Genomic DNA, 263,315 nt, shown 5'->3' with positions numbered 1-263,315 from the left:
CTGTTTCATACAAACTTGTTTAAAATATGAATAAAAGCCACTTTGAGGCTTCAGGCAAGGGAGTGGCTTAATCAGATGCACCTTTAAAAATATCTCTGGTGGGCTGCTTGGAGAGTGGACTGTAAGGAGACAAAAGCAGAACTAGGGGCACTGAGTTAGCAGACCTGATATGTACAGATCAGAGAGTTAAAGGATAAATCTACAGGACTTGGCAACCAGAGAAGTGAAGGAAAGGATGCCTTCCAGGTGTTTGGCTTGAGTATCTAAGTAAACTTTTGGTTTCCATTCACTGAGAAATGGGAGGCACAGTCTCACGGGAGATGCACCTGGTTGCATGCTGGATCTTAATTCCTCAGCCAGGGATGGAACCCAGGGCTGCTGGCAGTGAGATTGGGCAGTCCCAAACACCGGACAGCCAGCGGAATTCCCTTGATTCTTTTTTAAGAGATGTATGAACTTTTTTTTTTTAAAGATCTTATTTATTTTTGATTGCGAGCTAGCTTTGTTGCTGCACTTGGGCCTTCCCTAGTTGCAGCGGGGGCTACTCTTCCTTGCCATGCATGGGCTTCTCATTGTAGTGGCTTTTGTTGCGGAACACAGGCTCCAGGCACTCAGGCTCAGAAGTTGTGGCTCATAGGCTCTAGAGCATGGGTTCAGTAGTTGTAACACATTGGGCTTTAGTTGCTCCTCAGCATTTGGAATCTTCCCAGACCAGGGATTGAACCTGTGTCTCCCGCACAGGCAGGCAGATACCCATCCTACTGTATCATCAGCGAAGTCCATGGATGAACATTTTTAAAACTGCATGTAGTAAAACTTAGTAAGTACATTTCAAAGGAATGCAGATGAAAATATATGGATGACATGAGATGGTAGTCATTGTTACTTATATAGTTTATTTAAACCAAACTAGGATAATTCAGAGGAAAGACTGAGGTGGCAGCTGCCTGGAATCTTTGTGGATTACAGATGCAAACTGGCTGGGGAAGAGTCAATAACAGACAAAAGTCAGTTGCATAAATACAGAGAACATAAGACACAAGACATTTCACAGCTTTTTGCTTTGCACTTCCATTTTAAACGTATGTATGTTACAAGTTTACATTTTAAATTACCACTCCCCATACTCTGTAACAATGGCTAAGGATGCAGTGGTCCCATTCCCCCTGACACAAGCAGATACTGGTCTGCAACAGGGAACATTTCGGGAGGGAGATACCAAACAAACTCCTAACACACAACATACAAAAAGATCCTAAAAAAAAAAAAATCAGATTAATACAATGCTCTTCAGGTTATATGAGGAAGAAAAGGGAAAAAATGAGATATTAGGGGTAGGGGTCCTTTAAATGGAAAGTATCTTGAGGTCTTAAAAGTGTCATTCCTTTCCTTTAAGGGAAAAACATTTTTTTAAGCTAATGGAAAAAAAAAAAGAAAGCAACAATTGTAATACCCTCCAGTGAGGAAGAACACTATCCTGACAGTGCTTAGATGCTTCCATATAATAAATATAGCAGGTAGCAGAGCAAATGTCACAAGTATTGGCTGGGTTCTTATTTCTATGCTTATAAAAAAAAATATTAAGCTTCTTTGTGTAGACTGAACAGTGTTAGCCTGTGGGTGTTGGTCTTCGATGTCTGTACACTGGGAGCTGTTTATACTCCAGGCCCATCCTTTAAGCAAGCTCCAGTGCCAGATGTCTGCGGCTATTTCCCAGGGGAAGAGTTCTCGTCATCACTTTATTGTAATAGGGTTCCTGGCTCTGTTACATGCTCATGTGTTCCGGAAGAACATATGAAATATCATCCCATGGGTGACGGTAGAGCCCCTGCTTCAGCCTCTTCTGATCAAGATAGTGTCCTAAAATAGAGCAAACGCATCTTTTTGTTAAGAGCTGGTGAGTGTTGAATTTTGGTGAGGGAGAGAAGAAAAGGAAGGGAAATCTTACTAATACACACAAAAAATGGGAAAGTACATCTAGATCCATCCCAAAGGTAGATGTCTGCATTGGTAAAAGGAACGGTTGGATTTCATTCTGTTTTCCTAGACTAGCAATCAAGCTCATTTCCAAGAACAAAGGAACAAAGATAAAGCGGAAGTTAAAGAAAGGAAGAATTAGGAACAATGATCAAGACAATGTGACATCTCTCTGATAGAAACTGGCCTGGGGAATTCTCTGGTGGTCCAGTGGTTAGGACCCAGGTTTGACCCAACTTGAGGAACTAAGATCTTGCAAGCTGTGCAGGACAGTCCAAAAAAGAAAAAAAAAGAAAGAAAGAAACTGGCCACATAGGTAAGTGGTATACCTGAACCATGGGGTAAAACAAACAAAAAAACAAAACCAAACAGAACTCTTACTACCAACTTACCAATGAAGCCCATACTCCTTCCCAGCACAAAGATGCCGTTGAGGGCTCCAATGTCAATATATTCATCAGCTTCCTCCCTGCAACACACAATTCACTTGTAGTTTTCGAATGGCTCACATGACTGCACTCGTCCCCACAGACACTATAATTTCTGCCCAGGAATGAGAAGCTAGCTCTCTTTGGACTCTAATTAGTAAAGGGAGGGTGTTCTGGGTGGTAGGCGTAGAGGCAATTCTTAATGCTCCCTAATGAACACACATTGCTCTTGGAGTTGGGAGGAATCACCGAGAAAAATCAATAAACGTTAGGAGGAAGAAAATAGCTGCAAGCTCACCGAGTGAAGGACCCACAGTGTCTAAGCATGTCTACAAATGCAACTCCAATTAAACCGTCTACATTCAGGATAAGGTTTGGTTTCTGGGAAGGCAAAAAAAAAAAAAAATTCAACGCATTTCTCATTATTACTCATTTTTGTTCCACATGATGTTCCACTATTACTACTAAAACTACTACTATGAATTCCTGACCACTATTTAAAAACCTCCACCAACACATCCCAGTTTACAGGAGAAACTGTCTTGATTTCTAAGGTCTAGCAGAGGACTCTCGTTGACACTGAGTATGTGTCAACTTAGTTAAGCAACAGAAACAAAAATCTTTCAGAAAACCAGGTTTGATTTTAGCTGCACAATCAAACTGTGACTTGGCAGTCATTTTCTCCAAGAAATTCACCCAAAACCCTGACTTGGGAATTAGGAACATTTCTTTTACCTTGGAGGTGGTAATCTTCTCTACTTCCAGCGCATAGTCGAGCAGGGGAGTGGCAGGGAAGTGCTGTCTGACATAATCTTTGAGGATCTGCACGCGCATATCTGGGTTGTTGATCTAGGAAGTGATCCAAAGTTAAGAGGAAACACTCTGACATGGCTGTTAAAAGACATGTTCCTGGGACTTTCCTGGTTGTCCAGTGGTTAAGACACCGTACTTCCACTGCAAGGGGCATGGGTTTGATCCCTCGTGGAGGAGCTAAGACCTCACATGACGGAGGCCAAAAAAAAAAAAAAAAGGACGTGTTCTTGCTTGTGTCACAGGTAGACACAGCTGTACGTCTCATATCCACTGCTGTGAGGTTTAAGGTTTCTAATGTCCTCTCATATTTGAGCCTCAAAACAACCTGAGATGTGGAGAGGTTGGATAAATTAGCCGTGGATCCTACAGGGTCAAGCAGCAGGGCGCAGGACTTCCCTGGTGGTCCAGTGGTTAGAACTCGGTGCTTTCACTACCGGGGGCCCAGGTTGAATCCCTGGTCAGGAAACTAAAATCTCAGGCCGAGCAGCACAGCCAAAACAACAAACAAAAAATCCCCAAAAGCAGCACGCACCTTCCAACGGGAAGTCTGAGGTTCTAACCACTAGCCACACTCCTCATCAGCAACCTAGTCAAGATATAACCAAGTTCTACAAAGTTCTTAGTTTTTAACTAAGTAAGCACATGTTGGCAGTGGGGCAGCAAAGCACCCCTGAAATTCCAAGAAACCCTCTGGACCTGCAATGAGTGTAGATGAACTCTCGGTTCAGAGACCCATACTAGGTGGTCCCATCAGCAGGGGAGCGAGACGGACTGGGTGCCAAGTCCCAATACCACAGTGACCTCCTCCCTTGGCCAAGACACACAAAGTCAGGATGGACTCCAGGAAGGAAGGCACCCGAAGACTGGGCATGGCAGCACAGGCCTGACGCTAGCTAGGCAAGGTGCCCTGTGCGGTGCGTGCACCGTCTGCCCGGGAGCTGGGGGTGGCTGGCCCAAGTTCTGTGAGGCCCAGATGGAATGTCCCTCAGCAGAAACCACTGTCTCCAGTTCAGTCTTTGCCATCCAGCCACCTCTGGACTCACCGTGCACTGGCCCAGCGTGGGGATGCTGGGATGAATGCAGGATCCTCTTGTATTAATCGAGTCATACACCCCACTTAGGCCAGCGGAGTGACTGACTCCCTGAGGTTTCTGGAGCTGTGGAGCCATGGACCCTGAACTGTCCCTGTGGGGCCCCAAGCAGCTGCCGCTTCTTCTTCTCTCGTTCCCTTTGATTTCTAAACATGACTCGGCCCCAGGAGCCACTGAGATTTTTGGAGTTGTTACCCCAGTCCGCAGCATTATCTAGTGACCAATATGTCCCCTTAACCCTGACCTTAGTCCTTCCTCCTGTAAGAGTCACCTGGGAAGCTAAAGTTACCAAAGTCCCAGTTCATCACATTTTCACACAACTGAACATGATAGAAACTGTTTATGGACAATCCGTTTTATAATGGGAAAAAGAGCTGCTCAGTGTCGGCATCTGTCAGCAAAGCTTTGCCTGCTGGGAGCCGAGAGCCTGGCTGTGCCCCACACCCCGTTGACCCAGTGCCTGACGGAGAGAGACAACTCACCGACTTCACTCGGTGACCAATGCCCATGATAAGCTTTCCTTCCTTCTTCATCTTGTTCACAAACTCCATGGGGATGATGCCGCTGTCAAAGGCCTTGCTGAACATCTTGGCTGCTGCATCCAGGGCACCCCCAAACCGGTCGCCCTGTGGGAAGAGCCAGCCCATGTCACCCCAAGCTGTCAGTCTCCTTCGGCTTCTCGGGCTGATCCAGGGCTCCCCTCTACGGCCCCTGGCACTGGGTCTCACACTTCATGGCTCCCCCTAGGACTACAGTGCAGCCAAGTGGCATGATGCCAAAGGTGGATGTCCCCGCTGTTCACCTCCTAGGATGACAATACTCACGATAGTGAGCAGTCCCGAGGTGAGGCTGGAGACCAGGTCCTTGCCGGCCCGAGCGCAGATGATGGTGTTGTGAGCCCCAGAGACAGCGGGCCCGTGATCAGCCGTCACCATCAGGCACATCTCAATGAACTGGCAGGAGTACTTGGGCAACCTGGAGGAGGGCGAGGACAAGGGAGGGGACATGAGAGCTGGAACAAAAGTGAGGGGCTGAACAGGAGATACACTGACGAGCCCATGGTCCTCCTGTTTCCCATCTCCTTGAACAAGTCACTCAAACTCTAGAAGGGCAACAAGCTCCCAATCCAGGTCTAACACTATCTTACAACTCCAGGGCGGAACTTTTTGATCCCTGAGTGGCTCTGGATGTTGCCGATATCAAATATTGCTTTTAAAATTGAGGTTAGCAAGCAGGGCTTGAAATCTCTTCTTTAGGCAGTGGTTTTCAGCTGAGCTGCTGAGACAGGATGTGACCCGTGTTTGCAGTTACTACTGTCCACGTGCCAGGCAGAGAGGAGGTGAGGGCCCTGGTCCCTTTCACAGTGCACAGTGATCAACCTCCCACTGATGACTAAGAACAAAGTCTGGGGAGTTCCCTGGTGGTCCAGTGGTTAGGACTCCACGCTTTCACTGCTTGGGCAGGTTCCATCCCAGGTTGGGGAATTAAGATCCCGCAAAGTGTGCAGCACAATAAAAAAAACCCCACAAAATAAACAAAATCTCCCCAAAGTCTGCAGCTGTGGGGACACAAGAGCACATACAGTAAGACCTGTCGGGTGTTACAAGCCTTGAACTTTTCCCAGGAAGAGCTCAAGGCAGGACCCAGACCCATCTCTCGGAGATGAGAGCAGGACACACACCAAGATTTCCACCTGGCTTTCTGCCCAGAACCATTCCAAGGCAGGGCTCTGTGATACATACTCACTGGCCTCCTTGCCCAGCTGTCAGTCCCAACAGAGGGCTGAGCTTGGGAGTTGCAGAGAAAACCGATTTTTCCCCCCATGTAAGCTGATGAGACACAAATTCAGAGGACACACTACAAGGTACTTTCTGCCTGTTGAGCAACTCCACCAGGCCTTTAAGCCTCTTTAAGCCATTAGATGCACCCAGACCTTCTGTGCTAACCCTGACCTTTCTCTCAACAGGCCTGCATTCAACTCTGGCCCATTTCTTTAAAAGTTCCCAAGGGAAAGATCCTTGATCCAAGATCCTTGATGAGGTAACTGCTTTCTACTTTTCTTGGTTCAGGCTGGCCTTTCCATCCTTTGAAGACTTAGGAACAACCTGTATCTCTTTCCTCTGATCTTTCCATTGATCTGTGGCCAGAAAGCTTAGCCCTGGACATGTTCCCCAAAGCTGCCCACCCCACTCCCTTGGCAGGGGACGAAAATGAACGCTGAGTCACAAGGCCCTACCCTCTTCTGCCCTCCACGCCTCACCTTTTCTGGAACCAGAGGAGGCCGAGGACCCCGCCAATGCCCATCTCCTCCTTGAAGACCTCGGTGATGGGCATGCCCGCGTAGATGAGCTCCTGTCCTCGCTCATCACAGATGCTGGTCATGAACGAGGCAGGTTTGCGGATCAAGCCCAGCTCCTGAGCAGAGATGGGGGCCGAGACAAGCAGGGATGTGGTGACCAGAGATTCTCCCAGAATGTCCCCACTGTCTGTGCCTGGAACCAGTGTCCCAGGTCTTAAATACAGGCAGCCAAGCAACAACTCTCAAAATCCACCCAAGAAAGCACAAAGCCCTTTGATTAGATCACTTGGGGCAAGAAAACAAGAGCAATCACTCCACGGCATCCGCTCAGCCTGAGCTGTTTCTTGTCTTTACTGAATGTTTATGGACTCAGGCAGGACACTTAGCTGTTGGCATCCAGAGGTTCATCTTAACCTCACAACAGAGTAACCAACCCCAGGTCACCTGGCTAAGAAATGGAAGAATGACTCCAAAGGGACAATTTTTAAATACTCAACACACAGCTGCCAATCCCCCAGCAAAATGTAATGAGGCACGTGACGGGGGAAGTGGGAGAATCCCCTCAACACGTCCTTTTCCAAGGGGAGGGCACTGAGATCCTGAATCTTCCGTTTTCAGAGTTGGGGCACAAGGTGGGTAGCATCAGCTAACTCTGTCCAAGCCCATTTCTTTAGTTATCCCTTCTGAACTTAAGAAATGCCTTTAATTATATTTGAATTACAGAAGCAACAGGAATACACTCTCCTTTGAAGAAATGTACACTAGAACAGATGAAGTCATGTTGCCTTTGACCTCCACCCCACCCACCCTGGTTTTCTGATTTCGTGTCTGTTAGTTGAGTGAACATTTTTCTGGACCTTTCTTTCTCTGATTTTATTTACACACATAGACACATGGAAAACAGACGTCATTTTGCATGCCTACATTTTTCACACTCATAATAGAAACACTGTTCTACAATGTGCTATTTACTCAGTGAATCTGAGTGCTATACATGCCAGCATATATCTAGATCTAGTTCATTCCTTTTAACTGCTATAGAGTATCCCCTCATGACAACCCCACATGTCAGCCATTCCTCCACCAATGACCATCAGCTCAAAAAATATTCTTGAACATATGTGTATATGTAAGCATTTCCTTCAAGGAGCTTTCCAGACAAGGAATTGCTGCATCATACGGTAGGAGTGTTGTTACACTGGATTGACATTATCCAAGTGCCTTTCAGAGAGGTCATGACAACACCATTCCCACCACCAACGAATCAATGTACCAGCCTCATTATGTGTGCTAAGTCACTTCAGTCATGTCCAAGTCTTTGCCACCCTATGGACTGTAGCCCGCCAGGTTCCTCTTTCCATGGGATTCTCCAGGCAAGAATACTGGGGCATGTTGCCATGCCCTCCTCCAGGGGATCTTCCTGACTCAGGGACTGAACCCACGTCACCTGTGGCTCCTGCATTGCAGGCGGATTCTTTACCGCTGAGCCACCAGGGAAGCCCCTCCAGCCTCCTCATACCCATACAAACAATATATCAGATAATTTTTTTTCTTTTGGTCTTTGCTGACCTGTAGGAGATAACTGGTATTGCAGTTTCCACTTTGGTTTCTTTTATAAGGAGTGAAGCTGAGCATCTTTTCATGTTGAAAGAACATTTCCTATCCATTGTTCTAAGGGGTTATTGGCCTTTTAAAAATGGATTTCTAAGAGATCTTGTAGGTAAGAGAATTCGCTCTATATCTATGTCCCTGCCTTAGACAAGTAGCCTGAAATCTCTTAGCAGGTGCAGACGGCTCTACAGGACATTGTCTGTCCCCAGCCTCCACTCCCAGGTCAGGCCACACCACTGTGGGCGATACACGCTGTCCTTGCCCTCCTGGGCCTTGCATCTGTTTCTCTGGCTGGTCAAAAGGGGCCACCTCACAAGCTCCAGCACACCTCAGCCACACACACGGTCAGGGACATGTGGGGCACCTACCCGGGCCCAAGAGTAGTCCATGGGTACCGTTGGGGGCGGCACCTCCTGAGCAGGTACAATGACTCCTCTGGCCACGAGATCCTCGTACACAGACCTGGGAGGCAGGGGAAGCAGAGAAGAGACATCCATGTGGATTTCATTCTTCTGGGCTCTTCTAGGGCATCTCTCGAATGCTCTTCCATCTAACCCCAGAGATTCCCAGCCCCGTATCCCTCCTTGTCAGCAGCTTACCCTTACCAGGTGGAGTCCCAAGAACTAAATGAAAACAGGTTCTAGCCAAGACCCACCCTACTGCCTCTGAACGGGACCTTAGAGAAGGCTGAGTCTGGAGGCCAAGGAAGGCCAGAGGGGAGGAACGGGAAGGGACAACAGCTCATGTAATGGATGAATGTTCCTACGCTTATCTCTCATTCATGGCCCACCAAGGTAGGCTCAGAAACTGAATGTTTTAACCTCAGTCTGAACAGCCTGTAACTGCTGCTTCTAGAAACAATTAGAAAAAAGGAAAGCCAAAAAGGAAAGATTCTGGACCATGTGAACGGCTGCCTTAGACCCCTGAGAGAGACCAGGCATATGGGACATCTGTATTTCGGCGAGGCTGCTGTCCTGGCGAGTGACTGGGAAAGGGGCAGGGAGGTGCCACCCTCCGCAGGCCCACTTACTGGATGATTTCTCCCAGCTCATCGAAGCTCCGGGGCACAAACACTCCGGCCTCCTTCAAGGCCTGGTTCTTGGCAACCGCAGTTTCGGAAGCCTGGTTGGCACAAGCTCCAGCGTGGCCGAACTGGACCTGGAATGCAAAGGAGAACGGCTTTAGCAGGCCAGTCAATCCCCTAAGAGAGAGAAGGCCCCTGAGGATGTCGGCACTGATGACAGGCCAGATCCCACCCAATGCTCTATGTCAGCGGTCCCCAACCTTTCTGGCACCAGGGGCCAGTTTCGTGGAAGACAATTTTCCCACAGACCGGGGGGTGGGGGTGGGGGGGGTGATAGTCTTGGGATGATTCAAGTGCATTACATTTACTGTGCGTTTTATTTCTATTATTATTACATCAGCTCCGCCTCAGCTCATCAGGCATCAGATCCTGGAGGGTGGGGACCCTTGCTCTACGTGAATCACTTCAGGCCCCCAGAAGGCTCACTGAATAGGTGCCATGGCTGACTCTCAGGCACAGGTGGGAACCTGAGGCACCGAGAAGTTCAAGAGCTTACTCAAGGTCACACAGCTGGGGCACTGGAGCCAGGATACGAGCCTGGTGCCCAACTCCACAAATACCTTCCTCTGGCTTCCCATGGGGCACGAAGAGACAGAGAATAGCGGTCAGTTTAGGGCAACTGTGAGAAGTTACAAACTGCCAGGCTTAGCTAAGTGGAGCTCACAGGCGTGATATGACTGTCTTGCCTATACTTGGTATGAAGTATGTCCCTCACTAAACAAAACAGAACCCTAGAAGATTTCCTGTAAAAATCCAAATTCCCACTTTTTTAAAAAAAAGCCACATTTTGCACCATTTGGCCTATATTCCCACATAGTAACAATCACGGGGAGCTAATCAGCTATTGCCCCCTTTCACCTGAGCATGAACTAAGATTAAACTATAAACCCAATGGAATATGGGGTAGGGGGCTGGTTATAGGGAGAGAGAAGGAAGGAAAAAACCAATCAGGAGAGCTATGTGGTAACTGTGTCTTTGATTAAGCAATAAGGAAAAGAGATTAACTTAATGAAATGTGGTACAAAACTCTTATCATGGCAGGTGTGATAATCATATCTTCCTTGTTTAAATAACATTTCACATGCATGCGCATGCTTTGTCGCTCAGTCGTGTCTCACTCGGACTCTTTCAACCCCACAGACTGTAGCCTGCCAGGCTCCTCTGTCCATGGGATTCTCCAGGCGAGAATACCAGGTTGCCATTTCCTTCTCCAGGGGATCTTCCCAACCCAGGGATCGAACCCAAGTCTCCTACATTGCAGTCAGACTCTTTAAACACTGAGCTACGAGGGAAGCCCAAAATAACAAAATAACACTGCATCCAGGTACTTTTCTAAAAGCTTCACAAATATCATCATTCAGTACCTACAACTGTTTCCTCTCAACAAGGAAGTGGAAGCACAGAGCGGTAGAGTAACTTGCCAAGGTCACACAGGTGGTTTGTGGCAGCATTTAAACCAGACAGTGAATGTGGCCTCTCACTGTGGTCCTTACTCTGACATATAACAAATGGGGGGCTGAAAAGGGGTTTTAAATTTTTTTTTAATTTTATCATTATTTATTTTTGGCCACGCTGCACAGCACGTGGGTCTTAGTTCCCTGATCAAGTGCAAAGTCTTAACCACTGGGACTACCAGGGAAGTCCTGGAGCTGAAGTGTTAAAAAGATTAGGAGCTGCTCTCTGGTTACCAAGGCTTGAAGACACATGCTTCAAAGCAAGTTCCCAGGGCCTTCTATACAGAGCTTAATCTGTGTGGGTAGATGGGGTGGGAAGGAGAAGAGACTGTGCATTCACATAAACTCAAAGAACACTGGACTTAAAGAAGTTAAGCAAGTTTAACTCAGATTTCTCAGAGCTAAAGCTTTTAAAAGGGAGATAATGAAATCTGAGTATGTTCATAATTTATAGAAGCTTCCTTTTCATTGGTTTTTGTTTTGTTTTGTTTTGTTTTGAGGACCATCGCTACAGGACTCTGATGGCTCAGCAGTTAAGAATCCGCCTGCAATGCAGGAGACCCGGGTTCAATCCCTGGATCAGGAAGATCCCCTGGAGGAGGGCATGGCAACCCACTCTAGTATTCTTGCTTGGAGAATCCCATGGACAGAGGAGCCTGGCAGGCTACAGTCCATGGGGTCACAAAGAGTCGGACATGACTGAGTGAATAAGCAGCAGCAGCAGCTATAGGACTAGCGTTTTGGGACACTGCCATCTTACCACTGTCTTCTTATCTCTACTCCCAATTCTTCTTTTTTTTAATGTAACTGTTATGCTTTAATTTATTTTTGGTAGCCCTGGGTCTTGTGTTGCTTCGTGCGGGCTTTCTCTAGCTGTGACAAGTGGGGGCTACTCTCTAGTTGAGACGCGCAGGCCTCTCATTGCCATGGCTTCTCTTTTGAGGAGCACAGGCTCTAGAGCACAGGCTCAGCAGCTGTGGGTGAGTCGCTCTGCAACATGAGGAATCTTTCCTGATTAGGGATCGAACTCGTGTCCGCTGCACTGGCAGGCAGATTCTTATCCACTGTACCACCAGGGAAGACCCATCTCCGGTTCTCAGTTCCATTTTCCCGAGGCACTGAACTGAGGATAATGTGTTGTGTACCTATCTCACCTCCTCTATGGGGCAGAGAGCTCTGCAAGGTCATGAGACGTGTTCAAGAAATCAAAAAACACTTATTACCTGGACCATCATGGTACTACTCTACGTTTGTGTATTCTTGAAACTACATAAAGAAAGTTTTAAAACAAAATGAATAAAAAGCAAAAATAAAACACCTTGAGGGCTTCCCAGGCAGCTCAGGGGTAAAGCATCCACCTGTCATTGCAGGAGACATGGGTTCCATCCCTGATCCGAGAAGATCCCACATGTTGTGGAGCAACTAAGCCACAACTATTGAGCCTATGTTCTAGAGCCCAGGAGACACAACTACTGAGCCCACACGCCGTAGCGACTGAAGCCCTCGCACCCTAGAGCCTGTGCTCCGCAACAAGAGAAGCCACCGCGATGAGAAGCCCGCACACCGCCATTAGAGCAAAAGCCCATTCATTAAGGAAGACCCAGCACAGCCAAAAATAATTATTTTTAACCCCCTCCCCACCAAAAAGCAAAATACTTCAAGGACCTGCCCTACCCAGAGGGTGATGATGAGCGCGTGGCCAGAAACAAATGAGCAGGGTCCCCACCCTCTTGGAGGGGTCCTCGGCACGCTGGGGACTGCCGTAAAGCAGAGCTGGTTAAGAGAAAGCCCAGAGGGGTGGGAGGAACTGTTTTCAGCTGTTGTAGTGGAACGGAGAGCAGCCATGAAAAAAACAGACTAAGGAATGGCTTCATGGAACAGGTGTATTGAAGACTGGAAACCAGTATTTGCTAAGACCTGTATATGCCACACCTTTACAATTACCTTCTTATCTAAGCCACACAGCAATCCCGAATCATCCCCCTCACCCCCTCTTTTTCATGGCTGCATCAGGCAGCATGTGGGATCTGAGTTCCCCAACCAGGTATCGAACTGGTATTTCCCCTGCAGTGGACGTATGGAGTCTTAGCCACCAGGCCGGCAGGGGAGTCCCTCAGAATCATCTCCTTTCTATAGCTCAGGAAAATGAGGTACAGAGAGGTGAAACGACTCGTTCCAGTCATACAGATGCACCATGATCTAACTCTAAGGCCCTTGGAAGTGGAGCTCAGCCCCGGAGGATGGACAGGATCCATGACCCGCTCCCTCCCCTTTCACTTATTTGGAAAAAAGATACACATATGTACAGTTCACAGTTACACAAACTAGATCCTATGGTAAGCATTTGCCACATCTTGCACGTTCTTAGATCCCATGTGACTTGAACCCTTTCTACATCGACATTTCAAGATCCACCCTGTTCTTCTCCTGCTCAGTTCTCTATTACATGGTCGTGCCATGAGGACACAACACGGTCCCCTCCCAACCAGTGTTTAGGGTGTTTCCATGTCTTGCCATCACCACATGGCAGCAAGTATCCTCCAAGTACACATACTTCTAAACATTTCTGCACACAGATCCACCAAGTAAATTAGTGGAAATGGAGCTGCTAGTTCACAGGAAAGGTGCATTTTACAACCTGACAAATAGTGCTGTTTGGAGGTGACAGGAATCTGAAGGAGAAAGGCAATCAACCTAAGGGAAAGGATAGTGTGACAGGCTTCCTGGAAGGAAGAACTGAGGATGGCTGCACCTCACAGCATGCGGGATCTTAGTCCCCCATCTAAGGACGGAACGTGCGTCTCCTGCAGTGGCAGCGTAGATCCTGAACCACTGGATCACCAGGGAAGTCCAAGGACTGAGGGTTTAAGTGTAGGAATTATCGCTGCTGCAGGAAGGCTTAATGGCCAAGTTTTATTTTATATACACACAGCAGAGGTCAAGGTCTGACACTCAGAGCCTGCTCAGCTACTGACGAACTGATGGTGACAAGTGGTTGTTTCCTCGGTTTCATCATTAGCGTGTGGGCCTTCTTTAAGACAGAGGATTCTCTAAGCTGGACTCCAGGGGCTGAGGTCTGGCTAGTCCCACCCAGCAGGAGTGGGACAGCTCAGAGCGTTTCTATCTAACATGCACTACAGGCTGGACTTCTGCTCCCAGGCACTTTCATATGTATCAGGTCATGCTAACACATCCAGAGGTTTTCCTCTACAATCCCTCCCCCACACAGGACTTCCCACTAGCTCCTCACCAGCTCTGAGCCTAGGTTTTTGTCCTCTCCCTCCTCAGCCCCCATCTCGCTCAGCGAAACTCCTTCTCATCCCTTAAGGAGCAGTTCATCTTCTTTAGATGCCAGCTCAACTAATCCAGGCAGTACGTTACTCGTACTCTGAAAAGGAACTCAAAGCCTTGCTCTGGCCTCAATCTGGGGATGAATTTGTCTCTTGCAACTGGACTTTAGCTTATAGAGAGGAGGGGCCCAGCTGGCCCTTGTGGTAACCAAGCAGGTAACGAATGCTTATTGACGGAACTAGCTGCTTCCTAAGATGCCCACATGGTTTCCTAGAGATGCCCTCCGTCAGGTCCCCCACCCAGCAGGGACCAGTCCCGGCCATACCTCAGAAGAGAACATGGTGGCACAGGTCCCGATACACCAGCAGACCACGGGCTTGGTGATGCGCCCCTCCTTGATGCCCCGGCAGATCCTATACTCCTCCGTGCCCCCTATCTGCCAGGCAACAAGAAAAAGCCCCTGAGTCAGTGGAACCCATTCTGAGTTGCTCCAAGAGCAGCAATGCAGCAGGAAAATCTGTCCTGAATCAGGCAGGAGCCCAGGCCATCAGATGTCTGGAGTTCCAACTTGAAGATGAGGAACAGGGGCTTTGGTCAAATAACAGCCTGGAAGATGCAGATAAGAGATGCAACGAAGAATTTTCAAAGGATGGTGGGTATCCTCGGAGAGTTCCTAGAACTCCCCCTTCCTGATCTAAGGGTATGAGATAATTTGGGACCAGATCTGATCAGGGGCGCACGCCAGAGAGGCTCTTTGACTCCAGCTATCCACTCCACCCACCAGACCAGCCAGGGACTGTCACTTTCAGTTATACATAAACAAAATGCATGACTTTCTTAAAAACCAAAATACCATGACTTTTATAAAAAGAAAAAAAATTAAAAACAAAACAAAACAAACTTACCTCTCCGAGAACCACAATCATTTTGACTCCTGGAGTGTCCTGATAACGTAACACATGATCCATAAACGTTGAGCCGGGGTACCTGGTGAGAGCAGGAGATGCAGTGAGGTGAGGTGTGAGTACAGGTGTGGGAAACACACGTGCACTAATAATACTGTGGAGTTTTTTGTGGGTGTAGATGCTCAGTGAGGGTCCGGAGATGCCTCAGGAATAATGGGGAAGGGGAGGTAGTAAATGGAACACAAGGGAAGGGAAGGAAGAGGAATTAATAAGCACAGAGAAGTTCACACGGCAGTAAGAGACACCTGGAGGGTGCACATGGTGGGTGACTTTAAACTAATGTCCACAGGGACTTCCCTGGCAGTCTAGTGGTTAAGACTTGGTGCTTCCACTTCAGGGAACACAGATTTGATCTCTGGTTGAGGAACTAAGATTCCACATGCTGCTCAGCATGACCAAAATAAATAAATTAATAAAATATGTCCATAAGTTCCTTTAAAAAGGTGGAAACTCATGCCTCTCTTCCTGAATTTGGGTCGTTCAACACTCTGCCCTGACTAGCTCATTTTGGGGGAAGGCAGCCAAGAGTAGTGGCTGGGGGAAGGACTCTCAGCCATCAGGGCAGAAGCCCACCTACCAGCCACCTGCAGCCTGCCCACATCTGACCACCTCAACAGAGACCTCCCCCCTGCACCTGCCAGAACCTCCCAACCAAGCCCTGGATCCTAAAGCACAGGAATCATGAGGATACACATTAATCACTGGAGTCACTTTGTTTTGGGATGATTTTTAAGAAACACAGCAATAGATAATGAATACCATGTGCCAAGCTGCATCCCAGGCTATTGCTAGAAGGTCTATGTATACGCCGAAATATTTTAATTTTCCACTGTCACATGAGTTTGCAGAAGGACTTAAGGCCAAGTAGGCTTCAGATCTACAAGGTCCTTTCGATATACTCAGGAGCATTTAAGTCCCAAGAGGACAGTGTAACTGGCAGCACCGCCCAGGCTCCTCTGACTTGGAGCCTTCTGTCAGGGAGCACCAGAGGACCAGGGGTCCTAAGACCACCTCCCCAGAGACCTCAGCAAAAGTCCCTTCTCATTCAGGTGTTCCATTTGGAACGATCTAGGAGGGCCAGGAGGGTCGACAAGGTGAGTCAGTCTTAACAGCTTTTGGTTTCTAGGCCAAACAATAGCAGCAGTAGTAACAGTAAACAGTAATAGCAAACATTCATCATGGTAACAAGTACCAGGCATTGCTCTAAGTCATTACTCAATCGATGACCTACTGATTATTGTTCCTACTAACAAAAAATAATAAGAACACGATTTGCGACATAGTAAGAAATATACATATATATATATGTCTCTGCTTCCAGCTCCTGGCACAGAGCTCTAAAAACCCTTGCTATCTGAGTGACAAGGGTGCTAAGAACATCTTTTGTTCTAATATTTGGTCTTTGGCACTGGTTCCTGATCCAGCACGCATGAAACCTTTGTTATTTCCTCAGTCACGGGGGTGGATAGCAGTGTGTTTTGTTTTCATGAGGCAACTCTTGGCAGGCTGGTACAATGTGTTCAACGGAGAAGGCACAGAAGCTCCACGCACTCCCCAGGCCATGACCTATCGCTCTCTTCCACCTCGCTGCTCCTTAGTTACATACTTTTGTAATAACCCAGGAAGCCTGTGAGTAAATTTTTCCTGAGTTCTGCAAGCCCTTCTAGCAAATTATTAAACCTGACGAGGGAGTCATAGGACCACCTTTTTCCCTCCCCACCCCCCACTGATTTATAGCCAGTGTTCAGAAGTACCAGAGGCTGGGGTCTGCAGAGTCCTAGGGGACCAAGCCCCGAACCCATGGGATCTGATGTTATGATGCTATTTCCAGATAGGCAATGTCAGAATTTAATTGAACTATAGGACCCTGAGTGGGGGTATCTGCAGAGAATCAAGAGAACTGCTCAGCGCTAGAAATTACCCTCATATTTGTGACCAGAAGTGTTAAGTGCAGTAACAAATAAAAGAACAGTTTGTCTTTCCCTCTTTTTTTTAATTTGGCTGCCCTGCATAGCTTGCGGGATTTTAGTTCCCAGACCAGGGATTGAACTGGACCCTTGGCAGTGAGAGCTTGGAATCCTAACCACTGGACCACCAGGGAAGTCCCTTCCCTTTCACTCTTATTAACTACAATCAACACTGAGTATTTACTAAGCACCAGGCCCTGTATTTGTCTCATTTAATCCTCCAAACCCTGGAGAAGGAAATGGCAACCCACTTCAGTATTCTTGCCTGGAGAATCCCCGTGGACAGAGGAGCCTGGCAGGCTACAGTCCATGGGGTCACAAGAGTCAGACATGACTTAGAGACTAAACCACCACCACCACCAATCCTCCAAAAACCTCCAGTGGGGGATATTACTCTACTCATTTGCTCTATAAGGTTGATGGAGGTCTAGGGAGGGTTGGTAACCTCTCCAGGATTGCAGCAGCCACCCCCTCCCCAACCCTGCTACCCCAAACATAGAAACTAGGATTTGAACCCCTTGCGCCCCATTTCAGAAAAGGCCGTGCTAAGCACTGCCCTCTGCTGCCTTCCTCTGGCCACAAATCAGACAACAGAATTACCCCCAAAGCCCAAACGCCTTTTGAAAACACCTTTTCAGGGAGTTTGGGATGGTCATGTACACACATCTATATCTAAAATGGATAACCAACAAGTACCTACTGTATAGCAAATGAACTCTGCTCAATGTTATATGGCAGCCTGGATGGGAGAGGAGTTTGGGGGAGAATGGATACATGAATATGTATGGCTGAGTTCCTTCACCATTCACCTGAAACTATCACAACATTGTTAACTGGCTATGAAAGAGGAAGTGTTAGTTGCTCAGTCATGTCCAACTCTTTGTGACCCCATGGACTGTAGCCTGCCAGGTTCCTCTGTCTATGGAATTCTCCAGGTGAGAAAACTGGAGTGGATATCCATTCTCTTTTCCAGGGGGGCTTCCCAAACCAGAGATCGAACCTGGGTCTCTGGCACTGCAGGCAGATTCTTTACCATTTGAGCCACCATTGGCTATATCCCAATACAAAATAAAAAGTTAAAAAAGATCACCTGTCCCCACCAATGGCCACGCCCTCGTAGACGCCATCTGTGGTTCGAGAGATGATATTGTTGAGCTCGTTGGACATGCCGCCCGAACGCGAGACATAGGCCACACTGCCTGGGCGGTACAGCTTAGACGCCAGGATGTTGTCCAGCATCCCGCCAGTGTTCCCGATCTTAAAGCACCCGGGCTTGATGCCACCAACCTGAAGGGGTGGAAACTTTGGTCAGGGAGGAGGGCAGACTGAGTGACGACAGAGCTCTGCCGAGTCACAGAGTCCAGGTTCACCCGCCCAGCCCACACTGGCCAGCACCTGCACATGTAGTTTCCTGCTAAGGAAGATTCTTCTCCCCCTCAAGAGACATTACACAGAAAAAAGAAGCCATGTGTTTACAACGTGGCTTATAACTTCAGATTCAGATATGCACACTCAGGGTTAGGTAACCTCTTTTGCTCCAAAAGGGCGTAATCCAATAAAGGTGTCTGATGCAAGCAAGTACTCTGCTCAAGATCACCTTCCACCTCCGAGATGAAAGGTCCCTGGCATAGCTCAAAAATCTTAGCTTCAGCCAAAGTTTTAGGGTAACAACTAAGTAAAAACAAACAACAACCAAAAACATTCACAGGGCCATTTTTTCTTACGTGAAGAAGCTTTGTCTCAAAAATAAGGCTCCTAGGTAGATTTTTCTTTGGTTCACAGTTGCAGGAATGAACAATCAAAGATCATGCTATGGTTGTATGAGGGTGGACAAACACTTAAAAGAAAAAAAGCTTGTTAGCCCCTTGAAACTATAAAGGGGATATGGTCTGGGGAGACAGCCCTTTAAAAAATTAACTGGAAATGGACAGGGAATTCCCTGGTGATCCACTGGTTAGGACATGGTGCTTCCACTGCTGGGGCCTGGGTATGATCGCTTGTTGAGGAAGTAGGATCTCGCAGGCTGCAGGGATCAGTCAAAACAAACAAGCAAAAACAAACAAAAACTGGCAATGGACAGACTGACTTTCAGCAGGTACTCTCTCAATCCTTTCAAACTAGATGGGAGACAGAAGAGTCAACAATGAGCTTTCTGAGAGCCCAGAAGCAAAAGGGACACTCACAGTGGCAGGTCCAATGATGGTCACTCCCTTTTGCTCCGCCTTCTTGATCAGCTTCCTCGTGAGGGCCTCAGGGATGCCTTCAGCTATGATGGCGATGGTCCGGATCTAGAGGGCGAGGGGACAGTTATCGTTTCACCACGCGAGACGACGAGGCGGCAACCATTCCTGAACCCATCTCCCGGACCCCTCTCAGAAGTAAACATGACAATATGCACCTCCTTCTTCCCACCAGCCTCTGGTCATCCAACCCTCCCCCAAAAGGGAGGCACCTGAAACTGCTCTCCATTGGTTACCATCACAGTGAGTCCGTAACCAAGCAGAAGCAAATGTTCCAGAAAACTTGCTACAGTCAAAGCTGTTATATTCTCGCCCATCCAAAAGCTAACATGACTCAGCCCCACCTGTCCAGGTGCCTGACTATAAACCAGCTATAGAAATAAGCTGCATGATAGAAACAAGTTGTTCCCACACTTGGACCAGAGAGTATGCTAACGGAAAAGCCAGAGCAGGTGGGGTTGAGTGAAAAAGACCCCACACAAACCTTTTCTATAAAGGGTAAGACAGTGTTTTAGGGTTTGTTGGTCATGTGGTCTCTGGGGGTAACTAGTACATTTTGCCTTCGAAGCATACAAGCTGCCATGGACACTGTGTAAATGAATGAGTTTGTCTGTGTTCCAATAAAACTTTATTTACAACAACAGGCAGGGGGCTGAGTTTGGCCCTTAGGCTGTAGTTCACCAACCTGTACTCCAGACTAGAAAAGCTGCTCATTTTTAACAGGTATGTTTTTATTTTTTGCTTCATCTAGATATCAAAACAAGTTTATGTTCTCTAGTCATAAACTGAAATAAGTCAGTTCTGTTTCAGACAATAATTTTGAACAGAAAAATGACTATCTTAATCTGTAAGAGCTCTTACAAATCAATAACAAAAAAAGATAAACACCTCAATAGAGAAAAAAAGGAGGCCACATCACAGAATGCAAATGGCCAACACATATTTTCAAAAGCTCATCTTAGTTAATAATTGAAGATACGCAAATTAAATAAAATGCCTATCATTCTGTCAAGTATATATGTTCTTTAAATCCAAGCATTCAGTGTTGGCCAGGGAGGCCTGGCATGCTGTAGTCTATGGGGGTCACAAAGAGTTGGACATGAATTAGCAACTGAACAACATCAACAGTGCTGGCAAGCAGGATGGATCAAAGGCTTTCAAAGCTGCACATTCTGGTGCTGCAGTGTGACTTCTAGACATGTACGTGGGGAAGCAATGAAAGATATATGTTCATCACGAGACTTGAAAAAGCAAAAATGATGATGCTGGTAAATACTGATGTGGAAAGCATCACTGACAGAGGTGGATTATAACATAGATACGTTATTCCATTTGTTCAAATCCAGAAAAAGGTATGGATAAGGATGTACTAAGTCAGTAACCGTGTTTCTGGGAAATTAATCTTGAGATATTTTTCCTCTTCTTACTTATCAGCATTTTTTTCAACAACAAATGTGTAACAATCTTACAATAAAAATAATGCTTTTGATCCTGTTTTCAAAACCAGTCTCAGCATGGAGAGCACCTGGTGGGTATGGATGATCCTGGACTCTGCCAGCCCAGGTGAGCAGCCCGCCTACCCTCAGTGACCACCTGGCCTCCTCAAGATCAAGTCTCCCACCACTTTCACCCAAATCGCTGGTCAGTCCCGAGTCCCGAGGCCTTTGTCCCCAGTGGACACCATGCAGGACTCGCCCGGCCTCCCGGCCCTAGGGCGCAGTGGGCTACCTGAGCGTAATTCATGGTCTCCATGGTGCTGTCATAGGCTGAGCGCAGGGAGGCGAAGTTGATCAGCACGTCTACCTCCGGGTGCTTCTTCATGGCATCAGCCATGTTCTTGAAGACAGGGATCAGGATCTCCTTGTGACCCCAGTAAAACTTCTGTTTGTGGTCCCCGCTGTGACAAAGGCAGAGGAGGGCTAAGGACACAGTCAACCTGCCGGGGCTCAGGAGGGGCTTCACCCAGAAGGTAAAAAGGCAGGGTCACCGTCTTCAAAGAGTTTAGTTTATGGGAAAGAGGTCCCCCAGAAACATCAACCGCCCCCATCTGAGATGGGCAGACGCCTCCCCAGCAAGGGGGGATAAGCCAAGGCCCCCCAGCTGTGTTGCTGTCAGAGGAGATGCAATGAGGACCTCCCACTCGGTGGTTGCGTCCAGCTTCCCTGCCCTGCATGACTCACGTGAAAGGGTAGACCATGGCGGCCACAGAGGGCTCGTCGCGGGAGCAGACGTAGTCAAAGTCCAGCATGCCCTGCACAGCCCGGGTCTGCATGCCCCACACGATGGCCTTGGTATGGCGGCTGAAGAGGGTGGTGCTCTTTCCTGGTGGGCAGAGACACAGCGAGTGCACCCAGCACACACCCCCCCAGAGGCTACCTGCCAGACCCTTCCTCGCCCCAGGTCCGGGAGAGTGACTCATCAAAACTGCAAAGGAAGGCAAGAGGATGGAACTCGGACAACCTGGGGGACAACGCGCCTGGATTTGTTCTGCAAAGAGGTAGCAGAGAGTGAGAAAAGAGCTGAGAAGTCCTGCCTGGCTGGCAAAGAGCTCAACAATGAATAGACAGAATTCCTACAGGAAAGGTGTGTATATGCAAATGAGAGCTTGATCAAGTTTTTTTGTTTGGCTGCACTAGGTCTCTTCACTGCTGAGTGCAGGCTTTCTCTAGTTGTGGGAGCTACTCTCGGTTGTGGTGCATGGGCTTCTCATTGCGATGGTTTCCCTTGTCGTGGTGCATAGGCTCTAGGGCGCAGGCTCAGCAGTTGCTATGCGTGGGCTTAGCTGCCTCATGGCATGTAGAATCTTAGTTCTTGGCCCAGGGATCCCCTGTACTGGCAGGCGGATTCTTAACCACTGGACCATCAGGGAAGTCCTGATCAATTATTTTTAAAGTCATCTGAAACAAAAAAAAGTTAAGTTCTCCCAATCAGAGTGACTGAAAGACATGTTTTTTTCTAACTTTGGCGAGGGGGCAGGGGGGGTGGGGGTGGCGCGGCCATGCTGCTCAGCATGAAGGATTTTAGTTCCCTGTCCAGGTATTGAATCTGTGTTCCCTGCAGTAGAAGCATGGAGTCTTAACCATGGAACCACCAGAGAAGTCCCGTGGACTTTATATTTTTTAATTGAAGCATAGTTGATTTACAATGTTGTATTAATTTCTGCTGTATAGCAAAGTGACACAAATATATAGAGAGGGGTCACCAGAGGGCAGGAAAGGGCAGAGGGGAACAGGGGCTGGCTGTCACCTCGAGCAGGCTGGTCACCTGACCCTCCTGCTCTCAGCTGGAGAGTAGCCCTCAGGGGAGGTTCTCAGGTCTCCCTCAAGAAACATAATGCAGAAAGCTCAGGGGCATTTAGTATTAACTAACCTGCTATACTATCACTGGCTTGGCTAACCAAGTTCAAGGTCTGATTAAATTAAGAGGGAACTTCCCCAGTGGTTCAGTGGTTAAGAATCTGCCTTGCAATGCGGGGGACACAGGTTCGATCCCTGGTCAGGGAACTCAGATCCCACATGCAGAGGAGCAATAAGCCCGAACGCCACACCAGAGCCCATGCACCACAACAAAAGATACCACCTGTGGCAAGGAAGATCCCAGGTGCCACAACTGGGACCTGATGCAGCTAAATAAATAATTTTTTTTTTTTAATGAAATTAAGAGATCACTTTCCCCAGGCATGGAGGATTCACATCCCCACGCAGGCTCGCCTCTTCCATCACAGCCTTAAGATTCTCATGACAGAAGGCTCCCGATGGTGCGAACACCCAGGATTTACTGTGCCCTGGATCCATCTGGGTTCAGTGAGACATGAGATCACAGAACAAGTAAGGCCACCTCGTCCAGTTCCCTCACTTTCCAATTCCTGCAAACTGAAGCCCAGAGATGCCAAATGATAGAAACTGTAGGTCCTGTAGCATCAAAGTCAAGATTACACAAATACTAACTTGAGATGCAGCTCAACTGTGCAAGTGAGGAGGGACATAAGCCAGCATTGCCCCACCCAGCTCCCCATTCCTGGGGATCCCAGGACAAGGTCTAGAATCTGTACCAACCCACACGCACCCCTAGCTTGAAAAGGGTAGAACTGGAGCGCTCCGCACACAGAGAAGACAAGCTGAAGGTGGCGATCCTCAGCCTGCTAGAAGCACAGAGGCCCCAGAGAGAACCTGTGCTTTGGGGCTAAGCCCCCACGAGACTCCTCCACTGGCTCCGCTGTCCTAGCCCAATCTGCCCCCACTTCCTGCCCTCCTTTCCCACATAGCTCAGGACTGACAGTAAGACCAAACCCATTTCTCCTCCTACCCCCACCCCTATCCCGGCCAAGAGCTCTCTCACTGAGAGTCTATTCAGGGCTCAGCCTCAGGTCTGGTTTTTTACCTAAACAACGAATGTTGCCAGAGGCTGGGAAGAAGGGCTACTTGACCTTGCCTGGTTACTCCTTTCCTCTTCTTAGCAAGGGGTCACAGGTCATCCTTCAGAGACTACCATTCCCCAAATTTCCCACAGCTGTGAATATCAAAAAGTTAAATGGAAGCCCTGACACTTTGAACTGCTGCATCTATTCTCCTCAGTGAACTCTGTCACACGCGCACGCGAGTGTGAGCACGCACAGATCATGTCCCTGCTAAACAGTGACGTCACACACACACAAAGCCCAGTCCAGATTGACTGTGCACCCTTCCAGGTCTCTCTCTCTCCTTCTCCATCCTGTCTTCCACCCAAACCCCAGAGAAATCTGAACTTGTCCCTGGTGCTGGGAGCTCTGGGACGCAGTCGGCGGTGGTGAGACTGAGGTGGGAAAAGAAAATGAAGCCATCATGGGATGCAGAGAATCAGGTGGTCAGCGGCTCCCCTCCTGGCCCGCTGGCTCCGGCACGTCCCCTTCAGTTTCCATGGCTTTCTCATGGGCTCCACTCCCCTCTCCGAGGCCGTGGGCCTGGCTCCTGCCCCTCCTGCACTGTCCACTCCCTCCCACGTATGAGCTGGCAACAACCTCCACGGCAAGGAAAGCAGGGGTGTGAAATAAAGCAGGGGTGGGAAGGGAGGGGGAGCGAAGACCAGGACCTGGGGCAGGCTACACTGAGGCAGGGAGAGAAAAGATATCAGACAACACTGCAACCCACCAGGGACGGGGCGACAGAAGCACATAGTAAAGACTGTAACCCGCTAAAAAGCCACACGCGGAGCTGGGGGCATCCTACCTTGCAGGGGTCTTGGACTTGGGACTGAATCTGTCAAAGAAAATGACCAAGGCGACTGAGTGACCCGTTGATGGCTGGAGGCTTTGGAGGGAGAGGGTGGGAACAGGGAGGGGTTGGTGGACGAGCCTTACCGGGCTGCCACCCTCACCATCTCTCGTCTGTTCACAACAGACAGGGGCCCGGCCAACAGAAGAGAGAGCCCCAGAGCAGCAGAGCGGAGCCAAGAAGGGGAGGAGGGCCAGAGGGCGCAGAGAGAGGAGCAAAAGCACCGAGGCTCAGAAGGTGCATTGGACACCAAAGGCCCAGGGACCCTGGATGGACAGCTGGCCCAGGCCCACCCTCCTAATCCTGTTTGTCCCTGGGAAGCAGGGGACATCAATGAGATGGTGAGGCTGAGAGGATGGACCGGACACTCTGTGCTGGGGACAAAGCAGCCGATTTGAGGACTTCCAATTCTGAGAGCCTGGAGCCAGTGCCACTATTTCACAAAATGCCTCAAGCACACTCTGTCCGTCCCAGGAAGAGACCCAGTGGTAACTGACATGGGCTACCTAGTCCTGGTGGCAAGGGCTGGCTGGCAGGGATCAGGTCTCTGATGAATCAGAGGAGGGAGAGACGAGCGGGCAAACCAGATGGGAGGGCAGACGTGTGCCCTTGCGGTGCGCTCCCAGGAAAGTGAGACCCAGGATGGTGAGGGCGGGCACAAGAGTCTTCTGCCATCCTGAGCTTTGGGCTCCTGCCGTCCGGTCAGGGGGAGGGCCTGAGGGATCTTCCCTTCAACCTGGTACTCCTGTAACTCTGTCTCCTTCGCAGCCCACCAGCCCAGATCACACACCCCGTGGGAGGGGGCAGAGAAGACAACTGAGGAGCGGAGTGACCCCGCTCGCAGAGAAAGCTCCGGCCACCACATCTTCATGTCCCATTTCCATCCCACATGCCACGCCCAAAGCGAAGCCCAAACCACTTCCGTCCACCTCTGCAAGCCCAGCAAGGTCTCAGAAAGGAACAGAGGGTTCTAAAACTGCGCGGGGAGTTACCTTGGGGCATGGCGGGCTTGGCCTTCTTGGCAGGGGCCACCTCATCAGTCCTGGACTCAGAAAAAGACGCCGTCCTGCTGGGGGCCGGAGTCTGGGGGGACAAGGGGAAGAGAGTAAGGGTCACAGACAATAGCTGGGAAGAAAAGCCAATGGTCCTTAAGGCCCCAGAGAACTCAGGTAATAAGAACTAAGCAGAGCTCTGTTCTCCACAAGATGCTTTCAAAAGTACCATGCTAATAATCCTCTGAGCTAGGAATCAGTAACGTCCCCAAGCTATAGACAAGCAAACTGAAGTTCTTGGTGATAACTGCCGCAGTCCCTCCCTCAGCAGGATTTGAACTCTGGTCTGATTTAAAAATCCCCAATCTTTCCACACCACCACCTTTACTAGGGCAGGAAAAAAAACCAGCAGAGATACAGAAACTAACCACATACAGCCTTCTCCCTGTACCTCCCCAAGGTCCCCAAAAGGTGGGGACTGGGCCCTGGATGGGATGGGGTATGAGGGGCAACAAAGATGACCCTGCAGGCTTTGCAGCAGAGGAAGACTGGCACCTACTGAAGTACTCCCGCTGGCGTTGAGGAGGAAGTTTGCGGTGTGGGCCGCTGTGGGCGGCTGATTGGGGATGGGCCGATGGCCCAGGGCCATGCCCACGATAGCCGTCATGTGAGTCTCGGTGCCGAAGACATGAATGGGGATCCCAGTGGTCTTCCCTGTGAGCAAGGAAAAGCACCCATCACTTGAATCTCCTAAGAAGTGCCCGTGGCCACAGGACTCTGCCAAGACCCCTTCTGAGCCCTGGCCATGTCTGGCACATTCTGTGCAAGCCCAATTATGCCAGGACCACCAATTATCCCAGTTGGTGGTCATTTCCTTCACCACTGTAAAGACTACCTGCCAGCAAGAGCAAGAAACGGCTTTATGGACACCCTCCAATGACCACAGCATCGTGAGAGCCTGGCCTCGTCCCTCTCTGCCCGTCGCCTGTGGCCACCGCACCACAGCCCCCCAGGCCTGGCCTCTGTTCCTGAACACCTGGGCTCCTCTCCTCTCCCCAGGGCTCTGCCCTGCTCCTTCCTCCACATGGAGCTGTCACCTGGCTGTCACTCAACTCAGCTCAAGTGTCACCTTCTGACAAAGGCCCTCCCTGATCTGACAGCCATTCCCTTCCACGCCGCCCTGCCTGGAGATCTCCCGCCCTGCCTGGAGATCTCCGGCAGACAGCATCTTGTTCCATCCACTGTTTACTTGTCTAATGTCCCTGGAGTTTAAGGCCCCAGGAGTGACTGGGTGACATTCACTGAGCTGTGAGCCCACAGCAGGTCTTCAGTTTTAGGTGAGAACTAGGACTTGATACCACTTCAAGTGATCCAGGTGAGTATAATGTGTGCCGTGGATTCCAGATTTGGGAAAATGGGAAGGTAGAAAGGTCCCGTCTCTCAGTCAGAGGGCCCGCTCACCGAGCAGGAGCGTCTCACATCTGCCTCCCCTCTGTCACCTGCCCCAACCCCCACCCCTCACCCTCACCCCCGCCCCACCCCTCACCCTCACCCCCGCCCCACCCCTCACCCCCGCCCCTCACCCTCACCCCCACCCCCGCCCCTCACCCTCACCCCACCCCACCCCTCACCCCACCCCTCACCCTCACCCCCACCCCCCTATACCAGAACTGCTCTTGCGCTTCCCTCAAGACCAAAGCCCGCTGATTCGATCAGGTCAGCTCAGAGAGGCCTAATCTTAGTCCTCACTGATGAGACGTGGTACCCCAGTTCTTGAAAGCCCTGAGTCTGAGGTCTCTGGACCCTGCAGGAGGCACCCAAAATGTAGACAGAAGAAAGGAAACCAAAATGGACCCACGCCCTCGCTTCCCTCAGCTCAGCGAGGGGGCAGCTCCTTCCTGTTCTACCAACTATTGGACCCCTATCTCCATCCAGGCCTGGACACTGACCCATCTCCCTCTCCCGACCCCTCAGTCTGGGCCACCGCTCTGTCCTGGAGCTGCTACAGCCTCCTGGGTGGTCTCCTTGCTTCAAGCTGGCTGCCCTGGCAACCTTATCTCCAACTGGCAGCCTAAATAGCCCTCAACCCTAAGTCAAATGGTGTCGCACCTCTGCTCAAGCCTTCCAGCAGCTGCCAGGGTCATGGCCAAGCGCCCATGGGACCTGTACTAGCCCCGCACAGCTTCTCCCTTGGCCTCTCTGCCTCCAACCTCCGGCCCCAGCCCCTCAGCTGGCCCCACCTTAGGGCCTCAGGACCTGCCCTTTCATCTGTAGACAGCCACCACCAACTGCTCCCTCTTCTCCTCAGATTTCTGCTCAAACGCCACCTTTCTGGCCAAGAGCTCTCTGACTGCCTCATTTAAAACTGCCCTGTCCCCTCTCACAGAGGCCACCCCTTCCCCAACTGGTCCTGCCTCATGCCTCCTGAGGCTGCAGTCACTGTCCTCGATGGCAAGAGGGCCTGCTGCCTGTCAGCTGTCGTGTGTGGCCGTGACCCCAGGGCTCAGCACAGGGCCGGGCATGGAGCAGGTCTTCTTCCACAGTCAATTGCTAAATGAACAGCTGAATAAACTGCTTTCCTGCCTATTCTGAATTTAGGTTTCGGTCAGGTGCTGTGTGTCAGAGGGCACAGAAATGCAGAAGCCGGCTGTACCTCCGGGGAGTGAGGTGGGTGGTGGGAGAAGCATGGAGACATTAGAAGACTGACTTGCTCAGGGAATCCCGAGGAGGCAAGACACTCGGGGTAGGAGGGACAGAAAACATCCCCCCATCTTACCGACTTCTCCCATGACCCGTAAGCCCTCCTGATAGTTGGGGCCACCTCTGCGGACAAAGATCGTGACCTCATGCTCCTTCAGAGGACCCTGGTAATCTCGAATTGCTCTCACGATGCCCTAGAAGGACCAAGGGACAACACTCAAGTGATTAGAAAGAAGGCAGCAAGAAAGTAAGCACTTACAACCACGGAAAACCAAAGTCCCAGGGCTGCTGGGAGTTTCCTGGTGGTCCCGTTGTTAGGACACAGCGCTTTCACTGCCGGGGCCCCAGGTCCAGTCCCCGGTCAGGGAACTGAGACTCCATGAGCTGCGCTATGCAGCCCAAAACAAAACAAAAAAAACCCAGGGCAGCTTCTCATGAAGCACAGAAAGACCCTGGCAGTTAAGAATTCTATGAGTAGCCTGGACTACCCCCAAGCAACCCAAAGGCCCAGGACTGGTGACCACTGGTGATGGTGCTGAGGGGAGAACATGGGATACCCAGGGCTGACACCCCTCAGTGCACAGGGTACTGGGCTTCCAACGTTGCTGTTGTTCAGTCACTAAGTCGTGTCTGACTCTTTGTGATCCCATGAGCTGCAGCACGCCAAGCTTCCCTGTCCTTCACTATCTCCGGGAATTTGCTCAAACTCATGTCCACTGAGGCAGTGATGCTATTACCATCTCATCCTCTACCGCTCCCTTCTCCTCCTGCCCTCAATCTCTCCCAGCATCAGGGTCTTTTCCAATGAGTTGGCTCTTCGCATCAGGTGGCCAGAGTATTGGTTCTCAGATGCCAGTGGGGCTTTGCTGGTCTCTCACCCCGTCTACAGCTGTTGTTTTCTTACTGTAATTTTGTGGGAAGCTCTACACCAAGATCCTATGCAAGAGCTGTCAGGGTTATCAGGACAAAGTCTATTTCACTGTCAAAGTTCTACAAAAGCTTCTCCAAGTGACTTGGGAACAGCTGTTGCAATGCGCATAACTTTGGAAACGTGGGCACATGCACAGGTGTGGACTAGTTTTATCTGGGCAGACGGAGAGTGAGTTTAAGGAGTCTAAGTTCCATCATTCGTGGCGTTTCATGGGAAGCTCTACACACAGTGCCTGCTCCAGACATAACTGCCCTTATCACTGCTGCTGCCTTTATGACAGGACTGCTTGGAAGTTAAAACAAAGCTGTCGAGATCCCCCTGTGTCAGATTTATTTGTTGAATCAGGTCCAATTAAGGACTTGTTTTAGGTAAGACTAACAAGGCCTTGTCTTCTACTCCTTGAGAGCTCAGACTTCCAAGACTGACGTTTATTTAAGCATTCTTCTTTTTTTAAAATAACATATACTTCTGATTTTTTTTTTTTCCTGCTTTGCCAGGTCTTAGTTGAGGCACATGGGATCTTTGATCTTCATTATCGCAGCATGGGGGATCTAGTTCCCCGACCAGGGATCGATCCCGGGCTCCTTACATTGGGAGCATGTAGTCGTAAGCCACTGGACTGCCAGCGAAGTCTCAATCTACATGTTATTCTCCAAGTTTATATGGAAATACCAGATGGCCGACATTCTTTTGAACAGCTGCCCCAGGCACCTGACAGTATGGGATAATAAGTGGCCTCCTGCGGCAGCCACCTTGAAGGGGAGGAGTCTGGAGACATGTGAGCTCATTCTTCTCACTGGCAGTCACACTTTCTTTAAACTGGTGCCCATGGCCCTGACCTATGTACAGAGACCCAGGATGACTAGCAGAAGCCCTGTACCCCAGGGCATCAAACACTTCGTCATGCCAACCTTTTGGAGAACGGGCAGATGACTGGGAGACAAAACACCAGGAGGTGCAGAGAACCCAGTCTTACAACGGAATGTTGGAGATGGGGTCAATCAAGCCAGTTCTTTAAGAACTGAAACAGGAAAGGCAGAAATTCACCTCCTCCCCACATTGTAGATGGGAGAATTACGGCTCAGAGAGGGTCAGCTGCTTGTCCAGAGAGACACACAGCTTCAGAGAGATCCATCCTAGGGTCTTCTGCATCCCTAGGTCAAGACCGCCCCCACCTTGGCCTGGGTAACTCATGGGGATCTGCTTCTGTCCCAAATCTTCTTACAGAAACTTCCCTCCCCTGCTTCCCCTCAACCCACGACGTTCCCCTGCAGCCGGTTACCTTGAATGTGGCAGCCACGTTGGTGAAATTTGCGATGCTGCCTCCAATGATGAGGATCTTGCCTGGATTTGGAGCAAGAGAGAAGTCAAAAAAGGGTTAGAAAGGTAGACATGGGCATCGTATCAGAAAGCCAACTGAGGTCCCCCAATTGTTAGGAGATACCAGTGCAGAGGTGGGGAGCAAGCTGGTCTCTGCTGACAAAGTTTTATCAGCTCAACCCTACCTTACCTATGCCACCAAGCAGGTGGTTAATCCAAACCCGCAGAATCTCTGCATCATTCCTAGCTGGCATCGAGAAACCCAGTATGGTTTCTGGACACCCCTGGTGGGACTCTCTGTCTGGCTCAAAGGAAGGGGAATTGGTATATGTAGTCCCAAAACACAGCACAGGTGGTAAAGGGTAGTTGGGAACCACACAGCCTGAATAATAAAGGTGTAAGCAGGCCACAAAGAACTCAATTTATAGCAGTCAGCAAAAACATGCCGCCGCCACTACCTCCGCTGCCGCCTCCCTTGCACCTGCTCATAGGACTTCATGTATCCACCCCTTCCTCACCCGCTTGGAGCCCCCAGAATGACAGGTGCTGTCACTGCCTGCTGCAAAGTCAGGGCAACCTAGGTCCAGAAGTTAAACAATGAGCCCCAGGTTGCAAAGACCGGGACAACCTCGTGCCTCCCAGCCCAGCCAAAGCTCTTCCCACCCCAGGACACTGGGTCGGGCCAAGGAAGAGCTCGTGTGTCTCACCATCTGGGTGCTTCTCGCGGGTCATAAGGGAGAGGATTGTCTTGGCGTAGTCATAGGTCTGCTGCTCACTGGGGGCGCCCGAGTACTCCCCGTAGTTCGCCAGTTCATTGACACCCCCCAGGTCGCAGATGGTGTCACTGCCAGGCAGATAGGGAAGTCAGTGCTGGCAGAAGGCAGCAGCCTGGTGCCTGGGGGGGCCAAACAGACACCCCTGAAGCCTTGAGACCAGGCCGCCTCTGGAAGTGACCTCTCGGCCGTCAGACCCTCAAGCCCCTCACCAGTCATACTTTAAGGTTAACTGGGCTGCTTCAGATTCTCCTAGCGGAGCACCCTGCCAGCCCTACATAACATTTCTACAAAGTATGAAAATATAACTATTGCTGTTGTTTAGGCACTAAGTTATATCTGACTCTTTGCAACCTCATGGACTGTAGCCTGCCAGGGTCCTCTGTCCATAGGATTTTCCAGCCAAGAATACTGGAGTGGGTGTCCATTCCCTTCTCCAGGGGATTTTCCCGACCCAGGGATCAAACCCAAGTCTGCTGCATTGCAGGCAGATTCTTCACCGCTGAGCCACCAGGGAACCTATGACTATTGATACAGGTGCTAAAACACCTGGAAGAACACACACTGTGGTGACGCGCTAGGGCGAGGGGTGGGGACGCGACCTGGTTCATTCCCCTTACCTGTTGCACCTTTGTATGGAGCACATTATTACTAATGGTAAGAATTAAAACTAAAAATTTAATTTTGAAGCAAAGAAGATAGTTTTGGAGACACTATGGGTAGGTCTTTCTGGGATGCCCCGAGAGTTCCTGCTCGGTACCGGAGTGGGGGATCAAGCTCCATGGTGAGGGGCTTGATTTAGGCCACACGTGGGAAGCCTGTGAGGGACCTGACCGTCAGCCCCTCTGCAGCTCCTCTGGTCACCTGTACACGACAGAGGCACCCCCTCCGGCCACCATGGTCCAGATTCTCCCCTTGGGATTCAGCAAAGTCAGCTTCAAGCTTGCCCCGCTTTTGGCGTCCAGATCTGCGATGTAGGCTTCCTGGGGACGGAAAAGCAACAGGTGGGCCCTGGGGGCACCCCCTTCACCAGGACCCCAGGATCCCTCCCTTTCCCCTGCAGCAGTAGGAAAAGGGCCTCCGTTGTCCTCACAGGGTCAGGGAGAAGGGTTTGTGTGGGGCCTCATGGGCCTGGGACAAAATGGGATGCTGTCTGTAAGCACCAAAACCACCTACGGCCAGTCACTGCCCGGAAACAAACTTTCCAACTCCTTTCTCTCTGATTTTAAGTCCTGCTAAGTCACTTGCTTCTACCCTGGCCCCCCTCCCAGCATCTCCCTGCCTAATTCATTACATGCCACCCTCCCCCAGCTGTCCAGGCCCCATCCATCCCCCCAGCCCAGACTCTTCCCCTGGCCTAGGCTCTGTCATACACGCCTGACCCTGCTCAGAGGACCTCTCAGAGGATGGGGTAGGAAGCAGCAATTAAAATTCTCAGCAAGTGGCCAAGACAACTATCTTCCCGACAGGATCAGGGGGAGCCACTCGGAATTACTGAGAAACAACAAATCAAGCTATGAGCCCAGGGAGGTTGATTGAGAGAGGAGTCTAAAAGGATTTCTGGCCAGGATTCAGAGGCTTGGCTCTCTCCCACCCCCACCTCCTTTGGGGTTTTAAGAAAATTAAATGGCTCGACCTTCCTTTCCTGCCAAATAATAGCTCACAAGGGGGTGGGGGGAATGCCCATCTGAGATTAGTCACCCTGCCCGGGCCCCCCTCACTCTCAGTCTCCTCCCCACAGCAGCCTTACCTCTGGATAAGCCTCCCGCCCAAAGGGGGGAGGGAACTCTATGTCACCCCACTTCACTTTGCAGATGTAGTCGGCAGTGGCATCCACCTTGGCGGCCAAGTCAAGGACATAGACGCCATCTTTGGTCACGACTTTAAGAAAAGAAGAGGCGATCGGACATGGGTCCTAGCAGAGGTGACCGTCCACCTCTAACCCTCTCCAGGCTTTCCCACACACCACCCCCATGAGGCCCCCAGGCCTCACGACTCTCCAGCTCAACAAGAAACCAGATTGGGTTTTATGGAGACACAGCTTTTTCCTCATTCAAGGGAAAACAAATTCTACAAGACCATCCCCACTCCTTGATCTGTAGGTACTACGGCAGAAATCTCTGTTTTAGTTGACATGGCAATTTTTAAGCATTAGCCATTCACCCATCCACAACTCTATTTAAAAACAAAAAATGTTTCAAGCACAATGTCTAAGGCCCCTGTGTGGGATCCAGCAAGAAGTGGGAAGAGGGGGAGCTGTGGGTGCACCAGGCCCCCACCAGCAGAATTCATTTACTGCCACCTCGCTGGAGTCCACTTCCCTTTACCCAGGGCCACTGAGCTCATTTAGTTAGCACAGAGCCATCTGGTCCATGAGAGGGGCTACATCCCCCAGTTGGAATATGAATCAGGAGTCTGACCTCAGGAGCTCTGGCCAGAGCCAGCCCACACCACCTGCCTCTTGCACAACCTGAGAGCCTTCGCCAAGATCTTTCCAGCTGTGGAGGTCAATGATTAACTAACTCCTGGAGCGGGTAGAGGGGAGGGGGGCCTCTGAGGCACCAAGAGGAAGGGAGGGTATGACTGGTCAGGCAGACGCAGGGGCAGCCCAGCTCCCGGGAGAACAGCCTGATCCACTGGCGGGAAGAGCCACCAAGCAGAATCAGACCATAACCAGGACTTTCCCATCACAGAAGAAATTGGAGTTGGTGAAACAGAAGGATGATCACGGCCTCCTGAGAGCTTGGAAACAGGAGCCTGGGGAATTCCTCTGCCCCCACACACCTGTCTGTGCTGCCCTCTGCAAGCGGGGGTGTGGGCCCACCCCAGCAGAGATAGTTACCAAGGGGGTTGATCTCAAGGTAGGTGAAGTACAGATCCTCATAGAAATTGAAGAGGCCGGAGATAAAGCTGGCCAGAATTCTAGAGGGGGAGGCAGAGAGGGACCATCAGTCCACGAGGGAGCGGACTCAGCAGCATCTCCTGCTGCTGCTGACAGCTCCACTCCCCAGCACCCACTCTGCTGACCCCTCCCTCTCCTCTCCAAACCCTGCTCCCCGGATGTCACTCTTCAGCCACTGAGGCGGAAAGAGGCTGTCAGGCACAGAGCAGGAGGGGACCCACACCAGACAGACGGGGGCAAGGAGGTGAGGGATGCTGATGGACATTTCAGTCTGAGCCAGCCTCCCTCCTGCCCCCGCATCCCTCCTGGAGACGGGGAGGGGCTGTGACTGCTGGCTGCTCCCCATCTTCCAGCCAAAGGCTGGGGAGGGGTAGCCGGTGCCCAGACAGGGAAGACCACTCCGCTTGCCCCCCTGTACCCAGAGCTGTCGGCCTTTCCCGTTTCTACACCACCACCGCCTTGCCGTCCCTCTCACTCAACTCTCTCTTGTCTTCGGGGGCATGGATCAGCAGGTGCTTCTTGATGTCCTCGGGATTCAGCTTCTCATCCACGCCGACGAGCAGTTTCTGGGCTTTGGCATCCACGTCGCCCACGTCCACCCCACCCTCGTGGTGGAACAGGACATAGTCCCCTTCTCGGGTAGCATAGATGCAGACGTAGAACTCCTCCTCCTTACGAGGGAAGAGGGCACCATATGGGTGAGGGGCCCAGCCCCAGTAGTATCATTTCTAAAATCCCACAGACACCTCCCCCCGGGTGAGAGCCAGGTCACCATCTTTCCCTCAAGGACAAGAGGCCACTGCCTTGCTGGCTGACAGTCCAGACTGGGCCAATGTGACCTGCTCTGGGGGAAAGGTCCTCCCTTCAAGTCCTTCTCACTCCAGCACTGGGAAGTCCCCTCTGTTACCAGAGCTGGTTCCTTTCTACTGCAAACTAAGCCCTTCCCCTCATCTCTGAACTCCCCGCTCTGCAGCACCCTCAGACCCTAAAAGCGCAGCTTCAGAGACTTTGGTTCCTCTGACTTCTCTCCAGCAGCTTGATTTCTCCTTTCATCCTTTTAGGATCAACAGACACAATCCTCCCAGAGGGTGAAGACCCAGCTGGGAGCCACCTCACACATACCTGAGTGTGGGGGACGAAGGGTTCGATCAGGAAGTTCTTGAGGAAGCCTGTGGCCTTGCCAACCTATGGAGATTGAAGGAGATACAGCTCAGGCGGATGGCAAGCCTTGCTAGCGGGGCAAGAGGAGGGATGACCCTCTGCTCCTTCCACCTCACCCGTCCATCAAAGGTGGGGCCCCAGCACTACCGCCACAACACCTGCCAGAAAGAGATCTTTCCAGAAACTAGGGCAATAGGGTCACAGACCCTTACACTAAAGAAGTCTTCATGAGACCCCCTCTTCCACCCACTGCCCTTGTGCCAGCCACACTTTGACACTTCTAAAATGTCTCGCACCTCCTTTTCCGCCTCCTCTGGAGGGTGACAAATGAACTGCAATGTGGCCTCGCCCCCCCAAAGCAGAGATCCAGAGCTTCTCCCCCTCTGCTGTCCCACAGATCACGTGCTCAGACAAATCAAGGTTATCGATCCCAGAGCTCAGGCAGGGAGACCCAGCCTCAGGCACAAGGAATGGCGGGGAAGGGAGAGAGAATGGAGCTTGACAGGGAAAACTTTTCTGCACAGACTTTCCCTGCTGACGACAACAGGCCTGCAGAGCTAATCAGTTTGAGTGGGTCCCTGGCGGCACCCGAGGCGAGACAGTCCTCACCCTCCCTTCCCGAGTGTCCCGAAGCCCTGGCCTGCCCATGCGTGCGTCATTGCTGAGTCAGGGACCAGACAGTGATCAATCAGAGGTAATGAGCCGCTCCTGCCTGGGGCCGACAATGCTGCCAGCTCAGATGTCCCCAGCGTCTCCCCCCACCCTCAACAAAAGCCAGCTAAGAAGGAAGCATGAGGACCTCCCTGGGGACACTGCTCAGCCCCCAACCCTGCAGTCCTCTCCCCAAAGGCCTGGGGGCATGAAGGTCAAGATCCCTCCACCCCCAAGCCCGTGTATAACTTCAGTGATCCCTCTTTACCCAGGAGAGCCAGAAATGGGAAGTTAACAAGAAGAGCTGATTTGAGAAAGCCCGGGTAAAAAGGAAGATGGCTCCATCACCACCTTCATCCTACTCTGGGGAGATCAAGTCAGAGAACAGCTCAACCCTGATCCACAGTCACCCCAGATGGGACAAAGCCAGGTGTGGACAGCACATCCTCCCTGGCTTAAGCCAAGCCTTGGTCCACTCCCTCCCTTCAGTTCTCCAGCTACCCTGGGGAGAAGAAAAAGAAATGCAATTTTATTTCTGGGCATCACTTAGCCTTCCTAAGTCATATTTCACTTCAACTCTTTCACCTACAGAGTTGAAATTAATCAACAAGCTGGGAGAAGGCAAGAACTGAATTGACTCTTCAGCATTAACTGTCTCCTCCTAGGGTTTTGGCCCAAGAACATTTCTGCCTAAATGATTCCGCATCTCCCTTCAAGTTTTTTTTTTATCGTCCCTCTTATATATGCAGGTCATGGTGAGCTCCCCTACCCTTTCTGGTAATTGAAAAGAAAGGAGTTCCCAGAGTAGGTCTCAGAGTCCCATCTCCATGACTATTGCTAAAGGAACAGGCTATTTTGGCCTGGCTCAGGTTCCTCAGGCTCAGCTGCCCTGCAGCATGTGGGATCTTACTTCCCCAACCAGGGATCAAACCTTCATCGCCCGCACTGGAAGGCAGATTCTTAACCACTGGACCACCACAGAAGTCCCTGTATTACTTCTACTTGTACAGAACATCTCACCATTCCCTGTCAGGGGAGCTCGGAATGAGCACCCAACTGGCCCTACTACATAAGCCAGCTCTGCAAGGCTCCTGGCCTCCCCAGGCTGCAATCGGACCAGTCGTGGAGGTGATCCATAGGGTTGCAGATCAGAAGCATGTTTGCTTATGTTACTACAGCACATCCACCCCAACCTCACACCCAGACTCACTGTAGCCTCCTGTCCCAGGCGTGGCTTCATCCAGGACTTGACACCATCCAGAGTGAGGCTGACCCCAACTAGGCCAAGCTTTCCACGCCGTTTGATCAGCTGATCTGGCTTGACCACCAAGCTCTGGAACAAGAGAGTTGGTTTGCTTGTTTTGTGTTTTGGCTGATCCATGTGGTTTGTGGGATCTAGTTCTCCAACCAGGAATTGAACCCAGGCCCTTGGCATCGAGAGCCTGGAGTCCTAACCCATGGACCACCAGGTAATTTCCAAGAAGGGTTTGTATTTAGAGCAAAGAAGGAGAGGGGAGAGTTAAAGAGGTAATAGTCTAGGGCCCCAAAGCACAAGATAGCCTGGGTGGCTTCCAATTCACCCCACCCCCAAAGTAAATTCCACCCATCTTCAAGGTCAGCTCCCAGAAGCTTCCTTCACTTATCCTAGCCAACATCTTTGACAACTGGGAATCTAGAGCTGTCCTGGCTCAGGATAGGGTCTGCCACAGAGTAGGTGCTCACTGAATACCTGCTGAATGAGTAAAGGATTCCCTACCCTCCCTATGTGGTATCTTAGCTTCATTCAACACCTCAGAATATGGACTGGCACCCATGTTCCAAAAATAAAGAATAGAAAAACAGAGCCTTGGGGTGACAATGCACTGTAGAAGACATCTGGTCAACCCTATCCCTGTGCTTGAACCCCATCTATAAGACCTACAAGCAGCCCCTAGCCACTGCTCACACACCTCCAGTACCAGGAAGTTCACCAACTCCCTTTGTGGTTTGGGGTTTGGGCTGCCTCATGGCGGAAGGAAAATTGCATCCCTGAACACACCCTCCCCCTCACCCCCCTCACTGGTCCTAGTTCTCTGGGACCTGCCAGAGAAGTCTAAACGGATCTACAGAGAGGATCCCCTATGCTGGGTGGATTCTGTCAGCCATTCTACACAAAGTACAGCATCGCACTTCCTCATGGCCCTGACATATTCCTGATGGAGCAGGTGCTTTTTACTGAGCATTTACCAAATGCCAGGCAGCAGACCAAAGACTTTCCAGGCATTATTACTAGTCCTTAAATTCACAGGGTGAGTGGTATGCCCATTTGATAGATGGGGAATCTAAAACTCAAGAGAGGTGAAATGGCCTGCCCCAGGCCACATGGTTAATAACCAGAGACCTGCCACCTGGACTCCAGTTTGTCCAGTTCCAGTCCAGGCTCTGTACACGGTGCCAGGGGACCTCAGCATGCAGCACCCAGGGCTGAACACAAAACGCGCTCAGCTCCCTGCACCCTGCCCATCCAGGCAGGCCATCTGCCATCACATGTTCTGAGGGAACATCTTGGCCTGGAGGAGGGGCCTGGGGTGGAGGGAGGGCTCACCTGGCTGAGCAGCCATGGGTGGTCCTGCAACAGGCGGGCCCAGTCCGTGTCAGGGGTGACCCGGGCATATTTGAAGCGGTTCTGGATGGCCGAGGTGGTGCAGATGTACTTGTAGAGGAGTTCTTTGCCTGTCTGCTCAGAAATCGCCTTGGCCGACATGGCTGCAGAAGGCCCTGCGCTACCTGTTGGGGAGAGAGGGGCTGGTCAGAGGGGGCGGGGAGATGGAGGGGTTACCTTCTCCAGCAGGACAGACCCCCACCCAGCTGCCCCTAGACCATAAAACCTGATCTCAGCGCTTCTCCAGAGGGAGAAGAGGGCTGCTCCAGAAGGAAGGATGGAAGGGAGATCTCAAACAGCACTGACCACAGAGAGTGTGGATCAGGAAATGTTGGGTGAGGACAGGGATAGAGAAAAACAAAGTGGCATTTACCTCCCCAGGGACTCATGGCCTCTACTCTCTAGGCAAACTAGCTCACCCAAGAGCACATTCACGCATATTCACTCTGGAGCAAAGCAAGCTGGATGGGGAGACCATGAATAGCAGGGATGTGACCCAAACCTGAGTACCTGTAACACCCGAGATGGGCACAAAGACCCTGAAACACACCCTCCGGTTCTGTGACCTGCGGGGAACACAGTTAAATAGTGCCAGACTGGCCCTACCCTTCCTCCATGTCTGGTCTCCAACACACTCAGACTCACTCATTTCACACACTCACACACATCACTAGCCCAAAGGCTGGGTAAGCAAGTATATTTAGCCTCACATAGGACCAAGCCCCCCAGGAGTGAAGAGGAAGAGTTATGTCAAAGCCCATTTCTCCCAGGACACCAGACTCCCACCCAAGTTCAGAGCTGACACGGGGGGGGGGGGGGGGGGGCGGAACTGTGACCTTCAGTGCATCCCACCCACCCCTCTGAGTCATCCAGCTACTCATTTAGAGCAAAACAGAGTCCTCTCTGGGAACCACCCATACTGGTCACTTCTAACTGAGCCAGAACTGGGGGAAGAGAGGCAGAAGCCATCCTGGGTCACATGTAGGTGAGCCCTGGGAGGTGCATGGAGATTCAGAGTCCTATTTCTCATTTTTATTTTTGGCCACACCACGTGGCACGCAGGACCTTAGTTCCCCAACCAGAGATCAAACCCACGCCCTCCGCAGTGGAAGCACAGATTCTTAACCACTGGACCGCCAGGGAAGTTCCCACAGCCCTATTTCTTAGATGAGGAATAAAAGCTCAGAGGGGTTAAGACAACCTGCCCAAGAAGCCTAATTAATATGCAGGGGTCCCGAGGCTTGAACTCAAACCCTCTTACTCCTGGTCCCCAGAAAATCCCACAGTCAGCCCTAGAGCAAAGACCACTTGTCCAGGAGCCAGGCCATTTCCCCCTTTCACCTCACAGAAGGGTCTGTGATGACAACTTCACTTTCCCTCCCTGTCACTTTGTCCTGACACACCCCTTCTCCCTTGGGGTAGTGCCTGGAGCAATCTGGGGAGAGAAAGGGTGGGGAGACAAGAAGGGAAAGGAAACTCAGTCATTCATGCCAAGAGCTTGGCTGGATTAGGAAAAGTTACTCCTGTCTCTCTGACAAAGATCCAGAATTGAGGTTGTTGAATTTACTGGGAGAGAAAAGCCAAGTGTAAATAAAGGAAGGTGGAGCTGAAGGGCTGGCTGGTTTACATACTCAGTAAGGTTGGTCTCTCCATTCCCAGCTCAGGGAAGGCCAGAGTTTCTGGGGCCACTCTGCACCTCCTTTCCAATTCGCCAGGCTGGGCTTCAGGTTCTAATCCTGGCTTGGCTGGCTGGCTGAGCCTCCCAGCTATCCTCCAGCAAGGCACAAAGGGTGCATTCAGTCTGGTGTCTGGCCCAAAGGCAGGTAGCTGGGAAGGGGCTCAAAGAAAATGTTCCCTTTTCTCGCCTTCCCCTGGGATGACTTCCGGCTCCTTCTCCCTATGAGTTTCCAAAGGAGACGCCTCAACCAGCCCCACTGCCCCATATCTCTCCATGCCCCACCCACTCCAGCTACATTTCCCAACCTTCTTGACTCGGACCAGAAAAACTGGTCCTGAAATCAGATGGGTACATGTGCCCCTACCCGTTCCCAAACAGATCAGGGCAGATCAAGGAGATAAAGGAGAGGGCAGTCGCTGACCACCCTTAGTGGTTAGGACACATCAGTCATGAGCTGATCACAAATCCCAAGAAAAAGGAAGGGCCCCCCACCCCCGCCCCCTCAACCCCGGCTAAGCCTCTCCAGCAGAGAGACACTCCCAGAACAACGACACCCCCCCCATACAAAGACCCAACTTTGGAAAGAACAAAGGGACCTTCTGCAGCTGAAAAAAAAACCACACCACAATTTCCTTGAGCCTTAGTTCAGATCTCAGATCCAAGAACTCACCTCTGGTGCTCAGGAGAAGGATGGGAGAACAAACAACAGGGGAATGGCACAGGATAGAAAGGCTCTGCCAGCTCACCAAAACACAGACTGGCCACCAGAGCACTTTGGCATAGATGGGGCAGGCCCTCTCAAGGCCAAGACAGAGAACTTATAGGATAGAGTAAAAAGACAGGGAAAGAAGCTGGCCTCTGCGTATTTACCAAGACAGGGTAAGAAGGCTCACAAAGCCAGGGAGCGGACTGGGTGGAGATAAATCACAAATCTAATCATTCAGGGGGAGGGGGATCTCTTGAGGGTAGTGGATCTTAATCTATCTGAGGTCTCAGACTCTTTCGAGCACCAAAAGAAAAGCCCAGAAAAATATACACATACCCGATTTTGCTTATCCCTTCAAGATGGTGACCTGTGACCATGATCTGACAGCCCAGAGACCAATAGCTACGAACATTGGCTCCAGTGACAAAGGGACTTAGAGTTTAAACCAGTCTGGGCTGGGAACACCACACACACACACACACACACACACACACACACACACCCCACTGTGGAGTCTTGGGCTGCCTCCCCAGTAACTGAATAACTGAATGTGCTGTCAGACTGGTCAGAGATGGTTTCACAGCAGAGCTAAGATCCTAGGGGTCCACTTTGGGGTCCCAGGAACTGTCACCTAGGCAAATTTGGGGAAAATCATGCCAGGGGACCTGAACACACACATACGCACGTTCAAGGCTCACAAAGCCAGGGATGGACTGGGTGGAGATAAATCACAAATCTAATCATTCAGGGGGAGGAGGGTCTCAGCTCAGAAGGGCTGAATGGGGTCTTTTCTGCAGACAGGATAAGTGACCCAGAATTGAGTTCATCCACAGCAGCCATGGAGGGCAGAAGTAGCCCACAGGGAAGGCTGAATGAAAGGAGTCTGTTCCCCAGGCGTGTACCCCTGGGACACAGCCAGTGGAGAAAAACCACTGGGGATGCTATGTAGGGTCTCTGTGAGAAGGACAAAGAGCACTTATTTTAAGGTTAGTATCCACAGGAGTGGTCTTTTTTTTTTTTTTTTGGAAAGGCCAGGCAATCCCTGGAGTAAAGAGAGGGATAGAATTCTGAGGGTCCCCTACTGCAGCAAACTTAGTGGAGAATGGGGGTGGAGACAACTACCACCCAGCTGAGCTCAAGACCTGTTCCCATTACCATCTTCCAAGCTGTTTAAGAAGCTCTTTAAATATTAAAAAAAAAAAAAAAAAGCAGCAGCAGCTCTTTAAGAAGTGAAAACACCCCTCTGGGCAGCTGGGTCTACCAGCTGTCCTTCACCCAACATTTCGGAATTTCAGAAATCCAATGATCTGAGCTGGCTGAAACACAGTGCAAAGTTAAAGGGTGGAGAGAGGAGTGGGCTGGTTGACCAAACTGTGCTAGGCATTGCTGCTGCTGCTAAGTCGCTTCAGTCGTGTCCGACTCTGTGCGACCCCATGGACGGCAGCTCACCAGGCTCCGCCGTCCCTAGGCATTGCTTCCCCCCGCAAAATCCTCTTCCCAGACAGACTCCGGAGGACCACCTAATGGCAGAACACCTTGGTATCCGCCAAGGTTGGAGAGGGCAGCAGTCGCTGGGACTGGCCCTCTGCCAAGCCTGACAGGAGGGCGGCGGCAGCATCCTGCAGCCCCTGGAGGACCTTGTCTCGGCCAAGCTCGGCATCAACGCCAAGGGTGGGGAGAGAGACGGGCACCCCGGCCATCTGTCGCTTAGCTGCTGGGCCCGACGGCACTCCCAGAGCGGGGAGGGTCCTCCCTGAGCCGCCCATCCAAGGATAGGTCCTCGTGGCGAGGCCTGAGGCGGCCCTGCCGCGTGTGGTCCTCGGCGGCTGCGCGCCCTGCTCGCTCCCTCCACTTTGGCGCGGGGCTCAGTCGACTCTCCACAGAACTAAAAGGAAGGGCCTGAACCGACTAGTGAGTAGGAGTGAGGAGACTAGCCACCGCTCTACCTCCTTTGCCCTGCATCCGATGGCGGGGGGGAGGGGGGGGACCCAGATGGGGGCAAGAGGTGGCCACAGAAAGCCCGATGAGGCTCGGCGACTAGTCCCGGGGTGGGGATGAGGGGAGCCAGTTAGCGGCGATGTAATACGGCGGAGGGAAGACAGGCAACAACGGCGGCCAGCCTTGTGCAAACTCCGGGAACTAGAATGTGGAGGAGTTGGGGCGGGGGAGGGGAGGGCGACACGAGGCCACCGGCCGGGATCCCAGCGAAGGCTAACCTAAAACTAGGACCCCCCAAACTCCAAGCAGGTGCAGGGAGCGCGCGTGAGCCCTAAGCCGGCTTCAAGGAAGGCGGTTCCGGGTTGGGGGAGGGAAGCAGGAAGCTCCTGGACCAGGTGGTGTCCATCTCGCGAAAACAGCCGTCCGCCACTCACCTCTCCGATCAAGTCTATGCGCGGCGTTCAGGCTACCGGGCCCAAGTCACCGCCCACTGCTCGGAGCGCTCCAGCCTCCCGCAGCCGCCAGGGACCTGGCTTTTGTCCGGGCGCTAGCGGGCTTCTCCCCGCCCCATCAGCACACGGCGCGAGCCGCCGGGCCATTGGCCACACGCATTCCCTAGCCTGAGCGCCAGAGCTCCTCACAATTCGCTGCCTGGTATAGCCCCGCCCCCGAGGCCAGGCCCCAGGGTTTGCTGGGACTTGTAGTCCTGCTGGTGCGTTTGTCCCGGCTGGCGGGCACCGCCTCTCCGGAGTCTACCGAGCCGGGGAGGGGTCGGGGGCGGGGCCTCCGGTGGGGAGATGGGCCGGGCTACGCTGGGAGGGGAACGTACGAGGCTGGGGGCCATGGCCTGATCGCTTAGGAGGTGGGCCTACAGCCGCTGCGATGGGGTGTTGGGGAGGGGGGGATGGGGTGTTGGGGAGGGGGGAGGGGATGTTGGCCGAACGGGTTGTATCGCAGCCTTGGGGACCCAGAGTCTCCTTCCCATCTCGCTTTGGGAGAAACTGATGTCCGACCTGGCAGCTTGAAATCGGCCACATCGAACCCAGTTGCTTAGACCCACTTCTTACAAGACTGCTTGCCCATTTGCACGTGGACCCTCTTCCTTGAGCTGGTGGAGCGAGGCCGAAAGCAGAGACTAATAGATGAGACCTCCCACTGTGAGTGGGCTAGGGCGGAGGACCGGGTGAGCAGGTGGGGCTAGAAGGAGTCAGTCACCACCTTGCGTCAGTCACCACCACTCATCTACTCATCTGGGCGCACAGAGCAGAAAATTCAATGAGATTCTAGCGCAGGGCTGGGGCCACCTCTGCTGCTCGTGCTCCCCGCCCCGCCCCCACTATCTCCCGCTTAGACAAGAGGAATGAATGAATTGCTGCCTTCCTCTTCTCCATTACCAGGGAGACAGTGCATTTTCCAAATCAAAACCTGGGACACCCGGTCTGACAGGTATTGGTGAACTTATGGGGCAGAATTTTTTAGATCAGACAGTTCTGGAAACCAAGACATAGATTTACTGCTGAGACATCCTGGAGCTTTCCTATGTCCATCCCAGTCTTCCAGGTCTCTGGAGCTGCTCCCTGACCCTAACAGCTGTCTAGCTCCAGGAAGGAGGATCATGCGCTGAGCAGCTCAGGTGAAAGGGTCAGCGCAGTGAGAAAACAGACCACATGTCTGTATTCCTGCCAGGTGCTGGGGTCACACTGTAACATTGTTTCCCCATTGCTGTACACAAAAACCTGGCCAAATCCATCCCCCAATCCAGTCACAGCCAGGAAAAGGGCAGCTGCACTTGTTGCCCATGTCTGAACAAAGTGATCCCTGATGACATCAGTTTCTGGTCCCTTCCCTCACAGGCATCTTTTTGAAATAGCATTTCCTCAGCTCCTCTCAATTTAAGTCTGAATTTGGCAATAAGCAGTTCATGATCTGAGCCACAGTCTGCTCCTGGTCTTGTTTTTGCTGACTGTATAGAGCTTCTCCATCTTTGGCTGCAAAGAATATAATCAATCTGATTTCGGTGTTGACCATCTGGTGATGTCCACGTGTAGAGTCTTCTCTTGTGTTGTTGGAATAGGGTGTTTGCTATTACCAGTGCGTTCTCGTGGCAAAACTCTATTAGCCTTTGCCCTGCTTCATTCTGTACTCCAAGGCCAAACTTGCCTGTTACGCCAGGTGTTTCTTGACTTCCTACTTTTGCATTCCAGTCCCCTATAATGAAAAGGACATCTTTTTTGGGTGTTAGTTCTAGGAGGTCTTGTAGGTCTTCATAGAACCATTCAACTTCAGCTTCTTCAGCGTTACTGGTCGGGGCATAGACTTGGATTACCGTGATATTGAATGGTTTGCCTTGGAAACAAACAGAGATCATTCTGTCGTTTTTGAGATTGCATCCAAGTACTGCATTTCGGACTCTTTTGTTGACCATGATGGCTACTCCATTTCTTCTAAGGGATTCTTGCCCACAGTAGTAGATATAATGGTCATCTGAGTTAAATTCACCCATTCCAGTCCATCTTAGTTTGCTGATTCCTAGAATGTCGACGTTCACTCTTGCCATCTCCTGTTTGACCACTTCCAGTTTGCCTTGATTCATGGACCTAACATTCCAGGTTCCTATGCAATATTGCTCTTTACAGCATCAGACTCTGCGTCTATCACCAGTCACATCCACAGTTGGGTATTGTTTTTGCTTTGGCTCCATCCCATCATTCTTTCTGGAGTTATTTCTCCACTGATCTCCATTAGCATGCTTATTGCCAAATTCAGACTTAAACTGAAGAAAGTAGGGAAAACCACTAGGCCATTCAGGTATGACCTAGATCAAATCCCTTATGAGTACACAGTGGAAGTGACAAATAGGTTTAAGGGACTAGACCTGATAGACAGAGTGCCTGATGAACTATGGACAGAGGTTCGTGACATTGTACAGGAGACAGGGATCAAGAAAATCCCCATGGAAAAGAAATGCAAGAAAGCAAAATGGCTGTCTGAGGAGGCCTTACAGATAGCTGGGAAGAGAAGAGTAGCAAAAAGCAAAGGAGAAAAGGAAAGATATTCCCATCTCAATGCAGAGTTCCAAAGAATAGCAAGGAGAGATAAGAAAGCCTTCCTCAGCGATCAGTGCAAAGAAATAGAGGAAAACAACAGATTGGGAAAGACTAGAGATCTCTTCAAGAAAATTAGAGATACCAAAGGAACATTTCATGTAAAGATGGGCTCGATAAAGGACAGAAATGGTATGGACCTAACAGAAGCAGAAGATATTAAGAAGAGATGGCAAGAATACACAGAAGAACTGTACAAAAAAGATCTTCACGACCCAGATAATCACAATGGTGTGATCACTCACCTAGAGCCAGACATCCTGGAATGTGAAGTCAAGTGGGCCTTAGAAAGCATCACTAAGAACAAAGCTAGTGGAGGTGATGGAATTCCAGTTGAGCTATTTCAAATCCTCAAAGGTGATGCTGTGAAAGTGCTGCACTCGATATGCCAGCAAATTTGGAAAACTCAGCAGTGGCCACAGGACTGGAAAAGGTCAGTTTTCGTTCCAATCCCAAAGAAAGGCAATGCCAAAGAATGCTCAAACTACTGCACAATTGCACTCATCTCACATGCTAGTAAAGTAATGCTCAAAATTCTCCAAGCCAGGCTTCAGCAATACGTGAACCGTGAACTTCCAGATGTTCAAGCTGGTTTTAGAAAAGGCAGAGGAACCAGATATCAAATTGCCAACATCCTCTGGATCATCGAAAAAGCGAGAGAGTTCCAGAAAAACATCTATTTCTGCTTTATTGACTATGCCAAAGACTTTGACTGTGTGGATCACAATAAACTGTGGAAAATTCTGAAAGAGATGGGAATACCAGACCATCTGACCTGTCTCTTGAGAAACCTGTATGCAGGTCAAGAAGCAACAGTTAGAACTGGACATGGAACAACAGACTGGTTCCAAATAGGAAAAGGAGTACGTCAAGGCTGTATATTGTCACCCTGCTTATTTAACTTATATGCAGAGTACATCATGAGAAACGCTGGGCTGGAAGAAACACAAGCTGGAATCAAGATTGCCGGGAGAAATATCAATAACCTCAGATATGCGGATGACACCACCCTTATGGCAGAGAGTGAAGAAGAACTAAAGAGCCTCTTGATGAAGGTGAAGGAGGAGAGTGAAAAAGTTGGCTTAAAGCTCAACGTTCAGAAAACTAAGATCATGGCATCTGGTCCCATCACTCCATGGGAAATAGATGGGGAAACAGTGGAAACAGTGTCAGACTTTATTTTTTGGGGCTCCAAAATCACTGCTGATGGTGACTGCAGCCATGAAATTAAGAGACGCTTACTCCTTGGAAGGAAGGTTATGGCCAACCTAGATAGCATATTTAAAAGCAGAGACATTACTTTGCCAACAAAAGTCCGTCTAGTCAAGGCTATGGTTTTTCCAGTGGTCATGTATGGATGTGAGAGTTGGATGGTGAAGAAAGCTGAGCGCCGCAGAATTGATGCTTTTGAGCTGTGGTGTTGGAGAAGACTCTTGAGAGTCCCTTGGACTGCAAGGAGATCCAGTCAATCCATCCTAAAAGAGATCAATCCTGGGTGTTCATTGGAAGGTCTGATGTTGAAGCTGAAACTCCAATACTTTGGCCACCTCATGCGAAGGGTTGACTCATTGGAAAAGACCCTGATGCTGGGTAGGATTGGGGGTGGGAGGAGAAGGGGACGACAGAGGATGAGATGGTTGGATGGCATCACCGACTCAATGAACATGGGTTTGGGTAGACTCTGGGAGCTGGTGATGGACAGAGAGGCCTGGCGTGCTGCAATTCATGGGGTCGCAAAGAGTCAGACACGACTGAGCGACTGAACTGAACTGAACAGCTCCTCTCTCCTGTTGGTCATAGAGAGCCTTCCTCTCCTACATGGAATGAGCTCCACCCATACTCAGAATCTCCCCAAATAGCACCCATCTTGGAGAAGGATCACCTCTCCACAGCTAAAGAAAACACCTCCTGTGAAGGTACTCCTTTTCTGGCCTTGGTGGACAGCAACTCAGGATCTTCGTGGGCTAGTGGGAAGACTGCAGTCAGGGAGAATCCACTGTGTAGCAACTATCCCCCTGGTTAGAGAGATACACCCATCCAAACAACAAGGTCCTACTGTATAGCACAGGGAACTATATTCAATATCCTGTGATAAGCCATAATGGAAAAGACTATAAAAAAAGAATATATGTGTGTAACAATCACTTTGTTGTAAGCAGAAATTAACACTTTGCAAATCAACCATACTTAAATAAAATTAAAAAAAAAAAATACACATCCAGAAACAGGCATCCATGCTATAACAAACTTTGTACATCAATTTAACAATATTGAGAAAATTTTTAAATGCACATGTCCACAGCCCCAGCAATTCCATTTCTAACAATTTATCCTTCAATATATTGTGGATGTACATGTTTTCTCACTGCTCTCCCAGCACTTTCAATAAGGCCTGGTACCTAGTCAATGGGCTTGCCAGGTATTGGTAGTGGTAAAGAACCCTCTTGCTAAGGTAGGAAATGTAAGAGATGCGGGTTCAACCCCTGGGTCAGGAAGATCCCCTGGAAGAGGCCATGGCAACCTACTCCAGTATTCTTGCCTGGAAAATCCCATGAACAGAGAAGCCTGGCAGGCTACAGTCCACAGTGTCACAAGGAGCCAAATATGACTGAAGCGACTTAGCATGCATACACCTAGTCAATAAGTATTTGCTGAGTGATTAAGTTCCCCATCTAGATGTTGCTGGACCCAGGTTTGACTAATCCTGGGCAGAATAACAAGAAAGTTACTATCCAAGAAGTGAGGGAGGAGAGGTGCTGACCAGAGGATCCATGAGCCAATCATGGAGGTTTTTCAGTTCCCTCAGTGGGCCCATTGCAGACTCCCAACACTCCCCAGACTCCCTCATTATCCCACCATGCCACCACAGAGGCTCCTCTGCCTCAAGTGAATCAGTCTGGACCCCCTATTCTTATCTTTCTGTTCTCTGACTTAAAAGCTTTAAACTCTTCTGATTTTTCCCATTTGAATCACCTCCCTCCTCAGCTTGGCAGAGGACAGGTCCCTGTCCCTGGGTACCATTGATGGTCTCAGGCTGCAACAGCTTGGAGCAAGGCTTGGGTTCCCAGCCAGAGGTTGGGGTTGGGACGCGGCAGTGAAAGAACCAGATCCTAGCCACTAGACCAGTGGTCAGTGACAAGGGCCCTGGCCCTTTGGATTTGCAGAAAAGAATTTCCACAAAGACAGAAAGTAGTGAAGCAAGTAAAGTATTAGGAGGAAAAAGAGTACAGTACATGTTGGTAGGCACACACCAGCAGACTCAGAGGGAGAGTCCCTGTGTTTCACCCTTATGGCAATTTAAATCACTTAAATGGGGCAATTCTTCCAGTTTTCCCTTGGCCAATCATTTTTATTTACCTGGTTCACAGTCCATATTTGGTATATCTCAGTGTCCCTCCATGTGTGCACACATCTCTTAGCCAAGATGGATTCTACCACAAAGGCCTGTGGGTAGAGCATCCCTTGACATCACTCCTCCTTTGATTCCCAAGGAGCCTTTCTGAGCATCTGTGGTCAGGGAGGTCTCCTGACTTCGGGAATGAGAAATATGTGCTCTGTGCAGGGCTCAGCCTCCTCCCTTAATTGTCCTGCTATTCTTGTATTAAAGTTTTGGTCCACAGGGAATGAATCTCCAATTGTTTTATGCTGGGGGCAAGGGGAGGAGGCATCTACCTCCTGCCTCACTATCTTTATGCCCACGCTTTGGGCATTCTATCTCAGTTTCAGAAGCTTTAGTCTAGGGACTTCCTTGGTGGTTCAGTGGTTGAGAATCTGCCTTCCAATACAGGGGACTCTGTTTAGATCCTGGTAAACTAAGATTCCACATGCCACAAGGCAGCTAAGCCCCAACTAGAGAGGCCCACACTTGGCAACTACTAAGCCTGCACTCTCTGGAACCCTGCTCCACAACAAGAGAAGCCCTGGCACCCCAACTAGAGAAGTCCCCATGCCACAACGAAGACTCAGGGCAGCCAAAAAAAGAAGAAGCTTTAGACTGCCTAATGACTCGTCCCTGGATTTTAATCCATTTTAGGTAATATTCATTGAGTACCTACTATGGGAAACCCAGGCCCCTACAACCTGCTTCAGGTGAAGAGGAGGGAAAGATAATCCTATCCAGTGCATTTCCCCATTGGCTGATGAGATCCTCAAGACTCGGCTGTGTGCCTGTTCATTATGCCATCCCCTGTGCCTCACGGGGGCTAGGAACATATTGAGCACTCACTGTATGCATGACCGAATATCAACTGGATTAAATATGTGAATGAAGGAAAGAAACTGTAAGGGAACAGTAGGGAGGAGGAAGGAAAAGATGCAGCCGGGAGGAGGGTCTATGAGAGCCTGCAGTTCTAAACCCACTTCTATTATGTGACAGCCATGGTTCTCCGACTGCAGAGACCCGTCATCCTCCTCCCTGTGGAGAACCAGGAGGAGTTCTCACTGCTGCACACTCAGTTTTTTTCCCACATCCGCTGGAACCAAAGGCGGGTGCGCTCTGGGGAAGTGCCTCAGGGAGGGTCCACCAGAGCCAGCATCTGTGCTCAGGAAATATTTCCCAGCCAGACCAACTGATTCGTGGCTGGCCTCTTTGGAGTCATCCTCAAATTTACCCTCTGTGTGCTTAGTCGCTCAGTCATATCCTACTCTTTTCAACCCCATGGACTGTAGCCTACCAGGCTCCTCTGTTCATGGGATTCTCCAGGCAAGAATACTGGAGTAGGTTGTGATGGCCTCCTCCAGGGGATCTTCCCAACCCAGGAATCAAACCCAGATCTCCCACACTGCAGGCGGATCCTTTACAGTCTGAACTACCTGGGAAGCCCTCACCCTGTCTAAAAAACTGCTGCCGCTTCCTCCCTAGCAGATGTTTTTCTGTGACATTCCCTCTTCTTTCAGGAAACTTTCCCCTAGGAAGGCAGATACCACTTCCTTTTCCAAGACAGAACCTGTACAACTTCTCCCTAACAGATCACTCACCCTCAGCCTTTACTTGCCATGTTTTACCTTATCTCTGAGTGGATTTATCATTTTTGCCTCTTGTCTCTCTCTGTCATGTTCTGTTTTGGGGACGTCTCTTAAGGGTAGGTAGAAGCAGAGGTCATGATGTACAGGTAAGAGATGTCAAGTTCCATCAGGGCCACAGTCTCTACCCTGACACCAATCTTTTTTTTTTTAATTTATTTATTTGGCTGTGCTGGGTCTTAGTTGTGGCACACTGGATCTTCAATCTTCATTGTGGCATTTGAGATCTAGTTCCCTGACCAGGGATTGAACCCAAGCCCCCGGCATTGGGAGTGCAAAGTCTTAGCCACTAGACTACCAGGGAAGTCCCACCACCAATCTTAAGAGACATCCTGGGATGTTGGGAAGCCTCATCTAAAGCATGGATTGTGTTCAACGCTTTCCCTCACAACTTAGGTGTTGCCTCAAGGATGTACAGCCCCAAGTGCTATGTATTCAAGGCTCCTTGATGACAGAACCAAAAGAGACCTCAGAAATACCCTGGTCCAGTTCTCTAATGTTACAAAGGAAGTACAGGGGGAACTGAGGTCCAAAGAGGTGACCTTATTGCAGACAGGTGCCCTTATTGCAGATGGGAGGGCAGATTGATGCAACTAGTTTGGAAACCATTTGACATTATCTTATTAAGTTGAAGAGTCATATACACTAAGACCTTGCAGCTCCACTCCTGTGAACGTATCTTATAAACATATGTGCCAGGACACATATACGAGACTGTCCAAAAACTAGACAGAGCCCAGATGTCCTTCAACACCTGGCTGGATGGATAGATTGTAGTGTATTCATACTATAGGAAACTTGACAGCAGGAGAAAATGAATGAATTGCAGCTACACACAGCAACATGAATGAATCGCATAACAGAATATTAAGCAAAAGAAAGTGGAACATAAAAAACACAGTTATAGTAGGATTTGAATCACATGGAGCCCTGGAGGAGAAAATGGCAACCCACTCCAGTGTTTTTGCCTGGGAAATCGCATGGCCAGAGGGGCCTCATGGGCTACAGTCCATGGAATGAGTTGAACGTGACTGAGTGAATGAGCACACACACAGCACACAATATAAGGACCAGCTTTTGCCTTAACCAGTTCTGCCACTCCTTTGGAAAGGCATTTCTGACAATGTCTTTAAGTTTGAATTTATTGCTATGGGTTGAGTATTTGCTAAAAGTATTTAAAAGTATTTACTAAAGGTCTCTTTTTTTGTCGCCTTTGCTAGAGACTTATTACTCTGCGTAGACATTTTGAATAATCACATAGAATGAAAACAAGAAAAACTAAATTGTATTATTTGGAAGGGATACATAGTTGGAAAAACCACAAAAAAAAGCATAGAAATGATTACTGCTAAAAAAAAAAAAGAAGAAGAAGGATAGTCCTTCTTTCATTCAGTGAGTACTTAGTGAACTCCTGCAATGTGCCAGGTACTATTCTGAGCACTGGAGCAACAGTGAATGAAACAAACAAAAATGCTAACCCTGTGGAGCTCACATTCTATCAGGGAAAACAGCAATAAACAATCCATAAAATAAACAAAGAAGTTATAATAGTATATTGAAAAGTGGGGCTATGGGAAAAAGAAAACAAACAAACAAAAAACAGAGGATAAAGAATTCCCAAATCAGGGAAGGATAAATTAGGAGATTGAGATTAATATATACACACTGCTATATGTAAAATAGATAACCAACAAGGACCTACTGTTTAGCACAGGGAACTCTACTCAGTATTTTGTAATAACCTATAAGGGAAGACAATCTAAAGAAGAATATATATGTGTGTGTGTGTGTGTGTATGTATAACTAAATTTCTGTGCTGTATACCTGAAACCAACATGATATTTTAAATCAACTATACTTCCATACAAATATTAATTAAAAAATAAGTAAATGAATAAAGAATTTCCTCATCAGAGGTTGAGGGCAAGTAGGTTGCAGTATTAAATAGGGCGGTCAGGGTTTGCCTCATTGCAAAGGAGAGGTTTGAACAAATACACGAAGGAGGGGAAAGAGTCAGTTAAGCGGTGGGGAGGAAGCATTCCAGCCCAATCCCAGGCTGACTGGGGCTGAGAGAACAGGCAGCGCCAAGGTCCTGAGGAAGGAGTCTAGCGGGGGGTCTTCCTGTGCAAGGAAGAGTGGAGGAGCCCAGGCGGCTGGAGCTCAGGGCATGATGGGGAGAGTAGCTTTTACTCTGAATGAAATGGGGGACTACTGTAGGGTTTTACACAGACTGACATGATCTGACATATATTACAACTCTTGGGTTTTTTGCGGGGTGCTGTGCTGAGTCTTCATTGGGGTGCACAGGCTTCCCTTGTGGTGCACAGGCTTAGTTGCTCCAAGGCATATGGGATCTTAATTTCCAGACCAGGGAACAAACCCGCATCCCCTGTATTGGTAGGTGGCTTCTTAACCACTGGACCATCAGGGAAGTCTCATCTGAGCTATTTTAGGAATATTCTGACTCCAGTGTTGAGAAGAAAGAGGACAAGGATGGAATGTGGAGACCTAGTTTGAAGGATCTTGCATTAATCTAGAGAGAGACCATGGAGCTCCAGCCACGGTAGTAACTGGAAAGATGGTGGTTACCTGTGCAGGGGGTGGCAGTGAAGGGGTGGGGCTGTGGTTGGGGAGGGGCCTCACAGGGAGCCCTTGGTTGACAATATGTTTTTTGACTTACCTGGGTGATGCTTATGTGGGTGTTCATTTTATAATTATTTATTAAACTGTACGTATGTGTTTTATTAATGTTTCTGTTGTTGCTGTTGTTCAGTCGCTCAGTTGTGTCCGACTCTGTGACCCCATGGTATCTATATTCTAATTCACGATAAAATAAGAAATAAAGAAGTAACATAAAGAGATCAGCTAGTAAATGGCTGGGACAGATTGGGATCCAATTCCAGTGACTTTTACTCTACCAATCCAATCCAAGGCATGAGTCCCAGCTCAACTTACCTATATTCTGGTGTTGTAGCTTAGGGCAAATCCTGTCACCTCTCCCAGGCCCTCTGTTTCATCTGGGAAACCAGGCAAATACTCTGCTTCCTCCCTTTTTCAGGTGCTGTGAAGATCACAAAGTGTTTCATAAGCTGCCAAAAAGCACACATTACTGTCATTATTTTATTGGATTTTTAAAAGCATCTTTATTGATGTAATTGAAGTATGATGAAATTTACACATTTAAGGTATACAATTTGATGAGTTTTAACACATGTGTACATGATCAAAATGTTACCACAATCAAGATCATACACATAGGGAATTCCCTGGTCATCCAATGGTTACGACTCTGCCCTCTCACTGCTGAGGGCCTGACTTCAATCCCTGATCAAGGAACTAAGATCCCAAGAGCTAGGTGGCATGGCCAAAAAAAAAAAAAAAGATAATATACACATCCTTCATCTCCCCAAGTTTCCCTCTACTCTTTTGTAATCAATCCCTCCCTGTCCTAACTGTGTTCCCAGGATATATCATTTTTCTTTTGGGCAATAAAGATTACGTTTGCATTTTCTAAAATTCTATATAAATGGAATCATATAGTCTTTTTTGTATGAATTGTTTTGTTCAGCATAGTTTCTTTGAGATTTATCCATATTATGTATGTATCAATAGTTCCTTCCTTTTTACAGCTAAGTAGTATTCCATCACGAAGATAAACTATGATTTATCCATTTACCAGTTGATTGGAAATGTTTCCAATTTGGGGCTATTACAGATAAAACTACTGTGGATGTTCTCATACAGCTTTGATTTCTCTTGGGTAAATTTCTAGCAGCAGACTGGCTGGGTCATATGGTAAGTGTGCTGAACTTTTTAAGAGGCTGCCAAACCATTTCCCACAGAGGTTAAACCATTTTACCTTCTCACCAGCAGTGTATGAGAATTCTGGTTACTTACCGTCTTCATCAACATCTGGTAAATTCAGTCTTTTTTCACTTGAACCATTCTAGAAGTGTGTATTGGTGTCTACTTGCGGGACTTATTTTGTATTTTCCTAATGACTAAAGACATTGGAGCATGTTTCATATGCTAATTGACCATCCATATATCTTCTCTGATGATATAACTATTAAGATCTTTTGCTCACTTTTTATTTGCCTTGTTATATGGAGTTGTAAGAACTCTTTATTTATTGTTCATACAAATTCTTTGTCAGATAGATGTTTTGCAAATATTTTGTCCCAGTCTGTGGCTGGCCTTTTAAATTAACTTTGTTGTTTTTTGAAAATATAATTTTATTTATTTACTTTTGGCTATGCTGGATCTCCGTTGTTGCGTTGGCTTTTCTCTGATTTCAGTGAATGGAGACTACTCTCCAGTTGTGGTGTGCAGGCTTCTCACTGCAGTGACCTCTCTTATAGCAGAATGCGGACTCTAGGGCATGCAGGCTTCATTAGTGTGGCAAGTGGGTTCAATAGTTGCAGCTGCCAGGCTCTAGGGCAAAAGGTCAGCAGCTGTGGTTCGAGAGCTTAGTTGCTTCTTGGCACTTGGGATCTTCCCAGACCAGGGATCAAACCTATGTCTTCTGCATTGGCAGGTGAATTCTTTACCACTGAGCCACCAGGGAAGGCCCAATAGTGTTGTTTTGAAGAACAAAGAATTTTCACTTTGATGACATCAAATTTGTTTTTTGTTTTTCACTCTATTACATTCACCTATTTTTCTGGTTTTATAGTTCTACCTCTTACATTTAAATCTTTTGAGTTAATCTGTCTATACTGTGTAAGGTAAGGGTCAGATATTTGTTTATTTTGTTTTGGTGTAGTGAAAGTCGCTCAGTCATGTCCGACTCTTTGCAACCCCATGGACCATACAGCCGATGGAATTCTCCAGGCCAGAATACTGGAGTGGGTAGCCATTCCCTTCTCCAGGGGATCTTCCCAACCCAGGGATCGAACCCAGATCTCCCGCATTGCGGGCGGATTCTTTAACAGCTGAGCCACAAGGGAAGCCCTTTGGTCAGCCAATTTTTCCAACACCATTTGTCCAAAAGATGATCCTTTCCCCAGTGAGTTTCTTTAGCAACATTAATTAATCAAATATGTGTGAATCTATTTATGGACTCTATCCTGTTCCACTGATCTATATAACTATCTTTACACTGACACCATTACTGCAGCTTGAAAGTAAGTCTGTCCTCATCTCCCTCACAGGCACACAGAACTTTGAATAACAGTATCACTTTGGGTAGTCATTACTGGTTATGTATCTCTCTTCCTGATTAGACAGAACTCTTCCAGGGAAGGAACTGTGTTATTTTTTTTATATTGGTACTAAAGTTATTCTTTATAAAACTAAACTCATTTTGAGATAACTACATCACACTGCTGGTGTAGTAGTATCATGGAAGATTCCCATTCTTACAACCCAGGTTCGAGTCCCTGGAGGCACAGATCATGTTTGGGTTTCCCTGGTGGCTCAGATGGTAAAGAATCCATCTGCAATGCAGGAGATCTAGGTTCAATCCCTGGGTTGGGAAGGTCCCCTGGAGGACGGCATGGTAACCCCCCACTCAAGTATTCTTGCCTGGAGAATCCTCATGGACAGAGGAGCCTGGTAGGCTACAGTCCATGGGATCACAAAGAGTTGGACACGAGTGAGCGACTAAGCACAGAACAGAAATAACTACAGATTCATATGCAGGTTTAAGAAAGGATATAAAGACATCCCATGTACACTTTACCCAGTTTCCTCCAATGGTAACATTTTGAAAAACTTTAGTGCAATATCACAGCCAGAAAATAGACACAGATCTTACGCATATTTCCCCAGTTTTACATGTACTCATTTGTGTGTAGTTAAGGATGTCTTCTTAATATTTAAACCTTAATAATTATTTTTTTTGAATATCCACTAATGTACACAAGGCTAAGACCCTCACAATTTCGTTGGCTTGGAAGTTGACCATTCTAAAGTAATGTAGTAAGGGGACTTCCCCAGTGGTCCAGTGGCTAAGACTCTGGGCTCCCAACGTGGGGGTGGGGGGCAGTTAGAGGGGTTGGAGGGAGGGGTGTCCCAGTTTCCTTTAGATCCCACATGCCACAACTAAAAGGACTGCCACATACCACACACAACCAAGATCAAAGATTTACAGAGATGCAATGAAGACCTCTGGCAGCCAAATAAATATTTTTCAAAAATACCATAAAAGCAAAATGTTTCTTGGAACTTAGAAGAACCTAGCCCACCTTTTATTAGAGGGGAGCAGGGAGAGTAGGGGAATGGGGGAAGATGTCAGTAAAGACCTTGAAGAGGTGAGAGCCCGCCACTAGCAGGTGCTCACTAAATGTGTTACACTGAAAGGTTGAACTCAGAGTTCTTTTCCATGTAGCCTAATGCATATCCGCACACCAGGAAGGTTCATCTTCACTTTCACTTGGCAAAAGTGAAAGTTTAAGGCCTAGTGCCTTGCGCTGTGACAGCCCAAGCATTCTGACTCCGGAGCCCAATGCTGTCTCCCTTTGATGGTGTTTGTGTTCAGCCGCTAACTCATATCCTTGCAGGCTGGCCTGTACAGGGATTGGACCTCGGGCCTTGGTGTTATTAGCACCTCGCTCTAACCAACTGAGCTAACCAGCCAGGTGCTTATGAATCCAGCAGCTTATGTAGTTCAATGGGATTCCCTGGTGGCTCAGACAGTAGAAGAGTCCGCCTGCAATGCAGGAGAGCGGAGTTCGATCCCTTGGAGAAGGAAATGGCATCCCACTCCAGTATTCTTGCCTGGAAAAATCACATGAACGGAGGAGCCTGAGGGGCTACAGTCCATGGGGTCGCAAAGAGTCGGACACGACTGATCTACTTCACTTTAAGTCACGTCCGACTGTTTGCGACCCCATGGACTGAAGCCTGTCAGGCTCCCCTGTCCATGGACTGGAGTGGGTTGCCATTTCCTTCTCCAGGGGATCTTCGCGACCCAGGGATCGAACTCAGGTCTCCTGCATTGCAGGCAGATTTTTGACCGTCTGGAGTCACCAAGAGGCTCACTCTTGAGGGTGGTACACGTGTACAAATACTTGCCACGAATGCCCTATCCTTATCTGGAATTATGCCCCCAATCTTTGCCCTGTCTTCCGAGCTGTAAATTTTTTTTTCCTGACTGTGGCTTCTGAATGCGAAGCAACTCCGGGAAGAACCGATGGAGCGTGCAACTGCCAACACTACAAGTCGCAAAGAGGCCTCCTTGAAGCGAACAGCCACGCGCTCGTCGTGGTCTAACCAGTGCGCCGCTTCCTAGGCACCCGCTACACAGGCGGCGGTTGCGCCCCGGACTCCTCCCCGCGCTCGAGGGGCGGGGCCGGAAGTAATTTATGTCTCCCGGTTGCTAAGAGACGGAGCTTCCACAAACTAGACTGAGGTTCTCAGGCTTCTTTTCCTTCCTTTCTCGGCTTCAGCGTCTCCGAATTCCGTCACCATGGCGGACCCAGAAAATGAAGTCTTGCGAAGCACCTTTCCATCTTACATGGCGGAGGGCGAGCGGCTGTATCTATGCGGGGAGTTCGCTAAAGCCGCCCATAGCTTCAGCAATGTGAGTTGGGCTCTGAACCTTTCAGCTACCCATCACTGAGGTCTTGATGATGCCTGGACCACCCTATTGTTTCCATTATTCCATTGTTACTGATTGATGCACGGCTGTCAAAGATAAACCCCTGTTTAGCCATTTTCTACCATTTCCCATTTGTATTCTACCTGGTTGTTAATAACCAACCTCTGCGCTAACAGTGATCCCATCTCCTACATTTTTGCTCAAATGTTTCGTGATTGACCTCCTTCCTCAGATTCCCATAACTGGCCAGCAGGTTGGCTGGGGGGCTGCTTGCAGAAGGGAAGTCTGTGGCACACAGCTGCTTATGGAAGGTGGTCGGTCAGTAAATAACATCATAAAACTTTACTGTAGTATAAATTGTTCCAATCCACCCTAAGGGGGTTGAGTGCTGTTTTAGGATACCAGACATACTGCTAAGTGGCAAGCTTAGGGGAAGGTGCTGTTGTTATGCCATTTTGAAGATAAGAAAGCTTTTATAGAAGTTGAGTAACATGCCTAAGATCACTGAACTAGCAGGTGGCAGAGGAGGGATTCGAACTCAGGCGGTCAGACTTCAGTGCTGAGGTGCTAACCTTACCATCATACACTACTGTACTGTCTTGCAAATAAGCTATGGGATATTATATTATGACTGTTTCTTTTACAACAAATAGCCCCCTTGTTACAAATAATGGGGTGGTAGCATAGCTCTGTAACTTGTCCCAAGACTCTCTCTAAAGTCAAACTTCTCAGTTGCTACCTAGAATCTTTAGTCCCTTTGGATCACCAACCACATCCTAAAACCAGAAATAATGGATCAGATGGGCCAACAATTAAGTTCAGGAGCCTTGCCCCCATCCATTCTCCTTTTTCTGGAAACGATTTCATCTTGGAGAAGCTCGAGTAGAAAAAAACACCACAAGGGCTTATAGCTTTGGGTGAGAAGTGGTCTTTTCTAGGAAAGAAAGGATCTTCTGGAAAAGTAGGAAGGTCTTAGATGGAGGTGGGTACAGTCTGATGCCTCAGGAAGGACATCACACTACAGACTATGTAATGATCTCAGACAGGAGAAGGAAGGACATGGGGACAAGGAGAAGCTTTCCATTCCCACTTTGGGTCCAAAATCACAGCTTCCTTTTGCCTGGCATTTTCATCTTAATCCCCTGAAACAATGATTCATTGTCAACAAACTATATAAAAAGAGAGGGCATGTACAATGGGTTCCACAAGTTGCAGATCATCCTAAAATCCATTTTGTTAGCCTTCAGAATGCTTGGTCTTCAAATAGTATTGTTTTTAAAATATTTATTTATTTGGCTGCGTGGGGTCTTAGTTGCAGCCCATGGGATCTTCATTATGTTATCCCTTGTCATGTCATGGGATCTTCCGTTGTGGCACACGGATTCTCTAGTTGTGTTACCTGGGCTCAGTGCTTGTGCCGCATGGGCTTAGCTGCCGTGTGGCGTGTTGGATCTTAGTTCCCTGACCAGAGATTGAACCCACAACCCCTACATTGCAAAGCTGATTCTTACCACCTTGGACCACCAGAGAAGTCCCCTTCAAGCAGTATTTTGAATGTGTTGTGCAACCATTTCAGGTTCACGGTTGAATTTGTTAAGCACTAAACATCCTAGGATTCTAAGTGAACTGGAGGAATCCCAGACACTGGGGAAGTTCAGTATATCCACTGGGTAGTATAGTATATTCTCACATCTCAACCAGTGGTTTCCACAATAGCTTGTGATTTGACTTTGTGCATGATGACTACCTGCAGATAACCTAGGTGACTAAGCAGAGATCAGTGTGGTGCTGGTTTTAGTCTGCAAGGATCCAAAGAAGACCTGTTTGTTTGCTGGCCTGTGGAGTCCCCCTGCAACTCTGGCAGAAGGGTTTGGGCTGCTGTGTCCAGTCCAGCTTCTTACCTCACCCTGCCAGATGCCTGTTAATCTGAGTGGTTCCTTCTTCAGGCTCTTCACCTTCAGAGCGGAGATAAGAACTGCTTGGTTGCCCGCTCCAAGTGCTTCCTCAAGATGGGAGAGCTGGAAAAATCCCTGGAAGATGCTGAGGCTTCACTCCAGGGTGACCCAACTTTCTGCAAGGTGACTGTCTGGGTGGGAGGACTCCTTCTCGCTTTTCTCATTGCCACTACCTGCAGCAGCCTCTAATGGTTAAAGAGCCAGCCAGGCTGCCTGGAGTTTACTGTTGTTTTCCTTCATAGATCACTTGTCTCTGCCCCTGTATCCCAACATTTGTTCTCAACCCAGGGGTCCTTACGTTCCACCACACCTGAGCCTGGGAAGGCTTTGTCTATTCCCCTTGGTTTGACTTCCTCTCGTTTCAGGGGATTTTACAAAAGGCCGAGACCCTGTACACCATGGGCGACTTCGAATTTGCCTTGGTGTTCTACCATCGGGGCTACAAGCTGAGGCCTGATCGGGAATTCAAAGTTGGAATTCAGAAAGCCCAGGAAGCCATCAACAACTCGGTGGGAAGTGAGTGGCCATGGGGCCTATGCGCTTATTTGGGAGGTTCTTGGAATCCTTAGGTTTGCAGGGAGGCCTCAGGTACACTGAGTGAGCACCCACCACTGGGAGGACTACAGGGAGTCCCCAGCTTAGATTTGGCTGCTCCTGATTTTCTTGAGGATTAGATACTGCCCACTGGGAGGACTAGTCTCCAGGCCACTGTCCTGAGCACTGCAGCATCTGGTTCTCTTCAAAACCAGATGAAAAGCATCGTTTCACTCACCCCAAGCCAGAAGAGCAGGCCTCTTTTTGGCCTGGTGTCATAGTACAGAATGAGGTTCTGAGCAGGGCCTTCCCTGGCCCCTGCCTTCCTCCCTTACCACACAGGCACCAAGGGCTGGCTCTCCCATCAGTTCTTTGTGTGCAGGTGGGGGGCTGGCCGCTGTGGGTGGCAGAGTGGTACCCAGGGCCTGTCTTTGTTTGGAAATGTGGCCTTGGGCTAGTGGGGGTGGCTTGGCTGCTCGGAGAGAGTTGAGCCAGGCTCCACCTCCCACCAAAGGCCAACTATTTCCACATAAAATGTGTGATAGGTTGTGCCTAAGGCCACTGCCGACCTGAGTCCCAGCTTCTGTCTTTGCAGGTCCCTCTTCTATTAAACTGGAGAACAAAGGGGATCTGTCCTTCTTAAGCAAGCAGGCTGAGGTAAGGGCCTGGCTCTGACTCCACCTCCCTCAGAGGGCAGATGCCCCACGTGCCTGAGAAGCACACAGTTCAGTGGCTCTCAGTGCCTGCGAGTGAGGAGCTCCTGCCCAGCACAGGCGGTCAGGAGGTTCTGCCCCAGCTCCCACGAGCTGTTCCCATACCAGACATCCTCCATGGTTCTCAGCACACAGAGGTCCTGGAGGGAGGGGTCTGGGATCACAGGCTCGGGGGGCCTTGGCTGGTGCTCTGGGCTCCTTTCTGAGACTCTGTGGGGGTACTGCTCCATCTTCCCAGAGTATGCGAGCCCAGCAGAAACCTCATCCCGTGAGACAGCTCGTACACCACCCCAAGAGAGAGAGCAAACGGAAGGGCTCGCTCAAGAGCGAAAAGATCGTCCGCCAGCTCCTGGGCGAACTCTACGTGGACAAGGAGTATCTGGAGAAGCTCCTGTTGGACGAAGGTATCGGACACTTTGTTTGCAGCAGAGAACTCAGGGCAGAGAAAACCTGGGGTGGATGCTTAACACATGAACCAGAGGCAAAGCCTATAAAACGATATTTGCTGACACGTTCCTCTGGACAGGTTCCACTACCGTTCTCACTTTACAGATGAGGAAACTGAGGCATAGGGAGGTTACGTAACTCAGTAATGTGGTTCTCAGATTGGAAGCCAAGAAGTCCAGTTTCAGAACCAGTGCTCGTAAGTGCTCTGGTACCCTGGGTGGGAATCCCAGAGATATGGGTTTCTTTACCACCTTGGTCCCTGAAGGGGCACCCCTGAGCATTCAGTGTGTACTGAGGGCAAAGGAATCCAGCTCAGAGGTGCTCGAAAGGGAGTCCCAGGACCATGGAATGAGAATGTCCTAAAATGTCATCTGGTCTAATCCCTCCTGTTATTGGTAAGGAAAGAGATACCCCGAATGGGGAGTAACTTGTCCAATGTGACAAGCAAGTTGGTAGTGGAGTTGACAGCAGTGCCCAGGCCTCCTAACCTCCAGTTCCACAGTTTTCCTGCCGCACCACGCTGGCAGGAACAGGAAATAGGAAGGCGACTTGAAGTGAATGTCTCGTATGAACACTGGTGGTGGGAGTGTTGCCATTAGCTGTTGAGCCTGCACAGGGATCACTCTCAAATCCAGGGGCTTTTCTCCAGAACTGACTTCCCAAGGTCCTCTATAGGATTCCCTGCGGGTTGCATCTCAGGGGCAACTTCGCAGCTGGCACGTCTCCTCTGTAACAGGCCTGGACGCTTCCCTCTCTACAGAGGAGCTTCCAGGGAGGGAAGAGGTGGCCCACATGTTACCCACGAGGCCTTGCAGCTTTACTCCCATTTCTGACCTCTGCTCAGGTGAGCGAGGAGAGCTTGGGCATGCCCCTCTGGCTCCCAGTTTGCCCTGGCCCACTTGGTACCCAGGGACTCACTGGGCACTGGCAGCCGGGGCCAGGTTGTGCATTTCTACTCTGACTACTCTGAGGACGCAGCTTGAAATAAAGGAGCCCCGAGGGCTGGAAGCCTCTCAGAAAGCAATCCACCAGCCACCACTTCTGCTATCTCATCATGTCTTGCCATGAGGGGCCTATGGCCTAAGCCCTGTACCATGGGAGTGCCCCAAAGGGGGGGCTCTGGCTTCATCTGGTCCCAGATAGACCCCCTCTCCCACCCAGGTGCTCTTGATTTCATTACTGTCCCACAGTTCCAGGTAGAGGTCCCCCCAGGGACACCTTTAGTTGAGAGGAGGTGATTCCCCCTCGATCCCTGTTCTAGTTGGCTCCTCCCCATCCCCTTCCCTGCAGACCTGATCAAAGGCACCATCAAGCGTGGCCTGACCGTGGAGGACCTCATCATGACAGGCATCAACTACCTGGATACGCGCAGTGACTTCTGGCGGCAGCAGAAGCCCATCTACGCCAGGGAGCGGGATAGGAAGTTGATGCAAGAGAAGTGGCTACGGGACCGCAAACGCCGTCCCTCGAAGACAGCCCGCTACATCCTCAAGAGCCTGGAGGACATTGACATGTGTGGGTGGTGTTCTCAGAAGGGCTGGCCCGTGGCCTGTTGGGGACAGAGCCACGTGGCAGCTGGAGCCCCCTGGCTTCGCTTGGCCGGTGGATGGAATCTGGGGTGGGGGGTTGGCATGCGGGCTCTTCTGCTGGCTGGGGGGAGACTGCTCCCCGCTCCACAATACCTCTTTCCTTTCCCAGTGCTGACTAGTGGCAGTGCCGAAGGCAGCCTTCAGAAAGCTGAGAAAGTGCTGAAGAAGGTGCTGGAATGGAACAAAGAGGAGGTGCCCAACAAGGATGAACTGGTGGGAAACCTGTACAGCTGCATAGGGAATGCCCAGATTGAGCTGGGGCAGATGGTGGCAGCCCTGCAGAGCCACAGGAAGGACCTGGAGATCGCCAAGGAGTAGTGAGTGCCTGCACGGGCTCTGAAGGCCAAGCGGCCAAGGCCCAGCTACATACTGACCTTTCACTGGGGTGGCTGGGGGCTGAGCCCCCGCTTTCTGCCCTGCGTGCCTGAGGTGGATACCCTGAAATGAGGATACCCTGCCACCTCCCCAGGACAAGGGCATATCCAGACTGTCAGCTTTTTTGCCACAAAGAAGGAGGGTAGAGGCCCCAAACTCCAAAAAGCTCCCTGTGGTTTGGCTCTTAGGGATATTTTTATTTTTAAAAAAATACTTATAATTTTATTTATTTGTTTGGCTGCGCCAGGTCTTAGTTGCAGCCTACGGGATCTTCAGTCTCTGCAGTGGCATGCAGGATCTTTTAATTGCAGCATGTGGGATCTAGTTCCCTGACCAGGGTTCGAACCTGGGCCCTCTGCATTGGAGCGAGGAGTCTTAGCCACTGGACCAGAAGGAAAGTCCCAAGAGCTTAGGCTTCTGAGCTGTACCTCCCAGCTGTGGGGCCTTAGGCAGGGCACTTAACTAACCTCTTTCAGCCTCTTGTCAAAGGGGCACAATGGTAGCCCCTACCCAGTAGGGTGGGAAGGAGAATGACATGCAGAAATTCACATAAAGATCTCAGAACAGCACTGTGTATCCATGATGACTATTGTAATGTCAGCTCTCATAGGAACCAACTCTTCCCAAGACTTGATGGCCCCTCCCAGAGGTACCATCACTTTCTGGGTACCCTGGTTCCAACCTCTGGAGTCGTTCATGACTTTGTCTTGCCCAGTCTTACTCGCCCCACAGTTCTGAGCCCCTTCAGTCTCCCATCCTCCCATGTCCACTCAGGTCAGCCCTTGCCTCTCCCTGTCTCCATCTGCTCTCACAAGTCACCTCCAGAGATGTGCTACTTCTTACCTGTCAACTGTTTTCCTGCTGACAAACATGCCTTGGCCTCTCACTGCCCACGAGTTCAAATCAAATGGGCCTTTCCTGGGCACTCAGGGCCCTCTCTGAATCCACTTCTGCACAACCCTCCAATGTGAGGCCACTCTTTGGGTCAAACTGGATTTCCTGAACACACCCGCCTCCTGTCCTCTCCTCAGTCACCGGAACCCTATAAGCTGTCTGTCCATTTCCAGTTAATTTCTCACCGACCTCCCACCTTTCAGAACCAGAATCTCATGTGTTGGGCATTCCTGGTTCGCAAACAACAGCCAACTTTGGAGACAGACCTGGCTTTGATTCCTGCCTGGGGCACTTAGAATCGGTGTGGTTTTAAGTTGCTCACTCTCTCAGTTTCCTTATCTCTATTGAAAGGATGATAATACTACCTCATGGGGAATTTGAGGATTAAATAAGTATGGACAGTATTTTGGATCCAATCTTTTCCCATACCTCAAAGACATAAATCTTCACATCTTGCCAGCCCTCCCCTCTGAGCTCTCAGACCTGCATATCCAGCAGAGTCCGAGGCATTGCCACTTGATGTCCCATGGGAGCTCCCACTTTAACATATCCAAAGTGGAATCCAACATCTTCCTTCAAGACCTCTTGCTCCAGGGCTCCCTTTCTGGGAGAATGGCACTGGTGGCTGCGTTGTCCCCAGGAAGGAGTCCAGGTGGCTTCCTAGACACCTCTTTTCCTTCGCTACCCACGCCAGCCTGCCATGTCCTATCCATGCCTCCTCCTCCTATCGAGAGAATCTTCCCTTCTGTTCCCCTCCCACAGCTCCATCCACATCTTTCTCACTTCTTGGCTATTTCTTCTGACCTGGGTTTCCTGCCGCCCAGCTGGCCCTTCCATGCAAAACAAGTCCAGGTGCAGTCAGGTGCAGTCCCAGTGCCCGGCCCACCCTTGCTGACCTGACTTGTCCTGACCTCTGTTACTCGGCTGTCTCTGTCTCCAGGGCCTAGGACATCCTGAACCCTGGCAACAGCGCATGGCTCTCCTCCTACTCAGCCTTCTCTTTTGCCAGCGCTTTCTAAATCAGCTCCCTCCTCCCCATCCTTCAGATTGTGAAGAAGTATTTTCCCCCGGGAAAAGCCTTCCATGCGCCCAGAGTGACCTAGCAGTCCTCGTCCACGCTCCCCCTCCACATGCCACACGTTTCATCTGCCTGATAGACCTTAGACTTCTCTATTCCCTTTCTCTCCCCAGCACCTGCCCCATAATGGACATGCAATGAATATGTGCTTAGTGGCTGATTACGTAAACAGAGATGTTCCTTCAGCAATGTTGGTTCCTTTTCAGTTTCTGTACACGGGCCTCCAGTCTCACCTGTGAGTCTCACGTGTAAGCCCCACATGCTTCCTCAATCAGATCAGCCCCACTCTTTCCTCCAAAGACCACCATCCTTCCAGCCATGGCTCAAATCCGACTAGTCTGAGTAGCTTCTCCAGTGACCTCAGTCAGCCCTTATTTCTTTCTCTGGTTACTGTATGGATGATTTGATTGCAGGCTTTCCCCGTCCCCATTACTGTTGTCTTAGTACACATTACTGTTGTTACCGTTATGAATAAATCAACATATGTCAACCTATTTATTCACACCGCAACAGAGCGGCCACTCTGGAAGGGGGAGCCGACATCAGAGCCGCAAACATGGCCCAGGAGCCCCAGACAGAGGAGATGAGGGAGCCTCTGAGAGAAGGGGGAGATAGGGCCAGGGGGTGGCCCCCGAGGCAGAGGGACAGGGCAGGGGTGGGGGGTTTGGGGCGCTCCAGGTAGTGTTGGGGGGGTGGCAGGACCTGTGGGGAGAGGGAGGAGGGGAGGCCACGCTGAGGAGGGAGGGCCGATAGGAGTCTGTTCTTACACCAGTCCCAGAGGCTTCGTACTTGATCCAGGACATATGGCGCTGAGAGCAGAATTCAGACATCTCCCCTCTCCCCAGTCGGGGGGCCACATTGAGATAATGTCCTCCTGGCCCCTTTGCAACATATTTACTTGCGTATTTATGTACGTGTACACATACGTAGGATTAAAAAAAAAAAATTCCTTTATGTGGCTGTGCCGGGTCTTGGTTATAGCACATGGGATCGTTAGCTGGAGCATACGAACTCTTAGTGGCGGAATGTGGGATCTAGTTCCCTGACCAGGGATTGCACCAAGGGCGCCTCCCCCGACTCCACACTGGGAGCATGGAGTCTTAGCCACTGGACCACCAGGGAAGTCTCTCCATAGGATTTTTTAAACAGAAATGACCCATTTCTGTGGGTTGTTTTTTTTTTTTTTTAAAGCCTGTGTCTTGGAAAGGAATGTCTCATTCTTTGAATGGCTTCAGAGAAAGGTGTTTTGGTGGCCGCAATAACACACATAACCACATCCCTGGGCAGCCACTGAGGCTGCTCCCCTTTGCCAGCACATAAAGAGCTCCACTGAGGCCGCAGACACAGGTGGGTGTGCCTGTGGGTGGAGGGAGGGCTTGGTCAGATTTGCATGTGAGAAGACAGCCCAGCCATGTGAGGAGAGGGAATCAGAGCAAAGCTTCCTGCCGCTCGGGGTTGGGGGCTGAGGGGCTGGGGAACAACGGGAAGAGGGGCAGCTGGCCAGGGAAGGAGGGAATGAGGGGGATGCTGTGAGAGGGGTCTCAGGTTGGGTTTCTTGGTTTATTTTTTGGGAAGGAGATTTTTTTTTTAATTTATTTTTGACTGTGCTGGGTCTTTGTTGCTGCACGCAGGCTTTTTCAGGTTGTGGCGAGCGGGAGCTACTCTCCAGTTGTGATGCACAGGCTTCTGCTTGCAGTGGCTTCTCCTGTTGCAGACCACAGGTCTTAGGGCATGCAGGCTTCAGTAGTTGCGACTCATGGGTTCTAGAGCTCGGGATTTGTTGCCCCATGGCTGGTGGCATCTTGCTGGACCAGGGATCGAACTTGTGTCCCTTGCATTGACAGATTCTTAACCACTGGACCACTTGGGAAGTCCCCGCACATTCATTTTTAATACGGATAGGGCATTGGACATTGTGCAAGCTCCTATAATCTGACTTTTTTTCCCCATAATCTGATTTTTTAACTTAAATGTATCAAGGACATTTTTCGTGCACAAAAATTGCACTGATTGCATTTAGATTATTTCCACTGTTTATTATTATAAACAATACTTTAATGAGTGTTCTTGTCACATTATCTTCTGGAGGTAAATTTCTAGAAGGGGAGTTGCAGGACCAAAGGGGTGTTTTTGTAGGCTGTTGCCTGTTTGCCCTCCAGAGAGATCCTGATAATGTCCGTTCCCACGAGAGGGCCAGGGTACGTCAGCCTTGCCAGCCTGGGCATTGTCCCTCCAACTGGCCCGTCTTTACCTTCTTTCCAGTTTCTATAGTGCCTAGAATGGCCTTGTCTTGCTTCTTCCCTACAGCGATCTTCCTGATGCCAAGTCCAGAGCCTTGGACAACATTGGCAGGGTTTTTGCCAGAGTTGGGAAATTCCAACAAGCCATTGACACGTGAGTAACCCGGGACCACCCCCTCCCTACTCGGGGGCCAGGACATCCTAACCTCTCCCTGGACTCCCAGCCTGGGGCAGGATGTCAGGCAAAGAGGCATCGGAAGACCCAAGTTTGGCTCCTGGCTGTGCTAGGCGACCAGGAGAAAGCCCCTTTGTAAACTCCGGGGCTCATCAGCTATATTAATTAGTAGAATAGAATCAGTATTTTCTCCCAATTTCCCATTGACAAGCACTGGGACACTTGTTTTTAGGCGTGTGCATTGTCGAGCCTCTCCCCTGGACGTTCTCATTCTACATACAGGTCTGGGCTGGAGCTCAGGAAAGTGAAGTCACTCAGTCATGTCCAACTCTTTGCAACCCCGTGGACTGCAGCCTACCAGGCTCCTCTCTCCATGGGGATTCTCCAGGCAAGAATACTGGAGTGGGTTGCCATTTCCTTCTCCAGGGGATCTTCCCAACCCAGGGATCGAACCCGGGTCTCCCGCATTGCAGGCAGACACTTTAACCTCTGAGCCACCAGGGAAGGTCTGGAGCTCAGGAATCTGATTTTAACAAGTTCTCCAGGCAACCCTCACCTCTGGCCAAGTTCATGACTGGGTGGACCATTGATTTCTGGGAGTTCTTCGGAGGTTATTCTGTGACTCTCTGCAGTCACATCGGGTCACTGGGAATGGAGCCTGAGCTCCCTAGAGACCTTTACTGCTGGACTTTTGATGGGCAACCCTGGAGCTGGTGACCTGCTCCAGTGGGGTGACTCAGCCCCTGGGAGAATCAGGGACGGGCTTGACTGCAGAGAGAAATTGTCCTTCAGGCCTTTGTTGCATGACTAGAACAGACTTGTTGACCAGGGCCTGCTGTCCCAGGTCATTTGGTTTCCCCAGTGGCCCCTGGTGCCTGTGTGCCAAAAGACAGAGGCGTGTGAGCATTCACCTACCCATTCGTGTCCTTTCATAATAAAATGTTTCATAGTAAATATGTGCTTAATGTGGGGCTTCCCTGGTGGCTCAGCTGGTAAAGAATCCGCCTGCAATGCCGGAGACCTGGGTTTGATCCCTGGTTTGGAAAGATCCCATAGAGGAGGGAAAGGCTATCCACTCCAGTATTCTGGCCTAGAGAATTCCATGGACTGTATAGTCCATGGGGTCGCAAAGAGTCAGATGTGCTTAATGTTAAAATATTCATTTGGAAAATATAGAAAAGTAGATGAGGAAGTCTTCAGTCCCACCACCCAAAGACAAGTGCTCATTCTGATCCTCCTCTGACTTTTATGGATATTTTGTTTTTTCATCCCAATCTTTTTTACTGTGTTGATTTTCTCTTAAATGTGCTTAATCATATTCTTAAAGGTTATGTGTGGGCTTCCCTGGTGGCTCATATGGTAAATTGTCTGCCTGCAATGAGGGAGACCCGGGTTTGATCCCTGGATCGGGAAGATCCCCTGGAGAAGGAAAGGGCAACCCACTCCAGTACTCTTGCCTGGAAAATTCCATGGATGGAGGAGCCTGGTAGGCTACAGTCTATGGGTTTGCAAAGAGTCGGATACGACTGAGCGACTTCACTTTGACTTTCAAAGGTTATGGAGTTATTTCAAATGCTATTTTACAAGCATTATTTTCAGCTGTGGTAGCAAAGCCAATTCTATAGATGCACCAGAATAACCCTGGTAGTTTAAAAAATATGTTAGTGCTTGTTAGCTCCAGTCCTGCACCTAAAAGAACTGGTAGTTGGAGGACAGTTTTTCTTCTGCCACCAGTAGGAAGCCCAGCCTCCTAAGTGCGAGTGCAGGGCCTGAGTGGAGGAAGCTGACCCCGGTTCTTGGTGTCCCCAGGTGGGAGGAGAAGATCCCTCTGGCCAAAACCACCCTGGAGAAGACCTGGCTGTTCCATGAGATTGGCCGCTGCTACCTGGAGCTAGACCAGGCCTGGGAGGCCCAGAGCTACGGCGAGAAGTCCCAACAGTGCGCAGAGGAAGAAGGGGACATGGAATGGCAGCTGAATGCCAGTGTTCTGGTGGCGCAGGCACAAGGTACAGATGCCCTTCCCAGCCCCCAGGCCCTGCTGTCACACCCGGGCTGAACTTTCCAAATTCTGAGATTAGGGATAAATCCCCGCATTTTGACCAGTGTGTTTAGTGCCTTCTTTAAGCTACACTCAGTTAGGGCTTGGGAGACCCTGAGAACCGCCCTGCCCTTGAGGAACTCAGCTGAGCTGCATGCAGACCAGCACAGTGTCATGTCCTCATCAAAACAGCTCCACGCCTCTTGGTTCAGTAGCCTTTATACGTGCATTCTGGCTTTAATCACTTTGCAAGCCAGTGCTGGAGGTATTGTCCTCCTTTTATAGGCTGGGAAACAGAGACTCTGAGTGGTGCTGCAGATTGCCCCAGGTCTCGAGAGGGAGCTTTTTTAGGGTGTTGGAAAAGTTCTGAAGCTGAGTTGTGGTGTTCATTGCACAAATCTATAAGTTTCTAAAAATCATTGAACTGTATACTTACAAAGGGGTGCATTTTATACTGAGTGAATCATATCTCAATAAAATTAATGGGCTTGTTAATAAAACAACAAGGGATGGGGGTGAGAAGGAACAGATGGAACAGGATTGGCAATGTTTTGGTAATTTTTTAAAAACTTTTATAGTGGAATATAGTTGATTTACAATGTTGTGTGAGTTTTAGGTGAGCAGCAAAGTGATTCAGTTATGCATACACATATATCTATTCTTTTTAAGATTCTTTTCCCATGTAGGTTATTACAGAGTATTGAGTAGAATTCCCTGTGCTGTGCAATAGATCCCTGTTGATTATCTATTTTATATATAGTAGTGTATTAATATATATGTAAATCCCAACCTCCTAATTTATCCCTCCCCACCTTTTCCCCTTTGATAAGTTTGTTTTCTGAGTGTTTCTGTTTCGTAAATAAGTTCATGTGTATCATTTTTTTAGATTCCACATAGAAGTGACATCATATGGTATTTGAATCTAGGTGATGAGTAATGGGGATTCATGATTCTATTCCTTCGACTTTTCTGTATATTTGAAATATTTCACAATACAATTTTAAAAGGAGAAATAGCTCTAAGCCACAGCAATAAGGAAGCTGTGGAGTTGGGTCTCCTGTTCACAGTTTCGGACCTGCCCTATACTGGGCACACCGCTGACCTCAGAGACGGGGGAAGCGTGCCAGACACTCTGATCACGGGTCTCATCACTCATTCACTTACTCCCATCATTAATGCTTTCCTGGCACCTTCTAGGCACCAAAGCTGGGCATACAGTAGGAAGCAAAATTGATAACTGTTCCTGTCCTCCTATCTGAGGAGTAACTATTTTTTAATATTTATTTATTTGGCTGCACTGGGTTTTAGTTGCAGCACATGGGATCTTCACTGTGTGACGCGGATCTTTCACAGCTGGGTACTCCTTTGTGGTGTGTGGGCTTGGTAGTTGCGGCTCGTGGGCTTAGTTGTTCTGAGACATGTGGGATGTTAGTTTGATGGCCAGGGATCGAACCCTTGTCCCATGCATTGCAAGGTGGATTTTTAACCACTGGACCACCAGGGAAGTCCCTGAGGAGTAACTTTAAAGCAGAATCATTAAGAATGCAAAGGCACCAGTTGTTCCAAGTTCTGAAGACAGAACTTTTCAGCCAAAGGAACCACATTTAGGGAGGTGGGCAAGAGTTTGGCTGATTTAAGAAACTGGTGGAGACCAGTGTCGAGCTTCTGGGGGCCAGGAAAGTCTGGAGGAGGGAGGCTGGTGAAGGGGCAGATCCACAGGGACTCTCAGGCCTCCTTACACATCGTGGATTCTTTCCTAAAAACATAGAGAAAACCACTTGAAAGCTTTAAACTGGGGAAGATGTGATTACTGTGGCTTTTCCTAGAACTCTTTCCTGTTTCTGTGATGACTTTTTTTTGTTTGTTTTTTGGCTGCTCTGCAACAGGGCTTGTAGGATCCCAGTTCCTGACCAGATACTGAACCAGGGCCCCAGCAGTAAAAGGGTGAAGTCCTAACCACTGGACTGCCAGGGAATCCCTGTCCCTGGTGAGGTCTTGTTAGGCTCTGGGGGGCCTCTGGAGAAGCAGGCCACTCACCACCGGCCTCAGTTTCCATGCTGTTCGGTGGAAAAGTCCAGTCCAACGCAGCAGCCAAGGAGCCCCTGGGTTGTAGAGGCAGCCTGGCCAAGCGGGCAGATCTTGGGCTCTGCAAATAGGGATAATTATAGTATGTATGCTGGAGAAGGAAATGGCAACCCACTCCAGGGTTGTCGGCTGGAGAATCCCATGGACAGAGGAGCCTGGGAGGGCTACAGTCCATGGGGTCACAGAGTCAGACACGACTGACGCGACTTAGCACGCATAGTATGTATGTATCTTCTTCATAGTGTGAAGACATGAGGTAATGTCTACGCGTGTAAGCGCTTAGATTAGGAACCAGCATATAGCAAGCTCTCCAGAAATACTCATTTCTTCCTTCCTACCCATCAGCTTCCCATAAGTGTTTCCAACGGTGGTAAGAAACAATTAGTCCCTGGAAAAGCCAACAAAAATATGGATATACATGTGTGGATTTGTGAATGCACAGAGTGAGGAAAAGAAGAGGGAAAGGGCCTCCAGAATGGAGATAATTTCAGGTTATAGATTCAGTTGAAAACAAATAGAATGGTCTTTAATGCTTTACTCACTTGAGTGTTATGACTCCTATTCTGACCTACCATGTCAGAATGACATAGACATTTATTCATGGCGGCCTCTGAGGCATTACTGTAAGTTTTCTTCTTTTCAAATGTGTATTTGAAAAAAGAAATGTATATCGACGCCACAGACTTTTAGAACTATGTTAGAATCGCTTTTCAAATGTAATTGCCTTTTGCAGTTTGACTTGTGGATACAAGACCCTTCTTTCCCCAGGAATCCTAAAGCAGTTTGTGGGAGAGGGGTAGATCTTGGGGTGCTAGTTATAAGAGGAAGCAGTGGAGGGACTTCCCTGGCGGTCCAGTGGCTAGGACTCCATGCTCCCAGTGCAGGGGGCTTGGGTTTGATCCCTGGTCGGGGAACTAGATTCTGCATGCCACAACTAAAGATCCTGCCTACCACAGCTGAAACCCAGCGCAGCCAAATTAATTAATTTTTTTAAAAAGCAGAAGCAGTGGTGTGTAAAGAAAGTGAAGTGTGGGGTTCCCAGCCCCGTCAGGGGAGCACTTTTCTCCTTCCTTCCTGAAATTAAGCTTTTTCCAAGGGCAGTCAGTTCATAGGCCTCATCCCTGGCCCAGTGCTTAACTGGTCAGGTCAGGGCCCTGGGGTGGATAGGGGGGCTGCTTCCTCTCTGGGTTCAGATTGTTCCAACATGGGCACTGATGTCCCAGCCACTGGCCCGTGAGGAGTCATATCCAGCCCTGACAGATTGTGTTTGGTGTCCACAGTATTCTTTACAAATCTGAGTAAACATTAAAAAAGAAAAAAAAATAGATGTCCTCTCCTGGAGCCATTTAAAGATGGGGTGTAGTGGGAATTCCTAATAATGTAATTTTATGGCCTTGAGAAATTTCACAGGAATAGCACTTGGAAAATCAGCATATATTAAGAAACTATATTGATGATTATTTTTCATGTCTTTCTTAGAATTATAGCCTCGTTACAAACCCCAGGGCCAGACCCAGAAGGGATTATGACTGGGATCATATAGACCTTGGCACGCAGGGTCAGTGTCAGGCATGAACGCTACCTACACAGTTGCTAATTGTTCCTGAGACTAGCCCAGAAAGGAATGGACTAGGGTAAACACAAGGAGATCTGGACTATATCAGTGTAGTCCATGATATTTAGGAGTATGTGATTGATATGGCATGTGTCTTGAGCAAGTCTTGTAGTCTGCAGTTAGGAATAACAGCTGCACTCAGAGTAGACTGCACCTCAGTCCAATAGAGGCTGCAGGTCCCCTGACCCATTGCACCAGATTTCACGTTCTGTCTTCATTCTCGTCACTCGCTCCCGGACCATTAGGGCAACAATGGGGCAGGATGGAGTTGTCCCCCTGGAGACGCATGATGTGGGCACAGACCCCTTCCCTCACTGACTCTTGCCACCTGAAATCTAAGGCTCAGGTGCCCAGGTTCTGTTCCTTAGTGGTGAGGCGGCCCAGGAAATGTCTGGAAAGGGTGGTGCTGGGCCGCCTGGTGTTGCTGCTCCTGAGGGCCCCTGGTACCCGCAGGGCAGCACACAGAGTCACCATCCTCCTGTCTCCCTTGTGCCCTTCAGTGAAGCTGAGGGACTTTGAATCAGCCGTGAACAACTTTGAGAAGGCCCTGGAGAGAGCAAAGCTGGTCCATAACAACGAGGCGCAGCAGGCCATCATCAACGTGAGCCTCTCTCTCTGGGGGTGGGGTGGGGCAGGCCCCGGGACCCTCAGCCCCAGATGTTTATTTCCCCTCAACCGCAGAGCACATTCTAGGTAGGGCAGTGGCTTTCCAATGTTTGTTGGTGCCATCAGTTTATATAGCAACCCAACCAATACACATACTGTTAACTTTGTTTTCTTGGCCACACTGCACAGCAACTTAAGGGATCTTGGTTCCCCAACCAGGGATTGAACCCACACCCACTGCAGTGAAAGTCAGCATCCCAACTACTGGACTGCCAGGGAATTCCCCTCGATACACATAGTTTTATTTGAAAAAAACAGATGAAAAATAGCAAGTTTTACAAAACATATTTACCTTTATTATGTACACTGATATTTCTTACTCTATTTTTTTTTTCTTTTCATTCCTTGTCTTTAATGCTGGCTGAGACCCCCTAAACTGACTTTAAGACTTGCTCTTGGAAAAGTGCAGCCCCCACAGAAGACAACAGGAAAGTAGTGTGGTGGCCTCACTCACCAGTCCAGACCTGCGCTGCTCAGTCAGGTGGCCGCTAGCCACCTGCGGCATTTAGAGTAAATGGAGTTAGAAGTAAATGAACATTGCAGTTCAGTTCCTCAGTCACACCAACCACGTTGCCACGTGAGGCTTCTGGGTATCACACGGTGCAGATCTAGAGTCTTTCCGTCACTGCACCAAAGGTGACGACATGGTCCTGGCCCTCGGGAAGCTGAAAACACAGTCCCTCATTCCTGACTGGTGCGGCAGGGACTAGGGGACTCAGACTGAGAGCTCCAGCGGGCAGGCAGAGCTGGGCCTTTCCCCTCATGGAAGGGGAGGGTTCGAGGTCGCCTTGGAGGCTGGGCAGGGTTTTGAAAGTAGGAGGCAGAGAGAAGTGCCCATCAAGCCAAATAGACTCACAGCCCTAAGTGGTTCCTCATGGGACCCAGTCCCTGACCTCTCACCCCCATGATTGGCATCTCCAGGCAGAAAAGTGTACCAAGGGGCAGACCGCACTGCCCGAGAGTGTCCAGGCCCGGCGATCCGGGCCCTGTAGACATTCCCTGCGTGTCTAGTGGTGTTCCATCCAGGGCAAGTCGCAGGGAGGGCTGCAAGAAAGCAAAGTTGCCCTCAAGATACAGCACAGGCTGAGTTCCCAGTCCCTGGTCATCCTGCAGAGGCCCTGGAAGCCCTCCGAAGGCAGGCCGGCCCCCCAGCCCCACCCCCACCCACGGTGTGCTGCTGAGTCCCCTCCAGGGCTTGCTGCCTGGCTGCAGGCTGAGGGGCTTGCCTTGTCTCCTTTAATTTGGCTGAAGCCACGAGAAGCTTTAGGACTCAGTAGACAGATGCAACCCCTCAAAACATGCCTGAGTCTGAGGGAAATGAGTTTGAGTCACCCCCAGCAGTGTATCTCTCATACAACTTCGCGTGGGGAGTTCCAAGTCCACAGGACCCATGAACCTCAGGGCAGGAGTTGTCAGAGGAGCCAGGAGGAAGGGGAGGTGGGCAGGGTTGGGGCTTGGGTGGGCAAAGGACAGGTCCCACAACGTTAAGAGAGTTCACTGATACTCCTCTCACCCACAGGCCTTGGATGATGCCAACAAGGGAATCATTGAAGAGCTGAAGAAAACCAACTACAGGGAGATACTCAAAGAAAAGAAGGAGAAAGGTGAGTTTTGGAGCTGGAAGACAGCAACTTCAGAAACCTGCCTCTGCTCTCCTTCCGGTGGTCCTCACCACGCTTCCTGCTGCTCCTTCAGCTGGGCTTGGTGCTGCCCACAGAGCATTCTGATTTCAGTGCCGCCAGTTCCCGAGGCAGGAGGGGGACCCCTCAGTCTGGGGTCAGATCCCATGCTGTCCACCCTATTTCTTCCATACTCCCGTATTTTTTAAAATGATGGATTCATTTATTTTATTATTTATTTTACTTTCTGGCTGTGGTGGGTCTTTGTTGCTGCACACAGACTTTCTCGAGTTGATTGGGGACTACTCTCTAGTTGCAGTGCTCATTGGTAGCTTCTCTTGTTTTGGAGCACAGGCTCTAGGTGCACGGGCTTCCGTAACTGCAGCATGTGGGCTCAGTAGCTGTGGCGCCTGGGCTTAGTTGCTCCGAGGCATGTGGGATATTCCCAGACCAGGGATTGAACCTCTGTCCCCTGCATTGGCAGGTGCATTCTTAACCACTGGACCACCAGAGAAGTCCAGTACTGCCGTATTTCTTCAATTCATGAAATATTTGTCAAGCGCTTGTCACCTGCCAGGAAAGTGTGAGATTCTGGGGGTGACAGAAGCTCAGCCCCTGCCCTGGAGGAGCCCACAGCCCGGTGGGAAAGCCAGGCACCTGAGTCTCCTGAGCAGGGGGCTGCGCTTCTGCTGTGAGAGCCTGGGCAGGGCGCTCCCTGTTCTCTGGGGTGGTAGGGAACACTTCAAAGAGGAAGAATCTTCTGCTTCAGGCTCCAGAAGATGCCCAGGTGTTTTCCCAGTGCGAGGTGGAAGGCTGAGGACATTTCAGGCAGGAAACAGGAGCAAACATGGAAGCAGAACGAAAGTAGCTTACTCTGTGGGGGCTCTTACCGCTGGCCACGCTGGGTTAACACGACAGAATGATCTCACTAGATCCTCACTGCTGGGAGGCGGAGGTACTATTTAGAGAGGTGGACACTGGAGCCTGAATGATCGGCCCGGGTCACTCAGCAGTCTGACTGGGAGCCATACTCACCCTCACTGTGGGCAGCTGCTCTTCAGGGTCAGCAGTGAGCAGGGCAGGGTCGGGACAGGGGGCCCGAGGGCTGGCTGAGGTGCAGAGGTGACAGGACTGTGCTGGTCTAGCCTTACCACATTCTTTCTCCCAAGAGTTCCAGGGAGTGAAGAGGCCTTTGATCCCCACCCCCACCCCTCAGGCACTAGCTATCTGACTGGCCCCCATGAAAGGAGTGAGGGAAGAGGAAGTGGCTGGGACTCCAGGCCCCAAGGAGTCAGCAGGGACGGGGCCGGGCCCCAGAGTGGTGGGAGTGATAAGAGAAGCTGATCTCCACTCAGTGCTTCCTGCCTGCCCAGGCACTCTTTTAAGCTTTACACATACTGACTCATCGGATCTTTCCTGGAGCACTATGAAATAAGTGTTGTTGTTTAGTCGCTCAGTTGTGTCCGACTCTTTGTGACCTCATGGACTATAGCCCGCCAGGCTCCTCTGTCCATGGGGTTTTCCAGGCAAGAACACTGGAGTGGGTTGCCATTTCCTTCTCCAGGGAATCTTCCCGACCCAGGGATCAAACCCACATCTCATGCATTGGCAGGTGGATTCTTTAACGCTGTGCCACGTGGGAAGCCCAAAATAAGTACGACATGCTTGATTTTACAGATGAGGGCGGGGCCAAGGGGTTAAAGTCCCACAGTGGTTTCTAGGCTCAGACAGCCTGGCTCTGGAACCCATGGTTTAACCATGGTTCTACATACACTATTTCTGTCACCCCCCCACCCCTTACCCCCCCACCCCATCCCATGGGGCCCTCCCTCCAGCCACAGTGAAGTAAAGGGGAGCTAGGGCTGGGGTTCCCTCGGGGCTTCTGGGAGGAGAGCTCCTTCCGGGCACCAAGGCTGAAGCCCTCTCAGATCCCACCACAGCAGCGGGAATCTGGGTGTGGAGTTTCTGGGCACCTGAGCAGTCAGATAACAGCCTTTTATTACCCAGCGCCTGCACATGGTGGCTGGATCCCCTCAGAGACCTGCTTCTGCCTCCACACGCCATTGGAGCCGCTCTCAGAAGCCACAGAAGCAATAATGTCAGGGGACGCAGCAGGTGCTCCAAGCCTTCTCCTTGGCTGACGGCATGCTGGGAAAGGCATCCTGAAAACTTGAGGAAAGCTCCCAAAGCCATAGGCAGCTGCTGGGCACTTCCCTTCCTGGAAAGCAGGTGGCAGCATTGCATGTGTCTTCACAGCCAACAGCAGCCTTTGCTGGCTCTGAACCCAGAGTCCCTGTTGGCGTCTTAGAAACCAGGACTTCCAGAAAGAGTGTGGAGGAGACTCAGGAGGAGATTGGTAACTTTTCTCTAATAGCTGGTAAAAACAAGGAGCAAGGATCCCTTGGGTTGTAAAATTGCCCTGCATCTGAACTTCCAGCACAATTTGCTCACTTTTTTTTACAGGAGAACCTCCCAACAAATGATGAGTGTGCTCCCCAGGGACAAAGAGAAATGCAGAATGAGGATGCCAGAGGAGAAGCCTCTGTCTTTCCCCAGCACCTGAGCTAGTTCTTGCAGGGAAAAAGAAAGAATGTGGGCCGGGGGCGGACCGTCTTGGGTTCAAATCTTGGCTTTGCCAATTATATTCAGTGTGACATCGTGTGTGATTTCCCCTTTCTCAGTCTCAGGCCTCTCAGGACAAACTTTGACCTCTCTTCTCTCCTTTCTCCTGTTTTTCAGAAAATGCCACTATGTTGGATGGTCAAACACGGACGGCAAAGGAGAAGGAAACGAGGAAAACAAAAGATGAATCTGAGAAGGTGATGAAGCAGTGGGTGCGGGAGCAAACGGAGAAACAGCCCGAAGGTGTCTTGTCTAAGGAAACTCTGGGGGTCACAGCTAGGCGACCAGAAGAACAGAGGCAGAGAGGAGACCCAGAAAAAGCCAGCCCCTCATGGAGAAAAGAATTGGGCGCGATGGAGAGAGGTCCAGAAGACACTGCCAAAGGACAGTTTGGAGAAGCAAGCAGGACAGAAGAGAACAGAGAGGAAACCAGGGAAATTTACAGGAGGCCTTCAGAACTGGACCAAAACCTTTCAGATGAATCAAGCCCAAGGGAATCGGAAGGACTAGACAAGAGACTTTCAAAAACTGATGGAGGAGAGTTGGAAGCACTGGGGAAAACAGAATCAGGAGAAATTAAAGAAATGGAAATAACAGAAAATTCTGAAAAAACAGAAAAAGATGAAAAGGAAGATGAACCCACTGAGTAGGCATTAAGATCAGCAGGCTGGTGTTCACAGGGACCACGGAGGTCTTACTAAACTGGACATTCAAGCTGAGATTTGTCTCTAATGTGGATTGGATCCAACAGGTCACCCTGTCTCTTTCTATTACCGTTTTCCCTTTAAATGTGTATCTTTCACTCTTACAAGCCCCGAGTCTGTCATTTTGCCTCCTTATCACCACCTATTCTCAGAAGAGCCTTAGAGAATGAATGTGTGGGTGTGGGGGTCCCACTTGCTGAGAAGAACTCTGACATTCTGACTAGGGGAGAAACACGGAGACCCCCTCCCCAAACAAGGCCTGACCCACAGTGTCACCAAAGTGTGAAATGTGGTCCTCTCCCCCAGACCCTGTGCGAGGACCTTATGGAAGAAGTGAGAAAGATGCTAAGGAGAAAGGGTTTCAAGGGAGGAAGAAACAGGTGAACTCCAAGGAACTCAAAAAGCCTCAAGTGGGGAGGCAAGAGAAAGGCTTGGGAACAGAGGTATGGCTGCCCAGCTGCTGACCATTGGTTCATCTTGCTGAGTACCACTGTGTGCAGGGTACTGTGGGAGGCTTTCTGGAAGAAATAAGGATGGGACAACCTCAGCCATCACACAGCGAGGGAGACCTACTTGTAAACCCCTAAGCCTTGAAAACAGAATGAAGTGCCTGCTGGCACTGGTGGGGCTCTTGGAGCTCAGGGGGAGAAGGAAGATGTCTGGCAGAGAACAGGGAGCAGCTGGGAGTAGGAGTTGCCTCAGGACCCACCTGTGCCACCCTGGGGGCCTGCGTACAGTCGAGTAAATCAAGCTCCCCAAACTTGCTTCATCCTCTGTATAATGAGTACCTGTCTCAGGGCTTGGTACTTAGCACAGTCCCTGGTACACAGGAAGCTCTTGAAAACCCACCTGAGCTTCCAGTGGTTTCACAGAGGGGTGGCTGAGCAGCTGCCCCAGAGGAGGAATTAAGAATTTCACTGGTTTATCCATCTAGCCCCTTGGCCATTGCCATCCTAGTTCCAGCTCCATAGTTCCTGGAAGGGGTGGGCTTGGTTGGGGCAGAGGCTGACTTTGGGCCTGCCAGACTAGGGAGAGGCAAGTGAGGAATTTCAGCTGCAACTTTTAAGAAATACAGGGTCAAAAAACTCAGTAAGCAAGAGAAACAGTATTTTAACGCAATATCGCAAAAAAAAAACCAAAAACCTGCAAAACTCTGAGAAATTGAGTATTTCCTGCCACATTAGTAAACAAGGATGTCACAGTCATCAGCGATTGCAGCCACCACGGAAGGTGAGCTGGTGAGCCCTAAGGGAGCACAGAAAGGAGAATACCTGCAATCTAGCAAAAATCAAACCACTCCCTACAGTTAAGCCCTGAGGAAAGGAAGTTCAAGATGCGAAAAACACAGGACACAGGCTCCAGATAGCTGAGGTGCACATTAAAGGAATGATTTCAGTGAGCCCATACTCTTGCATCTTCTCATACATAGAAAAGCTCTAAATTCCTTAACTTGAGATATCTGGTTTTCTTTAACAATAATCTTTTCCACGTTCAGACTACCTGCCCTTTGTTGGAAAACTTCTATATAATGCAGCTCCTACCCTAGCCTCCTCAGAGCAGTTTTCTCAGGGTTACTTGAGATGCTATCTCCCTGGCTTGAAATCCTAAAAATTCCCGCGGAATAAAACATAACTCTCAACTTTCAGGTTGTGAATATTTTTTAAATAAACAGCCTGATGAGTAAAATATCAAAATTTTAAAGAAAGACAGGATTCGCCTTCGCACTCGCACAATCCTGCCTCCCTTTCTCAAATCTAATCTCTACACTGGGCCAGGGAGGGGGGTGGCCTGCTTGCCTCTTTACCGAGTTCATCATTACCGAGGTGCAAGAAAAAGAGACCAAACGCCCGCTCCCCAGCCCCCATACCCCGCCCCCGCACAGGCGCCTCCGAACAGGTGCTGCCCTAGGGCGGGCGCGCCGGCAGGGGGCGGGGCGCAGTGCTCCGCCGCTTCCTCCCAGGGCCGAGGGAGCGTGGAGTTTCGATTCGCAGAGCCTGCGCAGAGGGGGCCGGCCCGGCCAGCCCCCGGCCCGCCCGCGCGCGCTCCGCCCCGGACTATGTAAGGCGGCTCCGCGTGGGCTGGCGCCACCGCTAGACTCCGTGTCCCTCCGCGCAGGCGGGCGGCCTCGGAGAGCTAGTGCTGCGAAGGCGGCGACGGCGGCGACCCCTCCTCATCATGGTGAGCAGGAGGGCTGGGCCGGGACCTTAATGGAAAACGAGAGTATTGGGGGATTTGGGGGTGGAGAGGAGGAAGTGGCATGCAAATGAGGACCCGAGGTTCCGGAGTTGAGTCGGGGCTTTCTTGGCTGAGGTAGGGACGACGCGGGGAGCATGGAGAGTGGGGATGGCGCTGGAGAAAGAAGGGAATTAGGGAATCGAGCCGCAGAAGCAGCTCCCCCGGAGCACATCCGGGTGGCGGGTGGGCCCGGGTAGCGGGCACTGGGCCCGCGCTGGGCGGGCATTCGGCACTCCCTCTCTGCCCTGGGCCTCGTCTGAGATAATGTGCGCCTGCTGAGCTGTCTGGGTGCTGGCGGGAGGTGGGGCCTCGCGGCTTAGAGGAAAAGGCGCTTTACAGTAAAAAGTGTTGCTGCCTGTGGCTTTGGGCAGGCAAGAAAACAAGCGGCTCAGAGAGGTGTTGCTGACACACAGCAAGGGATGCGCAGAGCTAGACTCCGACGCAGGTGCCCTGTACCGCCCAGTCCTGGGGCAGGCGCAAAGACCACGACTTTGTGGGGGGCCCAGGGCAGAGGAGGAGGTGGCAGGCTGTGCTGAATGAAGCCCTTTGTCTAGCGCTCTCCGGCCCAGCCCCCCACCAGCCCTTCTGTGGGACCATTGTCCCCCCATCCTGGACAAGAGAGTATTATCTGTTGCTGGCATTGTTGGAAGGGAGGCGGTCTTTGGGTGACCCTTCTCCACCCCCACCCTCCTCGGTGCCCTCAGGGCCAGGGCAGCTGTGGTTTTACCCAGACATAGAGCCCTCCACCTCCAAAGAGGTCATCCTTAATAGAGGCCAGGGATATAAAGTTATGCTTCGCTTCTAGAAACGCAGGCTTCAGGCCCTTCCCTGCAGGCACTTCCCAGCAGTTTTCCTTTCCAGGTGGCCGCAGTGGGTGACCCTTGAGGCTACGCTTCTCTCTAGAGGAAAGAGTTTGGGACTTCCCAGACAGCCCTCTCCATACTGCACAGCCAGAAGCCCTCAGGTCCCAAGGACCTAGGAGAGACCCTCTGGCCCCTCACGGCTTGAGAAGGTGCCCACGGCCCCGGGGGTGCCTGTCAATCAAGGGCCGGGGTGCCTGGAGTTGGGGGATTCCTGGATAGGGCCAGGCCTGAGAGGAAGAGGCGAGGCTGGCGGGGTGGCCCTGCGTGACCTGGCTGACGCCTGTCTTCCCCTCCTCACACAGAGTAGAGGCTTCTCCCGAAAGAGCCAGACGTTCCTGCCCAAGGTCTTCTTCCGCAAAATGTCATCCTCAGGGGCCAAGGACAAGCCTGAGCTGCAGTTTCCCTTCCTGCAGGATGAGGAGACAGTGGCCACGCTGCAGGAGTGCAAGACGCTCTTCATCCTGCGAGGCCTGCCTGGGAGCGGCAAGTCCACGCTGGCCCGGTTCATCGTGGACAAGTACCGGGACGGCACCAAGATGGTGTCTGCTGACAGCTACAAGATCACCCCCGGCGCCCGGGGGTCCTTCTCCGAGGAGTACAAGCGGCTGGACGAGGACCTGGCTGCCTACTGCCGCCGGGACGTCCGGGTCCTGGTGCTGGATGATACCAACCACGAGCGGGAGCGGCTGGAGCAGCTCTTTGAGCTGGCTGACCAGTACCAGTATCAGGTGGTGCTCGTGGAGCCCAAGACGGCCTGGCGGCTGGACTGTGCCCAGCTCAAGGAGAAGAACCAGTGGCAGCTGTCAGCAGACGATCTGAAGAAGCTGAAGCCTGGGCTGGAGAAGGACTTCCTGCCGCTCTACTTCGGCTGGTTCCTGACCAAGAAGAGTTCCGAGGCCCTCCGCAAAACTGGCCAGACCTTCCTGGAGGAGCTGGGCAACCACAAGGCCTTCAAGAAGGAGCTGCGACACTGTAGGTGGCGGGGTGGGTGGGTGGGGCACTCAACCTTATTCGTGAGCCCCCTCGCTTGCTGGGCATAGGGTGCTGCGTGTCCAGGACCATTGTTCTCCAAGTTCTTGGGGGATGCAGGGGGGCTCACCTGGTGCTGGCAGAGGTCTCCTGGGGCGGTGCACACTCAATGGGGCGTGGGAGAGGTGTTCGCCAGGGACTTTCCCTCACCGTCTCCCCAGCTGCCCTCTCCCAGCCTGGAGCTAGACCACCAACCCTGTCTTAGAGGTGGGGAAAACAAATTGCATACTGTCATAATAGGAAGTACATCAACATTTCATAGAACCCTGGAGGGAGAGTGGTCCAATGTTTTCAAACTCATTTTTAGCCGCAGAACCGTTTTCTAAAATACAATATGCCATGGAGTCCTAAGCTGCAGAAAACTTACTACTACGACTATTGTTAACGCCAGCGGGGATGGTTCTCAGGCCCTGAGCTAGCCTGCGAACCTCCTGTGGCATTGCATAGCTCCAGAGAACAGTCTCATGCCTAGAGTCCAACTTCATTTTTGCAGATGGGAAATGCACAGAACGGATGTGGGGTTTGCCCAAAGCTGTCGTGAGAGCCCTAGACTCTGTCGCCTCTAAAGGAGCCTTCCCTTATTGGGTTGGACCAGAGTGCCCTCCGGCTGCTTGCTCCACCTGAGAGGGGAGATTTGGGATAGGGAAGGCCCCCTTAATGGCTCTTCTCCAGTGACCTACTGGGGACATGTCACCCACTGCCACTAATCATCTCTTCTTCCTTTAATGCATTCCTAGTTGTCCTCCGCCCCTCAATTTTAGACTTGAAATATCCCCACCTGTGTTTCTTTGGGTTGTCAGAGGTGAGTTGTGCCTTGTGCCTGTATATGTTCTCTGAGGACTTTCCTCAGCTCCTAAGATTCGAATGCTGGGAAAGCAGGAAACCAGGATGCTTGCACCAGTGAGCCCTGTGCCTGTAAGTAGGGTGACGGAGACGTGCCCGAGGCAGGGCTCCTGGTTAGCACTGGTTCTGCCCTGTAGAGTGACTGCCCCTTGAAGCTGCATTTATCGTTAAAAACTGGGATCCTCGACTTCCTGGAGATCCAAGTGGTTAAGATCCCACGTTTCCAGTGCAGGGGGCATGGGTTCAATCCCTGGTCTCAGAACTAAGATCCCACATGCCTCAAGACATGGCCAAAAAACCAAAACAACCCGTTGTCCTGCATAAGACAGCACAGGAGAAATGTAATGGGCCACAAACAAGGCCTGCCCTCTGAGTGGAGGTCTCCCTCCTCTGTGGAGGGTGAGCTACATCCTCAGAGGGACTCAACCGTGGGAGTTAACAGGAAAAGCCTAGTGATTGAGAAGCTAGCCTTAAGGTTATCCCATTATCTCCTAAGACCCTTCCTGTACCCATTACTTTTTAAGACCCATTATAGCCTCTTATCCACCAAAGGAGGCTACAGGCTACCTATTGTTCCAGTGACCAGCTGTTTCTTGTTCCAGGAGCCCCAAGTGAAATGGGCCATGACTGATAGTTATTTGGGTGGTCACAGTTATTTGGGTGGTCACCTCCTATCGTATCTGATTGACAGATGAGAGTCACTCACTTGCCCCAGGTCCACCAGCTTGGAAGTGGGCTGGATGTTGTGCTCTTTCTGGCTCCTTCCATTATACCATACAGTTCCCCTCCTCTTTTTTCTTTCTAGCCCTTTTTTCATGACCTGCTTCCGTTTTTTCAGATGTGTAGCTCTGTTGAAGCTCAGATTCCATTGGCTTATGCTGCCTTCCCCTGGGTTACAAGTACCTTAGTTTTCAAGTCTGGGTAAGAGATGTAAAAATTTGCAGAAAAGCAGGGAACTTAAAACACCTTTTCATAGCACTAGAGTTGCTATTAATTTGACCAACAAATGAATGGTAGTAGATTGCTCAGTTACAGTGGATTGCAAATTTAAGCTCAAGCTCAAGTTCTTGGTGATAGCTGCCGCGATGCCCCTACTCTCCCGCCCTGACCACCCTCCCTCTCCCCCTGTAGTTGTCTCTGGGGATGAGCCCAGGGAGAAGATTGAACTGCTCACCTACTTCGGGAAGAGACCACCGGGCGTGCTGCACTGCACAACCAAGTTCTGTGACTACGGGAAGGCCGCTGGGGCAGAGGAGTATGCCCAGCAAGATGTGAGTGCTCCCCAGGAACTTGGCTGAAGCTGGGAGAGAGTAGAAACCAGACAGCCTCTCAGGAAAAGTGGAGTCTGTCCCAGCTTGTGCTTCTGCAGCTTTAGTGGTACCGAGCTCAGTGGCCCCGGTCGGCAGTGCCACCAGCCTTTGCTGTCACCCCGGGGCCTGCCCCTTCTGCAGATGTTCAGGGAATGTTGGCTTCTAAGACTGTGTTTAGTTCCAAAGGCTGTAAGTCCCTTACCCCCAGGAGGTTGGTGCTCTGAAGTCCCTGTCTGAGGCGTGGTTGTGCCCTGGAATGGGGAGTGTCGAGGGATAGAAAGGCTCATTGGCCTAAGGGTACCAGCCCCTTCCCTGCCTGCAGGCTACCCCTGTCTCCTACCCACAGCCTCTCACATGGGATCCTTAACCACCTGGCGTGGCGCCCTGGTGCGCCTGGCCGACCCCAGCCTCCTTCAGGTTGCCTCTGCAGGAACGCCGTCCCTGACCCTCTGCCAGCTCCCTCACTTCTCTGCCTAGTTTAACACAGCCATTTTACTTACTTGTTCAGTGGTCTCCTCCCACATGAATGGAAGCTCTCCGAGGGCAGCAGTGTCTACTGTGTGGTTCACCTTGTATTTCTAGGCCTCCCACAGTTGCATGAATGAACACGCAGCACACACTTTCACTCCCACCTCTAACTGTACATTCATTTAGCAAGATTTACTAAGCACCTGTTAACTGCCAGACAGGGCTTCCCAGGTGGCTCAGTGGTAAAGAATCTGCCTGCAGTGCAGGAGACTCAGGTTCAATCCCTCAGGCGGGAAGATCCCCTAGAGAAGGGAATGGCAACCTACTCCAGTATTCTTGGCTGGAGAATCCCATAGACAGAGGAGCCTGGCGGGCTACAGTCCATGGGGTCGCATAGAATCGGACATGTCTGAGCACATGTGTACGCACGCAGTAGACACTGTTGGGATGAGGGGTCATAAGCAAAGTAGGGAAGTTTTTATGGTCAAAATGGGAGAGGTGGGCTTTCTGAGAATCAGGTATACCATAAGCCACAGTGTATGGAGTAGATTTTGATCAAAGGCCTTTATTTCTGCCCTCGCCCTGCCCTCCAGGATATTGTCTGGATGCCAGGGTGCTTTTATGGAGTGAGTCGAGTAGTAACGACAGTAGCCCTTGCTAGGTCCTCCTTAGTCCTCACCCTGAGGAAGGTTCAGCATCAGCCCTCTTACAGGTAAATGAGCCTTGCAGCTCATGGGTGGGGAGCCCAGGCCTGAGCTCAGGAAGCCTGGTGTCACTCACCCCTGCTCTTTCCTGCCTCTGGCACCTCTGGCTGTTTAAGCAGCCTGGTCAGTGTCAGTGGAAAGATGTCCACCTGGCACTAGGCGCTCTGCTTGTGGCGCTCATGGTCCCTCTGTCGCTGCCACCACCTCTAGCTCGGTCCTCTGCTCTCTCTCCCTCTGTAGGTAGTGAAGAAGTCCTACTGCAAGGCCTTCACGCTGACCATCTCGGCCCTCTTCGTGACACCCAAGACGACGGGAGCCAGGGTAGAGCTGAGCGAGCAGGAGCTGGCCTTGTGGCCGAACGACGTGGACAAGCTGTCCCCCTCTGACAACCTGCCACGGGGCAGCCGCGCGCATATCACCTTGGGCTGCGCGGGTGACGTGGAGGCCGTGCAGACAGGCATTGACCTGCTAGAGATTGTGCGGCAGGAGAAGGGGGGCAGCCGCGGCGAGGAGGTGGGTGAGCTCAGCCGGGGCAAGCTCTATTCCCTGGGCAGCGGGCGCTGGATGCTGAACCTGGCCAAGAAGATGGAGGTCAGGGCCATCTTTACGGGGTACTACGGGAAGGGCAAGGCCGTGCCCATACGCAGCGGTCGCAAGGGTGGCTCCTTTCAGTCCTGTACCATCATCTGAGCGTCCTGGGCCACCTACCCCTTCTTTACAAGGGAAGGGGGAGGGGAGGGGAGCATCCCTCTGCTTGATCTTTGATTCTTTTTTATTTTTTACTCAAAGTTAACTTTCCTGTAATTTTTAAAAACTTGTAACTGCTCTCTTTTCCTGCCCATCCCCTTCCCCTCTAACACTCAAGCTTTCAACACAAGGGGGTGGGTAGGCATCATTTAGGAACCTGGACCACAGTTGACCAGGCTGGGCCAAGTTTGGCCTGGACTGGAGCCACGACCCCAAGCCCTGCTTCCAGTTACCGGGCCCCCAGGCCCACTGCCCCGCACAAGGCTGGCTAGTGGGGAGGGACACCCCAGCACTGCAAGTACTCATGGGGTGGTCACCAGCCACAAAAAACTATAGTGGTGGATTTGAGATGGGAGGATCCCTGGGTTTTGAGCCCATTTCCTAATCAGTGTACTATTTTCCAGGGTAGAGAAAGGGTTTACCTTCCACCTTTGGTCCTAAGTGCCTGTCCCCTCCTCACACTGTAACTAGGTAACAGTTTGACAACTAGGGGAGAAAACGAAAAACACCCCAGGCTGGCTGCAGGTCTCACCTGGGGAAAGGGATGGGCTGCTGTCCTTCCAGCAGTGTGGCTCTGCTGTGTCAGTGGGGAGATCAAGGCCAGAGACAGAGCCTCGGTGGGAAAGCACCAGTCTTGCCGTCTGCCCAGCCTATCCTGCCTCCTTTGTGCCTCTGGAGGCCTTTGTGTCTCTGAAGGGGGTCAGTGGGCACCAAAAGCCAGTGGAGTGGCCCCTGGCTGTCACAGGCCAAGCCCTGTCTCCGGTGCCTCTGGAAGGAGGGGTTTTAACACTGCTGTAGGAGCTGGGGTTTCTGGGGTGCCCTCCACTGCCCTCCGCTCAGTAACGGCCTTGCTAATCAGGCTGTCACTCGACAGAAGTGCCTGGATGGAAGTTACTCTCCTGGCTTTGCAGCAACTTGTAAGGCTGATAATGAAATAAATCATGTTAATCCTAGCTGCGTGCATCTCTCTCCCCCTGTGGCCCGCTCAGTCTTCCCTGGGGCGAGGGCAGGGTGCGTTAGGACTGCCTTTGTCCCCCAGCTTGGGGCCATCGGTCCTGTCTCCCCTCTGCGGGCTGGGCACAGCTGTGGCGAGGCTGGGCAGCTGAACAGTGTCGGCTTTCATGAGGAGGCAGAAGGGAGAGAGGCTGGCCTTGGAGGCGCACAGACAGCAGGGGTTGGCTGAATATGAGGGACATGTAGCACAAAGCAGCCCCCCGCCCCCAGTCACTGGGCACAGGCCCCCAGGTGTGCCCAGCCAATCCAGTCGGAAGGACCTCAGCAAGACCCAGAGTTCTCCAGGGAGGGCCACCTTCAGGTCAGTGCCACTTCAAACTCAAGGGAAGAGTTGACATTCAAGAATCTCTTTCAGGCTAACAAAGGCCTGGTTGGCTACATGGGAACTTCCCAGGCCTAATGCAGTCAGCATTTTACCATGGTCTTGGCACTGAAGGGAGAAGACTGAAAAGAAAGGGGCCGAGGCTCAGAAGGAGGAGAAGTAGTTAGCTATTTGGGCCAAGGTCTTTACCCAGTCATCTCTACTTACCAGAGCACCAAAAATCGGAGCTTCAGGCAAAGCCTCAAGTGTCTGCCTGGATGTCCTGAGATGATTCACCACAAACATGAAGTTTGACCTGAACAGCATGACAAATGCCACTGCTTCCTGCCCCCGCTTGCCTTCCATGCAGGAAGGGACACGCGTGGAGAAGGCAAGGGGCGTTTGCTAAGAATTCCAGCTAATGAGCTGATGTCAGCACCCATACCACTGGGCCCAGGAGCTGCCTGTCCTACTTGGAAAGGGTCTGAGGGTCAGGGAGGAAAGATTTTGTCGTTGTTGCCATCTCCCTCAAGCAGTGAGAACTGTGAACGCCTGTGTAAACCTGAGTTAACCCAGCTGGGCACCTGGTACCCACTTTGGACACATGCAGCTTCTAGTGATTTCTGGTGGCCCCTACCATCAAGTGTGTGTTCTGAACTCACTGCCCCATGACTGGCATCAGGCTGGGCCCCACAGCATCCCCAGGGCCTGCTCAGCATGCTCGTGCTAAACAGATTTTTGAGGGGGCACCCACACCCCTCGTGGGATGGCTGGCTGAGCCTGAAGTCCACGTGGGCATCCAGTCCGTGCTGGGGGCCCAGGTCTGGCCCACTGACTGGAGTGACAAAAAGCAGCTGCCAGAGCAAAGTGCCAGAAAGGGTCAAAACATTTTATTCTCTTAATTTTTTTTCTTTTTTAATAAAGTTAAACAGTAAAACAAAAATTCACAAGCTGCCCTGTCCGCCCCCCACCTCCCTCCCCTCCCCGCAGTCTTCGGCGCTGGCTCCCTTTCCTTCACCCCACTCACACAGACACAGGGTATCCAACTGAGAAAACGAAACTGCTCTAAGGACGTGGAGACATGATGAAGGGAGGAGGTGAATTGTGTCCACATTCGAGGTTAAACTGAGCAAGTCTGCATTTTCTGGATTCTGGGTGGTATCCTTTCATTAGCCAAACTGAAAAAAGAAATTCCCTGGACCAGAAGCTGCAGGGAAAAGAAGAGTTGGTCAGCTGGCTCTGAGTTTCCAAGGGAAGATCATTCTGCCCTGGTTACGAAGGGCTGCTTCAACTGCAAATGGAAAGCCGTCTGAGGGCATCAAAACAGGCTGGGCCCAGGGATGCAGGAGGAAGCCTACAAGCCGGTGGTGTGTGTGCTGTTCCAACACCTTCACCCTCACAGGAAGCTCTGGTTAGACACCTCCCTGACCCCAAGCAGGCGTGGCTCTCATGCTCCCTAGGCCAGGTGTGCGTGGAAACCTCCCGCTAGTCCATCCTCAGCAGCACCCAAAGGGGTAGATGTCCTGCTAGAAGAGAATTCTACTGCCTCCACTGATGGGCCTCTCTGACTCAAGAGTGCTGCCTAACTGGGGAGCCCCTGTTTTGGCTTGTGGCCTGGGAACTCAGGCACACCCACCTTCAAAGCTGAAGCCCCCAGGACCGCCAAAGAATGCCTTGAAGATATTGTTTGCATCAAAATCTGTGGAGCAAAATAAAGCAGAGAAAGCACAAAAAGGTGAAAAAATCACAAGTGTTTGAAGAGGAAGTTAACAGAGAATGGGTCTCCAAAGCTTTCCCAGATAACAATCACTTCTCTCCTTTCCCCAAAGTCATGGACGAGAGGCAAGCCCACTACTTGATCCCACTTTGTTCTGTTCTGCTTCCAAGTGTGTCCCAAAGGAAAGCTTTCCTTGCCTCAACCCACTTTGCTGCACCTTCTCCACAATGGGACATGCCATTTGCACCTATACACTGTCTCCCTATAATGCTGGGGCTGCTCCTGAAAGGACCAGAATCTATCACTTAAGTGCTACCAAGGCTGTATCTAAGAATGAGACATGACTGAATGCATGCATGTGATGCCATCTTCTGTCTACACCACATGCCAGAAAAAAAGCTACCAGGTGGCAATCATGGTATTGGGACTGGCATACATTAGATCATTCCCAATTTATACTCAAAAACACCTAAGGGGGAAGCTCAAGTAACCTGCCCAAATCACCTGGTCAGTGAAAGCAACAACACTGAATACTGCTGCCTCGCGCTGCCCCCCGCCCCCAGCGCTGTGCTCTTTTCATCAGGCCATGGTGGGCCTCACGTACCGTCTGCCTAAGCTGCACAGGATTCATCTCCAATGGCCAATCCCACAGGCACATGGTATTTAAAAGTTAATTCTTTGCCTGTGTATCTACTCATCTTCTGGCTCCCCAAGCTCCGAGAACGGCCCCATCGAGTCAGCTGTGCCCAAGCCACTCTCGACTTAGTCCTCTGCCTCTCCTGACATGTTTAGCAGCCAACTCCTGCTGATGCCATCTCCCGACCGTGCCCTTGATCCTCTCCTAGTGATCTTGTTTTCCCTCCTCCTCTTCACCTTTTCTAAACCAGCTCTCCTCACTGCCATCACAAATATAACTCCAGAGCCGAAATCAGGCCCACGGCTCCCCTTCTTAAACCCTTCCAACAGCTTTTGACTGCTTACAGCTCTTCTCAACTGCTGGGCAGAGCAATGTTTATTATTGTTAAACCTAGGTTTGTAAAACACACCCACCCACCCTGAACTGGTGAGGTCACGTTTATGTATATAGCATCATCAACCTTATCTTAAGTTCTGAAAGATTTTCTCAGTGGAAGAGAAAGGGCTGGCATTAGAGGCAGTGGTCTGAGAACTGTGCACAGCTCAGGGCTTCTTTTATCTCCAACTGAGCTCACAGTGAGCAATGATGCTCTCAGCTGTGCTTCACTTCATTCTAAGTCTTCTGGGGAAACTGAAGTCTGTGAGGGCTTATGGGAATGTGCCAGACACATAATTATCAGTCATCAGACACACTTTGCAATGGGAGAAAAAAGAACTTCCAGCCAAAAGGAAAAACTCAATGTTTCCTGTAGCCTCTAAGGCCTGCTGAGGTCTGACCCAACTACTGTGTGGCTATGCCCCAAGCACCCTCTACCCTCCTAGCTGAGCCCTGGTCACTCCCCTACAGTGCTGTGCTTTTCTGCACATCCAAGCTTTCCCTTGCTAGTGCTGACCTCCTCGGCACTCACTCTGTACCCCTGGCACCTGCTACACTTGACTGCCCTCATTGGGCTCCATGTCTATCAGACCAGAGGTCAGACTTGGCCCGTGGACCAGGGTTTGCAAACCCTTGGGACTATGGGTTTGATTCAGCTTTGTTATTTTCCATACCCATCACAGTACCTCACACACATTACAGCTACTCATCAGAGTGCACTTAACAAATTGACATAAGACACCTCCCCCCACCCTACTCCTCCACCCGCAGAATGTCTTCAGGAAAAATGCTAATATTTCACAGGTGTCAGGTTCAACCGAGGCTGCCCCAACCAACTCCCAACTTACCACCCATATTCATGCCCTCTTCATCAAGGTCTTGTCCACTGTCATAGCGAGTCTTTTTCTTGGGATCAGAGAGAATGGTAAAAGCTTCTCCGACTTCCTTGAACTTTTTCTCCTCCTCCTTCTGAACTTCGGCACTGGCTCCACTGTGCCGATCTAAAGGGAGGAATACAAGAACTCAGAGTCTCAAGAAAACAGAGTTCAAGGGAAAGACTACATTATGTCTCATTTTAGAATCCAGTACTTCCCACATTTGGAGGGTATGGAACCGAGCACCACCTAATTCCAGCTGAGGAGCCTCTCTGAGGCTTTGGTGCTGAACTGACCATGGCAGCAGCCGGCCTGACCTGCTCTTCCCACTGAGCCCTGCTCCCCACCGCTCTACCTGGATGGTGCATCAAGGCCCGCTTCCGGTAGGCTTTCTTGATCTCATCCTCAGAGGCATTCTTGTCTACACCAAGAATCTTGTAGTAATCTTTCCTCTTACTCTTCTTCAGTTCTAACTGTGCATTTTTAAGGAGCTGTTTGTGTTCTGGAGGAAGACATTTAGCGTCAACGGATAAATCTGTTTTTGGCTTCCTTTACCAAGTCCCAGCCCAGATGCCCTGGAGTCAGAAGCCCTGTTAACCATACGAGGGGCTTTTATGATGTTTTCTTGTGGAGATTAAAATAAGGAACATGTGCTCAAAATTCTTTACCTTTTGTTTTCTCCGTCTGATACACTTTTTCATAGTCCCGTACTGCTTCTTCATACTGTTCTGTGTCCAAGTAACTGAGAAGGAAATACAGGGCAGTACAGCGACATAAATAGCAATGGCCTTTGGCATCACTCTAGGGAAAGAGGCATGGCTCAAGCAAGAGACACAAACTTTTGGTTGAGGTGCTTCATGAAATAGGAGTTCTTAAGCTAGCCACAAGAAAAATTCGCTACCAGCTCCTCAAGAAAAAGAGAGCGGTCTCATGCCACTTGCACCCAACCAGCAAAGTGATACACTGCTCTGAGCAGAAAGCAACCAAGGGGAGAACGTTCCTTCTGATTTCACTCAGAGCCACTGAGAGGCATCTGGATCACTTTAGGAGAGACAATGTGAAGGTACCTACTTGACACTTGGGACTGAAACAGGGAGAAAAATTATCAAGTGAGATCAATGGATATGGAAGAGTTTTGAAACCAAAAGTGCCATAAACATGCAGGGCCAGCTCCAATCCAGACGAGATGTGGGATTAGTCAGCCACGAGAAGGATCAAGTTCAAGGTGGTGGCTGCCGGCAAATGCTTCCATTAAGAGTAGTCAGTCTGAGATATAGGTTAGTGAGACAGAAAAGGAGAATGTGAACACAGGCTTGATTCTATTTCAGTGGCACAGAGGAAGGAAGGACCCTGACTCAAGATGGGAGGAAACCAGCTTGACAGGCTGATCGCCAGACCTTATAAATGTCTCTTCCACAGAAATAAAGTGGCATTTTCCTGATGATATCACTCGCTCTGAGACTGGCCTACTGATTAAACAGACTCTTGTAGAAATTCCAGAAACAGTCACCATCAGCTGGGGAGTGGAGAGTGACCATGCAGTGTGGCTTGCCATTGCACAGAGAGCTTTAATTTCTTAGACCGCTGCCACACAAGCTCATCTTTGCAAACATCACATAGCACCCCCAGGCCTAGAAGCCAGGGCAGAGAGAGCATTACTGATGGGGCTGGCGAGAGACAAGCCCAACATTCTTAGGCATCTCCAATTTTCTGGCCACATCTTGATTTATGACTTTTAAAAAACGGTGCAAAACCAATGCCCCACAGATGCACAAATGCTAAGAATGCAGAGAACCCATTTTCAGGATTAAGTATAATAATATAAACTGAAGTAACACAAAATTAATAATAACTCTGGGTGAAGACTGATGTGACAAAAAAACTAACCTGATGGACTTTCCAGACTCTTACATAATGTACTAAATAGACTTATATTACAGTTTCACTTCACACTTTTTTAAAAAATTCAAGGACATCCTAACATTAAAAACAATTTTAAAAAGAAAAAGAAAAGTAGAGCTTTAGGGAAAACGGAAAGCTCCATTCAGCCCATGACAGGAGCTGCAACAGAGGTCCAGCCTCTCCCCACTAGTGGGGTGAGCTGACGCAGACCCCAGCAGCACTCAGGCTTCTGGGAAGGCTTCAGCCTGAGCTAATCTCCAATACTTCTCGTCAGTCCCAGCTGCTCCAGAGGACTGTTGCCAAGTTCTCAGCCAACTGTGCCCAACAGTGCAAGCTGTACTCTGTGGCAGGATCTCACAGCAGACCTACGCAGAGGACAGTTCTGTTTCTACCACAAAGATGATGAGCTATCTGACCAAAGCGATTTCTGTTTATTGCACACATATGAAAAACATAATGTTTCCTCCTGTTAGCCTCCTAACAAATCCAGAATTTTCTGTTCTCTTCCCATTCCCTGTTCAAACACTTCAGTGTTCCACTGAGTTGATACAGTCTTATGTATCCGGTCACCCCCTCCCTACTAGAAATCTAGGTGAGAGTCTGCTTTTTTTCTTTAACAGTAACACTGCTGTAAACATGGATACAGCACTTTTTATCTGTTAAAATAAGTCTTTAGCTGGTCAAAGGGTACACTACACTTCTGTATTCCCAAGCTTCCATGTGTGTCTGCAAGTGGTATGAGAAGATGAGATGACTCATTGTCTCATAGAATCTGTAATATAATTCTGTGTGTGTTTGACAGATTTAGTCATCTACTTTAGAAATTCACTTAAAAAAAAAAGCGCTACACAGGAGAGCAGTTTTCCTATTTTTCACAAATGTGGACAATTTGGGGCACACTAAATGGGAAGCAGCCCATGCTCTCACCACTGGTGAGACGGGGGAGCCTGAGGAACTAGGAGCTTGCTCACCAGGTAGCAGCAGCAGCACCTGTCCTTTGGCTAGGACTCTCCACAAGGAACGCGACGGCTGTGGGAGGACTGGGACGTAACAAATGAGTCTTCCTCTAGGAACTTTAAAAGACAGAACATTCTTCTTTGTCTGGGAAATAATCTGAAGTAAGATGGATTTGGGGCAGCAGTCTCGCTGAGCCCTTGCTCATGTTCCTGTCTGGAGAAAAGAGTCTAGTGGCTTCAAAAATAAGATGAACAAGTATGCTGCAGAGCAACCTGACTCTGAAGGCAAATCTGAGCACCGGATCTAGGCAGGCACACCCTGGCTTATAAATAACCTAGTCAGACAAGGATATTTCAAAGGGGACTTCCCTATACTGCAGGGACGCGGAGCCAGATTAAATCCCTTCCTGTGGAAGCACTGTCTTCCCTAACCCAGAACATACAGGATAGGCACAACTCTCAACTACCACAAAAGACACCTTATTCTTCCTCTTCCAAGCACCATACATTCATTCAACAAAGCATTAATTGAGTGAGCACCTACTGTGTGCTAAGCACTGTGTCAAGTTAGAGCAAAAGTGTACAACACAAAATAAAATCTCCAAAGGAAATGGATTTTAAACTTTAACAAAAGGAATTTGGGTCAGGCATCAGAGGAAACTTACTGACCGTGAGGGGCGTAAGACACAGGCATGGGAGACTGAGGGAGCTTGTGCAATCTCCTCCGCTGGAGGTCTATAAAGATAGCTCTAGGGCTGGAACAATCCCACCTAGAGGCAGGGGGAAGGACCAAATGACCTCACAACATCCCCGGGTCTGCTTCATCATCCACAATGCAATTCCCCTGGCAGGCCAGCAGCAATGCCCTCTTCCCTCCACCCACCAGAGGCACTTACCACTGAGCTCTTCTCAAGTAGGCTTTTATATAAGTGTCATCGAGCTTCACTGCATTTGTGCAGTCTTCTATTGCATCATCTAGTTTCCTAAGCTTCAGGAGAGAGAGAGCAGTCATACTTCACATCTTCGGTGACTGAGGGAGCCCAGAAGCTGTGGCCATGGCTTCAAAATTCTAAGAGGATCCATTAGTCATGCTGGCCCACTGTCACATTCATTCTTAGAAAGCTAGTCCCTCAGAGGGCTAAGGACATCAAATTCAAAACTGGGTTCTTTTCTAAGTGATGGAAGCCAGGCACACTTATCTGTAAGCATAAACCACATCTACTGTTCCAGGTTAACGCCCAATCAGACATGGCAAGAGGAAGGGTGGTTCTTGCCTCCTATTCTTCCAGAGGCCAACTGGAGGAATAAGAATTACTGTAATTTTTTAAACCACTAGGACTCTGCAAGAGTAAGGAGCCTATTCTTGTTTCCTGATGGTTGTGTGGGAAAGCACTCAGGGTATTTTCCACTGGGCAGGGTAACCATCGGTTATACTGGAGAAAAAACTACGCCTGCCTCATATTCTCATGTCCTCCAAATCCCTCCTAAAAAAAGAATCACTTGGTTAGGCAAAAAGAAGCTTAAAAAGTGTTTCAACACCTTTAGTTATTCTCTTTTTTTCCCCTAGCCATTTTTTTTTACTGGAAGAAAGAATCTTGAAGAACAGGTGGGAATATCCGCCTAAACTGTCCCTCAGGTGTCCCTAAATTCCACAGAAAAAATAAAAGCTTGCCTCTCAGAAGGAAGTTCCTCACAAGCTGAAACATTAACCTTTTCTCTTCTCATCTGGTTTACTCTCACTGGGCAAAGTTCCCAAGACCTTTTTGTTGGCCCTTAAAAAATATAGGCCCCAAGTCGCAGACCAAGTGCTTACCTTGGAATTAACCGTACCCCGATTACAGTAGAGTTTAGCATTTGTTTTTATATTGTTGGGGTCTATCCCCAGGGCTTCTGTGTACAGTTCATATGCTAGCTTGTAATTTCCTTCTTTAAATGCTTTATTCCCATCTTCTTTCTTTGCTTTAAGTGCTTTGGCATTCTACAGAGAAAAGCAAGGGGAGTTTCAGTTCACATCCAGAAACCCTCAGACCACTGCAGAGAGAGTCCAGAGTCTATTTTCTGTTTCTTAGATCCCAGGATGGCCCTCTACCCTGCCCAACCCCACCACCTGGGCTATTTGTTGCTCATTGGTGCTTGCTACAGAGTGGACAGGAGAAACCGAGATTTATAAAACAATACCAATGAGACCTGTGTTACCCAGAGTTTACCTCTACTCCCCAGGATAAGCATTACTATCTTTTCTTTACTGAAGGAAGAAAAAAAGAAAAAAACACTGAGATATTAAAAGGATCTGACTCTAAATGATCGTCTTTACCTTTAGGCAAATATAAAGTTGTCCTGAAATAAATTCTAATGAAAGAACCAAGCATCCTGGCAAGGTGGGAAGAAGTGCTATCACATTCCCTGTGACGGGCAGAAACCTTTCGCCCTGTCTTAAAGGTGTAAAAAGGAAGCTTTCTTTCCTGCCCAGATCTGGTACCTAGAACTTACTCTGCAAGCAACGCAGGCCTTCTCATGGTCAGGAGCCATCCTGAGAGCCTGTACAAAAAACTGAACCGCCTTCTCAATACAATCTTCATAATAAAGGCAAAGACCTCGTACATACAAAGCATCGGCATTGGTGGAATCCATTCGTAAAATGTCACTGCAACAGCCAGAAAGGGGCACATTCAGCTATGGTCTGGATTTCCCCCACTGTTACTATCATTTGGCCATTTTTTTTTCTTGACCATGTGTCTAATATGGAAAGTATCCAAAGGTAGATTCCCAAGAACTCCTCCCAAATTACCTGTATGCAGCCCCCCTTATACACTGTGTCTCACAATCTTTATTAGAACAGGGTTGGCAGATACAGACCACAGGACCAAATCCCACTTGCTGCTGGATTTTGTAAATAACATTTCCTTGAAATCCAGCCATACTATTCGTTTATCTATTATCTACGGCTGCTTTTACACTGTAGTGACAGAGTTGAATTGTTAACAGAGACCACACAGCCTGCAAAGCCTAAAATATTTACTAACTGGTCCTTTACAGTTTGCAAACCCCTTGAGTAGAAACAAAAGAACACTTAAAAAATTCATACATCTGTTCTTTCACATACAGGTCAAGCACCTACTGAACTCTGTAAAACCCTTAGGTTTTTAGACCTGGTCTAACCTTTGGCTTTAAGTCCCAGGAAGCTCTGATCACCCTATCTATAGGACCATACGTAACTCCTGACGTAGAGAGCTGCTGGACAGCATTTGTTCAGTGCTATCTGGCATGTCACTGCAGAACTGGCTTGACTTCATACCTGGCCACAGACTGTGCTTCTGGGTAACGACCCAGCATTGCTAAACATTCTGCTTTGAGGATTTTGAAGCGATGGCAGGCAGGGGCGTATTCTAGGGCACGGTCCATGCAAAAAACAACCTGTGGGGAAGAAGAAAGCAAATGAGGTTCTTCATCCTGAACTCCAGAAATGTCTTCACTTTAGTCTGGTCATAGGTAACAAGAGAGATTCAAGGGAAAAGTAATGCCAGAAGTTTAAGAACATTCCTAAATTATCGGATTAAACCACTGAAATGAGGAGAGCAGCTGATCCAGATGATGACAACAACAGCAAACACTGACTGAGTACTTTATATACTAACTCATTTAATGCTCGCAACAATTTTATTTAGAAAGTTATATTACTACCCTTATTTTTTATTTTATTTTTTCTGGCTTTATTATTTTTTTAATTAATTTATCTGACTGGGTCGGGTCTTCATTGCGGCACACAGGCTCTTCCCTACGGCACATGACTGTCTCTAGCTGTGACACCCAGGTTTAGTTACCCTGCAGCATGTGGTATCTTAGTTCTCTGACAGGGTCAAACTTGGATCTCCTGCGTTGGGAGGCGGAATCTTAACCACTGGACCACTAGGGAAGTCCCTATTACCCTTCTTGACTGATGCAAACACTAGAGATTAAAGTAACTTGTTCAAGGTCACCAAAGCTAGTAAGTGATAAGAATAGAATTTGATCTTAGACACAGAGATCAGATCCAGAGCCTATAACCCTAATCACCAGGCTAAGGTGCCTCCACAGGGAATCCAATCAATAGTGACTGTGATCAAAATTCTCATTCTTGGACTTCCCTGGTGGTCCAGTGGTTAAGAATCCACCTGCCAATGCAGGGGACCCAGGTTAGATCCCTGGCCTAGGAAGAATCCACATGCAGCGGGGGCAACCGAGCCCTGCACTGCAACTGCAACTACTGAATTTCCACTCTCTAGAGCCCCATGCTCTGCAACAGGAGAAGCCACCACAATGAGAAGACCACACACCATAACTAGACAACAGCCCCCACTCACTGCAATTAGAGAAAGCTCTCGTGGCGTAACAAAGACCCAGCACAGCCAAAAATAAACAAACAAAAAAACACTCTCCTAGTAGAAATACTATTATTTGCTACCTTGCATAATTCATCATGTTTAGCCTAGTATGAAAGACAAGGAACAGCAAAAAAGAACCTGATAAAGAGTCACTGCTCCCTATGCTACTGACACCCCTCACAGTTCCCTCCTTCCTGTGGCGTGAGCCTCACATTTCACTGACTGCCCTGGTGGCCACTCTTCCACTTTAGAACAGAATATCTGATATATGAGTTCATTTTCAGTGGTCCTAGACTATTCTTAACACGTCACTATACTAACCAAAATGTAAGTTACACACACACAGCTGGGATTTTTTTCAGTCTTTCAGGTTCATAAAGACTCTCCATATATTCCAATCTTTTTTCTCAGTTTGTTCTCTGAGCTTTCGCTTTTTGTTTACCTGCTATTCCTGGGAGATACTTCTTGAATCATATTCTCCTAGGAATAACTGATCCAACAGAGAAATCTGGAGTTCAGGGACACCTACTCCCTCTAAGAATCTGGTAATCGGGATCAAGAAGTGATGAAGTTTGAAAACTTAGAAATAACTCATATTCCATCAACAGGAGACTAGTTAGGTAATGTAAACATTCATAGAACAATATGTGGATCTAACCTAGAATGAAGAAGCTCTCCATACTAATATGGAAAGACTTCCAAGGCCTATTAAAAAATAAAAAAAGGGCAAGGTATAGAACTTTGCATAGCACTGTTACCTTTCATTCAAAAGAGAAAAAAAAAAGAAAAAAAAAAAAATGAAGAATCTGTATTTGTATTTGTTGGGAATTCCCTGGTGATCCAGTGGTTAGGACTTGGCGCTTTCTCTTCCAGGGGCCAGGTTCACTCCCTGGTTGGGGAACTAAGATCCTGCAAGCCACACAGCACGGCCAAAATCTGTATTTGTTTATTTATGTAGACCAAAACTATAGCAGAAAATAGAACAAGAACAGTGCTTACCCCGGGAGTGAGAAATAGACAGATGGAAGCCAAGTTTGGGGAAACACTTATCACTGTTTATACTTTCCAGCTTCTGAACCAAGAATAGCATGTATTCAAATATTTAAATTTAAAAGTAAGGGAGAAAAAGTAAACACCATGAGCTGTTGCACCTGAAAGACTTTTCTGCAGTGTCAACAGTGGGGACGCCTCTCCTTGAATGGCACAGGTTATACCCAGGAAATTCTAAGGACCATAGGAAAATGCAGGCATTGAGTAGGGGAGTCATGGTGCTAATTTTCCCCTCCTTAAACAGAAAAAGAATTAGGGGAGAGCAGTCAGTCAAATGTAAGCAGTCACACCCTGCTGCCTTTGCTAGGTTCTGTACCGAGATAGTTCGGCTCCTGGTGGGGAGTGTCAGTTGGAGCCTCAGGGCTTCACTTCCCACCCCCACCTCCCCAGGACTATGGACAGCTGCAGGCAAAGAAGATCTTTGTTTCTTACAAGTTCATCTGTTTCCCCTGCCAGGATCATAATTCTTCATTTGTGACATCACCATGAACTACAGTGGGGGGGGGGTGGGCTGGGATGTCACAAACAGAGGATTCTGTCACAAACTGGGGACTCTGGCTCCAGGATGGGCAAGAAAGAAAAGAAACCCAGAAGACCGCCTTTTAAGACAAAGCTTTTGCTTATGTAAACCTCAGAAAACGTGACAGGAGGCAGAACTGCTTTCCAAACACACACACACACAGTACGAATCACACTACAAAGACACTGTGGTTACTAAAACCAATGGACAGAAGAAGGATGCTAATAAGTTAATGCTGGGACTCTATAAGCTAATCAGATATTACCAAATAAAAAGACCATCAGTCTGTGACTTAAGAATGATTCTTAACTGTACCCTTTCATCAAGCATTTGAGGACCTGCTACAGAAAGTACAGAGCAAATTCCCACATATGAATTGACAACTCTAGCTCTTGGATGATACAAACTTCTTTTAAGTGATCCTGAAAACCGATCCTTATCAGTGACTTTTAATCCTTTTCAAGGCCATTGACATCCCTTTGAAACTAGTGAAAGCTGCTTCCAAGTTCCCTTGCTCAGAGGAGGGATAACCACTACAAACAAGACCTAGAAAGATAACTGCAACTCAGATACCCTTCCCATGTTTCACACAGGTCAATCCCTTTGCCAAGTACATTTTTCATGAACTATCATACAGCTCTATAAAGGACAGTGGTGTGCTTTCATGGAAATGCTTAACATCAAAAGGGTAGTGATGACAGGCTATAAACGCTATTCAAAAACGTAAAAGGGGTCTCTACTTTTTATTTACAGCTGTGTTCAGTTCACAGGTGTTAAAGCTAGCTCTCATTATTCTAATAAAAATATGTAATGCAAACAATATTTAATTCCAACTGGCTTTTCCTTTACTAAGACACTTTTAGGCTACTACCTCCTATCAGAAATAGGAATGAACTCAAGTAACAGACTTGTACTGCTTTTTATTACAAAGTGAAATATAATTAAAAAAAGAAACACTTCAACAAAAAAAAGTTTTTTTTAACTCTGTTGATATGGAGCAACAGGAGCTCTCATTCCTTGCTGGTGGGAATGCAGAAGGATACAGGCCACTTTTGAAGACAGTTTGATAGGAGACAATTTTCACTACAGGATCTAGTAATTGCACTTCTTGGTATTAACCCAAAGGAGGTGAAACTTAAAGCCACACAGAAACCTGCACACAGATGTCTAGAGCAGCTTTATTCATAACTGTCCAAAACACGTTGTAACAAATATATCTCTGGAATTCCCCTTTGGAGAATGTGGATAACGAGGGAGAATATACAAGTGTGAGGCCTCAGGAGGACTATGGGAAATCTCTGTACTTTCCTGTCAATTTGGCTGTGAACCTAAAACGGTTCTTAAAAAAAAATTAACTCTTTAAGAAAAAAAGAGGGAAAGAAATGGTCAATGCCAAATTAAAGGGAAAATTTACTGTTTTAGATCTTCTGTACCATACTACTCCTCTAGTTACCACACACACACACACACACACAGAACTTTGTGAGAGAAGTGTAGATGAGATTTCTACATAGTTGTAGTTTACCTTCCGAAAATCCCGCTTCTCAAAATCCGTTTCTGCTATTTTTTCATATTCTATGACTGCATTCGCATTCTTGAACTATACCAGAAAAATCATATAAGAGAGTTTTAATGAAGCTGTAGATTCCACAACCACAAAACCCAACAGGGCCTTGATGAATCTATTTAAAGAAAATCAGAACCACAGACTTTTCACAAGTCATACTGGCGAAGATGTAGTCAAGACTTCTTAACAGAAAGGTTAAGGCCCAACCTTCACCCTCAGTTTGAACTTAAAAGTCAGAAACACAAGAACCATGACAAGATGTATGTAAAATAAGAGGCATTGTCAGGGGTTTAGTGAGATTCTCACTAAAACGTATCCAACGGTAAACAAGGTACATAAGAAAATGGAATTAAAACATGTTTTAGCTGCTAACAATTTAATTAGGATCTGAATTCATACAAATTTTTTAACCTCACTCAAATCAGTTCCTTGATAAATCTGCCCACACCCCACTCCCACCAACTCAGAAACTCTAAATTTTATAGATTTTCCAAAGCTGTAAATCATATTCAAAACCCCTTTTACAGATAAGGAAGCTGAGGCTCAGAGAGACTATGAGACTTGTGCACAGTCACCCAGGTGTGGCTGATGGCAGAAGTGAGACAGGATCTCGGTTCTGATTTTCAAGTCACTGTTCCTCCCAAATACACCACCGTGTTTCGTCTGATACAGACAGGGTCAAGCTCATACCTCCTGCTGGGCCTGAGCATTTTTGTGATCCAGTTCTAGGGCTCTCTGGAAACTACGACACGCTGCCATGGCATTCCCTAGAGATAGGTGGCATTTGCCTTCTCGTAGATGCCCCTAGGAGAAACACAAACGGGGAAGAAAAGGAACATGACTGGCCAAGCAGAGGGCCATCAACAGCAGGAACACCCACACAGAACCAACAAGGGATGAAAAGAGCCAGAGCAGCAGTTATCAGCCAGGGGTGATTCTGCCTTCTATGGCACATTCAGCAGTGCTAGATATGTTGTTGCTTGTCACAACTGGGAAAGCAGGGATCTGGTGAAAATATCCTACAATGCACAGGACAGCCCCCCACAATAAAGAACTATCTGGCCCAAAATGTCAATAATGTCAAATCTGAGAAACCCTGGGCTACAGGAACTCAAGTATAAGCCAACTTAGTACCCCTGAAACAGCCCTATTACATACCCGGACGAAACTGTCATCCAACCTCACTGACTGCTGTGCATCCCCGAGAGCTTCCCGGAACTTTCCGAGCATCATCAAGGTGGCAGCTCGATTCCCATAATAGCTAGCATTTTTAGGACACATATCTACAGGAAAGGCAGAAGAATGTGAAACAAAGGTTAGCGTCGGTCATGCTTGGAAAACTCAGGGGCGCTGACACCCTCAGAACTATATCAAGATAATCAAACTATAGCAGGAATGTTGGCATGCTCTCTTTAAAGCCCACGGCCAAATTTTTGACTACTTGTGCAATGGACAGTAGCAATGATGAAATCAATTTACAAATAAAAGTTATTTAGAAATAATTTATACTTAGCTTTAAAGTGTACTGATTATCTTTTAGGAGTGAGGGGTTAACACATTTATCTTAATGATTTGTATTTTATGTAATAAGATACAAAAATGAATTTGCATTTGTTGAGTTGTAGGTGCAGACGGAGCAAGTTAGGTAAGAAAAACGCTGATATGAGACTAAAATACTGCAAACTGAGCATGTAACTAAGAGTCGTTAATATCTACAAAGGTCTCTTTCAATTCTGGCTTCCTCAGTGTGAAACAGATCACCAGTCCAAGTCCGATGCATGAAACAGGGCAAAGCCGGTGCACCGGGACAACCCAGAGGGATGGGATGGGGAAGGAGATGGGAGGGGGGTTCGGGATGGGGGACACATGTACACCCATGGCTGATTCATGTCAATGTATGGCAAAAACCACCACAATATTGTAAAGTAATTAGTCTCCAATTAAAATAAATAAATTAATTAAAAAATCTACAAAGGTCATTTTCTAAGACAGTAAATGAATTGGCAATGGCTGAGAGGATTAAGGTGGATATCCTTCTGCCATATTACCTAGAATTTCTGGAACTGCCTTTAATTTGCCAAATGTAGAACCACCTGCTTGAGCCAGAAAAAGTTATTCTTTCAGGTTGTTAAACCCAAAACAGTTCACACAGTTAACAGTTATCAACCCACTAAGAAGAAAGATTACTTCTTACAGGAGCTATTTATAATAGCATTTGGCAAATTATTTTCCAGCATACTACTTCTCACCTATGGCTTTTGTATAATAGTTATAAGCTTCATTGTAATCTTTCTTGGCATAGTAGGCATTTCCTTGTTCCTTGAAAGACTCTGCTTCTCTGAAAAGGAAAGAGAATCATGTTACTATACCCAGGGAATGACCGCTGAAATCTCATGGGAGCAATCTTTTGGTCTCGAGTCCCCGGCACATTGAGCTGAAAGTTAATGTGATACTTGAAGGAATTTATAGATTTGTTCGACAGGCTGATGGGCCAAAAAGAGGTGCTAATGAAAGAATCTGAGTTTTTCAGATGCTATATTTTTTTGTCACTTAGATACATTCAAACTAAATCAAGAAAACTCTCTCATGCTGCCTGACCTCCCTCTCACTATCCCTACCTTTTAATCATTCCCTTAGGACAGACACCAATTTATAGACACCCTCTCACAGAGACGAAACTTTTACATTTATTTCCTTTCCGCTGTGTCACAACTTCTGCCTCTTTAGCAAACTGACAAAATCAGTTATAGGTAATTCCTTTCAGGGGCAACTGATTTCTCAATGTGAAATGAGTCGTATCCTTGAATTTTGATGATTTATTCTTTCGAAAACTGGGCTCATGCATAGGTCACCGGAAGGACAAACAGAGCAAAAGCAGGTGACAAAGACGTTAAAAGCAGAGCATACTGGTGTTTAAGATGGAGGACAGAGCTGAGTGACAGGAGACACCAAGAACTTGGGTAACAGAGACATACAAAATATCGGCTGCCAGAGTCATACTCTAAGAAGGACCCACCTACTGGAAGTCTGTCTGTCTGTCACATCTATGTGGATGCTTACTGCTCCCGTGACCATCCCTCTAGTACCCTGCATAACCACCCAATGGGTAATATCAAAAATTCTGCCCTACTCCAAGATCCACTTTTTGAAGCTGTCCCATGAGACAAACTATACTTTCAAAAAGAAACAATGATATATAATGGGGAATTATAATCTTGACCAAAGAACTAAAATCAAATCAGATATGACCAACAATGTCTCAAAGAACAAACTTGTAACCTATATCAGAGATACCCAAAATCACTCTAATGAATCACCCTAATGACCAACCTGAATGACAACGATAATTCTTTACCAAAATGATTACTGTAACATAACTAAATATCTGGGCATTTCTGTTACAAGGAAGAGTAACGGAATTTTTTTTTTCTTTTTCTTTCCTTAACACACGCCAAGAGCCCAGTTCAAGGGCTGCGTGAAGTGGAGATGAAAGTACAGTCCTTAATCTTGGTGATGGTACAAGAAGTTTACAGCTTGATTCTATGCACTGTGGCACTGGGGAGATCTGTGATTTTATTTACTCATGTATTTTAAACTATAAACTGGTAAAGCCACCTTTTATTGAGGCGATCTCCCTTTCCACTTTTTTCCATCACTGCCCTGGCAAGGCTCACTAACATGAAAGGTCTGCTAGCAGAAAGGAGAGGCAAAATGGGGGACTTCCTTGGCAGTCCAGTGGTTAGGATTCGGCGCTTTCATTGCAGGGGCCCAGGTTCGATCCCTGGTCGGGGAACTATGAAAAAAAAAAAAAGAACTCAGGAAAAAAAAAAGAAAAGGAAAATGACCTATAAATGTTGACAGATTTGATCTGTGATAGATTTGAATGATTTTATTATACCAATTGTCACAATGCTGTAAAGAGGCCATCTGCTATTAAAAGTTCTCAAGGAGGATCCCCCAAGTGCAAGACTTATAAGACCAAGCACAATCTTTCTACATGGTGAACACCATACTGTAACTGTAAACTAAGCCAAGCACTATAAAAATGATGAAGAGCCTATCCTTTAAGAGCAGACATGCCAGGGACTCCCCTGGTGGTCTGGTGGCCAGGACTCTGATCTCTCAGTGCTGGGGCCCTGGGTTTGATCCCTGGTTGGGGAACTAGATCCCACATGCCACAACTAAGACCTTGTGCAGCCAAATAAATAAATAAAAATAAATATTAAAAAAAAAAAGAGCAGACATGCCAAGACTGAAGAAAGGACTTCTCCAACACTGGATGTCAGAAGTTGAGTCAAACCACTGTGAAGAAATGAGAGGAGAAAATGCAAAAGAAGCATTAGGCCCAAACTGTACCTGAGAAGACCTAGCCTTCTCTTCAGTCAGCCAGTGGCTAAGACCACACAAATTCCTGAGGAAAACTAAAGGCAGCTGGGCACTCAGATACATGTTGTGTCAGTGTAGAAAGCTTATTAGTCAAAGATGGAACAACCTGGAGGGCTACAGAGAGGTGCCCTTTCTTTCCTGAAAGAGGAGGCGGCCATAAGTTTAGCACTGGCTTTCTATCCAAAATTCAAAAGATGACTTCTGTGGAAAATCAGTAATCATTACTGAGGCCAGGTACTTTCCATACATTATCTTATCAGGTGAGTTTCATTATTTCCATGTTTCAAAGGAGGAATTTAAGGCTTAGAGGTTAAAAAGTGGCTGGAGGTCAGGGTGTTGACCTACACCTGTCAGATCCCAAAGCTGAGCTATACCCTATCTACTATACTGAGCTCTCTCTAATACTCACCTCTACCTATTGCCCAAGACTTTAAAAATTAATCGGTAATGCTAAGAACAGTGAATATGAATTTCTTTCAACTAAGACACAAAATAGCCCCAGCATATAAAATCCAACTCTAGACAGGCAATCTGGATTTAAATGAGCCAAATGACACTCCTAACAATTAGTCACAGAGAGAGCAGGGCTTCTTTCCCTTTAAGATGCACGACCTAGTGAACTGGACTTTGCCTCCCCCAAGAAATGCATTTCATTTTAGTAAATGGTGAGTAGATTCCATTCTAGAGCAAACAAAGCGAGTAATGTAGAGTCAGCCCACAGCAGAAAGAACAAGAAGAATTGTGTTGTGACAAGTTACCATGTTTTTAACCTCACACTGCACAGCATCAGACCAGAATTAGCTATTCCCACACAACTGCCTCATGAAAAGGACTTATTTTCATATAAACATGGTTGATTAACAGCTGCCTAAACAATGGGCACTTAGTGCTTTTAGACTGAGTGCTTATTTTTTGCCTCCAGGTCCAACACCCAAAGCGGAGTCCCTCCTTCACTGTGAACCTCCCCACCAAACACACGATGAGCTTTGACCAATGGGCCTGACCCTGCGAGACCAGCCAAGGAAAGAGTGGATCTTTGGAATCCAGCATGGCGGCAGCAAGAACCAAACAAGGCTGCATCAGGAACAGTTCCTGGGTCAAATCCTTTCAAGTCCTGCCTGGAGTCTGAGAAAGGGCTGAAGCTTGTTCAAGTTGCCCTTACAGCCAAGGGACTGAAGGATGAGATGTCAAAGACTGGAAAAGGAAGAGAGTTGGTTAACACTGGAACTGAGGGCAATCTGGCCATGGCATCTGTCACTCCACTCAACTGCCAGTCAATTAATTTGAGAACCAAGTGAGGTTACATGTACCTAACTAAAACACATCAGTACTGAAAAATGAAGAATTAGGATTAACTGGGTTCACCTGGATCGGGTTGAAAAGGGAACAGATTCAAAAGGGACTACATTAAACTAGAGTATTTTTATGGCCGCAAAATAAAATTCAGACTAAACCCTGAAATACATCAAAATACAGACTTGGTCACAGCTGACCCGATGTCACTATTAACATCTACACTATATTTCTAGTGCATTTTCAAATTTTCAAAACATTTCCAATGAGGACCCAATATCGTGTGTCTTCCAACAGAGGAAGAGCTCGTGAGGCACCCGAGGGGCCTGCACAGGTCTCCTAAATCTTCGAGTCTAAAGTTTTCCCCACTAGATCCTGTTAGTGGCAAGGTTTTTGGGTTAAAACTAATTTACCCAGTTCCACACCCAACCCCTGGATCAACTCCAGGCAGAATAAGTGTCACTTCTCTGATTCACTAAAAGATGCTGGGAATGACTACCTCCATCAGACCAGTCCTTTCACTTCAATAGTCAGCAACAAATTCCTGTGAAAACAGCTACTGAAAGGTTTTCCAAAAGCTGTTCTCTCTTTGGATGTATGATGGGAGGGTGTCCCACAGCAGGATCAGTGCCAAAGGGACAGGTTGCCTTCCCTCCACAAACAAAGGTAAGGAGAAGACTCTCCACTCTGGTTCTGCTTGGCTACTTTAAAATATATTTCTTTACTTTTCAGAAATAACCTCATCAATCAGAAAGCTGCAGCATGAAAACCTGCTCTTCCAACACTACACATGCACTAAAAACCTGTACATCCTCTGATCATGCGGTTCCATTCTCTAATTTAGCACTCATTCACCACAGATGCTAATTACAACAACAAACCCTGCCAAGGGAATCATTTGGTATCACACAGGTCTTAGCAGGGCTCAGCATCATGTGATCAACTCAGACAACTTGGGCTTATGATCACCAGCCAACTTTGCACATTTACAACTCAGCTAAATTAAAAACATTAAAACACCAAAGCTGAAATGTAATGTGTCCCAAGTTAGATGTGCTATAAAAACTTCCATTTTCTCTCTAAATACTTCCAGGTTGAATGCGTAAACAATACCTTTGCCTTAGGCCAACTAGTCTACCTTCTAGAAATGAAAGAAGTATTTATTTATTTATTGGTCCTCTGAGGCATTTTATTTGTATGTATTACATCCCTAGAAAAAGAATCCAAGGATTTTCCCTCCTGTATGATTTTGTCTTGCTTCTTCATGGTCCATGATGCCAGCTGAGGTTGTCAGTACAATGAAACCAAACTGACAGGATGGGAGCAGGTTATTCTGCCATTTTTCTAGATCTTTGAGTTGCACATCACATCTGGGGCTGATCACTCCACACTTATTTAGCCTGCCTGTGAGGTTCACAACAATTTTCCCAGCCCTGTGATCATCAATGATTTCAAATTCGCCAATGTAACCATGCTTCATCATCACTGTTAGAAACCTGACGATGACTTTGGAGCACGGCCTAATGAGGACCTGGCATTTGCCTCTTTTCGGCATTGTTGATACTCTTGAGAGCATCAGCCAGGACATTCATGTGCACCATTCTGGCGGCAAGGAAAGATGGCGGAAAGAGCTGAAAGAAGTATTTAGAAACTTGACTCAGCTCTCACTTAAGGCAGGACTCACTGGCAAGTAGTTTTTTTGTTTTTGTTTTTTTAATGTCTCAACATTACTGGGTTCTTTCTGGAATTACTTCACAGGTATATTTGTAATATACCGTTTTTAGATTTATTTTAACCCAGTGCATGAAAAATAAAGACTTCACTATTCTACATTTGCAACTGAGGAAATACTGATTGATTAGATTTCTGAATGAACAAAGTGAGGGGGTGGTGGGTGAACCACTGTGCTCTTATTTCAAATATTTGACTAGAATAGATTTTTCATAAAGTTCAGCTCTTTCAATAGCCATTAATAACAGTTTAAATCAAAACATATGTAGCAGCCTGAATGACGTCTTTTTTTTTTTTTTTCTTTGCATTTTCCCGATGTATTCTGCTACTTCAGAAGTGGAAGAAAAATATCGCTTTGCTCAAATTACAACTCGGGACAAAATGATTTCTTGTTAGAGCAAAGGAGTGTTAGGGGCCTCTGACCTGGAGACTATTTTACTGGCAGGAATAACTTCAAAGAAAAAGATAACTTTCCTTTCTTTACCCTCGGGCTTTTAATAATAATACCTTATACTGTCAATGAGTCAAATATCCTTTACGCGTTTGTATCATATTTAGTACTTCCAAAATGTCGCCCTTACTCTATGATTGTCACACCCATTTCTTTTATTCAATCAAATTTACTAGTTGCCCGTTGATCTAGAAATGCCCTCCATCCTTCAGAATTTACAGGATCTTGGCCAGTTTCAGAGTAGAAATTCCTTTTTCCTTCCCACAGTGTGAGACCTCTCGTCCCCAAAGGCACGTCACAGGGGCTGTGCCATGTGTACTCTCTCTGACCTTCATGGCGAGTAAAGGAAAAGGAGCCCAGAAGCGTTTCACTCCAACTTACCAAATGCACATTATTCAATTTCTTTCTATTTAGTTCTCTAACCTAACAATTTAAGTTGCACATGAATAGGTGGAAGTTACATATGACCTGAATCAAATCCTACGGGCAGAGGAGCCTGGTGGACTACCATCCACGGGGTCACAAAGAGTTGGACGTGACTTAGCAACTAAACAACGTGATTCTACAGATAAGAGTGTTTGCAAAATGCAAAGTGCTGCATACTGAGTGCCAACAAAGACCTCATAAAGGTCCAGAGAAAACAGAACGTGGTCTCTATCCAGCTGCTACATGTTGGTAAGAGTGGGCTACCCAGCTTCTTTTCCCCAATATTCTGTAGAATAGAAAGCTTCTGCTTTCACTTAAAAGCCCAGTTAAAACATCTGCCCTCCCTCAGAAAAGAGAAGGAGATGGAGATGAAGAAAATATACCAGTTCAAATTGTCCTCTGGACACTCGCGGGAGTCTCAACAGGGGCAGAGCCAGAAGAGACCAAGAGCTGCCAAGGGCAGAGAGAGGCACAGACTACACAAGGCAATAGCGCTCTCTACTGCTCAAGCAGGGAAGGACACCAGCCAACGCACCAGAGCAGGCTATGCAGTCTCCTCTCACTCAGTGGGGAAAAAGAGGAAGCAAGCAGTCAGTCAGGCGGGACAGAAATTCCATCACTGAAGGCCTAAGGATATTCTCACAGAAATAGTGAACTCAGCTTTGTTAAATAGTTATGCTAGTTCCTTAAATGAGATATCACAATCTGTCGCATCTACTTAACCTCCATTTACCCCTGGGAACAGGAGACCCAACCATAAGGCTGCTTCTGAGAAGTAAGCTTGGTAGAAGCTACTCTGAGGACACCAGCCACTGGCTTTTCAGCGTTAGCCAGAGACTTGTTTTCAACATATCTGCCCGAATCCATCATTTTCTATCCCTTGGCTTCCCATCCTGTGACATCTCCCACTACCCTCATGGGAACACTATCATGCATCAAAAATCAAGAACTGGGGAATTCCCTGGTTAGGACTCCACACTTTCACTACAGAGGGCCAGTCAGGGAACTAGGATGCCTGCGATCCTAGCTGTGTGACGTGGCCAAAAAATCTAGAACTGAGGAACTACAATTGAGAAAAAGGCTGCCTTCCAAGTTGTTTTTATGTGTGTATGTGTATGTGTGAGGGGGGTCGGGGGGAGTGGAGAAGGGAACCACAGACAGGCGTCTACACTGCCAACTGTTATTTTGCTTCCCAAGTTGTCTTGGTTCTTGAGTTCATCAGGTGGTTGATGGGCTCAGAGCAAACTACCTGAGGAAGAATTCTCAGGACAGCAACACCAATAAGACAAGGTCCTGCTTGTCTCAGACACCCTCCCCAGAAGCCTAATATTAGAATGAGAAGAGACAGTTAACACTTTGCTTATCGGACAATCTGGCCTCCCCACACAAAGTCATATGCCAATAGAATATTAGGTCTCAGAATCAGACTTTGAAAGTCAAATATTCCTGCTCATATTACCATTCTCATTAGTCTCAATCACTTATACCCCTGCCATGGTGGGCTAAAACACAGAAACTGCTGTTTGGATCTTGCATGGGGAAGGAAAAAAACTGTCAATCCAATAAAATGAATAGACTACTGGAATAACTTGCATGCCGAATCCTGTTCTTACTGCTGAAATTTAGACAGTTTAAAAGAATACCTGGAACGACCTCTAAGTAACTTCTTCCACATCACTCAGCACAGGAGAAAGGGGACCAAACATTAGTGGAGTCAGGGAGAAATGGGCTCTCGGAGGGACTTTGCATCAGACCACAAGGCACCTAGGCAGCCACCGACCATTGTTCTCCCATCTCTTAAAGGCCTAGAGAAAGAAAGCAAAGGCAAGTGCCTAGTAGGCAGATTTTAAAAACTTTAATACTACTAGCTTCAATGACTAAACCAATCTCTGATTGGTTGGAATGTACAATAAGCCCGGGCTTTAAGCCAATCAGAGTTCTGGTCGTTGGGAATGAACTAGACAGTAGAGCAACTGCCACTCACTTGGGCCAACATTTTATTAAAATTGCTCAATTTACCTGGCTTCAGTTAATATGTGGATCTGAATTAAAGCAACAGAGAACAGAGACATCCTTCCTCCAAACTCTACCTTTGCTCCGGCTATGATTAATTAATAATTTTGCCACTTGTTAGTATCAGGGTTCAATCAATTATTTGCTGGTATTCAGGATTCTGTATTCCTAGGTTTAGCCCTTCCTTAACCATGACTTATTTGTCCCGTGTCCCATTTCTTCATGGGACACACATGAGTATACCACACATACTTAGAGTATACCAAAATGAAAATGAACGCTAAGAGCAGAGTTTCTCTCTGATTGGGGCTCAAGGTCAAAGACAATTCCCATTCACCTTGTGGGCTTTGTCTAGCTGCTTGCCCTGGTACTTCAAGAGAAAGTTTAGGGAGACAAAAATCTAAGAATTTGAAACAGGGTGGGGAAGAAGGGGGAGAGGCATCCCCGCAAGCTCCACAGTTAAGGCCACAAACTCCAAAACAGCCCAAGGAGCTGCGCTGAACAACTCCTGGATACGGATTCAGGGTTCAGTGCTTCCCACCACCAATACGCAGAGAGAAATAAAAGGCGAAATTACAAGAGTGTAGTTTACAACACCGAGGTACTAAGAAAGGGCCTCATAATGATTGTTCTTGCTTTTCTTTATCTGTTTCAGGAAAACAGATACTGAAATGATCAGCCCAAGGAATCAGGTTAGGATGCCCTGCTCCCTGGTGGCTCAAGTGGTGAAGAATCCACCTGCCAACGTAGGATCACCGGGTCGGGAAGATCCCCTGAAGGAGGAAACGGCAACCCACTCCAGTATTCTTGCGTGGAACATCTCATGGACAGAGGAGCCTGGTGGGTTACAGCCCATGGGGCTGCAAAGAGTCCGACATGTCTGAGCATGCATGTATGTCCTGCTCCTCAGTCAATGGCTCTTGTAGGGTCTTCCAGATCTCACTGTCCAGTCATATCCCCAAGGGATATGCTGAGACACAAGTGCTTCTTCTATTGATAAGCAACTTGAAATCCTTCGATTTTACCATAATAAAGACTACCTACAGTGACCAAACTGCTCCCCAATCTAGGAAATGTGAGCAGAGAGCCTTCACTCAAGATAGGCATTCATATATCAGGTAAAACAATCAGCAACTTCTCAGGAAGATGAGAAGACCTTAAATTAGCTGAAATAAACAACCTCAGAAATTGAGTCCTCTGGGCTTCCCAAGCAGCTTTATCTGTTCTGGTGGGCAAAGAGAAATAATAATCCTCATATTCAGAAGCCCCATCTATTCTGGACTGCCAACTAACACACCTTTTATTCTAGCCTCTCAGCTATGAGGGAAAAAAGAATTTTGTACAGAGGAACAGGCAAGAAAATGGAAGTCCATTTCTTTCTCTCTAGAGACTCTAAAGCAAGGAAATAAAACATGCAGCCATTTAAAATGCTACAACCGTAAGGTTGAACATCTTGAAAGCTCCTCACTCTGCCCCCATGGGACTATGACAATTCAGAAGCAGGCTGCCCTTGGGCCACAGTACAAGGAAGGACTCCTTGCTGGACTTTACAAAAACAACCCAAGAGACCAACCAACGCTCCTGACCCCAAGTGAACTGGGACTACGACTGTAACAAGAGACAACACAAACTTTGCCAAATAACTAACCAAGTCAGGTAGTAAAGGGCATTTGTAAGAGACATACCTATCCCTGCCCTCTGCTGTGGCTACACAGGAGGACTCCAGGATACATGAAAAATGTGAAACCATCTTTCTCCAAAACCTCTAAGTCACCACTCCATTTTCAGCATTGGAAATCTACACATAAACAAGGCTTTTTCTTACTAATAGAGTCCAATATTTACCCTCCTAAGGATGTCTTACAAGACAGAAAGTGAAACTGTGATATTTCTGCTTATTTCATTACATTTTCCTTTTGACTTTTTTTACGTGATACACAATAAACATTTATATTTTATGTTTTAAAAAGATCTATATGTTTAACATACAAGTCTATTTCATAATAATGCTTTTTTTTTTTCCAGTTTTTTTCTTAGTGGTAGCTAAAACAACCATGTATTTTACACTCAATGAAATCTTGAACTCCATGAAATTAGGCAGTCAATATAAGTTAACACCTTTCCTTATTCTGTTTATTGCTAGCAAATATCATGTTTTTTGTGTGTGATGTGGAGTTCCCAGGTGGTGCAATGGTAAAGAATCTGCCTGTCCAGGCAGGAGATGCAGGTTTGATCCCTGGGTCAGGAAGATTGCCTGGAGGAGGAAATGGCAACCCACTCCAGTATTCTTGCCTGGAAAATTCCATGGACAGAGGAGCCTGGCAGGCTACAGTCCATAGGGTCAGACTGAGCAGGCAGGTTATATCACGTGGCCACATTACAGCATCACCTGTTTTACCTTTTCTTATGATAGAATAGGAGAAGGCAATGGCACCCCACTCCAGTACTCTTGCCTGGAAAATCCCATGGACAGAGGAGCCTGGTAGGCTGCAGTCCATGGGGTCACTAAGAGTCAGACACGACTGAGTGACTTCACTTTCACTTTTCATTTTCATGCATTGGAGAAGGAAATGGCAACCCACTCCAGTGTTCTTGCCTGGAGAATCCCAGGGGCGGGGGAGCCTGGTGGGCTGTCGTCTGTGGGGTCGTCTGTGGGGTCGCACAGAGTCAGACACACGACTGAAGTGATTTAGCAGCAGCAGCATCCCAGGGACCTACTAACCTGCAAACTACATTTTGTCAAGGTTCTCAGCTCCCAAAAAGTCAGGAACTTGAGACAAATGGCTGAAGTAACTACCCTCAAGCTAGTTAACTATTCATTCTGCCTCCTTGAGTACTTCTTATGTTTCAAATCTGGATAGTTAAAAAGAAAAAAAAAAATCTCGGAATCCTGATTTCAGATCTCATGAACTAACCACCACCTCACACCACCCAGACTGAAGCCAGAATGGCCTTGGTATAAAGATACGAAATATGTGGGAAAAAGACTGTGGCAACTGTAGTCAATTAACTCGCGGTTGATAAAGACAGGGCTCCAAACTTCTAGAAGCTTTTTGTTAATTCTGCCCCATATTTAGGACAAGTATGACTACCCTCAACAGTGTTCCAGCCCCACTTCCAATAACCTGCCTAGCTGTAGCCAAAATCCAGAGTGTTCTCGAAAATCACTCGCTCAGCAGCTCCCTTGGCTGGTCCGAACTGGCAATCTCGAGCCACTGCGGCTGCCCAGCAGCGCCAACAGCCCAGGCAGCTGCCCTCCTCCTTGCTGCTTAACCTAAGAAACAGCCCTGGGAAAAATGAGGATCTTCGGAAACGTGGAGGGAGAGGGTTTGACGTGTACAGCATGAGACAAAACCCCTCACCCTTCTTTCTCTATTACCTTCCACTTCTGGGGTAACCGAAGGGCCACCAGGTCAATCATGGAGACACACACAGTCACCTCGGGCCCAACTAGTGCTCGCTGGGGTACGATTACGGAGGAAAAGGGGTGAGGACAGCAAAAGCTCTGGAGATGCAAAGGGCTGATAGACAACAAGGTACGGAAATTAACAAGACAAGGAGGGGGTCGGGGGCGGTGTAAGAAGGCTGATAGACAACAAGGTACGGAAATTAACAAGACAAGGAGGGGGTCGGGGGCGGTGTAAGAAGGCATCATTATCGCCGTGTCGCCACCCCCACCCTGCAAAAGACCTCCAAGATCCCCTCAGAGACCTGACCTCTACAATGAGAACGACCTTCCTCTCTGCTTGGGGTACAAGACCATACCTCAGCTCCTCAGCAAGGCGGAAGCGGGAAAGGAGGGCAAACCTCCAAGAGCGCCCCTTCAGGGGGTCCATCCGGACTCAATCTTAGATTGTGTGTGTGTGGGGGGGGGTTCTTGGAGGGCGGGGCATCGCCTCTACAGGGGTTGCACCACAGCAAGGACGGGGTTACCGGAGCCATGGAGCTGAAGCTCGCCCCGTCCCCTACCCTGACACCCAGTTACCTCTTCGTTTCCTCGTCGTCTAGCAGCTCTGGCTCGGTCGCCGCCATTACCACATCGCACTCCGCGGCAGCCGCCATCTTACCGCCGGGACCAGAGAGCCGGGTGGGAGGTCGGCGGTGAAGAGCACTTCCGGTCGGAGCATCGAGCGGCTCAGCGGCGCTGCGCCCAGAGGGGCTCCCTCGGGACCGTCTACCAGCGAGAGGCTCCGCTTCGGGCCAGAGCGGCCTCCCGCCCCCGGAGGTCCAGGGTGGTCTCCGCGCCGGGGCGGGGGCCCAAGGACGGTTCCTGTGCGTAGGGGGCGCCACTTTACCCGTGGGGCCGAAGAGGGTATAGGAGGGTGTCGCCTCTCTAGGCTTCGGCTTTCCTCAGTATTCTGAGAGCTTCGTTGCCATAACAACTTCCAATCCTAGAGAGTCTACGGTGATGCTCTGGGAGTCTGAGTTGGGTAGCGACGCGGTGACCCAGGACCCTGGAGATAAACAGCCCCCCCTATTAATACCTTCCCGACCTTTGAGTATGTCCACAGCCTCCTCCTGCGAAAGGCAAGAAGAGACACTTTGAATCCAGTTTTCCTACTGTTCATCGGCCCCTGGAAGCCCTGCCCAACCAAGCCAGGGGAACGCAGGGCGTCTTCACACCGCGCCTTTCATCCCCTCTGGATCTCCAAGTACCAACTGGTTCATCACCCTAATGACGCTGACCCTTTTATGAGGCTGCTTTCATGTCAGCCGCCTGGGAGTGCCATCTCAGCATTAAGCCTAGGGAGGGTGGCACAGGGCCCCAGACCCTGTCTTGTAGTTTATAAGGCAGCTCGCGGGGTGAGGTCCCTGCTGCATAGTGTCTCCAATGCTCCCAACCCTCATATAAACTCCCTGCTCAGCACGCTTGTTTTGCCGAATGCAATCTGGACTGGGAACTCAGACAGGGCAAGCACACAGCTTAATTTTCGTAGCCCTTCACCCAGACCAACAATTTTTGTGGACCTGACTTAAAGTTGGGTTTCATGACGTTAAACTGAGGCGGGGGTGGGGGGGGAGGTTGAGGTTAAAATATTAAAGTTAACGGTTACCAAAGAAGAGGTCAAGGGAGTTTCTGAAGAATTTATTCCCCTTCTCCAGTAAAAGTCACTGCCGTTGTCCATGAGCTGCTTGCACGGTTCCTGCCTACCACAGTGCTGAGGGAGCTGAAACCACACCTGTCACTGGGTAGTGGAGGATGGAAGAGGCTCCACCGGGGTTGGAAGAGACAAGTCATTCCTCCAGCCAGTCATTCAACAGCTCTCTCCAAAGCTAGGTTGGGAAGGCACAGACTCGGGCTCTGCTTGCCAATGGCTCATGGTCTACAGTCTAATGCAGGAGGCCCACCTGTCCTTAACCACCTTCCTAATTTGTGTTCTCTGCATCTTAAACTCTCAACTTAGAGAATGGATACATGTATATGTATGGCTGTGTCACTTTGCTGTGTATCTGAAACTATCACAACATTGTTAATTGACTATACTCCAGTATAAAAAAAAAACCTCCCAATTTATCACTAAGTCTTGTTGATTATCTCATCAAATGTCTCACAAATCTACCTCCTTTCCACCCCAATTCAGATTCTTATCATTTTTTGGAAATCTTGGAATACTACCCTAGTCTCCTAACTAACCCCAAGTCTCATCTCTCTCCAATCTTCACTCTTTACCAGAGTGACCCGCTTAAAAGCAAAAACTGATCACATCACTTCGCTGGCATAAATCCTATCAATGGCTTTCCACTGCTGTTAGGATAGAGTTTTGAACTCTTTGGCCAAACACACAGGTCTTAGATTGGCTCCTTTCTGCTATCAATACTGAACGCAAATAAGTGTAGTTCCATTAAATGCCATGGATGTTGCCATATTTTCTTCACCCTTTCCTTCCACCCCTTTCAAACCTCAACACAGACCTGACCTCCTCCAGGAAGGTTCCACGGATAACGTGATGCCCACTGTCCCCAAGTTAAACACCCCTTGGCTGTGCTCCCACAGCACCTCTGTAATAGATCTTACCATGCTAGACTGTGATTGGGTTAGATGTCTAGCTCCTTTAGATGGTGACATTGTAATGGGCCGCAACCAGGTCTAATTCGCCTGCCTTTTCTCAGCACGTAGTCTTGTAATTGGTACAGAGTGGGCGCTCAGAAGACATCGGATGAATAAACGACTGAACAAACGAAGTGCTACTGTAGTAGCCTTTAGAGAAAGAACATTTGGGCATCTGAGACACCAGAACAGCACTCGGCGCGTCCCGGGAGCCTATAACCTGTGCCCTGGCGACCACCTAGCCAAGGTTCAGACCGTCATTTCCCCGCCGGCCTCTGCGGGCGCTGTGTCGCCGGCGCCCGCTCTCCGCAGCCGGAATTGGTCTTGCCGGGTGGAAGCTGCAGGGGCGGGACCAGACGGAGTCGGGACTGACGCAGAGGAGGATCCGAGTGTTTGCCGCGGTGCTGCCCCACCCCTGGTCCCCGGGAGCCTGGAGGGGCCCGGCTGGGCTGCTGCGAGGGCCCTAGGAGGTACGGGACTGGGAGGCCGGGGTCCCAGCGCTTTGGGGACGCTTTAGGTGGCAGGATTCTGATTCCCTCTGGGAGCCCTCTGGTGGGGAGAATGTGCAGGAGGCTCATGGCGGCAGCCTCTCTTGGGGTACCCCTTAATTGCGGGGCTCGCGGGAAGAGGGGATCTGTACTGGGAGTTACCTCTGGAGAAGTTTCTGTGTGAGATCCCTTTGGGAAGTTATCTCTGGGGGAATCCTTGTTTAGGACTTCTGGGAAACCTGTGTTTGGGGTGCTTTGAGATCTCTTGTGGTGTCTAGAGATTCCTGTGTCTAAGCCTTATCTGGGTGTGTCCAAGGGCAGCAAAATCTTTCTCCTTTCCAAAGCATTGTTTTCTTAGATTCCCTCCCTCCTTTGTTTCTTGTCTGATGTTCTTCATCCTAGCCATGGCCTTGACTGGGGATTAGAGGGAACGGATTGTCCAGATAAGCCTTTCTGGAAAGCAGAATGTTCTTCTTAATTGTTCACTCCCCAAGAAGAGTGATGTAAGACAGACCCACACAAAATAATATCTCTGGTTATTTCTCTACGGGATCAGGGTTAAAGAGAGGGAGCTGAGCCACACCTCCCTTCAGCAATGGGTCCTCTACATCCTGTACACAGAAAAGATCCTGGATAGTGGGTCCTTTAAGCCAGCTTTACTCTTCCCTCTTTGTGGCAACATTTACTGAGCACTTGCTCTGTGTCACTTACTGACCACGTACTGGGAATAAGACAAGTATGATACAGTTCACTGTCCGGTAGCAGACACAGTCACATCACAGACACTATAGCAGACATAGTACACCCTGCTGAGGGGAGCAGACAGCGCCGACTCCTCAAGGCTGTGCATTTGGTTCAGAACTTGGGCCCTCAGTTAAGGGAAGGCCCTGTGTTTTGATCCTGCCTCACCCAGTATGCTTCCATTCTTCAAGGCTGAAAGCTCAGCATGGGCAAGAGCTGCAAGGTGGTCGTGTGTGGCCAGGCTTCTGTGGGCAAGACTTCAATCCTGGAGCAGCTTCTGTACGGAAACCATGTAGTGGGTGAGTTGTTGGGGATGGGCTGTGGTGGAGGAAGTGGAAGTATGAAGAGAAGATTTGATCAAAACATGAAGAGGCTAAAAGTTTCTCCTGGTGGTGCTCCTGGGATCTGAACGATCCCAACCGTGCCTCACAGAAGAAATCTGGAAAGAGGAAACCCAGTATCGGAGAAGAATAGGAAGGAAAAGCTTGCAACTCACACTGTGCTTAGCGTGGTATCAGCATAAGATTAACTCTGTTCCCCAAATCATTCCAGTCCAGCCAGATTTGAAGTCTGACCCCGATCCTCAGCCCCCACATTCCTTTCTCCCCGTCTGGTTGGCCTGTTAAGATATACTCAGTCACGCAGGTTCCCAATCTCTTTTCTCCCTAGAAACAAGGTTGTTGTTTTTTTTAAGCTGTGCTGGGTCTTCGTTGCTGCATGGGGTTTTCTCTAGTTGCAGCGAAGGCAAGAGAGGGCTACTCTCTAGTTGCAGTGCATGGGCTTGTCATTGCAGTGGCTTCTCTTGTTACGGAGCATGGGTGCCAGGGCACATGGGCTTCAATAGTTGCGGTTCCTGGGCTGTAGAGCACAGGCTTAGTAATTGTGGCGCAGGGGCTTAGTTGCTTCAAGGCACGTGGCCTCTTCCCAGATCAGGGATTGAACTCAAATCTCCTGCATTGGCAGGTGAATTCTTTACCACTGAGCCACCAGGGAAGCCCAGAAACAAATTTTCTCCTCATTTTGTCCCAGGTTCTGAGATGATCGAGACACAGGAGGACATCTACGTGGGCTCCATTGAGACTGACCGGGGGGTCCGGGAGCAGGTGCGTTTCTACGACACCCGGGGACTCCGAGACGGGGCCGAGTTGCCCCGGCACTGCTTTTCCTGCACTGACGGCTATGTCCTGGTCTACAGCACGGACAGTCGGGAGTCCTTTCAGCGCGTGGAGCTGCTCAAGAAGGAGATTGACAAATCCAAGGACAAGAAGGAGGTGTGTGGGGGAACCCCAGTGGTGAGAGACAGTGGGCCCTGGGCTGGCTTTGGGAGGCCCGGAATGGCTCTGTCTTTCACTTATTTGCCAGGAGCTAGGTTTTGGAACTGGAGGGCGGGGATGGAGACCACTGCTGGGTGTCTTCACCACTAGAGGTGCCCACGTGTTAGGACAGCTCAGGCAAAGAGGCTGCTCGAGTTTAGGAGATCCCTGACCTAACACATGATGTCCCTACTAGTCTTTTTTAATAGTGGTTGTGTGCTCAGCTGTGAAGGCCCTTTTATTCTCAATCAGGCATCCTGGGAGTGCTTCCTCACCCGTTGACTTAGCCAGCAACTAACTGACTCCCAGTAATGATCAGGCGTGAATGACACAGGGCTTATAACAGAATTCCTAGAAGGGGTGCCAGATGGAGGCCCCGCCCACAGTTTCTAATGTAGGAAGAGATGAGACCTCAGCCGTTGAGACTTCTTCCCCTCCCCTAGGACTCCGAGGCGGAAGTGGTTGCTTTTTCCTCTCCTTCCTCTGTTCAGGTTCTGGCTTCCATCTGGCACCCCCTCTGGGGGTTCCGTGACAAGCCCGAGGTGGTCACTGGCCCTCATCCCCACCCCCAAGGTCCATGCTACAGCCACAGGCCTCTCCTGTGTTCCTCTTCCCCAGGTCACCATTGTGGTCCTCGGCAACAAGTGTGACCTGCAGGAGCAGCGGCGTGTAGACCCGGACGTGGCTCAGCACTGGGCCAAGTCGGAGAAGGTGAAGCTGTGGGAGGTGTCAGTGGCTGACCGCCGTTCACTGCTGGAGCCCTTCGTCTACCTGGCCAGCAAGATGACCCAGCCCCAGAGCAAGTCTGCCTTTCCCCTCAGCCGCAAGAACAAGGGCAGTGGCTCCTTGGATGGCTGAAGAGGTGCCTTCCCAGCCCTGGAAGATGGGTTGGGGGAAAGGGGGGTTTAGGTGAGCTTTCGTTCCCAGTCAAAGTGGGGAGCTCACCACTAGGCCAGGCAGCTGGGCTGTCCCAGGCTCAGGTCGCTTTTGCTCCCTCCCAGCTCTGGGAAATTCTGATAGTCTAGGTTAGTACCCCCAACCCCCCCAGCCCCCATCATATCTGCCCTGCGGTGACTGGGGTAGTTATGGGTCACTGTCCCTTTTACCTGCCAGGAGAGGAAGCAGAGCTCTATGCAGAAGTGCTGCATCTAGGGTCTAGTTCCCATCACAGGGACCTCCCACTTCCTGGTTTCCTGCCAGTATCTATTCTTTCTTTCTGTTACGCACACATACACACACACACACACACCCTGTTCAGGAAGCCTCTACGCACACACACACCCACAGCACCAGCCTGGATTCTAGAGAAAGGGCATCCAGACATCTGTGTGTAGATGTACACCCGTGTGTGTGCTGGTGTTTGGGTCACACACACACACTCACACACACTTACCACACCAGCCTGGCCTCTAGAGAAAGGGTGTCCACGTATCTGTGTATAGAGGTGCACATGTGCATGCTGGTGTTCAGGACACACACATACACACTCTCTCTCTTTCTCTCTCTCATGGCACCAGCCTGGACTCTAGAGAAAGGGCGTCCAGGCATCTGTGTGTGGATGTGCACATGTGTGTATGCTGGTGTTCCGGGCACCTCCTCATCCAACAGCCCAACCTCTCTCCTGTGCTCTCCCTGGCTGGAAGAAGCTAGCCTCCTGGAAGTGTCCTTTTCTGTTGTAACTCTTCCCCCAGCTTCCTCTTCCTGCTCAGGGAGCATTGGGTGAGGTGGAGTGGAACGCAGCTGGGCTGGGAGTCACCAGCTGGCTTTAGGGGCCTGCAAGGCCCTTCCCCTCTCGGGGCTTCACTTTTCTCATCTGTAAGATGATCTCGATTCTATCCTCTCTAGCCCTGTGGTTGGATACTGCCCGCCACTGCGACTGTCCCCTCAGCTTCTCCCTTTTCAAGGTGCTATGCCTACAGCCCCGGAGGCTGGGACATTGCTCCCCCCGACCACCAGGGGGCAGGAGCGCACTACTCGCTCTAGTTGCCAGAGCGGCCGCCCAGTGCCCAATCAGCGGACAGCCCAGGCCTGGGGACCGGTCTTTCCCGTTCCTGTGGTGGTTTTCAGCTGATCGCTGGACTTCTATTTATCAATTTCCTGTGTTTATATGCCTGCTGCCACGGTGGAGGCTGGGCAAGGTGCTCCTCTAGCGCTCCCTTCTTACCTCAGATGCCTGAGCAGAACAAGGCCAAACAGGAGCAGCTTCTCAGGAGCTGCCAGACCTGTCGGGGCTCAGAAGGGTGGTTACACTTCCAGCACGCTGTCAGGTGAGCTTGTAACCTGCAACCTCCCGTGCTCACCTGCTTCTGATGCACACACGTAGCACAGGTGAGACACTACAGCCAGATGACCTCCAATACATGCCCCTTCTCCCCAGGACGGGAGAGGCGAGCAGGGGCAGGTGGCCCAGCTGGGCGAGTGGAGTTTTAGGGCGTATACAGGCTTGAGCTTAAATTCATTTATTGATGTGTTGGACACAATAAAACCACAAGTGTTATCAAAAAGTTTCCCTCCCCTCCCCCTTTTTTCTTGTTCCCCCATTGGAAATAGCTTTTTAAAAAAAAGATAACAGGCGGATACTGGCGAAGTCCCATATCGTGGGGCAGTGGGTGGCAGTGCTGGGGTGGGAGGGGGGTGGTGGCAGTAATCTTGACAGCACAAAAATAGGTCTTGAGAGTGGATCCCAACACTCGGGTTCACAGCGAGGAGGGCTTGGGCTGCTAGCTGGGGGGAGAAAGCTGAATTGAGTGCTGGGGGCCGGTTTGAAGTGAGGAACTGGAGGGGAGCCCTGGGGGGTGGATTTGGTGTCGGGGGGCCCATAGTCTGAGGGAGACCAGGTGTCACCCCTCTTCCCCCTTGAGAGGTGGGGTTCAGGAAGAATCAATGAAAGGCTAAGAGGGGAGAAAAGATGTGGACTGGTCATTTCCTCTATTACAGACGGCCCAGCCAGAACATCACCATCACCTCACCCCATCCTGTCAGCAAGTGAAAACCCCAGAAGCTTGCGGCCTCAGCCGCCCCTTGGCTTTGCCCCACTTGTTGCTGCTCCCTCTCTCCCCTCCACAGTCCTCCACCATACCCTCGTCCAGGCAGCCTTGAACCCACTCCCACTGGAGACCCCCTCCATCATCACCAGTGATTCTCTGGGGAATCCAGTGAATGGGGAGGACCAACCCCCCACACACAGGGCATGGGAATAGAGGTCACTATCTTGTCCTCAGGCTAGGAGAAGGTCACATTCCTTGGGCCTCTGGCCACATGGCTATAGGTCTTGAGTTGGGGGGGATGAGAGCACCATGGGGCCGGGGCTAGGATTATTGCATAGATCTTTGGATTTTTCGGCTTGCTCCCTGTAAGTTAGGATGGGAAATGGAGGGGAGCCCAGGACTAGCCCTAGATGCCAGAGGCAGGGAGGGTGCAGATGGATGTCCGTGGGCCAGGGTGACATTAGTTGAGTCCCCAGTGCAGACTGAGGGCTGGGCAGCAGCTCTTAGCGTTAGCCCAGTTCTTCCTAGATTTGGCAGGACCCCCGAGGCTGTAAAAGGCATTCTCCTGTGGGATGGAGGGAACTGAGTTATCTCAGGGAGAGGGGTCGGGGCCGGTGGTGGGCAGGGGCAACTGCTGGGAAGTCAGCCCTGGGCTCCCCGGGAGGGCTAATAGGGGGCAAAGACGATGGGTCCTGTGGCAGGGCGAACGGCTCCCGCTGGGGTGCGAAACAGAGCTGGGCCCAGGATTGGAGCTGGGAAGAGGGTGGTGGCCGCTGTGGGGGCAGGCCGGAGGGCCAGGGGCCCTGGCAGGGCACAAATGGCTGCCGCCGCGGTGGGGAGCGGGCTGGGCAGGAAGCGGGCTGCCAGGGTCTTGGTGAGTTGCTTCTGCAAAGCCAGTTTAGACTGCAAAGAGAAAAGGGATGGACACAGTCTCTGACCCCAGGAAAATCCCCTCCCCTCCCTTGGCCCCATCCCTAGACCTTTTGCTGCAGGAAAAACGTGACTTTCAGGATTCCAAACCTAAATCCTCCTCCCTTCCCACCCCCACACATTCATTCCACAGGGCTTTTTCCACCACCTGTCGTCCTGTCCAGAGGGAGGAGAATCTTGGGATGGGCCAAGGGAGGAGGCTATGGGGAGTGGGGGGTGGACACGGTCTCCAGGAGATGCTCGCCCACCCCTAGCGCTTGCCCCTGAGATGACTTTCCTGGGCCCACCTCCCCGGAAATTTTTCTGGGCAGATCCCAAGACAACCAAAAACCCAACCCCAGTTCTTTCCCTGCTCAGGCCGCCATGAGATGGGGTGGGGAGGCTTCCTTCCTGCCCCACCTCCGACCTCCCAGCCTGCCCTCCCTTCCTGCCGGCCCTCTCCCCTCCGGACCTGGACCAATACCTTGAGGAGACTCACAGCCAGTGCTGCATGCTTCTGCAGCTTGCTGTGCTGGCTGGAGGGCTTGGGGGGCTTCCCGGCCAGGCGGTCTTTGTGCCTCCTGCTGCTCAGGTGCTAATGGACAGACAGACAGACTGGGAACAAGACGAGGAACCCAGGGACCCCAAAACTACCCTCTCATGCTCGGCTAGCTCACCCTTCTACCCACAGTTCACACACATAATCCACTTGGCCCTGGAGCAGCCCTGGGAAGGGGAGGCAAAAATTGGCCTTTGCCTTCTAGGACCTCACCATCCCTTGAGCGTCACACCTCTTTCTCTTCCCACACCCTGCTCTGCTCCACCCACCTTCTCCCCAAGGCTCTCCTCCCCACCGGCATGGGGCCCACCCCCTCACCTCAGCTCCACCCCCAATCCCAGCCTCATTTGCCCCACCTGCTTGAGCTGGGTCTCTGAGTTGACCTGGAGCTGACAGAGAGCACAGTGGAACGGGGGGCTGGGCCCCTGCCGGCCCCCTTGGCCCCCTGTCACTCTCTTGGCCTTGTGTCCAGCTCCTCCCCGGGGCACCGTGCGGCCCCGGCCCCTGCGGGGAGCGCCCCGCTGACCTTCCACCATCCACCGGTGCTTGGCTCCTGGCGGAAGGAAAGGAGACAGCTTGTCAGCACCAGAGAGGGGTGGCAGGGCCACGGAGACCCCCCTCCAAGCCAGGTCAGCCTGGCTGTCCCTTGAAGCCTCCAGGCTGCTCCACACCAACAGCCCTGACAGCCACGGGAAGTTTCTCTTTCCCTCTGAAAGATCCTCCCATGCGTGCTAAGTCGCTTCAGTCATGTTCAACTCTTTGCATCCCCATAGACTGTAGCCTGCCAGGGCTACACGGATCTCTGTCTGTGGGATTCTCCAGGCAAGAATACTGGAGTGGGTTGCCATGTCCTCCTCCAGGGGATCTCCCCCCATCTCAGGGATCAAACCCGCATGTCTTATGTCTCCCCACTAGTGCCACCTGGAAAGCCCCAAAGATCCTCCCAGCTGCTTTCATTTCATGCCTCAAGGAAGCTTCCTTGCAGAGTAAACAGTTGGCTTCCCTTTGACTCTCATCCCAACCCCTTCCCCTAGGTCTGACCCAAGGAGAGATGAAGGGGGTGTCTCCCGTCTTCCGTGGTGACCCTTCAGATCTTGTTGCCTCAGACCTCTCTTCCCAATCCTCCCTCCCCAAGCATTAGCTGGAGGTCCCCAAATGCCTGCCCACTCACAGCTGGGCACAGCGCCTCTGTCACCCAGCCTTCGAGCACAGTGCCCACCCAGAAGCCATAGCCTGTCTGCATCTGGTGAGGGGCATCTCCTCCCCAGACTTGAGCTGGTGGGGCGCACTGACCTGTGTTGTGAGCCTGAAGCTGGGAGGCGGAATTCACAGTCACCTTACATGTGGGGCAATAGAGGCGCCCCTTCTCGCTCTTGCCTTCCCCACTCACACCGCTTCCCATAGCAGCTGCCACAGGTTCAGGCTCTGGGGCCTCTGGCCTAGGCTCTGGGGAGCAGGGTGGGCAAGACGATGAGGAGGAAGAGGAGGCAGCATCCAAGAAGTCTGAGGGGACCGGCTCCCTGGGTGTGGGTTCTGGACTCCAGGGTGACTGGATTTCGGGACCAGGAGGAGGGGCCACAGGAACTGCTGGGGAGATGGAAGGCCTCAGGTAAGAGGGTGAGCTCCAAGATGATTCTCGAGACCATGACTTTTTTTTTAATTTTTTTTTTTCCTAACTTTTGGCTGCATGAGGCATGTTGGATCTTAGTTCCCCAATCAGGGATCAAACCCATGCCTCCTACAGTGGAAGCTTTAAGTCTTAACAACTAGACTGCCAGAGAGGTCCCTCAAGACCATGATTTTAAACACAGACATTCTTGGAGTAGTATGGCTGAGTGGATAGCCCCTGGTGTAGGGATGACCAGCACTGAATTCCAGACTCCCCACCAAATCACTGTGCAGACTTGGGCCTCTTTGGGCCTCAGCTTCCCCACATGAAATCATAAAGTTGGGCCCAGTGGTCTCAGAGAGCCCACCCAGTCCTGATAATCTACAGTTATTAGCTAACTGTTAAATAAGTGGAAGTCACCAAAAAGCTGTACTAGAATATTCATAGAGCACTATTCCTAGCAGCAGGAAATGGAAACTATCCAAATAGTCATCAACAGGAGAATAGTGAAAAGAGTTGGTGGACAATGGAATACTACATGGCAATGAAAAAGGACAAAACAGTTACACACAACAACATGGAAGAAGCCAGATGCAAAACCTACATACTCCAAATCTTCCTCAATCTATAATGGAGTTACATCCCAATAAATCCATCGTAACTTAAAAATGCATTTAATACACCAACCTACTGAACATAAAAGCTTGGCCCAGCCTACCTTAAATGTGCTCAGAACGCCTACCTTAGCTTACAGTTGAGCAAAATCATCTAACACAAAGCCTATTGTATAATAGTGTTGACTATCTCATGTCATTCATGGAATAGTGTGCTGAAAGTGAAAAACACATTGTTGGCATGGGTACAGAATGGTTGTGTGTCAGCTGTTTACCCTCCTGGTCATGTGGCTGCTGCTGTCCAACATCACAAAAGAGTATGTACCTCTGTCATACAGAGTGAAGGAAGGCAGAAAGAGAAAAACAAATATATTCTAATGCATATATGTGGAATCTAGGAAAATGTACACCTGAACCTATTTGCAGGGCAGGAATAGAGACACAGAGGTAGAGAATGGACGCATCCACATAGAAGGAGAAGGGGAAGCGGAGGGTGGAACAAATTGGGAAATTAGGACTGATGTACACCACCATGTGTAACACAGATAGCTAGTGGGAACCTGCTGTATCGCACAAGGAGCTCAGCTCGGTGTTCTGTGGTGACCTAGAAGGGTGGGATGAGGAGGGCATGAGAGGAGGTCCAAGAGGATGGACATAGAACTGATTCACTTCCTTGTACAGCAGAAACTAATACACCATTGTTATCTTCTTGGGCTCCAAAATCACTGCAGATGGTGACTGCAGCCATGACATTAAAAGACGCTTGCTCCTTGGAAGAAAAGCTATGGCCAATCTAGACAGCTTATTAAAAAGCAGAGACAAAGGACTTTGCTGACAAAGGTCTGTCTAGTCAAAGCTATGGTTTTTCCAGTAGTCATGTATGGATGTGAGAGTTGGAACATAAAGAAGGCTGAGCGCCAAAGAATTGATGCTTTTGAACTGTGGTGTTTGAGAAGACTTGAGAGTCCCTTGGACTACAAGGAGATCAAACAAGTCAGTCCTAAAGGAAATTACTGAATGTTCACTGGAAGGGCTGATGCTAAAGCTGAAGCTCCAATACTTTGGCTACCTGATGTGAAGAACTGACTCATTGGAAAAGATTCTGATACTGGGAAAGATTGAAGGCAGGAGGACAAGGGGATGACAAGAGGATCAGATGGTTGGATGGCATCACCGACTCAATGGACATGAGTTTGAGCAAGCTCCAGGAGTTGGTGATGGACAGGGAAGCCTGTCCCTGCAGGGGACCAGGGAAGCCTGGTCTGCAGTCCACGGGGGTGCAGAGTCAGACACGACTGAGCAACTGAACTGAACTGAAAATAATACAGTAAAGCAATTATACTCCAATTAAAAAAAGAGTATGTACTGTATATCTCTAGCCCAGAAAAGATCAAAATTTGAAATTGGAAGTCCAATTTCTAACTGAATGCATATCGCTTTCATACCATGTGTGCTGTGTGCTAAGTCGCTTCAGTCGTGCACAACTCTTTGCGACCCCATGGACTGTAGCCTAACTGGCTCCTCTGTCCATGGGATTCTCCAGACAAGAATACTGGAGTGGGTTGCTGTGCTCTCCTCCAGGGGATCTTCCCGACTCAGGGATTGAACCCATGTCTTCTGCATTGCAGGTGGATTCTTAACTGCTGAGCCACCGGGGAAGCCCTGGAAGTCAAAAGATCATAATCCAAATCATCGTGAAGTTGGGAACGGTCTGTATGTCATTAACCAAAACCAGGTGAGACTAATCTCTGGTGAGAAAAGTAAGGCTCATGGTTACCCTGGGGAAGGGTTATACGTGGTTGAATAGCATCACCCCCCAGCTCATGTCCAACTGGAATCTCCGAATGTGATCTTATCTGGAAAGCAGAGTCTTTGCTGATGTAATTCGTTAAGATGAGATCAAACTGGACTAGAGTGGGCCCTAGGTCAGTGACTGGTGTCCTTCTAAGAAGATCGTGTGAACACACAGACACGAGGGAGAAGGTGATGTGAGGGTGGAGACAGAAGATCAGCATGTGGCCAAGGATTGCTGGCAACCACGAAGCTAGAAGAGGGGGATGAAACAGACTCTCTCTGCACCCCGGGAAGGAACCAACCCTGCTGACACCTTGTTCCAAAGGTCTGACCTCCAGAAACTGGAAAAATACAGTTCTGTTACTTTCAGCCACCCAATTTGTGGTCATTCGTTATCCCAGGCCTAGGAAGATAACAAGGTAGTGACTGGGAGTGGGCCCAAGGAGTGGGGGGACGGTGCTTCTGGGGTGCTTGTGACATGTTTCTTCACCTCAGCAGATTCAGGCTGGAAAATGCGAGATGCTCTTCCGTGTGGTGTGTGCCTCTTCCTGTACAGATGGTATACTCCAACACAAGCGGGAATAATAATAAGCAGAAAGCGCTCAACCCCTTGTCAGAAACCAGAATTGGAGTGGGACAGGGGCAGGACAAAAGTTCAGGACTGACCTTTGCTGTGCGGCTCTTCAGGGGCTCCACCGGCTGGAGTCGGGGTGGGGGACACCAGCGTCCCATCCTGGGTCAGGGTTTGCGGCCTCTGCTTGCTCTTGGCGGCTTCAACAGCCTTGAGTTTTCTGGCATGTTTGTGGCCTTTGTAATGTGCTTCGGCCTGGTTCTGGGGAAGGGAGAGCCTGGGGTCACCATTCATTTTCTGAGTCTACCTGCCCCATCCATGAGCTGGCATGCAGGGGGCAGGTCAGAGGGAGGTAGGGCTCTGACCACACAGGGAGCAAATCTTTGCCATTGTCATAGTCATCATAGCACGTGTGTGGACCCGAGGGTTACAGAATGCATTCTCATATGTGAGCCCCCAGGCAAACCGCCACCGCCTTTCAATTGTGCCTCAGTGCCTTTTTAGCTGTGTATCTTTGGGCAAGTGACTTCACCTTTCTGAGCCTCAGCTTCCTGACTCATAAACTTTGGGATGATAACACTGATTTCACAGGATTGTGAGAATGAAAATGAGAGCATGAATGACAAGTGAAAGCGAAAGTGTTACTCGCTCAGTTGTGTCCGACTCCTTGCGACCGACCCTGTGGACTATACCCTGCCAGGCTCCTCTGTCCATGGGATTCTTCAGGCAAGAATACTGGAGTAGGTTGCCATTCCTTTCTCCAGGGGATCTTTCCAACCCAGGGATGAATGACAAGGGCCTAGTACAGAGAGTAAGTGCTCAGTGAATATTAGTCACTAGGTTTATAAATGCATGGGTGGGAAAACAGAGCAGTCCCCACACTTTAGGGAACATACACTCCAGATCATTCACCCTTCTGTACATGTTTTTTTAACAAATAGTTTCTGAGCATTTGCTATTTTCCAGGCACTGTGTTGGGCCTGGCATGAAAAATATATGATTTCTTTATTAGAATGAGTCTCTCTGTCCATCACTTGCATGACTCATGTAACCTGAAAGTCTGGAAGGAACCCCCAAATCTGGCCTGCCCACTAGGGATTACTGCTTGTTGCTCCCCAAAGTAGGAAAGACAAGGCCCTGTGGCCCCTCTTTAGGCTCTTTCACAAGAGCAGGTTTGCCAACAGCATCTCCCCAAACTGTAGAAGTTGCCTGGACAAAAGGCAAACGTTCCCTCGGAGGCCAGAATGAGGCTTTCTTCATCTCTAGGGGCAGGCCCTGCTAGGAAGTATGTGGACTGTGGGGTCAGCCAGGCCTGGGTTCAGATCCCAGCTCTGCTAATTACCAGCTGTGTGACCTCAGGCAAATCACTTAACCTCTCTGAAGCTCAGTTTCCTCATCTGAAAAATGAGGCTGAGGATAGGACCTCGAACCATCTCACAGATGTGTCATGAGAACTAATTAAGAGGATAGACACAAAGAGATTCTGTAAACTCTCAGGTGTGTTAAGAACTCAGCCCTGAACCAGAACCAATGGTGGCCCCTGGGACCCAGAGTAGGGAAGGGCAGCCTGCTCTCATCAGAAGGTTCCAGAACATAGGAGAGAGGCATAAGGGAGGAAAACAGAATCCCAGTGGGATGGGCTGGGAAGGGGCAGAAGAATCTGGAGAGAGGCGAGGATGGGATGGATAAAGGGCCAGAAGCAGCTCTTCCTCAGCGAAGGACAGAAAATACAGACCACAGTTCCTTTGCCACCCCTATTCCTCCAGGCAGGAAAGACCTGGAAGCCCAGTGTCCAGCCCGCTCCCTGCCCAGCACCCCCCCAGCCTGCTTCCACAACTCCCTCTCACCGCTGAGTTGAATCTCAGGTGACAGATGTTACAGGAAATGAAGAGCTTCTTCTTCAGGGGAGAGGGGACCCCAAATGTGTGGCTGATGACAGCTTTCTGGACCGGGTCCATCTGTGGAGTGGGTGGGAGGGCATAGTAACTATGGGGTCAGCTAAGTAAGGAGGGAGGGCAGTGCTAATTGCCCAAAACGAAAGTCTGTGGAAGAGCGCAGTGGTCAGCCCACGGGAAGAAATTTCCCCTGTCTGTGGATATTAAACACTGAAAAAGAAACAGCCTCTTCCCTAGCTGACTTTCTTAGATGGCCTAGGCTTCTGCTAGGAGGCAGGGGGATGGCCACATGACTTGTGTGATCTTGAGAAACAGAACCATGGCCTGGTGATCACACTGGCTTCCCTTGCTGCCCCTCTGGTCTCTTTTTTTCCTCATTCATGAGAATCTCATCTACGTGTACAGAGAGTTGAGGGCAGGGAGAAGCAGAGAAGGGAATTTGGAATTTCCTCTCCCATAACCCAGCCTTGTGCTGCACCTGTGGGCGGGGGGAGATAAAGTTTATTGCATCAGCTTTGGTCTGAGAGGGAGAGCCACAGCCTAGGGGCAGTGGGGGACCAGGCTGGGGGCGGGGAGCAGGGTTAGCAGATGGAAGCCAGAGGGTTCCCTGAATAGTAGGGTCATTTCCCTGGAATATGAATTTGTATGTTTTTTCTTTTCCTTGTTTTAAATAATTTCTGTTTCTTCTATCAAACCAAGCCTTTATGTTCCCTTTTCTCAAGGGCTGGGTTGTTGTGTCAAAAGCAGAAGTCGTTGGGGGCTTACTTGTCAAGAGGAACTTTCCAAACCTTCCTGAGAGAGGAGAACACAAGCTTTGAGAGAAGAGCATGGTTTCAGAAACTTCCCTGAGACCAGAGAGAGGTTCTAACCCTCACAGCACTCAGGGCCGGGGGCTGGGGGGGTGGGGGTGGGCGGGACAGGATTTCAGGGGACAATGGCCTGCAGGGCCCCCAGTGATGAGAACAACAGCAGACTGAACCCCTTGTAGGGACCACATGCCTGAACAATGACCATGTCAGCAGGTGACAGTGGGGACTGAAGACCAGAGGACCCCCCCAATTGTCTGGGGCTCCGTAGGATCTTTGTACAACCCTAGAGGGTGGGAAGGAAGGGGCTCCCAAGGGTGATTAGATGGAATTTCCCACCATCTTGTCAGGATGGGGTGAGGCTCATCAATGATTACATTTGATTTTTCAAATTTTTTTAAAAAGGGGTTGTATACCTTATAGCTCATATAGTGAAGTAAATTTCAGATTTACACACATACATGGAAATACATGGGAATACTAGTACACAGGCTAGTAGGCAGACACACAGCACATAAACTTACAGGCAGTTACAAATCACAGAAACAAGCAGAAAGATACACACTCACCTGCACACCAATGGCACACATCCACAAACTTAGCATCACTCAAACCATATAAAAACATACACGCAGAGGCCAGACACACACCAAACACATACACAGTCAACACAAAACACTCTCAGATCCCCAGGCATATACACTACATAAAGACAACTACACAGGCATAAAGAGTTCACAAGCACACATGCAGAAACTCACCCCCACAAATACACACAAAGTCCTACAAACTAAAACAGAAAGGCACAGACAGACACAGATCATCCGCAGATGCCCCTATATGAAAACTCAGTGAAACCTGCAATCCACAGGCCCTCCAGGCCCAGCAGCAGTTGCTAGGGGAGAGGACGGTAGCATCCTGGATATTCTGGCCTAAGGAAGAGTTGGGCCCCATTCTGGGAGCACCTGGTCACTCGGGGGGATGTTGCTCCTGGCTGGACCCAGCTCCTGAGAGCCGGCTCCTGGGAGCCCACCTTCCCAGCCCGCCCCCATGCTGGCTTGCATGCCCCCACCCGCCCGCCCAGCCCGTACCGTGCTGAAGTTGGGGAAGAGGCTGAGCGGGGTGGCGCCATTGAAGTGGAAGGTGAGCAAGTGCTTGAAGTCCAGCGGGGGCTGCAGAGGCCTGGCGGGCAGGGCCAGGGAGGCCAGCAGCGGGCTGGGGGCTCCGGGGGCCGGGCCTGCTGCAGGAGGAAGAAGGGCAGGGTCTGAAACGGGGAGTCACAGGGCTTGCTCCTCCCTCCACAGCCAGTACAAGAGGTTGATGGGCTTCTTGGCTGTGGAGCCAGGGCAGAAACTCTTGTCTCCACAAAGCCGTGCTGGCTAAGTCCAGGGTGATTGCAGCCCATTTCTGTGCCTCTTCCCTGCACCACTGGGGAAGGGGAAGCAGAGGGTCCACAGTTCCAGGCTCCCAGCCCAGAAGGATGACCAGCCCCCACAGGGGCAGCATAATGGCCCCAATGAACCCCAGAGGGGAGTCAGGGCGGGCCCTTGACACACACACCACCATGGAGACTGTATGATGCACTGGGTTACCACTTTATTGCAAATTAAACCCAAACCCAGGAGACTTGGGGAAAGGCCAGCCCCCTCCCCTCTCACTAACTACTCCCCTCCAGATTCCCCACAACATTCACAGCAAGGACTGACAGAGGGGATAGGAAACCCCCTAGAATCTGAAGGGATGTGTTCCCCAACTCCGGTGAGGCCCCAACTGCTCTCCCCTGGAGACAAAAAGCCCTCCAACACTGCTGGGTCAGGCCTGAGGCAGGTCCTTGGGGTCAACCAGTCCAGCACTGTGGTTTATACAGTCTTTGGTCTTAAAGGTCTGAGGCAGGGGCCTGGGTTCAATCCCTGGTCAGGAACTAAAATCTCAAATCTCAGCACTGCCACAAAAAAAAAAAAAAGAGAGAGAGAGACAGAGATCTGAGGCAAGGGCGGGGGAAGGTTAGGAACTTGGAGAACAACCAGACTTTGACGAAGAAAAAAATTAGAAATAAATTCAGCCCATTTGGGATTTTTTGAACCCTGTCATTGCAAAACCAAAAGAAGTCCTTTTAGATTTTGTGTGTTATCACTAGGGAGGCTAGGATAGATTTATTTCACATTGATAAATATGTATGTCTATGTGTGTGCGCTAAGTCGCTTCAGTCTAGTCCGACTCTTTGCCACCCTATGGACTGTAGACTGCCAGGCTCCTCTGTCCATGGGATTTTCCAGGCAAGAATACTGGAGTGGATGTTTAAGTACAAGGCCAAATACAGGAAAGTCTCAGGCAGCTGTTTGTGGAGAGGGCACCTCTTACTTCCCTTGAGCTTGTTCACAGAGAGGGTGCTCCGCTGTGTGTCAAAAACAAAGAGTCATTTTTTCCCCCAGTCACATCTGAAGAGAAGACAGGTTGCTATGAGCAGGGCTAACAGTCAAGGACCCAGTCTCCTGGCCTTCAACCCCTCAACTGCGGAGGCTCTGTCTTCCTCCTTCCGACCAAGACCCCTCAGCTTTTCTAGAGTGAAAACTTGAGTGGAGTTCAGAGAGAAAAGGGTAAACTACTCCCCACAGAACTGGAAAGGTCAGGAGTGACATTTAGGGTGCCTGAGACCCTAGCACCTCTGCCCACGGGCCCAAGCCCCCACTCGCAGCCCAGACCCTGCCCCTCTTCCACATCCCACTGAGCTGGGTTAGTGCTCAGCCTGGAGCCGAGGAAGCCCGGGAAAGGTGGGTGGGAGGCCACAGTTAGGAGGTAAGCTTGCTAGGTCATGTCTGGCTTGGCCCTTAGCGGACCCAGGGCCCCGGGCTGGCTGGATGGAGGAGAGGAGGCCACCATCAGGTGAGAGGGCTCTCGCCCCACCCGCTCTCTAGGAACTCCACCGCCAGCGCAAAGTCAAACTCGTGCAGCGGCGGCCCATCTACCGCAATCTTCACCGCGGGGCCGCCGCGTCCCTCCCCCGCCCCGCCCGGCCCCCACCACCGCAGCTCCCGGCTGCGGCCGACCTTGTCCAGGAGGCCGGCGCCCGCAGGCAGCGCCAAGGCCAGTGCGGCCAGGGCGGCGAAGTCGGGGAAGAGCTCGTGCAGTTCTGAGCGCACGCACGCCAGCTTGGTGCACAGGGCCCGCGGGCCCAGCCGCCCCAGGCTGCACACCACGCGCTTGAAGAGCGCGAAGTCGCCCAGCGCCCTCTCGCGCACCACAGCGGGGGCGAAGGCGCGCAGTAGGACTCGGAGTGCCCCCTCGCCGTGAGCGCCCAGCTCCTCGGGGGCCTGCGGGTAGCGGCGGGGGTCGAAGATGGCCGCGAAGGCGGCCACGGCGTCCAGCGAGAGCCCCGGGTAAGAGTCCCGCAGCCCCCTCCGCATGGAGTCCAGGAAGGCCCCCCGCAGCCGCTCCAAGCCCTGGACCGCAGCCTCAGAGTAGCCCACCAGCTCCACGCCGCGGTAGGTGCAGCGGCCACGGCCCAAATCGGGGCTAGAGGATGCCAGTTCCTGCAGGAAGCCCTGGAGGCGCGCCCCACCTGAACTGCACTGTGTGTGCAGAGAGGCTGTAGCTGCCATCACCAGAGGCTGCAGCAAGGCCAAATCCGGCTCTTCTGGCTGCAGGACAAGGGCCAGCTTCTGCACGGAGGGCAGAACATCCAGCAGGAGGTGGGTGAAGGCCATGAAGGTGAACTGGCGCAGGGCGAGGGCCAGCGCCCTTGTGGTAGGCGAGGCTGGGGCAGAGGCCTCCAGTGTGGGCACCAGGCAAGGCCAAGCCTCAGCCACAGCTTCCACCACAGGCAGCAGGGAGGCCCAGGGCACTGGCTGTGGTCCTGCCAAGTCAATAGCTGCAAGGTCCAGTGCTGCCCTGAGTTCAGGGACCAAATGAGAACTGGGGCTGCCGTACAGGCGGAATAGGGCATCCAGTACACTTTCATATTCACCTAGGTAGGCAGGGGGCTTGGGGTCTGTCCGGCCAGGGAGGCAGTGTAGCTCCATGAGCAGTGGGCAGGCGGCCCGGAGTTGCGGGCGCATGCTTCCCAGGCGGTCACTGGGAAGGCTTGAGCTGAGCCAGGCCAGCTTGGATGCAGACACGCCGAAAGCCTGCAGGATATCCAGGAGCTGGCCAGCGGTGGCCTCGCCTTCCTGTAGCTCCACACTGCCCAGAAAGGTGGTGGCAGGCTGGCCATCGCAGGGGGACACCGAAGTGACAAACAAGGCCAGACTGTGGGACTCAGGCCAGTCCCTGGTCTCGTCCAACACCAGGCCCACATACGGGGATGCCTTCAGGCGCTGACGGGCCTCTGTGTGCAAGACATTTGCGATGGCCACCTGGGACAGCCAGGGAGAGAAAAAGAGGGAGGACAGGGTTAGGCTTGTCCTGGGAAGGGGAGGCAGACAGGATGGGGTGAAAGAGCACAGGCGTGGGGTTGGACAGTCTTAGGGACTAATCCTAGCTTTGTCACTTACTGGCTGTGTGACCTTGGGCAAATCATTTGACCTCTCTGTTCATCTCTCAGTTTCCTTGAGGCTGATACCTGCCCCCAATCTCCTTAAAAGATTGCTGTGATGTGATCTGGTTCCCCGACCAGGGATTGAACCCAGGCCCTCAGCAGTGAAACCTTGGAGTCTTAACCACAGGACCTCCAGAAATTCCCATCCATGTAATCTTTTGTTGTTATGTTTATAAATGTAAAAGTGCTTTAGGAATCATAAAGATTCTAAAGCATCTTGTTTGTTTTTCTACAGCATTGCCCCAGTCAGCCTTATTCTTAGGGGTCTCCCTCCGCTCTGCTGATCCGGTATTAACTGATAGGTTGACTGCCCACAGGTTAACCAGGGCCCCAGCTGCGTGCTGTTTGTCTCTCATCTCTTGGTAGGATGAGATGCAAGCCCCCCCCACTCCCACACCAGCCCCCCAGGACTCAAAGCCAGTACCTAGGACAGAGCTACATGAGTATGCATGTCCCCAGTGGCCATGTAGGTGATACTGAGTTTCAAGAGGACCAGGGGTAAACCAAAGGGAATGGGGAAGCCCATGCCCTGCTCTCCAACTCCAGAACTTCATGCCCTGACTGCACAGGAACTAGTTTTTCAGCAGAAGTCAGAAGTCCACATTTTTATGTGGAATGTCTTTTTTTTTTTTTTAACTTGGGGACTAATTTAAGTCTTTCAAAAACACTGTGAAAACTAACAAAACATGCCTGTGAGCCAGTCAAGCCCCGAGGCCACCAGTTTGCAACCTCTGGCCTAGGTAGTGAGCCAAGCACCCCTGAGCCCCTGAGGACAGAGCCTGGTCTGGCCTCTTCATTGTTAGGCGCCCTGCAGCTGGCCCGGGGCCTGGCACCTAGTATGCCCTCAGTGCAGGGAGCATGGGCGAAGGTGTGAATGAACTGCTTTGGCCTCTTCCCTGGGGACCTGGCATGCTGGTGCCATGCCCAGATGGCTCAATGTCCTCCCTCCTTAATCCCTCCCCCACACCCCTGGCTGCCACCCACCTGCATGTCCCTCACCCTCCTGGGGCTGTAGTAATCGCCGTGCTCCATGCCCAGCAGCGCCTGGCACAGGTTGAATCTCTGCAGCTCGAGCAGGGCAGAGCAGCGATCGTCAGGCACTTCCTCCTTGGCCATGCAGTACACTGTGGTCAGCACGGCCACTTTAGCCGGGTCTGCTTCCACCTTGACGCCCCTGGAGCTGGGGGTGGTGGCCAGGCCTGGGCAGGCCCCTCCGCCCTCAGCCTGGCCCTCAAAAGAGGGCTGGCCCCGGTTGGCGGCCAGAGCCTGGCGGTGGGCCCCTGAGGTCACATGGCGCAGCAGGGCGTGGCGCTGGAAGTTGTCAGTGCCCACCGTGAAGGCATTCTCCGCTTTGCCATGCTTGTTCCGCACCAGGGCCTGGCGGCACTCGAGGCAGAACATCAGCTTCCGCTCGTAGTCAAAGTCCAGCCAGGTGAACTCCTCTTTCCAGTGCTCGTTGAAGTAACGCTTGCACTTCTTGTTGGAGTTGGAAGCCTCTCCCGCTGGTTTCTTCCCTGGGGGCACCATCCCTCCTTGGGGGGGTAGGGCACCCCAAACCCCTGCCCAAATGCTCTTGGCCCCCAGCTTCCCCCGCACACCGAAGCACCTCCTTTGACAGGGGAAGTAGGGAAGCAGGAGGGGGGCAGCCTGCCAGGCTAAAGGGGACCATTCATCTAACTTAGCCAGGAAAGTTTACTTCCGCTCCGCTGGTGGGAGACTGGAGGTGAAAGAAACAAGGAAGAGGTGTTAGGAGTCCACTGGGGGTTACGCTTCCCACAGAGCACTCCCCGACCAAGGGGTGGTTTGGACCCGATGGGGAAGGGCTACTGGGAGTGGGCCATAGAGTGTTATCCAAAGTGGGTCAAGGTATGGGGGGGGGTCCCAGCTCCCCAGCAAGGGTCTCCCTCCATCCAGGACAAGGCATCAGTTGCTTTGACTGCTGAAGCATGTCAGAACTCAGAGCTGAAAAGACTGGCACCATCTACGCAATTTTATAGGTGGGGGGACTGAGTCCTGGAGACCAACAGTGGTTCTCAGGGCTCATGAATAACTCGTGACTGAATCCTGCCACCTCTGCCCACAGGATAACTGGAAGGAAGTTAGCAGCTAGCTGAGCTCCCAGAGCCACAGGACTGAGAAACAGGATTGGTTTTCTCTGAAGCTTCATTCTCGAAAGACACGCATGGACACACTCACACACACACCAGTAGTGCGGTTCTGGGAAGGGTAGCCCAGACGTGAGGTGACGGCTGGGTTCCAGATTGAAGGCAGTCAGCTGGTTGCCCCTACCTCCCTCACGCTACCACCACCCCCGGTGCTAGACGAGAATGAGCAGTTCAGCACCAGAAGACCATGCCAGCTGATGGCCAAGACCTGCCACTTCTGCTTCCTAATTCTCTCTCACATCTGCCCCTCCTCTCTGTGTTTAGTGATACAAGGGCAGTCACTAGCATTTACTGAACGTGAACTGAGTCAGGCCCTGTGCTAAGGGTTGTGATGACACCAGTAGGAGACCAAAATTACTCTTGCAAGTATAATCCGCACTTTGGAAAGGAGGAAACTGAAGCTCAGGGACTTTCAGGGACTTGCCCAAGGTTTGCCAAGCAGTAAGTGGCTGAGGTGGAATTATTGGGTTGGCCCCAAAGTTCATTTGGAGTTTTCCCCCATAACATCTTGGGCTTCCCTGTTAGCTCAGTTGGTAAAGAATCCACCTGCAATGCAGGAGACCCCGGTTCAATTCCTAAGTCAGGAAAATCCACTGGAGGAGGGATAGGTTACCCACTCCAGTATTCTTGGACTTCCCTTGTAGCTCAGCTGGTAAAGAATCCACTTGCAATGCAAGAGACCTGGGTTCAATCTCTGGGTTGGGAAGATCCCCTGGAGAAAGGAAAGGCTACCCACCCCAGTATTCTGGCCTGGAGAATCCCATGGACTGTCCATGGGGTCGCAAAGAGTCGGACACGACTGAACGACTTTCACTTTTCCTTTCCCATAACATCTTACAGAAAAACCCGAATGAACTTTTTGGTCACTGCAATAGAATTCTAGTCCTCCTGACCCCACAGGCCACAATGAGACCCTGGCCTGCACCTTCTCATCTGGATTATGCAGTGGCCTCTGCCTCTGCAGTGGTTCCCCCACTCATACCTCATGAAACAGCCAGAGAGCAAGGCCACATACAGATCTCACTATGTCACTCCCTTATGTCTACGTATTCAGTGGTGTCCCACTGCCTAAGTCTACATACCTAGCCATGAGCCAGAGAGCGCCCCCTCCAACCTCTAGACACCTCCAAAACCTTCCTCACTTCTGTCTGCTCAGCCAGATCCAAAGGCTTACCGTGACCCACACACATTACTGTTTTGTTTGCTCCTGCCTCCAACCCCCGTGCCTGGAACTCCTTTTTTTCCCTGGCTATTTCCCATTCATTCCTGGAGAGCAGCTCAGGCATCCCTTCTGCCACCCGATCCACCCGCCAACGTGGGTTGGTACCTGTCCTCTTTGCTGTTTAGTTGCTAAGTCATGTCTGACTCTTTTGCAACCCAATGGACTGTAGTCCACCAGGCTCCTCTGTCCATGGGATTCTCCAGGCAAGAATACTGGAGTAGGTTGCCATTTCCTTCTCCAGGGGATATTCCCGGCCCAGGGATCAAACCCACATCTCCTGCATTAGGAGATGGATTCTTTACCACTGAGCCACTAGGGAAGCCCCACCTGTCCTCTCATCACCCGTAATTCCCCATGTACCAGTCTTCGTAACACAACACAGTGAACACAGGGATCCTCTGTGTAACTCTGCACTTGATTCCTGAAAGGCCAAGATCACATTTATTCATTTCTATACCTCTAAGTTGGAGAAAGCAACGGCAACCCACTCCAATACTTTTGCCTGGAGAATCCCATGGACGGAGGAGCCTGGTAGGCTGCAGTCCATGGGGTCGCTAAGAGTCGGACACAACTGAGCGACTTCACTTTCACTTTTCACTTTCATGCATTGGAGAAGGAAATGGCAGCCCACTCCAGTGTTCTTGCCTGGAGAATCCCAGGGATGGGGGAGCCTGGTGGGCTGCCGTCTATGGGGTCGCACAGAGTTGGACACGACTGAAGCGACTTAGCTGTAGCAGCAACATACCTCTAAGTTACTGTGAATGCAGATGACTCTCAGCAAAAGTTGATTGTTTGAAAGAATGAAAGGATTTATTTTGGTTGTATGAAACAACTTCTTGTTTCTGAGACCACTGGTTTAGCTGATTCTAAACTCTGAGAAAGCAGTGACTGTTTTGCCCACCTAATATTATTCCCAGAACTCTCTGTAGAACCTGGCACTTAGTGGGTAGGTACCATAAGGGTAGATGAGTAGAATTCCAGGGGGAACCCATTCAGTATAAGGAGAAGCACTCCATGTTGCCTGAAGTGGGTGAACCCTGCTGGTCCTTTTCCCCTGGATTGTAGGTGGGCAATTGGTACTGCTCATCACACCCTCCTGAAACACACTTTTCTCTGACCTTCCAGGATCCCACATCCCCTGGATTTCCCTGCTTTCATCAGCCACTCCTTTAATGTCATCTCATCCTCTTCTTCCCAATCTCAAACCATCCAAAGAGTCAGAACCATCTGTGCAGGACACTCCTCTGGGCACCACACCTCTCTATCCAACTGTCTTCTTGGCTTTTCTAGACAGATCTCTCCTGCATCTGTCCCTACAACATCTGCTCCTCTCCCAGGCTCCCTCACTCAGAAAATGGCCCATTCTCCTACCCAGGTGCTCTGGCCAGAAACCTGCCTGTTCAGCCCCTACTCTCTTCCACATTAGGACCTGATCCAGCCACAGGTCCTATTGATTCCACCTCCCCAATCTACCTCTAACTCCTCCCTCCTCTCCATGCCCCTGCCACCATCCTTGTCCAGGCCACTGTCATCTCTTGTGTGGACTAGGGCAGTTGATTTCTGATGGCACTCTGGGTCGCCACTGTTACCCTGCTCTTGGGTCAGAAACTCTCAGTACCAGAGGGGGCTCTTAAAAATATACCGCTTAAAATCCTCCCACTATTGGGATTTCCCTGTGGTCCAGTGGTTAAGATGTGCATGCATGCTAAGTCGCTTCAGTTGTGTCCAACTCTTTGCAACCCTATTGACTGTAGCCTGCCAGGCTCTTCTGTCCAAGGGATTCTCCAGGCAAGAAAACTGGAGTGGGTTGCCATGCCCTCCTCAAAGCGATCTTTCTGACCTAGGGATCTAACCCGAGTCTCTTATGTCTCCTGCATTGGCAGGCAGGTGCTTTACCACTAACGCCATCTGGGAAACCCCAGTGGTTAAGATTCTGTGCTTCAAATGCAGGGAATGCAGGTTTGATCCCTGGTCCAGGAACTAAGATCCCACATGCCAAAGAAAAAACCAAGAACCAAACAAACAACTCCCTCTACTGCCCATTGCTCTGAGGCCAGCATCAGAATCCCTTTCTAAGTGTGCCAAATGCTCAGGCACTGCTGACCTCCCTGGGGGACACTTGTGCCTCCCTCCCCTTCCAGCTACACTGGTCTTTACTCAGTTCCTCCAGAGAGCCGGAGTCCCATCCCCAGGACCTTTGCACATGCTGTGCTGTCTTCCAGAATGTTCCTACCCTCCCTCCCAACACTTTGCCTGTTCTACTTCCCTGCTGTCTTAGCATTATGGCCATTCTTCAGGGAAGGCTTCTCTAATAATCCTCTCCCAGCAAGTCCCCTCATTCTCTGTCACTACCCCCTGTTTGTTCTTTCCATCATTCTCCCCAAAGTTTATAAATTTGCTTATTTCTGTGCAATTTCTATTGCTTGCACTCTTGCTGCCCACCCACCCATTCCCTCCCACAAATTCCCTGAGAGCAGGAAAGGTAATTAACTTGTTCCTATCTGGACCTTAGAGAAGGGAACCATGCCTGGCACCCAGCAGGTGCTCCAGCAAATTTGAGAAGTAAACAGGTAAGGAAGCAGGAACTCTCAGGCAGAGAGAGTGATGGAGTGGGCCCTTGGGCACCTATTGGGTAGCTAACATAGCTACTTTGGCCATCCTTTCCTCCTAGATCCCGTGCTGCTTCTGTGGCCTTGTCCAGTCCACCACCCAAAGGATCTCAGAATGGGGAGGAGGTACAAAGCCAAGGTGACATCCTTCTGGAAGTTTGTCATGGCCTTTCCTGTACCTAGAAGCTACCCCATTCTGCAGAAGGATAAAACTACCGTGAGACCTAGGATGTTCTTGAGACAAGAACAAAAGAGTAGGGAGGAAGGAGAACTGGGAAGATGGAAATTCTGAAACTGCACTGTCCAATAAGGTAGCCACCAGCCACATGTGGTGGTTTACAATTAATCAGAATTTTAAATCTTTAAAAAGTCAGTTCCTCAGTCACACTAGTCACATTTCAACCTCCTGATAACCACGTGTGGCTAGTGCCTATTGTATTAGATGGCCCAGAGAGAGCAAGTTCTCTGGGATGGCCCACATTCCAGAAAGTTCTATTGAACAGCGCTATTCCAAGAGATTCCCGCAAAAGCCATTGACATTCCCCCACCTAAACCTGAGGAAACCGGGCTGGGTGGAGCGGGATGTAAATAAGACTGACTTTGTGACCAAGATTAACCAGGAGGGTGTACCTGTTGCAGGAGGCCTCACACCTCTCCACACCCTGGCCAGCTGGATGGGGGCCCATGAGGCGATGACGCTGGCCGGTGGTCCCCACTCCATCCTGTACAGAAGCCTCAAACTGAGTGTTTATCTAGCTCTAGGATGGGGGTCCCCAGTCCCCTACTTAGGCTTCTTTGGGTCCCTTCCTTTCGGGACCCCACTAGGAGGAGTTCCCGCTTCAGGCAGAGTAGGGGCAGGTGTCCCCTCTCCCACTCCGCAGGCAGCCAGGTGAGGTCGGGGCTCCCTGCACACCCCTACCCAACCTCCCCGGGCCGGGCTGCGGAGGGCTGGGGAACTTCCTCTAGGGGACGCGTGGTGGAGGAGCCCTCCGATGGGTGCCGCCCGCCCCGTGCCAACTCGCCCGCAGGGCCCCCAGCCCCCGTCGCCGCCCCCTGCCCGGAGGCTCCGGGAGGGGGCGCCCCGCCCGCCCGGACTCACGGAGACTCGGGAGCCACCATCTTGCTCGGTGGACGCTCTGGCCGCGGTCTCCTTGGGCTCCACTGAGCGACAGCAGCCACTAGCGGTAACCGGGGCGAAGAGGCGCCAGCGGCGGCGGGGGCCGGGGTCGCCGGCAGGGCGGCGGCGCCGGGGGGAACTCGCGGCGCGCACTTGGCCAGGTGTCACTCTGTCGCCCTCCCCGCCGCGCGCGCTGCAGCAGGAGCGACTCGGGTTAGACTGCAGGAAGGATGCTCCCCGCCAGCGGGAGGGACAGGAGGCATTCATTCATTACAAGTATCCGTGGGCTCCTAGAGGAGCTCACCGGTGTGAGCCAAACAGGTGGAGCGCTAGGGAGGCTATACTCTGGCAATGGCTCCCAGATAATGAACAAAACGCTTTTGGGATCACAGGGGAGCAGGCTATCAGGTTACCAGCCTGGAGCAGCAATGAGGTTTCACAAAAGGGTCAGAGAGGTTTTACCAGGGGAAGGGCATTCCAGCAGCGGGAATGGCAGAGCCCTGGGGAAACCATCAAGAAGTTCAAAGTTCAGTGCAGGTTATCAAAGGTCAAGATAAGGGCTTCCCTGATAGCTCAGTTGGTGAAGAATCTGCCTGCTGGAGACCTGGGTTCGATCCCTAGGTTGGGACGATCCCTTGGAGAAGGGAAAGGCTACCCACTCTAGTATTCTGGCCTGGAGAATACCATGGACTATATAGTCCATGGGATTGCAAAGAGTCGGACACAACTGAGAAACTTTCACTCACTCAGAACAGAGGTGTGGAAGCTCTACAGTGAATGCTGTGGATTTTGATCTTCTAGTCTCCTAGGGGAACCTCAGAAGGTGGGTGAGCTGGGAAATCATGGGGGATCTTAGTTCCCCAACCAGGGTTGAACCCAGCCCCTCAGCAGTGAAAGGGAAGAGTTCTAACCAGGGAAAGTGGAAATGAAAGTGTTAATCGCTCAGTCCTGTTTGACTTTTTTTGCAACCCCATGGACTGTAGCCCACCAGGCTCCTCTGTCCATGGAATTTTCCAGGCAAGAATACTGAAGTGGGTAGCCATTCCCTTCTCCAGGGGATCTTCCCGATCCAGGAATTGAAGCCGGGTCTCCTGCATTGCAGGCAGATTCTTTACCATCAGGGAATTCTTGGGAAATCAATGTTTTAATCTAATGATCTAATAAGTTACTTGTAAGAGGGATGACAGAAATGGGGTGGGTGGGAGGAGGGACCTCTTCCTAGAACTTTCAGATGCCCAGGAGACCCTCTCCGCTGTGTGGGTTCCATGCAGGAGGAATGTGGGGTTGTGGCACCCCCCTTTCCTCCCAGATCTAGAGGCCTGCAGGGGAGCTCCAGTGACGCTAAACTCTGGGGCCTTGGCAGCCCAGCACTTAGCCTCATTTTCCTCACCTGTGAAGTGGGAGTTACAGCTGGTGAGGAGGAAAGGGCAGGACAGGAATGGGTCTGAGGACCAAATGCGGTGCTGGGTGTGGAGGCCATTTGCAGAGGAGATGCCAGGGCACTTGGTGATCCAGTCACCCAGTCAGCACAAAGTCACCCGGAAATACCTTCCAGCCCCCGCGCAACTGGGTACACTCCTCTCCCACTCAAGGGCCAGGGCACACGTTGAGGTCAGGGCCTCTCAGGCTGGGAGCTCCCCCCAACCCCCTTCACACCATGCTGCTCTCTGCCGCCCACTATCTGCCTCTGACATTCACTGTGCACCCTGACGCGCAGGGCCACCAGGATGACGCATATATCACGGCACATGCACACACGTGTTTGCCTCTTGGCTTGTGGGTACACTCAGACAAAGGGGGACACCCCTGTTCCAGGATGGTCCCACACAGCCTGACAGGTCTAGAATTCTGCACCCCCAAAATGGCCAGGTGTGTGCTGGAGGGTCTTGGTTAGCATCTTTTAAGAATAAACATTTTTATTTTATTTATTATTATTTTTGCCCCACAGCCTTGTTTGTGGGATCTTAGTTCCCCACCAAGGGATTGAACCGCCCTTGGCAGTGAGAGCTCAGAGTCTTAACCACTGGACTGCTAGGGAATTCCCTCAGTTAGCACCTTGCAACAGAATAGTCACCCTGGCTAAGTGTCTCAAAGCAGTCCCTCCTCCCCGCCTCCATGGCCAGGGGTCCACAGCTGGGACCCAGGACTCACAGGATGACTGCCTCAAAAGGGTGGACTGTTGCTCTGATCAAACTGGAACAAACCAGACTGAGTGATGGAGAAAAGACCACCCACAGGGGTCCAACCAAGACTGGGGCAGGGGAGCAGAGCAGGTGTCATCAGAAATAACATCACCCTGCCTACCACCCAAGGGAGCGAGAATCTGGGGAAACTCTGTCCTGCTGCTTTCCCATCGCTGGGAAAGAATCACACGAAAGAGCACAGGGACACACACACTGAGGCCCACAGGCATCCACACAGAGAGTGACAGGGACAGACGCCAAGGAACACACTCACACACGTCTCCCCGCAGTGAGATCATCTATGCACACTGATGTGTGCATACATGGAGGTCGTACCCACAGCAGACAGACAGGCCTGCTGGCCAAGGGGTGGGCACAGAGGCCACGCACAAGCATGCACGTACACACAGACAGGCATGAGCAACAAAGACACACTCACATCATATACACCCGGAGGGACAGACACACAAGGACACATGGACCCCTACAGATGCACATACAGACAATAAAAACAGCAGACGTGCAGCGGCACACGCCATCACAAAGTGAGGTGTGTGTTCAGGAAGAGTCATGTACAGAAACACATGCACCCCTTACAAAATTAAATGCATCTGACATACTCACAAGTTCAGGCAGCCAAATCCAGAGTCCCCTCCCACCCCTACCTCGAGTCACAGGGGCAGGTGATGGGGTCCCTGAGGCATGCACACACACACGCACACACACACCCCTCAAGTAGTAAAGTTGCCATTACTATCACAAATAAAACCAAAACTCTGTGAAGAAGGGGAGCCCAAGAGGGAGAGAGAGCCGAATGCAGGGAATGAGAGGTTGAACCAAGGTCCCCACTTCCCGCTAGGATTAGGATGCTTCCCCACGTTCTCCAGCGCCCCGATCCCACTTCTGGGCTGGCCAGCACAATGGAGGCATCGGTGTTCCAGGCTCCTACCCTTTCCGTGTCAGAAGAAGACCCCAGAGCCCGATCAGGGGAACTAGCCCCACGGCCTCCAGCCCGTGCCCCTGTAGCAGGGGATCTCCCAAATCCTTCAAGGGTAATGGTTGTTTCATTTGGAAAGGACCAGGAAACCCCTTGTATGGGGAGGTGAGCCAGGAGACCACAAATAAAGCATGTGGGAGGGGCACTGATGTTAACCCCAGCGTGCTGGGGGACCTCAGTGGATTCTGCCCCCCATCTGCCTGGCTCTCTCTCTCTCTGCTGCACTCACAATCACCTCTTAGTTCCCTTCTTGCCTGCTCCTCCAGGCAGCCCCTTAGAGGCATGGAAAGTATGATTTGATACAAGGAACCTCTATAGCAGGCTCTGTGGACAACACACACCAGCCCCAAGGTGCAGCTGCCTTATTCCTGCAGGCCGGACCTCCGGACCCCCAACCATTCCTGCCGCCCCCACCCCAGTTTTGCTCCCAGCCGGAGTGGGGGCTCCCCCTGCCCATACTTGAACCTGAGAAAGGTACCAAGAGTCAGCTGGTTACTGGAGCCTCTAAACAGACAACTTTGGGGGGCCAAAAACAGGAGGAAAAGAATAGGGCAGGGAAGAGGGGAGAGGGGAGAGGCCCACCCTTGGCTAGAAGCTCCCTCCCCATCCCCCAGCTCATGAGTCCTCAGCACTCACCCAAGAGCATTCTCCGTCTTTGGAGGCACCGCTGAGCGCTGAGTGAGGAGCAAATGAAACCCAGCCAGAGTGACAGAGGGAAGGGGTGGAGGATGCGAGGGACAGGGGAGGGCGAGAGGGAGGGACTCTTGCTTCTACTGGAGAGCAGTGGTTTCAGGCCCAGGAAGAAGCTGCCTGTTCCCTGGTGTCCCCACATCACAACCACTGATGGAAAGAATGGGACTCTTCCTTCCCCACAGGTATGGGGATAGGGGGAGGGTATCAGGGGGCCTAGTGCCTCTCATACCGAAGAAGAGTTTACCCCAGGCCCCAGGAAAAGAGGTGCTGCCAGCCCCTTCTCTGCCTGCCAGGTAGTTCTTCCTGCTAAACTCAGCTGCTGCCACAGGAGCCCCTGTTCGCTCCAGCCTTACTCATCCTCTGCCCCCATTATCTTTTATTTACCTCCTTATTGGCTCAGAAGGTAAAGAATCTGCCTGCAAAGTGGGAGACCCAGGTTCAGTCCCTGGGTCGGGAAGATCCCCTGGAAGAGGGCATGGCAATCCACTCAAGTATTCTTGCCTGGAGAATCTCATAGACAGAGGAGCCTGGTGGGCTACAGTCCACCGGGTCGGGTCGCAAAGAGTCAGACACGACTGAGTGACTAAACACAGCATGCTACAGGGAAACTGAGGTTCAGAGTGTCCTAGAGTGTTGGCCATGGTGAGGTGGGGAGGGAGCCCAGGTGGCTTGCAGTTCAGGACCTGGAGACTGCTAGATCTGCTACCTGGGCAATGCCAGGAAGAGGGGGAGGGGCATGTTTATCTGATCACCTAGAAGTTCTGTCACCCCGAGTTACACATACCCTTCCCTCCCCACTCATCTTTTCTCTCTTCATTTTGCTCCTTCCTCCCCTCCTCTTCCTGAAACCTGCCGGTTCCCAACTCACCTGGGCACCTGGTGCCGGGAGGGTGGGGTGGAATGCGGCAGGGGAGACACACAGCTGGATCCAGCCTTGCATTCCAAGCCCCGAGTCCCAGCGCTAGCCCCCCACCCCCTCAGCATCCCGTCTCCACCAGACAATAACCCATAATCTCTGGAGCAGCCAGTTCTCCAGCTGCAAAGAAGATCTGGGGAGGGGGTGGCGGCAGCAGCCCCTGAAAACAGGTTTGTTAGGAAAAGGCTCTGGGGGGAGGGCTTGCGGGTGTGCTCAGAGGAAGGAAACTCAAGCCCAGAGCTAATTAACCCACCTAGAGACACAGACAGAACCTTTATCTTCTGCGGGGCCAGGGATCTGAGCTAAGCCCCCTAATTCTCCACCCAGACAGCCTTGCCTTTCCTGGTGGTCCCTAGGGGGAGGTGCTGATGGTCAGGTTCACACCTTTGGTGGGGGTGGGGAGGCTGTCCAGGGTCAGTGAGGGTAATTACATCACCTACCACTTAAGGAGGACAGCAGCAGGAGGCACTGCTGGTTAGACTGCAAGAACTTCTCAGTGGCCTTGGGGGTGCTGTGTGCGTGGTTAGTCGTGTCCAACTCTTTGAGACCCCATACACTGTAGCCTGCCAGGCTCCTCTGTCCATGGAATTTTCCAGGCAAGAATACCAGAGTGGGTTGCCATTCCCTCCTCCAGGGGATCTTCCTGATCCCGGGATTGAACCCACATCTCTTGCGTCTTCTGCATTGGCAGGTGAGTTCTTTTCCACTGAACCATCGGGAAGACCTTGGGGGAGCAAAGGGGAAACACCCACCTGGAGGCCTCAGCATGAGTTGGGGGGGGCCACTGAGGAGGAGCTGGCAACCAAGGGAGAAGCTGAAGCCGTGGGGAGACAGGCTGCAGGGCTTTGGGGGCCTCCTGATGGGACTGAAATTAATCCATCTGCAGGGAGTGGGGGGTGAACAGCTCATCAAACCAGTGACTCAGGCGTGACCCAAGCTCAAGGTCTTTGATCTCTGGGGCTCAGAATGCAGCCAGAGGTTTCTGCAGGCAAAGACTAGGAGAGGAGATGGAGGGACTGATTACAACGGGAGCTAGGTCTGAGGGCGTGGGGCCGGGAACAGCCTCCACCTGCCACTCTGATGCCTTCTCATCCCCAAAGGCACAGGGGCATCTGATACAACTGCAGCCATCTTTGCCCTGAAATCCAACACAGTCTGCCTCCACCTCTGCTTTCCTGTCCTCCTCAGGGTCTACCCTTCTCTCCCCTGAAGCCAGAGCTTAAGACATTTCTGACATCCCCTTCTCTCCCCTCTGGTGTCATGTTGCAATGATGGGGGGCAGGGGATGGGCCAGCTGGGTCAGTCCTGCCAAGAGACAGGGGGAGGAGCCAGCTGGATTTAGGAGGCTCCCTCCCTGTCCCTAGCCAGCCTAGGCAGAGAGGGAGATGGCTGGCATCTCCCCATTTTTCAGTCGAGGATACCAAGGCACGGATCCTGAGTGCTTGATCAGCCTGTCTTGGGAGCCAGTCCACCTGCTCTGGGCCATCCCCACTCCCCATTCCTGAAACACCAAGGTTCCATCTCTCTTAACAGTCACAAGGTGGGGAGGGCACAAGAGATGGGATTTAGAGTCAGAGATGCTGGGATTTGAACCTGGCTGTGCGGCCTTAGGTCTGCTGCTTACACTCTCTGATTTCTAATATACTTCAGTTTCTAACATGAGGTCTGAATGCCAATCATCTACACTCTGGGATGGCTGGATAAGAAAGGAATGCTGTGCTGCATGCACAGTGCTTTGCAAACAGTTCATCTCCTAAGCACATGCTCAACCTGGTGCTGGGCATACATCCCAGCTCTTGGTCCCCCCAGATCAAGGTCCAGGTGTCTGTCCCCAAGCCTGGGGCTGACCCAACATCCACACTAGAGGTTGGAGGTAGGAGGGTTGAGCCAGCAAACCTTTCTCTCTGTGGATGTTCAAAAACTACCTACAATTGTTTAGGGGCGTGTGTGTGTGTGTGTGTGTGTGTGTGTGTGTGTGTGTGTGTGTGATGGTCAGTAGGGTCATTGAGTTCAGCCATATTGGAGCCAGGGTTCCTGGTGCCCACCCCTCTCACAGGAGGAGGGGCAGGGCAGCTGAACGATGGTGCAAGATGCATTCCTGAAGGATGAAAGGGCCTGCTGTGTGGGAGACCAATGGGGCGGAAGGCAAGTAGGGGAATGATCTGGAGGAGGGGCTGGGGGGAAGGGTGGGGTTCCTGCTGTCTTCCCAGCCAGTGCCCCTTCCTGGGTGCTCCAGGCTCAGTCAGGGTGGAAGCTGGGTAAGGCTGAGTAAGGAGGGCTCTGACCCAGGCATTGGCGATGAAGCTCGGAGAGAGAACGGCCCCTGCATTTCCCTCCCATAGACCCATAGACGCCTCGGGGACAGGATCCTCCAGACACAATCCTGCCTCACTGCCTGTGACGGCCTGTCACTGTGCAAGGCGCCAGTCCCACAGACCCCTAATCAGAGCGACAGCTCCAGGAGGCCTTCTAGAAGAGGAGCCTCCAAGGGACCTGACTGGGCCATCCCACCCCCACCCCCTCAGCACCCTCCCAGGGACGGGCGGGGCAGCCCTCCTGGCTGCCACAGGACTGAGATCTCAGGCATCCAGGAACAGAGCGGTGGGTTGAGGGCTTCGCACACTTCACCTCAAGCCGCCTGCCATTAGGTGTAATTCTCTGTTTCCAGTGCGTGCTAAGTTGCTTCAGTCGTGGCCAACTCTTTGCAATCCTATGGACCACAGCCCACCCAGCTCCACTGTCCATGGGATTCTCCAGGCAAGATTACTGGAGTGGGTTGCCATGCCCTCCTCCAGGGGAATCTTCTCAACCCGGGGATCGAACCCACATCTCTTAAGTCTCACGCATTGGCAGGCAGGTTCTTTACCAGTAGCGCCACCTGGGAAGTCCCAGCCCCAGTCAGCTGTGGCCTCAGGTCTCTCTGCTCTGGCCCTGTCCCTTTCTCAGGTCTCTCTGCTCTGGCTCGGAAAGGCCTTCAGCAGGATGGAGGTCCCTACGCCCCACCCCCAGGGGAAGTTGCTAGCATCCTCTTGCTGTGGGCTGCCTCTCCCACCCCCAGCTCTCAGGAGGCCAAGGAGACAGGAGAGTCCATGGGAGAGGTGGGGGATGATGGGGGGTCATGGCCTGAAGTAGGTTCAAAGATAACCAGGTCAATGGAGCACCGGTTCTCCACTGGAGCCCCAGGATTCCAGGGTTCCCAGAAATCTGAGGGTTCTGGCTTCATCCCTGCTCTAGTCACGGCCATCACTACCCTCCCACCATGCTCTCATGGTGAGGCTCACTCCTCTTAGCATGGTGGTGGGAAGGTCTGCCACACAGACTGAGTGGCCAGCACTGCTCAGGGCAGAATCCTGGCATCCTGCCTGGGGCCAACACAGGGCCCAAGGGCTCAGGGATGCACAGACAGGTGACTTACCAGGTCCTGTTTAGCAATCTGGAGGGGAGTACCAGGCCTCATTTCCCCTGGTGACTCCCCACACCTAGCCCGTACCAGGACTGTGAGAAAAGGGAAGCTGAGTGAAGGGGGACTCCCTCCCTCTGGGTAGCCTGTCTCTGGCCACCAGTATCTAGGTGCTGTGGTCCTTTCTCTCACACCCTACATGCTCTCTCCACCCTGGGACAGTGGGTAGGGAAGAGAAAGGAGAACCACTGCCCGGAAGGAGGGCCTGAAGAGCCCGAGTTACAGGGGAGCAGGGGTGGGGCAGAGTCCTCTGGCCACAGGAATGGCCTTCCCCAGCCACCCCTGCCCTCCAGCCCCACTTCCCTCTCAGAGCCTCCTTTCTGATCACGGAACTGCCCTTCATAGCACCCTCTAGGCTAGGACCATCTTGGCACCTTCTGTTCCCTTGGCCCCACAACTCATCAGTCACCAAGTCCTGCAGAAAAGACTTCAGAATGTGTTTCCTTCATCCCACCCTCCTCCTTCTCATGTACCCCAATTGTTGTGAGTTGTTGCAAGTGTGTGCCTGCTCAGTCATGTCCTTGCGTCCCCATGGACTGTAGCCCTCCCGGCTCCTCTGTCCATGGGGATTCTCCAGGCAAGAATACTGGAGTGGGTAGCCATTCCCTTCTCCAGGGATTGAACCCAGGTTTCCCACATTGCAGGCGGATTCTTCACCATCTGAGCCACCAGGGAAACCCCTAATTGGCAATACTGCTTTATATACTTGAAAGTTGTTAAGAGAGTAGATCTTAACTATTATCAGTGCACACACACAAAATCCTAATTGTGTGAGGGGCTGGCAGTATGAACTAACCTTATTATGGTAATCACTTTATAATATATATGTGTATCAAATCATCACACTGTGTACTTTAAACTTACTGACATTTGTTGTATCTCAATAAAGATCAATGAAGAGAAATATAACAAGGACCTACTGTATAATACAGGGAACTACACTCAATATTTTGTTACTTTCCCAATAATCCATAGGGGGAAAAAATATATATATATATATATATAAAACTGAGTCACTGTGCTGTATACCTGAAACTAACATGACATTGCAAATCAACTATACTTCAATAGAAAAAATACTAATAAAAGAAAAAATATGAATACCTCAAACAGCAGCTAAGTATTTGATGAATTAATGAGTGACTTTGAACACACACACACTCCAGAAACATCCATGCAGTCGAATATGCTCTTATTCAGAGTCATGTCCTGAGGTCCAGCCCCGATGGGGGAATGCTCAGATGGGAGAGACAGTCCCAGCCACTAGAGCTTTCCCAGCTCTGCTCCTGCAGTGACCTCTGTCCGAGACATCCCTCCTCCCCTCACCCCTATTCCAAAGCTCAGTACAGCCCCCTCCTTCAGGAGGCCTTTTGTGGTACCCCCAGGTAGAATCACCCTTTCTCCTTTGTACCTATGGGGGCATGTCCCATGTGCCACCCATAGCACTCATCTGCTCTTTTCCTATCTCAGCCTGAAAGACAGATTTCAGTCTTAGTGGGAGCAAGGTGGGTTGAGGTATAGGACTGGGACTTGTTCATCTCCAGGCCCCAGCACAGTGCTAGGAACACAGGTCGCCCCATGAACACGCACTCAGACAGCAGGCAGCCCTCACGAGCACCCTGGGCTGCTGGGTATGTGTGCAGGGCACGCTTCTGGCGGCCGCCTCCAGGAACCCGGCAGGAGTTCTGGCCCTTCCCGCCTCCCACGCTGGGCCTGCTTCTGAACCTGCTTCCCCTGCCGCCAGCAGCTGACCGCTGCTGCCCCTCTCTCCCATGACTCCCATGCGCCTGTCGGCTGGAATCATCCTCACAAATCCATTCACCCACTTTGCCCAGAAATCTGCCTCGTAGCCAGTGGCCCTCTTCCAGCCAAACCTCTGCAGCGTCACCCCAGACAGGGAGAGGCCAAAATCCTGGCCAGGAGTCTGGCAGCCAGAGGGAGGGGGCCTTCCCTGCCCCACACCCACCCCCATTCCCCTGATCACTTCTCAGCCCTAAGCTGGCATGTTGTGTACCTCACTGACCTTGGCCTACAGAGACCAGAGCAGAAAACCAAGACCCTCCGGTGAGTCCGATAACTGGAAAACAACCTCCCAGGGGTCTCCAGGCTGAAGAAATGCTACTTAGGGGACATGGTCCTAAAAGATCCCCTAGGAAGAGCCCCAGATCCAGGGGAGGTCTCAGACCCCAGGCCCTGAGAGACCCCAGAGAGAGCTGTCTGGATGCAAAATAAAACTTGACGGCCTCTGGGGAGCTTGAGACCCTAAGACCCCACTGAAGGTCCCCCAGACCAAAGGACCCCACAGAGAAAGACCAGAGACCCAGAGCCCCTCAGAGGGGCCCAGAACCAAGTCTGTAGGAGCAGCACCCCTCCCGACTGACCTGGCCCCGGGGGTGTCTTTTCCAGGCTGAGTTGCCGCAGGCGCCTCTGGTGGGCCCGCCCCCCACAGTGCACTTGGGCCTGGGCCGCTGAGTTCAGCTGGATGTTACACACGTCACAGAGGGTGTACGAGGGCCGTTTTCTTTCCCGCTTGGGCTTAGGTGCTTCTGGGGCCCGAGGGGGGCACTCAGCAGCTTCAGATACGGAGGGCTCCTTCTCACCCGCGGGAGATGGGCTCAGTGGCCGCTTCATACCTGGGCAGAGAGGGAGGCAGGTAAACAAAGGTGAGTGCGATGAACACACAGAAGGAGCAAGAGGGCTTCGGAACCCAGAGATGACCGTGTCCTTTGTCCCAGCTGGACCTCCCCGGGTCCTTCCTTCTGAAAGCCCCAGCCCAAGGATGGCCAAAGGGAGCTGGATGGGGGTTATTTCAGACAAAGCAGCAGTGAAATGCAGGAACATCTGGAAGAGTATCAGAAATGGCTTCACACTGGGACATCCCTGGTGATCGAGCGGCTAAGATTCCGCACTCCCACGCAGGGGGCCTGGGTTCAATCCTGGTCAGGGACCTAGATCCCTCACGCTGCAACTAAGACCTGTTGTAGTCAGATAAATTTAAAAAAAAATAAAAAATAAAAGATTTAAAACAAAAGAAATGGCCACACACTGGGAGGCTGACACTTAGGGACTCAGAGTAAAGCACTCAGAGGGGGACTGGGCCTCAGAGAATTGAGGGACAGGCAGCAGGGAGGCTGGTAGAGTCACAGTTGGGGGAGCCTGGAGCCCTGTTCTCAGCCCCTGCCACAGGTCAGACGCGGACAATCCCGGGACAGGCAGGCCTGTGGCACCTGCTGGAGATGCAGGAGCCGCTGGGCCAGAGGAGGGACTGCAGAAACCCAGCCTCTCAGTGCCCAGCGCCAGTGACATTCACACACGGTGACACAGTGACAGCATGTGAAGCCATCCCCACCCCTCTCCACGTGGCTCCCATTACCCCTTGCTGTGTTGGCCACTCGGGCTATGGCAACAGTTGGTGTTTTCAGTGGAAACCTGGGCCCTGCTGCCTGGGGTGCTGAACACAGCCCTTTCACACACACACACACACACACACACACACACCCTGGGCCCTGCAGAGCATGCACACTATCCCTCCAGGCCCCTCTCCTTCTCCTTTCCGACTCCCTTTTCTGAACCTTTCCCACTAGACTTCTCTGCCTCTAACCGCCTCTGTTCTGCCTCGTGACCTTCCTCGGACTGAACTGGGTTGATTTTCACCTCCTTCCAGAATCTGTGTGTGTGTATCCTGCCTCTGCTTCAGCTGGGGGCTTCCTGAGGGCAGGGTCTGTGTCTGCCCCACCAGGACAGAGGATTCCTGAGGTCAGGAACTGCGTCTCTCCCCCAGACTCGGGCCGCCCCATGGCTAGGGCCTGAGCGAGGAGTGACTGAGCCCATTTCTCTTATATGGGCAGAAGTGTGCCCAGTGACCCCTGTCCTCTCTCCCCGCAAATTCATGACTTGAAGTCTTAACTCCTGGTACCTCAGAATGTGATTGTATTTGGAGAGAGGACCTTTAAAGAGGTAAACAAGTTAAGATGAGGTCATTAGGGTGGTCCCTAATTCAATATGACGGGTGCTCTTCTAAGAAGAGGAAATTTCAGAAATTCGCTGGTGGTCCAGTGGTTAGGACACTGCACTCTCACAGCCAAGGGCGTGGGTTCAATACTTGATTGGGGAACTAAGATTCCATGAGCCTCATGGGGCAGCCAAAAAAAAGGAAATTTGGACACAGTTACAGAGAGAAGACAGTAGAAAGACCCAGGAAAAAGATGGCTGTCTACAAGCAAAGGAACAAGGTCTCAGAAGAAACCAACCCTACACCTTGAACCCAAACTTCTATCCTCCAGAATTGGGAGAAAATAAATAGCTGGTGTTTACACCACTCAGTCTGTGGTTCTTTGTTACGGCAGCCTGAGCAAACTAACGTGCTGCTGTGTTGTGCTAAGTTGCTAAGTTGTGTCCAACTCTTTGTGACCCCATGAACTGTAGCCCGCCAGGCTCCTCTGTCCATGGGATGCTCCAGGCGAGAATACTGGAGTGGGTCACCATGCCCTCCTCCAAGGGATCTTCCCCGCCCAGGGACTGAACCTGTGTCTCTTACATCTCCTGCACTGGCAGGAGGGTTGTTTACAACTAGTGCCACCTGGGAAGCCCTGAGCAAACTAATACATCCTCTTAAAAGGCATTTCCTGTGTCTTTAGATTTGTGTTCATTTTGCAAATTAGACCCAGTGAAGTCAAGTGATGCCATAACATTCCTATAAGGCCACATGCCTAGTGGTGGAGCCCACGTCCCAACAAAGCAAACTAATTTCTCAAGTTCACAGCCAAGAACCTTGCCTGTAGTCCCTGGACCCCACCTCCTGCTCTTAGTAAACTTCTTGTCACTTCTGTGGGCAATGTTCCCACAAAATCGGCTGTCATTATGTGTGTGGGGACTGTGGGTAAATGGAACAGAGTGGCACAGCAATTAAGAGCACTAGCTCTGTATTGACTCTTACCTGGTTTTGAATCTCAGCTCTGTCACTTCCTGGCTGTGTGACTGGAGCCTCAGTCCTCTCATTTGTATATCTGTAAAATGGGGTGATGAGTAGTTCCCAAGTCATTCACATTGTGAGGATTAGATGAGCTGCTCTCTGTAAAATACCTCTCAGAGTCCTATAAACATTGGTTCTTTTTAATTTAGGATGTGTCTATGTTTTGCAGCTTGTGAATGGAGTCCCTTTGTCTGTCACCCTATGTGACACCGTCTGTCACGGTGTACCTGGGTCACTGTGAATGTCTCGGTTACCCTGTTGTCTGTTGAGGCGAATCTGTGTCACTCTGTATGCATGTCACAGTGTAGCTGAGTCATGGTGCGGGTGTCATTGTGCCCAGCTCATGGAATGAGACTGTCACTGAACATCTGTCCCCACCTCAAAGTCGTATGTTGAAATCCTAATCTCCAGCAGTTCAGAATATGAAATACAACCTTATTTGGAAATAAGGTCATTGCAAATGCTATTAGTTAGGTTAAGATGGAGTTAGGGTGGGCCCCTAACCCCATATGACTGGTGTTCTTATAAAAAGGGGAAATGTGGACACAATCATGCACAGAGTTCCCAAGTGGCACAAGTAGTAAAGAACCAGTTTGCCAATGCAGAAGACAAAGAGACACAGGTTCAATCCGTGGGTCGGGAAGATCCCCTGGAGGAGGAAATGACAACCCACTCCAGGCAAGTATTCTTGCCTAGAGAAGCCCATGGACAGAGGAGCCTGGTGATCTACAGTTCTTGGGGTCGCAAAGAGTCGGCCACGACTGAGCACAGCAACCGCACACGCACGCAGGAGAACACCACGTGAAAACCAAGGCGGTAGGAGGGGCTGCTTCTACAGGCAGGCTTGGTTGGACTGCAGTACCAGAGTTAGCCTCCAGATGGCGCAGCTAGCGTCGAGCGGGAAGATAAGAGGTAGAACTCCGACCCAGGAGGGTAGACTCCACACCTTCACACTTCTGAGGCAACTAGGTTGCCCCTCTGAGCCATAACAAACTCCTGGGCATCATGTCTGGAGAACAGGGGACAGCTCTGCCCACAGAGGGCACACAGGAAAGTCACTCCATCACCTTGTAAGGTTCTACATCCTCTCACCTCTAGATGGAGGTCATTACAGCTATTCTCCTGCCTTTACAAGTCTTCCCCTGCTCTCTCAGAAGGAAAGCGGACCAGGAAGAAAGTACCAGGTACGAGTATGGGGGTGGGGGTGCAATCAGCCAGGGGGAAGAGTCTTCAGGAGAGTGAGATTTTCCTGGCCTTGCCCAGGAGAGCAGGCTGCCCCAGCAGCAGGGGGACAGTGGTATTTTGAAATCTCAGTGCAGTTTATGACAGGCAGGCCCAGGACATGGTCCAAGAGAGCAGACAAATATCTGCCACAGGGCTGATTAAACCCCCATGATATACAGCCTCTGGGCTCACAGGGCCCGCCTGGATTCTGGGGCTAATTGTGTACCCACCAGCCAGGTTGCTGGGCCTGCTGCAGCCTGCCCTGCCTAACACAGGCTTCCCAGCTGTTCTCTCCGGAGCTCCACCACTCCAGCTCAGCCACGGCTCCTAGCCAGAAATGTGGAGGGGTGGGCAGTTTTTATCGCACACACATGTCGGCCTAACCCCTGCTGTGAGCATTAAGAGGTCAGCACACCCTGTGCTGGCTCCTATTCAGAACCAGCATGACTCACCCTCACTGGACCCACATTTGGACAGGATATGCTCTCTTTAACAGAAGAGGAAGTTGAGTCCCAGAGCAGGGGAGAGAACTTGCTTCAAAGTACACGGACAGGCAGTGTAAGAACTGCTTCTGGGGGACTTCCTTGGTGGTCCAGCAGCTAAGATTCTGAACTCCCAATGCAGGGGGCCTGGGTTCGATCCCTGGGTAGGGAAGATCCCCTAAAGAAGGAAACGGCAACCCACTCCAGTACTCTTGCCTGGAAAATTCCATGGACGGAGGAGCCTGGTAGGCTATAGTCCATGGGGTTGCAAAGAGTCGGATACGACTGAGCGATTTCACTTTCTTTCTCACTTTAAAGCCTGTTATGTCCTGGTTTGAACTGCTGGGTGGGGAGGGGGACTACGGATGCAAAGAAGGGCTCCTGGGGAGGCTCAGGGCTGCCCAGCCCTTACCGTCCCAGATGCCAGGCAGGGAGGTGCCAACCCCCTGGGCAGGGAGAGGGGGCCAGAGCCAGAGAGCCTAGGAGGAGAGGGTATGAAGACAGGGGGAGAAGTGGACTTAATTCAGGAAAAGACCTGGTGAAAGCAGAGAAAAAGAGCATGGGTGTGCCCAGGTGTCTGTCTGTCTGTAATTTACACGGGAAGAGGACAAAGTTCCCTCTGTTCTCACCTTCCTGCAGCAGGGGTGGGGGGGGGGTGGTTGGACCAGGGAGGGAGCCACCCACTTGAAGGCAGGCTCATGCCAGTGCAGGAAGGTTGATGGAGACCAAGGTGGCTGTCTTCCCAGTGGCGCTAGTGGTAAAGAACCTGCCTGCCAGGTTCAATCCCTGGGTCGGGAAGATCCCCTGGAGAAGGGAATGGCTACCCACTCCAGTATTCTTGCCTGGATCCTGGAGGGCTATGGCCCATTGGGTCTCAAAGAGTCAGACACGACTCAGCACACAGAGGAAGTTGCTGTCTGTGTGTCTGTCCTCATGAAGGTAGAGGGGGGTTGGGGGAAGGGAGCACTCAGGTAGGGCCCCAGAGTCCATTTCCACCCCTTCTTGCTGGGTAACAGTGGACTTCGAGGCCCCAGGTTTCAGTGGCATCCTTGGGCACCGCACCACCCAAAGATGGCTAGAGAGAAAGAAATTCGGAGGCCATGAGTGCAGAGCAGGGAGTTGGTGCATCCTGGGGAAGGGGGTTCTTGGGGAAGACCTGTCTTTGCCAAACGGTTAACAGGAGAGGAGGCTTCCAGGCCTGTCCCCAGCCTTTGGCAGATCTTGAAGGGCTCCCTCTCCTAATCCTTAATGAGCCCAATTACACACACTTTGGTATTTTCCCCCAGGTCTGCCAATATCTATCCTTCGCCTCCCCAAGCCAGGTCCCCAGCCCTGCCTCTGAGAAGGGAGCCTGGCTGGCTGGCCAAACTCGGGCCAGTCCCTGCCCCTCTGGGCTTCAGTTCCCTGTCTTTAAAGAGAGGGGGTTGGGCTGGGCTAATCTCTTAGGTCCCTTGCAGGAGGTGCTGTAGTGGCCACATGGAGCAGCTGCCTCTAAGGTTGGGGTGGTGGGGGGACGCCAAGCTGTATTTGTCTGTTTCAGCACCCAGAGGAAGGCGGGGTGGGGACAGAGAAAGAACTGCCCTGTGGCGAGTGCCCGTTGCCTTCCAGGCACTGGACAGATATCACCTCTGTTAACCCTCAGAGCAACCCTGTGAGGCTCTACAGATGAGGAAACTGAGGCTCACAATCGAAACGACAGGCCTCATCCTATGATGCAAGGGGAAGGGGTGCACAGCCTGACGGCCCCCATCCCATCACTCACAGGGCGGGAGTGTGGGGTCGTGTCTGGAAGAAGAGAGGCCTCGTCTGTTCATATCCTGGTGGAGTGTGAGCCCTCCTGGGCCTGGCTGCCCCCCGCAAGTCCCCAAGGAGCCACCACCAAGCACTCTGCTCTCCCAAGGATGACATTGCAGGGTGAGGAAGGGTGACAACCCCCTTCACTGTGTGGCCCCCACAGAACGGCAACCCCCAGGGGATGGTCCAGAGAGCTGGGGTCACCCACAGTCATACCCAAGACTCCCCAAAGGAGTCAGAGACTCCCAGCTAGAGGAGTGGGATGGCCCGAGTGGGGGCAGCCATGCCCACCCCCAGCCCACACATCCCTACTTTGCCAGGCAGGAGGCCCTGGGGCTGGACCACAGCTGGTCCAGTTGTCTGCTGCTGTGGGTGGGCGTGGGAGGGATTCACTGGACAAGCCAAGGCAGCCATGTCTGTCGTCCCATCCGAAGTAATGAGAGATAAAGCCTGTCACCTTTCCTTGGGGATGGCTGGGTGCTGGGGTTTTCAGGAGTGAGCTGGCTAAGTGGTGCTGAAAGTCAACACTCCGGCTCCAAGGAAGCAAGAGAGAGGGCATGAGAGGTGACGGAGAGCAATGGCCCAGAGGTGAGGTCACCATCCCGCAGGCTATCCTCACCCCCTATTGGCTGGGAGTCCCAGAGGGCCTCCTTCCCCCCAGACACCCCAAAGATAAGGGCTGCCTCTCCTGGACGCTGATACTCCCCTGAAAGATCCTCTGGCCACCCTCCGGAAGGAAGTCTTTCTTGTTGTCTAAGCTGCATCCCTCCTCGAAGGGCCCACAGTGGCAACACAGAACAGCTGCCTCTAAGGTGGGGGCGAGGGAATTAGCCTCAGTGTCTCCTGTTCTGACTTCTGCTTCCAGGCAAGGCCTAGGAACCTGATCTGTACAGGAGACCCACCTCCCCCTACCAAGCCCCCTTCCCAGGACCCTGGCACAGTTCAGCCTCATCCACTGCCTGCTCTCCCGGTCCAACTTCCCAAAAGACTGAACACTAACTCCCCCAAACCAGGCTCCTCATTGTGATGGCCTCAGGGTCAGCACTTCCAAGATGGGGCTGAGAGAATGAGTTGAGAGAGAGAGAGAGAGAGCTGGAGGGAGGAGGGTGAGAGGTCCGGCGACTGAGCTTTGTCAGGGTGAGGGGGGTGGGGGCCGGGGGGTGGGGTGGGGTGGGACTGGGGTCGGAATCTTGCCTCCTGCAAAGGCCAAGAGGGCCAACCTCTGCTTCTGACCCTGAAAGAGGAGGGGCAGGCAAGGCAGCCTCCAATGACTGTGAATAATGGAGATGAGGGGGGGTTGTTGGGGAAGATGAGTGTACTCTCTGCACCCACCCACCCCCAAAAGACAATAGGCCTCCCATCCCACATCCCTTCCTTTCTGTTCTATCTCAGGGGCTGATGGGGTGAGCATTGATTTTTGGAGTCTCTAAAGAACTTAGACAAAAAAGGTAGGTTCTGTGGTCGAGCCCCCTGTCTGCGGAGAATGGTCCCCTTCTCGGGATGAGTCTCGCTGTCCCTGGCCTGTGGTCGCCAGCCTCCCGTCCCCGACTTCCTGGGAGCGAAAAGTTCTGGCCATCACCCTTGTCCCCCCTCCCAGCCTCGGTTTCCGGTTTTCTTGTCGCCCACCTTCCCAAAACACAAGGCAGGGTAGGGTCCTCGCTGCTGCCACCAGCCCTACGCAGCCACCTACACCCCCACCCCGCGCGCGGGCCCCCTTGGGCGCTCAGTCCCAGGGGCGCGTCGGTCCGGGATGGGGAGCCGGGAGTGCGGTCCCACGGCCCGCGCCCGCGCCTACCTGAAGGGCGCTTCCGACCCGAGCAGGGCCGCATCCAGTCGTCCGCGGCCGCCCGGGGCGGTGCGGATTCTCGGCGGCTCCCGGCTCCCGGAGGTGCGCGGCGGATGAGTCCGGGGCCCGCGCGTCCCGGGGCAGCCGCCGCGTCCCCGGAGCCCGCCCCTGGGCGGCCCACGGGGAGCAGGTGCCAGGAGCCGCACCGCCCGGAGCGGAGCGCAGGCGAGCGGGTCGGGAGAGAGGCCTGGCGCTGGGGCTCCCCGGGCAGCAGACCAGGGGAGACCCAGAGGCTCTCCTGCGGCAAGGCTGGACCCATTGGTGAGTATCCTCCCTACCCCTGGCTGGCCAGCCCTGAGTGCCCCTCACCTTCCAAAGGGTCCCAGAGTTGGGGGGAGGGGACCCCAAACTGGCCACCCCCCACTGGCCTGCTGTGACCTTCCCTGCCTGTGCATGCTAAGTCGCTTCAGTCCGGTCAGACTCTTTGCCGCCCTATGGACTGTAGCCCACCAGGCTCCTCTGTCCATGGAATTTTCCAGGCAAGAATACTGGAGTGGGTTGCCATGCCCTCCCAGGGGCTCTTCCTGACCCAGGGATCAAACCGGCGTCTCCTGCTTTGGCAAGCGGGTTCTTTACCACTAGCGCCACCTGGGAAGCCTTCCCTACCCTTTTGTAAACCAGCCCCTCTCTTGGGGGGAAGCTCAGGGAGAAAAAGGAAGCTGACATTCATGGAGTACCTCCTGAGTGCCAAGAGGGATGGCATTCAATCCTCATAACAACTTGCCCCAGACTGGTTTGATCCCCATTTTACAGACCAGGAGATGAAAGATTGGGGATGTTAAGTAACTGGCTCAAAGTCACACAGGAAGTGTGGACCAAATGGGAGACTCCAGGTTGTCCAGAGGTCAGGGGATTAAATCAGTGGGCCTATTGGGGAAACATCACTGGTGTATGTGGCTGAGGATCATTTCTGATTCTTCCCAGGGAATCAGTGCACTGGCTCTGGCCCACACTGGGGCATGAGACAGGAGAACGAAGCCAAGCAGAGAAGGACAGGAGGCAGCGGCTGATGGCATAACCTCCTAACAGCACCTGCCATCATTCCATTACTGGAGAGTCTCAAGGAAAGGCAACAGGAATGGCTCTTGTATTAAAGAAGATGGACCAGTGCTGTTCTTCCCATCTCACACTCCGGCCAGGCTTTGTGTGAATCAGGCCTTCCAGAGAGGAGGTCTCACCATGGGGAGCCCTGGTAATGTCTCACTTGCTAGCTCCCAGCACTTCTTCTGGTTCTCACAGCCACTAGCTCACTCCTGTCTTGAGGTCTCTGCTGTTCCTTCAGCCTGGAACTCTCCCCTTAACTTCACAAGGCCTTTTCCTTGCCACTTAGGCCTCAACTCCACTATCACCTCCCCAGAACCCGTTTTCCCCAGCCCAATTACTCTTTATCCCAGGCCCTGGTTATTTTCCCTCTTAGCACATCTCCCAAGATGCAATGCTTTTGCCTGGACACTTACCTGTCTCCCCCATGCAGGAAGGGCTTTTATTTTCCAGGTATCAGAAGCCCCAGCACTAAGCCCTATAAATGCTCTATAAAGAGTTGTGGAATGAATGCATGAATTCATTTCCACTCCAAGAGTCAAGCCACGTTAAAGTGTCCACTTTAAATGGGCAAATTGTATGGTATGTGACATATCTCAGTGAAGGGGTTACTCAAAAACCAATAAGTGCAGAGTGGAGCTGACAGTCACATGACAGTACCTGGCAAGCGCACCCACAACACGCCCACCCTCTAACCCATCCGATCACATCTCTCTGTCACAGTCCACATCCTGTGTCTGTCCATGGCAAACTGCATGCAGTTGCTCAGACCTGGAAGGGATCTTAGAGGTCATCCTGTCCCTTTTGTAACTTGTCCCCGATGAGTTACCCTCTGGCCTTTGCTTGAACGTGCTGATGATGGGGCACTCACTGCCTCACGAGACGGCCCGTCCCACTGATGGAGGGTCTCAAGGACAGAAAGCCCATCAGTATGGGAGCTGAAAGTTGCTTTCCTGTAATGCCTATGCAAGAGTTCTAGATCTGCTCCCTAGTGGTTTAGTGAAAGTCACTCAGTCATGTCCGACTCTTTGCGACCCCATGGACTATACAGTCCATGGAATTCTCCAGGCCAGAATACTGGAGTGGGTAGTCATTCCCTTCTCCAGGGGATCTTCCCAACTCAGGAATTGAACCCAGGTCTCCCACATTGCAGGCGGATTCTTTACCAGCTGAGCCACCAGGGAAGCCCAGATCTGCTCCCTGGTAATGCAGAAAAAGCCCACCCCACCTGCCACAGCCAGCTGAACATGGCTGGCAGCCTCTTCTTCAGGGATCTCTCCGCTGAGTGAAAGAGACCCATTTCCCTCAGCTGTTCTTCCCCTGACATGGCCACCTCCTCCAGGAAGCCCCTCCTACATGCTCCTAGGGCATCTTGTATGGGACCCTAACACTGCACTTACCATGCTGTATTGAACTGTGTCACCCAGACCCTGCCCAGGCTATACCACTGTGCTGAGGAGGCTAGTTCTAGGCCTTTATTCATTTCCTTCTGCTCAGTACCCTGCATGGTGACCAAGTGACTTGAACCGCTCAACTCAATAAAAACTTATCTACAGAGGTTTTATGATCCCACTCATATCCCTCTTAAACATATTTAGGTTTTCAATGACCTCCTTAGGACAGAGCCAGGGAGAGAATCACCTCCCCCCACCGTCTATCCTGTCCTCTATTAATGCTGCCCACTGTTAACTTTTCTGCACTTCTGAGTCATCTATAGAGAGCCAAGGCTTCATGAAATCTCCCTCATTTATTTTCATGTCATTGCTGGCGAGCTCAGCCTCCCAATCTAGTCACCCAAAGAGCGATCTCTAGCACTGTGAGCACCAGACCTTGTGTTTAGGCTTGCTGGCTCTCCTGTTCTGCCCGGCCTGTTGAAATCATTCAACAGGAGCACAGGTGCCAGCTGAGTGCCACCACAAAGACGTGGCTTCACCTAGATACACCAGGATAACACGCCCCCGAACTCCGACCCTGCACACACACACACACACACACACACACACACACACACACACACACACACACCACATCTCCTAGCTGTGAGCCTTCTGTTTTCCAGCCCCTTCCCACAGCTTTATTGATCCATTTTCTCCTCCCAAATAGCCCTGAAAAGTCAGCATTCCTCTCCCCACTTTAAAGATAAGAAAAAGGGGCTTCCCTAGTGGCCTAGTGGTAAAGAATCCGCCTGCCAATGCGGGAAACACGGGTTCGATCCCTGGTCCGGGAAGGTCCCACATGCTGAGGAGCAACTAAGTCCATGTGCCACAGCTACTGAGGCCCGCCCACTTAGAGTCTATGCTCCTCAAGCAATAAGAAGGCCATGCACCACAACGAAGAGTAGCCCCTGCTTGTCACAACTAGAGGAAAACCCTCGTGCACAGCAACCAAGATCCAGCACAGCCAAAAATAAATAAATAGTTTTTTTAAAAAGATAAGGAAAGGGAGGCTCTGAGAGGTTAGTTTACCTGCCCCAGGTCACACAGCTAGAAAGGGGTGAAATTGAACTCCATCTGTTTGACTCTAAACACTAGGCCTTCTTCCCTCTATCTCATGGTGCCTTATCCCAACACACCCAGACTTTTTTCCTATAAATGTGGGGTGAGGAGGAAGACAACATGGAAACCCTTTTCCTAGTCCTGACAGCTGGAGGTGCTGGAGTGCTGGCGCTCCCTTTCCTACCTAGCATCTTCCAAGGAGGGGTTCCGTCCTCTAGTTGTCACCCTCCCCCGAAAACGCCATCAGAAAATAATTCTCAGTCTAAATAAAGCCACTGTGTCTCTAACTGGCTGACTCAGTTCTCCCTGCTGCTCAGTCTCATCCCATTATCTCCTCTTCCTCTGTATTTTTAAAAAATATTTATTATTTGGCTGCTTGTGGGAGGGGCACACAGAATCTTTGATCTTCGTTGTGGCATGTGGGAACTTTCAGTTGTGGCATATGGGATCTAGTTCCCTGACCAGGGATCGAACCCCGGCCCCTGCACTGGGAGTGCAGGGTCTTAGCCACTGGACCACCAGGGAAGTCCCTCTGTTTCCTCTGTTTTGTCCGTGGTGAATCCTCAGCCCTAGAACAGTGCCGGCACATCAAAGACAACCAACACATATTACTGGATTTAAGGAATGAACCAACCCTCACTGTGGGCACAGAAAATGGATCGGGTTCCTTGCTCTGGCTGTGTGGGCCGAGGCAAGTTACTTTCCCTCTCTGAGCTTCAGTTTCCTTATTTGTAAAACGGGACAATTAACACATCATAACATGGCAGAGGGTGATGAGAGATCATCCCTGCAGTGTGCCTGACATAATTTGTGCCCAGTTAATAACACAGGCGTCATTTATGAGGTGTTACAGTCCTTGTTTTAGAGACAGGGCACTGGGGCTCAGAGAGGTGAAAGGACTTACATAACCCGCATTACGAGCTTGGAAGTGACCCATACAGAATGGGAGCCGGGTGTGTCTGGCCTTAAGCTTGTGCCCTTTTCCCTGTGCCATGGGGCCTTCCCTAAGCGCTCGGTAAATATAATAATTCCTATCACAAAGGTATGAGATGGTTTATTAATTGTTCCTTCTAATAATACCAAGGGCCCCAGTTAGAAAGCCTACAACAGAGGGGCTCAGGAGAGGAGCCAAAGACCCCTACCTAGTCAGCAGCTTGTGTTCTGTTCACTGCCCCACCTGGGGTCGGAAGTACAGACTCATTCTGGGGCCCTGAGTTTCAGGAAGGCGGGAGTAGCCCCAACCTCAGGTGGGCTTGCTTCCTCCATCCCAGGTCCTCTCTATTCCCACTGAAAGGGCAGAATCGCTAAAGGCTGAGAGCCCTCCCCCCACAGGGCCAGTCTTTTGCCTCCTAAAATAGCCTGAAGCCACCATGTGCCCAGGGCGGCTCCCCACTGCTTGCAAATCCCCCTGAAATTAAATCCCCATCCTGCCCCCAAGCAGGACGGCACCACCTCCTGTCGCCCGCTGGGCTCTATGGCTGGCCGGGCTCCCCCCAGTGGAAACCGGGACAGTCGTCCTTCACGGTGACCGAGACATAAATCCCCAAATAATGAGACAGGCACTGGGAACACAGAACCAGACACGGTGCTAATTGGTTTACTTCTGGGCGTGATGTGGGACAACAGCAACAGGCCTTGGTTGCCCAGCAGGGAAGATGGGGCAGGGGGTGTGATGACCTCCCTGATTTTCTGCGACCTCTGGCCTTGCATCCAGATCCACCAGCAGCCCCTCCTAGAACAGTAACTTAGATGTAAAAGGGAAGGATTGGGATCCCTTGGTCCAGGTCTTGAAGTAGGGAGACCCAAAGCATCCTTACCACAATCTAGAAACACCTCTTTCCACTAAAAACAAAACATAAAACTGAAAGGCTCGGCCCCCCTCAACATGTGTGAGGATGGCAGTGGGGAGGCGGGGTGGGCCCCACGCAGTCTCCCCGCCCCTCCTGCGTGACTAGTAATAGATTCTTGGATGAGCATGAGGTCCTCAGTTTGCAGTAATCAGGATGGGATTATCACATTAACCTTTAAAAGTCTTTGCTCAAAAAGAAGCAGCAGCAGCTGACACCCTCGACTCCCCCGCCTTTGCCACCATCACCCTCTCCTGGACCATGGCCGGATGAGCTCCAGATACGGGCCCCATGGAGGCTCCACTGCACCAGCCTAGAGGCAGGGGGATGGACACCATGACCTTTTCAGGCCTGGGCTGCTTCTGAATTGTGGTGACATGGAAGAGTGAGGAGCTGGGGGTGAAGGGTATGTGTGTGTCTGTGAGAGTAATTTGAGGAGGGGGGCCTCATGAAAACCAGAGTAACTTGTAATCAGGCAAACAAGCACTTACATATAACTCTGCCACTTACTGACCTGTGACTGAGAACATGGCCATTTTCCCCACATTTCAGTTTCCTGATCTATGAAATGGGGCTAACAATAACTAATAATAACTCTCCTAACCAAAGGCTGATAGCTGAGAAGATTAAATAAGATAACAAATAGAAAACACCTTGCAGGCTATAAAGAGCCATTATGATGTGAGGGGATGACATTGTTAGTTAAAGCAGGAGGGACAGTGGTAAGACTGCAGAAAGAACTTCCCCACAGCTGTGCAATGGAAACTAATGGGGCAAAAAGAGAGGAAAGACAAACGGGCCTGGGTGGAACCCCTGAAACCTCACAAATAATCTCCTCTCCCAACACATGGTGCCTGTCTGCATATCCAGACTAGACCCCTCCCCTCCTGCCCATCATCCTGCCACTCAAGGCTGCCAGCCCGTCCTCAGTCTTCCCTAGTCCAGAGTTATATCCAACTTGTGTTCGTTGCCAACGCAACGGACATTATTTCAACCTCCTCACCCAGCTAGGCAAAGCTGCCTGGGTTGTGTAGGAGAGGCTGGAGCAGGAGGAGAGGAGGCTAGGGGCTGGGGTGTCCACAGCAGGGGCGGCCCCCTCCCCAGAATATTCATTGCAACAGCAGCAGGCTAGAAGGCAGTCACCTTACTGGGGGGACTTGCTTATACTGCCCCATGGAAGAGAAGGAATGGCTGAGGGCCCAGGGGTCCTCACTGGAACCTTGGCTACCCTCCTTCCTACTTAAAGAGCTGCATTCAGAAGAGGCCTGGAGAGGCCCTGACTACCAGCCAGGATCAACCCTAAGGAAATTTAGATCTTTGAGTTTCCCCAACCCACCCTTCATTTCCTGATGCTTTTCTTTGGTTAGTTTGTCCAGCAGAATTCTCCCACCTCCCTGGACCTTGAGGTCTTCCCCTCTTCCTCAGTATAAGTAACTGAACCTAACGCATGCTAACCCCAGAAGAATGAAGGCAGGGGGGGGGACTGAGAATGACCCTGGGAATCCGGGGTCACCTGGAGCAGGAGGGAGGGGAGAGCCTCCAAGGGCACTGGCTGAGGGAGATGGTGGGATGGCCATGGTCCATCTTGCTGGCCAAGGAGCAGCTGCCGACCGCATCAAGGAGTCCTCCTCTCAAATCAGTCGGGTGGGTGGAAGCACACAGCCGTTGCAGGCCATAAAGGAGGCCTTTCAAAACTAGCAGAGAGCTTCCAAGAAACGCCCTGGGGATGGGCTGAGAGTCAACATGCCCCAGGTCCCCCAGGCTCTCCGTTCAGCCTCCAGGCTGTCAGGCTGCTTCCCACAGCAGGGGCTGCCCAAAGCCCTTGGCTGGGAGGCAGTTCAGGGCCCAGGACAGAGCCTGGGTTCTGGAGCTGTCAGACCTTGGGCAAGTCGCTTTGCTTCTCTAATCTGTAAAATGGGTACAAAAAGTATCTACCTTGTGGAGTTGTTGGGAAAATTGAGATGATATATGGAGAGTATCTCCCTTTGGGCCTGGCACAGAAGAGGGACTCGATAAATTCACTCAATAAACACGTTGAACACCTTCTATATGCTAGGCCCTCCATTCTATGCCTAGGGGATGCAGCAGTGAACAAAAGTTTTAAGGGGCCCTCACGGAGCTTGCAATCTAGGAGGATGGTCAGGTCAATAAGTGGATAAATACACAAGGTCAGGGAGAACGAGTGGCCAGGGAAGGACTTTCTGAGAATGGCACAGTTCAGCCCAGAGCTTCCTGAGATGAGGGTCAGGGCTGCTTGAAGATACTCAACTGTGGCCACTCACTGGAATCACCTGGGCAGCTTTGAAAATGACGAGACTCCTCCCCAGAGATTCTGATGGGATTTGTCCAGGTTGCAGCCTGGGCACCAGGAATTTTCACTTCTGCCCAGGTGATTCTGATGCGCAGCCAAGGGCAAGAACCCATCGCCCCGCAGTTTTCCCAAGTGCCTGGCTACCTGAGCATCACCAGGGAGCTTGTCAGGCATCCTGGGCTGGGCCCTCATCCCAGGGATTCAGATTCAGAATCTGGAGTGAGGCTCAGCGTCTTCCTTTTTAACAAGCATCCAGGTGATTCCGAAGAGCAGACAGGCCTAGAGATGCGTCTGGAGGAGCAAGTACCAGCTCAGAGCTTGGCACTCACAGCTCTACACGTGCAATGCTGAGCCACGCCCACACTGGACCACCTGTTGCTTAGGAGGTAAGCTACCCCGTCTAGCCCCGCCTCCTTTCTTAGTCAGGTTCTGCGCATGCTCAAAGGCTTTCCATGAAGACTAAAAGTCCTAACGCTGTGGACTTGGGGTCTGTTTCTCCAGCATCCTCAGCCCCTTGGCGGAAACCCCCGACTCCACTCTGTTACATGTCCATGCTTTTTGTCCAGCCAGACCCTGGCCTTCCTCCAACCACGTGGCTCCAAGTCTGGCGCCCCACAGGTATGACCAGTCCTAGCTGAAAGCATACCCAACCTACCCCAGCCTCTGCTGGTCACAGCTGCTCCCACAACTGGGCCAAAGGTGGCAGGGTTGTGACCTGCTCCTGCAACTCCCTGTTCCACCCTCTTCTCCTGTCCTGGGCCTCTGGTCACTCACAGCCCTGTCCTAGGGGCCAGGCCCTGGGAGGGGAGACATTGCACGGTTATGCTCCCCAAGGCAGAGGTGTTCCTGAGTCCCCTTCCATCCCCGATGAAGAATCAGGTCCCCCACCCTGTGCTTGGGCTCCCTGGCCTAAAGGATACTCACCCCTTCCTGTAGGGAAACAGCATAATATAGGTATATCCCCACACTGGGTTCAAGTCCTACTCCTGCCACTTCCCAACTGTGTGACCTTGGCCACCTCTGTGCCACAATTTCCCCATCCGTAGTGTTGGTCGCTCAGTCGTGTCCGACTCTTTGCAACCCCATGGACTGTAGCCCGCCAGGCTCCTCTGTCCATGGAATTCTCCATGGACAATTCCCCAGCAAGAATACTAGAGTGGGTAGCCATGCCCTTCTATAGGGGATCGTCCCAACCCAAGGATGGATCTTCTCACATTGCAGGCAGATTCAAGGATAAAATAGGATCTTTCCTAGAGGGTTTTTATGGGGATTAAATGAGTCAACGTTTTCACAGTGTTTAGGAAACAGGTTCCTGGTGATCAGTATGTGTGCTTGTTAAATAATATTTTAAAATACATGATTCCAGGAAAGTGATGCTTTAGTCAACATAGTCAGTCCTGACAATGCAGCTAGTTCTGGGAGGCAGGGATTCAGATTCTATTTTACAGGTGAGCAGACAGGTCAAGGACAGGAAATGACTTGCCCCAGATGACACCCAAACCTCAGGTCAGTTACTTCAAGCCTTCTCTCTTCAAACACCTCAAGGCCCACCTCCTCATTCCTCCAGCGCCTGGCCTGGCCCAGGTGAGCTCGGTGCCCTGCACTGACAGAGGCCCCTTTGTACCCCTGCCCAGGGTCACACCCAGAGCTCAGAGCCACGGATCAGACAAGTGCCTTGTGTCTGGGTCTGTTTCATGGCCAAGTCTGTGGTCTCCCTGGCTGCTCCAGCCACGTGCTCTGGGTGGGTGGATCTGAGGGCCATCCCATCCCTGAACCCCAACCTCAGCAGGGCATCCCTGACCCTCCCTCACCACATTCAGCCAGGAGACAGACTGGGAGAGAGCCCCAAGGAAAACACCCCAGTTCTTGGTCTCCACCCTGTGCAAACTTCAAGTGGCCTAACCCTGGGGTATCTGGGACCTCAGAGGAAGGGAGGGGCAGGAGCTGGGGTGTGAGAAATGACATGGAGGACATTCTGGGGGAGTGGGGAGGGTTGTGCTGGGATCCAGGAAGCAAAATGGGATTACCCCGTCTTTCTATCTCCCTAACCTGTCTTCAAACTGTTCACTTCTCTTTACCACCTGGATTGGCACAACAGCCTCCTCATCAGCCTCCCTGCCTCTACTACCCTCCCAGTCTGTTCTCCTCATGGCCAGAGGAGCTTTTGTGTTTGATTGATTGATTGGTAGCACCATGCATCTTGTGGGATCTTAGTTCCCTGATCAGGGATTGAACCTGGGCCTCAGCAGTGAAACAACCCAGTCCTAACCACTGGGCCACCAGGGAATTCCCTAGAGGAGACATTTTAAAAGGCGAATCTGAATGTGTCACTCTCCTGCCTAAAACCTCCAAGGGCTTCTCTTACTTTAGGAGATCTGGCTCCTAAAACCGCCTCCCTAAAACCCTTCTTCTCTGCAATCCGTGATCCTGCCCACAGATTAACTGAGATATAAATGCAACTCTCCACCTAAGACTTTGGCTGGTACAAGTAACACTGGTAACAGCTAGAACCAGATACAAGAAAACTTGTTGTTGGCTAAAGTGGACACAAGAATCCAATCTTGAACACAAATCTCTTTTTACATTCAAAGCTTCCAAAATTGGAGGAGTTTACCCAGTCACTCACACAATGGTGGAGAGCAGGGTCGGGGGCATTTAATCATTGTGAAATTGATCAGCGAATCAATTCTTGGCTGCAAAATCTATACAGGATTGATGCCGGTGAAAATAATTTTAATAAAGTTAAAATAGAATGAAAAAAAGGAAATTTGTACCATACAGGGGAAAAAAATGGAAAAATCTGATGAAGGAATTAAATTGGATGAACAGAGTTCAAACGGGAAAGCACTTTCTGAAGAAGTCTTCAGTGTTGGTATGTTTTGGTTTCAAATATTTGCATTCAAAACATCCTTGGGGTCAAAATATCCCGTGCCCCTCGGATCTGTTTTTGCGCCCCTCCCTGCCTTGCTATGATAAACTCTGCTACAGCCACACTGGCTCTTTCTCTTACCAGAGCATAGTAAGCTCTCCCTCACCTCAGAGGATCTCCAGACCTGTTCTCTGCTTGCAGCTCTGTTTTCCTCCTGGATTCTACCTCTCCCTCTCATAGCTGATGCTGAAATAACATGAGAGGCCTTCCCTCCTCCCCCTTTTAAGGTCGATGCCCTGCCTGCCTCCTTGCATGCTCTCTTATCCCTGCTTCCCCACCCCTCATCTTATTCCTCTTTGAATTCCCAGGGCAGGACCTAGCAAATACAACCCATGGTAGGTGCTCAGTAAATATTTGTGGGGGGGTTTTGTTTGTTTTTTTCTCTGTGCCATGTGGCTTGCGGGATCTCAGTTCCCCAACCAGGGATCAAATCCGTGCCCCCCTGCAATGGAAGTGCAAAGTCTTAACCACTAGACCACCAGGGAAGTCCCAATAAATATTTGTTGAATGAATTAATAAATCAGTGTCACCTGACTGAGGGACTGGGGGATGGGTTAGGGCTTAAAAAGGCCCGTGGGAGAGTTAAAGAGATAGGGTAGGGACATAGTCTTCCACCGCAAGTTCCAGAGAAGTCCATTTTAGCAGAAAAGAGGGGATGGTACCGGTTCTTCTTAATTTCTGCCCCTTGCCCAGCTTGAGGTTTAAGACCATGTGTCAACTGGCCAGCTGCCTGCCCCCCCCCCCCCGCAGCTGGGCTGTGTGGCCCCCCTCCCCCGGGCCTAGCTTCCACATTTGGCTGCTGGCCAGGCTATTTGGGGAAATTTCCTGACCCCCGCCTCTGGCCTCTCCACCCCCACACCCCATCCTGTGGCCCTGGAATAGCTGTCCCTGGCCTCAAGTAGGGACATTCCCATTCCCAATTAGCACCCAGATGGTATGCAAGCATCTCTGAAAGGTTCTGGTGTCCTTCTTCCCTCAGGAAGCTGCTAACTAGGATAGCAGATCTCAGAATGAGGTCACAAGACTCGGGCCCCTACACTCCCTTCCCTGCTGGAGACATGGGTGGGGACCAGACTCTCCATCACAGACTGTGGAGGTGGAGCAGGCATGGGTGAGGGCGAGAAGAAGGGAAAGTCGAGGCAGCCTGGGCTCCTTGTTGCCCACAGAGCAGCTCCGGCTCCATCCCAGGAGGAGGCCTAGGGGTGGAGAATGAGGAGACTAGGGTCGAGTCCAGACCCTGCCTGGATTAGGGATTTTATGACCTCTCCAGGTTTCATGGGGCAGGATGCAGCGGTTCTGTACGTAGTACGTTGTCATACAAAGTCCAGGGATGGAAAGACCCTTGGGGTCTCAGGGAGATCATTCTGGGATGAATCCTGGGAGGGGTCCCCAAACCCATTAGAGAATTAATCCTTTCCTGAAGTCTCATTCTACCGCTGGCTCCAAGCTCGGCCAAAGAGGGTGGGTAGGCACGCGGGCAGACTTCTCCCACTTTCTGAAGACCACACTCCATGTGTTTCTCTTTGGGAACACCCAGAGAACTCATGGGTTCCAATTCCCAACACCATCTCAGGGTATTTCCCCTGCCCTAGGTGAGGGATGGGGGTACGGGGCTGTGTCATAGTTTCGTCTCCTGCCTGGCCAGTGGGAGGGGTTCATTGGCATCAGATGTAGGGATCAACAGATCTGAGATCAGGAGGGTGGAGATGCGTGGGGCCTGGGGAGGTAGGAGAGGCTGAAGGGGGCCAGGGGAGGGCAGTGGGGGCACCGCAGGGTCGGCCTGGTTTCTGGTCTGGGCATCTGCAGAGGGGAAAAAAGCACCTATGGAATTGGTCCTCACCCCACCCAAGGAAACTTTAGTCAGATAAACAAACAGCCAACACAGCTGCTCCTGTACCAGAGGCCATGGCAGCGAGGAGAGGCCCCTTGAAGTGAGGAGGCCAGGACACAGGGCAAGGAGGCTGTTTGAACAAGGCTCCGAGGCCCTGGGGCAGTTGGCAGAAATGTCTGGAACAGGGCGGGGAGCACAGCAGTGGTTTGGATCTGGAAGCTGGAGCCTGGGGTGGGTGCATTGAGCTTGGCTGCTTCGAGGAAAAAGAAAAGCATCAACTCAGCCTCCCTCTGAGGAAGGCTCCTAGTCCCCAACACCTTTCCCTCGGCTCAAGGTCACAGACAAGGGCTCTCCCCCTCAACACTCTGAACCCCCAGCCCCGCTGCCAGGCCTGTGACCCTGGGCCCTGTGGCAGAAGAAAATACTGAATATTTCAGTCAGAAACCAAAGCCCCCAATTCTCAAGTTCTCCAGAGAGGAGCCAGGGCAGGTGGACCAGCCTCGGGGTCCTTCCTGGAACCCGATAGTCCTCATCTCTCCTGGCAGTTGGAGGGCCCAGAGGTGATGACAGTGCCCGGGGAAGTTTTGTCACCTTATTCTGCAGTCAGAGACATTCGGCTGCCCCGTTCCCCTGGGATGCCTCGTGAGAGTAACAGAGGTTGGAGAGACACAGATCCAGACTTAGAGGCAGAGATGGGGCGAGGGAAAGACCAACAGGTACTGAACTAGTGAGACGTCGCCACCATCAGAGACACAGAGCTGAGGGACAAGGAGAGTGATGGAGAGTGAGGAGACGTGTGTGCATGGCAGAGACAGATGGAAGGGCAGAGACACGCAGAAAAAGAGACTAAGAGACAGGCAGAAAATAACAGACATGAGCGCAGGGGGAGGGCCGCCCCCAGAGCACGCGGGACACACGGACAGACATGCTTATAGGCTGAGAGGCTCCCAGAACTGCACGGGGACCCGGAGACACTCCCTTCCAGCCTCGGGGGAGCAGAGGGGCTGATTGTTGAGCCCAGTGGGGCTTGCCGGGAGTCCCAGGAGGGTGGCACGGCTGCCTCCCGTCCCCAGCGCTGAACCCCTGAAGACGTCTGGCCGCCAGCCACCCTCAAGTAAGCCAAGCCCTGGCCACTGGAGCTGGCGGGTCACCCAAGGTGAAATGAAAAGTCACCAATAGGGGAGAGAGAATGTGAACTGTGGGGAAGGCAAGGGATTGGCATAGCCCACATATCAGAGTGGGTCCTTGGGGGGGATCCATAGCCCAGATTGCACTTGGAACGGTGATGGGGGGGTGCACTACCATGCACAGTGACGTCTGTGGGTTGCTGTAGGTGGGCACGCTTGCCTGGGTGTGTGTCTGAGTGTGAGTGTGTGTGTCCAGTTCAGTCACGCACCTCACAGCTCTAATGAGGCCAAGGCAGCAGGTTTGATCCTCGAGCAGCCCAATCAGAATCTGAGAGTGAGTCAGAGACGACCCCAAAAAGGCTGTGCGTCTCTTCTTCTGAACAGACGGTGTGTTCAGGTGCCACAGGGCACTCGGCTATGGCTGAGACCAATGTGCCATTCCTGCCTGCTGGGGACGACTCCCACTGCCTGACCAGCTGGCCCCCACACTCTTCCCCACCCAAACTTACAGGAGGACCCACATTCCAGAAACACGGCCCCCTTCCTGGCTGCGAGTCCAGCACCCCCTAAGACAGGCAGCCAGAGAGACAGTGGGGCCCAGTCCTCATCTTCCTGCTGTCTAACTGCCATTCCACCTGCTGCAGCCCCCACTGAACTCCCTCCTTGCTCCTTGGGTCCAGTGAGTGCTCACATCAGCTTCACAGTTAGGAGATAAGCAACCTCTCTCCCCGTCATTCCTTCCCTCTTAAGCATCACAGGAGACATTTTTTAAATGTCCCAATTTTGGCAGGGAGAATGAGGTCAGCAGACCCATGGGGGCACCGCTTGTCGGTGACAGCTGACAGTCTTCATTTCACCTTGAAACTCCTTCATGGTCCAGGTGGGCGTGTCCTAAGCCCAGTTTCAGAGGGGTGCTATTAGGACAGGGAGAGCAGGAAGCGAATTCACCAAATAACAGTTTTGGTCTCTGATGCTGTGGGCTCCATCCCTAACATTTGCAAGGCTTGGAGCAGGAGGACAGAGAGGGGCCCACCTACCCATGTTGCAATGTTTAAAAATTATAAATCAAGCTAGTAAACTGCTAATTAAAATATATTCTGGGAATTCCTTGGTGGTCCAGTGGTTAGGACTCAGCACTCTCACTGTTTTGATCCCTGGCTGGGGAACTAAGATCCCAAAGCCATGTGGTGTGGCCTAAAATAAAATACATTCTAAACTCCCACCTTGACAAATACAGTTTCATAATAACCTGGAAGACCAGCTTCCAATTTAGATTCCTGTGACTCCTGGGAGTTCTGCAGAACAACTCTGTGTAAGGAGAAAGAGCTCCATTCCCACTCTGACCCCGGCCAGCTGCCCCCTTCCTACAGCCGGCAGCTTTCTGCACTGCAAGAGGCTCACATGCACGGAGGTAGACGCCCAGCGTCAGCACACAGCCTGGTTCCATCTTCACCCCCTGCAGACAGCTGCCCCTTAGCCATCTTCAGGTGTCCCTCCCTCAAGGCCAGGGGTGCACACACTAGTGGCATGACCTGCCTGGAGGAGGACAAGCTCAAGGAAGAGGCTTACATGGACTGGGAGCAAGCTGGCAACCTTCTGGGCAGGGACCTCTTGCATCACAGGTATGGGGCGTGTGGTCTCGAAGGGGATGTTCAGGCTTATCCCCTTAGCCCTGCTGACTACTCTTCATCCCACAGGGAGAGGGATGGCAAGATGAGGGCCAGAGCAGAGCCCTTGAAAGCACGAAGCCAGGGCATGGGCACCCCCGCCCTTGCCCAGGTTTAAGGGTGCTTATTAGACCCAGCCTTCTCTGGCAGCCTCCAGAGCTCAGGCCAGGGACTGGAGCTGTCTTTTCATTGGAGGGCAGCTTGGACAATCCCCAAGGAGGACTTCCAGTCACTTGTATTATTTATCTTCCTGAAAAAAATTGAGTGCAGCTTGATCCCAACTTGTGGATTTCTGGACATGGGGAAGACAGGGAGGTGATGACAACAGGCTGTTTTTTTCGGTTGGGTCTCTAAGTCAGTTTGTTCCCCTGGGACACAGCCCTCCCCAAGTGGGCTGCCACTGGTCCCTGCCCTGCAGGGACCCCGCTCCTCACCCTGGAGACAAAAAGCAGGGTGATTAAGGGAGAAGGTGGTGCAGGGCCCTGGGCAGCTCAGACAGATCTAGTTGAGATCCAGAGACCAGTAGGGGCTGGGTGGGGTGGTGGTGGGGGGTGGTGAAGGGCACTGCTCTCTCTGGCCAAGTTTAAAAAAGAACTTCCAACCCCACCCCCACCCCCCGCAGATCGGCTTTGCTGTCCTACAGGCGAGGGGACACTTATACTTGTTGAGCCCTCACCAGGCGCCAGGCACCGTGCTAAGCGCTCTAGGTGCATGGTCTCATCTAATCCTTGCAGCCACCCTATGAGGTGGGTTCTATTATTATCCCCATTTTACAGATGGGGAAGCGAACTCAGAGGTGAACTAATTCACCCAAGGTCACTCAGTAGATAGAGGTGATAGGGCCCAAGACTAAGTGACCCCGGAGCCGCCACTCTTTCCACTATAGCCTCCGTTGCCTCCTAGTAGCAAAAAGCTGACACAGAAGCAGAAGGGATGAAGGTCAGATATGAGGAAGAACTTCCGACAATGATGGTGTATGTGGTGAGAGGAGACAATGCAATGGGAAAACTACTCAGACACAGGAAGCCCCCCTGCCCCACCTGAGTTGGGTCTTGGTCTATCTGTTGGCTTGCGATGATCTCTAGAAGGTCCAAGGAGTCCTGGCTGGATCCCAGATGGCAACATCCTGACCTTCCTCCAGTTCTACAATCCGGGGTTCTCTGCTCTACCCTGACACAGCACCAAAACCCAAAGTCTGACTCTCCTTTGTGGCTCAGAGTGCGAAGTATCACATCTGAGCTGGCAGCCCAGGACCTCCTTTTCTAGGATGGCTTCCTTGTGGTCCTAGGAGTCAGGACCTGCCTACAACCCAAATCTCGACACAGAAGGTGCAAATGCACCCAGCTCTACCATAAGGCCCACTTCTGTGATCACCTCCACCATCTGACTCTGGGACTTGGACACAGAAAACATCTAGTCAGTCCCCAGGCTCCTGGGGTTCCCCAGGTCATCTAGAGCAGCCCCTGTTCCATCATCCCCCTCTCCCTCACACATCTGTATCCAGGGTGCAAATAAATGATGCAGGTGTGTTTGTGGGGGGCACACCAAAAGACCCAAGCTCCAGCTCAGCTATGCAACAGCTCTCATCGCAGTTTCCCACAGAAGCTGTTTGGGTCACCCCATCACCCCCTAAAGGGAGGGAGAAGGAAGCTGCACTGGATGAGGCATGGGGCTCCTTTAGTCAATGAGCCCCGCAGTCCCCACCTTCAACCTGCTCTCCTCCAGAACGTTGCGTGCCTACCGTCCGGCTCTGTCCTTCCCCGTGCCTTGCAGCCTGCCCTAGTGTCAAGGGAAGCCAGCCGGAACCCTCGAAACTTCTCCAGAGTTTAGTCTCACCCTCTACCCAGATGCCCAGAATCAGTGCGCAGAGCCATGGGGGTTCCTCCCTGCCCCTTGAGGCCCCCTAGTTTTGAGTCCAGGGCACATAACAGGTGGAAGGGGCTGCCTTGTTCTCCCGCACTGCCCTCGAGGTCCTCAGCGTGGACCAGTCGGCGTCGCGGACTTACCTGCGGGGCAGAGACGAGACGGCTGCGGCCACCTGCTCTCCACCGCGCTCTGGAGCGCCGCGGCTTCGAGTCGGCCGGGGAGGGGGCGGGGCCGGGCGGGGGCGGGGCCTGGGGAGCTGCGGCCGCGCCCCTTCCAGAGCCTCCGCGGGGTGGGACCGGCTGGTTTATTCAGGTGGTCAGAAAGGGGGGGTGGTAGGCGGGGACCATCCGGGCCACTGGAGAGGCTCAGGAGCTCTGGCTTTCCTGAAGGCTTAGGATGCCTGGGTCCTGACGACCTCATGAAACGCCCTTCTTCAGGCAACCTAACCCAGGTGCCCTGGAGGCAGTGGCTCCATGTGAAGACCTCCTCACCCGAAGAAGCAAGCCTGGGAACCCCTCCTTATCCGCGTTCCCCTTCCATTTGAGCTCAGGAAAGCTCTCCCAGCCTGGCAAAGTGGTTGAAAGCTCTCCTACCTCCTCTAAAGTCAAGGCCCCCCAACCGAGGGTCAGCTGTGTAGGGGCCCAGGCCACTGAGGGGACCATGAGGTGCCAGGTTATCATTATCCTCTGTCCATCTCTCTCCCAGCAACATAGCACCCCCGCGCCCCCACCCCCCTGCCCTTAATGCCAGCTCAGGTCCCTCAGCTGTCACTGTTCAGCCCTGGAATGATAGGCGTCCGGACTCCGTGTGTCCAGCCACATTCAAGGCCATTGAGCTTAGCACCCCTGGGCCCCTGCCCCGCCTCGCTCTGCCCCCAGTCACTAATTTTATTGACCTGTAAAAGGCACGTTGCTGACAGGGGAGATCATGACTGAAGGTGAAGTGGGGAGCTGAGGGGCAGAAGCAGCACTCCTGGGAGGCACAGATGGGACAGGAGAGAGAAGGGTGACTCCTGGAGCCAGGGCTAAGGAACACTGGAGATTAGCAGGAAGAGAGGCCCTGGGAAAGAAGGGTACAGTCTCTGGGGGAGTGGAGGCCAAAAAGACTGGTACTGGAATGTCAGCCCTCAATCGGACAAGAGGCAGACTGAAGAAAGATGCTGGAAGAAGGGAGTGTGCATTATTTCCCATCTATCCTTAGGCAGGAGCAGGGGTGCAGCAGCAGAGAAGGAGGTTGGATGGCAGGAAGGACTGCCATTCTGCTCTCAAATCTCTGCCTCTAACCCCCTCCCTTCCTCTTGAAGGTGACTCCTGCCTGCTGGGCCTCTTACTACAGAAATAGCCCTTTCCCTGAAGAATCAACCTAGATCTTGCCTTTCTTTTTCTTTCTTCCTTGTTAAAATGAGAACAGAAAATTTAGGCCTTTACAACTTCTCCCACCCACCCTATGCCTGCCTGAGCCCTACCCCTCAAAACCCTGGATCTTGCCCTGTCCCCAGCCCAGGGAGATGACCTAGGGGTCAGGAGAGGATGCAGAGGGGTCACTGGGGTTTGAGCCTATTATGGGGTGGAAGAGGTGAGAAAGCCTCACATTCTTGATGGCTCTCAAATTTAGGCTTTTGATGTGCTCTCCAAATAAAGGTCACATGAGAGCCATAAAGAGGGGTGTTAAAAAAAAAAAGCTTCTAACATTAGAAATAGAGCACAAAGCAGATCAGTGAAGGAGGAAGGGTAAGAGAGGATTACAACGGGAACAAGGAAGTTTTGAGGGTGACGGCGATGTTCATTATATTGATTGTGGAAGAGCGTACATATGTTAAACTTATCACACACTATAAATATGTACAGCAATATCAGTTATACCTCACACATCTTTTTTTCAAATACCACACATTTTCTACACCCGTTTTCCACTTCTTTATTTTTAATTTATGGAGAATCTCAAAAAAATAGAAGTGGCCATGGCAGGGAAGGAATGTTGAAGGGAAACCGTGATGGTGCCCAGTCAGGGTGGCCATTCTCTTGCCTCAGGTCCGCCCCCCACCCCCCACCCCAGTTCCATCCAGTGTATACGAAGGTGTCTATGTACATGTGAGGGGATCTGGGATGAACTGTGGCTCTCAGGCTGCTTCCTCAGTGTAGGAGTCGAGCCAGCCTGGGAGCTCAGGGTTCCTCTGTGGCTGGTTGGTCAGCTGGGAGTCAGGAATTCGTGACTCAGGTGGGAGGGACTGGACCCAGGCTTTGCCCAGGAGATGGTGGCTGTTGTGGATTCTTCCGCCCCCTGCAGGCTGTGCTGGGCATTGCAGGACAAGGCAGTCAGTCCAGAGAGAGGCCGGCCAGGCCCTCTGCACATTGCACATAGTCAAAGTCAGACACGGTGAAGGGCACGCGGGACCACTTCTTGGCCCGGACTCGCCCTTGTGGTGTCTCCAGCAGCATACTGCCAACTTTGAGCACCGGCAGCTTCAATGACTTGTAGATCATCTGCAGACCCCAGGCCTGGGGGGAGAGGAGAGAGATGGCCAGGTCTGAGTCTCGGTCCTCAGACAACTTCTTTTCTCCAGTCGGGGCCCATGCGTGCTGGGCCTGTGTCTCCCACTTCAGCCTGAGAACTATCTCCCCCATCACACTGTGGTCTCCCTACCATAGTGGGGGAACTCCCCAGACTGGGAGGTCCTGGGGCAGGGTTGTCTCCTCCCTCCCAGTGAGGGCACCTGATGGCAGAGACTGGGCCCCCTCTCTCAGACTGAGTACTTCTCAAGATTAGAGCGAAGGGCCACGGCCCCAGCACTCACCTCCCCACAGTTCCGGCAGCTAATGGCACCCCCGGGCTTCCAGTCCTTGAAGTCTCTGTTGATGACCACAGGCTGCTTTGAGATGTTGTAGTAGATCCTGGAGAGGAATGGGGGTGGCCATAGCCCTCATGGACCCCACTACCCACCCCAACCCCAGGTCTCATCTCCTCCTGCCTGCAGAGCCTCTGCCTGGGCCTTGGGCCCTTCTGCCTGTCAAGAGGCACAGAGACTTCCCAGGGCCCAGAAACCCCATCTTCCTTATGCTCTGCCTGTGCTGCCTCCCCAGCATCCTCTTCTGCCCAAGTTCAGGCCTCAGCACCTGGATGATTTTAACAGTCTCCCAACAGCTCTCCCTGCCCCATCCTTCCATCCCATTCCATCCTTCTTCTCAACTCCATGTCATCCTGCCACCAACCGCCAGAGTGATCCTCTAAAAATGTACATCTGGGAGAAGGAAATGGCAACCCACTCCAGTAATCTTGCCTGTAAAACCCCATGGACAGAGGAGCCTGGCAGGCTATAGTCTATGGGATCACAAGAGTCAGATACAACTTAGTGACTAAACCATCCACCACTACAAAGTGAATATATGCCTAAAGATAATGTGTGAAAAGGATATTTCCCATATACTACCTAGTTTTTTGGTGGGAGGGTGGGAGTCAAGGAAGACTTGGGGTTATTTTTTCATCAGCTTCCATTTTATACTTATTTATAATGGCCATTATTTTTACTAATACTGTAAAACTATGAAAATGAATAAAATACTAAAAGTTTCATATAAAAAAAATAAAAAATAAAAATAAAAATGTACATCTGACCCTGACATGCCCTTGCTCAAAATCCCTTCCAGACTCCTCACTGCCTACAGGACAAAGGCTAAACTTTCAGGTCCGACCTTCAAGGTCCTCCACAGGCCAGTCTGTGTTCCTCCAGAATCTCTTCCTTCTCCACCTCTTCCACTTATGTCAACCACAATTACTCCCATTGCATTGCCCCAACCTCCACGCATATTCCAATCCAGTGCCTTTTTCAAGACAAGATGTAGTGGAAATGCTACCTCCTCAAGAAACTGTGAAGATCCGTGGCCTGGCACACAGCAGGTGCCTAATAAATAATGAATGGATGGAGGATAGGGGAAGGGCCCCCTCTATGGTAGAAGACGAGGGGATGGCTCCGGGACAATTAGCCCCCTTCATGTCTTCAAAGTAGGTAGGACCAAGGGGCCAGTTTGTGGCCCCTCAGCATTTGGCATCCTGAATTCCAGCTCTTGCTCAACCACACAGTGGCTGTGGGGACTCGGGCAAGTCACTTAGCTTCTCTGGGCCTCTGTTTCCTCACCTGTAAAATGGGGTGATGATAAGACCTGTCTAATCAGACTATTGTGAAAATGCACACTTGGTAGTTGTTAAAATGCTCTTTAACCTCCCGAACTCTCAAAGCCCGGTCTGGATGGGAGGGATTCTTCATCCCCCATTATACCTCTTCCTCTCTCCCCTCTTCCCATCCCGACATCCCCTTCCACAGTTCTCACGAGAAGTTGGGGTTCACATTGACGTGGTGGGTACCCTCCACCTTCCGTAGGTCACTCCCGTAGCCCACGGACACCATGCAGTTGATGCACAGGAGCTGCACTTGCTCCGCCAGGAACTTGCGCTGCCGACTCTCTCGCTGGGCTGCCTGGATTGCCCGCTTGACCAACGCCGCCCGCTGCAGATCCCGGATCTGAGATGGGAGTGGACACCGGGCATGGCTGAGACTGGAGAGACCTGACCTCAGGAATGCTTCCAGGGGGCAAAGGGTTCCCAAAGACCTCAGATCATTAGCAGCCAGAAGGGACTTCTTCAACCATTCCTGGAGCTGTTAGAAGCAGCTCTGTGGCAAAAAATATGGGGGTGGGGACAACTATGGGAGGGGAGCAAGCTTTCTTGCTGAATCTTTACCCCTACTTTGGAGGATTTTGTGCAAAGCGGCTTCATTTAATCTAACATGTGCTTAATTGCTCAGTTGTGTCCGACTCTTTGCGACCTCATGGACTGTAGCCCACCAGGCTCCTCTGTCTGTGGGCATTCTCCAAGCAAGAATACTGGAGTGGGTTGCCATGGCCTCCTCCAGGGGATCTTCCCAACCCAGGAATTGAACCAGGGTCTCTTCCCAACCCAGGAATTGAACCAGGGTCTCTTCCCAACCCAGGAATTGAACCAGGGTCTCTTCCCAACCCAGGAATTGAACCAGGGTCTCTTCCCAACCCAGGAATTGAACCAGGGTCTCTTCCCAACCCAGGAATTGAACCAGGGTCTCCTGCATTGCAGGCAGACTCTTTACCAGCTGAGCTACCAGGGAATCTAACATGGGTCATCATAAATAATTATGCAAGGACAACAGAAGTAAACAGGGACCATCCTGAGCAAGCCTGGACATTGATGATCCTACCTCAGGGGAACTCATTTCAGTCCTGGTTCTGGGCTTATTTTGTGGATGTGTCTATTTGTTTCCCCCTTCCTGGTTCCAGAAGGGAGTCCACTGGTGACTCAGATGATAAAGAATCTGCCTGCAATGCAGGAGACCTGGGTTCAATCCCTGGGTCAGGAAGATCCCCTGGAGAAGGGAAAGGCAATCCACTCCAGTGTTCTTGCCTGGAGAATATCATGGACAGAGAAGTCTGGCATTCTACAGTCAATGGGGCCATAAGAATCGGACACAACTGGGCAACTACACTCCCACACTCCACTACACTGGTTCCAGAAGGGCTGTAAGGCGGCCCTCACAGATACACAAAGTATTTGGTGATGAGGGTAAATTCAAAACCCTGGATAAGGCCTGCTCCCAAGGCATTTTGGAGAACAGTCACTGCCTTCCTTGGCAGCCCTACCCCCAGCCTCCAGCCTCTACCTTTCCCAGGTGGGCCAGGTTAGCCCCCAGACGAAGAGGGACCCAGGGAGTGTATGTGTGAGTGGTCAGAGACCTTCCAGGCAGAGTGTCCTCAGCCTCCTTCCCCTCGGGGTACTCAGGCTGCCCACAAACCTTGGCCTGGTACTCGGCCTGGTCCATCGCCTGCACAGCAGCCACTGCCCGTTCCATCAGAGTCTCCAGAGCCTCATTTGTCAGCTCCCGCCGCAGCTCCCGACTGCCTTGGGCTGCCACAAACGAGTATACGCTTTGGCTGGCCCGGGCCCGGCCCCTTGCCTGGAGAAAGAGATAACAGAGGGGCCTAAGTGGGGCTGGGGTCCCACACACAGCATCCTTTGAGGGCTGGTTGGGGGAGGGCTGCTTTGAGCACCTGGACCATGGAGATCTCATTGGTCAGGAGCCCATAGCGCACCACCACATTGCACTGGGGGATGTCCAGCCCCTCCTCTGCCACACTCGTGGCCACCAGGAGGTTCAGGGTACCAGTCCGGAACTTCTGGATTACTTCTTGCTGGTCCCGCTGGGATGGTGGGGTGGGGGAAGAGAAAGAAGATGGTAAATGATGTAGGTTCAGTCCAACCATCCTGCTAGCTCAGCCTCTCCTGGTTTAGCCCTTTTACTTACAACCTTGGTCCCTTTCCTGAGGAACTTTGAATTCCCACCTTGACCTTCAAGTACCCCCCAGGACCTTGCTCATCTTCCCAGGTAACCATCTAAACTCAGTAACTGAGTTCAGTCACTCAGTCGTGTCCAACTCTTTGAGACCCATGGACTGCAGCAAGCCAGGCTTCCCTGTCCATCACCAATTCCCAGAGCTTGCTCAAACTCATGTCCATTGAGTCGGTGACACCATCCAACCATCTCATCCTCTGTCGTCCCCTTCTCCCACCTTCAATCTTTCCCAGCATCAGGGTCTTTGCAAATGAGTCAGTTCTTCACATCAGGTGGCCACAGTACTGGAGTTTCAGCTTCAGCATCAGTCCTTCCAATGAATATTCAGGACTGATTTCCTTTAGGATGGACTGTCTCCCTTAAGAGTCCCCAAAGGTCCCTGCCCCTCTACTCTAGGAGCTCTCAGGACCTTTTCTTCTCACGCAAGGGATCCCAGACCCCTGACTCTGTTCTGAGGACATCACTTGCCTGTCCCCACAGATTCCCCAAGCCTCTGCCTCTCTTCCCCCAGAGACCTCCAGACTGGGGGAACCTTCAGCACTAGGGAACTCAGGGTCTCCATCTCTGCCCCAGCTCTCTGCCCTCTCCCTAGAGATAATCAGTCCCCCATTGCTCGGTGCTAAAAACTCTGTCCCCTCCTTTTCTTCCCTAGGGAACTCCCCCGCCCTCAGCTCCTCCCCCCAGAGCCCACACCTGTGTCATCTGGATCATCTGAGTCTTCTGGCTGTTGTTCCCAGCCCCAATCAACACCTGGGGCCGGATGTCCACTGTCTGCAGGCCTGGCTGCTGCTGGAGCCACAGCAGGAGGGAGTGAGCGCTCTGGCGGGTTCGGGTGAAGATGATGCCCCGGGGGCTGTCAGGGCTCCTGAACTGCTTCTGCAGGATCGCTTCCAGCACCTCCAGTTTCGGATTCTCCGGGCCACTGGTTGCCAGGAGGGCCAGCTCATTCTTGTGGTCTGCCAGAAAAGCCCAAAACAGAGGCCTGGAGGTGGGCAAGGCATGGCTGGGGTAGGGGATTCATAGGGATAACATTACAGGAGTACGGGGTGGGGGGCGGATGCTGAGGATATATGCTCCTGCCTAATTACCCTGAACAGCACCAAAAGCACATTTAAGGATACCCTCTGCTTGCCCTGGTGGCTTCCCTGATGGCTCAGACAGTAAAGAATCTGCCTGCAATGCAGGAGACTCAGGTTCGATCCCTGGGTCAGGAAGATGCCCTGAAGAAGGGAATGGCAACCCACTCCAGTATTCTTGCCTGCAGAATCCCATGGACAAAGGAGCCTGGCGGGCTACAGTCCATGGGGTCGCAAAGAATTGGACACGACACGATGGAGCAACCACACTTAGTAACCAATCTGGAGTCTCGGCAGAACCCGGGCTGGCCTCCAGCTCAGTTTTCTTTCCTTATCACCCTGTCTCCTCTCTGGCTGCCAAAGCTTGAGGCTGGCCAGCCTTACATCAGGGGCTTACAGTGCAGAATCCTTTGTTCACATACCTCACCCTGCACCCCTCTTCAGCCCAGCTACCCAGGTGCCCCTGGATCTTTTCATGCTAATCTTTGCTCCCTGGGATTGACTCAACCTCAGGTCTTTTCAGAAGGATCCTTGCCTTCCAGCCTGTGCTGAGGCCTCCTCTAGCCTTACGTTTCGCCCTCTGACGACCTCACTTTCCCAGTTTAAAGGTACCACACATCCCAAACTTTCAAGGACCGTTCCCAATTAAATGGTTTTAAAAAAAATCTTTGTCATAAACATGAATTAGTTTTTACACCCATCCAAACCTTCACAAACGAGGGCATATTACCTTTTGTCATATCCTCGACCTTGATTTTGGGTTAGAAAATTAGGGCCCCAGTACCCTCATTAGCACTTCTCGCACCCACGTTGGGACATGTGCCCTAACTGGCTTCGGACCTCTAGTTCAGCTGCGAGCCTCACCATCAAATAGCGCAAGCAGCCAGCGTTCGGCATGCAGGATCCGGGTCTTAGTGGTGCGCTCCCTGTCGTAGAAATCCCGCAGAGTGTCGAGGGCATCCACCGCGCGGACCGTGTCGTGGATAAGCAGCGCGTCGTTGTACCGACGCAGGTGAAGTGCGTACACCCGCCGCTCCAGGAGCCCCGCCTCAGCCGCTGCAGGAGGGCAGGGTTCATAGGATCTGAGTGGCCACGCCCCCCAGGACCTAGTCCCACCAAGACTCCGCCCCCCGAAAGGCTCCGCCCAGGCTGGCCCCACCCCGGATCGCCCTCACCTCCCAGCCCTCCTCCCCTAGGGCGCCCCCAGTCACCATCCTGGCTCAGTTCCACCACTTGCTGCTCGTAGGTCTGCGTCCCGAAGTCCCGTCTCAACTCCGGCATCTCCAGGTGGTCGTGGATTTGGTCCATGAGCTTCTTCAGCGTGTCCCCAAATGGGTCCTGGGCGAGAAGAGTGAGGGTGTGAGGGGATTTCCAAACAAATAGAGGAAATGGGCACCTAGTGGGGAAGCTGATCTCTGGGTGAAGCTGCGCCGCTACTGCCAGCATATCGGAGCTGGAGAGGAGCCAGCCCCAGAGGGAGGCCGGCTGGGGTGTGGAGGAGTCTTGGTTGGAGGTTGGAGTCGGGGTCCTGCACCCCTGACCTCTGGCTTGAGCACAGTGATGTCTGTCTAGTCCTGTCCAGTCCCATCAGAGCAGACCCCAGACAGTGCACCGCAGGAGAGAGCTTGGAACAGCCTCAGGACAAAGTGCCCAGCTTTACAGTTTGCAAACCGTGTCCAGGGTTTTGAGAGATTCCCCCACGGTGGCATCTGAGTCTAAACAAACAGCAGGCTGAGGGCATGGGCTGTATCTGCCCCATTTCATGGAAAGGAGAAATGAAGGTTGAGACAAAAACAAATAACCTGGAACTACAGAGCTGGTGAGGGTGGAGTCAGAGCTCAACACCAGGTGCCCTAACTTGACACCAGACCCCACCCCTGGCCCGGCCTTCCCCCCATGTACCTGGGTGCGCCTGTGGCAGAGGTCATACTGTTTGCAGGGCTGGTGGCTGTGCTCCTGCAGCTGAGGGCGATAGTCCTGGGTTGACATGATGCGCCATGTGTCCAGGTTGGCACAGAGCTGGGGCAACAGAGAGGGGTTCACTGGAATGGGGGGGTTTGTGGGGACAATGGGCAGAGCTTTGGGGCAGGGTGGGCTGAGGCAGGGCCATCAGGAATGGGGATTCATGTATTCAACCGATAGCTTGTGGACTGCCATGGTGGTCCAGTGATTAAGAACCCACTAGCCAATGCAGGGTACACAGGTTCCATCCCTGGTCTGGGAAGATTCCACATGTCTCAGGGCAACTGAGCCCTTGCACCACAACTACTCAGCCTGTGCTCTAGAGCCCACGAGCCCCAACTATTGGAGCCACAACTACTGAACCCACGCATCTAGAGCCTGTGCCCCGCAAAAAGAGAAGCCACTGCAATGAGAAGTCAGAATTACCACACTAAGAGTAGCCCCCGCTGTCTGTGCACAGCAAGGAAGACCCAATGCAGCCAAAAATAAATAAGTAAATTTTAAAAACAAAACAACAACAAAAACAAGTAGCTATTGCCCCTGCTGTATGCCCAGTGCTGTTCTAGTTACTGGGGATATAGAGCATCTTACATTGGAGTTGGGGAGACAGATGATAAACGGGTAAAGAATAACAGAACGAGAGTATTTTAAGTAGTGTTAACTAGCTCTGAAAAAAAATCAAATTGAGTGGTATGGAACACTGCAGTGATGATCGGGGAAAACTCTGAAGAGGTGACATATAAGCTGTTCCCTGAATGATGAGAAAGAACTGACACATGAAAAGCAGGATAAAGACACTCAGGGCAAAAGAAGTGGCAGATGCCAAAGGTCCTGAGATGAGGAAAAGCCTGACGTGCTCATGGTACAGAGAGAAGGTCAGAATAGTGGGAGTTGGGCGGGGGGTGGCGGGGAGGAGAAGGTGCAGGAAATGAGGGTGGGAGGTAGGCAGGGGCTCGATATTGTGGGACTTTATAAGCCAGAGTGGACTTGGGAGAGTATTCTAAGTGCGAGGCTAGCGCTTAGGTGGGGAAGGGGCCCCAACCCTCCCCTCCAGGGGCAGCCTGGGGAGAGCTGATGGGCATGGGTTAGGGCAGGGTGGGTGGGTCACAGGGGCCAAGCTGACCTGCAGGACGTGGTCAATGGCCCCCTCGAGCGTGGAGGCACCGCCAGTGCCTGGGGAGGCGGTGAGACCCAGCACCTGTGGCAGCGGCCGGGTCCTCTGGAGTTTAAGCTCCAGGTATCGGCTCAGGATGATGTTGTAGACGGTGTCTTTGTGCGTGTGGTGACACTCATCCACCACCAGCAGCGAGAAGGCTGGGAGCGCACAAGGGAAGGTTATGACCTGAGTTTGCAAAGCCCTTTTCCCCCTAAGCTTTGTTTCATGCAGTCCTCACAGCTCATCTGAGAATTCCTCCCTCCCTTTACAGCCTGCACCTGGGCCCCAGAGAACGCATGTAGGGACAATTTACCTCCATCTTACAGATTAGTAAACTAAGGCTCAGCTGGGGCAAGGGACCTGCCTGAGATCCTGCACTCTAGCCAGATCTGTTTCTACTGGGGTGTATGCTGGGGTTTGGTGAATGGGGAACTCCTCATTTTATGAAATGTTCCTTTACTAGAACAGGAGCCCTGGGGTCCCTGAGGCAGGGTGCCTCGGGCGCACCCTCTCCCCCTGCCCACAGCCCTCACCGTTGAGCTCCACATGCTCCTCCTCTTCTGGGCTGGCCAGTGCCTTCTGCAGCAGCTCCGCCGTGCAGATGAGCAGGTCGTGCCTCCGGGCCACATGGCCAAAGCCAGCTCGTGGCCCCATGTCCCCGCTCAGGGTTGTGATGGTCCAGCGTCTGTCCAGCATGCAGCTGAACTCCTCAGAATGCTGGGTCACCAGGTGCACCTAGAGGTGGAGAATGAGATGGGAGAGGAGGCTAGATGAGGGCCACGGGGATGGGGGTGGGGCATCATCCCCTCAGGACATAGCTGCATTCTGGAATGGGTGAAGAGACAGGGGAACATAGAGATGGTCCCAGCTGCTTTGGAGTTCTGGAGGCTCCTGAGAGGTTACCTGAGGAGTTGAGAAGCCACAGTGCGGGGAGGACAGGACACTCACCCTGTTGACCAATACAACCACCTTGGCTCCATCCACGGTCTCTAGATGCCTCTTGGCCACATAAGCAGCTGCCCTGGTCTTCCCAGAGCCCGTGGGCAGCCATATGATGATATTCTTGCCCTCCAGGGCGGGCATGATCACCTCCCACTGGTAGGGTCGCAGCTCCATTCTGGAAACAGCAGGGAACTCAGACCCAAGGACCCTCCTGGCTCCCTCCCAGGCCCAGCCCTTCAGAGTCACTCCCTCTTCCTGGCCAGCTGCGTCTGGTATGGGGAACTCCTTGTGAGGGGGAGGGGGGGTGGGGACTCTGCCCCGCTTGAGGGAGAGTGGGGCAGGGCAATGGTGGGACCTACTGGGACCCTGAACTGGGTAGGAGCAAACCACACCGAGCCCCAGCTATGCTGACAGGGTCTGTCTCACCTGCAGCCCTGCCGGCTCAGCCCAAATGCTGCAGAGGAGGAAATAGAAAGTGAAACTGAGGGGAGGAGCCAGCCCAGCAGAGATCAACCCAGGAATCTCCCTTCCCGCCCTCCAGAAAAATCAATCACGTGCTTTAGGGGGCCGGGGGTGGGGGTGGGGGGTGGGGTGGGGGTGGGCAGTGAGGGGAAGAGAAATGCTGCTGACCACATGGGGCAGCAGCCTGGGTCCTGCTCAGCCCCTCCCCCAGGAGCAGCCAGCAGGGAGAAGTGGGGGAGGTGCAGCCTGATGGGTCCCATCACCCCTGGGGGTGCAGGACAGGAACAGGATGGGCAGCCCTAGCTTGCAGGGGATACTGGCAGAACAGAGTCAGCAGGGGATTTGATTGAGGAAACCATCACACAGACAAAACAAACCCAAAACTTTATTGTTCCCTCGGAAGGATTAATGCCAGGAAATGAATGGTCCCCATGCCCCCTACCCCTAGGGGACAAACAGAACAGTGCAGGGTGAGGCATGGCTCCTTCAGTCCAGCTTGAGCTCCGAAGACCTGATGCCCCCTCACTGAAGCTAAAATTGGCGATCCTGCCCTTGAGGAACCAGTGATCTGAGCAAGGCCCAGGACTCCAAAACTCTATCTCTTGTGGGGAGTGTGTGAGTGTGTGTGGGGGGAGGGGGCATCAGATCAGGACGGTGGGGGGGGCCACCAGGGCGGGACAGCGTTTATCCTCTGGCCAACAGCCATGCTCAGAGGCTCCAGACCAGGGAGACCCATTCCCAAGGTCAGACATGATGAAGATGGGACAGAGCTGCAGCCTTGGGGGTGCCTCAGGGCCCAGAAAGGGCTGCAGGATCAGGGGCTGGAGGGCCCCCGGCTGGAGTGTCTCAGACAGAGGGGGACCTGGGCACAGGGGCAGCCCAGGGATGAGATCAGAACCAGAGGGGTAGACATTCCACATTGAGGCCAAGGTCCAAGGCTGGACTACTTGTCAATGAGCCCGCCCTCCTTGAGCTTGAAGTAGAAGAACTTCTCCAGGGCGCTGGCGCACCGGCAGTACTCGCTGTCCGGGGGGTTGTACTCGCGGCAGTTGGCGATGACCCGCTGCAGGTCGGCCACAAAGAGCTTCCGGGTCACGTAGTAACGGCTGCGCAGCCTCTCTGTCATGGTCTTCAGGTCTGGGCAGCAGGAGAGAAGGGCACGCCTTCGAGAGGCTGCCCAGCCCACAGAGGGCCGGAGCTGGGGCAGGCATGGGAGGAAGGGGTTGGAAGGAAGGGTCCTCACCGATGGGGAAGCGGATGACCTCGTAGTAGTCTGGGGCCTCCGACTTCTTTACGGGTTCCATGAAGGGCCAGGCACTGGGGTGGGACTGCAGAGGACAGTCAAGCTGGGGCCAGACCCACTGTGCCTCTGCTCAACTCGGGACTGCCACCCCCTCCCCCTCGGTCAGAAAGCCACAGCCTTTGGCACAGGGACCCCCAGAAGTGAGCCTGGTCTCCCCACCTTGATCTGGGCCAGCAGGTTTTTGAGGGTTGTATAGAGCTGGTCGGGGTCCTTCAATTCCTTCCTGGAGCGAGAGATGCCAAGTCTGAGGCTCCTGGGCCCTCTGCCGCCCCCTGTCCGCTCCCTCCACACAACACTCACCCTTTCTCCTTCCCCAGTGGCTTCCAGCCTGTCTCTCCTGCAAAGTGGGAGAACACCCCTAAGAATGCCTATCCACACCCCGAGCAGCACGCCCCCTCCCGTGCCAAGACCCCTGCTCACGAATGCCAGGGACGCTCTCCACAGGGATCTGCCGCACACCCTCCTTGAAGCAGCTGAGCCCAGGGTAGACCTTTCGGATCTGGGCCTGTTTGCGTTCAATCAGCTTCTTGATGATCTGAGGGAAGGAAGAGTCTGAGGGGCCAACCCGGCTCCAGCAACCACCCTCTCTGGCCACAGGCAGGGAGGGCTCCCCTACTTGCCCCTCGAGGCAGCACAAGAACCAAGACCCTGGCCAGTCCCACTTCACATGTGCACAAGCAGGTATATACGTGGTCTACACCCACACTCGTGTTCACTCGGGTGCATGTTCACAGAAAGTCCTATGGAGACATGCACGTGAGCACACGCACCTCCTTCTGCTTCTTGATGATGTGGGATAGCTCTGTGTAGGGGATTCGAGGGTTCAGCTCACACTCCATCAGTGTCGCACCCTCGTAGTCCTTGATGTAGCCCAAGTAGCGGCTCTTGGGCACCTTGATGTCCTTGGAGAAGCCCTAGGGAGTGGAGAGTTACCACCAACCCATCAGCAAGGCTTTTCCAGCTTGAATCTGTCCCTGGAACGTTTCCAGGCCAGCGGCCCCTCCTGACTCACCCCTGCCCTCTGCGCCCTGCCCCGAGAACTTCCCAGCTCTCCCAGCTGCCTGGGAGAACACTCTTCTTCCCTGGGGCAGCAGCAGGAGGGAGAAAGACAGGCGTGAAGGACTTCCCCACAAGTGCTGGATGGAACAGGGGACATGAAGTCCACCCACACCGGGGGCAAGAGAGAATGACCCCTGACCCCAAGCAGTGGGCAAACACAGTGAGGTGAGGGTCACCTGCTTCTTGAAGTAGCCGATGGCATACTCGTCGGCGTAGGTGAGGAAGTAGAGAATGTTGTGCTTGATGTGATACTCCTTCAGGTGGTTCATCAGGTGAGTGCCATAGCCCTGCAGGGGAGGGGGGCAGAGCTCATCAGATGGGAGGAGGCAGGCCTATGACTAGAGAGGTCTCAGGAGGGTGGGGAGAGGAGGGCAGGGACAGGAGGGAGCCGACTGGAAAGGAGGTGGGGACAGCCAGGGGATCCAAGTCAGGTAGGAGGAAAGGCGACCGGCAGAGGAAGGGGAGCTTATGGGGAGAAAAGCAAAGGACGCTGGGTTTCTAAGCGCTTACTCCAGGCCAGGTGCGATGCTTGGTTCTTTACAGAGCAATCCTCAAGTTAACCCATGAAACAGCTATCATTACCTCCATCTTACAGAAGAAAAAACTGAAACTCAGCTATGTCAGGAAATATGTCCAGGTCAGGTGACCAGCTATGGCAGGGAGAGCCTGGATCTAAACCCAACCAGGAAGCTGTGGTCCACAGGCCACTAGTTCCCAGTCCCTGGGCCTCAGAATTGGAGGAAAGGGGACAGGGGATCACAAGGGCCCCCGTCATCATGACATCTGAACCCCAAAGAGACACCCTGTCTTCCACAAACGTTAGGACCAGAGGCACCACGCAGATCTGGGTTATGGAAAATGGGACAATCATGGACTCCTCTAGTGGTCCAGTGGTTAGGATACCTTGCTTTCACTGCCGAGGGTGTGGGTTTGACTCTAGTTGGGGAGCTAAGACCTCACAAGCCTCAAAGAGCAGCCAAAAAATAAAAAAATAAAGTAGCCACACCATTCTAAAAAATAGATAAGACAAACCGGGGACCCTACTAGTCAGCCTGTTGTGACAGGACAGAAGACAGGATGACCACCCAGAGCGGGGCTGTTGTAAAAATTATCAACTCTCCAATGCATGTACATGTTCTTGTGATGAAGGAAATACAGATCCATTTAAAAGTGTTACTATAAATCTGAAGAGTTCTCATCACAAAGAAAAAAGCATTTTTTCTCTGCTCCTTTCATTTTGTACCTATATGAGATGATGGATGTTCACTAAACTTACTGTGGTTGTTTCATGATGTATATAAGTCAAAGCATCAGGCTGTATGCCCTAAACTTACACAGTCCTACATGTCAGTTACATCTCGATAAAACTAGCAGAAAACAAGTGTTCCTGATTCTTAGGTGCCCTGTGTTGACAGGTGTTTTCTTAATTCAGTTATCAAATTACAACTGCCACCTTGTGGGGATATGAGGAAGTGTCGGGCCATTAAAAGAAGGGTTGGGAGCAGCTGTGTCACTATTGTGCTGCTCTGACCTGGTCCAGACTCAGAAGCAGGGTGTGGGATGGAGCTGGGACCAGGAGCTCCCTGACCTCCACCCACACCGGGGGCGAGCATAGCCTCACCTTGACCTGCTCATTGGAGGTGACAGCGCAGAAGACAATCTCTGTGAAGCCCTGGGTGGGAAACATGCGGAAGCAAATCCCACCAATGACCCGCCCGTCCTTGATCAAGGCCAGAGTCTTGTGCTTCCTGAGGGGAGAGGGCTCAGGTCACAGGCCTTACCCATCCCCCGAATGTTCCCCAGGAACCCACCACCCCAGAGGCCTGAGCTGCACACAGTGCTGAAAACTAAGGAGCAAGAATTCCCCAGGGATGGAGGAAGAGGCCCAGGAAGCAGTGGGGGGAGGCCGGGGAGGGGTGCCGGGGTGGCCTGGGGTTGGGCTCTCCCAGGGACCTACGGGTCGAAGACGAGGCGGGCGATGTACTCCTTGGGCATTCGCGGCAGCTGGTGGGAGAAGACGTTCTGCAGCCCCACCAGCCACAGCAACACCCGTCGGTTGGCCTTGGGTGTGAGCGAGTTGCCAATGACGTGGAATTCGATGATGCCTCGGCGCTCTTCCAGGCGAGCAGTCTCGTCCCGGGCGGCGTTGGCCGACAGCAGGCTCGTCTGGGCACCAGAGGAGGGAGTGGTGAGTCAGGGTCTTGGGTGGTGATCCCCCGCCCAACAGGTTGGTAAGCTGGGCTGCCCACCTCGGGCCCTAGCATGGCAGCGGGATCGGTGATGGTGAGCATGACCTCATTAACCAGCTCCATGGGGATGTCACCCATTACACGGAGCCGCTTGGCGTCCTCCAGGGTCAGGTTCTCTGGGAGCTTCCTCTTCTCGCCTGCTGAGGGGGTTGGCAAGGTCTCCCAGGCACAGTAAGAGAGGCCGGGCGGGGGGCGGGGGACGAGGGGTGGAAGTCAGGGGTCAAGTACCCACCTGGCATGGGCTCAGCACCTCCGGAATCCAGGCTCAAGGAGCTGTTGCTGCTCCCACCCATGGTGGGGCTGAAGATGGGAGTGCTGGGAACAACTGCAGCGCTGACCGTAGCTGAGAGAGTGAAAGATGAAACAATCAGGATGGAGGTCAATGGTAGGGTGTGTCCCGCAAAGAGAGCCTGGCTCTCCCGCTCCTGTCGAGCCCTCCTGCGCTTCCCCCCTGCCACCAGTCGCAGCCCCTCTTCCCCCAGGGGCAGGGGCGCTGAGCTCAGCCAGGAAGGCCAAGCAGACAGCCTGCTGCGTGCAGCACATACCTGGCCGGGGCACCAGCTGGGTTCCCTCTGAGGGCGGCATGGTGAAGCCCGACTCCCAGATTGGAGAGTTTGCCCCATAGATCTCCTCCTCCAGCATGGACAGGAATCTGTGGGGAAGGTACAAGCTGTCCCACAACTCTGTCCTCTGACTGAGGGAGCAGCCCAGGCCAGACACAGGAGGGACTGGAGGCTGCCCTCAGGGACCTGGGAGACAAAGACAGCCTCTGTGCTCTGGGAGCCCCTTGTTAAAGACAGGAGGACAGGATGATTCAGAAGAGACCAGAGGCCCAGTATGCCATGGTGAGGAGTACAGGGGGACAGGGTCTGAAATGATGCCATCCTGTGCTGCGTGCCAGGCAGGGTACACAGTCACCCTGGGCCTCAGTATCAAAATGTGATTCCACCCTCTCCTGCTACCTCTTACTCCCACCTGGTGGCAGGAGGAGCACAGGAGGGTCTGGGATTATTTAGGAGAGGCTTCCTGAACAGGGATGTGTGTGTGGGTGTGTGGTGTGTGTGTATGTCTGTGTATGTGTGGGGTGTGTGTGTGAGGAGTGGGGTGTGATGTGTGTGTGTGGTGTGGTGTGTGTGTAGAGGCTTCCTGACCAGGGTAGGGGTGTGTGTGGGGGGTGGTGGTGTGGTGTGGTGTGTGTGTGTGGAGAGCCTTCCTGACCAGGGTAGGGGTGTGTGTATGTGTGTGTGTGTGTGTGTGTGTTGTGTGTGTGTGGTGTGTGTGTGGTGTGGTGTGTGTGTGTGGAGAGCCTTCCTGACCAGGGTAGGGGTGTGTGTGTGTGTGTGGTGTGGTGTGTGTGTGGTGTGGTGTGTGTGTGTGGAGAGCCTTCCTGAACAGGGTAGGGGTGTGTGTGTGTGGTGTGTGTGTATATGTGGTTGTGTGTGTGTTGCTCCATCGAGTCCGACTCTGTGCAACCCCATACACTGTAGCCTGCCAGGCTCCTCTGTCCGTGGAATTTTCCAGGCAGGAATACTGAAGTGGGTTGCCATGCCCTCCTCCAGGGAATCTTCCTGACCCAGGAGTCGAACCCCATCTCTTACATCTCCTGCACTGGCAGGCGGATTCTTTACCACTGCACCACCTGGAAAGCTGTGGATACCTGTGAACCATGTTTAAAATGAAAAGACGGTGTGCCAAAACAGAGAAAAATCTTACAGAAAGGACTAGAACAGGGATGGAAATTAGTTTCTCTTCAAATGTAAGCTCTGGTTTCTTGGAATGCTGTGGTGATACAGATTCTGAGCTGTGTCCATGCCCCACGGGAAACAGGCAGTCATGTCTACCAGGTGGGTGGGCAGGGGCAGCACTACCACTCGGGCCGTATACCTGCCATCCTCACACCAGTATACAAACAGGCAAAGAGCTAGCGAGTTACACTTGGGCCTTGGGCAAGCCTCCCAGGTAGAGGTCCAGATCCCAAAAGGTTCATGGAGGGAGACGAGGGACCAATCCAGGAAGCCCTCCTGGAAAAAGGGGACAACAGGGAGGATGTGGGCGTGGTGCAAGGTCCTGATGGGCCAGAACGAGCCTTACTTGGGGAAGTGGGTGAGGATGAGGGTCCTCTTCTCGGGCACCAGCTTGTCCTTCTCTACTCGGAACTTCTCTAGCAGCTGCCGCCGGGTAACAGTGAAGATGGAGCGGAGAAGGCTGCGCCCAAAGACGTGAGTGGTCTCATACCGGGGGAGGCTATCACAGCTCTGGGGCACATGGCAGTAGCAGAGCCATCTGCAACAGCAGAAGGTGGTAAGGGAGAGCAGAAACCGGCTCAGGCCGAGCCTACAAGCCTCCCCCCATGCTAGCCCTGGCTGGACCTACCTGGTGTAATTGACCTTGTAGGTAGCCACATCCTCGGCCTGAGACCTCTGCCGAAATTGGGCAGGTGTCTCAAGCTTCCAGTAGTTAAGGCAGAGCAGGAACATCTTTGAGAGCTCGAACATCGTCTGCCGCTCCCGGGGAGCCAGGTGACTAAACTTGTACTGCACAAAGTTTAGCACGCCCTGTGGGGGGAGGGGAAGGGAAAAAATAGGGGAGGAGGTGTGAGCAGCTAGCGTGGCTTTCTTATCCAAAAGTAAGGTGCTTCCTGAGGGCAGGGGACTCTCTGGGGCTTTCGCTCTGGAGCTGAAAGGAGAGATTATACCGCCTCCCACCCTGAGGTTCACACAAAGCATCCTCCTTTCTCCAAACCTCTCCCCTGTTATCAGGGCAGGAGCGGGGCGGCAGAGAACACAGGCTCCCCACTCCTCCAAGATGCCCCCAATCCTCTTACCACCTTCCTCATCCCACCTGCTCAATATTAGGCTTCTCAAATGGGGGGCTGCCCAGGGACCCCTCCACCACGGGCCGGGTCATCTGCAGGATGCATTTCCGCAGGAGCTGCAGGAAGAGGGAGGAGTAGAGATCAGTGGAGCACAGAGCTGCAGACCTTCCCAGCCTCCCTTTCGCCCACTCACACTCTCATTTGAAGGAAGCTCACCTTGAAGAGGTAGAAATAGACCTGCTTGGTGTCCGTATCCTCCTCCTTGTGAACAGACATGAACAGATTCTCCACGTCCACCACCATTCCCAGCAGCCGGTTAATCTCATCCTCTGACACGTTCTCCAGGTGGGACACGTGGTCGGCTGTAAGAATAAGTGGTAGTTGGGAAAAACTGACAGAAAAAAATCAACAGGACTTCCTCCTCCTCGTTATTGCCAGCCAAGACACAACCTCAGTCCCTTTGAGCAGTGTGACCGGGCAATGAGGCTGACTGCTCCTATGTCAACCCTGGGGGGGCCTCTTGTCTCTTTTGGTGGCAGGTTTCCTTTCTGCTTCCTTGGGGCATACACACTCCCAGCCCAATTCCTCCTTAGGAGGCATCTTCTGTCTTTCAGAGATGAAACTGTGTGGTCCTGTCCAAGCAGGACTCAGCACCTCCACCTCCCCAACCCCAGTTCCATAGGTACTACCTGCCTTACCCAAGGGGTGCTCACAGCTGCGGCACAGCTCGCTCAGGTTCGCCGCTGGCTGCTGCAGGTCCATGCGGGGTGCAGTGGGGGGCTTGGGGTTTTTCCAGCCATTACACTTGCAGGTTTCATTGGCCTGGAAGCAGAAATATCAGTCAATAAGCGTGTAACCTGGGGAAGAGTAGCCGCTCCCCAGTCACAGCTTTGCCCCCATTCCCACCCAAGCCCTAGGATGCCTCAAGCCCCGCCCCCTATCATCCAGGCCCCGCCCCCACCTTGCAAGCCGAGAAGACCCCTAGCTTCTCAAGCTTCTTGGCGCGCGGCAGCCCCCGGACTTGAGCCTTCCTTTGGCTGGCGCGCTGCTGCTGGCTCAGGCCAGGTCGAGCCGGATCACCCCCGCTCCCGGTACCCCCACTTCCTACCCCGGGCCCCCCAGTCCCTGTGCTCCCGGCTGGGGCTGTAGCTGGGGCAGGGGCTGGTGCCGGAGTGGGAGCCGGAGTCGGGGCCGAAGCTGGGCTGAGGGTAGGAGTCGGAGTTGGGGCAGGGGCTGGGGACTGAAGCGGACGGGGCTGCGCGGCAGGGGCCGGGGTAGAGGCCTGGGAAGGTTCCGCCATGGCCTCCCCCGAAGCGGAGCGCGGCGCAGCGCGGCGCTCCCAGCCCTAGGGCCGCATGGGCAACCGGCGTTCAATGCGCAGGCGTCGCTGCCCCAGAGCATGATGGGAGTTGTAGTCTTTCACGGTTACTTTCGTCGCCTCCAGGTTCCAGACTTTTCTGTGCTGTCCCTCAATCCCGGACAGCCAAATGAGGCTCGAGCCAGCACCCCGGATTGACTCCTCCTCACTTGTAATCCTTTTAGAAGGTTTCCGAGGTAGTCAAGATTGCTGCCTTTTGAGGACAAGGAGAAGCACCCCAGAAAACAGGCTATTTGGGGAATCACCTCCCAAGCCATGAAGGTGGAAATGCAGGCCTGGGGCCAGGAGTGTAGTGGTTTCATGCCCACCTCCCTCCTCCCCTCACTCTGCCCCTATGCCACACGTTTCTGGACACAGAATTGCAGCTAGGGTGGTGATTAACTAGCAATAGTTCTATTTCTTGACCTGTTAAGTGGTTACATGGTCGTGCTTTGTGCACTTTTCTCCGTGTTAACTTATACTTCAACAAAAATAGGTTTATTATAAAAGCACTGTGTCAGAGTAATGGCCAGGGTCAGGAAAAAGGCTCCTGAGGTGGGGATGAGGGAGTATGGGGCCCGCTATCCACCCACACCGTGGGCACCTCCCAGTCAGGGCCCACGTCTTCATCTTTGTGGTCCCAGAGCCCAGCTCTGAGCCTGCCGCGATAGACCGAGGGTAGGATGAATGAAGGCAACCAGGAAGACACGTTCATCTCCTAGTACCCACGTGTCGCAGGTTCATATGTGGTCAGAACTGTAGGATATTACAAGAACCAATGACCCCGTGGTCACACTGATGGCTTTGTTCGGGGGCAGTCCTCCTTGCCCCCAGACCTGATTTGCAGAAGAGCAAGAGTCCATGGCTCAATCTCATCTTCACTCCGTGCTGGTGACCGCTGCAGGGTCGGGCTCAAGCGCTGCCAGCCTCTTTTGGCTTACCTGGTTGGGGTCACAGCCCCAGCCTCCCGGCCCTCTGATGGAGGTGGGAAAGAGCCCTGACCAAAAGAGGGGCAGGATCTGGGATAAAAGCAGCAGCGGGAGGCTACAGAGCAGCTGCCAACCTAACCCGTGAAGGTAGGACGTGTAGAGCTGACCCCAAACTCAGCGGAAGCAAACCTCGCCAGAAGCCAAGGGAGCTCCCTGCGCAGAGTTGTGCAGCGCAGCGCGAGCGTAGCCGCGCGGCGCCACGAGGTCCCCCCCACCCCCCGCCCTCTAGCTCCGACAGGCCGCCAAGTTCTGAGCCTCGAGCCCAAAAGCAGTTGCTCACTCGGATGCAGCGGGTCGGTAGCAGTCTTCCCAGCGGGAGCCAGTCGGCCTCCCGATGTCCCAGAGTGGGCTTTACTGAACAGAACCAGGTGGCCACTCTACCGGTGCAGCAGCTCACGGAGGATGTGGCAGCTGTGCGGGACAACGTCCATGGGGAGGATGGCTTCCAGATGAAGCTGTATGCCCATGGCTTCACCCCTGAGGAGCTGTTGGTTCAGGTAAACGGCGGATGCCTGGTGGTGACTGGCCAGCGACAACTGGAGGGCTGCAACCCGGATGGGACCGGCTTCCGCATGGCGCAGAAGGTGCACCAGCAAATGTCACTACCACCGGACCTGGATCCCGCCGCCATGACTTGCTGCCTGACCCCCTCCGGCCAGCTGTGTGTCCGTGGCCAGTGCCGGGCGCTGCCTTCCTCTGAGGCTCAAACAGGACCTGCCTCGAGATTCAGAAGCCGTGGCTCTAAGAAACTAGCCTGACCCAGTAAACAACCACCGTAGTGAGCAACAGCTTCCGTGTCCGTGGTCTTTTCTTGGGGCTGGGGGCAGAGGTGGAAGTAGAACAAAGGTAGAGGAAGGCCAAGGGGAGGGCCCAGAGGGGCAGGAAAGGCACCTCAAGGTGGTGGTCTATCATAAATCAGGCCCCGGGGAAGCTGGAGGGAGAATGGTTGTTTCACTCAGCTCGGCTCACTGTTTGGACCAGCAGCTCCAGCAGGGAGCAGCAGAGGGCCGAAAGGGCCCCACCATCACTGGACTCCAGGACGAGCAGAGGGCCCCCTGAGAGACCGGGGACCAGGTGACTCGGACCTGGTGTGGGGCTGCTATCGTGGCCTTAGGACTAGCCAAGGTTCCAGAGGTCTTAGGTGTTCCTTCTTCAGGGAAAAGGGTGAGAGGATCCCATTCCCTCACGACCCTAGTACAGACCAGTCAAGAAACTCCAAAGAGGCTGTTTCTGGTGTTTAAGAGACCAACTATTTTCAAATACAGACTGCACATACCCCAGTAAAATCTGGAGGGGGTTGGGGAGAGGCAAATGCTGGACCCTCAACTTTCATCTTGGTGAGCTTCAGCCTCAGCTCACTCTTACCCCACGCCACCCTGTTAGAGCTGGTAACAGCTGGCCTCTCTCTCTTGGTTACCATGACCACCAACATCCCCTCACTTGAGATGGGGAAGAATGCTTTTAAGAAGATTTAGAGGTTCATGTGAAATTAACTTCAAGTAAGCTGGAGAGGCTATGGCCTGATAAACTGCCAGAGAAAGACAAGGAAGACAAGCGGGAGGTCGATCGATCGGCTGACTATATTGACAAGATACTGATTGGTTACATGTTGAAGAAAACATACAATACAAAATACAGAAAAAGTTGGTTCCATTCCCTCCCACTACCCCCCCCTTACCCACCCACCCCCAAATACTCATCATCGTGATTTGGTCAGAACAGGGCTCAGAGCCAGAGGTCAGGGTGACCAAGGACGAGGGGGAAGAGGGCTGTGAGCAATGGGTTCGTGGCTGTCACAATAATGCTGTGGTAATGCTGTGGGTTCTCTCCCAGCTGTGAGATGGGGGGTGAGGCGGGCGCTGCAGCCTGATGACCGCCAGCTGAGGGAAGTGCTGCCTCTCCCTTCCCTGGCCCCAAGGGCCTGCCCCGCCACCCAGAACCAAGCACACTCCAGACACAGTAAGGATATGGATGCTCCTGCTGAGCCCACTAATCAGCAAGAGGGGAAGAAGGGTAACTGATCCAACCCCTGCCTCCCCACACACCAGGGTGAGGGTGGAACAGGGGCACGTGGCTACTACCAGCAGAAGAGGGGAAGAGCAGTAGAAAGGGCAGGAAATGGGAAGAGCAGATCATATATATTAAAAAAGTGACTTAAGACTTAAAATTGAATTAGTATTTGTACAGAAAGGTGCAGGTGGAATAACTCACTCCGGCCTATGATCAAAATGATATGGAGAAATCACGGTGGACCCCTCCCCCTGCCCCCCAGTGTTGGCCCGAGTCGTTAAGTGCGATTGGTTAGAGTGGATTCCAGTCGGGTCGTTGAGGCGGAGGAGGTGGGGGCAGTGGGCAGGCAAGGGGGGCTCAGTTGCTGCAGCACTGGCTCCGGCTGGCGGGGTTGTTCTCCTGGAGGTCCACGCCTCGGTTCCGGCCCGGAGCACCAGCTGCATTCTGGGGTTCGTTCTTGGGAAGCTTCTTAGCTGTTGGGAGAGGAAGGGGAAGATGTGTGTTTGTGATGGAACCCCAGCACTCTCCCAAGTCCACTTGGGTACCACCCAATCAGTGATACCCAGCATACTGATGGCTTCGCTTCTATGTGCCAAGTGCATTAGGGTCTTTCAGAAAACTGAGGCAAAGAGGGTTTAAATAACTCTCCCAGGACCACACAGTTTAATAAGTAGGAGAGCGAGGATTCAAACCCACACAGGATGACTTTAGAGACAAATGAGCAAAAAAAACAAAAAAAAAGAATCCTAAGAAGTGGGTAGGGAGCTGGTGATGTAGTTTTAGATGGTGGTACAATAAAGGGTCTGGAAGTGAAGTGCTGAGACTTGGGCTCAGGTTTTAGAAATTTCTGGAGTGAATTAAACTTATCTGAGAGATGAAAAAGAAAACAATTTTATCAAAATATTAAAAATGGTGAAAGATCTATTGATGAAGGGACCCCACAGACCTACGACAGGACAGCAAGCAAGTAATACACTCTGGATGGGGGAGGGGAACAGAGGCAACTTACCTATTGCCATGAAAATTTCATTCACGTTCATCGCAGTCTTTGCTGATGTCTCCATGAACAGCAAACTGTTGTCCTCTGCATAGGCTTGTGCTTCCTGATTTGGACAGAGTTGAGAAAGTGAGTGGGAGGGAAACACTGGCAGGGGCTGAGACCCAGGAAAAAAACTGTCCCTGATTACAGTGTCTTCCATACAATAGAGACAATGCAGGGGTTTTCACACCTAAGGCTCCCCTGTTCTGAGTTCTCCACCTCACACACAGCACCTCTCAGCTCACACACATCAGCAGATGTCTGACTCAGGTATCCACGGGCCCCAGTTCTGCCTCCTTGCTCTTCAAAATTACTAGGCTAGAAAATATTTCTAGAAAGTTATCCTACAAACACTCGCACACTTGGACAAAAGCATGTGGATGTTTCTAGTCTTTTGTAATTACACACAACCTAGAAATCCATCAGGTGGGAACTGGTTAAAAAAAACCACACAGTATGTAAAGAAAGAGATTCACTGGCCTGATGCAAAGAGCTTCACTGGCCTGATGCAAAGAGCCGACTCACTGGAAAACACCCTGAAGTTGGGAAAGATTGAGGGCAAGAGGAGAAGGGGGTGACAGAGGATGAGATGGTTGGATGGCAAACTCAATGGACATGAGTTTGAGCAAACTCAGGGAGATAGTGAAGGACAGGGAAGTCTGGTGTGCTGCAGTTCATGGGATCACAAAGAGTTGGACACAATTTATCGACTGAACAACAACAAGACTTGTGCATATTTTCCAGAAAGACAAGAAATTGAGAGGAAGTTGGGGGAAGGGGGACTGAGTTTCTAGGGTTAGAGACCCAAATTTCATCCTGTATACTTTCCTGTACTGTTAAAAATTTCCCATGTGCATGTGTTTAAAAAAAAAAAACTTACACACACACACACACACATATTCCCCCGATGGACACAGAAGGCAGAGCGGCGGACGACACTCCCTTTAGGCCGTGCTCAAGCCGCGAGGGAATCACAGACAGAAGCTCCCATACTACCACCCATAGCAGTCCTTTGCAAAGCCCGAGCAGCTTGGGGAAGCCTAGTGGAGCCAGCTCGGCCTCCCCCCAAGTCTGCTCTGTCCCCCACCTGGAACTCCACGGCTCTCTTGCTGGCCAGGTCCGCCTTGTTGCCCGCAAGCGCGATGACGATGTTGGGGCTGGCCTGCCTCTGTAACTCCTTCACCCAGTTCTTGGCCCGTGCAAAGGTATCCTGGGGAGACAGGGCCAGAATGTCAGCGGGACAGAGCAGGCCTTCTGCCCGGGGCTGCTCACTGGAGAGGCTGGAGCTGACAGTGCCCAGGTGTCTAAGATGTCACCACCCTAAAGATTCTGGAGAGATGCCCACCAACACCAGAGGAAATGGACCCACATCCCAAACAGGAACAAAGGGTGGAGAAGCAAGAGAAAATCTTTACTGTGTTGGTGATATCGTAGACCACGATGGCAGCCTGGGCCCCCCGATAGTACATGGGGGCCAGGCTGTGATACCGCTCCTGTCCAGCTGTGTCCCAGATCTCAAACTTGACTGTTGTGTCGTCCAAGCAGACGGTCTGTGTGAGGAAGGCCGCTGGAAGAGGGAAGGCGGTGTTACCAGGTGTGGAAGAGCTGAGAAGACACCCCCACACATCTGTGCTGAGCCATCCAGGCTCTGCGCTTAGAAGCCTGCTGCTGAGGGGGGCACCGAAAACCCCCAAGCTGGCGGCCAGAGCAGCTGAGCATGGCGGGTGGAGCTGGTGCTTCTGTGTGTCGAGGGGGCCAGGGTTGCACAGGCTTTACAGACCCGGCCAGGCGGGAGTGGGAGGAGAAGGGAAGCTATTTCAGGAGCCCTCCCTGAAGGACAGCAGCCAGGGGCAGGAGAGGACGAGTCCGGGAGAGACCTGGCTCCAAGCACAAAAGGGTGGGCCCAACGCCCCTCCTCCGCTCTCCCATCAGAGAATGCTCCGAGCCCCTCTGTCTGCTCCAGCCCAGGGGTGTTGCTGGCCTTTGGTGTCCTGAGGACACTCTCACACGCTCAGCTATACTGGGGAAGAATGAAGTACACGCCGTGCTACTGCCAGGCAGGGGCTGGGTGACCGGCTTCCCATCACCGCCCCTGCCACCTCCAGCCACGCCAGCTGGCTGCCACCCTTGGCTTTGCCCTCGACTCACTCCTGACTGGCTTGACCTTCAGGGAACACAGTGACCCTATCTTTGGCCGGAGGAGGCAGGGGAACACTTAGCACTTGTGCATGTGCTTCGAAGGAGGAGTCTTGGAGCTGGGACTGGCAGGCGGGAGTCCCAGCACAGGACTCCGGGCGGCTCTGTGGAGGAAGCTGGCCCTCTGCGTCCACCCTCCCTGCACCTCCCTGAGGGCCCAGGGCACTGCCTCACTTCCCCGTCTTCAGCTCCTGACTGGAGTGCTGAGGAGGCAGCAGAAGACTGCTGACATGGCCCATTCTGTTTCCAGCTGCCTGGAAACCTCCTACCAGCCAAGAGGGTAGAAAAAGGATGACTCAAGCCCAGGGTCGGCCCCAGCCCCTCGAGGTGTGTACTGGCCACTGAGGCAGGAGGCTGAGACCAGACCCTCACATTTTACATGCTAGGAAATCAGTGACAGGCTCTGAGCTCAAGAAGGGCTAAAGGTCAGCTTCAGAAACACTAGCCCACTCACAAGGCCATTTCCCAATTCCGGGGTTGATGCACTGCCTGGTTGTGGTAAGAAGATAAGAATCCTCCGAGATCCAGATGGAGCCCTCCCGTCCCAGGTCGATGGGGGGTGTACCTCGGGCCACACAAATAAACCAAGAGGTGGAACCAGGGGAGGAAGGCGGTTTTAGACTCTCAGATTATTCTTACTAGCTGTCTGTTGGAACAGACATGGAGACCAGCTGCTGGATTCAATCCCAGGGCTTAGAGGAGGCGAGCTGCTGCCGCCCGAGGCATGCTTAGCCTGTGGGCAGTTAGCTTCCCTTCTCCTCAATGCCCAGGCATTTCTTCCACTTCCCTGAGGCCACCATCCCCGCCCTCAGGCCCACTCACCTCCAATTGTGCTCTCCTGGTACTCGTGGAACTGACCCTTGACAAAGCGGAGGACGAGGCTGGATTTGCCCACCGCAGACTCCCCCAGCAGGACCAGCTTAAACTGACAGATCTTGTTCCCAGCAGCTGGTCCGTTGCATCGCACTGCGCCTCCCCGACCCGCCATGGCCCGTCCCGCTGTAGTGGTACCAGTGAGCGTGGGGGCAGGGGCCGGTGCTATGCAAAGAGGCACTTAGTGGGGAGGGGGGCTCCAACTGTAAGGGAGAGATCAGAAGTACTGGGTTAGTACAAAGCCTGTGGCCCAGTGAGCCCTTCTTAAACCACAAGTCACTCCCTCCGCTCTCCTTGATGACCTGGCTGACTGCCTCCCCTCCCTCGCTACATCCTGCCCCACTCTTCCAGAAGTTAGGACACGAGCCCTCACTAGGCTGTACCTCACATTTCTTGGACCTACAATCATCTGATGGTAAAGAGAAAAGTGGTCTCCCAACTCTAGGCTCACAGTTCTCAGCAAACACACTGACTTCCCAACCCCAGAAATGTACATTCACATACAAGTTAACACCCACAGGGAAGGAATGGGCATCTGCCAGCCTGGTGATTGACAGGTAAGTCAACAGGCAACATGGGGTACCAAAAACTGGCTCAGAAGATTCTAGGATCTAGCTCAACAAACAATGGACCTGTGGCCTGGTAGCTCAGATCACAGCCTGCCTCTGTGCAAACCCAGAGTGGGAGGTGAGGCCAACCAGGGAATGGGGAGTCCCGGTGGAAAGCTTCTCAGACAAGGTGCTCGGTCAACCTCGTGGGCATTTGGGGACCAGGGCCCGGCCAGGTGCAAGTTGTTATCAAAAGAGTCGTTCTGTCCTGTCATCTCCAGAAGAACTGACCAACTTTCTCAGTCTGAGGCTGGACTGTGCGCTTGAATCAAAGCTTCATTTCACTCGCTCCTCGTGAGCCTCTCTCCCTCACCCCCCGCCGGCTCTCTCATTTCTGATGGCCCAGAAGTCTCACACACGTTAAAAAACCAAACACACACAAAACCAAACACACACCACAGCCAGCCAGCTCTGCTGGCAGTCAGAAGGGCTGCCAAATTTCCCTTTCAAATAGAGACCTCAGTTCCATTCTCCACTGGCAGAGGCAGAGGGCGATGCGGAGGAGGACAAGGGGGGAGGTGTGGATGGGCGGAGAAAAACGTGGGTGCCAAGACCCGCGTATCCCCCCACCCCACCCGGAGCTGGTGTTCCTACACTGACATCTTAGTCACTCTGTTAGTGGTGGTTGGGACTGAAAAGAAGGCTGAGGCGCCCATCTCCAGAAGCCTCTAGAAGACGAACGGGTATCAGAATGTACGCTGAATGTCTGACAAACGAGCACTGTGAGTAGGTATTGTATTCTGAAGACTCTGTGCGGCACCTGAACCTAAGCTGAGAAGAAAAGGTTTGGCTGAGACTGCCCTTTGCAGGAGAGAGTCTATGCAGGAAGAGTTTCAGAGCAAGACAGCCCTACTGGCCCCTGAGCACGGGGAGCGCGTTCCCCGCCAGTCAAAGGAGGGGGTGTGAATGAAGAGGGCGGTGTTTGTGAGAAGCAGTGGTCTGCGCTCATGTGAGAAGCAGGCACAAAGGGCTCGCTTTGTGCGACCTCAAATCATTTCTCCACGTCCAAGTTCTCCCAGCAACTCGCTTAAAAAGTGAGCTTCAGGAAGAGTGACTCACTAACCAGGAACAAGAGTTTCCTTTCTGGACGGCACTAAAGGAAAAGAGGTTTGAAGTGGGGGCCACCTATTCCCCAAGAGTACACGGAAGGAAGTATGGGGGGGGTGGGGAGTCCTCACTTAGTGACAAGAAATGCTAGTTTTGAAATATTTTCTAGTTTCAGATGCTTTCTCTTTTCACCCCAGTCAATGATATTGGCAAGACCCTACACTGCGCCCTTGAGGCCAGGTCTGTGCTTTCGGCTCTTTTGTCGCCTTCCTCTCAATGTTCTGAACAAACAGGGAATCCAAAGAGCACTCACTAAATGAAATGGTTTTCAGAGACAGCTGACATTTACTGAACAACTGCACAACCGTCATCTCCTTTAAGCTTTAAAACCATCGCCTATTTTTCAGATAAATAGCCTGCTGCTCAGGTGTTAACTGCCCTGCTGAGACCCTCCCAGCATGTGGTGAGGGAACCTGGACGCCAGCCACGGTCCCTGCTGTAGGGGGCACTGTGGAGGCAACGCCCTCCCTCTGTGTTTGGTTTTGAGCGGCTGGGTGAATGAGACTCTCCTTTTGTGGCAGCAGTTTGCTGGCCCAGCAAGGGCTGGCTCTGGCTGCCAATCGCAGTCACCCTAAAGTCCCTGTGTACTCTTGCCACCAGTGGGAGGAGCTGCCCAGGGCCAGGCGACAGCGACAGTGCGAAACCACAATGGAATTACAGGTTGGTTATTACCATGAATCCACGTGATGCGTAATCTTGGCCTGGTAACACAGTGTGGCCGGGGCACTGGAGAAGGAGGTATGGATGAGTGGGGAAAGCGGAACAGGAGGTGAAGACACAATTCCAAGAAAACCAAAGCAGCTGGGGCTGAGGGTTACTGGGGTGGGGGGTAACCAGCACTCACAAGTCAAGAAAATTAGAGGTAACACTTAAGTCTTGCTCTTATCAAGCCAGTGGGTTTCCAAACCTGCCCAGACAACTCTGATTTTTTTAAACAAGTCAGAAGAAGAGACATATAATTTTTATGCAGTGCTTCTCAACCCGGTCTACACAACAAAACAACTCGTGCAGTCAGCCCCCAGAGGTTCCGGTACAGGCTGGAGAAGGGCCTGGCGTCTGCATTTTATAACTCACTGCAGGTGCTCTGCCTGGTACAAACTGGCTGGGGACATGTTCTTCCTGGATGCTGGTCCTGCCTTGCAGAGACACCTGAGCAGGCACACACAGCATTTTTTTATGGCCTGTTGCCTCGTGGTTTTCCTGGCCCCACTCAGTGATCACATGAGCCGAGGTCTTGAACGTTCCCAGACACTAAGGCACAGAGGAAGTTGATTTTGTCACCAAGGGCACATGGAGACATGGAGGTGCCTGAACAGGCAAAGGCCATACTCCCGAGCCCCCAGGAAGCCCTAGGCCCTCTCCTCCCAAGACTGGGAAATCAGAGACGGACCCCCTGGCAGGTGGTAAAGGTGAATTCACTGAGCTGGGCTTCTGTCTGGGAACCTTTCCTCCTGAACCAGCAGCTAGATTACCCACAGGTGCAGTCAAGTGGTAGCATTCTAACCCGAAATGACACAGTAAAAGTCAGTCTTCTTTTAGAACAAAATCCATCCAATTCTCTTGAAGAGCTGAAGTTGTGGTCAAAGTTTCTTATAAGGTATAGAATAGGCCAAAACATGTATGTGTGTGTGTGTGTGTGTATACATACATACATACATACATATATATATATAAAAGACCAGTTTCTCCAGCACCAGGACAAACATATGAGTGGAATGAATTTCCTCCTGGATATTTTCATGAAGCTGCTGAAATGTGTAGAGCTTCAGACCCACTGTGAGGGCCCTTTCTCGCCATGACCCAGCCACCCACCACCCCCATGCTCCACATCAGGACTTGGTTCGTTCAGAGGCCACTAGAACAAGCACCATTCCCAATCTTCAAGGGAATCGGGAGAGACTGTGAGGGTACCTTTCTCCACGGGGCACATGAAAGGGCAGAAGGGATCCAAGCTCCTAAACACTCTGGCCCATGAATAGGCCTACCAGGCACATGCCCAGCCCAGCCTGAGACCAAGGGGGTAGGAGAAAGAGGAAAAAAAGAGCAGGATGCTGCTATTTTGACCTCTGGACACTTAGGTCTTGCTCAGTGCATGCATGCTTAGTCACCCAGTTGTGTCCGACTCTGCCATAGACTGTAGCCCACCAGGCTCCTCTGTCTGTGGAATTCTCCAGGCAAGAATACTGGAGTGGGTAGCCATTCCCTTCTCCAGGGGATCTTCCCGACCCAGGAATCAAACCCAGGTCTCCTGCACTGCAGGCACTCGACTGTCTAAGCCACCAGGTCAGTGGGTCTCAAACTTCATCAGAATCACCCACTAGGTTTAAACAATAGGCCTGACCAACTGAATCTAGAATCTCTAGGAGTGGAATCTAGAAATCAGTGTTTTTAAAATAAGTCCTCTTTGGGACTTTCTGAGTGATCCAGTGGTTAAGAATCTGCTTTCCAATGCAGGAGACTCGGGTTCCATCCCTGATCAAGGAACCCCACATGTCATGGGGCAATTAAGCCCGCAATCTGCAGGTACTGAAGTCCATACATTCCAGAGCCTGTGTACCACCATGAAAGTTCCAGCATGATGCAACTGAGACCTGGAGCAGCCAAAAAAATTAATTAATTAAAAAAACAAAAAACATAACAACAAAATATAAAATAAGTTTCCCACTAATTCCCTGGCATTCCAGTGGTTAGGACTCAGTGCTTTCACTGCCAAGAGCCCAGGTTCAATCAATGGTCAGCGAACTAAGATCCCACAAGCTGTGAAGCATGGCCAAAGAACCAAAATAATAAAATAAGTTCCCTAAGTGATTCTAGGTGGCTGATTTAAGCCCAAGAGTTGCAGTTGACACAGGAAGGAGGGAGGAAAATGAGAGACAGAAAGGCACCCCCAGATGGGTACTGTGGACAGTACAGGGGGAGCAAGCTGGGGGCGGGGACTGGCTCTTGGCTTTACCCAACACCTGAAGCCTTCTCGGAGACACCAGATGCTGCTGGAATGTCACCTCTCCCCCTAGCCTCCACACTCGGAAAGTTCACCTTTCCCTTCTCTAATCCATGAAGTCACCCACTTCATATGCTCTGTCCTTCCTGGTAAAGAGTGAGCAATTCCAGCTGGTGGGTGTCTCTCGCACTTCCTGTTTGCTTCGGAGACTTCCTCTAGCTGAGAGTCCCAGCACAGCATGGACAGTGAGCAGATTAGGGAAACTAGATTTCGTTTTGGCCAGAGGCTGGGCTGAGACTCTAGACTTGCTTACTCAAGGTTAGCCTTGGGGGTTGGGGGGTGCTGGCCAGTGACTCTTCAGCTATACTTTACTCTGGATAAAAGCATTCCTGAATATTTAACACGGAGAGAACTGGGCAAGAGGACAGCAGAAGCAACCTGTTAGCTTAAAGAGAATGAGCAAATCAGGGAATGTAGGAAAGGTAATTAGGTTCAAAAAGCTAAGGTGGGGGGACTTCCCTGGTGATCCAGTGGTTAAGAATCAGCCTGCCAATGAGGGGGACACGGGTTTGATCCCTGGTCCGGGAAGACCCCACAAACCTTAGAGCAACTAAGCCCGTGCACCACAACTACTGAGCCCATGCGCCACAAAAAGAGAAGCCGCTGCAATGAGAAGCCTGCGCACAACTAGAGAAAGCAGCAGCGATAAAGACCCAGCACAGCCAAAAATAAAATAAACACAAAGTTCTTCATAAATCTAAGGTGGAAGACATTAAAAAGCTCAGATCGGCAGGGGAGTTGATTCACCCCTAGACTTAAAAGCACAGGGGAAAACCAGAACCACCACGACTGGCACCCAGGACCAGAGGGCAGACTCACAGCAGGACTACCCAGACTTCCAGCTGGTGGCAGATCCAGAGAGACACAAGCCAAGAGCCACAGAGGTACCACGCCCTTTCCTAGCACTATTAGCAGTCAGGACTTGGGAGGCTGAACTGGGCTTGGTTAAAGCCTGAGTGACCTTGACCAAGTCAGACGAGTGACCGCTGTCAGCTTCAGTCCCTTATCTAGTAAATGGTATTACCTAACACCAATCACAGCATTGTTAAATGAAACAAGATTAAATGAAACAACACACGGAGTGCAAGGCACAGTATCCTCCTGAAGGTGAGGGACTCGTGAACAGCAAGGTTGTTACACTACTAAGAGCCTGACTATCTATCTTTGACTCACTGGTTGTCAAAGCTCAAAGCTTCTCATCACAATTACAGAGGAGATGAAGGGGAGGCGAAGTGACCTGCCCAGGGTCACAGCCGGGTGGTGGCAGAGCCCGAGTCCAGGATTATAACTTCAGTAAGGCTCCCCCATCAGAGACAGAAAGCCCAAGAATATTAATAATGTCGTTACATCCACCAAGGGTAACGGGGCCACCAAAATATGGCTTTTAACTGTGGAAAAAGGAGTTCTGTATCAAAGTAAAAAAAAACATGCTGTTGGATGGAAAAGTTCTGTATCTTGATTTGGAAGGTAGACACATGAATGTCTCTTGTTCAGTTGCTAAATCGTGTTCAACTCTTCTGCATCCCCAGGGGCTGCAGGTTACAGTCCATGGGCAAGGGCTTAGGCTGCAGCCCACAACCCACAAAGTCACAGAGAGTCAGATGCAACTTAGCAACTAAACAGCAGCTGCAGCAGGATGGTAGCCTGCCAGGCTCTCCTCTGTCCATGGGATTCTCCAGGCAAGACTACTGGAGTGGGTTGCCATTTCCTTCTCCAGGGGGATCTTCCCCAACCCAGGGATCAAACCTGCATCTCCTGTATTGGCAGGTGGATTCTTTACCACTGAGCCACCAGGCGCACCCACATGGATGTCTACACATGCAAAAATGCACTTAAGACTTGTAAGTTTTACTGTATATAAGTTACATGTCAATGAAAAGATTAAAAATGCTGCTGGTACAGAATTTTGCATACAGCAATGAAAACATAAAAGTTTAGAAATATGAGACCAATCTAACTCCCCTATAGATAAAATATTTTATATTTTAGTATTACAAAATGCAGAGTAAAGACAATCAAAAAAATGTTGTCTGAATTAGAAGGGGACCAAAAGACAGCAAAGATACCCAAACAAACAAGGGGCGAGATAGCAGGATTCAACAAAAACAAATGTGCCTGCTGCATACATATGAAGAATATACTTATGGTTTGTACTTAACTGTGGGTTAAAGAATTTTAAGGTTGTTTAAAGCTTCAAGACAGTAAAAGGAAAAGAAGACGCTGATGTCTTTTCAGTGCGGATAAAGAGGTTACAGCAGTGTGACTCTCTGCACTCCCCAAGCAGTCCAGAGTGGATCTGCAGAGGGAAAAGGGTTCAGGGGTGGGCTCAAAGAGAGGCATGTCCTCCCTGCGTGACCACTGGGAACTTTGTGCATCACCACACTGAGGGCCTGAGTCTCGGTATGTAACAGAGGAAGCTAGGCCCTGGAAGCCAGAAGTTAACAGCACACGCAGGTTGAGATCTGGGGAGAATGTGATGGTGAGTTGGGCCAGGGCTGCGGTCTTATCCCACAAGGAAGGAGGGGGCTTGGGGGAGATGGAAGCAGGAGGGGGGGGGGGCACTGTCTTTACAGTCACAGCCCGTGACTCCTTGTCCAGGGAGAGGAATCATCCCAGAGGGGGACTCAGAGGGAGTGAGAGGGGAGGCCCCTACTGCTGGGACAGGCCCTGGAATCTGCCCCAGCCCGCCCAACTCCCTCAACCTGGAGCAGTTTCCCCTCTTCTTTTCCAACAGGGAGACTCCACGGGGTTGGGGGCCTACACCCCTGCACCGCAGTGAGGCTGTGAGCACGGGGTCCACCAGCTCCACCAACACCTGCAGAAGGGACCCGCGTGTAGGGACACCAAGAGGCTCACACCCTGGTTACACGTGACCGCGTGGGCCTTCCCCTGTGTCTGGAGCCATGCCAAGGAGCAGCCCGGACAGAGCGTAGCCGCTCCTGCAGCCCTATCCCTGGTGGGGGAAGCCGGCAGTGTCACTCAGCACAGATGCCAGGAGGAGCTGGGTGAAGCCACCCCTGAGGTTAGAGCCCTGGCCACCCTACACCCGGCCCCAGCAAGAGCCCCCCAAAATCATTCCCTGATCTCCAAGCTGCTTTCTCAGCCCTCGACCACAGATGGGCTCCCTGGAGAGGCGGACAAGCAGAGTCAGCGCTGGATGGAAACCTCCAGCCCCTCTCTTCCTGTGCCCATGGGGAAAAGGCTGCTGAGGGGCAGAGGCTTATCTACCGGGATCTGCTGACACGGCCCAGCCCAGCCGGTGTGCCTGCCCATACCATCCATCCAAGGGCCCCGGGACCCAGGGGCAGTGCTAGGGTTCTCTGCTGGTCACTTGGGTGGCAGGGTGGTGAGGAAGGCCAGACAGATAGGGGTCTGCCTGCAGCTGCACGAGGTGAGGCTTGTCCTGCCTACTGATTTGAAGAGGCCCCGGGGGCTCACGGGCCTACCACTGCCACTCCTAAGAGACTCTCTCCCTAAGATGGCCGGGCCTCCAGCTTGGGGCACCTCAGTCCTCAAGGCTATGTCAGAATCTCTGGCCCCACGTAGGGCAGGTCCCTAAGAAGCCTCGAGCCAAAGCCAAACTGGAAGTCTGACGCTTTTTTGGTGGCACAAACCCCTATGCATCCAGCTACAGGGGAGGGGGGATGGGACCAAGGCTGTGTGGTGGCTCCCCACCCCCACCACCGTCCCCAGCTCTTCACCTGCCAGGGCCAGGTGGAATGCAAAGAAGAGAGCCGGGCAAGCTTCCTCAGCTTCCTCCCTCACCCCAGCCTATACCTGCTATGGTCCCAGGATGGAGTCTGAGTCACATAGAAGCCAGTCAGAATGGGTGTAGGATACCGGCCGACCCACAAGCCTCACGATTCCTCTGAGCTGTTCATGCTCCTACAGTTCATTTCCTCAGACAGTGCTAACTAGGATCTCAACGCAGGGCCCACTGAGTCCTCTGTCTTGGGAAGGTCTCCGCAGGAGCCAGGAGTACCTGCCTGGACAGCGGCTGCTTCCACAGCTGCCCCAGGCCTAGAAAAGACTCCAAAAACCTTTGCTGAAAGTCAGGGTCATCAGCAACACCTGCTGACCGAGCTACTCGTACCAACAACTGACACCTCTCACAAACCCTTCCTGTCTTTAACAACAACAAAAAAAGAAAGAAAGCCGGTTTAAGTTACTGCCCCCGCTCCGTTTTGCCCTTAGCTCCTCAACAGAGAGCAGAGGGCAGAGGTCATGCTTCACAGGCAAGCAGGGGAAAAGAATCAGGTATTAGATCTAGCAAACCAAATTCCTCCTGCTCAGACATCCCACACGCTATGGTCAGAGGCTGCCCAACCACCAAGAAACAAGGTCAAAGTTCCTGCTGTGGCGTCTGAGGGATGATGGCTGCTCCAGGGAGCCTGCATGCCAAAGAACAGTATTTTAGGCTGATCTCTCCCTTGTTAAATTTTTGTCGAACAAAATGCTGATGGGTGAGGGGAAGAAGTCAGGCAATGCATGGGTCTCAACAGGTTTCAATGAGTGAATCACACTTCTATTTCATGGCCCCACATTTTCATGACTGTGGTGGGTGGCAAGAGGCTGGAGAACTTGGGGGCTTGAGGGCTGGAAGTGAGAAAGTGAGAGAAACTAAGGGCATTGTTGCAGATGAAATGATCGCAATATAAAATTCTCAAAGGCAGACTATGGGTTTCCCTTTGTTTTAACAGCACATAACATCAAACCTGACACACAGCGGGTGTTCATCAGTGTGGTGAACCGAGCCTGCAATGCACATACAAACTGGTTAGGTCTGGGGAGTGAATGGGGTAACTCAAGGCTGCAACACACATCCATCTGCCATACGGTTCATATCCCTCAACAGAGCCATAGCCCAGAGGAAGAGACGTTTCTGCACTCCAGATAGACCCTCTTAGGTTCCATCTGCACAGGGGTGAAGAGCACGAGGGCTGGAGTCAGACAAACGTCAAGTCCTAGAGTTGCCAGTTCCTAGGGTAAGTCTGTACTGCATCACTGAACCCACATCCTCACGTGCAAAATAGAGATTAGCACCACCCATCTCCCACGGCTGCTGGGGAAAGGATGCACAACAGACTCTCAACCAAGGGCTTGAAGGCGAGCTGATACAGGGAGAGCTCTCCCTGTAAATGTTCGAGGCAGGGAGATCCCAACAAAGTGGAGTCCTCAATCAAACGTTCCAACATTATTTATTCATGTATTGCTTTTGCTTCCAGTTTCCCAAGACCCCATTTATCAGCGCCCCTCATCTGGACAGCATGCTGAGGAAGACAACAGCTCGAGTCTGAATACTTCTGTTCCTTTCCCAAATGCCTATGTTGAAACCCTAATGCCCACTGGGATGGTGTTTGGAGATGGGGCCCTTGGGAGGTGAGGCTGTGAGGGCAGAGCCCTCATGAGTGGGAAGAGTGCCCTTTTATTAATGAAAGAGACTCCCAGAGAACTCCCCTGCCCCTTCCAGCACGTGGGGACACAGCAAGAGGTGGGCAGTCGGCAACCTGGAAGAGGGCCTCCACCAGAACCCAACCACGCTAGCCCCCTGATCTTGGACTTCCAGCTTCCAGAAGTGTGCAAAATAAATTTCTTTGTTTGTAAGTCACCCAGTCTGCTGTAATTTTGTACAGCAGCCCAAACGGACTAAGACAACAACTTCCCCCAGCGCCCGAGAAAAAGGATCAGCTCACTGCTGATGTCCTCTGTCCTGTAAACAACCATAACCTTGTATTCTCTGGAGACTGACTTCCAAAGCCAGAAGAACAGAGGGTGGGGACGACCACCATTGTCCAAAAAAAAAAAAATCAACATTGAGTGAAAGCCCCCAACCAGGCAAACAAGAACTCTTTTAAAATAATAAAAGTCCCACAACATGAAACATCATAAAGCCCAAACGCTGTTCCTTCCATCTCAGAGCCTCTTTCAGGAAAGGGAAGAAGTAGTTCAGTTGTGGAGAGGGGGAGGGGACAGCGCTAGGACAGCTGACAAAGACACCAGAGTTCCCTTTAAAAAACCAGGCTGCAAATGCTAGAGATTTTGGAAACTGGTGTCATTAATCACCACAGCCTTCAGAGCTGCTCAGAGAGCAATTTGATGACTACGAGAGTAGCCAGGGTTCGGGAAGCCACCCACTCCCTCCCCCACGCCTGGGATGCTTCTGACAGAGCCACCTGAAGGGGACACACATGGAGCTATGAACAGAAGGCCAGAGGCTTGTAAACCAACTCCTGTTCAGATCCCAAGTTAGTGTTTCCAGCAGGGCTCAGGTTACACATCTTCAGAGGGATGACAGTACAACGGAAGGATTTAAGCTATTCAGTGATTCAGGATCACAGCTCCAAGTGACAGCCTGCCCTGAGCCTGCCTGGAGCCACAAACCCTGTGCGAGCCTTCCCAAAGGGGAGGTCTGTTTTTGAATGACAGCAATAGAATGTTGGCCCAGACCACAGGGACCCGCCTACCAGACTCAGAGTTCTGGAAGGTTTGGCTGGAGAACTTAGCGCCTGAAATACAGGAATGGTTATGAACTTCATACTTCCAAATGGATAGTAAATTCCAAAGTAAATACCAAATCCAACCATTTTGGGCTCAGTCGAAAAGCATCAGGCAGAGTAGGAAAAGTATGGAGAAGCAGCTGCTGGCCATTGGGGTCAGCTCCCAGGAGTCTCCCAGGGTGGATTTCCCAGGTGCAGCTCCACCTCACCTACCCCTGGAGGCTTCCGCAACTATGACTAACCATCAAGAGGAGAAATAACTTGAGCCCAACCATATAACTCCATATCAACACAGCTGAGAGGAAGCGTTTGCTAAACAGGAGTGGCCCTGCAGAACCAGCTGATTCTAGGACCAGGGCAGGAAACACACAAGGTAAGCCTGAAGCACCTTGCAGTGCCAAAAAGTAAGGAAGTGCTAACAAAACTGAAAACCAGAACACCCCGAGATGATGGGGGCAGGTCAAAGGGTGCTGGGAAGAGCTCCCAGGGACCAAAGCTGGGACAACTTGAACAATAAAGTAGCACTGGATTATAAACCAAAGTGTAAAATAAACACCCATGAGTCCATACTGATATAACTAATTGAATACATAAATGGGGGAGAATAGCCAAATCTTTTGTGTACGAGAATTCGAAATAACCCATGTAGATCCTCTGCCCGGGAGGCAAGGAGCATAACTCCCCACCTCTCCAGTGTGGACTACTCAGAGGGACTTCCTTCCAAGGAGCACGAAAAGGGGCAGGGGAGACGATAACTTGACAGTGGGAAAGCCTGAAAAACATCACCTCAGTCGGGCGACCAAAGCTGATGCTGACAGTGGTAAGACACGCAGATCGTACGTACCCTTGATATGATGTGGTGAGAATGGCACTTTAGCTCTGTGATCTTCCTCCCGAAAACCCATAGACCCAGTGTAACCATGAGGAAAATATTAGACAAATCCCAGCTGAAAGATATGCTATAAAATATCTGACCAATATTCCTCAAAACTGTCAAGGTCATCAAGAACAAGGCGAGTCTAAGAAAACGTCACAGCTGAGAGGAACCTACGGAGATATGACAACTAAAGGTAATGTGGTGTCCTACATGGGATCCCGGAACAGAAAAAGAACACTAGATAAAAACCAAGGAAATGTGGGATTTCCCTGGCAGTCCAGTGGTAAGATTCTACGCTCCCAATGCAGGGGACCCGGGTTCAATACCCAGTAAGAACTCGATCCTACAGGCTGCAACTAAGAGCTTGCATGCCACAGCGAAGATCGAAGATCCTGTGTGCCACAACTAAGACTTGGCACAGCCAAATCAATCAATTAATTAATTTTTGTAAAAAGGGCAACTGTGAAAGTACATCACAACTGCCCACAAAAAGGGCAATTTTGTGGACTTTAGTTAATAATAATGCATAACTGGTTCATTAACGGCAACAAATGTACAATACTAATGTAAGATATTAATCACAGTGGAAATCATGTGGGGGCAGGGGGGGCAGTTTGGGCGAAAACTCTAGGACCTTTGCAATTTTTCTGCCGACACCACTTTCTCAGGCCCACTCTTACTCAAGAATGAGCCTTGTGCAGACGTGCAAGCGAGGACCCAAGGACCAGAGCTAGGTTCACTTCCATCAACCCTTGCCAAATCCTGGCCTGGGGTCAGTACTGCCTCACCACCACACACAGCCACAGGGGCACAGCGACCAGGTACATGGGTGCTGATGGATGGCCATGGCCATGCTCTTTCCTGATGAAACCTTGTGCTGGATGTGGAGATCTGGAGAGCTCTACCCTCTAGAAATTGAGTTGGTGACCTGTCTCTGCCCCCTCTATCACCTATACTATAGCATTCATCCTGTTTACCTGTCTGCTTTCTTATCTCTGAGCAACTATGTCGAGACTGGACGAAGAAATGGATCAGAGGGATGTGAGCGTGAATCCCAGGTTCACCGCATCCTCGCTGGGTGAGTTAGAGGAAATGGGCTGCCATCTGCTTCAAGGGCAGGTCTGAATGTCTGCCCTTTCCTTGGACAACCACAGTGGGGGGCCTGCTATGCTGGGTGCTGGGCTGGCACAGAGATAAAATAAGACATGACTAGCGGCCCCCCGCCGGGGCGGGGGGCTCATCCACTAGACAAAGAGGCAGACTACAAGCAATGAAAGGAAAGCACAAGGAAGAGGAAAGCCCCTCAGCCTCCCTTGGGGGAGGAGGGCTTCACAGGGAAGTGATGTTCCAGCTGCGCTTTGAGAGAAAAGTTGGGTGATGCGGCTCACAGGTGGGAGGTGGAGAAGGGCCTTCCACGCAAAGGGACGAGCTCACAGTTCGCCCAGAGATGGGGTGAGGAGGGACCTGAGCACAGAATCAATTTTCCCCCTGCTCTGCCACTCACAATGGAGTCTCCACCATAACTGGGGACTGAATGCAGTACCTTCCTCCTGGGGCTGTTGTGGGGATTAAAGGAGAGTGCCTTGCACACAGGAAGCACGATTCAAAAATGTAGCTTTTATTTGGATGATTGTTCCTATATACAGGAGATGGGATAGTTACTCTGAAAACTAACCTTCTACAGTACCAAGCTATTAAAGCAGAGGACTTCTTAAGAAACACTCCAAAAAAGAGAAATACTCCAGTTCTACTCTGTCAATGCTCTTGAAAGCACTATTACCTGGGTTGGGGGACATCCTAGTTTACAAATCCTATCTGAAGTGATAGTTCTCAGATGGCCCCAACAAAAGTACCCGACTCAACTCAGGCGAGAGAAAATGCAAAAGCCCAGGAATCTGGGAACAGAACCCAAAGCAGCCTGCAGCAATGACAATATTGTCCTCAAGTTCCCTGTTTTAGCTTAAATATATGCAAACTTTGCATTCCAATCTATAATAGATTCAGGATTGTTTAAGTATAAAAACGTCTAAAACTGAGTAAGACTGAAGTGCCTAGGAGATGCAAAGATCCATGGTTCCGAGTATCCACTGGGTCTGAGAACCCCCAGTGGGAGGAGCAGAATCACGGCCTTAGCGTTCTCTTCTGTAAAACGGGGAATACAACCCACATCAATTCTGTTCCCCATCCATGGAACGAGACAACATGGCAACCATCCAGCCAAGCACCGGGCATCACAGTAAAAACTGGCAGAAACACTGACTCAGAATCCTAGGGATAAATTACGATGTACCTTCAAAACCCCATGGACCTTGTGAGTATCTATTCTGTGCCAGGGAACAGACTAACTTCTTTGTCCTCTTTGTTTCAACTTTGGCAAGATATTTTGTATCCCCATTTTACTGGAAGAAAGAGAGGCTCAGAGAAGTCAAGTAACAAGTCCAAGGCCACACAGCTGGTACATGAGGGAGCCCAGATGACAACTCAGGCCTGGTTGACTCTAAAGCTCTCTTGCCTTTCACCCCACCACACCACCTCTGTTTACCAGGCAAGGGTTAGAGGAAGAAGGGTCCTTCTGAGAAGTACTTGGTTGGTGGGGCTGAATTTAAATTTCTGACCTTATTCTGTGTTTCCATGTAAACTCCAGTGAAAGGAGCCCCTGGTGGACAGCCACATTCTTCCCACTGCAAGCAGTAGGCAGCACAAGGGGAGAATTGGAGGCTAAGCAGAGGCCAGCTCCGCCAGCTCTCTGCGCCCTTCACCCTGCCCAGAGGGACCCTGAGTCCACTCACTTTTGCTTTCATTTTCTAGCCATCATGACTTTCAGATTCCCAAGAAATTAATGGCATGCAGATGCGTGCAAACTCTCAGGCCCTGAAGGGTCCTGACTTGGGACTCATAACTGCCATGGTCCCCAGAAACAGAGGCAAAAGAAGACAGGAGGGTAGGGTGAGGGTGGGGAGGAAAACCAGACTCAGAGGAGGTTGTCACTGGTGAAGATGCTAAAGGGTCTGCACCTGGGCCACTGCTTGCCCATCCGAATGTCCATTCCTTCCAAAAACAGACCAAAGGAGGATCTGCTATTAGGGAAGATGAGGCACATCAAATCCCAAAACAGACCCAGTTCTACCTTCTTCCGACTGCGTAATCTAAGGCTAGCCACTTAAGTTCCTTCAGCATCGTCTCTAAAGTGGAGATACAATTCCCACGATCTTCCAGCACTCTTGTGAGGAACACGTGTGAAAAGAACTTGGCAACTTTAAACTGATTTATAAAAAATTAGTTGTTACCACCCTTCCACGGTATAAAGGCAGAAAAAGGCCCACTGTTTGTAAGAGGCAAGACAGGAGACGAAGGGCATCAGAGGGGATGGGCTTCTGTCCCACACACAGCCCTCCCTCTCTCTGCCAAGTAGTGTCAGATCTCTGCTTGGACTCTATAATCTCTGGATGACAGAAGTACCTGCCCAACCACCCAGGGCACTAATGCCTTCCTGTCTCTCTGAAAGGGAGAGCTTCTCCTTCAAAAGCCTGCTTCAGAATCAGAGCTGGGAGACCAAGCCTGGACAAAGAAGGTCCCCTCAGAAAGCTAGCCAGCCTCATTCCGGGACTCTCTGAGTTCCAGAAACTACACCCCACTACTGAGGAGGTAAATTTGGTCAGAGACCAATGGCCAGCGAGTAGCCAGCTTCTTTGGCTTTGCCCCTCAGGAACACAGACTGGCCAGACTAGAGAAACTAGGTTGGTCACAGAAGTCTCCAGCAACCCTCCAAAGAAGTTCAGAGACAGAGAGAGAGCTTGTGACCTGACTGTTGACGCTAACAAGGTTTTTTTGTTGTTCAGTAAAAAATGAAATCAGTGCATCCTAGGTCTAGCTTGAAAGTTCATAGGAGTCAGACACTGTCCAAAAGAGGTCAAAAAGATCTCAAGGCAAAACAACTGGAATACTTGTAAGGAGCATCCAAGGACAGTAAAGCTGGCCCAGAACACTGAAGAGCTTCAGAAATTCCCAAAGATTGCATGGCTTTCCCTCCCTTCCTCCACTGTAGATAGCAAGGGTCAGTCATGGCCTCAGAGTCAGGCTGCACTCATTAAGGTACAGTCTCCGGCCTGTACTTTGGCCACATAACAGAACCTCCCAGCTTGGTCCGAGACAGCAGCCATTTCACACACCTAAGTCCTAAGCAGTGGACAAGGATCAGATGTCAGTACACGCCGTCTCTCGGAAAAGCTAAGGAAATCAGTACTTTCTGGCATGCGTGGGAATTCCTTGGGCTACAAAAAATGAACACATTAAGAACCCAGAGGTGCTACTGTGACCGCAACTTAATTCTCTGTAATCTACGATTTACGTGATCAAGCCCAGAGGGGAATGGAGATAGACCCTGGGACTAAAAGTGGTGAGACCTGTTGATCAAGGAGGTAAGTGTGCTTGTATAGGGATGGGAAAGAGATAGCCCAGGACTCTTTAGTTCCAGACTCCTTATTTTTGGTCTTTTCCCTCTTCCCTAAAGACCAACAGACAGCAGTCCCAGGAGGAGCAGTCCCCTCTGAGGCAGCTTGGAACCACTCACGTGCTCTAGGAGGACGGGGCTGGGACTCCAGCAAGTGGGGAGGAGGAGGGGAGAGAGAAGATAATGAATGGGCAGAGCCACCCTGATCTATGTGATCTGTAGCTAGGATTGAGCAAACCTCAGCTAAATTGTTCAGAGGCAGGAAGAGTGAGCGATACACTCAAGAGAACAACACAACTAGAGGACAGGGGCTGAGGGGAAAGACAAGGAGAAGACAGCTCATTCCTAAAGAGTGATCCAGACTTTAAACTCTGCTGAGATCCTGGGTGGCTCTCTGGCTTCAGGAAAGAGAGGAAGTTAAGGAGTTGTGGGAGCAGTCTCACCCAGGACCCCCACCCCCACCCAGCCCCAGCCCCAGCCCCAGCCCCAGGAAATCGAGATAAAATTCTTCCAGGACTAGAGGGACAACTGTTTTTGTGGGATGGGAAGAGGAGGGCAGGAAAAAGGCGACAGACAACACTCTGGGCTACCTCTAAAAGAGAAGGGGGACAAGATCCTTCACTCTGACAAAGATTCCTCCAATTATGGGAGCAGAGGGAGAGGAACTTAGGGTCTCTCCCTCCCACAATCGGACCAGACAGGCCAGAGAAGAGCCACAGAGATTTTCAAAGGCTCACGAAGAGCAGATAAGGGAAGGAAAGAAGAGACCCCCCAGCTTTGGCTCGACGCCTGGGGAGTCCCTTAAGAAGGGGCTACGGGTCGGGGGAGGGATCAGTATCTCCCTAAGCCAGGGTTGGGCGGGAGGAAAGGCTGCCCCAGAGAGGCTTCAACACGAAAGAGACACTGGGTCCCAGGTCAGGCACACTCACGGCGGCTCCGGGGCGGCGGCGTTACTTGGGGCCGGGGCTCGGACAGGCTCCGCTCCTCTCCCCCCGGCGGTGTCCCAGGCTCCGGCCTCCACTTCCGCCTTTCAGCCGCTCCGGATCCGGATCTCCACCTCTGACCCGCCCCTCAGTACTCTCAGGTGACTGACAGGCCGGAGAGACCAATGGGAGGTACTCTAGGCCGACTCACTGGCGGCGCCGGCTTAGGATGCGGGAGAGGCGGGAGAGAGCGCGCGAAGGATGGCGGGAGTTGTAGTTCTCAGCTTTGGGAGGAGTCGGTGGCAGCCTGGGACTTAGGCTTAGGGTGGAGCCGGCTGCCGGCTAGGCGGAGCCCGGCCGGGAACTTTTTAAGGCCAGGCCCGCCGACCGCGTCATCGCGGGTTCCTGGCGCCCCGAGGGGAGTCGAGTGGCAGAGCGTTGCGACAGGGCATAAGGCTGTGTGTGCAGAAGTTGGAAAGGAAAAACATGGTGTGAGTGAATATGCACGTGAGGCTGCGTGGACCAGACTTTAGCATTCGCTAGCCCAGAGAAGCCTGTCGGCGCTTTAAGGCCAAGTCAGTTCTGGTAGCCCGACTGTTAGGGACATTCTGAGATGGGAAGATGATGGAATCGCTATCGGAGGGGCTCTCTGGAGGCTACTGGGTGGAGAGAGCCCTGTTGCCCAGCTGTTAACCAGGACGCTTCGCCTTTGGCTCAACCCCAGCCTCCGCCTCTCCCCTGCCTCTCCCCTCCCCAACCAGAACCTGCTCTATTCTCTGATGCCAAATACAGAACAGGATCACTTCTGCCTTGGCTCTCCCCATCCTTCCATAAATGCAGATTGGAACCACTTCTGTTTGCCCCACTTTGCCCTTCATATGGATCAGGACTATTTCTGTTTTTTCTGTTCCCGTGGTGTGCTTCAGTCTGTGGGGTTGCAGAGTCTGACATGGACACGACCTAGTGACTGAACAAGGACACAGTATGAATTAGGACCATTTCTGCTTCTGCCCTCCCCCCCTTCCCCCTCGACGCCTCAACACAAGCCAGTATCTCTTCTACTTCTGCATCCCATCCCCAGGGACACTACTCAGAAACTGTATGGAATCAAAGCTCACCCCAGAGACAGCTATGGGCATCGTTCCTATGCTACCAGCCAACACCAATCACACTTTGGAACCTGAGCTGGAGAATCGACCTGGCAACCTCTCTTGGACAAACTGCCACAAAACTGCCCACATCCAGTTCCAACTGGTCACCGGGGTGCCTCTTTCTAACAGCATCCATAACACCCACCCCTGCAGTGATCATCAAAGTAGGGAAAACTCAAAAGGAGGAGCAAGCTTAAAGAGCAGAGGGGATGGGGCAGAGTGGGATTCCTAGCAGGTTCTTGATTGGTGACAAGTGTTTCCTCCAGACCCTGCTGTACCTTGCCTGCAAGAAGGACAGGATCAGTTACTGGAGGGTTGGTGGGGAGTCCCATGGGCCACCTTTCCAGGGCTGGAGGTGGACCTGAGTCAGGGCTCTGTCCCTCCCACACACTGTGTCTGAATCTGTGGCTCTGACCAGGTTGGGGGGAGGGTGGGTATAACGGGCCCATAGTGACTCATTAAGGTTTCTGTCTCATCCCAGGAGCTCCTGGTGCATGTGGTGCCAAGTGGATTGGTTGGCACCTTTGCCCTCCTAGAGACAGTAACAGGGCCCTGGGGTACTATGTGGGAGTGACTATCATGTAGGCTCCTCCAAAGCCCTGGGGCTATCACACCAGCACCCAGAAACAGCCAGAGTCAGCAACTACAAAAATAAAAGAGTTTATTTCCTATCCAAAAGTGAGCCCAGGGTGGTGGGTGGTAAAGGAGAGCTGGAAACCAGGATGCATGTTCGAGAAGGCCCTGAGTGAGACCATGTTGGAAGGGGGAGAACAGGCATGGCTGAGGTCTAGGGATGGGGCAGGGGAAGAAGTGCTGCTGGGACTGTTTCAGGTTGCTGACAGCAGAAGAGACCACTTTCAGTGTCAGCCTGCAGAGAGACAGAAACAGAGATGTGGACAGGCCCCAGGCCCAGGGGTAGAAATAGACATTACTTGACCTCAAAAGCACCCACTGGGGCAAAGGAACCTAGAAGCACATTGTAAGGCGGGGATTACAAACTCAGATACCAACAGAGATCAGATAAAGAATTCAAAGGAGGGAAGCTAGCTAGGTGTCAGGAAATGATCAAGGAACCTGGGGACTGCAAAGACGTGGAGGATGCAGGCCTCATCCAAAGAGGACAGTTCCCTTCCCCCTCCAACTAATTATTGCCAGGTGCAATGTTGGTCCAGAATTGCCAGATCTCTGTAATTTGTTTAGAGAAGCTGAAATATCTGGATTTTTTTTTTTTTTTTTTTTTGGCTGTGCTGGGTCTTAGTTGCAGCATGTGGGGTCCAGTTCCCTAGCCGGGGATTGAACGATCCAGGGCCCCCTGCACTGGGAGTGCGGAGTCTTAACCACTGGACCGCCAGGGAAGTTCCCAGAATATCTGGATTTTTATGTGAACTTTCCTGATTTTTAATATGGCAACTCATTTGTATTTTGAAAAAAAAAATAATGATGTGTGAGTCAAAGAATACATATCTAGGGTCATTGTTTCATTTCCTGTGTGGGCTATGGGATAAAGTGAGCCCCTCCACCTTGGGCTGATGGTGGGAGGCTTAAGAAGTATTGGGTTACTCAAAGCCCAGTCAGGGGACTTCCCAGTGGTTAGGACTCCCGTCTCCAGCAGAGACCTGGGGGCTGGGACAAAAGACCTCGCAGTATCACTAGCTATCTCAGCACTGGAATCTCTTGCTGTAGACACCAAGATCCTGCCTGCTCTTTCCTCAGTCTTCACTTCCTAGGCTGGATCTGGGGCCCTTCCCCTACCCCACCCCCATCTCTACCTGCCTCCAGGTCCTGGGGAGAAAGCCAGACATCTCATCTGCCCAGCTTAATGGGCACTGCGGTCCATCTCATGCCTGTTGGGTTCCACAGCCTCAGGTGGCTCCCCTCACAGAGGAGAATAGAGGAAGGTTTGGGAAAAGGGAAGAGTCACAAGTGACCAGACTTGGTTAAAAAAGGTCAGAGAATCCAGAGCCAACCAGACCCGCTGGTGGCTGCTGACCCAAGGCAGGAGGCCAAGGGGCCCAGCCCCTCCCTGGATGGCAGGCAGCAGCACCCACCCCAGACAGGCCTGGGCCCGTGGCCAGTGTCAGTGGATCATGTCTGACCCGGACCGGAAGCCGTGCCTCATGAGGCTTGAGTTCGGAGGCGGGGCCTCTGGCACTGGGGAGGGTCCCAGAGGGTCAGGCTCGGAGGGGTAGGGGGACCGTACAGAGGGTCTCAGGCCGGGGAGGGCAGCCCCCATCTCTGCTGTCCCCACACTGGCCGGGCAGTGGACCTCAGCCCGAGTAGTATCGTGGAGGCCAGGTGGTGGTCCAGACATATAAGGAGAGCTGCACGGAGGCCTCTGAGGTGGGCAAGGAGGGTGTGGGGGCCAAGCCGAGACTGTTGGGTGGCCCGGGGGACCCAGTCTGGCCTGCAGCAGGCCCATCATGTGTCGAAGTTCCTGGCTAAGCTGAGATACTTCTCGGTTGAGACGGGAAATCTGTTGAAAACACATCAAATTGTCTCCCAGGTGCCACAACAGTCATCACCCCTCCTAGGAGCACTCCCCTCTCCAGTTTACAAAGTTCTTTCATATCCACTCTCTGCTCATGGCCACCCTCCGAAGAAGAAGACAGGACAGGGGTTATTTTCGTCTAGATGTAAATACCCCAGCCTCTTCCCAAAAAAGGATTTGGGACGACAGTTATTGCTATTCCCACCCCCTCACCCCTGCCACGCACACACTTTTATAAGATGTAGAAGTATGTGCTCAAAGAGGCTGCACAGCTGTGAAGTGACAGACACTGGCTTACTCTCAGGTGATACATCACAGGAACTCAAGTGTCTATTCAGCATTTTTCAAATTTCAGGAACTACAGAATCAACTGAAAAACTTGTCAAAATGCCGATTTCTGGGCCCCACCCAAGACGTTCCAAATTGGATGAGGCCCAGGAGTCCACATTTTAACAGGTTCTCTGGATAATGATGGTCGCTGAAGTTGGGGGACCACTGGTCTAGAACTGCCAGCTGAAGCCGGACTGACCTTGAATCCTGCAGAACCAGGGCTGGCTCCACCCCCTGTCCGAGGCCCCGCCCTGCCCAGGTGCACCCCTGGGGATGCTAGATGTTTATCAGAACGCAGGGCTGGGCCTGGCTGCGCTGTGGATGTGGCTTTGAGATCCCTGAGGGGGAGGTGGAGACACAGCCTCAGCAAACAGGATCTGGGTTCTTTCCCACCAAGATTCAGATGGGAGGGTCCAGGTCCCCCGGGTTATGCCCAGACAGGTGGTGGTGGGGAGGGGAAGGAGAGGGGGAGGAAAGGACTGGAGCATGTGACTTGGTGGGGTAGGGGGAAGGGTCCCTGCAGAAGCAAATCCGTGGAGAGGCCCTCTTTTTCCGGCCAGACCTCCTGAGTCAGCTGGAAGGTGGGGATGCAGACTTCCCTGAGCTAGGGATCAACCGGGCACGTGTGCACCCTCATCTCGTGAATACGAGATGGGAAGAACTATCTCCCCATTTTCAGATGAGGAGATTGAAGTTCAGAGTGGTTGTGGGGCTTGCCCAAGGTCACACAGCTAATATGAATATCTGAAATCAGGACTTTTGACTCCAAATCCTTTGCAATGCTGTTCTATGAGACACATCTCTGATCCCAAATTTGGAGGAGAGGAACGGGCCCCAGCTCACCTCCTGGTTCAGCCTGCAGACCTTTTCCTTCACCACCTCAGCCTCAGAGGCTGCTTCCCTGCTGGGCATGGGCCCTGCAGACAGATGGGGCGAAGGGATGCTGGGTGAGTGCAGGGAGCTTGAGTCTGCAGCCTGGGCTGGGCCCTTCCTGTCACTGGGCACACTGAGATAAAGGGAGAGTATGCTCTGGGGTCAGGATGATGGGAAACCCAAGCTCCTCAGGCTGGTTTTGAGGCCATAGCACTTCCCCAACCGCTCCCCACCCCCAACCCACCTCCCACCCACCCCCAGCTCTAGGCACGAAGCTTCTCCTTGGAATCTGAACACAACCACTCTTCTGGTCATGCCTATGTGCCTTTCACCAACTGCCTTCTTCCACAACTCAAACTCCTACCCACCCTTTAAGCCCACCTTAAGTGTCCCCTCCTCTAAGAAGGAGGGTTAGAGGCTCCCTCTTCTCCCGCCTAGGAGCCCTGCTCTTGTCTCGGTCGTGGCTCTTAGCACTCTGATCTGGAACCATTCGTCTGAGAACACAAGTATTGCCTCCACTAGACTGGGCATTCTCTAAGTGTGGGCCAGGTCTGATTCATCTGTATGTTCCTAGCAGAGCACCTAGCAGCTGGTAGGCCCTTACTATATGTGGGATGGGTGGATAAATGGATGGATGGATGGATGGATGGGTGACTGTGAGTTGAAGTCCACTGTTGGCCCTTACCTGTAGGAGGAGCCTGCAAGCGAGATCTAGGGTGCTCAGGCCTCCTGCTGAACCGGAATGTAGGGGCCTCTGCCATGCTGCCAGAGTCCTCAATGCCATCCACTATCCTGGGATGGAGGCAGCGGTCATCAGTCCCGCGGGCAGAGAGTAAGGGCCAGAGCAAGGCAGAGCAGGCAGAGGGTGAAAGGGGCTGCAGCACCAGGGAGCTAGGGAGGAGCAGCCGTCACAGAGGGGTGGGGTTGCAAGCTGTGGTGGATCAGGAAGGGCGGGGTGGAGCACTGGTCAGAATGCTAGGGACAGAGCCCAGAGAAGGTTCTGGAAGCCAGCAGGGGTATAGGGAAGGCAGGGGAGGCTGGCATCTCACCGGGGACTGAGGTCCGGAGGTCCAAAGGTTCCCAGTGGGGGAATGAGAAGCTGGGGGGGCTTCCAGGCAGCTGAGCCCCTAGGGGGGCCATGAGGGGAGGGGCTGTGGCCCCGGCCAGCCAGGGCAGGGGAAGGGGCTGGGGACAGGGAAGGAGAGGAGACAAGGGCTGAGAAAGGGGGCAGCTCCTCCCCCAAGAGGCTGACCAGGGAGCCCCGGGGCCGCGCTGGACTGAGGTTGGGCAGCAGGATGGGCCGCCGGGGCCTGGGACCACCGCCAGGCTCAGCCCCAGCCTCGGCCTCTGTGACGGATGGCTGAGTCTTGTCTGAGGAGGAGCCCAGGCTATCCGAGCGGGGCTGCGGGCAGAGGACGCAGCTGATGTCACAGAGCAACCGACAATGGTTGCTTCAGTAAGCAACAGCCTCCGCTGGCATTACTGCTCCCCATTCCCTCTTCCTTCACCCTGCAGCAGGGCGGTCAAGGAAAGGTGCCCCCCAGCACCCCCTCCTCTCCCCATGCGACTTCAACCCTACTCAGGAAGGATGCGTTACCTGGGAGAGGCGAGGGGATCGGGAAAAGCGGCAGAGGCCCTGCGGGAACACAGGGGGGATTCCGGCTGACTCACACCTCCCCACTCCCCCAGTGCAGCACCTCCTAGTCCCACCCATCAGAGTGGTAGGGTTGGAGAATGTGAGGCCTTTTTGTGGAACTGAGTCAGAAATACCCCCAACTCTGACTCAGACAACTCCTGAGTGGCAACAGAAGTCTGAAAAGCAGTAAAAGACCAAGGTCTAGGGTGTAAACTACAGATTTGGCCCAGAGCCTAAACCAAAAACAGGCCCGGGAAACATTTGGTGAATGGAGCAGAGGAAGCCCCAGGGGAGGAGACCCAGTCCAAAGAGGGAGGGAATTGATGGAGGAGGAGCACACGGAGGGGATTGTTTTTAAAGTGGGGGGTCCTTTGAGGAGTCTGGAGTGAGCAGGAGGGGGACAAACAGGAGGTGGGTCAGTCGAGTTGGAAGTAGAGGTGGTAAGAGATGGTCCATGGGGTTGGATGATGGCCCATGGAGTAGGGTCAGTGGGTTGAAGATGTTAAGCATGGAGGGGCAATGGAAGGGGTGCCCAGGGTTGAGAGATGATGTTTTGAGGGTGGAAGGAATTCATGAGGCTCTCTCTGGGGCTGGGGAAGGGTCTACTTTGAAGGAAGTGACCTCAGAGGAGGTGGAGGCCATAGGGGTCTACATACATTGGTCTCAGAGCCCTGGCGCAGGTTGAAGGTGAGGTCCCGGGGCAGGCCAGCCCGGAAGGCAGCTCCGTACTCAGGATAGAGCCTCAGGACCTCGGCCAGCCCTTGGCTGCTCAGCTGCTGCAGGCCACAGTAGGTGAGTGCCTTCACGTCAGCACTGGTCTTCAGCACGCAGCTTGGAGCTGTGCCTGATCCAGGCTCGGGGATATCTGCCCCAATCAGGTCTCCTTTTCCTGTGGGTGAGGGATAGGGACAGTCAGCTAGGGAAGAGGGACCCAGAGGATATTAGTGGATGTGAAGGATGGTCAGTGTGTTTGAAGGATGGCTGAATGTGGGTCAGTCAATGGAATTGGAGGAAATAATCAATGGAGTTGGCAGGTCGGTGGAGAATGGCTGGTGAAGTTGAGAGACAGTCAGTTGGGGATGTCAGTAAGACTGGAGGAATGATCCATGGAATTGGATGATTAATACAGAATGGCCAGAGGGGTCAGTTAAAGGGTAGAGGGTCAGTGGAGTTGAGAGTTGATAGAGAAGGGTCAGGGGAGTTGGGAGACGGTATGGTGGGAGAGTTGATTTGGGGGGACAGTCACTGGGGAAGGGTTGATGGGTTCAGGGATGGCCAATAGGATGAGATAAGGGTCTGAGGGGAATGGTCAAAAAGGGATGGTGGTAGGTGCTGGGACTGAGAGAGATTACTCCTTTGCCAGAACACCAGCTGTCCAGTCCCTAGATTCCTGGCCCCTCTCAAGGCCTCTGGGGGAAGGTTCCGGGGTACGAAGAAGGTGGAGGTGGGATCCTCACCCAGGATGGCCAGCACCATGTTGTCGCAGAGCACCTCCAGTGAGCCGGAGCAGACATAGTAGTGTGCCTGCAGCGCGTCCCCTCGGCGTAGCAGGTATTCACCAGGAGCACAGAATGAGGTCTTGATGTGCAGGGAGAGGGCCCGCAGACAGCCCCTGCTTGCTGCTCCAAACAGCGGCAGCTGCAGGATCTCCCGATTCAGGTGCATAGCAATGTCAGCTCTCAGCTCGTCTGGGAAGTCACGCAGTAACTGCATAAGGGGCATAGGTCATTCTGGCCATCCCCCGGCAGCAGCTACTTGAGCTCTACAGATGTGTTGAGCTGTCTCCAAGGACAGAGCTCAAATTACCCATTTCTGACCTTCAGGGAGACTTCTGTGTGTCTCCTCTCAGTTTGACCTCCCAACCCAAGTCATGGGGCGGACTCTAGATCTTCTGTCTGCCCACTGCCCGTGGCTACACACACTGGTCATGCACACTCATCCTAGTTACTCAACTCCACATATGCACAGACCATCCCTGGTGGGTCAGCCTTCAAGCCAGGAGACTAGAAGTCAGCTCTGCATAAATCCCTGTGGGCTCTGGACAAACCCTTTCCTCTCTCTAGGCCTCAGTGTCCCTATCTGTAAAATGCAGGGTTACACTAGACCGTGGATATTAGCAGTGACCTCTTGGGGGCCGAACTTAATGTTCATGGTTCTACCCACATCTCCTGGAGTCCCTTGGCCACTCAGGCTTGCTGACCTCTCCCTTTTGTTCCACTCTCTTCCTTCAGGCTCCTCTTCCTCAGCCAACCTACTTCCTCAGTTCTCCTCTTACTTTGTACACTCTCCTTGCATCACAGCAACCAACTCCATGACTTTCCTTCCCTCCCTGTGAGTCTGGAGCCCTACCTCCGGGTCCAGACCTGTGTGTTCAACTACCCATGGGGCAGCCTCCACCTGGATCCCCCACAAGCATGACACCCTCATCATGGCCCAACCCTGACCTCTCAGTTTCACCCCTAAATCCAATCTTCCCTGGGTAATCCCTCCATCCCACCCTTTGGCTGAAGCCAGAAACCGGGGAATCCCTTTGAATTTCTTTCCTGCAACCAGCTGATCACCAAGTCCCAAGGCTCCTGCTCTCAGAAATACCTCCTTGGGGACTTTCCTGGTGGTCCAGTGGATAGGACTCCACACTTTCAATGCAGGGGGCCAGGGTTTGAATCCCTGGTGGGGGAACTAAGATCCCACATGCCACAACTAAGCCCGCAAACACTCCTACGCCACCACGACTTCAGAGCCCATGCACTTCAAGTAGAGAAGCCTGTGGACCACAACGAAGACCTAGTGCAGCCAAAATAAATTATTTAAAAAAAGACTTTCTGGATCTGCGGCTCACTCCCAAGCCTAAAAATGTGGTAGGACAAAATCTAAATCCTAGGCCGTCCCTGAGTTGGGCCTGCCCCCCTCCCAAGCCCCTCTCTTCACCCCTCTGCCGCTCCTCCCTCTGCAGTGCTCACACACCCTTTCCTGAAAGCTTGCTGAACTACTTTCAGTTCCCTGAACTTGCCCTGCTCTTCGGCGTCAGTAGTTCCAGACCTGTGTTCCTACTGCTCTTTCTGCCTGGAATGGCCTTCTGGTAGCAGGCCAGTTTCCTTCTTGTCCTTCACGATGTTCACTTTTCTGTGCCACCTCCCCTGACACGTTGAGTTTCAGACACAATGATGGCGCTGCTGCACCCACTCTCTCCAGTGGAGTCCCACTCACAGTGTAACTCTTTGTTTACCAGGCTGTCTCCCTCACCAGGCTGCTGTCTCCCCGAGGGTAAGGGCTGGGGTTAATCGTCCCCAGGACTCCTGTCTCCAGCACAGAGGCTGGCCACAAGCAGATGCTTGACCATGGCATTAGCCACGTGTAAAGGAAAAGGGATGTGGATGCCGGTAGGTGTGTGTCCTTGTGAACATCATTTCGTCTCCCTGCAACCCATTTGCTTCCATCTCAAACCCTGAGAGGCCACGACCCCATTCTCCACTCCTGCACCTCTGCGCTGCAGGTACAGGGCACCCCCAGCCACGCACTACCTCGTTGGCATCAATGCCGCTGTTGACTGCCCATGTGGTCTGGAAGTACTCGAGCATGCGCTGCTTAAGCGGCCGCGGTAGGCGGTGCACGCGGATGAAGTCCTTGAGATCCTTCATGCGGCTGTGGTAGAGCGAGCGGCGCGAGTACATGCGCTGGATGATGGCCGTCACGTTCCCGAACACCACGGCGTGCATCAGCGCTGTGGCGCGCAGCGGGCAGTCAGGTGTGGCCACCCCTCTGGCCTCCGCCCCCCCCGCCCTCCACGGCGAGCCCCCTGCCCTGGACCGGTCTCTGGGCTCCTGGGGAGGGGCAGGAGAGCCAGAGGGCTCCTGAGTGCCAGGTTCTGGGTTTGAGGCAGGGAATAGCAGATGGTGCTGAGATGGGTCACACCTGATGCTTCTCTCATGCCCCACCCCATTAGGTCATGAACTTGGGCTTCCCATCCCTTTCGCAAGCAACCCTCCGGTTGGTGGCCGTTCCCCTCAAGGCCAGCGTGTAGCAGGTGCTGAGCAAACACCTATGAACGAATGTCCTCCCAGTGTCTGGTCGTGGGTGGACACCTTGCCCTCTCTGGGCCTCAGTTTCCCCATCTGCACGCTGGGCCTGGCAGGCCCCGCCTCACCGCCTATGAGCATGGTGCAGATGGAGAAGATCTTCTCGGCGTCGGTGTTGGCGCACACATTCCCGAAGCCCACGCTCGTGAGGCTGCTCAGCGTGAAGTAGAGCGCAGCGATGTAGGCGCTGCGCCGCGACGGGCCGCCCGCTGAGCCGTTGACATAGGGCACCTCCAGCCGCTTGCCCAGCTCCTGCAACCAGCCTAGCGGGTGGAGAGATGCAAGGAGCCCCGGCTGAGCAAGCAGTGGAGAATGGGGTTTCCCTGAGCTGCCTGCACTTACTTGACCTTGGGTGAGGGGAGTATTTACAGAGGTGAGGGGAGGTTGTGAAATGTGAGGATTTCACAGGAAATGTGAGGAGCAGCTGGCTTCTGGGCCTCCCCGCCTTATCGTGGTTGCAGTTGCAGTTCAAGGCTACCAGCTCCCTACACTGCTGACTGTTTAGGGGCCCCTTCCACTCTCTAAGAGTTTATTAAGTGCTTCCTGTGCACAGGGAGCTGGGACTTGATTGCCTATTTGATTGCATGTTTATTGGAGGGATGGAGGAATATGGGGTGGGGGTGGGGTCCTGATTGGGGTGGGGGGTGTCAGTTTGGGGGCCTGCCTGGACAGGGCAGGTGAATGGGTAGTTGGTGAAAGCCTGGGGGTCAGTGGCTCACCGATGTCCCAGAGCAGCGGGTCGTTGGCCTCCATCTCCCGGCGCCCGATGACATACCAGACGCAGGCCATCCAGTGAGCAAGGAGCGCAAAGACCGACATGAGCAGGGTGAGCACCACGGCGCTGCACTGCGAGTACCGCTCCAGCTTCTGCAGCAACCGCAGCAGCCGTAGCAGCCTCACCGTCTTCAGCAGGTGCACCAGCGATGTCTATGGTGTGGATGCGGCAGGGGAGGCTGTCAGCAGGCCCCCCAACGTTCCCCCCTCCCCCAGGTGCCCTGGAGCTAGGGGAGGCTGCCCGAGAAAAAGGATCCTTGCTGTGCTGAGAAGGTGACCAGGAAATGCAAGGGGGACAGGATGATACTAAAACTAATCATGGGGACCTCCCTAGCGGTCCAGTGGTTAGGAGGTTAGGACTCTGCGCTTCTACTGCAGGGGGCAAGAGGTCAATTCCTGGTCAGGGAACTAAGATTCCACAAGCCATGCAGTGCGGCGACCAATACAACAACAACAACAACACAACCCTAATAATGGCTAACAGCAAGTACTATGTGTGTCAGCACTGGGCTAAGTAACTGTAATCCTCATAAAAACAAACAAACAAACTTACACCTTCAGTCCAATTTTCATCACCATTCTCAGTGTGCAGATGCAGATGAGTATACTAAGGTTCAGAGAGGCTGGCAACTTCCTCAAGGTCACAGACCAAGGAAATCATGGAGCCGGGATTCAAATCTGAGTTGACACCAGAGTCCATTTTGTGCTATACTGCCTCTTAGCATCTTGGCTGGTAAAAGGGCAAGTCAGAGGCAGGAAAACAGACAGAATGATCTCTGGTCCTTGCTCAAAGCCCCCAGTGTCTTAGGTACAATCAGCTGTGGACAGGGGAAGGTTTAGGGACCTCATCCCTTATGGATCAGCTGCAGCTGGGATGCTGAGAGAAGGAGAGCAGGGTATTTAGACTGTGAGGCCCCAGCCCTTGCAGGATTTGGTGGGAGTTGCTGAAGTTAGTCAGGGTCCTGTAAAGGTTAGCTGGTATTAACTATGACTGTTTTGGTTGTGTTTTGATAAGCCCTTCCAGTCTTGGACATGATGAGCACGTGGGGGCTTATGTTCTCACTGCTCTGAGTTGGGCAGCCTGGAGGCTAGGGCTGGGGGCTCTGGGGTAGCACCTGCGGAACTTTGTATGAAGGCCCCTCACTGTCCCTTCAGGGACTTCCAGGAGCATCCCCCGTAGCCCTGGCCCTACACAGCTCCTGAGTCACATGCCATTTTCTCTAATTTTAGACAAAGGAGTTGGAAAGGAGGTGACTCTGATGGACCCTCTCCAGAGTTTAGGAGCTTCCCAGGGAGCTCAGTGGTAAAGAATCTGCCCACCAATGCAGGAGATTCGGGCTTGATCCCTGGGTCAGGAAGATCCCCTGGAGAAGGAAATGGCAAACCATTCCAGTATTCTTGCCTGGAGAATTCCATGGACAGAGGAACCTGGCAGGCTACAGTCCACGGGGTCTCAAAGAGGCAGACACAACTTAGCTATGGAACAGGCACTCCAGGGCTTAATGCCTGCCCCTAGCTCTCAGAGCTCCTGACTCCAACCTTGAGTTCTTCAAGGCTTCCCCTTGTCACCTACCCCTGGGCCCTACTCCCTTGGGGCCCTCCTCTCCTTGTTGGACCAGGATGTCTCAGGCCCGGCTCCTTCAAGTCCATGGCTCTGCCAGTGCCTACTTAGCCTCCATCTTTGCTCTGCTTCCCTCTAGCCCCAGCATGGCTCCTCCTCTCCCCTCATGCCAGGCCATCCACTCAGGTACGCTGGTTTTCTGGGAAGCAGGGTGGCATGCTGGAAAGAATTCTAGACCGGGAGTCTAGGGACCTGGTTCTAGTCTCTTGCCTGCCATTGCTAGCTGTGTGACTTTCAACAAGCCACTCAACCTCTCTGAGCCTTTGCGTCTACCTCTGAGAAACAGAGATATGGGAATCTGCCCTGAAAGGTTACTGTGAGGTTCCTACGTGTTGATGTGTGAAAGAACTTAGTAAACTGTAAAGTGCTGAAGCTACCAGAGAAGGGGGGACTGCCTGGTGGGCACAAACCAGGTTGGGGTGCACCCAGGGGAGGAATGAGGAGCTCCACCTGGAAGGGCCAGAGCCTCAGGGCAGACACACCCACATGCACGTGTGTGGGAGCATGCACACACGTGTACACAGCCAGGAGAAGAGGCCCACAGCCCGTTGGCGGCTAGTTAAATCCGGCTGCGTGTAGGTGGTTTCCCGCTATAGCTGAGTGTGGCAGGCAGAGGAGCACACAGGGAGACTGCTCTCCACCTCCCCACTCAAGGGGGTCTAGGGACACAGGGTGGGACTCCCTCTCCCTGGGCCATAGAAGACCTAGTATCTGCCGGCTGGGTGCAGAGCTGACCACTGAGGGCGGCTCCAGGGAGTCCTGGGACTCTCTGCCTCCAAGTCCGCCTCGAAGCCTCTACCTCCTCATCTTGGCTTGCTACATTCCCCCTAAATGTTCTCTCTCCTTGTCACCTGCCAGCTGGGTCCTATTCTGTCTAGGGTCTAGCTCAGCTCTCACCTCCTCCCTCAGGAACCCTTCCCAGACCATGCCAGCCTCTGCCCAACTGCCATGCTTTGGCTTCCTCGCAACAGCCAGATTCAGATCAGTTTTGTGGGAGCCCGTGTTCCAGCCTGGAATTCCAAGGTCAGTTAGTTCTGCGTCCAGCCCCCGCGCAGCACTACCTGGGCCGCGTCTTGCAGTCCATTCACCTCTTCTGTTCCTGTTGTCTCTACCAGCTTAGCTGCCGAGTGGCTGAATCCTTATCCCTCTCCTCCACAGTGACCATGCCTTACACAGTGCTTTGCAGACAGCTAAATGCTCATCCGTTGTTTGTTAAATAAAAATGTGAAAAGTGCCGCTCATTTGGCTGCAGACCAATGCCGCCTTGGTAGCCCTAGTTAGCTTTTCATTTGTCTCCACTTCCCTCAGAGACTGTGAGCTGAACTCCCCAAGAAGGCAGATGCTCTCAGATCCCTCTTGGTTTCTAGCGCTGGGCTCTGCCCATCACAGATGCCTGGCAAATATTCGCTGATGGCTGAGTCTGGGACTGAGGTGAGTCCCTTAATGGGAGATGCTGTGTTGAAGTTGCCAGGCTAGGCTGCAAGGCAGGACAGGGATCACTCACCACGGTGATGTTGAAGACGTAAAGCAGGTCAAAAGGTAGAGCAGCAATAAGGTCAACAAAGAACCAGGTGGCCAGATAGTGGAGGCCAATGGAACGAGGAGCAGAGACCACCTGGCCAGACTGGGACACATAGGTGGTGCGGAAGTTCAGGATGATATCTGGGGATGCAAGAAGCTGTTACTAAGGGACCTTGGCCAAGGTACCTTGGGTAAGACTCAGAATAGTGTTGTAGGCAGGAATGGGGATGATGGATTGGGCTTCAGACTGGTTCTTAAAAGAGGAGAGGTCTAAAGGCTGAAGGCTCCAGGGATTAGGGGCAGGGCTCATGGACCATAAGGACATAAAGACCCAGAAATGGGTGGGTTCTAAATATCTGGGTCCAGCAAGCCCAGGATGAAACGAGGCTTGGGTGAGAGGGTCCCTCTGGCCCACCCGCCAGGGTACGTGGGGCAGAGGGTCTAACCTAGGATGAAGAGCATCTCCACGGCGATGTCGCTGACAAGGGTGTGTCGGGATGTGATGGGGGTGTCGTCATCACCCGAGAAGCAGACGTTGTAGGGGACAGTGACCGCAACATAGAAGGTGGCGAGGAGGATGAGGCCGTCCCAGACGGCCTTGGGGACGCTGTAGTGGAGGAGGAGGCAGCGGGACCCCCCCACGGAGGCCACCTTGTATTCGGGCACTGATGGCTTTGGCTCAAACACGTTCTAAGGGGAGAGGGGTGGTGGTTGGGGACACTTGGGGGAAAGAGGAGCCAAAGCTGGGGGAGGGACAGGTAAGGAATGGGGAAAGCAATGGGGAAAGGGGTGGAGTGGGCACTGCAAGCACAACCACAAGAGGATGTAGAACGTGCAGGAGGTGGGGGTTGGCAGCTGACACCTGACCCTTCCTCTGCCAGTTTACTGCTCTTTGGAATCAATCATATTTTGTGTGTGTGTGCGCGCGCGCAAGGGGTATTTCTAAGGTTTGACCTTTACCCTTCTTGAGAAGGTGATTATGACCAGTCAGACAATGAGGGGTCACTAGCTTCTCCCTCAAGATCCTCTTTGGTTCTAGGGGTGCAGTGGAGGATAAGTATATCCCAGGGAGGAGGGGAGGCTGGCATGGCATACTCCATTCCCTGTTGCCATAACAGTCTGCTCAGAAGGTTGGAGACCCATGGCTTCATCAGGGTCATAGGAGTGGTACACAGGGTGAGGTGCCAGACCCCAATGGGGGCTTTCTCCCTGGGACCACTAAAGTGGTTTCATACCCCCCACAAGGTAACCCTGAGACCCAAAGGTGGGTGATGTAATTGCTGCTAGAGCCCCACCTTTGTGGCATCATCAGAGCAGGGTAATGTTAATCACAAGGAAGCAAGGAAGAGGGGGATGAAAGGAGATGTAGGGGAACATGGGATAGAGCAGAGAGCTGTACATGAGGAACGGCAGACAAAGGAACAAGCCACTGGAGGGAGATTGGACAGACAGGGAAACAGGGACACAGTAGCAAGGGCACCTCAGAAACATGTCTGGGAGATGTTGGGGTGGAGATTGGACTCACATTGGTTTTCATGCGTCCCTGGCCCCGGCGGCCAAAGTGGCCGGTCAGTCGGTGTAGGACAGTACGGCTCTGCCTCCTGGCAGATCGAAGTCTTGAGCTGGCTCCCCTCCTGCCAAGGGAGTTTTCTGTTGGGAAGAAGGGTACGGCAATAAGTGGGGGCACATCCATGAGGCTGAGTAGGGAGGGGGCTTGGGTGCCCTTGGGCGAGGGCTTCTGACCATTCACGCCATCTCCCCAGAGTTGCAGACTTGAGGTTACCATGATTACTATCGCCATGGCCTCCTGGGGGGCCAAGTCCTGGGCCTCCGCTCTGAGTGATGTCCTTGAAGGAGAAGAGGAAAAGTACGACCTCCCCCATCTCATTCTTGATGGGCATCATGTCCAGGAGGCACCAAAAGGCTGAGCCTGCAGGTGTGGATAGGTAAGAGGAGGAGAGTGAGCAGCCCATGGCATCTCCTTCTCTCTCATCCCCCTTGGTTCCTGGCCATAATCAAAGGGCTTGGCCAAGGATTAGAGCTGGAAAGAAGCCCAGAGATTTTGTCAGCCATCTCCTTCACCTTCCTGATGGGAAAACCATGGCTCAGAGAGGGTCAGGGATATACTCAGTGTCACACGGTCAGCTTGTGGCAGTGTGGGGACCAGCACCCAGGTTTCCACTGTCCCAAGTGGGCTCTGGGTAAGGTCTGGGGTCTGGGCAGGACGGCAGGGCAGGCCAGATCCCCTCACCATCCTTTCGGTAGAAGCAGATTTCAGCGCGGTGCTCCTGATGGCCCTCCAGAGCCTTGTGCAGCCTCTGCAGGGCTGGCTCACTGGTCTCTGAACCGTAGAGGAAGCGGCAGCTGCAGGTTTTCTGCATGACCTCGGTGCGGCCGTAGCCTGTGAGCTCGCAGAAGCCGTCGGAACAGTAGACGATGGGAAAGCCCCGTGGGCCCTGTGCGTTAGCCAGCAGGAAGTTGCTGTCTGTGGGAAGAAGGGGTCAAGGTCAGACCAAGGCCAGGAGGGGAGCTCAGTTTCCAGGTGAGCCATAACTCCCCCAAGCTGAGGTCAGAGATCCCAGAGACAGGAGCTTCCCAGGCTTCCGTGGGATTCCTGGATCCCCTTTGGGATGTCCTGAAATGAGGGTAAGAAGAGATAGAGCAAAAGGACGAGGACTTAAGGGTGGCTTGGAACTGGGACTGGGTAGTCTAGGGGGTTGGAAAAGGAACTCCAAGAGGTCACGACTTCTGCCTTGAAGCTGATGAGCTGTTACTGTAGGCAGCAGCACATCATGGTGAGTAAGGGCATGGGCTCCAGCACCCCATCCCTGCCACTTACTGACTGTGTAACTTTGAGCAAGTTAATGAACTCCCCTGTGCCTCAGCTTCCTTATCTGAAAAGTGAGGGATTATATATCTTCCTCAAAAGGTTTGGTGTGAGTAACAGGGGTTACCTGGGAAGAGCAAATCCTGGCACATAGTAAGTGTTACACTGAGAAGGTGAAATGATGCCCCACATTTGCCCAGCTTTCAAAGCACAATCCATAGCTGCTATCCTGGATAAGGCAGAGATTCTGGCGTTATCACACCCATTTATTGATAGGAAACCAAAAAGCAGAGGTTATCCAAACTCACAGAGTTTATTATCCAGTCTCCTTTGTGGAGGGAGGAAGACAGTGATGAGTAGCATCCTCATTCCCTGCCTTCCAGGAAAAGTCCTCTTTTTAGCATCCCTTAGCTAAGTTCCTCAGCATCCCTTAGCTAAGTTCCTTAGCATCCCTTAGCTAAGAAGGCAATGGCACCCCACTCCAGTACTCTTGCCTGGAAAATCCCATGGAGGGAGGAGCCTGGTGGGCTACAGTCCATGGGGTCGCGAAGAGTCGGACACGACTGAGCAACTTCACTTTCACTTTTCCCTTTCATGCACTGGAGAAGGAAATGGCAACCCACTCCAGTATTCTTGCCTGGAGAATCCCAGGGATGGCGGAGCCTGGTGGGCTGCAGTCTATGGGGTCGCACAGAGTCGGACACAACTGAAGCGACTTAGCAGCAGCAGCTAAGTTCAGGGGGTCTGTCCCAGTTCTCAAAGTTTGACAGGCTTGAGCAATGAAGTTGTGGCTCCAGCAAACCCAGGAACAGAACCTGAGCTGGCTCCCCTCCAGTTCCACTGGGTGGGAGGCCTCAGGGGGGCTCAGTAGGCCATCTAGGGACAGTCTCAGCTGAAGGAAGGGATCTGAGAAGAAACCAGTCCTGCGGTGCTAAGAGGGGTGAATGTCTGGAGATGGAGCGGCTGATGGGGATACTGAAGGTGCCTGGGAGGTGCTGGGCCCTGGGCAAGCAGCCTCCTTCTTCCATCCCAGGTCCGTTGCCTGGGTGATAGGCACTATGGAAACAAGGGAGGTGTGTGTGGGGGCAGAGTGGGGAGGCGGGTAGGGCCCCAGCGGCTAGGTTTCCGCCCTCAGGTACCGCTCCCCCCACCTTCCAGATCTCAGCCTGGGTGTCCGAACCGGGTAAGGGGAGATCGTTCAGTTCCAAAGTAGGAAAAGGGAATGGCGGGAGAAGAGGAGGGGAAGCAGGATGGTGGCTGTCCAAGGTGCTGAACCTGGAACTCAAGCTCGGTTGGGAGGGCAGGCAGTTCTCTCCGCTACACAGACCACCCCCTGCCTTCCTGCCATACCTCCCCCAGACAGGGACGCGCTACAATTTGGGGGTGCGTGACCTTAATCCAAGCTATGTCCTGCAAAAGTCTGACCTTTTCTAAGTCTCTCTCTCTTTTATTTTTTTCTGCGGGAAGGAGATGCTGGAGTCGTCGGGGAGCAGACCCCAAAGCACCTGGTCACTTCGTCCCACCTCCGCGTCTTGGATACTCCCATACACGCCCCCAGCAGAGCCCTGCCCGAGAGTGGGCGGCTCTCAAGGACTCCTCCGCTTTGCCGCACAAAGAACCTTTCCTGCCTCCAGTCACACACCCCCAACCTTGGCTGCCCGCACTCTTGGTCCTTTCCGCGTCTCCCCTCCCAGGGCGCTGCCAGTCCTGTTCCTTTACTGGGGCTCTGGGAGTTCCTAGAACCTCCTAGCCCATTCTCCTCGCCTTGGGTCTCTCTCATCACATCCAGGAGACCCACGCGAGCGCCAAAGGAGACTTGACCTCTAGCTCGAACCCTCAGCCCCAGCCTTCACCCCACTCACGCGTGCCGTCGAAGCGGGTGGCGATGGTGTCCAGGAAGGTGTTCTGCGGGGCCAGCAACCCCTTCATGACCGGCATGGCCTCGGGGAGCAGATTCCAGGCGCAGCGCTGGGGGCGTTCAGCGCGGCCGGGCCCGAGGGGGCGCGCTGCCGGCGGGGCCGGGGCGCCCCATGCGCCCGCCTGCCTCTTCCCCTCCCTCTCGGCGCCGCCGCCGCCGCCGCAGCCTCTCTGTTCCAAACCCAGTAGCTTTCCGCTTGTCTCGGCGCCGCCTCGGTCCCCCCACCTCCCCACGGGCCAGGTTCTTTCCCTAGGGCTCGCCCGGAGCCCGCCACGTGGCCCCGCACGGGGAGGGGCCGCCAGTGACACTCCTCTCCGCTGCCCTCCTCCGGGTGAGGAGTGGCCCACGCGTGTCTCTCCCGCAGAGAATTTGGGGCACGCCCACCCGAAGCCGAAGCGCCAAGGGATGGGGCGGGGCTTGAGTGACAGACACGCCTACCTTCCAGGGTGGCCACGCCCCCACGCGTGTTTCCCTGGCGGCTCCTGGTGTCTCCTCCCCTCGGGTTCCCCGCTAGCCGCCCACGCTGGGACTCGTGTCTGGTTCACAGCGCCGCCTGCTGGAATTGGGATATCTCGCAGCAACTTCAGCTTCCTGCACTCTTTGCTGAGACAGCAAAGAGTTAAAGAGGTTAGTTTTGCCGGTGGAGGATCGATGAGAGGGCAGAAAACTCAAATGCTAAAATACTTAACCGTTACCTGTGCCTTAGTTTGCATAGGGCACCCTGGCGAACTCTGCCTCTAACCTCAGCAGGATGGATGAAAAGAGCTCTGGAGTCCACTGGGTAGAAATCCCAGCTCTGCCGCTTACTAATTGTGTGACTCAGCCTCCAGCAGCATCACTTTCTTCACCTGTCAAATGGAGCTAATAATTTTTACCTCGTATGGTTGTGTGAATTTAATAGCATAATGCATATCGTTGGCACACAATGGGTTGGAGAGCAATTGTCTCCTTATTCTCCCCCTCTTCCTATCATTCTGACTTAACCCTCCTTCTCTCTGCAACCATTCAAGTGGAAGAGAGCTTGGAGGTAAATTTGGGGCTGAGAAAGATGGTTTCAAGGTGAGCAGGCAGTTTATAAATCCCCAAAGTGCACCGGTGGACTTTGTTCTCCATCTTCCCCAAAATGAAACCAGCGCAGCAAGAAGGACCCAGGTAAAACCAGACACGGGACTTTTCACTATGGAAGCAGAAAATTACTGCGGCAGCTGAGTGTGGTGGCTTAGGGTGGCTGCTTCCTGGGGAAAAAACAACTAAAGCCAGTGACAAAGGGAAGATGGGCTGAGCAGAGGGCAGGCCAGTGCTCCTCACCCTCACCCCAAGTCTGAGCTGGGTGTTATCTGGGACGTTATATGCTAAAAAGTGCCACATCTTTCTGCACCTCTACTTTTGGGTTTTAGTTTTTTAGGGCTGCTATAATAAAGTACCACAAGCTGGGTGACTTAAACAACAGAAATCTGTTGTTTCCTTTCTGGAGGCTGAAAGTCCAAGACCAAAATGACTGCAGGGTTGGCTCCTTTTGAAGGCTGTGGGGGAATATTTGTTGCATGCCTGTTTTCTAGCTGCTGGTGGCTTATTGGCACTTTTTGGCTTGTAGATGCGTCACCCATCTCTGCCTTCACGTTCACATGGATTCTCCTTGTGTGCATTTGTATCCAAATCCCCCCTTTATATAAGGACACGTCATATTGGATTAGAGGCTCACCCTACTCCAGTATAATAGAATTTTTTTTTCCTCAGTATGACTGAATTTTAACTAATTTCATCCTCAAAGACTCTTTCCAAATAAGGCCATGTTCTGAAGTGCCGGGGGTTAGGGCTTCATATGTAAATGAGAGGGGGAGGGGTTGAACAATTCAACTTGTCACAGGTGTGTTTCGTTTAAATTGCTGGAAAAATCTTGCCTCATCCCTGCTTAAGAACTTCTCCTGACTCTCAGCTACCTACAGAATAAAGTGCAAAGCCTGATCTGTGAGAGCTTTCATAATCTGGGCTGCACAAGCCTAACCGTCTCCCCTTCAGTGTCTCCCGACGCCCCCCAAACGCCCTATCCCACACTGCAGCCCTCTGGAAGATTCCTGTTGAACCTCATATTCCCTGCCTTTTCGGCGGGCGCGGCTCTCTCCTTACCAGCCGCATCCAGCTCCTTGCTTGCACTTTCCTCCGCGTCTCTCAGGAAAGGCCTGGCGATTCAGAATGACTGGTGGAGCACCGAGGACCGTGTCTGCCCCCATTCTCCCCTCCTAGCACGCACATGTGCGGTTCTCTCAGCACTCCAGGGCCTTGCAGTTTCTTGCCCTAAGAGCGCCCACCCGAGAGGGGTTCAAAGACTCCCAAACCGAACTCCCGGTTTTCCGGCTCTTTACGTTCGAAAGACTCTCACGCCCCCTGGAGGGCGAGACGCGACCACACAGAGACAGAAAGCAGCCACACTAACAGAGGGAGACTTTATTCCCCTTTTTCCTGCGAGCTGACACTTTTTTTTTTCCTGCGGGGGTGAGGGCAGGGCCAGGGTAGGGGCAGGACAGGACCCGAGAGAGAACTCAGATCCCGGACCGGCCCCCAGGCGCCACGGACGAGGCGGCCTCGGAGGGACAACGGCGACCGGAGCAGGAGCGCAGCGCTGGCTCTGCGCCTGCGCGGCGGCCCATGGTCAGGATGCCGGCCGCGTGGTTGCCGCTGGCCTGCAGGAGGCGCTGCAGCCGGCCCTGGAGGCCCGGGGACCCGGGCCGCCGCTTGCCCAGCGTGAGGATGCCGGCCGCGTGATTGCCCGCGCCGTGCAGCAGCTCGTAGAGGCGGCAGGAGCACGTCTTCTGACGGCAGCAGTCGGGCAGAGGTTGCGCGGCCGCCCCGGGTGACAGCAGCGCGGGCGGCAGCAACAGTAGCAGGAGCAGCAGCGTCACGGTAGCCCAGGAGACCTAAGGAAGGCGGAGACCGGGCGCTGAGGGTCGCCCTCATTCCAGCCCCTAACGTCCGGGTCCTGCCCAGCTGGCTCCGCGCCCCCTCGTGGCCGGCGCTTCTCACTCGCTGTCGCCTGGCTTTCCTGCCTCGGCTCAAAGCTGTCTGAAGGGCTCTGTCTGACCCGACCTACCTTAAGATCCAGCAGAGCATCTCCTCCAGTAAGCTCTTTGAAACCCCCTGGGCAGAATGAATCTCTCTCTCCCCTGGGTGCCCTTAATCCCTTGTACCCTCATTACAGCGCTGACCACTCCATTTGAAATTGGCATGTCTGAATCTGCCCCAGAAGTTTATGGAAACTTTGCTCAGGGAAACAGGAGCCCCATTTATCCACTCCTCCTCCCCACAGAGGGCAAACATGGGAAAATCAAGGACCGGCAGGATCCAGGTGGTTGTTTTGACTGCCTGCTCTCATGCAGGGGAAACGATTCTGTGGGTTTGGACCTCTTTCAGGGGGCCCAACGTCCTCACTTGTAAACTGGGTATTAAGTAATTCCTACTGTGCAGGGCTGCTGGGAGGATAAGATAAGATGACAGGTGCAAATTGCACCTGATACATAGTAAAAGCTCAATAAACATGAACCCTCAGGAGAACAGGGCACAGTCCAGTGTTAACTAAGGCAGATTCTCTGTCAAGGGTCCACCCTGCACACTGCCTCAGAACCCATATAGCAAAAGACACTTTCAACCTTCTAGCTCCCCAAGCAAGCATTCTCACTGTCCCCGGTCTCATTGCCCCTAAGTCATCCCTCCATCCCTGGATCTTTACCTTTGTAGAGGAAGGATTCATGGTGTCTGGAGCTCGGAGTGGGGTAGCCGGGAAAGGTGTCGTCTGCAGTGCTCCGAATAGCCAGGAACTTTGAGGCTGTCAACTGCAACCCAGTAGCAGGAGTCTGGGGTTTATAGTGCACAGAGGTGGTGGGCGGGAGGGGGGAAGAGATGGGCGCTTGCATCCACTCCGAGAAGAGACAAAGGCAAATCTAAGATTAGCCTCCCGCAGGAGTGCCGTCTCCAGGCTGGGCCCCAGGAATGGCCGCCAAGGCGATCAGAGTCTTGAGTTGGATCTCTGTGCCCCTGGTCCCCTGCTTTGTCTGTCTGCCTGCTCCCTGGAGATGGGGCGGTCTCCGGGCACTAATGAGGCCACCTTACTCCTAGGAATCTGGGAGCACAAAAGAGGTCTTGCCTGGGGGCTGGCGTGGGACGATGCATAGGGGGAGCTGCTAATTAAGGGCATGAAAGGAGGCAGTTGTGAGACCCACTCTCCATAGGATGTGTGTGTCTGGCGGAGGGCAGCCAGGCAACAGCCTCTCCCCCCTGCTCCTGTCTCAACCCCTGGGGCCTTTATGCTTCAGGGCCTTCTTCCTCTGTGGAAAAGGTTTTTTAGCTGACTTTCCCTCCCCTCTGGCTCTTCTTCCTTCTGCCCCTTCCACCAACCTCCAAGATGGAGAACCTTGAAAAGCCACTCCTGGGCAGTGGGAGGACACCAGCCAAAATTGATGTTATCCTTCAACCTCCCCAGCTTCCCACCTGGTTGGGCTGCCTCGACGGGATGGATGGAGTCCCATCCCACCATTGGCAGGAGGAGAGCCACCGTGGGGAGAAGGACATGTACCATCTCTATGCCGGAGTCTCTCTTATCTAGGGCACTGTCTACTGAACACCGGTTCTGTGCCAGGCTCTGCTCTGGGCACTGGAGTGACAGTGTGCATAGGACACGGCCTGGTTTTCTTTTTTACAAAACCATAATTTATTATTATTATTTATCTATTGGCTGCACTGGGGCTTCCCAGGTGGCACTGTAGCAAAGAATCTGCCTGCCAATGCAGGAGACAAGGGTTGGATCCCTGGGTCGGGAACATCCCCTGGAGTAGGAAGTGGCAACCCACTCTAGTATTCTTACCTTGAAAATTCCATGGCCAGAGGAGCCTGGCGGACTATAGTCCATGAGGTCGCAAAGAGTCAGACACAACTGACTAAGTGACTAAGCACGCATGGGCTGCACTGGGTCTTCATTTCTGCGCATGGGCTTTCTATAGTTGGGTGTTGGGTGGTGGGCTACTCTTTGTCTCTTCGTTGCAGTGATTGGGCCTGTCATTTCGATGACTTCTCTTGTTGCAGAGCACGGGCTCTAGGCATATGGGTTTCAGTAGCTGCAACTTGCAGGCTCAGTAGTTGTGGCTCATGGGCTTAGTTGCTCTGCTGCATGTGAAATCTTCCTGCACCAGGGATTGAACCCATGTACCCTGCATTGGCAGATAGATCCTTGATCACTGGACTACCAGGGAATCCCTGGCCCAGTTTTGCTGGGAGGTGACCCAGCAAAAGTATAGCTCAATGGAGAGAGGACTCTGCAAAAGCCTTGCATGAAAAGTTGGTTTCTATCAAGCTTGGAAGAGAAGGCTTTCCCCAGAAGGGATAGCCTGAGCAGAGACCTAGAGGTGACCGTGCTTAACTCATGCAGGAAGCAAGATGTGGTCCACTGATCACAACTTCTCTTAGAAGAGAGGTGGCTGGACAGGTAAGTGAGGTCAGAGTGGGTCAAAGGGTCTTATCAGCTAAGCTGATTAGTCTTGATCCCGCAGGTGCTGGGGAGGCTATGGGAGGATTTCAGCAGTAAGGAGTCATGGGCTGAGGTGGGAGCCAGGCAGGTGAGGGCAGGGGCCTGGATTTGGGGTGTGGAGTGCAGAAGTGGAAAATTCTTAAAGAGATGGGAATACCAGACCACCTTACCTGCCTCCTGAGAAATGTGTATGTAGGTCAAGAAGCAACAGTTAGAACCAGACATGGAACAACAGACTGGTTCCAAATTAGGAAAGGAGTACGTCAAGGCTGTATATTGTCACTCTGCTTATTTAACTTCTATGCAGAGTACATCATGCAAAATGCCCGGCTAGATGAAGCACAAGCTGGAATCAATATTGCTGGGAGAAATATTAATAATCTCAGATATTCAGATGACACCACCCTTATGGCAGAAAGAAAAGAGGAACTAACGAGCCTCTTGAAAGTGAAAGAGGAGAGTGAAAAAGCTGGCTTAAAATTCAACATTCAAAAAACTAAGATCTTGGCATCCAGTCCCATCTCTTCATGGCAAATAGATGGGGAAATAATGGAAACAGTGACAGACTTTATTTTCTTGGGCTCCAAAATCACTGCAGATGGTGACTGCAGCCATGAAATTAAAAGACACTTGCTCCTTGGAAGAAAAGCTATGACAAACCTGGATAGCATATTAAAAAGCAGAGACATTACTTTGCCAACACAGGTCTGTCTAGTCAAAGCTATGGCTTTTTCCAGTAGTCATGTATGGATGTGAGAGTTGGATCATAAAGAAAGCTGAGCCAAAGAATTGATGCTTTTGAATTGTGGTGTTGGAGAAGACTCTTGAGAGTCCCTTGGACTGCAAGGAGATCCAACCAGTCCATCCTAAAGGAAATCAGTCCTGAATATTCAGGACTGATGCTGAGGCTGAAACTCCAATACTTTGGCCACCTGATGTGAAGAACTGATTCACTGGAAAATACCCTAATGCTGGGAAAGATTGAAGGCAGGAAGAGAAGGGGACGACAGAGGATGAGATGGTTGGATGGCATCACTGACTCGATAGACATGAGTTTGAGTAAGTTCCAGGAGTTGGTGATGGACACGGAAGCCTGGTATGCTGTAGTCCATGGGGTTGCAAAGAGTTGGACACGACTGAGCGACCAAACTGAACTGATTCAGAAGTAGTAATTCAGAGTCAGAATCTGAGGTTTGGACTTCCTTGGTGGTCCGGTGCCTAAACTGTGCTACCAATGCAGGGGGCCCGGGGTTCAATCCATGGTCAGGGAACTAGACCCCACATGCCACAACTAAGACCCGGCCCAGCCAAATAAATAAATATTAAAACAAACGAACAAAGAATCTGAGGCTTGGCAGCTGATTGGGATTAGGTGCTGCGTTATTTAGGAGGCGCTGCGAGGTTTGGACAAGACTCACAACCCTGCTGAAACTGAAGGCCAGCCCGTTTCCCCCGTGGTAAGATGGACAGTCAACCCAGATGGTCTCTGGGGCTGCTTCCTGCTGTGATTCTTTATGATTTGCAGTTTAGGTCCTGCCCATGTAAGTGATTTGTGGGTTTTGGGACAGGAAGGGGGACTTGTGATAAGCCTGGGCAAGGGGAGTTGGGGAGCAGTCCCTCCACACGTAGGGAAGGCTTGGGATGGGGAGAGGTCGAGGGAGGGGGCTCAGTGTCTCCTAGGTTCACCTAGGCTGTGGTAGCGGTCCCCCAGGTCTCTGAGGGCACACACTCAGGCCCGCCTCAGCTTGGAGCAGAAGTTGCAGGGAAAGCCCTGGTGTCCAGAACTGAAGCGGAGAGGGCAATCCAGGCTGCAGCAGGAGCAGAGCAAATGGGGTCCCTGCTGCTGCTACTGCTGCTAAATCGCTTCAGTCGTATCTGACTCTGTGCGACCCCATAGACGGCAGCCCACCAGGCTCCTCCGTCCATGGGATTTTCCAGGCAAAAGGGTACTGGAGTGGGGTGCCATGGCCTTCTCCAATGGGGCCCCTGGTTTCCCCAAAAGCAGACCCTGAGCCAAGATTCTGGGTGTAAGAAGTTTATTTGGCAGGTGACCCTAGAAAGCACGTGGGAGGAGGGACAGGAGAGAGAGGAGGAAAACCAGTAAGAACCACATTAATGAGAGGGTTACCACTGCGGGCAACTGGTGGGGACCCTCAGAGGGAGACGCTACAGAATACACTTCAGATTGTTCTCCTGAGGGACGACAAAGCTGAGGTCTGCGATCACCAGCCCCTGCTCCGTGCCAACTGAGGGTCACTCCTGGGAGCCTGAACTTCCACCACTTCCAGCCTGCCTGGTGCGTAGGCTGAGAAACACAGTCACTGCCAGCGTGTATTGGAACTCCTGTGTCCTCTAGGGGGTGCTGGGGGCTCCGGGCGGGGCCCTGCTGGTGTCTGCTCTGTCCTTGAAGTCAACTCCTCGGAGCTGATGGACCAGGTCGGGCCTCCCTAAGGCCAGCAGCTCTCATGGGCAGCTGTCAACTGACACATGAAGACCCTGGCCAAGGGCTCCACACCCAGAGGGGCCCCAGAGGAAAGAGCGAGGCAGCCCATGGGGGTGAGCGGGGCCGGGGGCAGGCCTCAGCTCAGGACACCACCCTCCTCTGCAGGCGCTGGGCCAGGGGCCTGTGCCTGAGGACCCGGGGCATCTCAGGGGGGAACGGGGCCGAAGGGCAGGCAGCGAGGGCTGCCCGCAGTTCCCTGAAGGCCCCCTGCCCCACCAGGTGGACTTGGGCGGGGCCCATGCTCCCTCGGAACCGCAGGTACTTGTAGCGAGCGGAGGTTTCCTGAAGGCAGTGGTCAAGCTGGGAACAGAACGGCTCAAGTGAGGCTGGTGTGGGGCTGGCCGGCGTGCGGGTGAGGCGCGCACGGCTGTGCCCAGGGTATGCGTGGCTAGAAGTTTCATGTGTACATGTGTGTGTCTGTGGGGCTCAACCCTCCCTTCCCAGAGCTCCAGGGAGGTTCTCCTTCCCTCCCCCACCTCCGCAGGACACACGGGGCAGTGTGCAGGGTGAAGGGGACATTCAGTCGTGTCCTGTCCCTGTCTCCCATTTACCTTGTCTCGATTTTCCTCTGACAAGTTCCTCAGCCCCTTCAGTGCCACAAATACCTCGTAGTGGGGAGCGGAGCCCTCAGAGGAATCTGTGGACAAACCGCCCATTACGGACACATGTTTTGTGAATGGGGCATCTTCGAAAGCCCAAGCCCATTGCCCCTACTCTGAGGTTCACAGGGGAGAGAAGGAGTTTCTCGGCAAGGAGTCGGGTAAACGGAGAGGAAACGGGTAGAGACTGCAGCAGGACGGATAGGGGTTAGATATGCGGAAGGACTTTTGTTAGGAGCAGCAGAAAAGGCTGGGTCTTTCCTCCTTCCTAGAGGTCTCCCTGCAGGATGGGTACGGGTGAGGGATAGTCAGCCAGTGGAAAAGCTTACCCAGAATCCTGCTCTCCACCCAGCCATGGTCCAACAGCTTGGCCCCCGGCCACTGCCCCACGGCCCGGCCCAGGGCCTCAGAGAACACGTCCTCACCAGTGTCTTCGCCTCGAACACTCAGGGTCTGGCCCAGCCTGGGGAGAAGGAAGCAGGAGCCAGAGGAACCCAGGGCATGAGCATGGTCCCTCAGTGACCCGGGGGGTCACTTACCTGCAGATGAATTTGACGACCGGACACTGATTGTAGACACCCACCACCTGTACCACATCACCGAGCCGGCACCTGATGGAGAGGAAGTGGGGATGAGGTCAGGCCCAAGGGCCCATTAATTTCAACAGCATGCCCATGGCCTTCCACCGGGTTCACCTCAGGAGGCCTGAGGTGGCGGTTGGGGAGAGGTGGGCACGCAGATGGTCACCTGGTGAGGCTGGCGTGGTTGGTCAACACCAGCTCGTACTCCTTGCCCTTCTGGGCCTCAGCCAGCAGGACAGTGGGGGTAGCCTCTTCCCGAGTTCCTTCCTTGAGTGGAAGCAGCTCAATAAAGGGGGCTCCAGGGGGCAGAAGGTACAGGCCATGGGGCTGCTCTGGCCACAGACTGAGGCCCAACACCCCTGTGGGAAGCAAGCAGCCTCTTCATCTGCTAGGCAATCGCCCAGGCCCCAACCCTCTGAGCATCTGATCCCCCTGCTGCCCCTCCACTCCATCCTTCCCGGCTCCCCCAGGCTCATCCCTCTGCTTCTAAGGCCCTAATTGGGAAGAGGCAATGGTTCTGGAGGTGATGGACCTGGAGAAAATGCTGATGTGGTATAAATCTGTGTAAGTCTCTTAACCTCTCTGAGCCTCAGTTTTTTCATCTGTAAAATGGAGCTACTGGTGTTGAGGAGGAATCAATGAGATGACTATATAGGACTTGCTGCAGTTCATGGGGTCGCAAAAAGTTGACCACCACTTAGCAACTGAACAACGACAACCTGGCAGCTAGCTGTGTGCCCCTCACCACCCTTGAGTCTTGCTGACCTCCAGAAGCAGCGTAAGCAGGTGAGAAGAAGGTGAGCCCTTGGCACCACAAGGCCCCCAGGGCGGCCACAGCCTCAGCCTGGCCTCCTGCATCCAGAGTCACCACCACCTGCAGTTTTGGCCAGAGCCGAAGGGCCAGTCCTCGGGGTCCCGGCTCCAGGGCCTCCCGCAGCTCGGCTGCCCGTCTGGGGAGAGGTGCTCCTGGGTTCCCAGCAGCGATGGCTTCAGCCAGCTCTTCCCCATGGGCCTCCAGGTCCAAGAAGACATCTAGGAGTTCTGCTGCTGTCCCAGCTTCAAGAGCTCGCAGCCCTGGGGACCTCAGTGCCTCCAGCAGCAGGACCCTTGGGTCCTTGGCTCCAGTGGGGCTCACCTGGCCCAGGGCATGCCAAGGCCAGGGGAGGGGGTAGGGCCAAGGGGAGGAAGCAGTCACACGGGCCGTGCCTCCTGGAGCCAGCACTTCCGGGTAGGCCTTGTTTAGGGCTGCCAGACCCAGCAAGGTGGCCTGGAGGGAGACAAGAGACAGAGTTGGCCCTGGGCCTGAGCCAGACTCTGAGCCCCCAGATATTTTTTTTTTGTTTTGGTCACCAGGGATCGAACCCATACCCTCTGCACTCAAAGTGGGGAGTCTTAACCACTGGACCATCACGGAAGTCTCCTAGTGTTGTTTTTAGGTTTTTGTTGCTGTTGCTATTTGCTTTTTTCCCATCCTGATGGGAGGCTTTGGCTGCACTTAGGGACCTCTGATGGGGTTGGGTTCCAGCCTTCCCCGTTTACCTGCAGAGAGGCCTCGCCATGGTACTGGTTTGAGGTGGGGGGCAAGGGCTGCCCCCGACTTTCTTCCTCCTGGGCCTGGCTGGCCTTGGTCAGAGGGAGATGATTCCGGAAGGTGCTTATATCTGTAGCCCCAAAGACACCATAAAATCCCCATGAAGCCACAGAGTTTCCCAAGGGTTCAGGCCAGACTCTTGAGACCCTCAGAGAAGGACTCCAGAACAGGCCTGAGGGGAGAGAGGCTATCATGGGCCAGGATGGCAAAATTCTTCTTGAACAATCCGGCCTGGGTAGGTTCTCTGGGTCAGACCTCTCTCTGTGCTGGTGGTAGAAGGGGGAAGGGTGGTCTTTGGGTTCTGGAATCTGACTCTCCTGTGGGGTTTCCTTCTCTTTGGGCCACTTCCCCAGACCCTGGGAAACACACCTGTGCTCCCTCTGAGGGGACAGCGGGGACTCTGGGCTCCGTGCAGACACCGCCTCAGGGCTTGCTGCTGGCTCTGGCCCGCGTGCAGCGTACTCTGCGCTAGTCTCTTCTGCTGCCAGGCAGCTGCCCAGCGCAGGGCCCCCCACGCCATACGGTGCTGGAGGCAGACAAGCCAGGACCACCTGGCATCCCGGGACCGCGGCGGCCACAGGAGCACGGCCAGTGGCAGCAGCAGCAACAGGGACAGCAGCAGCAGCAGCATCTCCAAGCAGCTCCTGGCAGGAGGAAGGCCTCCAAGTACTGGTACTGCAGGGAGGAGGGGAAACCCATTTCCTCCCCTCACTCTGCCGACCACAGGAAAATCAAGTTCAAAGGGAAGCTGGGGAAGAAGCCTGGACCCCTGTCAGGCGCGTGATGTGGAGGAGACAATGGCAAGGCTTTGGGGTCACACTGACCTGAGTTCGGATCCTGGCTCTGCCCCTGGTTAGCTGTCTGGCCCTGGGGCACTCAGTCAGCTGCTTTGAGCCCCATACCCTTGCCCCATCTGTAAAATGGAAATAATGATACCCCTGAGAAGGAGCACAGAGGGCATGGCAGAGCACCTGGCTCAGAGCAGTTACTTAACTGATGACCCGTCTGGTCTACTCCCGAGAGGCTCTGCTCTGTCCAGGATCCACCCTGTCCCGGCATCGTGTCCCTTCTCCGCCACCCCCCAGCCCCACAAGCCCTGAGCCCCTAGGAGTGGTTCCACGTCCCACAGGCACCTGTCACAGCCCACTTGTGTCTCTGCCCGGCACCCCGGAGCCCCTCAAGGCGCCGGAACAGCCTCTGTACACAGCTAGGCAGAAAGATGGAGCCCAGGCTTTAAAGGGAAGTCCATCCCCTGGGTCTGAGGGAGGAGCTGGAGGCGGGGTTGGGGGAGCTCTTAAAGGGATAGGTTGCCTAAGGGCCGCAGTGCTGGGAGGTGGCCCAAGCCTGCAGGTGGAAGGAAGTTATAGCCAGAGTAGAGTGGTCCATAGGGTTGCAAAGAGTCGGACATGACTGAAGTGACTTAGCATGCAGAGTGGTCCTCAGACTCGTCCAGGTGAAGGAAGAGAAACCTGAGTGCAGAAAAAAGTGTCTCAGATCAGCTTGAGTGTGGAGTAGGCACATCCCATCCTGGAGCAGGTGCAAACTTGAGCACTGTCAAAAAGAAACATTTTTCCAATCTAGAATTTCCCTCCACAAAGGTAGTAGAGAAAGAAAATCCTTTTGTTGTTGAATAAGCATTAAAGCAGAGTGTGACGCATCACAGGTGAACTACTGGGACGGCAAAGAAAGAAAAGAATCTCACTCTTCCCCCTTTTTTTGTAGTTATAATTTACTGACTTGTCATCCTGATTTTGTATGGGCTTACTTTCTTTTTTCATTTTATTACCTTTTTATTTTTAGCTTTAAAAATATTTAATTGGAGTATAATTACTTTACAATGTTATGTTAGTTTCTACTGTATAACAAAGTGAATCAACTATATGGATACCTATACCCTCTCCCTGTTGAGCCTCCCTCCCTTCTCCCCAACTCACCCCTCTAGGTCATCACTGAGCACCAAGGTGAGCTCCCCGTGCTATACAGCAGCTTCCCACTAGCTATGTTTTACACATGGTAGTGTATATATGTTGGGCTTCTCAGGTGGTGCTAGTGGTAAAGAACATGCCTGACAATGCAGGAGACATAAGAGACACGGGTTCGATCCCTGGGTCAGGAAGAACTCCTGGAGGAGGTCATGGCAACCCACTCCAGTATGCTTGCCTGGAGAACCCATGAACAGAGGAGCCTGGCGGGCTACAGTCCATGGGCTCACAAAGAGTCAGACATGACTGACGTGACTTAGCACGCACGCACACATTGTATGTAAATGTTAGTGCTGCTTTCCCAGGTCATCCTACTGTCTCCTTCTCCATGTCCGCATGACCGTTTTCTACGTCTGCGTCCTGCCAATAGATTCATCAGTATCACTCCCTTTTAAAGCTAGAGCCCAACAGACACAACCTGTTAACACATGTTCTCAAGATAAATCACTTTACCTGGTAATTGGGGTCCCCACCTGTGTTAGTTTACTGGCTTTATCCCAGGAAACACAAACTTCTCCCATCTTTATGGCAGGAGGTAGTTTTGCAGCTTGGAGTAAGGTGCTCTCCAGAGCTCGGCTGTCCCCAGTGATACTGAAAAACTTAAGAAGCTGTGCTCAGGACGGGGTTCTTCTATCCCACGTGAAGCTCTCTCTCCCACTGTGTTCTCCACCCAGCAGGCTCTCAGACACTCTCCCTTCACCCTCAACTGCCTCACCACATTGCAGTCTCTCTTCTCACAACTGAGCTTTTTAAACTTTCTTTCTTTTTGGCCATACTGCTTTCAGGAGATTAGTTCCCTGATCAGTGATTGAACTAGGGTCCTCAGCAGTGTAAGAACTGAGTCCTAACCACTGGACCAGCAGGGAATTCCCATCACAGCTTAACTCTTAAAGTGTGCAATTCAATGGTTTCTAGTGTATTCATAGGTATGAATGCCAACAGTCAATTTTATAACATTTTCATCACCATAGAAGTAACCCTAGGTCCTTTAACTATCACCCCCCAATCCCTTCCCACCTTCCACCCCCCAGCCCTAAGCAACCACAAATCTACTTTCTCTATATATAGACTTAACTATTCTGGACATTTCATGTAAGTGAAATCATATAATATGTGATTGTTTGAGTCTGGCTTCTTTCATTTAACATGTTTGCAAGGTTCTTCCATGTAGTTCATTCTTTTTATCACCAAATGATGTTTTCATCACATGGATGAAATTCATTTGATTATCCATTCATCAGCGGATGAACCTGGGTTATTTCTGTTCTTTGACTATTGTATATATTGCTATTATGAATGCTAGTGTACAAGTTTTTCTGTGGATATATATCTTCACTTTTCTTGCATAAAAATGGAATGCAAGGGGTTCACTGTGTTGCAGTGAGTGGAATGGCTGGGTTGTATAGTAACTGGAACTGCTAAACTGGTTTCCAAGGTGGCTTCACCATGTTACATTCCCACCACTGGTATATGAGGGTTCCAGTTTCTCTACATCCTTGTCAGCACTTGTTATTATCTGAGCTTTTGATTATAGCTATCCTGCCCTCCTCGTCATCCATTCGAGTGAGACTTTGCGTTTTCCTAATGACCAATGATGTCACAACTTTTTGTGTGTTTATTGGCCATCTGTGTACTTTCTTGGGGAAATGTCTTATCAGATTCTTTTTTTTTTTTTTTTTTTACATATATCCATTCCCTCTTTTTTTTTTTTAACTTTACAACATTGTATTTGTTCTGCCATAGATTCACATGAATCCACCATGGGTACACATGCTTTCCCAGATTCTTTACCCATTTTTTAACTGGACCACTTATCTTTTTATTATTAAGTTGTAAGAGTTCTTTATATATTTTACATACAAGTCCATATATCAGATACATATGATTTGCAAATATGATTTTTCTCCTAGCTTATGGGATATTTTTCCTTTTTTTTTCTTTTTTTGGACTTGGATTAAAAAAAATCTTTTACAAATTTTATTTTTAAAAACTTGTTTCTTAACTGGAGTATAATTGCTTCACAATGTTGTGTTAGTTTCTGCTGTACAACATGAATCAGTTAGAAATATATGTGTATCCCTCTTGAACCTCCCTCCCACCCCAGATCCCGCACCTCTTTTTATTTTCCTGATAGTATCCTTGAAGCACACATTTTTTAGTTTTATTGATTTTTTATTTACCTGCTGGGTCTTCATGGCTGCGTGCAGGCTACTCTCTAGCTGCGGTGTGCGGGCTTTTCTTGTTGTGGAGCGCAGGCTGTGGTGCACGGGCTTACTTGCCCTGTGGCGTGTGGCATCTTTCCAGACCAGGGATTGAACCCGGTCCCCTACACTAGCAGGTGGACTCTTAACCACTGGACCGGTAGGAAAGTCCAAAATGTTTGGTTCTGATGAAGTTTAACAACGTATTTTTTTCTTTTGTTGCTTATGCTTTTGGAGTCATATCTAAGAATATATTGTCAAATTTGAGGTCATGAAGATTTACCCTTCTATTTCCTTGGCTTTTACATTTAAGTCTTTGATCCATTTTTTTTAAATTGTAGTAAAATATACATAAGAGTTACCATTTTAACCATATTTAGTTATCCACTTCAGTGTCATTAAGTATGTTCCCATTGTTGTGGAACCATCACCATCATCTCTCTCCAAAACTTATCTTCTTAAACTAAAACTCTGTGCTCATCAAACAATAACTCCCCACTCTTCCTTCCCACAGCCTTTGAACACCATCCCCCTATTTGCTGTCTTTATGAATTTGACTACTCTAGGTGCCTAACATGAGGGGAATTATACAATATTTGTCCGTTTGTGTCTGTCTTATTTCACTTAGCATAATGTCTGTGTTTGTCCATGTGGTAACGTGTGTCAGAATTTAAGGAAGGAAATATACAAATATATATATATACACACACACACACACACACACACACCATATTTTGTTTATCCACTCATTCATTGATGGACATTCACTGTTTGGCTATTATGAATAATGCTGCTATAAACACAGGTGTACAAAGATCTGAGTTCCCCCTTTTAATTCTTTTGAAAATATTCCCAGAAGGTGAAGTGCTAGATCATATGGTAATTCACACATTTACCTTTTTGAGGGACCACCATACTGTTTCACAGCAGCTGCACTATTTTACGAGCCTATCTGCAATGTACAAGGGTTCCAATTTTTCTACATCCCCTCAACAGTTGCTGTTTTCTGAGTTTTTGGTTTTTGTAATAGCCAACCCAATGGGGGTTTGAGATGCATTTCCCTAACAACTGAGCATCTTTTTGTGTGCTTGTTGTCTACCTGTGTATCTTCTTTGGAAAAATGTCTATTCATTTCATGTTCCCATTTAAAAGTTTTTGTTGTTGAAGGGTTCTTTATATATTTTGGCTATTAATCCCCTATCAAACATATAGTTTGAAAAAATTTTCTTCCATTCTGTGCGTTGCCTTTTCACTCTGTTCAGTGTCTTTCTTCTTTTTTTTTTTTCTTTTTTTAAACTACTTATTTTTTTGGCTGACTGGGTCTTAGTTGTAGCATGTGGGATCTTTAGCTGCAGCATGTGAACTTTCATTTTCGGCCTGTGGGATCTAGTTTCCTGAGCGGGGATTGAACCCAGGTCTCCTGCATTGGAGCATGGAGTCTTAGCCACTGGACCACCAAGGAGGTCCCGATAGTGTCTTTTGATGAACAATTAAAAAAAATTTTTTGGCTGTGTCATTGTGCCAAAATGCTTAGTTGCAGCACTGTGGGACCTTAGTTCCCCGACCAGGGATTGAACCTGGGCTTGGTTCAATGAAAGTTCAGAGTCCTAACCACTGGACAGCCAGGGAATTCCCAAAAGTTTTTAATTTTGATGAAGTCCAATTTACTTTCTGCTGCCTATACTTTTAGTATCATGGCCAAAAAAATCATTGCCAAATCCCATGTCATGAAGCTCTGTTTTCTTGAGTTTTACAGTTTTAGCTCTTACATTTAGATCTTTGATCCACTTTGAATTGATTTTTATATATGATGTAAGGTAAGGTTCCAAATTCATCCTTTCACATGTGACTATCCAGATGTCCTAGCATTCTTTGTTGAAAAGACTATTCTTTTCCCACTGAATGGTCTTGGCACCATTGTCAAAAATTGGTTGACCACAGCAGACACATGGGTTTCTTTCTGGATTCTGAATTCTATTCCACTTATCTATAGGTCTATCCTCCTGCCAGCACTACACTTTGTTGATTACCATTTCTTTGTAATAAGTTTTGAAATTGGTAAGTGTGACTACCTCAACTTTATTCTTCTTTTTCAATTGGTTTTGTAGGAGTGTATGGTCTGGTTTCCAGATATTTGTAAAATTTCCAGGGCTTCTGATGAAGCTGCTCCACACCATTAGTCATCAGGGAAATGCAAACTAGAACTGACTCAAGTCATGTCACACTCCACTAGGACGGCTATAATCAAAAAGGTCAGAAAATACCAAGTGTTGGCAAGGATGTAGAGGAATTAGAACTCTCATGTAAAATACTGCAGCCACCTTGGAAACCAGTTTAGCAATTCCTTGTTTCTGGTCCAGGAAAACAAGTCTCCTTGTTTAGTGAGTGGCTAGACTATTTTAGTGAGTCTGCTGCCCACTGTCTACCCCAATACACAGAGTGGAGCCTCTGATGTTGCTCCTTAGGTGGGTGCAGACCTGAGTTAAG

The 263,315-nt window shown here is 51.6% G+C and overlaps 14 protein-coding genes, 2 long non-coding RNA genes and 1 pseudogene across 68 annotated transcripts; 6 read left to right on the top strand and 11 right to left on the bottom strand.

Moving 5' to 3' along the window:
* Positions 1-876: 876 nt before the first annotated feature.
* ACLY (ATP citrate lyase) lies at positions 877-58,265 on the bottom strand. Of its 14 annotated transcripts, none has more exons than XM_081577611.1 (31): positions 58,006-58,265; positions 55,236-55,422; positions 53,944-54,049; positions 38,484-38,665; positions 37,110-37,232; positions 35,210-35,272; positions 34,568-34,758; positions 34,028-34,107; positions 32,936-33,066; positions 32,050-32,168; positions 31,120-31,256; positions 30,375-30,436; positions 28,238-28,355; positions 26,021-26,175; positions 25,462-25,552; positions 24,425-24,454; positions 21,401-21,542; positions 20,949-21,117; positions 19,164-19,268; positions 18,071-18,267; positions 14,954-15,035; positions 14,374-14,484; positions 9,250-9,377; positions 8,588-8,681; positions 6,570-6,724; positions 5,134-5,284; positions 4,792-4,935; positions 3,141-3,254; positions 2,704-2,786; positions 2,370-2,446; positions 877-1,860 (listed from the first exon to the last, which is right to left on the bottom strand). In XM_081577611.1, the coding sequence occupies exons 4-31, from the start codon at positions 38,640-38,642 to the stop codon at positions 1,766-1,768; spliced, it is 3,306 nt and encodes a 1,101-aa protein (XP_081433737.1). In that variant the 5' UTR covers positions 38,643-38,665; positions 53,944-54,049; positions 55,236-55,422; positions 58,006-58,265; the 3' UTR covers positions 877-1,765. The 14 variants fall into 14 exon arrangements, with proteins under 14 accessions (XP_081433737.1, XP_081433739.1, XP_081433744.1 ...); XM_081577613.1 differs by lacking the exon at positions 58,006-58,265 and adding an exon at positions 54,886-54,989 and having other exon boundaries at positions 53,944-54,077; positions 55,236-55,348; XM_081577618.1 differs by lacking the exons at positions 53,944-54,049; positions 55,236-55,422; positions 58,006-58,265 and adding exons at positions 42,744-42,775; positions 43,333-43,437 and having other exon boundaries at positions 38,484-38,670.
* Positions 58,266-58,318: 53 nt separating this feature from the next.
* On the top strand, positions 58,319-79,984 carry ODAD4 (outer dynein arm docking complex subunit 4). Of its 3 annotated transcripts, none has more exons than XM_081577623.1 (12): positions 58,319-58,513; positions 60,478-60,609; positions 60,852-61,002; positions 61,616-61,677; positions 61,972-62,137; positions 63,528-63,695; positions 63,879-64,086; positions 68,424-68,510; positions 70,341-70,537; positions 74,770-74,870; positions 76,455-76,539; positions 79,294-79,984. In XM_081577623.1, exons 1-12 carry the CDS (start codon positions 58,400-58,402, stop codon positions 79,824-79,826), a joined length of 2,004 nt encoding a protein of 667 aa, XP_081433749.1. In that variant the 5' UTR covers positions 58,319-58,399; the 3' UTR covers positions 79,827-79,984. The 3 variants fall into 3 exon arrangements, 2 of the variants coding, with proteins under 2 accessions (XP_081433749.1, XP_081433748.1); XM_081577622.1 differs by having other exon boundaries at positions 63,471-63,695; XR_014078951.1 differs by lacking the exon at positions 74,770-74,870 and having other exon boundaries at positions 63,471-63,695; positions 79,294-79,796.
* Positions 79,985-81,931: 1,947 nt separating this feature from the next.
* On the top strand, positions 81,932-89,032 carry CNP (2',3'-cyclic nucleotide 3' phosphodiesterase). Of its 18 annotated transcripts, none has more exons than XM_081577648.1 (5): positions 81,932-82,058; positions 82,977-83,127; positions 83,286-83,950; positions 85,982-86,121; positions 87,573-89,032. In XM_081577648.1, the coding sequence occupies exons 3-5, from the start codon at positions 83,338-83,340 to the stop codon at positions 88,020-88,022; spliced, it is 1,203 nt and encodes a 400-aa protein (XP_081433774.1). In that variant the 5' UTR covers positions 81,932-82,058; positions 82,977-83,127; positions 83,286-83,337; the 3' UTR covers positions 88,023-89,032. The 18 variants fall into 18 exon arrangements, with proteins under 18 accessions (XP_081433774.1, XP_081433780.1, XP_081433769.1 ...); XM_081577654.1 differs by having other exon boundaries at positions 85,982-86,125; positions 87,577-89,032; XM_081577643.1 differs by having other exon boundaries at positions 83,281-83,950.
* Positions 89,033-90,262: 1,230 nt separating this feature from the next.
* DNAJC7 (DnaJ heat shock protein family (Hsp40) member C7) lies at positions 90,263-117,731 on the bottom strand. Of its 8 annotated transcripts, none has more exons than XR_014078952.1 (15): positions 117,640-117,731; positions 105,604-105,692; positions 104,513-104,637; positions 104,045-104,158; positions 103,313-103,387; positions 99,152-99,270; positions 98,347-98,500; positions 97,670-97,834; positions 96,753-96,844; positions 96,526-96,626; positions 93,667-93,740; positions 93,354-93,500; positions 92,972-93,124; positions 91,031-91,093; positions 90,263-90,601 (listed from the first exon to the last, which is right to left on the bottom strand). XR_014078952.1 is itself a non-coding variant. In XM_081577635.1 (15 exons), the coding sequence occupies exons 2-15, from the start codon at positions 113,314-113,316 to the stop codon at positions 90,564-90,566; spliced, it is 1,440 nt and encodes a 479-aa protein (XP_081433761.1). In that variant the 5' UTR covers positions 113,317-113,446; positions 116,780-117,731; the 3' UTR covers positions 90,263-90,563. The 8 variants fall into 8 exon arrangements, 7 of the variants coding, with proteins under 7 accessions (XP_081433761.1, XP_081433763.1, XP_081433760.1 ...); XM_081577635.1 differs by lacking the exon at positions 96,526-96,626 and adding an exon at positions 113,285-113,446 and having other exon boundaries at positions 116,780-117,731; XM_081577637.1 differs by lacking the exon at positions 96,526-96,626 and adding an exon at positions 116,780-116,941 and having other exon boundaries at positions 117,420-117,731.
* On the bottom strand, positions 110,193-110,634 carry LOC145541364 (small ribosomal subunit protein uS8 pseudogene; annotated as a pseudogene). Its single transcript, XR_014078954.1, has one exon. The product of XR_014078954.1 is annotated as a small ribosomal subunit protein uS8 pseudogene (transcript).
* A 2,320-nt stretch (positions 117,732-120,051) lies between the features above and the next one.
* NKIRAS2 (NFKB inhibitor interacting Ras like 2) lies at positions 120,052-124,749 on the top strand. The gene is made up of 4 exons (XM_081577662.1): positions 120,052-120,173; positions 121,124-121,231; positions 121,962-122,203; positions 122,864-124,749. The coding sequence occupies exons 2-4, from the start codon at positions 121,138-121,140 to the stop codon at positions 123,101-123,103; spliced, it is 576 nt and encodes a 191-aa protein (XP_081433788.1). The 5' UTR covers positions 120,052-120,173; positions 121,124-121,137; the 3' UTR covers positions 123,104-124,749.
* Positions 124,689-181,492, bottom strand: ZNF385C (zinc finger protein 385C). 3 transcript variants are annotated; one of them, XM_081577629.1, is made up of 9 exons: positions 181,458-181,492; positions 156,267-156,518; positions 135,081-135,229; positions 133,136-133,246; positions 131,384-131,549; positions 127,994-128,287; positions 127,057-127,253; positions 126,626-126,736; positions 124,689-126,135 (listed from the first exon to the last, which is right to left on the bottom strand). In XM_081577629.1, exons 2-9 carry the CDS (start codon positions 156,514-156,516, stop codon positions 125,899-125,901), a joined length of 1,515 nt encoding a protein of 504 aa, XP_081433755.1. In that variant the 5' UTR covers positions 156,517-156,518; positions 181,458-181,492; the 3' UTR covers positions 124,689-125,898. The 3 variants fall into 3 exon arrangements, with proteins under 3 accessions (XP_081433755.1, XP_081433754.1, XP_081433757.1); XM_081577628.1 differs by lacking the exon at positions 181,458-181,492 and adding an exon at positions 164,153-164,316; XM_081577631.1 differs by lacking the exons at positions 135,081-135,229; positions 181,458-181,492 and having other exon boundaries at positions 127,994-128,284; positions 156,340-156,516.
* On the bottom strand, positions 135,566-181,518 carry C3H17orf113 (chromosome 3 C17orf113 homolog). Of its 3 annotated transcripts, XM_081577626.1 has the most exons (5): positions 181,458-181,518; positions 158,822-158,891; positions 156,267-156,518; positions 139,508-140,240; positions 135,566-138,341 (listed from the first exon to the last, which is right to left on the bottom strand). In XM_081577626.1, the coding sequence occupies exons 4-5, from the start codon at positions 140,048-140,050 to the stop codon at positions 136,869-136,871; spliced, it is 2,016 nt and encodes a 671-aa protein (XP_081433752.1). In that variant the 5' UTR covers positions 140,051-140,240; positions 156,267-156,518; positions 158,822-158,891; positions 181,458-181,518; the 3' UTR covers positions 135,566-136,868. The 3 variants fall into 3 exon arrangements, with proteins under 3 accessions (XP_081433752.1, XP_081433751.1, XP_081433750.1); XM_081577625.1 differs by lacking the exons at positions 158,822-158,891; positions 181,458-181,518 and adding an exon at positions 164,153-164,286; XM_081577624.1 differs by lacking the exons at positions 156,267-156,518; positions 158,822-158,891; positions 181,458-181,518 and adding an exon at positions 145,619-145,720.
* On the top strand, positions 159,761-166,801 carry LOC145541365 (uncharacterized). The gene is made up of 3 exons (XR_014078955.1): positions 159,761-160,041; positions 163,750-163,805; positions 165,128-166,801. It is a non-coding gene; the product is annotated as an uncharacterized LOC145541365 (long non-coding RNA).
* A 1,691-nt stretch (positions 181,519-183,209) lies between the features above and the next one.
* On the bottom strand, positions 183,210-193,284 carry DHX58 (DExH-box helicase 58). The gene is made up of 13 exons (XM_081577604.1): positions 193,253-193,284; positions 192,833-193,001; positions 192,418-192,619; positions 191,852-192,042; positions 190,669-190,785; positions 189,978-190,104; positions 189,631-189,822; positions 188,384-188,646; positions 187,389-187,538; positions 187,133-187,294; positions 185,643-185,833; positions 184,112-184,208; positions 183,210-183,815 (listed from the first exon to the last, which is right to left on the bottom strand). Exons 2-13 carry the CDS (start codon positions 192,998-193,000, stop codon positions 183,633-183,635), a joined length of 2,043 nt encoding a protein of 680 aa, XP_081433730.1. The 5' UTR covers position 193,001; positions 193,253-193,284; the 3' UTR covers positions 183,210-183,632.
* Positions 193,285-193,657: 373 nt separating this feature from the next.
* KAT2A (lysine acetyltransferase 2A) lies at positions 193,658-202,061 on the bottom strand. 7 transcript variants are annotated; one of them, XR_014078944.1, is made up of 19 exons: positions 201,676-202,061; positions 201,413-201,536; positions 200,931-201,076; positions 200,741-200,830; positions 200,273-200,454; positions 199,991-200,182; positions 198,445-198,551; positions 198,132-198,242; positions 197,900-198,039; positions 197,608-197,816; positions 197,272-197,398; positions 195,827-195,937; positions 195,362-195,505; positions 195,012-195,126; positions 194,892-194,928; positions 194,751-194,814; positions 194,532-194,616; positions 194,039-194,425; positions 193,658-193,799 (listed from the first exon to the last, which is right to left on the bottom strand). XR_014078944.1 is itself a non-coding variant. In XM_081577598.1 (18 exons), the coding sequence occupies exons 1-18, from the start codon at positions 202,012-202,014 to the stop codon at positions 194,232-194,234; spliced, it is 2,517 nt and encodes an 838-aa protein (XP_081433724.1). In that variant the 5' UTR covers positions 202,015-202,061; the 3' UTR covers positions 193,658-194,231. The 7 variants fall into 7 exon arrangements, 3 of the variants coding, with proteins under 3 accessions (XP_081433724.1, XP_081433723.1, XP_081433725.1); XR_014078945.1 differs by having other exon boundaries at positions 197,900-198,036; XM_081577598.1 differs by having other exon boundaries at positions 193,658-194,425.
* On the top strand, positions 201,744-203,848 carry HSPB9 (heat shock protein family B (small) member 9). The gene has a single exon (XM_081577603.1). It carries the CDS (start codon positions 203,345-203,347, stop codon positions 203,816-203,818), a length of 474 nt encoding a protein of 157 aa, XP_081433729.1. The 5' UTR covers positions 201,744-203,344; the 3' UTR covers positions 203,819-203,848.
* A 773-nt stretch (positions 203,849-204,621) lies between these two features.
* RAB5C (RAB5C, member RAS oncogene family) lies at positions 204,622-226,743 on the bottom strand. Of its 3 annotated transcripts, XM_081577601.1 has the most exons (7): positions 226,648-226,743; positions 222,246-222,450; positions 209,128-209,381; positions 207,525-207,676; positions 207,197-207,319; positions 206,080-206,173; positions 204,622-205,543 (listed from the first exon to the last, which is right to left on the bottom strand). In XM_081577601.1, the coding sequence occupies exons 3-7, from the start codon at positions 209,291-209,293 to the stop codon at positions 205,428-205,430; spliced, it is 651 nt and encodes a 216-aa protein (XP_081433727.1). In that variant the 5' UTR covers positions 209,294-209,381; positions 222,246-222,450; positions 226,648-226,743; the 3' UTR covers positions 204,622-205,427. The 3 variants fall into 3 exon arrangements, with proteins under 3 accessions (XP_081433727.1, XP_081433726.1, XP_081433728.1); XM_081577600.1 differs by lacking the exon at positions 222,246-222,450; XM_081577602.1 differs by lacking the exons at positions 207,197-207,319; positions 222,246-222,450.
* KCNH4 (potassium voltage-gated channel subfamily H member 4) lies at positions 209,128-247,815 on the bottom strand. Its single transcript, XM_081577596.1, has 20 exons — positions 245,801-247,815; positions 243,363-243,596; positions 242,895-243,041; positions 242,637-242,761; positions 241,558-241,801; positions 241,095-241,252; positions 237,915-238,122; positions 237,264-237,458; positions 236,641-236,840; positions 234,577-234,826; positions 233,776-234,008; positions 233,081-233,119; positions 232,533-232,885; positions 232,169-232,275; positions 231,454-231,527; positions 229,562-230,265; positions 227,410-227,608; positions 226,648-227,097; positions 222,246-222,450; positions 209,128-209,381 (listed from the first exon to the last, which is right to left on the bottom strand). Exons 1-16 carry the CDS (start codon positions 245,874-245,876, stop codon positions 229,870-229,872), a joined length of 3,039 nt encoding a protein of 1,012 aa, XP_081433722.1. The 5' UTR covers positions 245,877-247,815; the 3' UTR covers positions 209,128-209,381; positions 222,246-222,450; positions 226,648-227,097; positions 227,410-227,608; positions 229,562-229,869.
* Positions 242,460-247,821, top strand: LOC145541350 (uncharacterized). Its single transcript, XR_014078949.1, has 4 exons — positions 242,460-242,776; positions 242,875-243,057; positions 246,867-247,008; positions 247,724-247,821. It is a non-coding gene; the product is annotated as an uncharacterized LOC145541350 (long non-coding RNA).
* Positions 247,822-248,286: 465 nt separating this feature from the next.
* HCRT (hypocretin neuropeptide precursor) lies at positions 248,287-249,704 on the bottom strand. The gene is made up of 2 exons (XM_081577595.1): positions 249,581-249,704; positions 248,287-248,771 (listed from the first exon to the last, which is right to left on the bottom strand). Exons 1-2 carry the CDS (start codon positions 249,599-249,601, stop codon positions 248,397-248,399), a joined length of 396 nt encoding a protein of 131 aa, XP_081433721.1. The 5' UTR covers positions 249,602-249,704; the 3' UTR covers positions 248,287-248,396.
* Positions 249,705-253,390: 3,686 nt separating this feature from the next.
* On the bottom strand, positions 253,391-257,866 carry GHDC (GH3 domain containing). Its single transcript, XM_081577594.1, has 10 exons — positions 257,779-257,866; positions 257,470-257,558; positions 257,015-257,289; positions 256,594-256,715; positions 255,820-256,321; positions 255,221-255,413; positions 255,013-255,084; positions 254,803-254,936; positions 254,426-254,511; positions 253,391-254,174 (listed from the first exon to the last, which is right to left on the bottom strand). Exons 3-10 carry the CDS (start codon positions 257,274-257,276, stop codon positions 253,956-253,958), a joined length of 1,590 nt encoding a protein of 529 aa, XP_081433720.1. The 5' UTR covers positions 257,277-257,289; positions 257,470-257,558; positions 257,779-257,866; the 3' UTR covers positions 253,391-253,955.
* Between the last annotated feature and the right edge of the window lie 5,449 nt (positions 257,867-263,315).

Source organism: Giraffa tippelskirchi, chromosome 3 (assembly GCF_054371585.1).
Source record: "Giraffa tippelskirchi isolate mGirTip1 chromosome 3, T2T-mGirTip1v1.2.pri, whole genome shotgun sequence".
Lineage (NCBI taxonomy): Eukaryota > Metazoa > Chordata > Mammalia > Artiodactyla > Giraffidae > Giraffa > Giraffa tippelskirchi.
Note: the sequence above shows the minus strand (reverse complement) of the source record. Positions and strands in the feature narration are given on the sequence as shown.

Excerpts from the sequence above, each read along its gene's own strand:
- ACLY (XM_081577605.1), bottom strand. The coding sequence starts at position 38,642 with ATGTCGGCCAAGGCGATTTCTGAGCAGACAGGCAAAGAACTCCTCTAC. Across the intron at positions 21,118-21,400 it reads GCCATGGTCTACCCTTTCAC|CGGGGACCACAAACAGAAGT; the intron begins GTGAGTCATGCA and ends CCTTTGTCACAG. Across the intron at positions 2,787-3,140 it reads AGAAGATTACCACCTCCAAG|AAACCAAACCTTATCCTGAA; the intron begins GTAAAAGAAATG and ends TTGCCTTCCCAG.
- ODAD4 (XM_081577622.1), top strand. The coding sequence starts at position 58,400 with ATGGCGGACCCAGAAAATGAAGTCTTGCGAAGCACCTTTCCATCTTAC. Across the intron at positions 68,511-70,340 it reads TTCCAACAAGCCATTGACAC|GTGGGAGGAGAAGATCCCTC; the intron begins GTGAGTAACCCG and ends TGGTGTCCCCAG. Across the intron at positions 70,538-74,769 it reads TCTGGTGGCGCAGGCACAAG|TGAAGCTGAGGGACTTTGAA; the intron begins GTACAGATGCCC and ends TGTGCCCTTCAG.
- CNP (XM_081577640.1), top strand. Across the intron at positions 83,951-85,981 it reads CAAGAAGGAGCTGCGACACT|TTGTCTCTGGGGATGAGCCC; the intron begins GTAGGTGGCGGG and ends CTCCCCCTGTAG. Across the intron at positions 86,122-87,572 it reads AGGAGTATGCCCAGCAAGAT|GTAGTGAAGAAGTCCTACTG; the intron begins GTGAGTGCTCCC and ends CTCCCTCTGTAG.
- DNAJC7 (XM_081577632.1), bottom strand. The coding sequence starts at position 117,716 with ATGGCGGCTGCCGCGGAGTGCGATGTGGTAATGGCGGCGACCGAGCCA. Across the intron at positions 104,638-105,603 it reads CTATTATACAAAAGCCATAG|ATATGTGTCCTAAAAATGCT; the intron begins GTGAGAAGTAGT and ends CCTTTCCTGTAG. Across the intron at positions 93,501-93,666 it reads TCAGACGGAGAAAACAAAAG|AACACAAACAGCTCCTTAAA; the intron begins GTAAAGAATTTT and ends GTCTTCCTCCAG.
- NKIRAS2 (XM_081577662.1), top strand. The coding sequence starts at position 121,138 with ATGGGCAAGAGCTGCAAGGTGGTCGTGTGTGGCCAGGCTTCTGTGGGC. Across the intron at positions 121,232-121,961 it reads GTACGGAAACCATGTAGTGG|GTTCTGAGATGATCGAGACA; the intron begins GTGAGTTGTTGG and ends ATTTTGTCCCAG. Across the intron at positions 122,204-122,863 it reads AATCCAAGGACAAGAAGGAG|GTCACCATTGTGGTCCTCGG; the intron begins GTGTGTGGGGGA and ends CCTCTTCCCCAG.
- C3H17orf113 (XM_081577626.1), bottom strand. The coding sequence starts at position 140,050 with ATGGTGCCCCCAGGGAAGAAACCAGCGGGAGAGGCTTCCAACTCCAAC. Across the intron at positions 138,342-139,507 it reads GGAGGGTGAGGGACATGCAG|GTGGCCATCGCAAATGTCTT; the intron begins GTGGGTGGCAGC and ends TGGCTGTCCCAG.
- ZNF385C (XM_081577628.1), bottom strand. The coding sequence starts at position 164,186 with ATGCGGCCCTGCTCGGGTCGGAAGCGCCCTTCAG. Across the intron at positions 156,519-164,152 it reads GGGTCGGAAGCGCCCTTCAG|GTATGAAGCGGCCACTGAGC; the intron begins GTAGGCGCGGGC and ends CTCTCTGCCCAG. Across the intron at positions 133,247-135,080 it reads TCTTCCCCAACTTCAGCACG|ATGGACCCGGTCCAGAAAGC; the intron begins GTACGGGCTGGG and ends CCCACTCCACAG.
- DHX58 (XM_081577604.1), bottom strand. The coding sequence starts at position 193,000 with ATGGAGCTGCGACCCTACCAGTGGGAGGTGATCATGCCCGCCCTGGAG. Across the intron at positions 190,105-190,668 it reads TCTGCCACAGGCGCACCCAG|GACCCATTTGGGGACACGCT; the intron begins GTACATGGGGGG and ends CTTCTCGCCCAG. Across the intron at positions 188,647-189,630 it reads GCTGCTTGCGCTATTTGATG|ACCACAAGAATGAGCTGGCC; the intron begins GTGAGGCTCGCA and ends CTTTTCTGGCAG.
- KAT2A (XM_081577597.1), bottom strand. The coding sequence starts at position 202,014 with ATGGCGGAACCTTCCCAGGCCTCTACCCCGGCCCCTGCCGCGCAGCCC. Across the intron at positions 200,455-200,740 it reads AGAAGCCTAATATTGAGCAG|GGCGTGCTAAACTTTGTGCA; the intron begins GTGGGATGAGGA and ends CTCCCCCCACAG. Across the intron at positions 197,399-197,607 it reads GCCCGCCTCGTCTTCGACCC|GAAGCACAAGACTCTGGCCT; the intron begins GTAGGTCCCTGG and ends CTCTCCCCTCAG.
- HSPB9 (XM_081577603.1), top strand. The coding sequence starts at position 203,345 with ATGCAGCGGGTCGGTAGCAGTCTTCCCAGCGGGAGCCAGTCGGCCTCC.
- RAB5C (XM_081577601.1), bottom strand. The coding sequence starts at position 209,293 with ATGGCGGGTCGGGGAGGCGCAGTGCGATGCAACGGACCAGCTGCTGGG. Across the intron at positions 207,320-207,524 it reads TCTACGATATCACCAACACA|GATACCTTTGCACGGGCCAA; the intron begins GTAAAGATTTTC and ends CTGTCTCCCCAG. Across the intron at positions 205,544-206,079 it reads TGAAATTTTCATGGCAATAG|CTAAGAAGCTTCCCAAGAAC; the intron begins GTAAGTTGCCTC and ends CTCTCCCAACAG.
- KCNH4 (XM_081577596.1), bottom strand. The coding sequence starts at position 245,876 with ATGCCGGTCATGAAGGGGTTGCTGGCCCCGCAGAACACCTTCCTGGAC. Across the intron at positions 234,827-236,640 it reads GCGGCATTGATGCCAACGAG|TTACTGCGTGACTTCCCAGA; the intron begins GTAGTGCGTGGC and ends CCCCTTATGCAG. Across the intron at positions 234,009-234,576 it reads CATGGTGCTGGCCATCCTGG|GAAAAGGAGACCTGATTGGG; the intron begins GTGAGGATCCCA and ends CCTCACCCACAG.
- HCRT (XM_081577595.1), bottom strand. The coding sequence starts at position 249,601 with ATGAATCCTTCCTCTACAAAG. Across the intron at positions 248,772-249,580 it reads TGAATCCTTCCTCTACAAAG|GTCTCCTGGGCTACCGTGAC; the intron begins GTAAAGATCCAG and ends CGCCTTCCTTAG.
- GHDC (XM_081577594.1), bottom strand. The coding sequence starts at position 257,276 with ATGCTGCTGCTGCTGCTGTCCCTGTTGCTGCTGCTGCCACTGGCCGTG. Across the intron at positions 254,937-255,012 it reads GTCGTCAAATTCATCTGCAG|GCTGGGCCAGACCCTGAGTG; the intron begins GTAAGTGACCCC and ends CCTTCTCCCCAG. Across the intron at positions 254,512-254,802 it reads GGTGGAGAGCAGGATTCTGG|ATTCCTCTGAGGGCTCCGCT; the intron begins GTAAGCTTTTCC and ends GTTTGTCCACAG.